The following is a 288,358-nucleotide window of genomic DNA, read 5'->3' on the forward strand; positions in this document are numbered from 1 at the left end:
TATAGAATATTTACATAACCTCAGTAATATGCGAGGGACACTTCATTAAATGATTTATCATTAATTTTTAATTATATACCTAATTAATGGCTGTTGTTTCATGTTAAAAACTATTATCCCGTCTAAGGGTGAATCGTTTAAAATATATCTCGCATTACTTTTTTCATTGGCGTTGACAGTACAGTTTGTTACTACTTTATAACAACATACCATTATTGCCAAGTTTAGAGAATCTGTGGGTGCTGTGAAGTGGAGACAACAGCGTTGCATATATGTGATATATTCCTGGGCACATGGAATATTTACATCACCTTAATTATATGCAAGGACCATCTGGGAATTTTACAATTTTACTGAATTACCAAATATTAATCTCTTAGTTATATTATGTAAATAATTGCATTTAAAATATATCTGGCAACACTGTCTTTTTTTTGTGGACGATTTTTGGACGTTGACAGTTCAATTAGTTACTATTTTATAACCGTATAACATTGTTGCTAAGTTTAAAGAGTTTGTAGGTGTTGCGAACTGTAGTGCAACAACGTTGCCAATATGTGATAAATTTCTGAACATATGGAATATTTACATCACTTCAGTAATCTTTAAGGAACACTAAAAATTTTAACATTTTTGAATTCCTTAATATTATTTTTTTAATTATATGTAAATAGGCGCTGTTGTTTAAGGTTAGGAACTATTAGCTTGAAACTGTATCAACTTACACAGTCTAAGGTTGAAATATTTAAAAGATATCTGGCCACAGTGTCTTCCTTTTTATCATTGACCATCTTTTGACGTTGACAGCCGACAATTAGTTTCTACTTTATAAAATATGCCATTGTTGCCAAGTTTAAAAAATCTATGAGTGCTGTGAAGTGCGTTGCCAAAATGTGATATATTCCTGAGCCCATGAAATATTTACATAACCTTAATAATATGCAAGGAACACTCAGGAGTTTTACAATTTCACTGAATTAGGTACCAAATATTAATCTCTTAATTATATGTGAATAATCGCCGTTATTTGATACAAGTCTAATTCAACCTAAAATATATCTGGCAACAGTGCATTTTTCGGATGATATTTCTGGCATTGACAATTGACACCCTGTCAATGACAGTTGACACGTTCCTTCTGAAAAAAAATTACAAATAATTCACGTGTGACGGACGCGTGCATTTAAAATTGGGTTTCGGCAAAAGAAAATCGCAATTTTCTGGGAAAATTAGTTAATTTTGGAACCTTAAGCGTTCCAAAATGTTGGTGCTGTTCGAAACGGCCGCTGGTTACGCCATTTTTAAGGTAAATCACGTTTTAAAGCGGTTTAAAACGTGTTTATGTTTCTAAAACCTAACCTAACATTTTTGAAAACCATGCTTGTTTTCAGCTTTTGGACGAGAAGAAACTCGAAAAAGTCGATAGTTTGTACAACAGTTTTAGAAATGTGGACTCCGCTAGTGAGGTGTAAGTACTAATTTTCCTTTTATTTTATTATTTATATTAAAACTGTGAATATCCTTAGAACCTTTAATTTCCATTCTTAAGCCTCTCGAAGAGATGCTACAACTACTACAACAAGAATTTCTTATTTTTATAAAAATTTTACACACTTATAGTCATAGTAGTAATCACAATCAGAAATTTTCGCTTTTTACACAACATTATTTAAGCAGTTTTGTCTTCCTCCTCTTGTTGTTCGTCGGGAACAACGGGATTTAAAAAATTTGTATAACCTTCTGACTGCTTCTGTAGATTCACCAGACCTGCTATATTCAATAGGTCTAGCAATACCTACGAGAAATACAAGGTCAAACAGCCTTTTCTACCAACCTTTCTGTAGAACAAACATCAAGTACAATAGCTTTATTGCTAGATCAGCCAGGCTTGCAAATAATAGTACATCTCTGAACATAGATTTCAATATAAGTCCAAGGCGCTTTGCTAAGTTTGTTGAGGATTTTCATGTGTGACTTTGTATATTGTTGTGGGGTTTTTGCTATTCTGTTTAATTGTGTGTACATACTATTCATACTTCATACTATTGTGTGCTGGTTTAAACCAATTTTGGAGGTGATAATTGGGTTCAAGGGAGTGAAAACTGAATTTAATTAATTTTATTGTGTTCTTTTGTTGTATATTTTTTAAGTTCTCCTGTTGCCATTATTTATTAATCCTGTTTTATTCTATGACTGTGATAGTGATGGGTTGTGAATATCAAATGATAATTATATAAAATAATACTAAGTATAAATTGTTTGAGGTTATAAATTATTGTTATTGTAAATTATGCTATTTCTGTAAAAATGGGTAATGCCTGTAAATAAATAAAAAAAAAAAAAAAAAAAAATTATTATTTATAGTCAAAGCATCAACACAAACATATGTAAAATACGCTTTAATATGTGGTTTATTACCTGTCAGAGTTGTTCTTAGCCAATGAGTCTCTACAATGCAAATTCACTCAACAGTCATCCTTCTTATATTGTTAGACATAAACTTGAACATCACATAAAAATAATAAAAAAAAACAATATTTACTGTTCTGTCAACTTTTGGCAATAATAAAATATACTCACCGGGGAACTTCCGTTCCCTTGCATCATCTTAGTCAACATTAATTTACACAATGTCACATTTCAATATATACATATGTCAAACATGTTATCTTTCTTTATTTGACGACTAGCTAGTGTCACCTAAAATAGTAAGGGCTTTTCCAGATGCTCCACTGCCGCTAAACAGTAAGCATCTCAACGAATTAGATGAAGGATATATTTCTACTATATCCTTCTGTTTATTTGTGTCAATCGAGCCCCAGGTAAGGCCCCCATTCTTACCAGACAGCACTCGAGGAATTGCGCATTCGTTCCTAATTGAACAGAGGCTTTCACACCTACTTGTGCGGGCATCTTCAAGAGATCTGTACAGACTTCTCATAATGGCCACATATCTACTCAAGATCAACTATTTCTCACATATTCACCACTATTAAATTTAGCAGCCTGGTTTAACCAGTAAACACAACTCTTTTTCCAACACACCACCTTACACACATTTCTCTCAAACGTTGCTTTCTGACTGACTGGCCAATTAATATTTTTGGGTGTCCTCTTGACTTAATAAAATGATAAAAATAAAATATGTTTTACACATATAACCTCACTTTTGTGGCTGACCTATAATTTACTCATTGGTCCTGTTACAAATAAATTCTCTCTGCATTTTCAGTGTAAAACTAAAACATTTTGAAAAATTCACTGATATAACTGAAGCCTTAGTGGCAACCACAGCTGCCGTTGAAGGAAAACTCTCAAAGAGCTTAAAGAAACTGATCAAAAATCATGTTGCTAAAGACGTACAAGAGCAGTTACTGGTGGCCGATGCCAAACTTGGTAAATGCAATTAATTTTTAAATAATTGTAATATTTCATAATCATATATTTCTTTAGGAAGTGCTATCAAAGAAAAATTCAGCCTGCAGTGCCTCTCTAATAACTCGGTGCAGGAGTTGATGAGGTGCATCAGATCACAGCTGGATAACCTGATATCAGGTCCTCAAAAAAAAGAAATGACTGCCATGGCATTAGGTTTGGCTCACTCTTTGTCCAGGTATAAATTGAAATTTTCACCTGACAAAGTGGACACCATGATTGTCCAAGCTGTTTCGCTGCTTGACGATTTAGATAAGGAACTGAATAACTACACCATGAGGTACATCACATTTTTTTTAAATTTATTTAATTTGGTTTGTTAACCTTGTTACTTGTAGAAATGTCCTAAACCTCCCTCTAACACTGGTCATATGCCTCGCCAGGTTAACAATTTTCCCTTATAAATTATACCATATTAACAAATTTTATACATAATCAAAATTTTGAAAGCATTTTTAACAATGATGATCCAGAACTAGCATTGGAAATTTTATACAGTACTATTACACAAGCATTAAATCATTCAAAAACTCAAAAATTATGTCAAAATAAGTATAAAAAAATAAAACCATGGATCACAATTGGTATAATTAATAGTATCAAAAAGAGGGACAAAATGAAAAAAACACTACTAATTCATAACAATTTAGAAAACAAAACTGCCTTTAATAGTTACCGTAATACCTTATGCACGTTAATCAAGAAATGTAAACAGGATTATTACAAAGCCAAAATCGAGTCTAGTGGTACTGACCTAAAAAAAAAAATAAGATAATAAATGAAGTAACAGATTCAAACAGTAACCAAGATTTTAAGTTTAACGTAACTAACAATAATTCTAGTTTTAATAATAAGTTGGATATGGCAAATTTTTGCAACAAATATTTTGTTGATGTAGGTTACAATATGTATAATAAAATTAAAAATCCTCCAGATTCCCTGCAAATAAAACCATCCACACAGGCTTCAATGTTTCTAAGACCTACTAATAAGAATGAAATTATCAAACAAATTGCTTCTTTAAAAAATTCCTCTGCACCCGGAATTGATGGTATTACAACCGATATTATAAAACATATTCATATCTATATTTCTTCCCCTCTCGCACACATTATAAATTAAATTTTTCAAACTGCAAAGGTCCCAAAAAAATTTAAACAAGCCATAGTAAAACCTATTCACAAGGCAGGTGATAAATCAAATATAAATAATTATAGACCCATAAGTATAATGAACATTTTTTCTAAAGTCTTTGAGAAATGCCTTAAGGACCGCCTGGTGGAATTTTTTAATCAAAACAATATAATTTCTAAGAACCAATTTGGTTTCCAGAGTGGCCTCAGCACAACCGATGCAGTTTGTGTGCTTTGTGAGCAAATAACAGACCATTTGGATGGTGGCAGAAAGTGTCTTACGGTCTTCCTAGACCTAGCCAAGGCATTTGACACGGTCCCTCATAACAAATTGCTCCAAGTCCTAGAATCCTATGGGATAAGGGGAACCGTGTTAGACGTTTTTGCTGATTATTTGATGGATCGGGAGCAATCCGTCAAAGTTGAAAATACTATAAGTGAACCCCTTCAAATTAAAATGGGCATCCCTCAGGGGACTGTTCTGGGTCCAATTTTATTTGTAGCATATGTAAATTCCTTAACCAATATGTCAATACAAAACGGTAGTACTATCTCTTATGCTGACGACACAGCAGTAACTTTCTATGGGGAAACATGGGATTTGGTGAAGGAACATGCTATAAACGGTATAAAGAAAATAAAACACTGGCTAGACTCATTTAAATTATCATTAAATATCACTAAAACTATTTATATAGCATTTTCCCTCACAGCTGCAAACCGTCCATCATTTAATAGTATTTACATAGATAGTCTTATGGATAAACTTCATGAAGTTCACTCTACAAAATATCTTGGAATCTATATTGACAAACACTTAAAGTGGGACCACCACATCCTTAGACTATCAAAAAATATTCGAAAACTAATATACAAGTTTTATGTGCTCAAGGAAATATTAAATAAACAACTTTTGATTTCGATTTATAAAGCAATTGTGGAATCACTACTAAGGTATGGTCTAATTCTTTGGGGTGGGATATACCAAAACACATTGACTTCTTTAAATGTAACCCAAAACTACATTTTAAAAGTTATTTTCAAAAAAAACAAAAGATTTTCTACTGCATTACTTTATTCCAGAAATATTTTTGATGTACGCACATTATACTGTTGGTCGCTCTGTATATATATTCACAAGTCGAATAAATTTAAGAACTTTGTTAATCATCAGTATCAGACTAGATTAAATGTAAATAGACACTTATCAATTCCAACTGTTGCCACTACTATGAAATTAAAATCAATTTTTTACCACGCACCCAAACTGTACAACTTATTACCACCATATATTAGACATACAAAAGTTGTCAAAAAATTTTGTAAAATATCTGGGGATTACATTTATGATCATTTACATATATTTAAAAAACTACTTACTGTTAATTAATTTTCATATTTCATAGCTTTAGGTATTCATACGTGATCGTGAAAGATTTTTGTTTTCTAATGTTTAATTATTTATTGGGTGTTAAATGGAAACTTTGCAATAGTTAGTGGATGGGACATATTTTGTTTAAATATTTATTTTTATAAAATTGTTTTTGATTTTTTGCACATACAGGTATTTGGTTACCTAGGTGCACCTTAAAATGTACTGAGATAGATTATAATTATTGGATTTTATTACACATACTTTGTAAAAGCTTATATGTAATATATCCGAGAGAGTATCCGAGAGAGAGAGAGTATTACCAATCCCTGCATCCTCCCTCACCAAGAACTCACTTATATACCTTAGCAAAAAAATTTACAACCATGTTCCTCTATGTATCAGACAAATTTTAGAAGTCAAGAGATTCAAAAAGGAATTAAAATCACTTTTATTATCCAGGGCATATTATAGCCTTGACGATTTTTTTAATGATACCTTTTAACCTGTGCTCTGACATCATTTTAGTGTTTTAGTTTTGTTTCCTGTTAAATAATTTAATTTACTTCTTCTAAATTCTGTTTTTAGTATGCTTGTACAATTTAGTATGCTTACTTCTAATTTAGTTTTTAGGATGCTTGTACACAAGATTTTGTTGTCTTACGTAATATAGCACATTTTCTTTCTTTAGATGCAGGGAATGGTATGGTTGGCATTTTCCAGAGTTGGGAAAACTTATTACCGATAACATGGCCTTTGCCAAAACTTTGAAAGTTATTGGGACCAGAGAACATGCCATCACATCTGATTTATCTGATATTTTACCTGAAGATGTTGAAGAAAAGGTACTTAAACTTGTGAACACTTGAAATTTAATTTAATAATAAAATAATAATTTGTTCAGGTTAAAGAGGCGGCGGAAATTTCAATGGGCACAGAAATTTCCGAGGAGGACATTCTAAACATACTTAGTCTCTGTGACCAGATAATAGATATGACTAATTATAGGCAACAGTTATACGACTACTTAAAAAATCGCATGATGGCCATAGCACCCAATCTCACCATTTTAGTGGGTGATTTGGTTGGGGCCAGACTTATTTCACATGCTGGTAAGTACATCCCTCTTTAATCTATAAATTGAACCTTAAAAAAATCAATGTTTTGGCCAGGTTCATTGATAAATTTGGCCAAACATCCTGCCTCAACCGTACAAATCCTTGGAGCTGAAAAGGCTTTATTTAGGGCCTTAAAAACTAAAAAAGACACTCCTAAATATGGTCTGATTTATCACTCACAGTTAGTGGGGCAGTCCAGCACTAAAAATAAGGGAAAAATGTCCAGGTACATTTAACATTTTCTTCACCTAGTTGTGTTCTTTTTTATTAGGAGTGATTACTTTTTAGGATGTTAGCAGCCAAAGCTTCATTGGCCACGAGGGTTGACGCTTTGGGCGAGGACGTGACTATTAATTTGGGTGCAGAACATAAGGCCAAACTGGAAGCCAGATTGAGGATTTTAGAGGAGGGCAATGTGAGAAGGATTAGTGGTACTGGTAAGTTTAATTTTTTTTTAAGAGGGTGTTTGATATACAAGGGAATATGAAAATTGACAAGAGACTCACATTCAGTAAACACATAGATGAAGTTGTAAAAGCATCATTAAAAATTCTTGGTTTTATCATTAGGTCCACAAAAGATTTTATGAATTTGGAAAGCCTTATTGCTTTATATTATAGCTTGATAAAATCTGAATTGCTTTATGCTGCAATAGTATGGTTCCCTAACTATGAGGTACATATTGACAGGCTCAAGTATGTACAATGTAAGTTTTTAAAGTATTTTATTTTCAAAGCTGATGGTTTTTACCCCCCAAGAGGCTGTGATCATAGCTTTCATAACTTTTATTCAAAGCAACCAACTTTTTCTATTTAAACTCTGCTGCAATAAAATTAATGCTTTAGACCTTTTAGGGGGAATTTTTTTGTACTTCCTATACACAAAAGAAGGCCACAGTTCAATTTGATCTTGAGAATACCCAAACCAACTTAAGTAGAAATGCTCCTTTATACCGAGCCTATTCATGGTTTAAGACACTGAATAGTGAGAATAACATTGACCTTTTTAACGGCTCTACAACTGCTTTTAAAAAAAAAGGTGATGCAAGCATTATCTTCTGCAGCATAAATTATTGGTTCTCAATTGATTACAGTTAATTCAATTCTACAAAGGTCTTAAAGTCAGGAAGGGATCATGTAAAAAGTGAGAAGGCAACAAATTTATGTACTTAAATCTACATTTACTTTAAAATGGGCCTGGGTACATGTCAATATACACAGTGTGGTTTACATTCATACTAATTTAAACTTATCCTCAGGTAAAGCAAAGGCCAAATTCGAAAAGTACCATGGAATAAGTGAAATAAAACAATACCCAGACGCCGCGGACAGTACCTTACCATCTACCAGCAAGAGACAAAGGGCAGAATCTGAAGTAAAACATGAAGTCAAAGAAGAAAAAGAAGTACCTGAAGAAGTTGAAATTAAACAAGAAAAAAAGAAAAAGAGGAAAGTTAAAGTGGAAGAAGTAGTAGAAGTGGAGGAAGCCGAAACGGAGACTCCCAAAAAGAAGAAGAAAAAGGTGAAGCAAGAACAAGAGGAGGAAATGCCTGAAGTATCATCAGAAAAAAAGAAAAAGAAGAAAGTGAAACAGGAACTGGATGAATCTGCGGTACAGGAACCTGAAGAACCCACAAGCGAGAAAAAGAAGAAGAAGAAAAAGAAGGCCAAGGATGAAACCGAGATGGAGTGATATGTGCTTTATTTGGATAAGTTTAAACATGAAATAGTTGTTAAGATATTAAAAGTGGATTTCTTTATCAGAGTTGTAACTACAAAATGAAAATACATTTTTTTTTGTATCAAAGTTTATTGTGTTTTTGTACACTTAACTAATAATATATATAATCATTTTATTTACACTAAAAATCTTGGCCTACGTCTTAGATTATTGGTGTAAAGTTTGCTTTGCAGTACACTGAAAAAAAAAATATAGATTTTAGACATAATTGTAAAATACCCAAAATTAGGCAGTTTACCGATAAATTCGGACACGGGATCGTTTTCGCCGTCTCCCCTCATGGTTCCAGTGATTTCGTCGTTTTCCACCATCGGCATGAACAATTGCACGAATTCGGGAGTGTATGGAGGTCCTATAGTATCTAAAACCTGTAAAAAACATTCTTTTCTACAAAAGTCACTCGAAATAGTATCTTCCAATCGGCTGTAGTTTATTTTGGCAAATTAGCTTGGCGATTTTCGTGATTTTTTCAGTGGAAGGTTAAGAACATCCCAAGGAGACTTTCAGGCGAATTTGAGCACCAAAAGTGGAGTTAAGACCCAAGTTACCTCAAATTGTCTGTCCTGGATTTTCAAAAATGTTGATAAAAATGGTTCTAATGCATCGATTTATGTAATTTTTTTAGTGAAAGCTTAAGAACATTCCAAAGAAACCTTTAAAACAAAAATCATGCCGATCTGAGCACTAGAAGTGGAGTTATGACCCAAGTTACTTCAAACTGTCTTTCCTCTCGGACATGATTTTCAAAAATGTTGATAAAAATGCTTTTAATGCACGGATTCACATGATCTCTTAGATTAGAAGCTTAGGAATAGTCCAACGAAACTTTTAAAATAAAAATCATGAAAATCTGAATATGAAAAGTGGTGTTAACACCTAAGTTACCTCAACCTGTCTGTCCTCTCGGAGATGATTTTCAAAAATGTTGATAAAAATTATTCTAATGCATGGATTTACATGATTTTTTCAATGCAAGCTTAAGAACATCACAAAGAATCTTTTAAATAAAACATCTTGCCGATCTGAGCACTAGAAGTGGAGTTATGACCCAAGTTACTTCAAATTGTCTGTCCTCTCGGACATGATGTTCATAAATCTTGATAAAATTGCTTCTAAAGCATGGATTCACATGATTTTTTCAATGGAAGCTTAAGTATGTTCCAAAGAAAGTTTTAAAACAAAAATCATGGAAATCTGAGCACTAGAAGTGGAGTTATGACCCAAGTTACTTCAAGCTGTCTGTCCTCTCGGACATGATTTTCAAAAACATTGATAAAAATGGTTCTAATGCATGGATTCACATGATTTTTTCAATGCATGCTTCAGAACATCACAAACAATCTTTTAAATAAAAGATCTTGCCGATCTGAGCACTAGAAGTGGAGTTATGACCCAAGTTACTTCAAGCTGTCTGTCCTTTTGGAAATGATTTTCAAAAATGTTGATAAAAATTATTCTAATGCATGGATTCATATGATTTTCTCAATGGAAGCTTAAGAATATTCCAAAGAAACTTTTAAAACAAAAATCATGGAAATCTGAGCACTAAAAGTGGAGTTATGACCCAAGTTACTTCAAACTGTCTGTCCTGTCGGACATGATTTTCAAAAACGTTGATAAAAATGGTTCTAATGCATGGATTCACATGATTTCTTCAATGCAAGCTTCAGAACATCACAAAGAATCTTTTAAATAAAAAATCTTGCCGATCTGAGCACTAGAAGTAGAGTTATGACCCAAGTTACTGTGTCTGTCCTCTCAAACATGATTTTCAAAAATATTGATAAAAATGCTTCTAATGCACGGATTAACATGATTTCTTTAACGAAAGCTTAAGAATATTCCAAAGAAACTTTTAAAGCAAAAATCATGCCGATCTGAGCACTAGAAGTGGAGTTATGACGCAGGTTACTTCAAACTGTCTGTCCTGGACATGATTTTCAAAAATTTTAATAAAAATGGTTCTAATGCATGGATTCACATGATTTCTTCAATGGAAGCTTAAGAATATTCCAAAGAAACTTTTAAAATAAAAGTCATGCAAATCTGAGCACTACAAGTGGAGTTATGACCTAAAATACTTCAAACTGTCTGTCCTCTTGGACATGATTTTCTAAAATGTTGATTAAAATTCTTCTAGTGCATCGATTCGCATGATTTTTTCAATAGAAGCTTAAGAACATCACAAAGAATCTTTTAAAACAAAAATCATGCCGATCTGAGCACTAGAAATAGACTTATGACTCAAATTACCAGAATGTGACAAAATGTCACATATTGAAACTCTCAATCAAACCTTACCTCTGTAACAAAATATCGTATAAGCGATATATCCGTATCGCCACGCTGCCAACATTGCTTGATATATTTCACCACCGGCACCACACAGCCTGAGCATAACAGGTTCACCATCCGATCCAGAACCATTTTCCGCATCTCTAACTAACAAAAAACAAACTGCTCATAAATCCTAAAACCCCCCACGTTCACTTACTTGCACTAAGATTTCAAGTTCGTCCTGTTTGGACTCGAACAAACGAATAAGCAACTCCAACACCTGAAAGTGTAAAAGAGCATGGCAAGTCACCACCTCATCCAGAAGGGCTAAATGTATAGGAGTGTGTTCGGTTGATAGTTTAAAATAACTAGAGTCTGTCACCGTACATTCCACCCATCTGATCACCCCCAAAGACACCACTGGGAACTTTAAACTTTGATAGATCGTAGCTAAGTCCGCGATAAGTTCACTGCTGCCTTTGTTCCCGTTACAGATACCATGCACTGTCTCTATCGCTTTTATGGTCGCCTGTAGTTCCTCCTTATTTGACACCCTCTTTTGCCCTTTTTTCGGCAGTTCTTCGCTAACGCTCGCGGCATACGCCAGCAAGTGGATGTACTTTGGTTTGTGGTCGGGGTTCAGTTTCACTCCAGGTTTAAATAGGGCGTCCACCAGTAATTCTGGAAATGAATTTTTGAAAAACAACTGAAAATTAATAGTTGACGACTGTTTATACCTAGGAACTGTGGCGTGCGAATTAAATCAATTGGCGGTGGGTCTGGTGAGTTATAGTTTCTATATAGGACAGTAATATCTGCTGGATTTAAAGTGTTTTTTGACAGCATGGCCGTTAAAGCTTGTGCTGCTTGAGGGTACCCCGAGGCCCCATTTAGGGCCATCGTAATTGGCGTTATATCGTTTCCGCTAAAAACAAATATAAGAATTTCAAAAAACGCCTCCTTTTTTTCAAACTTAAAATTCTTACTTTTTCTGAGCACATTTCATAATTTCTTGGGATAATCTTTTCATGCTTGACCCACCCTTATTTTCCCTTGCCAAAATGTGGATAACCAACTGGCTGTAAACGTAAGTGTGCTGCCCATGACAAACCATTTTCTGAAATAAAAATTATGAATTCCAAATAATGAACAGATTAGCACTATCTTACTGCACATTCTCGGCTAGTACTCTGCCACTCTTCGGGATTAGTGAGAAAACTCGTTATAGAAGTTTTTAGCACCCTAGAAAAAACTTCCAACTGCTGTGCAGCGGTGGAAATACTGGTAATTTCACCTTGAAAACCTGCATCAGATATCAACTGAAAACCAATATTATTACAGACCTTTAGGCCTCTTTATAAAACACACTTGCTACCTTTATAGTGAAATTTAACATAAGACAATCGGGATACTCCTCAGCCAGTCTATAAATCAAAGACCTCCAAGTGGGATGTTCAATCAGCTGAGTCAACCAAGCAGGAGTCTCTCCCTCTTCTGTGAAAATCGTATCAGCCTTTTTGGGGTCAAAAGTTTTTAGTATCATTTCTTTTAAATGGTTTTCCACCATTGCCTGGACATCTTGAACCTTCACACCTGTACAATAGTTTGAAACTAGATCAGGATACCCAAGTGCTGTTTAGCCAGTTACCTCCAATAATAAGCCATTCGGCAATTAAATTCGCCATCTGTGCTACAGCCGTGTAGTTTTGAGAGAGTTCCTCAATGACCTGCAAAGGGTTACCACCTGCCTGGAAGTACCTTTTCAGTTGGGAAAAGATCCCCGGTTCCATAATGTAGTCGGGGGTGGCAAACTTGACAGCACAGTCTGCCAGGATTTGGTCGGGGGTTTCAGTTTCATCAGGGCCATCCAACTAGGAGGGATTTTTACGGATTTATAGCCAGAAAATGTATTTGAAGTTGAAGTGGATCAAGGGTAAAGGAACAAGAGAAGGACTTCATACTTTAATTAAAATATGCTTCATTATTTACTAGAGTACTTAAACTAATTACTTAAGTAAAGTTCCAATCCTATTGTCCAATATATTTATAATAATTTCTTTATTGCTTTCAAGATCTAATTAAAATAGACAATATCAAAGTCACAAAACAAACAAAATTGAAATTTGATAACATCTACACAGTACATACTGCTAATAAAAATAGTAAGAACAAACAGATAATGTTGGACATAATAATGGGTGCATTACCTTACCACTTGTATCTCAAGTATGATACATTATGAAGATAAATAAATTAGTAAACAAACCCTTAATATTAATCATAATACACATTTAAAATTGTAAGTCGAAACTATAGATAGATACACTTGCCCAACAGATACCTTGCAGTGTCTTTCCTAAACTTCATGATATTTTTCTCTTGCCTTAGGGCGAGAGGTAATCTAACGAGAGCAGCAAAGGCAGGAGATCTTTGAAAAAAGGCAGAGTGATGAGTTGGGACACTCAGTTCAGCTCTCCCCCTTGTCACAATAGACATACCCTCAGCATAATGATCTTCATTAGTTTGAAAAAGATGCAGGTGTTTCTTTGCAAAAATAGATAACATAAGAATGTACAGAGCTGGAACAGTGAGTAGACCAAGCTTAGTAAAATAAGTCCTACAAGATGTTTGTGGTGTGAGTCTGAGCATGCATCTTATGATGCGTTTTTGTGCTATAAAGACTGAGACGGCGTCAGTTGAAGATCCCCGAAACATCACACTATAAGTGATTAGAGATTGGACTGATGCATAGTAAAAAGTTGCTACAGACAATTTAGGGAAAGCTCTTCTCGTAGACGCCTTATTAACGCGCAGAAACAATAGTTTTTTGCCAAGAGTGTCTATGTGTGGGACCCATGTGAGACAGGAGTCAATTTGTATACCAAGGAACTTTAAGGAAGCTACCTCTCGAAGAGACTTTTTTTCAAACTTTACTAGTAGGGAATTTTGAGGTAAAGTTTTGGAGAATGTCAGTAGCCCGGTTTTATCAGCATTTAGCTTCAGAGCATGATTGTCACACCACTCCTGCATCCTCTCTACCACCTGAGAAGCTCTGACAGATAGTTCTTCAATCAGATGTTCTGACAAGATTATGGAAGTGTCATCAGCATATTGGTTGATAAAACACCCTGGAAAACACTCACTGAGACCATTTACATATAATATGAATAGTACTGGGCCTAGGATTGAACCCTGAGGCACTCCCTGTACCACCAAGGATGACGCTGAGTAAACATATGTACCATTACCAGAGCCAAGGCAAACTGTTTGTTCCCTCTGATCTAAATAAGAGGCTATAAGTCTGGCACAGTTTCCCCTCAGTCCATAATTTTCATAGTGTGAAGCAAAATTTCTGTGTGTTGTTATTGATCAGCCATATATTGAATTCACTTAAAAAAAATTGCATTTGCCTGCGATGCAGTGTGAATCACTGCCACTGAACTTAAACATTCATTGGCAAGGACAGTCCTTGGTTGAACCAAGGCGGAGATATGAAATATGCTTTTGGGAATTGTATTTAATGGACTATCTCTTTAAGATCACTCTATTCATCTTAGAGACTATCTTTGATCCATGAAAATGATCAAATATATCCATCCCTGAATCCATCTTACCGGACACAAAATGTATCATATCATATGTTGCCAATTGCTAGTTCTGCTTTGGTAAAAAGATCACTTATTTATGAGAGCATAAACATATATAATCATTTGCCAAGGGTCTTAAGAGCTTGTACTTCTCATAAACAATTTAAAATAAAGGTTGAGTTGTGTTTGGTTGTTTGTGGTGCCCATTATAGACTTGATGAATACAATTATGATAATATTTAAATTGTATACAGAAGAATATTATATAGAATTTTATTTTTTATCTAAATTTAATGTTTCTTTTAATTATATGACTTTCGAAGAACAAATTTGAAACATGAAGAGATTCTGCAAAAAGAGGATCCATTAACCCCTGTTCAGATTTGTCTGGACTTATCAATGTTGGGAAAAAAACTGTTAAAATCATCAATATTACAGGAGGTGAGAGCGATTTAGTTAATAATTTATTAATTTCAGATCTGCTTTATATATTACAGGCTGAAGGTGCCTATTGAAGATTTTCAATTTATTATAGAAAATGCAAAGTACCTCATTATCTCCAGTGTTTTCCCAATGCCTCTCGTCGTAGTCTTCGTCCATGGCAGCAAGAAAGACTAGTTTTATTATATGAAATGTATGTTTTGCCCCTTTTCAACAATAATTAATTATGAAAAAATTAAAATATGTTTGTTGTTGTTTACGACTTGAAGTTTTTTGACAGATGTCAAATCTGTCAACGGTCTTTTTTTTTTAAGGGAGTGGGAAATTTATGCCGGGTTGCCGGATCTCCGAAGTCTAATCCGTTCTCCTGATTAGGTACAAATTCCATTTGAAAAAAAAACTTTAAAAATTATTAAATAAATAGTTATTTGTGTAACAAGTGTGTAAAATGATCCTTTTTTTATGGATGTGAAATTCGCCTAGGGCTCATGCGACAATTCCCATGAATAAAAAAAAGGGGATTTTACACACGTGTAACCTGTATAACATACAATTTTTCTACTACCGAAGAATGTACTGAAAACTTTTTTAGGCACTAGTGCAAAAAAAGTGAGTTTTTACATACCCTGGAAAGTATGTAAAGTGAGTACTTTACGCACGGTAGTAAAAAAAAAATATTTTTTTGTAAAATCCGAAATAGCCGGCAACAGGGCACTACTTTTCCTCTTCAAAGTGACATTTGACCCCACCAAAACATAACCTCTCTTTTTGTTTACGTCAATTTTCCACAGAAATTTCCTTTTTTGTCCCGTTCCCATTTCTTAACTAGTTCAGTCCCTTTTCTTGTGCTAATCACAAAAAAAATGCAAAACCCCAACGAAGACACTGAATGGAACGACATCCTGAGGGCCAAAGGGATCATCCCGCAAAAAGAAAAGGAAATTTCAGAGGACCAAATCGTCTCTATGTTAGAAGAGACCATTCAGAAGAAGACACAAGGTAATTTAGCAGCTATAGTAACATTAAGTTTGTATTTCTAACGGTCCACACCAGTTTAGCATTAACTATTCTTAACAAAAAGATGACTCATTTGCCTTCTAATGCAGTTCTATTTTAAGATGGTAAAAAAATAGAAGATCTTGACCTGGATGAACTGGACGAACTAGAAGACTCGGAAGATGAAGCGGTTTTATTGGAATACAGGCAAAAAAGGATAGCGGAAATGAAAGCATTGGCAGACAAATCGAAATTTGGTTATGTAGGTGAAATATCGGCACAAGACTATGTTGATGAAGTTAACAAAGCCGGAGAAGGGATTTGGGTGGTGTTACATCTGTATAAACAAGGGTAAGAGGTCCTTCGATTTTAAGACATTTTATATTTGAATTAGTTTATCTTCAGAATTCCCTTATGTGCCCTCATAAATGAACATATGAGAAACTTAGCTCCGAGGTTTAAAACTGTGAAGTTCCTTAAGTCAATATCGACCACATGTATACCAAATTATCCTGACAGGAATTTACCCACGATTTTTGTTTATTACGAGGGGGATCTCAAGAAGCAAATTGTGGGGCCTCTGGAGTTTAGGGGGCCAAATTTGACACAAGATGGTAAAATTTATACTTCTTGGTTTAGACTATTATTTAATAATGTGTTTTTTGCATTTAAGAATTTGAATATTTATTGGGAAAAACTGGAGCGATTGAAACAAGTATTAAAGATGACCCTAGACCTAAAATCAAAGATAAAATGATGCAGGATTTGGCCGATACAAATGACTGGAGCCTGTAAAGTTAGACTAAGGTCAAAAAAGTTTTATTTATTTTATAGAGAAGTTTTTATAATATACACTCAATAAAACAAAATGTTTTTCTAATAATTAAATATGTTTATTTAAATATGTGTTTTTGTACAGCGAAAAATCTTCTGTTCCCTAACACACTATGATACATTAACCATATAATATATATGTATATATATATAATATGTAAAAATTAAAATCTATTTAATAAAAAAATTACCGCCTAAAATCGTCATAATATTGTATATATACAATCAAACAATCGTTCATCTTTGGTAAAATTTACAAAACGAATTTAATTTTTTTCTTTTGATAAAATGTTTCTTTTGATTCTCATATACAATTTCTTTTTTTTTTTTGATAACAAAACGATTTTTGAACTTATTTTAATAAGAAAAAACAACCACTGCACATTGACAAACTAAGAGGAATTAAAACTAAGTAAGAGTAATTTTTGTTGGTCGTTTTCTCTTAAATATGCTAACATTTACTAGGCATACTCTCTTCTATTTATTAGAAAAAATGCACCTTTCCCTACAATATTTTTATATATTTATTCATATTAAGTTAGAAAGACAAATACCCAGTAAACGATGAGGATAACAAATTAACCTTTCAATGCTGATTTTTGGCTCAATTATTATTGACACACACTTTTTCATAAATAATCATGTTACTGGACAAATGTATTTCTATGACACTTAGTAAGTTCTCTTCCCAACTAAAAAGTCTAGTTGTGCATAACTAAACCGTTTATTTGACAAGACTTTTCAATGAGATTCATGCATGTAAAAAATTAAACAAGATTAGCAATCGATAAAGTTCAAAAGGACCACCATGGAGGTTAATGGGGCCATAGAGAGAGTGGTTCAATTCGAGGTGACTTTTCTGTTTTTATAAGCTAAGAAGATCTTTTGTAAGTATTTTCATAGAAGTACAGAAAGAGATTTAGATTTTTTTTGAGCATCATGTACATGAAACTGGGAATATCTTAAGAACTATTTAGTACGTGTGATGTTTACATTACAACTTAACTTAATCCAATAATCCAAAATTTTGGATGAGATTTCCTGCTTGAACCTTAACCCATTAACGCCTAGCGTTACCACATGGCTACAGCAAACACGTGACTACTCGAAGTGCGATGGCATTGGCCATGCGCTAGTAAATTTGTTGCGAGCGTGTCATATCACCAATCACAGTGTGCAAAAACCACGCGTTCACTTAGTTTCCGTAAAAACGCCGAACTGTGTGTGTTTAGTGCGGTTAAATTTGATAGTTATTGAAACATCGTGTATGAAAATATGGATATACAATTCGAGTAAGTATAATTTATTTTTTATGTGTAATAGTGGGGGATGTTTTGTTACACTGTGATGCTCAGAATACTATGGCTTATCGTTGGCCAAATTTGGAATAAAATCCATTGATAAGTTAGTGAGTTACAAGGGCGTAAACTTGTATGTTACCATATGTGGGGTATAAACGCAAAACGCGACATGTCCATTTTTCAACGAAAATGACCTTCATATGCACCCAGAAAGTGTATAAATTTCTCTATCTGCCACTAATATATTTGCCTGCAAACCACGACATTTACGCTTATAAACGCTCGTTAAAAATTTCGGTTAAACGCAAAATGCGACAGAATTTCCCAAATGTGGACATAGGGAAAGTAATGGACCATTTCTATGCTGGCATCTTACCATGAACGATATGAAGGAGTTTCATAGAAGTTTTTATTCAAGCAAGAAGAAAGCTGACCAAGATGCATTTCTTTTAAGTTATTGCTCAGGATCCACGCCTGCAACAAAAAGAAGTAGAGGGCGTGCTGCTAGTAAGCCAAAAGCAGTGTCTTTAACCTATAAGGTAAGACAGCAAGACGGTAAAGCAGTTCAAGTATGTAATGTGTATGTATGTATGTACAAGGTGATCGTGTTATGGGGAAAAACGATGACAAAAAGGTTTGCATGAAGACATTTATTGAATCATTAAGGTGCACCGAAAGTCACTATTGCCGCTCTGATAGTCCACATCGTGTTTATTTGCCTTGTGACTTAAACATAAAAAAACTATGGAATGTCTACAACGAACAAGCTAAGCCTGATCAAAAAGTGAAGCAGTGCTACTTTCGAAAATATTTTAATAGGAAATACAACGTTGGATTCGAAACACCTCAAACAGATCTTTGTTCAACCTGTCTTCAATATAAAGAAAAAATTAGGAGATGCACGGATCCTAAGGAAAAGCAGTCATTTATTACAAATCACAGAGTCCATACTCTTCAAGCCAAAAGCTTCTTTGCTTTTCTCAAACAAAACTCCGATGAAGTAGTAAATATTTCTTTTGACTGTCAAAAAAATTTACCCCTACCGAAATTACCCGATCAGCAGGCCTATTTTTCAATGCAAATTAACTTTTTTAATTTTGGAGTTGTCATAGGAAGTTCAAAATCACCATTAACAAAAGAAAACGTAAGGTGTTATACATGGACAGAAGTCGAAAGACCCAAGAGCTCCAATGAGATTGCATCTGCTATTCATCATACTCTAAGTACGTATGAGTTTAAAGCTACTAACAAAATCATTCGACTTTTCTGCGATGGTTGTGGGGGGCAGAATAAGAATTCGATTTTCATCGGAATGCTTTGCAACTGGTTTAATTCCAATGCGCCTCCGAACATTGAAGCGATACAAGTATTTTTCCCTGTAGTAGGTCATTCTTATGCCACCTGACAGAGTTTTCGGCAATATCGAAAAAGTAGTCCGAAGAACTGCGGAGATCCTAGAACCTTCTCATTACGTGAACATGATAAAAGATCGGGCAACAGTTTTTAAAATGGGTGTAGATTTTCAGGTTTTCGACTGGAAAACTGAAATAAAAAAAACTTTAAAACCTACTACACAATGGCACTTCAAATTTAAACCAGCAAAAAGATTCGTTCTAACCAAAAATAAATTAGGCACGGTTTTAGTCAGAGGCGAAGCATTATACAGGAGTGATTTAGGACAAGCAAAAGGTATTTGTAAAAAAGGGAAGCGAATTGAAGCAGTAAGGCCTAAAACACTCCAAGTTGGACTGAGAATAAAAGAAGATAAAATTAAAAGCATTTCAAACTTATTAAAGACTCACTACGGGGATGAATGGAAATCAAACGAAGCATTAGGTTATTTCAAAAATATTTTCAACAGCAATGTAGAAAATAATTTTGAAAGGCAGGTTGATGCCGATGAAAATGAAATAATAAGTGACGAAGAAATTAATATCTAAAAATAAGTTTTTGTAAAAGTTTTTTTTATTTTAATAAAGTTTTTCTAAGTGACTTGGTTTTTTTTCCTAATAAAAAACGGGAGCTAATAATTTTAGTAAGTTGGGTTTATCATTGCTCTGCTCGATTATTGTGTCCAAATTAGGCATGTCCAAGCCTTAGTTTCAGAATGCGACATGTCCAAAATATAGCTCTAAATTAAAAGAAGCCTAATGATTATGCATTCATCAAAATGGTAGGGTAGACATATTTAACAATTCAGTTTTAAACAATAATTAAAACTTATTTCAATAAAGCAATGAAAACCTCGAAAAAGGTTTTTTTTAGTTTTCTCAAATTGTAATCTAATGGACATGTCGCGTTTTGCATTTATACCCCACATATGGCAACACTAGGCGTTTGCACTAAGTGATTTCAAATAATTACAGATATGGCTTTTCACTTGCGGAAGCGCTTGATATGGTGTATAACGATGATCTTGACGGCGATATTTACATTGAGCCACCAGAACCCAATCTAGATACTGACGAGGACCATGGCGGGTAATAAGCCAACTTTTTATCGTAATTTGTTATTTTTTGATCATTTTTTTTTTCGTAGGCTAGTTGACAATTTGACAGCTCGACAGTTGCGAGCCCCGGCCGAAATAAAATTATACAATAACGAGAGATTGGGTACCCAATGTGAGGTTGAATGTGATGCAAATATAGCAGATCAGGAAACAAATACTGTGCCTACTTCGGTTCTTGTGCGGGAATACACAACTTGGCTAAAAGATAGGCGAAACCAGGCTAAATCATTTATACCTCAGTGGGAAAAAGGAGCAGACTATGCAGTTGTACCGCCAAAATATTTTCCGCCACCAGATTATTCCAGATTTGAGCAAATGTCCGTAATTCAAATTTTCGAAGAGTTTATAGATGATGAATTTATAAAACATTTGGTGGCGGAAACTCGCAGGTATGCATTATGTTTGAATTGTCCAGACCCTAATATTACACCAGATGAAATTCGTTGCTTCATAGCAATATTATTTGTAAGCGGCTATAATAATTTGCCATCTAAAAGGCAATATTGGAGCAGTGGCGAAGATCTTAAAAATTTAGCTGTGTCACAAGCAATGCGCCGTGATCGATTTTTACAGATCACTCGGTTTCTTCATTGCTCTGATAATACAAAACTAGACAAAAATGATAAGTTCTACAAGATTCGGCCTGTCATAGAAATGAAAAAAAAAACTGTTTGAAAAATTTCGTTCGGGAACAAAATTTGGCTTATGATGAGAGTATGGTTCGATATTTCGGGCGACATAGCTGCAAGCAATTTATTCGTGGAAAACCCATTAGATTTGGGTATAAAATTTGGAGCCTAAATACTACAGACGGCTATTTGGTAAATTTTGATGTTTATCATGGTAAAAGTCCCAAATCTAATGCGGACTCCGATTTATTGTTTGGCAAAGCTGCGAGCCCTTTGGTAGTAATGTTAGATGAATTGCCGCCATAAAAAAAGGATTTGCGATATGAACTTTATATGGATAATTTGTTTTCAAACCCAGCGCTTTACTCATATTTGCAATTTCGTGGTTATTCTGCAACTGGAACAATTCGTGAAAACCGGATGCCCCAACAATGCCCCCTCACGAATAAAAAAATGTTTGTCGAAAAAGACCGACAAGACCGTGGATATTTCGAAACAGCCATGGAGAAATCCGATGGCCATTTGTATGTGAGATGGATGGATAATTCAGCGGTAACTATGTCTACTTCGCATGGAGCTCAAGAAATTGGACAAGTTAAAAGGTACTCACAACAACAAAAGAAAAATATAATGGTTACACGACCAAAAGTTATTGCGAAATATAATGCCCACATGGGAGGAACTGATCAGATGGCCCAGAACCTTGGCTGTTATCACATCGGTATTCGAGATAAGAAATGGTATTGGCCTTTGCTAACCTGGATTTTCCATGTTGCTCTTCAAAATTCCTGGACACTATACAATCGATCTCGAAAACAAAAGGTTTCACAGTTAGAGTGTAAAAGAGAGGTGGCGACCGTATACTTGAAAAAATTTCAAGTTTTGCCGAAAGGATCTGGGCAACGAGCTTCTGCATTGGAATCTTCAAATTCGCGAGTTTCGGATAATATCCGGTTTGATCGTTTAGTTTAACAAACAACACAAAACAAACGAAGACGATGTGCACTCAAAATATGCAACTCCACAGTAAGAACCATGTGTTCAAAACGTGATGTAGCTCTATGTATTTCTTGCTTTGGACCTTATCATTCCCGTTAACTTTTGTTACTTATTTTATATTACTTAGTATAACGTTCTATAATAAAATTTTAATATTTTCTAATTAAAAAGATTGTTTCAATTTTAGGTAGTGTAAAGTCCTAGCGTTGCCATATGGTAACGGCTAATATCTCAAAATGTAAGTAGCTAAAATTAAAAAACTAAATTTTTACAGCTTCCTGAACGTATTTTTAGTAATCTTAAAAGAGCATAAAAAAAATAATTCCGGCGCTAATGGATTAAGGTCAATCAGTTCAAAAACATCTATAATAGTGTTTTTTTTATTATTACTATTAGGGCAAAAAAACCTGAAAAGCCAAATAAAAATAGACACGTTAACCTATATTCTAATTTACTACGTACCTCTATGGTGATAAACCCCAAAAATCTCTGTGGTGGCCCCTGAAGCACTTTTTGAGTAAAATTTTGAAATCATGCATGCCGCTTCTACGGAATCGACAATAAAACAACAATAACTTTCATCTTAGCTACATTCAAACAAAAAATTATATAAACAAGTAGATGGCTCTGCGAGCCGGCAACTAATCACATCTAGCCTAAGATAAATTAAGAAGAAATAAAAAAGAAACAAACAAAATAATACACATTAAGAACCTTTTAATTGGTTATACCGTCGTTTGCACTTAACCATTATTAAATTACGTTTAGGTAGAGCTTAAGCTACTAGACTTTTAGACGAATTTTTAAAACGCTGTCAGGTTATATCGTAAATTGGAACTTAGTGAATTCAACAGCCTTTTTTTTACAGCGTGTATGGTGTAAATTCGTCGTTTCAATTCATAATTGATAGGGAATAATACCTAAATGTTTTGACTTTTTTTGCAAGGACAGGAAATAAATATGCATGTAAAAGTGCCTTAAATAAAGTATGCCACTGTTAAATTAGAATATTAGAAAAACTTTGCCAGTTTTGAGGTTGCGAATCCGTTTAAGGTGTTGCAAAATCTTTATTAGTTTCTGAATTACAAAGGGATATGCCAAAGGTTAATATTTTCGAGAGGCTTTAAATTAGCCTGGATTTGTCTTTTTTAAAAGTCCTTTAATAGTATCGCGTTCATTCAATGTTTTCCAACATAGGAATTACCACCACCATTTTTTATTAATATAAAAGCAGCCACTATTCAATTTTATATTTAATTCGACTGCGTGGAATCGAGTAATCAATAACTCAACTACCTGGAAAAAATAACTTCAATAGCAAGATATCAATAATAAACAAAAATTCAACAGTGTGGCTTAAAGAATTAGTTTAACTGCCTGGTATTTACCAATTATTCTTAGCTGTAAAAAAATAATGAATAAGCATAAAACCATTATAAGGAGATTCTCATTATACATTTAAAGTACTATTGCAATATGACATTGCTGCTCAAAATAGGGCTGAACTCAGCAAGAGTCACAAAAGCAATTTTTAACTCTCTCATAAAAGTTTGGAATCATATGTTCGTATACAAAACTAGCAAACTTGAATAAAATTATAGAGAAATATTTAGAAAGCACAAACAAAAACGACTAGCCTACAGGAAACACTATCTACAATATTCTAAATATTACCTCGTGTAGAAGGCATCTTTAACGTAGTATACTTTTTTAAACAATAAATTGTAAGACTCCGAAAAAATTTAGTACTCGCATAACGAAAGTTTGAAAAGCCTTAGATAAACAAAATAGCAATTTAAGCATAAAAACGTATAATCTAAATGAATACGATTGACATTTTTCTATCAAATGAGAAAAGTGAAAGAATACTGCAATGAGAAAAATTAGCCCAACCAATCGGAATTTAATAGAAGATGTATCAAATGCCTAAATTAAATGTTTGGAAAAATCGACTTTTACCGTCCGTAAGCCTGAATTAAAATTGCTGAAATATTTGTTGAAGTCATCCAAGAAATTGTGTAAGCATATGAAATATGAATATCTTTTTTTTAATTCTCCAGCTTAAAAAAGAATATTTGCCATGTATTTGAGATCATTGTTCTAAACATGGAAGCTTTCAAGAAATTGGCAGCATTATTTATTTTATCCAGGCACATTTTTTAGAATAATTTTCATCTTTCAAAACCTGTTTTTCTTATTTTAGGCGTTGGCAATATTTCGGTCTAGTCCAGGCTTTTCTGGAGCCACAATTAGCTAAAAACACTTTTAAATGCCTGGAAGAAATAAATTTATATTCATAGGTCTATAAATAAACATCTAAAATAAGCAACCTTAAAACTCCTTCCTGGGAAGAATTAAACATTTTTTTTTACTTATTCAATGAGTAGAATTATGTCTGCCTGGAAAATACACAAATAACGCCTCCAAATTAACTTAAAAGTAAGCATCACATAGTTAATTCTATACTAATTGTTGGAATATTCGTTAATTTTAAGTACTTTATCAATCGAGGACTTTCAGGTATTCGGCTTAATTATTTATTTCGTCTAGGCACGATATAGATCAATATGTTACTCCTTTAGGCGTTTAAAAAGGCGCTTAGGCAATTTTTTGGCGCTTTCCGGAGGGATAATTAGGAGAAAAACGACTGAAAAAAAACCTTTGGTTTCATATTTCTATATGTCTAAAACGTCTGAAGTAATTAGGGCGATTGATGCCTTGATTTGCTCACTAAATGGGACGTTACAGACCCTTTTGTTAGTGTTTATATTATCTATGAGAATTCCTGAAAAAATAATATTTATTTTTCTGGCTTAGAAAAGCCAGTTTTCTTCGTACTTTCTGCCTATATTTTAACATTAATTAATTAACATTATTAGAATATGCGTTCTAGTATTTCAGAGAATCTTGTTTGTTACTTCTAAGCATGTACATCAATTTATTTGTTTGCCAGACATTTAAGAATTTGCTATTTTTTAACATTTCCTTGGTTTTGTTAAAAAAAAAAACCCTGGAACCTAATAAAATTATTGAATTTACTTAATGAGTACAAAAACGACTGCTCGACTGCTTGGAAAAAAAAAGGAACAAATATTGCCTGGAATTATTTTTGTTGCCTTAAAATCAAATTAAAAATTAATTTTTGCTCACTAAACGAGACCTTCTGGCTGTAGTGCCGAGGATGTAAAGAAAAAGAAAAACCAATTTTCTTTCTACTGCTTGCTGACTTGTATTTTAATAAAAATTATTTAAAATTGTTAGAATAGGCGTTGAAGTCTTCCAATAAATTTTATGTTTTACCCCAAAGCATATGAATCAATTTGTTTGCCTTCCAGACATTCAAGAGAACTGTTTTGTTAATTTCTGGCACATAGAGTCGATTTTTCTATAATAAATTAAAAAATTGCTTTCTGCCAAGCGCTTTCGACCGTAGGCCATCATTAGGACTTAAGACACTGTCAAAGCAACGACACTATTAAAAAAAAACGGTACACAACATATTAAGGTTCCTTACGTTCTCCTTACTCTACTTTACTTAAGTAACCAATAGGCAAATATGTTGTGTCTCATTTTTTTTTTTGAATAGTGTCGTTGCTTTGACAATGTTTTAAGCCCTGATGATGGGCTACGGTCGAAAGCGCTAGGCAGCAATTTTCAATTTATTATACACTGAATACAAGAAGTGTGTTTTATTTATTAAGCAAACTCAGCGTACAACGATACACTCATTATCGATTTTTCTTGTTTCATAAGAATTTTTACTCATTTCCTTGGTTTCGTTAAAAATAAACCCTCGAAGATAATACATTTCTGAAGTTTCTTTAACGAGTACAAAAATGATCCTGACTGCCCAGAAAATAAAGAAATAATGCCTGGAATAAGATTCTCTGCAAGAATTTTTGCTTACAACAAGACAAATATCCCAAAATCCTATTCAACACTAAATTATAGTGATCGCGTGATCTATTTGTTCACAAACAGACGTAGATTTCCTGCTAAAAATCTAGGTGAAGCGGCAAGCGATTATTTGCGAGATAAACAGAACCGCTAATTTAGTAATTTGTTGGTTTCCTCTTAAAAATGACAAGACGTTGATGATGATAACTCGTGTTCGGTTATTAGTGTTAGTTAAAGTCGCTTGCAATTATTTTAATACGGACAAGATTTTAAGTGATGGTTTGCTATGATAGGTGAATGTAATAAAGTCTCGACGACATCTGGTATTATTGTGTTAATTAGAACTTAGCTGTCGTGGGAGTAATTTTACTTAAGTACATCGGGTCGAGAAAATACAGGTTTTTATTATAGAAGTTAATATGGGATTAAAGAATCAGGCCAGTCATTGTGAAATCATTAGTTTTTGTTGGCATGAGTGTGTTCAATTTTGGGATCAGATTAAGGGGCAACTCCTAAGGGAGTTCTCTCTAACAATTTATACTTATGAGACAAGTTAAATGTATTATGGGAAATAGAGATTTTTCTTTTAAGATTATTTTTATTTGTTTCTTGTTGTCTTTCACTATGGATTATAGTTAAAAAAAATACGTTTTCAGATGATTTTGGCAACGAGTGCCCATCAAAATAGGGTAGAAAAGCTAAAATTGTTCATTCATCAATTCTTATGAAATCATTTTTTTTGCCTGAAAAATTCTGATTATTTTTTAAAATATTAATGAATTCTTTGTAAAACTATTAATATATCTTAAAAAAGTCGCTAAATACATAATATCTTACAAACCCAAAACCCAACCCAATGTGACCCAATTCCCCCGAAGAATTTCCTATAATTAAAACCGCCCTAGCGAAGATTCTATTAAAACCTTCAGAAGGGCCGTCGCATCTTAAATTGGTTCCAGGTGACAGGAAACATGTGATTCCGTGACGTCACAAGGTTTTATTACTATACTCGGAATATTTTTGAGCGTATCAGCTGTGCTGCATGCTATTCAGAGTCGGAACAATACAAGGGGGTTTTGTTCTTATAGGTACATAAAAGACCGACTAATAATTGTACGTGAAATTTTTTAAATGCTATCAAGTACCGAATGCCAATCATAGAAAGTATTGGGGGTTTTATAAGAAGAGCAGAGTAAAATGCTTTAGTATAAGCAAACTTTATGTTAACGTATGTTGGGTTAAAAATAGGAATAATGCTTAAGTAGGAAAAGGTTTTACTACTAAAACTATACTTTTCTGGGGTATTTGTGTGAATATCGCTACTACAAACTTTTACCAAAAGGTACAAATTTCCTTTTGGTCTCATTAGAATAACAGGGACCGAAATACCTCAGAACTGGTGGAATTATGAAGAAAAAATCAACAGTTCTCTCACAATCATCTTTAGGTTCCAGGCATACAAATTTAGCCTGACGTCAAAATCGCATTACATAGTTAAGAGATCTAGAGGAATTAGTACTCCCTAATTTGATCTATATATATTTCGCTTTTTTATGCTAAATAAATATTATTATTATTATTCTGTTTTAATAAATCATGGAACAAAATAAAATTGTCAAGTACTTGGGAATATTAAATGATGAACATCTTAGTTAGTCTTATCATGTAAATATGGTTTTAAAGAAATGATCAATCTATATCTATGTGATCTGGCAGTTCAAAATCAATATTGGCCTGATACTTCTTTTTTACTATGGTTATGCCCAGTCATGCTTGTCATATGGCATAATGTATTGGGGCAACTGTTCTATAAAGGGTGAAGTTCTTACAGCCCAGAAAAAAATAATTTAAACTATTTTATTTAAGCCTTTACATTTTATTGTAGAACACTTGAAAATTATGCCATTTCCATAACCTGTCGGACTATTCTTTGTCTAGAGGTACCCACTATGAACTTAGGGTTAACTTGAATTTGCATTTATCCAAACATAAATTAACCAAAGTGGCCCATTAGTTTTACCAATTAAATTATACAATAATCTTCCCATCGAAATAAAAAGAAAAATGAGAATGTTAGTAATTTCAAAGCTTTATTGAAAAGGATTTTAATTAAAAATTCCTTTTCTACGGTAATAGAATATTTGAATTGCAGCGTCTCGTCTCTACTCCCATAACTCGTATTTGTTTGTTTGTTAAAAGCTGTAGTTTTCTTATATTCTTAGTTTTTAGTTAATTGTAGATTTTTTATTGTTTTTTCTTAAGGCCTTTTAAAAGTTGTTGTATGTATGTAGGTCTTATACTTTTATTTTTTGACATTATCCGATACTTATTTGCATGAGTCTATGGAAATAAATATTTGAGTATTGAGTAAACAAAATATCTTTAAAAAAAATTCCTAGGAAAACATTATAAAAGTATTCAATTTACACAACGTTGACTCTGTTTTTTTTTTTTATATAAAGTATCCCGTAATTCAGGTCTTGCAACACCGTAAAAGACGCGACGGGAACAGTAGCATATAAGACACCTCGCATGAAAAGGGCTCTTCGTTTACTTTTGACGATGTTATACATAAACCCCAAAAAACACACATAATAAATCAAAACCACCATAAACCCTAAAAAATCCTACTTGTAGTACCCCTACAGCCACGAATGTCGCGACATCGAATCGTAAGGCTGTCGCATCGCCAACGCGGGATGGTACCCGGGCGTCGTATGGTACAGCCCCTGATGATTCAACACCCCCGCCTGCAAATAATGTTGGTACAGTTGGGAGGACGTGTCCATAAACGGTCCGCCCAACGGCGGATAACCGGCGGTACGACTCTGATGGGCGGCCGCCGGATTTAAAAAGGGCGGATACCCCGCCTGCGCTTGCGCCTGACCCGGCTTCGCTGCATTCGTCGCCCCGCCCATAAAGTAGTTCGGGGTACCTCGGAAATCGTCGAGTAAATTCGAGTAGGGACTGTCGGGCAGACCGAGGGTACCGGAGCCGAAATTGAACGCGCTCCCCGGCACTGAACTGGTCGATTTTAGGGCGTCCAGGGACGAGGTCGGGGGGTTGGATGGGGCTCCGCCACTGCCGCTCGGGTTCGCTTTTAGGCCTGCGTACGATTGGAAGCCGTGTTGCTGTTGTTGTTGTTGTTGCGGGGGTGGTTGCTGTTGTTGCGATTGGCCCGCCATCGACGAACCTTGGGCGAGCGCCGCTTGGGAGGATTGGCTGCTTGTGCCCAATGAGGAAGTGCTTTCTGAGGAAGAACCTGTAACCGTAAAAAAATAGCTTAATAGATCTCTGAAAAAAAAAGCAGTTAAATATGAGAAGTTTTACTGAACTGAATGATATTAATTAGAAAGACACCTTCTTCAAGGGTCGTCTTTTCGATGCTTCATACAAAATAAAAAGCGTTGCACGTCACAGTGCCAACCCAATACCAACCCACAAATCAACTGCAACGGGTCGATTACCTCATTTTCTCTCATCCAATAGGGACTATTTCTGATCAATTGTGACACCAAAACTTAATACTAAGATCGAAAAGCATTCACCTCTATCTACCAGTGTCATTTATCTCCAAAATAGTTAACGATAGTAATAACTTTATGCTAATTCTATGTGTAAAATTTTAAAGGTACAGAAAAACCATTTTACCTTTGCTACTGCTTTTCTTCTTCTTTGGCTTCCGTTCGGAGACGACTTGTTGTTGTTGCTGTTGTTGGCCGGCCGACACGCCCGATTTAACGTCGGCCGCGGACATTTGGGCCTGAAGTTCCGCAGCCATTTGTCTGCCATAAAGGGACTGAGCGGCGGCGGCGGCAACGGCGCTTTGCGACTGTGACTGCACCTGTTGAGATTGCGCCTGTTGCTGTCCGTAGCCCATCGCTGCCGCCATCGCGTTACCTTGACCGAACAGTTGCTTGTTGAACATGTGCGAGGTGGTGCCTAAACCTACAAATTTATTAACGCAACATTCACATTTTAAATCTTTATGACCATAGACTAGTGATAGACTTAACATGTTAACAGAAAACGAAAGCATACACACATATAACATAGCGGGTGTTCCGTGAGATACATTCAACACCTTCTGGTGTCTTAGACTTATCAACATACATATACAGGTTCCAGTTTAAACGTCATTTATTTTAAAACGTGATAGAGCATTTAAAAAGAAATAGACTTTCATTATAAAATTTTTCTCAGAAATGTTTATCATAAATTTTGAACTATCAGCACAATTTTAATTAAATTTTGCGTGCAGGTTATTGTAGTGAATTATCAATTACTGATGATTTAAAAAAAAATTACCAGTGGCGTAACATACGAAGGGATTTGGTCCTTTTTGTCTCAAATCTGCAAGGTGATAAATTTTTTTTTAATCAGAAATCAACTGTTAGATTCGCCATTCACTGTTTTTAAAATCCCATGCATGATGATTTATCTGATAGGTAAGCATTATTAGAGAGAAAATATTCACCTTCGAATCTCCAAGTCACAGGTCTCAAATTTATTAAATTAAACTCAGAGGATTATCAGATCCACTTGTGTATTCACTAATAAAAAAGAACAAAAAAAAAAAAAAGCAGAAAATAACACTACATGATACAAATCAAGAGTAGAAATTAAGTTAAAATTGGTAAAATCGGACGGAGTGAAACACGTGTAATCCTCTGACTTTAATTTAATAAATTTGAGACCTGCGACTTAAAGTTTGTTTTCATTACTATTTAATGTAAGCCGGTCTCTTTGAGAAAAGATGAACTATTAAGTAAATAAAAAAAGTCACCTACGCCTATGTCACCTTCATCGCGACATTAAAGAAATATAAATGAAAAAAATATAGACGTTGTCATTACATGTGAAATTAGATTTCCTAAATTTCAACTGATCGATCGGCTTCAAATTCTACTTACGAATGCGTAATTTGGTCTGACATATAATTAGTTATAAGTCTATATTTATGATACAAAACAGGAATTACCTTTATCGGTATAATAAGGATTCGTGGCGGCAGACTGTAATCCGGCGGCCGCCATCATCCGCTGCTCGTTCCCGTAACGATCCACGATATTCGAGATGTTCGACCGACTTATGCCCAGGGCCTGTTCCAGATCTATCGGGGTCGAATTGTAGCTGCTCCTGCCGTCTTGTTTGTACCTAAAAATGCATTAATTAGTAAAGAAATGTGAGAATTAATTGAGAAAAAGTATATGTATATATATACCCTGCGGCCTCTTGTTGCACCTGAGCCGCCAGACGTTCCGCCACCGAATCCACAGCGCGACCGGACTGATGGTAGGTGGCGCCGTGCGCCTGTTGCTGATTGGTCGCCGTCTTTTGGTAACCGGGCAACGAACTGACGCTAGACGCCGACGGTTGGCTGGTGCTCGTAAGGGACGAATGAGAATCTATTGAAAATATAACGATAGAAACGGATGAGCCAAAAAAGAAGTACGTTTCAATTTGAGAATTTTTCATTTTAGCCCAGACATTTATAATTTTACAGTTTATACGTACGTTTGAAATAAGTACTTTAAATTCGGTCTTGAAACTGTCTAAATAGGGCTATATAATTTACTATAAATTGTATTCCTTACAGGTAGTCTTAAGATATTTTCTACTTCTCCTATGCATTTGAAGTAATTTTTTATTGCTTTCAGGCAATTTGAAGTAATTCTCTGTTCCTCCCAGGCATTTAGGGTATTTTTTAATGCTATATGTTAGATAATGAGTGAATCGAACTGTATTATATGAATATTAATTTAAAAACCCAAGATTTTAGAAGTGAAGCCAAAGAAAATCCGAGAAAGCGGCCGGTTTGAAGGTTTCTGAAAAACTTCCTTTGGGGAGAGAAGAGATTTTTTATTTTTATGTTTTTAAGGTCTTTAAGCAGCAGAGTTTTCTGGGTCAAAGAAAAAAGTGCGTGGTTTTCAACGGGTTAACATCCCTGCGAACTATGATGATACAAATTTACAAATTCACCTTTACATACGCGTAATTCATATTAACGGCCGGTTCTTTTCGAATGCTTCTGGCAATCTATAATTTGTCTTTGTTTGAACCAGAATTAAATTTATTACAGTTCATTTAAAATGTGTTTGTAGTAGTGTTTTATTTGGGTATTTTTAATAAATGTATGAAATGACAAACTGTGTTATTTGCCTGAGGTTTATTATAACGCAAAAACGCTGCTGCAGACTGGTCCTTCAAAGAAAAAAACACAATTTGGAACACTATATAACTACACCAAAATTAAATATTTTATAAAAATGTATAATAATATTTGTAAAAAAATCACTGCTGACTTATTAGGATTGACGTCATTCTTCTTCCAAAAATATCACTAGAATACATTAGAAGATTTGAATACATAGAATTAACTTCTGAAACTGCCGGGATGCTTCAGTTTCATGTATAGTTATATAAACAGAGTTTCTCCTTAAGAGAATATAACCTTAAACTGTATCATAATAATTACACTGTGAAAGCACCAAGGTTTTGCATAACAGTTTTTTAACTACTTGATATAGACAATGCCTGTGTAGATATATTAAGTTAAAAGCAAAATATGCCTTCTTAAAAATAATAGATATTTCGAACCTGGAACGAAACTTAATATCAATCAACAGACCTAAACTCTTGCATTTATATCCGCTATTTTAATACTAGCCATTTTACCAATCTGTAGCTACAAGACAATTTAAGAGGAAAGATACACTATCATTAATTACATACTACGCTACTTGCTCAAAACACCTAACCTACCAAAAATAAACGCCACATTAAAACAGCGTTTCTACTTTTATTTCAGTCTTAAAATTCGTTCAGTATTCCCTGCTGTCTCTTTGGCATTAATTCTATATTTTTGTTAAAAGCAAAATTAAAGGAGTGGATTCTAAGCTATAATAATCTAGAAAGCATATTGAGTATATCATAGATTCCAAAAATCAGTAAATCCATGTTTTTTACCAAATTGCCACCAGTAGTATAAATAAATATAATAATAATTTGTTACAAATTTAGACGCAATATCCTATTTTGACAGATATCACTATCTACTTTGATCGTTATACTAATTAGTTGCTTATTACACATCATCGACTTAAAAATTGTTATCCAATTTTAGCATTAAAATTTCGAATAGCATAAGTACTTTTTATCGTTATTAGAGTAATAAGTTTAATGGTATCAAACTAAAATTTTCGTTTAAACATTTTTATTTAAACAACCACTTTATTTAAAGTATTACTCTGTATATTCATAAACCCCTGACAAGATTAACTTTTTGTAGGTTATTTGTCTACACAGACATTTTAATTTTAAACATATGTTGTTGAATAAACTTATTATTATTAATATTATAGAATTATTATTATTTTAGTAATTTGTTATTACTTTCAGGCAATAAAACTATATTTTATTTCTTCCAGGCATTTGAAAATATTTTTTAATCAAATACCTGGAAGGAATAAAATATGGTTTCTATTTACTGGAAGCATTAAGAAATTACATCAATTGCCTGGGAGGAATAGCGACAGAGGCAAGACTGCAATCAATTTATTACGGGAATAATAGCAATTTTTATCGAACCATGACTTGCTAGAAATAAATTTAAAAAAAGATCTTTTTGTGTGCAAAATTCATCATCCAACTGTAATACTTTCTTAAAAAGCAAAAATTAGTGTAGAGCACCAACTCAAGATTTGGAAAAATTAAATTGCAACAAATTTTTTGTTTTTTTTTTTATTCGTTTGATCATGTTTTAAAGGCAGTTTAAAGTAACTCACATGTACAGGGTTGTCTTTTATATTTAGACAGAGCCTGGCTCGGTTACTATACGAGGTGGAAAAAAAAGTTTGATATAAAAGTTATAGGGTTTACCTTAAATCGCTAGGAAATGTTATAAAATATAATACAGGGGTATCGCAAAGTTAATAAAAAATACACAGTTAATTTTTTTTAAATGGAACCCGTTGTATATTTTTACTTTAAATGAAAGACATTTTTTTTCTAATTTCAAAAATATATAAAATGTTAATATTTAATTCATCATTTTTAAACAAATTTGGTTTTTTGAAAAAAAAAACCTTTGAGCCTTGTTTCTTTAAATATTTACAAATGTTGTATATGGCCGCCATTATTTTCAACGCAGTTTCTATAATCTTTGTCCAGTTTTAACAGAGCATTTGAAATATATTCAGGGTGTTCTTCATTTAAGGAGTTTATACTTCTTTGAATTTTTTCCCTTAATTCCTCCAAATTTTCACTTCTTTCCTTATAAACTTCATTTTTAAGATACCCCCATAAAAAACTATCTAGAGGAGTCAAATCAGGGCTGTTTGGTGGCCAGTTAATGGTACCATGGGTTCCAATCCACTGAATAAAACGATTATGTAAAAAAATCCTTACTGGCCTAAAGTTATGAGGCGGGGCGCCATCTTGATGCCGTATAATATTGGTATATTCTCTTAAAGGTATTTCTTCTAATAAAGCTTCAATCTCATTTTCTAGAAACCGCAAATACCTATTTCCAGTCAAAGATCCTTGAAATATAATGGGTCCAATTATTTGGTTTCTAAGGATACCACACCACACATTTAATGACATTCTGCCCTGTTTTTTTATTTCGACGTATGCGTGAGGATTTGCTGGTGCCCACATGTGAGTATTTTTTCTATTATACATCCCTGCTGTTGTAAATACAGCTTCATCCGTCCACAAGATTTTATTAAAGATATCGTTATCTACGTTTTTTATATCTAACATCTGATTACAGTATAATAATAACTACTTGTTTACTTTTGAAACCCCATAACTTTCATAAGTTTATATTGTTTAACCAGTTAGCAGCCCATCAGAGCAAACTTTTTGCCTTCAATTTTCTCGAAAACCATCGTTCTGGGCGATGTGCAACAAGAGTACCTTTTTTGTAGGAAAAAGTATGTAGTTTTTAAAAAATGAACCCACGTTGCGAAGAAAATAACCTAAAAAAAGTTATTCACGAATTAACCCCCTACCCTTGCAAAAACTACCCTTTCCGATTTTCCAAATTATTTTTCAGTATCACCATTTGATTTTGGGTCAAAATTTATGGCAGAGGATTTTTTTTCGAAATTTTATCTCGTTTTTTAAGCCTACAATTTCAAAAAACCGTTTTTTAAATTTACCCTTTCAGTGCCCCTAACTCCCTTAATATGCATTTTCCACCCTATAGTTATAGGAACTTTTTTTAAAATTTTTAGGAGTACTATCACCCCCCGAATTTTTTTACACCATTTCAATGACACCCTGTATAAGACTTTTTTTTGTAAATATTTTTTTATTTATAAATTAGCCTCATCTGTCTTCAAGGCATCTGAAAGCATTCGTTGAAGACATATCTTATTTGATCTAATTGAGGCATTTTACATAAAATGATATAATTTTTTTTAATGTTTTTTGTAAAATGCAAAGCAATATAGAAAATCTACAGCATCACATAAAACATTTAATAAAAAGACGAAGGCTATGTTTCGCTCGACTAGGGCATCATCAGACCTACACTAATTATGATGATGTAACACGAAGAAAGGAAAATTCAACAAAAATTTTACCATAACATTCACAAAACATCTTAATAACTTATATTAATTAACTTATAAATAAACAAAGCTTATAATAACTTGGCAGTATTTATGCATAAGGAAATTGACTAAACAATCAAATTACTTTATACATTCCAGAAATCTAACAATCATTTGAGAGTCCAAAATTATCATCAAATTCGAACCTTTCATTAACACAGGACAGATCTGGACTTTTAAAAACTTTACTAATTTCCATTGTCTCCAGAAAAATTGTGTCATCTCAATTGATTGTTAAGATTTTTGGAATGTATAACGTAATTTGATTCTTAGGTTAATATCTTTGCATGTGTAGTGACCCTTTATTGTAAGCTTTGTTTATTTATAAGTTTTGTGAATGTTATGCTAAATTTTCCTTTCTTTGTGTTGTTGTCATCATTATGCTCTAGTCGGACGAAACATGTAACCTTCGTTTTTTTATTAATTGTTTTATGTGATGCTGCTGCAGATTTTGTGTTGTTGCTTTTTACAAAACGTATGACCAAACGTATACAAACGTATGTTTATAAAAATGGATGAATTTTTCGATTTAAATGATGTCCTTGACTGACAAACTACAAATTCTTATATATTCCAGATTTTTGGAGTAATTTCAAAGCATTTCAAGTCTTCAAATTGCCAGGAAAGAATCAAATATGGTTTAAATTGCTGGCAAGCATTCAAAAATGACCTCAAATGCCTGGGAGAAATGTTTTTTATTTATTATTTTATTACAATTGTTTATTGCCTGGAAAGAACAAAAATAAAGAAAGGAAGAAAAATTCACTTTAAATCCCTGGTAGTGCAGTATGTTTGTTCAGATTCATCCAGGTGAATTTGCAATTTATAAGGTCAGCAGGAAATTGTTTGTTATCATTAGGATATCATATGAAAAACCTACTTCCAATTTTAAATAAACATGATGTGGACAACAAGTGCGTGGATTGTAAATTATGTTATATGAAGTGAGTGTCGCGCCTGCAGGTTAAAGACGTATTACCTACGTAGTAGTAAATAGTAAATAGTAATAAGTAAAGTAAATAGAAATTTTGCCGAAAGATTTGAAAGAATAAAAAATTTTAAGCGTATCTTTATAACTGGACTTATCCAGTTACAAAATACATCCTAATGTGCACTTAAACACAGATCTGTAAATAGTTGCGCAAAAAAAACTCATCGAATAGAACATACTGATAAAGTTACGAAATATTGTTTTTCACCTTTTTTGAACACGGTTGTTTTAAGCGATACAAAATTTCACCGCCTCGTGCAAGATAGCGGAAAACCTGCAAAAAGTTGAAAAGTTAAATTTGAGCCTTTCATATGATGTCCTAACGATAACAACTTTACCATATGAATTACAAATATCAATAGTAAATATACTGGACTATGTGAGGAATAGAGAATTTGGTTTTAAAGCTGTGTCAGAGGAATCAAATATGGCTTCAGTTGCTTGTAAGGGCGAGAGAATATATTCAGCGTACAATGCGTATTTATCCAAAAATTAACCAATTATTTACTGTGCTAATATGAAGTAAAATTGGCTTAATAGCTTAACAGGGTGAAATCCATAATAACAAGAGATCCTAACCTCAAATTGTACACATGTGTTTATTTTTGCTCTGTTTTAATTTTAAGTTTTTTTTAATATTATAGCAAAAATTTAAACTTATTTTGCTTAAAGTTAAAGAGCTAAGTCGGTACTGTGTGTGTGTGTAGCATATTAATTTTACACAAGTATTTATGTTTTTATTGGAGTTTTTCTAAGTAAAGTTTGTAAGGTTATATTGTGAATAATGAAGCCCTGCAACAAGTGTTTAAAGACAATCAATGATGATCACACAGAAAAAGCCCCTAGATGTGATAGCTGCCGTGAATTTTTTCATTTGGATGAAAAATGTTCCGGTCTTTGTGCAAGTGAGCAGAGAGCCATAGTTGTGCAGAAACGCATGATGCTTGTGTGCTCTCCTTCAAAAAAATTCCTCTGCTGACAAACGAATTTATTCAACTGGAGGAGCAGATTAAATCCCTAAAGGATGAAGTGTAAACATTAAAAAAACAGCAGACATCTCAACAGAACTTAGTTGCTCCTGCTAAACATGGAATCAATGTTACATGAACTTGAAGATCGTGCAGAGCGGGCGAACAATCTAATGGTTTATGGAGTTCCTGAGTCTGGAAGTAGTAGTATGCAAGAAAGAATTGATAATGACAATGTTGTACTCGCCCCAATCTTAAAAAATGTTGGAGGAGTTGCAGGATGATGTTTTAAAGGCTTTACGAGTAGGGCAGGTTTCCGAAGGAAGGAATAGGCCAATTAAAGTGGTAACTAAACACTCAAATTTGGTAAAGAATGCAATGAAAAGGCGAAATAGACTTGATGGTAACATAAGAATAGGCTATGATAAAACAAAGCTTCAGCAAGAACAGTTTAAAGCTGTCTTATCTGAGCTACGCGGCAGAGAACAAGAAGGAGAGACTGATTTAATTATTAAATTCATAAATGGTTCTCCATCTATTACCAAAAAACCGAACACATTAACCTCCTAATTCATATCTATTTTTGTATTCATTTTTTTTGGCCAAGGTTAGATTGTGCTTAAATTTTTCTGGATGTTTTCTCTTATTTGTATATCTTGGGCTGCTACATATTAATATACATTTAGATAGATATATTGTTGATTTATACAAGCTTTGGATATTTAATAGATTAGGTTCATTATACAGGGTGATTCATTAATATTGCACGAAAATGAAATGCCGGTTTTTTTGGGTTAAATTATGACGAAAAGTTCCTATAAACATATGTCCGAAAGTGCTTCGTTTCCGAGATACAGGGTGTTCAAATTTTCTTAAAAAATCGATTTTTTATTAATATCTAAGAAATGCCTTTGCTGTTTGCAATGTCATTCACACCATTTCTGGATATCTTAATGATGTATCTTTTTGACATATGACAGTTGATTTGTTATTCCAGGGACGTGCCCACGGGGTAAGCGGGTTAGGTTTTTTGTACAAAAAATAGCACCTAGTAGATTTTTTGAACCTCCTGTACATTTTTTGGATGACGCAACTAAAGATGGAATTGTTTCAACTCTTGGGTGTTTTTCGTATCTCCCTCCGTTTTCGATAAAAAAATTAAGAATTGCTTTTTTGCATCCCTCTGTAAAAATACAAGTAAATGCTTTTAAATCACGCGAAAGCAAAGAAATAATTTTCTTCCTAAAATGTAATACTTACCTATTCATAGTGTCGAATATCAAGTACAGCATTAACAACTGCTGATCTAAAAAATACTGCGGAATGTTGAAATTGTAAATACGTATTAAACAAAATTTAGTAAATACTATTATCGTTTTAGTTTTTGTCGCCTTCTTTTCGTTGCTTTGAAAATGCAATAAATAAAATACCAGTTCATTTAACATTACTAGGTGTGGCTCAGTGATAAGGTGTTGTTTTTTTCCTGTCAAGTAGACAATTTCCTCATTTTTGTCTAAAATGGAGTACACTTATAGTGAAATGTGCGATATGCACTTTGTGTATGGTCTTGCTAATGGTAATTCACAAGCAGCGAGGCGTATTTACGCGGACAAATACCCTAACAGAGTACTTCCTCATAGTCAAATGTTTACTCGCCTCCATCAACGTCTCAGAGAAAGTGGAAGTTTTAAAAAACTTACAGTCGACAATGGACGACCCCGCACAGTTGCAACCGCAGAAGCTGAAGAAGCAGTGCTCCACGAAATCGAGGATAATCCTTCAACGAGTACAAGACAGATTGCTGCCACTTTAAACATTAGTCAGCCAACAGTATTTAGAATACTGAAAAATCAACTTTTGTACCCGTATCACATCCAGCGGGTACAAGCACTTTTGCCAGACGACTATCCTCATAGAGTGGCTTTCTGTCGATGGTTACAACAAAACATTGTAGAAAATCCTCCTTTTTTATCAAAAATACTTTTCACGGACGAAGCTAATTTCTCCAGGAATTCGATAATGAATTTCCATAATAATCACATTTGGGCAGATGAAAATCCACATGGAATAAGTGAAAGTCGCCATCAACACCAATTTTCACTGAATGTTTGGGTTGGAATCATTGAAGACCACTTAATTGGTCCTTTCTTTTTGCAACAAAGGTTAAGTGGAGAAGTGTATCGGCGTTTTCTTCAAGAGGAGTTGCCAACACTATTAGAAAACGTCCCGCTTGACTTAAGGTACCAAATGTTTTTCATGCATGATGGCGCTCCGGCGCATTTCAGCTTAATTGCTCGACAGTATTTAGATAGAGTATATCCCAATCGTTGGATAGGTCGTGGAGGTATACAACCCTGGCCTGCGCGATCTCCCGATCTAAATCCAATAGACTTTTTCCTCTGGGGCCACCTCAAGCAATTAGTTTATACCACCCCCATCGAAAATGTTGAAGAATTAAGAAATCGTATTATTGCAAATTGCGATATTATTCGAAACACGCCAGGGATCTTTGAACGTGTTCGCCAGTCAATGCGTCGCAGGACAGACGCATGCATTGCAGTTGGAGGAACTCATTTTGAACAACTCTTATAGCGTACGTTTCTTAGTCCATAGCTTTTCATTACCTTCATCAATTTACTAATGTTTATTCTAAGAATTTAATTAATGTACCTAAGTTTAATTAAAACTATTTTTCAACAGGTAGTACAGTTAATGTCATGTCAAAATTCCAAATTACCGTATTTACTATTCTTCACCCTGTAAATCGATAAGTAGGCATTTTATTATGTTTATTCAAGTTTTTTCAAACGTTTGCATTAAACTAATTTTTTTATCGAAAACGGAGGGAGATACGAAAAACACCCAAGAGTTGAAACAATTCCATCTTTAGTTGCGTCATCCAAAAAATGTACAGGAGGTTCAAAAAATCTACTAGGTGCTATTTTTTTGTACAAAAAACCTAACCCGCTTACCCCGTGGGCACGTCCCTGGAATAACAAATCAACTGTCATATGTCAAAAAGATACATCATTAAGATATCCAGAAATGGTGTGAATGACATTGCAAACAGCAAAGGCATTTCTTAGATATTAATAAAAAATCGATTTTTTAAGAAAATTTGAACACCCTGTATCTCGGAAACGAAGCACTTTCGGACATATGTTTATAGGAACTTTTCGTCATAATTTAACCCAAAAAAACCGGCATTTCATTTTCGTGCAATATTAATGAATCACCCTGTATATCTTATCAATATATTTGTTGATGGCAGAATAATTATATACATTTAGGTTTAGAATATTATTTATTTTGTAATTTTGTTAGAATCGGGACATCCCGTAAATAAATAAATAAACTTACTTAGAAGCTGCGAAGCCTGCGATATGGCCGATTGCACGGTGGTCCTCGTATAATTCGCCAGTTCCGCCCTGGAATATTGTTGCTGTAACGCACGTGAAAAATTCACTTCTGGTCCGCTATAACCTGTTAATAATAACAATTAAAAACCAATTTAAAGCAATATTAAGAAGAATAACGGAAATATCACCGTACCCATATTAGTAAACTTGGACATGTCGAGTTTTTGTTGGTGCGGCGACGGTAACGACCGCGCCGCAGATACGTTCAATGGATATGCATCTCGAGTGTTGAAATTGGCGGTGTATTGGGCGGTAGTCGCTACCGGATAGGACATACTTCGCACCGTTGCGGCTGCGGAGTCTACACCTTAAAATTTAAAAAAAAAAGATTTTTAGCGAATTTTTATCAAATAATTCAGTTTCAATCAAAGAAAAAGCGTTTTTTCACAATCGTTTCATATAAGAACGTTTCTTATACTTCAAAAACTTTACGAATTAAAAGTATTTTTGTAAGTCAAGATCAAAAAAAATTAATAATCCAACTTGTATTAGTACTACTAGTGTGACATTAATTGATACACTTTTTGGAAACTTTTGATAAAGGAACGTGGAGTAATGGATTTTTCTAAATGTGACCACATATTGAAAATATTTATTAATATGCCAATAGAAAAGCCGAAACCAAAATTTATCCGATATGTTATTGGAAGGATTGATATTCCACAGAGATTTAAAACTTTTTCATTAGAATGATATATACAGCATTAATACAGTGGGTGAAAAGGTCCACATCTAAATAGCCTTATACTTTTTCATATCGATTTACATGCTCCCTTACAAGAATTTTTTTTAAGAACGCAAAAAGTGCACCTTGGATAACGGATAATCTAAAGATTTCCTGACACCGCTTTTCGTAAAGCTAAGAAATCAAAAAATGTGGTTCACTGGGAGCACTACAAGCAATCTGCGAAATTAGACGTCTTCCGCAATCAAGAGAGAAAAAGCTATTTATTTTTCACAGAATTTTCAACGTGTAATAATCAAAATGCCTAAAAAAGAAACTGCAAATCACTTTCCAAGTGTTGAAAATGACTGGAAACTTTAGCATTCGCTAGCAGCATGGTACGTCAACCCAAGGAATTTATTTGTAGGTTATGATACCCTCAACCAATAAAAAGTTTTAAACTAAATTTGACAATTTACTTTGCTGATGACACCTACTAAATTATTCATAGACAAGCCAATATGACGTTATGTCATATAGGTCAATAAGAAGCCAATTTTTCAACCAATAGGAACGTCAAACTTACAACTGTAATAGAGCTATAAGCGAATAAAAGTAAGAGAAGATTTTTTGTTTTCTGTCAACTGTCTGGAATAATAAAATGTGTTACATTTAAAGAATGAGGTAATGAAGGCGTTTGAAAATAATTTGTTTTTTGAGCTGCCTGGAATTAAAAAACAAAATGTTTACAGTCCAGGCAATTGAAAAAAAAATTATACTCATTATGTTTGTTTTTTAGATAATAGGCACTTGGATATAATTTCTTGCTCAACTGCCTGGAATTATAAAATTATATTTCTTGTAAGCAGTTAAAGAAAGAGAAAATCTATAAAATTAAAGTAAAAGAAAATCTTAATAAATGAAATTGTTATGCAATAAATGGTTTAACTGTACAGAAGACAATAAGAAAAAGAAACAAATTAACAAAAAACATGTCTGTTGTGTACATCCCTGCAGAAGACGAAATTGATTCTTTGACATAATTTTATTATGATTTAAAAACATTATTAATCTGTAAAGTATTAATAAAACTGTTTTGATTTGATAAGGCTTATTGGGTGATAATTATTAATATCACGTTTCATACCTCACTTAGGTATGTTATGTTTTATTCTATATTAATTATATAGAATAAAGAAAGAGGTTTTGAAAGTAACGCCATTTTTTTTTTGTTAAAAAGGTACAAGGCAAAAGATACGATAAAAATTATCTATTACTGTTAGTCAGTTATATAAATTGATCTTATACCTTAACAATTCCGTATCAGTCGACGTAAATGAGTTTTTTATATTAATCAATCGATAGTCTGGATTCCACATCTATCTGCGAAAACGAAAATCTAAAAAAGTTTACTGCTTTTTTTTTAATTGCACGTTTTATGCGACTATAACTTGAATTTTTTCAAGAAAAAAAGACCTAAGTATAGAAAAAGTTATAAATGTTGTACACCATTTACAACTCAGAGGTGTCCAAGTCGACTTAGGTCCTTTTTAACTTGTGAAAGCGTGGAAGGTTCGCCTCAAATTCAACAAGTGCAAAAGGGCATAGACTTAGGTTCTTAAAAAAAAGATAAAATTAAAGGAAATGAAGTAGTAGTACTAAGGATGGGGAGGCTAGAGCTCGGCATGTAGGCCTAAGGAGTCCCTTTTCCTGCTTAGTACTCCTAGTACTCATACATGTACTCCGTATTAATATAATTAATATTCTTTTAATCTTATTTCGTCACTCATAAATGCGTCATCTTGCATTTAAATTATGCTAGTTTTCCTGTCAAATAAGTTAATTTTTTTATTTTTTCAAATATTAGAACGATTGATTTGTTTTTCGATATGTATTTAAGCGAATTATCGATATGAGTACGATTTGCGATGTTCGTCAGGGTGATAATTTCAACAAACAAAAAATATATTAATTAAGTGAATCGAGAATATAATTTGTGTAGTAGCTGACGTCATCAGACTTCGAACTTAAGGTGATTCTTCGCTTGTAAAGTGGACGAAGCTCGAGCACTTTTACAAGTAAAAAAGACCTATGAGGACTTTTTTCCCTTATATTTTTATTATCGCACTGACCTAAGTCGTTTTTCTTAGTGCAAATAACAAAATTATTAAAATTTTTAAACGGAGTCGGAAAGAGAATCATCTATCTTTATTAAAAATATTTTTATATCAGATAAAACATTTTTGGTAAACAAAACATCACAGGTTTGCACCTGTGCCAACGGTTTCATAATCGAGGCATGACCCTATTTATCATAATGGTTTATTTATTGTAAATTGATAATTATGTTTGTAACTTTATTGATAAATAAATTTATTTTGAATTTGAAAATATGAATATTTAATATGTATTTGGAAGAAAATCGATCTCCGTTCCAAGCTGAACGGACTTAACTACTTTTTTGACTTGTACGGCAGAACTAATAAATAACGTTCTTTTTTTATTGATTTCCAACTTACCTGCATGCGCGTTAGTTTGCTGATGAGCCCGTTGAGCCGATTGCTGCGGCTGCCCGGCCTGCTGCTGCTGCGTCTGTTCCATCGAGGGCGGCGAGGGCGTCCTCAAAGAACCACTCGAGGTGCTGCCCGCCTTTCCGAAAGCGGCCGCCATCGCGTGTTGCTGCAACAGTTGCAAGTTACGTTCCTGCTGCAACATCTGCAGCTCCTTTTGCTGTTGCTGCTTCTTTTGCTCTTGGAGCAGCTGTTTTTGTTGCTCCTGCAAAAGCTGTTGGGCCTTTTGTTGCTCCTGAAATATGTAAACCGTATGAAAATTTTTAATAAAGGCGGGTACATTGCATCATATAGCGTACTAAGCTGAAGAGTTAAAATGTCTCTGCAATATTCGAGTTTTAAAGTGGTGTGAGATAAATGTACTTGTGTGTAAGAAAGTGAATTCAGTTGACTTAATTTTTAAAAGGATAATAACATTCCATAATTAATTATTTCTCCTTTACAACTGTTATAAGAAATAGGAATTAAAGCACTCTGAATTCCTTATTGTTCCGCATTCCTAATTGGCTGTTGTGTTCAATTCATTAGGCAATTCATTACATTTAGCTATCATGCAGTGTGATGCGTGCAAAACCAAACAAGACCAGTTTTCAATGTGATACATGTAGAAAAGGAATTTGCAAGACTTGTGGAATTTATCGGCGTCCGAAGTAATGGTTTTAGAACAAGAGGGAGAAAGAACTTTAAAATCCACTTATTCTGAATATCCAAAATGTACCAGCAGGAGTACCCCAAGGCTCTATGCTTGGCCCACTCCTTTTTTTCATACGACTTTGCTTTATATTTGCTTCCATACCCAATATTTTAAATGTACACTTGATAATATAAATATATAATAAATTCTTAGGTTTAGTAGATGACAGACCATAGTTTGGTAAGCACGTAGAGCAATTATCCCAAAACTGGCATAGGGAAACTTTGAAGTAAGGACTATTTAAATTGTACTTAATAAGCATATAGCGAAAAGTGCTTAATAGATACGCATACTTATTTCAATCAAATAAATATTTAAAAAACGTGTTTTAAGATACTTATGTGACATAGAACATTAAGAATCTTAAGTTCTATTTCATATCTGAAAAAAGTTTAACTTTGACATGAATTTTTAAGTAAAATCTGTATTGTTGTGACGAATTCGTAGTGAGTTACTTATATTTTTGGGAATTACGTCAATGTTATAGTAAAAATCAATTTAGAAAATGGTAATTCTGCAGTTTAGCGGCTTTTGTCAAAACTAACGAAACATGGTCGGGTTTTTTGCAAAGTAGGTAGATTTCGATATATATTTTTCACTAAGAGTGGCGGAAAGCCAAATTTTATTACGAAGAGGGTGTTATCACGCATTAAATCACTCACTAAAGGACGCGATTAATCATTAGAATAACCTTGTATACCATTAGTTTTGTCAACAAATAGGTGACAACTGAGTTGAGGTTAGGTGTGGTGTTGCCAGTTTTGTTGCGTTTTATCACTCTGCAGCTGAAGCCTTGTCTCCAGTATGGCTTTCTCTAAAGTGGAGAATTCACTCTGTATTTTTTTAGTCATTCATTATCATAACATATAAAAAATGATGAATAAAACTAGTGTATAATCATAACATTATACACTAGTTTCATTACATATTATTTAAAATGTCAATTACATGTAATAAACACAAATTTGTTTGAATGGAAAATTTATTTTTAGGAGTACATCATTTTTAAAATTTCTTTTTTTTAAGTTCTATCAAAATTCAGATATTCGCGGCGAATTATATCGTATCATTCCGCCACTTTTAATTTTTTTTGGGTAAAATTAGGCCATTAAAAAAAATTGTAAAAATACGCAAAATTTGATGAGCGGTGCTAGAGAAATTTAAGAACCAACCCAACCCAACCCAACCCAACCCAACCCAACCCAATCCAATCCAATCCAATCCAATCCAATCCAATCCAATCCAATCCAATCCAATCCAACCCAACCTAACCCAACCCAACCCAACCCAACCCAACCCAACCCAACCCAACCCAACCCAACCCAGCTACCCCAACAGGAGCAAACCCAACGGGGTCAGCTCCCCGTTGGGTGTTGATGAACTCTTAAGTGTTAATGAGTTAACACTTAAGAGGTTGTGTTTTGAGGGTTGTGTTGGTTTGGGTTGGGTTGGGTTACGTTGAGCTGGGTTGGGTTGGGTATATCTATGGTCTGTGCGCAGCGCCTTAGGTTCCCCTCGCGGTGATAGAGAAACGGAACAAACCAAAACACTGCACACATACTCCCAGAGTCGACAACCCACCAAGAAAAGGTAAAAACAGTTTTTGTGAATTTATTTTACGCATAATACTTAACCTTTCACGTGACTAAAAAATATAGAGTGAATTCGCCACTTTAGAGAAGGCACTCATGAGTTAGCCACACTGGGGACAAGGCTGACGCTGCAGAGTGACAAACGCAGTAGACGACAGAACTGGCAACACCACACCTAACCTCACCTTAGTTGTAACCTATTTGTTGTCAAAAGTAATCGAATACAGGGTTATTCTAATGACGTTATTCTATTCATGTCCCATAGTGAGTGATTTAGTGCGCGATAACACCCTTTTCGTGATAAAATTTGGCTTTCCGCCACTCTTAGTGAAAAATATATATGCAAATCCACCCATTTTGCAAAAAACCCGACCATTTTTCGTTAGTTTTAACAAAAGCCGCTAAACTGCAGAATTACCTAGAAAATTAATACAATCTCATACGCTCAAGAAGAAAATAGACTTATTCCCGTATTTAGAAGAAATATAAACTTAAATTTTTAACGATATCTTTCGTTATAGAAGTTCTTTTCTTTACGTCCAATAAATCTTAAATAAAATAATTTATTTGAGGTACAATAGATTTTTTTATATGCCTACGAGCTGAGGTTTTATCTATAAACTTCTGACCTCGTTTCTTCTTTTCAATATCCTACCTAACTTTATTTTGAATATTGACATTGAAAAGAAGGAAAAACCTATTTATTGATTAAAAATGCCTAATTTAAACCTAGTAGTAAAATCTACTACCGTTATCAAGGTAAATAAAATTAAACACGTTTTTCACGATCTTCTTCCAAAAAGTGTGTTAAAAAATTCTTTTTTAAAAATTAAAAATACCCTTTTAAAAATAAAAAGGCGTGATCCTAATGTATATTTAATTTGTACTATAACAGTGACGTAATACCCAACAAAATAAGTAACTCATTATATTATTTTTATCCTGAAAACAGTATCCTAAGGAATAAGAAATATTCCTCTAGAAGCAGATCTGATAAAATTAGAACTATATGTTCGTTACTCAAGCTATATTTGCCAATTCCATCAACACCAAAGACTTACAACTCTATTTTTTATATCAGTAAAAAAGTTTTAAATCATCTGCCAGTCTCCCAAATTTTACCTAAAAAATCTTAATATAATATTGACGATTATTTTTCAGATATTTAATTTTCAATTTTTTTTATACTATAAAATCTATGTGTTCCTTTGGGTTATTGTTTTGGTACGTAATGGCACATACATACACTACCGCTCAAAAGTATTCTTTTTAATATTTTAAATTAGATACAAAAATCTTATCTTTATACCCATATTTAGATTGTATCTCTTTTATAAATTGCATATATGCTTAAACAGCATACCTATCAACTATGGTTCGTTAAAAAACACTGAGTATTTAAAAATAGTCTTGCAAATAACGAACAATGTAGTGAAATTATGCACTTCTTCTAAAAAACTAATCTGTTTACAGCTCGTTTCCGATGAAATTTGAAACATTTAAAGGTGTTTAGTCTTCAAGAATTGATTTTGTGTAACATTGGTAAATAATTTCGCTTGCTTATTGACGATTGTCACCGTTTCTTTGCTGGTTTTTCAACATTCTTTAAAATGGCTAAAACAAAAGAGTTATCGGTAGAAACAAAAAGTATTATCATTGGACTTCATAAGGCTGGAAAGACTAACCGTCAAATTTCGACGGATTTGGGAATTCCAAGGCGGACTGACGATTATATTGTTAGGAAAATTCACCAGAGAAGGGACTATTAGCAACAAACCTCGATCGGGAAGGCCAAAGGCAACAAGTTCAAAGGAGGATTTAAATATTATCATTACAAGCAAACGCAATAGACGCCTTACCGAAATCACAGCAAAAATAAAAAAAGAGCGTAAAAAAGCGGTCAGTGTTTCGACAGTAAAACGGCGACTTTATAATGCTGGTCTTAAAGGACGTTTAGCTGTATCAAAACCGCTACTGAAGGATGTTAATAAGAAGAAAAGACTTGAGTGGGCCCAATCACAAAAAGAATGGACCATTGATGACTGGAAGAAAGTTCTCTGGAGTGACGAGTCGAAATTCGAGGTTTTTGGAACGAAGAGGCGAGTTTTTGTTCGCCGTTATGCCAATGAAAGGGTCGCTGAGAACTGTACGCTGGCCTTAGTTAAATACGGTGGTGGTTCGGTGATGGTGTGGGGTTGTTTCGGAGGATCTGCAGTGGGCGATCTAATTAGAATAGAGGGAATTTGAGAAAGATGGTTACAAAACAATTTTAAGTGACAATGTACTTCCTTTTGGTACTCGAATAATTGGGGAAAACTTCATCTTTCAATATGACAATGACCCCAAGCACACGTCGAAATTGTGCAAGCAATATTTAGGTCAATTACAAAGGCAACATCTTCTGAAAGTTATGGTATGGCCCCCACAATCACCGAACCTCAATCCTATCGAATTATTGTGGGATGAACTGGATAGACAAGTGCGAAAATCATGCCCCACATTAAAAGAAGACTTGTGGAGGATCATCCAAGAAGAGTGGTACAAGATACCTCAGGAAACTTTATGCATATGATATTGTAAACAGTTTTTTATGTAACCATACATTTTATTTAATTTTGTTTACCTTTTTTCCTATTTTAGGTATATGTATTATTGCTCATCTGTTACACTAATTACCTGAGGCTTTATCTATAAAATATTAAAGCATATTTTTACTTCGTATTAAATTTAAAACGTACACTTTGCAGCAAACTATAGAAGGCAAAAATATAGCTATACAGAGTAAGGATTAAATAATTACATTACTGAATCGTATAATATTGATCAAAAAATACAAAATTTAGAATTAAAACAAACAGAACAAAATGTTAATTAACTCCTGTACAGCGACGTGGCAAAAACACAACAAATATTGTGAGACAAAAAAAATCTTCCCAGCATTATTATAGAGTCCAAAAAGAAACATTATTGAAAGAACTAAAGAAGATTTAGATAAACAGATAAATCCAGTTCAATTGACAATATGTGTTAATAGCATAAAAAGTACAAAGACCGGTATTATTGAAAAACTAACAGATCATAACATAGAAATAACGACGCTACAACACTCCAGATTGAAAATGGTTGATTACCAAGTTAATAGTACTGATGACTTAAAAAACGAACGGTGGAAATTTATTATAAGCACAATTTATGTATTTATTTTTTTGTGAAGTAGTCTAGATTAGTAATTTTCGTATTGTTTTTTTATTTGTTATTATTATAATTTTTTTTTTTAATTATTGGACATAATTGGTTAACATGATGTTATTGGTATTTATTTTAAGGGAAATATTTGGTATTTTGCTTATAGTTTAGTTTTTATTGAATCTAAATTGTAGCTGTATGTTCTGCATAGTTTGTATGATATTTTGCACAATATAAATTAACTAATAGGAATTATTAATTATAATTAAGTTTAATTGTGAAATTAAGTATAAATCTTTGCATCTTTTACAACTGTCTAAATTACTGTCAATTTGGTGTTTTTTGCATAACAATTGCTTACCTGTTGTTGTTGTAACATCTGTTGGGCTTTCTGTTGTTGTTGCTGTTGCAGCTGGGCGGCGGCCGCCGCCGCCGCTTGTTGCTGCTGTTGCTCCTGTAACTTTTGTTTTTGCAGCTGCTGATGGTGTTTCTGAAGCATGTCCTGAGTTTCTTGCATCTGTTGCTTTTGCAGGTGCTCCTGGTGCTTTTGGATCATGTTCTGCGCCTGTTGCAGCTGTTCTTTGTGAAGTTGCTCCTGGTGTTTCTAAAAATAATTCGTTAAAGAAGGATCGTCAATAAAGGCAGTGTGGAATTTCTGGATCTTAGGCTTAGAAGGACATCTGACACTGTGGTTGTAGCCACAAGGGTGAGTGATCATTATAAGAAGTACAGTAAGTAAAATTGAAAGAAAAATTAGAGAAATAGGGACAATGAAAAATTAATGAAAATACAAGATTGAATATTTTATTAGAAGTGGAAGACCCCCATATTGTGTCTCCTGAAGTAGCCTCAAATAATGTTGTTAGCCAACCAACGATTTTGCGTTTATTGAAGAAAGAAAATGATCATCCAGTCAAACTTAGATTACTGCATGGGCTAAACGATGATGATCCTGATCGCAGACTAGCATTTTCTGAAAATTTGATGGAAATGTGGCACATAGAGTATAGGCTGGCTTTATTGTACTCGAAATATTCTGAAGTTATGAGGCAACGGTCCAGACAGCTCTTAACTTTGTTAAAAAAGCTAGAAGTGGAATCCTTATTTATCGAAACAAAATCATCGCCAGATAGAAATTCCGAAACTTTATCCACATAATCAGCCCTATTCATGACTACCAGACAAGCGCCTTTGTCTGCCTTAGTTATTAAGACATTGTGTGTTTGAATTTTATTTTTAAGGGAATTTAAATGTCTTTCGTTAAAGTTATGCGGTGTTCTATATTTCCCAGGGGGTGACGAAATTCTTTAAACCCTTTAACATCTCAATCGCTTTTAAGACTTCTAATTCCGTAAAGCGAAATCTGGTTAAACCGTTGGATAAGCCAGATCCGCTTTCGAAATCGGGAGTTTATAGTTTGCATTGTGCCGATTGCCCTACGATTTATGTGGGACAGTCCGGGAGGAAAATTTCAACAAGGGTTCAAGAACATCTAGGGCTGGTGAACAAGTTTAAAAGCCACCGATATTGTCGAGACCAAGTCAGCGTTTGCCAATCATTTATTGTCAACAGGTCATAATTTTTCCTGCCCCAATAATGTGGCAGTGGTCCATGACTGCCAGAAGGGCAAAAAGCTCGATCTTCTAGAGAAGCTAGAGATTACACGAGCGAAGAAGAGTCCAGTTTTAACTTGCGTTAACGTCGTGTTCAATTTTGAGCCGGGACTCATTTTTAATAACATCTTGTAGTCCCCTCCTTTCTTTTCAAGCTATCGCATGAACGGTGTGGCTTAGCGGTCAACGCAGCAAACAGTAAGTGTATGGCCAGACTGAATTGCGGGCGGGCGATAAGCGAGCGAGCGATTTTTTCAAAAGCTAATGCACAGATGCAAATAGCCACACCGACGCTTAGCGGGCGGGCGAAAATTGAGCGTGCAGCGTGCGATAAAAGAGTAATTAAACTTGTTTGAAATTCTAGCGAGCGTGTTTGGATTTTTGGATAGTTTGCTGCTGTGTTTCTCGTAAAACAGATGTAAATAAAAAAAAATAAAATGTGTAGCAGTAATAAACATGAACAGAAGGAGCTCCTGATATCTGAAGTTCATACCAGAAGACCTTTGTGGCAAGATAGTCACCCTTTATATAAAAGTAAAAATGCTGTTGATAAATTATGGCAAGAAGTGGCCGAAGCATGTAATTGTAATGGTAAGGAAACACTTTTTTTGGACAAAGGTCTATATTATACTTATCAATATGAACGTATATAATTATTTAATGACACACACAATCACATAATTATTTAATACATAGTAGATGTGTAATTAAGTTGGCAAGAGGAATAAGTAGTCAGCAAGTTGTTCTCGAATTTCAATTGCTCTTGAACTCCCTCGATTATTCCTTCTTCCATTAAAGGCAGGTTGATTATTTTCCTGATATTGCTACGATATGTGACGATAGTGGAGATCATTGTCGCCATCTTTGTCTCTTACTAAATTATGCAGGATGCAAGCACACTTAATAAGTATGCAAGCGTTGTCAGGCAGTGTTTCTATGTCTTTATTTAAAAAACGCCATTTGGCACACAGTATTCCAAAAGCACACTCGATACATTTTCTAGCAGTGGAGAGGCATTTGTTAAAGTATTCTTTTTTCAGAATTAAGTCCGCGTCTCGGATAAGGCCTCATTAAATATGATTTTAGAGGGTACGCTTCGTCACCTATTAAAAAATGTGGCAATTCTATATTTGGGTTCGGCAAATTAGTAGGACGAGGGACATTAAACAAATTACTTTCTAACAAATTGAATATCGTTGATCCTGCAAATGTTCCACCGTCACTTTGTTTACTACGGACTCCAACTTCAATGGTTACAAATTTTTTGTCCGCATCTGCTACAGCTTGTAGCACGACACAGAAATAGTGTAGATAATTAAAATAATAAGATCCAGAATTTGGTGGGCATCTTATTTGACAGTGTTTTTCATCTATCGAGCCGAAACAATTTGGATATTTCCATCGATTAAAGTAGTCAGCTATAACTTTCTTTAAACAGTTCTCAGTTGGAATTGGCATAAATTCTTCCACTAGTTCTTCCCAAATAATTTGGCAGGTTTCGAAAACTATATTGCTTACTGTAGATTTTCCCATTCGAAAAGCAAATGCTAACGATCTGAACGATAAATATAAATATCACCAAAAGTTGTAAATATAAAAATCTTAAATTAGCTATAATAGTGTATTAAATTATATTTTCTTTTTAGTTACGGATGCCAAAAACAGGTGGAAAAATTTAAAAGATTATTCAGAAAGGAGGTAAAAAAATACCCATTTCCAGATCGGGAGCCAGTGCACCACCTGTAAGACCAAAGTGGCAGTATTTTGAACAAATGTATTTTTTAAAAGATTTTGTTACTCCTTCCCCTACACAGGGGAATTTGTTTTCTTGCAATGAAGATTCAAATGAAATCGAAGAACTTCATTCCGTTGAAAATAATGAAAACAATGAAGCCATCGATCTACATTCACAACCGCTACGAACACCATCTAAAAGCAGGACCAAAAAAGACATCCGAGAAGAATTTTTAAGTTTAAAAACTAAAAAAATTGAAACGTGGCAAAACGAAGCGAAAGACAATGATAACGCCGATTTACTGTTATTTAAAAGTCTATTGCCCCATATGGCTGATTTCACAGAATTTGAAAAACTAGAAATTAAGTCGGATTTCATGTCATTAATTTTGAAGAAAAAGAAAAAAAAGCTGCCGGAGCAGCATCAGCAGATTTTACAACTTCCGCTTTTGGAAACTGGTAACTTGGAAAACCAAGCAGGCTGCAGTAACGACCCAGGTTCATATTTAACGTATAATATTATATAATGTAGTTTTTGTTAGAAAATTTGGTTAATTAGCCTGTTATAATAAAATTAAATAAAAACTTTTATTTCTATAACTAGCATTTCATTATTATATATAAAAAGAATATATTCTTACCTTAATGTAAGTTCTAGTAAACTTTAAGGTTAATATGCAAAAAGTGGTAAAATGCATGTAATTTTACGTTAAAAAATTAAAACTCGATGGAACGGTATTATATTTATACGGTATTATTCTTGTACACAAAGTGGTAAAAAGTGGTTAAAACTAAGTTGGTACAAATTATGATTTAAGAAATACATACAGTAAAGGTGAAAATTGAAAGTGATAAAATGGTTAAATTTTGAGTGATAAGTTGCTGTAAAAATTTTATTAAAGCTCAATCGAGTGATAAAAAGTCGCATTCATGAATATTAAAAATATAATGGTTATATATAGGAGTATTAAGTATATTATATATAAAAGGTGGTAAAATGTTTAAATTTATTTATATTAACTGAGAAAAGTGGTAAAATGGTAAAAATTCTGAAATTCGTGGTTAAAATAATTTTAATTTAATCCGTTGAAAATTAAAAAAAAAAACTTATTTATGGTATAAATACAAAAAAATATGGTAACATTTATAACTAATTAAAATCTGTGTAGTGGTAAAAAATCGTACTGGCAATAAGGATGTTAATATGAAAAAAAGTGGTAAAATTATAAAGTAATTAAAAATTTTACGTCAAAAACTAAAGGACAAAATTAACGTTAATTAATAAACAAAAGGTGAAAAAAATCTTAAATTTGTAATTAAATTAGAATAACTTGGATAATTTGGATTCTACAAACTAATGTAAGTGTCCAGTCTTTCTTCTGCTGATATAGGAGATCGATAATTATATATTTGTCGTAATTTTCGTAAGCCTCCTATTAACCTTACTTAATAAAAAATCATGTGCTTATGGACATGATTAGGACATTACGACAGAACACCACTAATCTGCGATTTTCTATTTTTACTATGGCCAAAAAATCGCTCGCTCGCTTATTGCCCGCTTCACGCCCGCCCGCAATTCAGGCTGGCCGTACACTAACAGTCTTGCTGCAAGGTTGTAGGTTCAAATCTCTATAGTTCCTTTTTACTTTTTTATTATTTTCTTGCATTTAAGTTCTATGTTATTGTTTTTTATATATTTATGACGTCAGTTCTTTTTTAAACTTATATTTTACCGTTCAGCGTGTGTGTATATTTGACCCAGTCGGGCATGTTTTTAACCTTCTTGAGGTATACTTTTTTGTTTTACTTTAAGGTCTTTTTGTAATATTATTTGGTTTTGTTTACATTATTTTTTAGGTCTGATGATGCTCTTAGGAGCGAAACACGTGTCACCATTCTAACAAATTAAAGAATTTTTGAGACCGAGACTTTGTGTTGTTCTCCTTTGATTTAAATCCATTGTTTCATCGCCCGATACTAATTACTGATGAAGCCACGTTTTATTTAAACGGTATGGTAAATAACCAAAATTTTAGGTATTGGAGCACGAATAATCCCTTTTGGATAAGAGAAAATAATACATAGCATCCACAAAAATTACATGTTTGAGTAGAGATTTTAAATAATAATATTAATGGCCCCTGTTTTTCGATCAAATTCTTACCGGGGACCGATATTTAGAATTTCTTCAAAATTACTAAATTTCAACTCTCGCAATTTCTTTTCCAAATCCAAATCAGCTTAATATGCCAAATAGATCTATTTGGTTTCAATAGCATGGTGCTCCACCCCATTTTACTCGTCAGGTACGCGAATAGTTGAATGCGGTATTTCCTGGACAGTGGATTGGTAGATCAAGTGTTCAGGAAGATTCCCAGATCTCACACCCCTGGATTTTCTTCTTTGGGGGTATTTAAAATCAAAAGTTTATAAGGAGAAACCGCGCAATTTAGATGATCTTAAATTTAAAATTAGATATCAAAGTAATGAAAATATTCTTAGCAATGTTTTGGATTAGACTAGTATTTTGCCTAGAAGGGAATGGTGGGCATTTTGAATACTTAATAAAATAATTAAAATATTTAATTCGTCGAGTTTCATTTATAATTTTACGTACATTGATTTTTTTTTAACTTGTATCATATTTTTTATGTTTCTGAATTAAAAAAGTAAGAATAGAAAAATGAAATTAATTTTTTTTAAATTTTTAGTAGAATAAGTTTTAGAGGCTTTTAAATTCATAAAAACAGCAATTTTCAAAACCGCGTATCTTAAAAACCGTTGAATAAAACTATGGTCATTGTGATACATCGAAATGTATATAATTTTGTGTAGAATCCAAAAGTGTAATCACATACAGAGTGTTCCATTTACAATAAGAAAGTTGGTATTGACCACTGCAACATGAGACACCCTGTATAAAAAATTTTTGTTGGAAAAAATGCGCTGCCAAACATATTAATCGATGTGTTCGGGCGTTTTTTCAAACACACCCTCATTAATTTTTTATTGAATTTGTTCCATATTTTTGCCCTTCACTGTATATTCAGTGGGTGAAGGGATACAGAGTCAAGAGTATGTTGATTTTTAAAAAAACTATGACACGTGTTTCGTCCTAAGGCTAATCATCAGATCTAAAAGTACAAAGCAACCCCAGCAAAAAAAAAACCAAAATGCATAGACACGAGTTCGAATATTAAAAGACGACTTACCTTAAACTACTAAATAACACCACAAACATTTAGGTTCAAATAAAAAATGAAATGTTTTTTATTTTACTTGACTTGGTCGAGAATTTAACCAGCGACCATCGGGTTCACAGAAGACAAGCGTCTAAACTTATGTGGTCGTGATTAAGACTATTAAAAATTAAATAAGGTTCAAAGGTGAAAACATCATTCACACAAGACAGTACAGGACGCTTTTTTGCCTTTGTGGCCTATAACTTCTCTAACAGGTGAAGCCTCTTTTCTTTAGGGCACTTATCAAAAATTTTTACGTCTTCCAAAATCGAATGTCCTGAAGACAATAAAGGACTTGTAAAAACTGATTTAGTCTCGATGAGTTCCGTATCTTCGTGTTATATTATCTTAAATGTTCCTGTTCTCTTGTTTACGGCATTACAGTCTCCACAATTAAGTTTCTTATTATATGTTAACCGTCTCGGACTAACCTGAAGCATGGTCTGCGCCAGTTGTTCTTGATGCTTCTGGTACATGTCCTGCGTCTCTTTCACGTGCTGCTGATGCAACTTCTGCGCCATTTGCTCCTGGAGTTGTTGCTTGTGGTGCTGGTGTTGCTGTTGCAACATTTGTTGCGCGGCCTCCTCTTGCGGCACTTTCGTTAACTGCTGGATCTGTTGGCTACGATTCGCCATTTCTTCTTGTAAGGCGGCGAATTGCGTGGTCAGGTCCGAGTCGAGGAAGGCACGTTTCTTTACCGGGAAAACCGGCTACAAAAAAAGAAAACAAATGTTTTGTAACACCCAAACAATGGACATTATATAAAGGGGTTTTTACTGGTTGGTTGTGAGCGGAAATAACGTCGTTGCTGACGTTTTCTGTCGCGCTTGGGTGGCTCTCCGGCATGTCCTCCGGTTGGGGATGGTACGACTCCACGCTGGTTGGGTTTACGGGTGAATTCACTGCCATAATCGGGGAGTTTTGCACTCCCGGTGAGTTTACCTGCGAAAGAAAGAAAATGTGCTATATTACGTAAGAATAATCTTGTGTACAAGCATCCTACAAGCTAAAAAAAAAAAAAACAAAAATACAATTTCAAAAATTGACAAAACAATGAACAAAATTAAACACAAGAAGACAAAACTTTTTGAACATACTTGAATTAAATATAACTAAATAAAACAATCAATTACTAAATAAAGGTAAACACAACAAAACTAGAGTGTTTCGATATGACTCGGCACACCATAAACATCGACGGAGAAAATCTTTATTTCCTCCAGAGTAAATTCCATAGGTCGGTGAAGGAAAAGAAAAGGCTCGTTGACTTTATATATTTTAATTAATATATATTCTAGATTAATCAACAGCCTATGTACAATGCCTTAAACTGTAACAACACCTACGAAACTGTAACATATCTTTGATTATAAATAGGATATACAAATAAAAGACTAATTTAAAGAGAGAGAAATTATTGAGCGTTGCTTGACGAGAGTTGGAGAGAAGAATTATTAAGTTCGGAGATCTAAACTGAGAGAGAGTCGTAAAGAGAATGCTTTTATGTTATTTTACATTTTTGTCAAACCTCTCAAAAAGTAGGTATAATTGCCACCCAAGGGTTGCGTGCCTTTATCTGTTCCCAAGAATTTTGATATTTTCAAGAGAGCCAGATGAGAAAGTCGAACATGTGCGACACACTTTCAAATTCAAATTCAAAAGACTTTTATTACCACTTAAACATTGTACATAGAAAATTACATTTTTTTATTACAAGAATTTACACAATGCTAAGAGTAATGTGGATTGAACTGCGATTATAAAAACAACCGATAACACATACACGAGCTAGCGCGCATGTGCTGCTCAGACCGTTAAAACATACTAACCTAATTACAACTAAAAGAAGAATAAAGACTTTCCCAATTATAATTATTAAGAAAATAAGTCATTAAAGCCTAAAAACATATAAAAGCTAAAAACAAAAAAATATATAGTGTAATAATTTACTATATTATATACATTAATATAGGTACCATCTGTGCAATAGACAGAAAGGAGGAAGGGCGGCAAAAAACACGAGCCGAGGCTGAAAAACCAGGGCAACACGACGCAAAAATGAATAGATATTCCAAAATGAACCATTTAAAATTTTATTTTTATGCCTGCAAGATCAACAACACCAGTGTTGATTTAAAAAGTAAGAATTCAAAAATAATATGGTTGCAATTAAATAAAAATAATTAAATTATATTTTTAATAAAAATTTGGTGGTGTGAATTTGTTAAAATGCCTATGTTAGTTGAGAATTAAAAAGGATTTCTTTAACATATGCAATAAATTTCTTTGGTGAACTATTTTTAATGTAATCCGGTAACTTGTTCCACATATGAATGCCTACATACTGGAATGATTTTTTAAAACCTGATGTTCGATGAAATGGAATTCTAATTAAGTTTGGATTTCTTATATTGTGTATATAATCATGGTGAAAAAATAAGTCTCTTAAATATGGCGGCTGACCTGATTTAATTATTTTGTAAATTAAATTATACATATGACACTTTCTTCTATTTCTCATATTTAATATAAAATGTGAATTTAGATAAGGAGTAATGTGGTCTCTATACGATATATTAAAGGAAAAACGCATACAACTATTTTGCAGTTTCTGCACCGTCCTTGACAGAGATACGGTTAGTGAGTCGCCATACACAATGTCCGCATAATCCACCAAAGACAGTACAAGCGAATTGCAAAGCAAATATTTGGTGTTTGATGGTAACTGATTTTTGTATTGATATAAGTTTTTTAAACGACCGTAAGCAATTTTAATTTTGTTCTTAATGTGGGAGGCAAAGCTGAGATTTGAATCGAATGCAATCTAGAAGATGACTTTTATTTTGTGAAAAAAACATTGCACATGACTTTGAAGCATTTATTTTGAGGTTATGGTTTTCAGCAAACAAAGCAATCTGATTTAAGTCGGCGTTAATTTTATTCTGTGCCACCTGAACGTCTGATATTTTAAAAGAATTATAAATTTGGGAGTCGTCAGCAAATTGGTGCAGCTTAGAATTTTCGATGCACTGATTCATATCAGCAACATATAAAGAGAAAAGTAAGGGGCCTAATATGGAACCCTGAGGCACCCCTTTTTTAAATGACAAAAACCTTGAAAATTTAAATTCACCATCATTCACCGTTCGGACACAATGTAACCGATCTTTTAAGATAAGAGCTAAAAAAATTTATGGCATTTGCCGAAAAACCATAATAGTGCAGTTTTGCCAAAAGCATTTGGTGATCTATGGTATCATATGCTTTACTTATATCTAAAAGAGCTATCTCCTTTGAATCCTCTTTAAACCTGATATCATTAACAATACTGATAAGACTTGTTATAGTACTATAAGATTTACGAAATCCTGACTGGCAATCAGGAATAATTTTTAAATTATAAACATAGTCAGCTATTTCGTTATATACGTGACGTTCTAAGATTTTTGAAATGACAGGCAGAATACTTATTGGCCTAATGTCTTTATAATCTGTTGGACAAGGTATTTTTGGTAAGGGAATGAGTATCGCTTTTTTCCAATCATCGGGGAATTGGTTTTCTAAGATGCAGGAATTTAAAATATTGACTAATGGCTTAAGACAAAAAGGAAGGCATAGTTTAAGATCTCTAATGGAAATTCCATCACCATCTATTGCATTTGACCCTATTTTATTTATAATATCGACAGTTTTATTTTCAGTTATAAGACTTATATTAAATTCCGTCTCAAAGTGACTAAATGTATTTGAATTATAAAAGTTAAGTTTTTCTAATGATGTTGAATTAGTAGGGCCCACGGTGTTCGAAAAAAAATTATTTAAGTCCTCGGGTAAATTGAGATTTTCAGGAATAGGGTCAATCTTTTTTTTTAGTAAAATTAAGTTTTTTTGCTTTGTTCCAAAATTCTTTACCCTTTTCTATAGACATTTGCTTGAAAAAAGTAATTTTTTCGCGATTAATTGCGTGTTTAGTATAATTCTTTAATTGCCTGTAATATGACAAATTCACGAGAGTTTTTTGTCGAGTATATTTTTTCCGAGCTTTGTCTCTTAATTTAATTAGATGTTTAATATTACTCGTGATCCACGGTGTAAATGGTCTATCCTTATATAGTCTTGTTTTAAACGGAGCGTATTTATTTATTAAATAGGAAATATTATTGCTAAGTAATGACACTTTTTGATTAGTGTCAGAAATATAATAAATATTATGCCACTGTAGCTGCTGGGCCTCCTCCCCAAATGAAGTCATTAATACTATACAATACACTTGAAATAACGATAAGGCACAAAACCTTTTAAAAGGAAAGAAATAAAAATGGTTCAATTGATGTTTAAACATAGAGAATAAAAAAGGAAAAAAACACTTTCCAACATGTCCAAGGTTAAAACCTATCATTAAAAAAGTCATCCAGGTTATAATATGCCTTAGCCAATAAAAGCGTCTTTAATTCTCTTTTAAATTTCTTAACATCCGATATATGTCTAACACATAGAGGAACATGATTGTAAATTTTTTTACTTATGTAAATTAATGAGTTTTTGGTAAGGGAAGACGTAGGAATAGGTAGGGGAACATCATTTACACGACGAGTCAAATGGCCAGTGTCAGAGGGTAGTTTGGGAATTTTGTGAATAAGAGCAGCCATTCTTACTGCAAAACATCCAGAAGATAATTTCCCAGCTAAATGTAAAATATGATCTTCAAACCGAAGGCGACCATCAATGGTAATTCCTAGGAACTTGCAGCACTCTTTATTCTGAACATCGCACTTAAACCCCATAATAGACGTCTTTCTTACATTAAACACGAGCCTGTTGGAAGCACACCACCCTGATAAAATCTGAAGGTCTTCAAGGATACAAGTCTTAATATAATCAGAATTTTTATGGCTCCATAGTATGGTGGTATCATCAGCAAACCGAACCACCTTGCCCTGCAGTTTCAATGAACTCAAGTCATCCACATACAGTAAAAATAACGAACAAAATCATTCCTAAGAAACTGCAACAATTAACTATGCGAGGTGGGAATTGACAGTTGTTACAGGTATGACGCCTAAAAAGTGACATTGTTTTTATTGTAAAAACTAAAAACAACAGATCGAATTGAGATGAGCACCGCAAATCCGTCCTATAAACCGTCCGAGGGTAAACGCGAAGAGTTCCGTAAGTATTTAGAGAAAAATGGCGTAATGGATGCACTGACGAGGGTCCTGGTGAACCTGTACGAAGAGGCGGACAAGCCGGATGACGCCCTGGAGTATATCAGGGACAAAATGGCGGTAATGGCGGGTCTGGAAACGACCAAACAGCTCCAAATGAAACTGGCAGATGCGGAGGAACGAATAAAAGAGCTGGAAAGTCAGCTGCAAACCGGCGACGGGCCAGTGGAGGACGTTTCTGCTCCGACCGCGAGCACTCCCGATATGCCGTTCACCGAAGACCAGATTAAAACCGAAGACGACGCTGCTCCTCCTCCCCCCCCGACAGAAGAACCGCCCGCGGAAAATCCACCGGAGGAGTCCTAACCGGCTTTTCTTTTAAATCCCGTGTATTTATTATCAGTTTTTTCAGAGCGAGGGTTTTTAGTTGTATCATAGTGATTGATAAATAAATTATGGCACTATTTAAAAAGACTTAACATTATTTAGTTTTACAGTTTGTCTACTATAATATAGGGTGTGTCTACTTAAGTTGACAATCTACGAGAAATTTTTTTAATTAATAAATTAACCTTTATACAAAGTTATATAAGTTATTATTATTTTTGGCCAGTTTTTAGGACATATCCCTATATAAGTTCTTTAATATCCTCGGTATCAATTTAAAATTGTGTTTTTCTATTGCAGTTTATCCAATTTCGAATGAAAACATTCATTTTATAGTAATTCTTTGCTTACTTTTAAAGTGCATCTAGGATATAGGTCTTAAGAAAGGTAAAATCTCGACTTTTTGGCTGGTCTTTCGGACTTATCCCTGTCTCAGTTCTTTAGCATCCTCGGTATCATTAAAAAGTGTGTTTTCCTATTGAGGTTTATCCAATTACGTATGAAAACGCTTATTTCATAGTAATTCGTTGCTTATTTTTAAATTCAAATGCTTTATTTGCCCATATATAAAATTATAAAATACAGTTATAAATCTAATTAAAATTTTTACAAAAAGGATTAATTCTCGATTATAAAAACCGTTAATCTGTTGGTACAGACGAAATAACCCTTAAAAATAATTAATTTATATGAAATAAATCAAAAGGAAACAAATAATATTAAAAATAATAAAGAAAATTAAACCAGAACGGGAGAGCGGCAGCGGATAAAAGAACCAAGCAGAGTAACGCCCAATATTTAAGACCCTAAAAAACGCAAAAATGCTAAATGTCGATGTCCACAGGGGGTAAAGACAGTTTTCAACTAATGCCAATCAATAATGATTTTTTTTAACAGACGAGAAACAAAGTCACTTTCTCACAACATTTACTTAAAGCTACACGTGTTTCGCTCTATTCAGAGCATCATCAGGCCTAAAACAATAATAATTAGTATTGAAAGAAAAAAAGAGGACATTAAAAAGACTAAAACCTTAAAAAGCCACTAACGTTGGCAAAACAGTAAATAAACATAAATTTAAGGTTAGGATGACTATACAGTTATTTAGAACCAAAAAATAAAAAAATTAAAAATTGTAAAATAATATCACACCTATTGGGAATCCGAACCCGCGACAACAAGCTTACAAGCCAGAGACTATAACCTATGGGCTACCGGAACACTGAGGAGAAGTTTAAAACATTTGTTGTTAAGCCAACGCATTTTAACACAATATTAAAGTTATTTCAGTTGGAAGAGATTATGTAAATATAAAATTGATTAAATAAGATTATTAAAAATAAGGTTGGGTTCAAAATTAAATACGTCGTTAACACAGACAAGAACAGGACTCTTCTTGGCTTTAGTAATTTCGATCCTCTCCAGAAGGTCAAGCTTTTTCCCTTTAGGGCATTCATGAAGTATTTCAGCTCCGACCTCTGGAGAAAAGTGATGTGTGGAAGCTAACAGGTGATTCGCAAACGCTGACTTTGTATCACGGACGTCTGTATTTTTAAATTTCTCAAACAACGCTACATGTTCTTTAACGCGTGTAGAAATTTTTCTTCCAGATTGGCCAATATATACAGCGTCACAATCTCCACATTTCAAAGAGTAAACCCCTGATTTCGAAAAGACATTTGCCTTGTCTATCACGCTCATTAACTGTTTTTTTAAATTATTTGCGGTTTTGAAAGCGATTTTGATATTAGAGGTCTTAAAATATTTAGCTAAATTTAATGAAATTGAGCCGAAAAAGGACAAAGATCTAAAGGACTTTTTGTCGTCTTTCTCATGAAGAAGGTTGTAAGTCAACCTATATTTATTTAAGAACTTAAAGTATAATTTGTTAATTAAGTAAAGTGGGAATCCATTATTAAAGGCAATATGTTTTATAATATTAAGCTCTTTAGCAAACGCTTCCTTTGACAGGGCGATGTTAAAAAATCTGTAAAAGAAAGAATTGAAGGAGCCAAATTTGTATGGATAGGGAGAAATAGACGCATATTGAATGACATTATCAGTAGTTGTGGGTTTACGATATATTTCAAATATTAGTTTATTATTGAGTCTTTTTATAAGGAGGTCTAGGAATGGCAGTTTACCATTTTGTTCTTCCTCAATGGTAAAAGAAATCTTTGGGTGCAAAGAATTCACAAAACGAAGAAAATTTGTCAAATCTTCTTTCTGGCCATTCCAGACAATGAAAATATCGTCAACGTACCTCTTATATTCAATGAGAAACTCCCCAAACCTACCCTTAACAATCCTTTCTTCTAGGTTGCTCATAAAAATTTCACTTAACAGTGGGGAAAGGCATGAACCCATAGCCAATCCAGAGACTTGTTTGAAAATTTTATTGTTGAATTGAAAGAAATTTTGATTGACAACAAGGCTGAGCAAGTCCAAGAGGTTATCAACTATAACTCGACTAAGGGAAGATTTTAATAATAGAGCTCTTACCAGATCTATACATTCTGTAGGGGGAATGTTAGGAAAAAGATTTTTTACATCCAAAGAAATAAGTATAGATCCGTCAGGTATGTAAAGATTTTTCAGACTATTTGACAAATCCACTGAATTTTTAGTTGAATAAACACTCCTAAACTTAGTCACCTCCCTTAAAACTGTGTTTAACCAAGCTGATAAATGGTAGCAGGGGGACTGATAAAAGAAACCACTGGTCTTATGGGAACATTGTTTTTGTGAATTTTTCGAAGACCGTAGAGAATTGGAGTTCTGGGATTCATAGGATACAGCTTGTCTTTCTTAGTGTTAAAGAACTCAAGAGTTAAACTGCACTTGTCCAGCAGATTTTTTTTTAGATTTTTACCCTAATTTGTATTTGATGTTAATTAACCTATTCTTTGTTCAACTAGCAACCGTGATTTAATTTTTTTAGTAAATATGTTTAAAGATAGTTGTTTAATGCTGGATGGAATACTATTCCACACGGAGATACGAGGGGAGTCCCAAAATGTAAAAATTTCAAAAATGCCCTGTACCTTTAGTTATACGAAAAAGTAGCACAGTGTCGCGAAAACCGCAACTCTCTATCTCTAAAAATAACGGAGATATCCCGCAAAAGTACCCAAAATGGGACACCATGTACTATAATTGACGTATCCGAAAAATACAAGAAGAAAAAAACCTGAATTTATCCTTTAATCGTGAATATAAAATTCGGCGCTTACCTGTGGCGAAACGACACTCATCCCGGGCGAGTGTAACGACTGTCCGGGACTGGGCAGCTGCGGGGAGTGCGAGTGCTGACTGGAATGGACGCTGGGCGAGTGCATGGAGGGCGAGTGCACGCTCGGCGAGTGGATCGAGGGCGACGTTTGGGGATGCACGTTCGGCGAGTGGGGCGACAATTGGGGCTGGGGGGCGGGCGAGGCCTGACTGCTCGCCGGCGAGTTTGCCGTGTAATTTTGTGACGGTTTCGCCTGATACAAATACAAAAAGATTTTATTTGTCAGTTTTATAATCAAGTTACAATTTTCTGTTCACTTATTTTTATTATGACAAATAGGAGTGTCTCTCGATTAAAACAACCGTTTGCCTGCACCAGCAGTAAACTGTAGTACAAGTGAGACAACCCTTTCAAAGACCTTAAAGAACTATTTAAATTCCTGTTGCAATACTTTTTGAATATTTATGAGCCAAAATTAAAAGAACATATATTTGAATAGAAATGATACATAAGACAGAGTTTTATTTCACTATAATCCATTTTTCCCATTAAGGGGAAGGACCGTTACGAATAAGAGATTTTGTTTGAAAGTTTTTCACATCAGTCTCACTCCCTCTGTCACATTTCAGTCGATCTCCTATACAGGTTGTCCTATTTGCTATGTGTGACTATTGCTATTTCTGAAACTACTGGAGATATGAGGGCGATTAAATTAGAAAAATGTTGCCAATTCTGATGAGTTTAGAAACTTACTGTAAATTACAAAGTTTTATAATTTTTTGTGCTCTACAAAAGTTTACCTTTTTTTTTTTATTACATATTAATAACCATCATCAGGAATTTTTCCTTAATACGATCCCGATTTTTTTTTAAATTGTAAATTAATTACTTATTAATACAGTAAAAAATTTATCGTTTTGGTTGTTATTTAAAAATATTTATAAACGCTAAAATAATATAGGTATTACAATATTAATAATAATTCCATTTTACCCACAAAATGACTTGGTTTTTTTTTAAATAACCTTTAAAGAGTGTACAATCTTTTTAGCTCTGTTCAATTTATTTATTCAATAAGCATCTGCTGAATAAAATTATTGCCGCTAAATGTTAAACATCAATATTAAAAGGAGGCATTTAAAAAAATAAACATTACAACAATGACCATCTGACTAACTTTGTAATAAATTAATTTTTAATAAACAATATAATAATGAACAAAAAATGAATCCAGAACTTATTTAAAATAAATAAGGCTAAAAAATAATATTATTATGAAATAAATTGTTATTAATCTGAATGGTCGCAATGGCCACCATTATATTTTCGCACACTGGTTATAATTTTTCAAAGAATGTTCCTTAACATTTCCAGTCCTCTAAATTTTGAGGCATAGTTTGATAAACCTGGTCCTTAATAAAACCCCATACGGAAAAATCCATGGGTAATATATCAGGTGATCTTGCGGGCCAATTTATAGGACCGCTATTACCAATCCAACGATGTGATTTAAAATTGTTCAGAAATGTTGCACAATGTCGATCTGGATGTGCAGGCGTTAGTTTCTTATTATATCAAGTGGGATATCATCAAAAAGATTTTAATCAATGAAATTTTAAATCATGAGGAAAATAATAAACATTTAAATTTTTAGCAATCAAAAAAGTCAAACGTTGGGAAACATATGAATGAGATACATCGTTTTAAAGGGAATAAAAAATACTTTTAAAATAAGTGATAAAAAATGACGTATTTAAAAATACGTCATAAAAAAATTAAAAAGTGAAATTTTGTAAAGCACAAACAATTAAACAACTTTGTAATTAATTAAAGTAACTTTCTAAAACCAATAGTTTTGGAAATAATAATTGAAATAAAATTTGGCGTTTTTTATAAATCACGTCGTAATTCACGAATTAATAAACATTTTGCAACGCTCTACAAGGATTTAGAATAAGCATCAAAATTGGCATGTTTTTTCTAAATTAACCGCCCTCGTATCGCCTATAGCTTCGGAAATAGCAAAGCAAATAGGACACCCTGTATATTTATAAAAGAAATTTACCTGGTAATGATCAACAATCTTGCTGGTATCATAATAAGCGTTACTGCTTCCATCCAAGTTATACGGGGGAGTTGGATTGGTACTGCTATAATTCGGCGGGTGTGTATAGTACGGACTAGTACCAGTATACGACGCACTAAAAATTTCATAAAATTTCACAAAAGTTTTTATAGATAGAGACACGTTCAAAATCTAGGGATATTTAAAACTAAACTATTAATTTTTCTTTCTTACCTTAAAGTATGTTGAACAGAACACGGTTTATTATTATTTATTTTACTCACAAAAAAAACTTTTTTTTTTTAAAATGCCTAAAATACACAATATTGATAATGTACAATATTATCAGTTCATTGTCAAGTACTGCAAAGGTGTTTTTTAAATAGTTTAAATGTGCCTAAACGTCATTTGGCAGATAATGAAATGTTAAGGGCTGTGGGGATGCTTGAGGCTGGAATGCGTCAAATTAATGTAACCAATGCTATAGGTACCACTCGAAGCGTTATTTCTCGCCTCTGGAGCCGTTATCGGAAGACCGGAACCAAAGGGATTTGGCTCGGCCAAGGGTGATCTCACTTATATGGATCGATATGTTCAGTTAAAAGTTCAAAGAAATGACACAATAACAGCATCACAATTAATAAGTCATTTAAACGGAGCTCATAATGTGACTGGTTCAAGACATACCATCTACAGAAGATTGAGAAAAGGTAATCTAGTAAAACAAACGTCTTGGAGATGCCAACCCTTAAACCAAGGGAATCGCCCAGTCGAGTAGAGCCTCAGAGCCTTGGGCTCAGGAACGTGTCACTTAGGAGCAAAATCAATGGGAAAATATTTTATTTACTGATAATTCATGCTTTATGGATGCACCTGGTACAAGAAATCGAATCCATCATACACAGTAGGTTCACAGTTATAGAGAAGGCATAATAATTATGGTATGGGCAGCAATTTCTCTTGTGCTCGTTCTTCTGGATCATTTCTTATCAACAGACCGCTAAGTTAGAAATGTCCTATTGTTCCATACACACAAAATATTGGTGCTATAAGTTCTATTTAAATGCATGATAATTCCTGCCACACACAGCTGGAATCACAAAAATTTTTTTGCAGGTGTAGAACATTCGTGTTTTAGACTGTTCAGCTCAACCACCTGATCTCAATCTTATAGAGCATGCCTGGGATATGTTTCGGCGAAGAATTCTTCAGAACCAGAATCAGTTTCAAAACCAATCAGCTGTCTCAAGCTCTTTAACGGTATTGGGAATTAATTAATGCACGAGGACACATTATTTGAATATATACAGGGTGATTCAAAATTGAGTGCAAAGATTTCAAGGGAGTATTTACCAGCCAAAAATAAGAACTTTTTTTCATATAAACGTATGTCCTAACTTGCTTCGTTTTCTAGATAGAGAGTGTAAAAGTTTTTTAATAAAATCGATTTTTTATCAATTATTCAAAATCCTTTCAGCCGATTTAAATAAAGTTTGGTAGGCTTATTTGTCGTCATAAAGGCCCTCCTTTGGTGGGAATAAAATAAATTTATTAATTCCAGTGGCGTTTCAGGGGGCTACCTACTTGATACTTATAGGTAAAATTATGGTTTTTTGACAATTTTTTTTTAGTTTAAGCAAAATTAGATTATCGAGATTCATTTAATTTCTTTTCAAAATTTAACTTAGCCTAAGTAATAGATACATACAAAAGTAGATTTTCATAACAAAAAAAAAACAAATTTTTTTTATTAAAAAACTTTTACGCTCACTTTTTTACATTGTATCTAAAAAACGAAACAAGTTAGGCCCCATACGTTTTTATAAAAAAAAAATTCTTATTTTTGGCTGGTAAATACGCCCTTGAAATCTTTGAATCGCCCCGTATATTGTAGATAAATTTACATTGTTCTCACGAAAATCAAATTAATTTGTTAATTGGGAAATCTTCACTTATAATTGTGGCAAAAAATATTTTATTAGAAAATTTAAAACCACTTCGTAATTAAAATAAATTCAATATACCTAGATTTTGAGAATTCGTGTACAGTTCAACCTACCTATATCCCCCCTGAGTAGTATTGGGAGCATAAACGTGCTCCCCGGAGGTGCCGTAGTACGGACTATTAGCCGGATTCTCCCGGGGACTGCACGACTTATCCGGACTCGATTTACTCGAGGCCACGGTGTCTTGGTAAAATCCGACCCGCAGTTGACCCCCGTTAAACGGATATTGACGTGGCGATATGTCCGGCCTCGGGGAGGCCATCACAGGCGAAGCGCCGCTACTTGGCGATCTAAAATGGAAGTTGTTCGATTTATGACTAATTTCGTAGGTTTTATAATGCGTACCTGTGTAAAGGCGATGGGTACGGAGCTGGATATGCTCCCCTTTCCTCCATGCCCACCCTTGGCGAGTCCAAGTCTTGACTAAAGGAGGATCTATAAAAAAAAAGACAGTATTCTCGATTAAACAGTTTGGGATTAAGATACCTTAAGTATAAAGATGTCTGAAGGTATATTTGGGCAACGGTATTATTTTCTCTTTTTTTTACATAGCAAATCAACCTTGATTGATAAAGACAAGTAAGAATCAAGTAGGTTATAGTAAATACTAAGAAAAAATGGTGATGACGATGAAGTAATCGTTAGATTTGGCCTTTTCTATTAAATTCAAAGAAGTCGTCCATGATTCTCACAGAGACCTTAAATTTAAGGGAAATTCGAAACAAACGTAAGTACAAGCAAAAGACAATTTTAGTAACTGTAGAGGTAGTTAAAAAAAGCTGCCAAAAGGGGTTATGTTCAGACTACGATAAGAATGAAGAATAAGGGCTTCATCGATCAGACAACGTGGACATTCTATGATCTCATTTTTTTTAATTTTTAGATTCGGCCAATTACATTATTCGGGAGAGATTTTACGCGATCTGTGTTTCTCAGTGTAGAGTTTTATGTCCGTGTAGTGGTAATTATTTCGAAGTAGCGCGGATATGGTGCTAAAAGATTCTTCTTTATATAAGAGCAATAACCGTTCTTATTGAGTTCAACTGACATTTAAGCTGGATGGTGATGCGTGAGTGGTGAGTGGTTTCCTGTACAGCGAGTGGCCGAGCATTAAGTTTGTTTTTTCTATTGATAGAGATGTCCAAGAAGGAGAGACTATTTATTGCGTTTCAATTGTTAAAAAGACATTGAGGTTAATAGAATTCTGATGAGAATACAGTTCAAGTGGTTAAATGACAAACGTATCATCACGAATACCAAAAGAAAACTGGTAACATACAGTTTTCAGATTTTAGTTTTAAGTAGAGTTTATTGCCTTCTTGCAAAGTATTCCATAAAGATGTTTTCTGCAGTAGGAAAGACCTTTATTCGCAGGTTTTCTCCTTCCATTAAAAATATGTCCCAGAAATTCATTTCATGACATGTCAAAGGAATATCAATTTGCGGAAAACAACAGGAACAGGAATTTTTTAGCCTCACCAAATACTTGGAGTCGCTGGGTAAATGTCTTTCAAGTATTTAAAAAAAAAGTTGATAATGACAGTTCGAATACGAAACGTCGGTTTGAAAATCTGACAACACCTTTTTGTATTATATCTTATTCGAATAGACTCGCAATAAAGAATAGAAATAAAATCGCGAATATTCGAATTTTTCCAAAAATCTTCGGAACTTTTTAAATTTCGAAATGGTGTTTCAATGAGCACCAAATTGCGCATATCTTTTTTAGTCTCCGAGATCCCAACGATAAGGCTCGAATTCGGGACACTCTATCCATAAAAACTTATTTAACTAGAACTTTAAGCCAAGGTTAAAATTAAATCTAGAATTTAAATTACTTTACCTCAAACACTATTTAGTACTTTGAATCAAGGCTATTCTGAAATATGACCAACCCCAAAGCAAGGATTGAGGCCTTGGTTTAACTTAAAATCTCCTTTTTTCTATGCCATGAAAGGTTGGATAGTATGTCTAGTCGAAGAGCTCAAGCTATATGTTAAAAAAAATTCAACCAATGATCTAGTCATCGACAAAAGTTTGGAAATATTTTTAACCCTTGTATTTAACAAAAATATACTACTTTTATTTAATATACTTGCTAAGGTCTTTAGTGTAATCGCATGCTTTTACTTTGGACTGTAGACATTTCTATTTTATCTGCCTTTTGTGCAGCTTGGACATATGTATGGAAAAATGTCTGATGAGTCATATTTAAGATTTAAAATAATTGATATAGTATTTTGTTATTGCTACTATTGTATCCAATACTGTATTAAAAATGAGGAAAAATAAGTATTTGCCAAAAGAGTTGCGACTTAGAGTTGTTGTATTATAGCAAAAAATGTTGGTTTAAGTAAAGCTGTTGTTCCAAGTTGTTCTTGCGAAAATTGCAACACAAATATACCTGCTCGAATTGTGAGAAGGCGCCTTTGTGAAGTTGGATTGTTTGCTGTCAAAAAACCATTACCCTCAAAAAAAAATTGAAGGGCAAGACTTCTTCAGGTTGCTCAAAGACACCTTAAAACTGGGGTACAGTGCTTTGGAGTGACGAAAGTAAATTTAAAGTATTTGGTTCAGATGGAAGGTCATTTTGTTGAAAACATTTGATGTGAACAAGACTTGTATAGGCGAATGATTATTGTTTTTTTGAAAACATCTGGAAAAATGCTAGTAGAGAAAGTGGTTTAATAAAATATTTACGATCAGGTTTTATATTCAAGTTAGGGATGCTATTACCCATAATTGTCCCAATTTAAGGAAGCTTTAATTACAAATTTTCGAGTTAAAGTTTTTATTTAGAGGTCCGATTTTTTTTTTATAAATTTTCCCCTAGCCTGCAATAATATTTATTAAATTGATTAGCACTTTCAATATCGTCAGCATTTTTTATATTTATTTTACGAAAAACCTATAAAATGTCATGAAATCTAATCACTACCTGTTTTATTAAAGGACCTATTAGACTAAACAAATAATATCTATTCATTTACATCACTCCACATATTTCCATCCAATTATTGAGTGTGAAGGAAAAGGATAATAAAAAATATTAATGATATAACTCAAAAATTATCGATACAAAAAAAGGCTCTACATAAAAAAAGATTTGTAATTAAGAAAGGGGTACTTTTTTAATAGCTGCAACACGACAGTTAAAAAGTCACATCGATCTTGAACAGAATTATATGTGTCGCAGGTTCTACGCAGCGGAGAAAATTTATTGATGTTTATCCTAGGTCTTGATAGGTATCTGGTTGATATGCGAGGCAAATGAAAATTAAGCCTGTTCTCACATTTCAGGCAAATCAATCAAATTATTTACCAATTTATATTAAATTTGCATAAATTTTTCTCTAATGAAAGAAACGAAAATCTTTCCAAAAGTTGTGTGTGTGGAAAACCAGTTTGCGGGTACATTCCGTCGCCTAATATAAAAGCAATAAACTTTAATTTATCCTAATCACGCCCTCGCGCCTGCCCAATTAATTTATAATGCATATTTCGAATACAAATATAGACGTTTATTGCCGCAAATATATAAATATAGGCATTTTTCTAATAATGGTTAAGTTGGTGTTCTTTCTTTAATATACCCCAGAGTTATAATAAACACCACCTTAACCCAAGTTTTCATGAACTTGAACTACAATAAACAACAAGTTAAGATTTCACCTATTGGTTCAACAAATATTTTTTAGTTTCTTAAGATTAGAATTAAACCAATCAAAGCCCTAGTGTACCTTTCTGACATGCTGCTCCCGGTACTGATCCTCCTTTGCCTCGAGACCGTTTGGGGACTTTCGAGACTGGGCGAGGGATCCCCGGGGGGCACCCGCTCAGATTTACTGCCCGCCGGGGCAGTTTCTTCCTCCTTCGCGTCCGGTTTGTCGGGTTTCTTTTGGGGTGGCGGTGCCTGAAAACACTCATGCCTAATCTGGACAATTTTTTTCCAAATAATAAAGTTTACCTTCGGGGCACCAAAAGCTTTAAACCAGGCGCTCAAATTGGGAGTGGGGCCTCCGGCGTTTGGATCTTCTACCGGTTTAGTTTCTTTCACATCCTAGAAATTATTATTGTTAACATTGACGATTCAAAATCACGAGACAGTTTCACCACTAACCAAAACTCTTTATTTGACTCTTAGACAAGTATTTCGCTAGCAATGTTAGCATCTTCGGGAGCAGATTCAAATGGAAACTAAAACTACTTTTCAGTAGCCTTATATACACGTAATTGTGATAGCTTTGTGATTCCAAAGCATAAAACTGAAAAAGTTCTTTCAGCTACAATGCTATTAAAGCATTTAATATGCTTCCTAATAAACGTTAAACGCAAAACTAAAACTTTAAACGCAATATCAAAAAAACTTTGCTTTCGCAACGTTCGGAAATGCTCCCTGCTCTTTAGATAAGTTTGATCTTGATTACCATGTTCTGATATTGAACACACGGTGTAGATACTTTTCGATAAGCTTACTTTACTGAAACTCTATATGTAAATATTAATATCTTAGATGCTCATAAATATTTTATAGTAGTACATTTAAAGAGTACTTATAAAAATTAAAATGTAAGCCTTAGTTAATTTTTAAGCAGGACGGTTAGACGGAATCGCTTTGCTAGATCTCGCCGTCTGTTAGATCGAATAACTTAACTGTATAGTTTAAATAAAAAGTTATTATTATTCGGTAAGATTTCTTGCAACTTGGTTGCGAATCGTTTCTCTAGTAAGAAGATTTTGAAGACTTTGGTAAGTACTGAATTGTTGATTCAGCACTAACTATATCTCCTCCTGGTTGTTTTAACAGTTTGAAACTGGTGCAAAGCTAAGACCCTTATTAGGAACATTGAGTTCTTTCTCATTAAAAAACTGAGAGAACTAACTGAAGCAACGATATTAATTGGTTTTTCCTTTTTGTGGTTTACCCTTCAAACTCACCTTTTACTACCAATTTTTTCAGTTTTTTTATTTAATGAAAATTGTCTTATGTTAATTAGTTCATAAAGCACGCAATAAAGCAAAGGAAAACTGGAGTATTATTAATGAACTAAGGAGTAATCCTCGAAGTTAGGTGAATTTCCAATCAATGCAGACAATCTTAATAAGTATTACTATTCAGGAGCAGCAATAAATCCCTCTATATGAAATCAAGAAACTGTTGAACCAAAAAAACACATCTGGGATTGATGGATTGTCCATCAGAGTTTTGCAGATCAAGCTCTCGCCTCAATGGTTCATGCTATAAATGTCTCTTTTGATACTGCAACGTTTCCAAGTCATCTTAAGGTGTGACACCTCTCTTTAAAAGTGGCGAACCAAATGACCCCAAAAATTACAGATCAATTTAAGAAGAAAACATTTTATGAACAAAACATAGATATGTGTAGGGGTGATAGTAACAAAAATGTGGCGTACTCTAAAAAGTTTGATAGGAAGCAAAAATCAGCCGACAGATTTTGGAGATATTGATTTTGGTCCATATAATACCAGCGTAGAAGAAAATTTTAACCAATATTATGCAGATAGTGTCGAGGAAATTTCAGAAAATATAGAGAAACGGCAATGGGACTGTAAAGTTAGTGAACAGAAGGACTCAGAAATAGCAAACTTTAAAAACCTCACTCTCCAGAAACTAAGATCTATTATATTTAAATTTAAGAACAAAAGTACCAGTGATGAGTTTTTCAGTGTTAAGTTGATTAAAGACTTGTTTTGTGTGTTGGGATATCCTTTACTCTATCTAATAAATACCTCTTTAGAAACTGGTAGAGTCCCAGATGATCTGAAGACAAGTGTTATGATTCCTATCCCTAAAGTATCAAAACCAACCATCCCAGAAGAATTTCGACCCATTAATTTACTCCCTGTTGTAGATAAGATCATCGAAACAATTGTGTGTCAGCAACTTAGGTACTACTTTGAGGAAAACAACTTACTCTATGTTGGACAATCCGGATTTAGAAATAACCATTCATGCGAGTCGGCCCTACAGTATATTTGTGCGAAGTGGAGAAAAGAAATAAACGATGAAAATGTTGTGCTTAGTGTTTTTATTGACTTAAAACGGGCATTTGAGACTATAGATCGGGATATCCTCTTTAAGAAATTAAAGTTATATGGAGTTAAGAGTATTGTTTTAAAATGGATTAAGGATTTTCTAAGTAACAGGTGTATGAGAACTAAAGTAGGTGATAGATTTTCAAATAAGGTTGCAAGTAAACTGGGTGTGCCACAGGGCAGTGTTCTTGGGCCCTTATTATTTATAATTTACGTAAATGATATAAACATAGTTCTGCGTAATTCATTTATTAACTTGTTTGCGGATGATACTGTAGTATGCGTGGTAGGTAGGAACTTCAAAAATATTACCAGAATAATGAACTCTGAGATGCATATTTTGTATGATTGGTTGTGCAAAAATAAATTAAAATTAAATATAAGGAAAACAAAGTGTATTGTGTTGGGGTCAAAGACAAATTGTAATAAATTTTATGAATCAGGCTGTACAGTAAATATAAACGGAGATCAAGTAGATTTTGTTTCGGAAATTAAATACTTAGGAATAATTATTGATCCACAGTTGAATTTTTCATTGCACATAGATTATGTTTGTAGAAAATTAGGTAAAAAAATTTCATTCTTATCTCGTATTTCAAGTTCTCTGTCATTATGGTCTAAAAAGTTAATATTTAACACTATTATATTGCCTCATTTTAATTATTGTTCTGCTTTACTTATATCCTGTACACAAGAAAACATAAATAGGCTTCAATTACAACTAAATAAAGCTATGAGGGTTATTTTGAACTGTAGTAAATATACACCAATTGAATATATGCTTTCTACATTAAATTGGTTATCGGTAGAAAAAAATATTAAAAAGGCAAATTTAACATTAATTTTTAAAATCGAACATGGTCTTTTACCAAACTATTTATCAACGTTTTTGGAAAAAAGAAAAAATTTCTATCAATACAACATTCGGTCAAAGCAGAACTATAATATTCAACATGTTAAAACCACTGCTTTACAAAAATCACTGTTTTTTGAGGGAATTCGAATGTTTAATAACCTACCAGTAGAGATTAAAGAAGCAACATCACTGAAAATGTTTAATAAAAAGGTGTTTAATTTCTTAAAGAATCAATTATAATTTAATTTTAAGGAATTTATTATATTACACACATGTATATTAAATGTTTGTTATAGTATTATGTACTAGCCAGGTGCTAAATAAAGGATTATTATTATTATTATTATTATTAATTTCACTTTTACCCTGCCTGTGTAAGGTTCTTGAGAAACTAGTCAAAGTAAGAATGGTAGCCTTCCTAAATAAAAATAACATGTTAAGTAAATGTCTATGTGATTTTCGAGAGTGCTTTAGCACGAGGGATGCAATGTTTTCATTCCTGGAGAGATTATACTTGACCTTAAATGATGGTCAGTTTCTTGCAGCCGTATTCTGTGATTTCTCTGAAGCCTTTGACTGTGTCAACCATGGAATAGGGGAGCTGTACTAGAAGGGTTTAAATATTTTTTGTCACACAGAAACGAACAGTCTGTTCGGTCAAAATAGCACTTTGTCTGAACTTTGTGATCCATGGGTTCCGTTCTCGTTCCCATTGTATTTAAATGACCTGGCGTCTCTCCAGATAAGAGGATTCCTCACTATTTTTGCAAACGAAACCACCATCTTATACAGACAATAGTTAAAGCACATTAACAAGGACACAGTGGTGTGATGCTGATCTGTTGTCTTTAAATATAGATAAGACTAAATTGTTTTAAGTAAAGTTTATATGTTCAGACCAGTTAATGATTCACAACAAAGAATTGGGAGTGAATAATTTTAACAATTTTGTTGGAATTGTTATTGATGATGAACTGAAGTTTTGTGACCATATATCAGCATTGCGACAAAAACTGAACTGAACTGGGATTGGAATCTGCAAAATCGATCCATTTTATTTTATCGATATATGTATCATAAATCTCCACAGGACTATTGTAGAACCTTTTCAAAGATTTAAAGAAACTTACCTTATGTTGCTTATTTATTCTTGAGTCTGCTTGCCTAATATATAAAAAATATGAATCATATGTTGAAAATAAAGGCTCCTCAAAACATTATAATACCAGACAAAACTAGAATATTGCAATGCTCATTCCGAAAAGTTAACTAACATGGAATTCCCTTATATACTTGAGCATAGAATTTTTTAACCACCTTCCAATTTGCATAAAAGCCTCTAAAGGTGCTCCTCGCTTTTAACACTCCCTAAGAGAATTTCTCAAAAGCAAGTATTTTTACAGCCTAAGTTTCTCCAGTTTCTAGTTTTAGTACTTATAGTTTTTCGTAAAGATGTAAAGGTTAGATTTTGTGGTGTTACTTTATGTTATTATTGTTCATGCTAGTATGTTGAACCCACTATTGTGCTTTTTTTATAATTATGTGTTAGTAATATGTCGATTTTATATGAAGCTTTATCAACAAATACCATGTATTTATCATAATAAAGCATGTTGTGAATTTGAATAAAATTTTCTAATATATTTGTGGTAAATAACTTCAAACATGTTTCTTCAGAAATCACTCCATGCTTGATACTCTAAATCAGTTTGTTTAAAAATTAGTTTTTTTAAAACGTGTATATACTTCTAACTTTAAAATGCTACGTTTACTATATACATAAGTGTTTGATTTCTAAGTCTAACCATTTTTGCTTAGCAAAAAGTCAAGCTTGGCTGAACATGTCACTTTGTAAGGATATACTTAAAAGTACTTAAACCACTTAATAACAATAGAAAATTAGATGCATATAAAGGTCTAGCAATATTTAAAAATCAAAAGATCATTCTTAACAGGGATAAAGGTCCAATGCCTTATAGTCAATTTTATAGTGTGGTTAGTGTTTAAGATTTGTTCCGCCATGTTTCATTGCATTTTTCGCTCTATTGGTACATCTTTAGTGTCTACGGCACACTTGTAAGTAGCTTTACTTTCATTTTAATCTTCTCCCGAAGATGCTCACATCATTAACGAAACACATGTCGAGAGTAAAATAAAGAGTTTTGCTTAGTGGTAAAACTGTCTCGTAATATGAATGTCACACCAACCATCGATGATTAGTCACAATTAAATACAATGAATACCTTTCCATCTTTTGGAGGTGGTACTGTGGCCTCAGGAACGTCCTCTTTAACCTCTTTATCCTTGTCCTCCTTTTTAGCCTCCTCGCCGATCTGATCAGCCTCCTCCTTTTTCTGTTCCGCACTCGCAGTTAACTCCCGTTTTTCCTTCTTCTCCGTCTCCTCCTGCTCCTCCTCGTCTTTCTTCTGGTCGTCGACGAACTTGTGCTTCCCGAAACTGTCCAGGACGGAGCCGAGGCTCAGTTTCGGCGCGTTCGTGTCCGTCTTCACGATCAGCGAGTTTTTCGGGTCCTTCATCTTGGACAGGGGTCCCAGCGGGAAAATCTCGTCGGTTTTGGTGGCGTTTTGCACGTTCGTGATCAAATTGCCCTTACTTTTGCCCGGTTGTAGCCGGTCTATGGTACGTTGGACCTCGCGGCGTTTATTAAAGAATTTCGACGGGTCTCTGAACGGCTTTTTCTTGGTTTCTTTTGATACGGGGACGGCGGGTGATGGTACCGCGTCTTTTTTCGGTGGAGCCGAGGGCATTGTGGTGGGAGCTATGGTCATTGGAGCGGGTATTATTGGTTTTTCCACCTATATAAGAAAGGTAAAATTAAGTAAAAATACTACAAGGTTTACATCCAGAAGGTAAACATCTTAATTTTTTAATTATATGGTGTCAAAGTGTCGTAGTTGTTTTTTGATCCGTGTATTAAACGAAAATTTTCCTCGAAAATGTGACTCTATTAAAAACTATTGGACGGACTTTATGTCTTAGATCTCTCAAAGACGACTTTTTACGATTTTAGAGGTTAAACTGATGATTATTTGTCATTAATCAACATGGACATGTGTACAGGGTATACCAAATTCAAGGCTGACCATTGATCTGTTTATATTTAAAAATCCTTGTTATGAAGTTATTTTTTTAATTATTTCAAGCAGTTGAAGCTATTTTTTAATTTTTTCCAGCGGGTTAAAGCCACTACTTTTTATTTCAGGTAGTTGAAGTTATTTTTAGGATTTGTTCCAAAAGAGACGAAAAAATGGCTTGAATAGTCTGAAAAACGAGAAATTACATAAGTTGCTTAAAAGAATTCAATTTCACGGCAAAAGTGAAAAAAATCAATTACCTGAAAAAGATTTAACATTCCTTAAACAGGAGGCTTGAAATAAGGACTTCAATTGCCTAGAAAAAATAAAGGAGCAACTCGAAAAGTCGACAAAATTCTGTCAACTGTATAGAAATATTTAAGAAAAATTAACTGCCTGGAAAAGTCATAAAAATTACCGCAGTTAACTGGAAAAAAAATTAAAAGATTGCCTGTAAGAAATAAAATAATGTCTACATCTTCTAAAAAAAAACATAAAGAACTTATGGAAAAGGCGAAAAAAAGTGACGAACTGCCAAAAAAAAAAGAGAAATAACTTCAGTTGGCTGACAAATATAAGACAACAACTTCAACTGCCTAGAATAACTTAAAGACTAATTCAATTGGCTGAAAAAGCCGAAAAATTACTTCAATTACCTGAATAGAAAAAAATAATAAATGTGCACAAAAAATTGGACAAAATAGGGACTCTTTAAATTGCCTGAAAAATGCAAAAAAAAGTTCCACGGCCTTAAAAAAAACGAGAAATGACTTCAGTTACGTAATAGGATTAAGAAAACAACTTTAACTGCTTGGAAGAAATTAAACGCTGATTTAACTGCCTGGAAAAAACGGAAAAAATATTTCAATGGCTTGCGAAAAATGAAAAAAATTCCTCCAACATCTTGGAGAAAATAAGAGACTTATTTATAGAACATAAATAGTAATAATAGTATGGTGTAGAGCATTGGATGTACATATTTTATCCTTTGGAAAATTGTGGATACTAAAGATAATTGATAAAAAAACCTAAGCTTTACCCAACAAACTTAATGTACAAAGTGACAGAACTTTTAGATATCCTGGGTTATTCACGACCTCAGAGGCGTTCCAGAAGTATTTTTATGACATACAGGATGTTTCAAGGTGCAGAAACATATCAATATTTTTTTTTAAATAGAACGCCCCGTATATTATTTGATTTTTGAATTCTACATCGTAAATAAAGTTTACCCAGCCTAAACAATAAAGCTTTCGAAATATTTTGTGTTTTGTGCAAATACTGAGGCAATTTCAATAAAAAAAGTCAGATTCAGTATATATTACGGTAATTAACCAATTTACAAAATAAATAGAGTATATAAAATATTCAACAAAATAAGATTTTATATCGCAATAAAGCACTTGAAGTATTAGTACTATCATTAAATATCTAGCATAAATAACAGATAACAGGTAACATCAATAAAATGAAATAAAATATAAGGACAACAATGGCTTAAAACAGAGTAACTGCAATAGAAAAGAAGACACACTTTAAGCAAAGTCAAGATATAAAGTTATATTGCACTTAAGCAGATTTTAAAACTCGTTGAAGTGAACTCAGAAAAAAATTAAACAAATCTATACTGACACTATTTGAGTTAATCATCATTCTACCTATTGCATAGTTTTCACCATACAGTGTAAGATGTTGTTCAAGGTAGAATAATCTAGTCTGTCTGAGCACTGTAGTAGGAGAAACATTTAAATTAAGCTGACACAACAACTCAGGAGACTGTATTACATTGTTAAGAATCTTGTATGTTGTGACAATATCGCAGTTTTTACGTCGAGTCTCCAACTTTTCAATATTTAGCAATCTATACATTTCACTGTAATTAATATCAATACAAGGAATATTAAGCTTGTAAGCAATGAACTTTTTCTAGACACATTATATATTTAGCATAATAAGGTGACCATATACATGAATTCGACTCAAGTTGACTGCGAACCAATGAAAAATACAGAAGTTTGATGGAATCAATACTGCTGAAATCATGAGTGTGCCTCTTAATAAAACCCAACATTTTGTAAGCCTTATTACACAGGTTTTCAATATTTTTTGAAAAAGTTAGTCTGCAATCAAAAAAGACCCCAAGATCACGTATCTCTGATACCTTCTCAATAAGTGAACTCATTAGATGGTACTGATGAAATGGTGGACTAAAACTCCTGGTAAATTGAATATATTTGCATTTTTTAGCATTTAGGACCATTCTATTGTTCTTGCACCATAATTCAAATTTGTGAAGATCAGAACAAAGTTCATGATGTGCCAAGTTACTGTCTATAATTCTAAAAATCTTAACATCATCAGCAGAAAGCAACACATTACAATAATCAAAACAATGAACAACATCATTAATAAAAAGATTAAATAAAAAAAGGGGCAAGATGGGCATCCTGAGGGACCCCAGAAGTCACTGGACACGGACTAGAATAAAAGTTATTTATCTTTACAATCTGTGTTCTTCGAGACAGACATGACTTCAACCAAGCCAAAAGACAACCACCAATGCCATAGAGTGACAACTTCGCAACCAGGAGAGAATGATCAACCCTGTCATAGGGCCTTGGAAAAGCTGTTTGGTAAAGCAACAAATTAGTAGTAATGGACCTACCCCTGACAAACCCATGCTGCTTAGTTGAGATTATGTTTTTAAATTTCTCTGATAAAAAAATCTGTGACAAAACTTTCAAGAACCTTTGCAAAGTGACAAGCCAGAGAAACAGGACGATAGTTTTTCACATCATCCCTCTGACCTGTATTAGAAGATGTCCCGTTTCCAAGCCCTCAATGATGTCAGACACAATAAATCTTACCCCTTGTGCAGTAAATTTACCTGGCAAAAATCCCCACTGTCTTTCACTAAAAAATAAAAATTCGATATTCCTTAATAAACTTCTTAAAACTTATTTCAAATATTTTTGCAAAAAATGCGCTTGTAGTTATTAACATCTTGTTTGTTTTTCTTTATACAGGGATATAACTTTCTAAAGTTTTAATTGACTTGGAAATATACCAGCAGTTATAGAGCTACAAAACGATACTAATACGATAAACTTCCCAACAACCGTATTCAAGTCAATCGTTACTAGGGGATAATTATTACCTTCTTTTGTTCAAAAGGCCTCGGGGTACCCAACAAATCGAAATCGTCCAGGGCCATCATATACGACGGGGAATTACTCGCCGAACTGAAATCGCCGAATTTCGGGGTGTCATCGAGCCATTTATTGATATCCTTAAGGGTCTGTTCCGTAGCTAAACTGAGCGCCTCAAAATTCGACTGTTTGGCCGGTTTCGGTAGGGCCGGAGGCGGCTGACTCGCCTCCGACATCAACTTTTCTTTTTCCTTCTTTTTTGATGATGATTTTTTATCCGAATGCGAGGTTTGATTTAAGGGTTCTATTAAGTCGGATTGCTCGTGGCCATGGTGATGGTTCTTTTTTGGTTTCTGGCTGTTGTGACTGTTGTTGGTGTTCTTATCCTTGTGCTAAAAAGTACGATAAGTCAAATCAATGAACTGGGAATTGATTTAATAATGAACACTGTAATTTAAAATTAATAATCAATGAAATTTTTCGCAATATTCTAATAGACCCTTAGAATTGATGAAATAATTATCAGAAAGAACTCAAGGGTTCATAGCCTTGAAATCAATATTTTTTTAACAGAATCAAACTCAAAATCAAACCAAACAACGCGCAATTGTAAAGCAAATATTTAGCAATTGCTAAAGGCTAAATGATTTTTGTACTGAATTATTCTTTATTGTGATGAATCATAAGGGAACACTATTACACTCGATTCACTTCCCATTATATGGATTAGAGAGAAATAGCATTAACTTACATGCGTCTTGGTATGTTTGTCATCGCATTTCTTATTTTTGTCCTTGTTTTCCTTCAGGTGGTCGTCTATTTCGAAGTCATCCGGTGGTGTTTGTAACCTGGAATATGCCAAGGAAAAACGTTACATTTTACAGATTTTATAAACAAATAGAGAATATTTGGTGGTAACTTTTAAAAAACGGACTGGCCAAATTTATATGGGTGTGTGTGCATCTAAAAAAAGATGTTCTTCTTGATATTCTTAACAGTAGTTTCTTATTTTTTTCAGATATTTCAATTCATTTTTATTTCTCTCAAGCAGTTATACAGGGTGTTTCCTAACTATGGTACGAAACTATACAGGGTGAATCGTTAGGTCGTTTTATGAAAAAAAGTTCCTATGAACGTATGTCGGGAGTTGCTTTGTTTCTGAGATACAGGGCGATGAAGGTTTAAAAAAATAACGGTATTTTAAAAATACTATAACTATCCTTAAACCGATTTGGTTGAAATTTGTTGCAGTTATTTGAAGTTATAAGACGCTTATTTAGCTGTAACTAGATTGAAATTATTAGGTCCAGTGGCGTGTCAGTGGGCACCACATGGTTATTGTTGAGAAAAAAACAAGGCCAATAATTAATTGTTTTGCAGCTTTTTATTTATTTTTGTATTTAAGCAACTAAAAATACAACTTTTTCGTATCTTATCTTATTATCTTCATATCTGGCTTTGTTTTCGAGAAAAAAAATTTAAAGTATCTTTAACTCATTCTAAAAATTAGACGACAACATGAAATAAAAAAAATTTCGACCTTAAAGTACATGAGCAAAATGTCCACCCTCCAATGCACTTCATTTACTAAAGAAAAAAAAAACTAATATATTCTCTATTTTAACACATAAAAAGAGCCAGTGTGTGTGTGATACCCAAAAAGTTATCCTAGAAAAAAATCCTCCACTGCGTACAAGGCTTTTTCCAGAAAGTACGCCTTCAAAGCATTATGAAATCGAGGAAAAGAAGTAATTGATTTAATTTCCAAAGGCAAATGATTATGCATCTTTTTGGCTCTGTATAGAATAGAGCTTTTTACTAACTAGGACCGAGGAGTTTGCAGATAAAGATCATGCACTGCGTTGCGAGACAGCCTACTTGGCATTTCTGACTTATGTTGCGTACTAAGCAAATAGATTCCAATATGAATAAAGAGGGAAGAGTCAGTATCTTGTATTTTTTAAAGATTTCTTGACAGTCAGCTCTGCTATTAAGTCCAAGCAGATACCGAACTGCTCTCTTTTGGAGTTTAAAGATGCGCTCAAATTGAGTCACACCGCATGTGCCCCACAATGGAAGGGCGTAACGTAGATGTGACTCAAAAACGGCATAATAAACTGTTCTTGATGTTTGAAAACTCAATTCCCTGGAAACTGATCTTAAGGCAAAACATGCTGAACTCAATTTTTTATATAAGGCATCAATATGCAAGTCCCATTTTAGGGAGTAGTCAACATTAAGTCCCAAGAACTTCACAGATTCAACAACGTCCAAACTGGTGTTGTTAAGTACAAAGGGTTGAATAGTAGTTTTATATGATAAGACTTTAGTTTTTGAGACATTTAGGCACAGAAGATTAGAATCGCGCCACGATTTAATGGTAATTAAGTCATTAGAAATAGTAGCATGTAGGGCCCTAGCATCCGGATTGCTCCATGTAAAGCTAGTATCGTCAGCAAAAAGACAGATTTTAGTTTTAGATTTTATTTTAGACAGCCCAGGACTGAACCTTGAGGTACCCCACATTCTATTGGTTTGCAAGAAGACTTCGTCGTATCAACCTTTACAAGCTGATTTCTGTAATTGAGATACGATTTAAACCACTCAAGTTCCTCGGCGTTCCTCTGAACCCATAGTGATTCAATTTGTCAATTAGGATGTTATGGTTTACACAATCAAAAGCCTTGGAGAAATCACAAAAAATTGTTGCTGTTGAATGATTATTATTTATACTGGTGTAAACACTATTAAAGAGAGAAAACATAGCATCATTTGTGCACTTGTTACTCAAGAATCCAAATTGGTGAGGAGTAAGAATTTTATATTTAAACAGAAACGATAAGAGCCTTTTTTTAACCAATCGTTCAATGATCTTTGATAAAATGGGAAGGAGTGCGATTGGGCGATAGTTTGAAGCTTGTTGTTTATCTCCTCCCTTATGCAATGGAATAATTATTGCAGTCTTAAGGCAGGTAGGAAAGACTCCATTTTGGAATGACTTGTTAATTAAGTTTGTTAGATGGATTAAGGTGCAATTTGGCAGATTGGAAAACATTTTGAGAGTGAGCCCATCTGTACCAGATGATGATTTGTTTTTTATTTCATTAATTGTAGTTTGAAGCTCTGTTGATACAATGGGGGTAAAAAAGAAGCTGTGTAAATTTTCATTTGGAAGATATGAACGAGGATCATGAGAAGGTGTTATGGTAGCCATTAGATTTTTAGCTACATTAACAAAGTAGTGATTAAGGTCCTCAGGTGAAGTAGGGATAGTGCTAGATGAAGAAGTGTTATTTCTTAATTCATTTACAATAGACCATGTTTCTTTGGCAACATTACTTGATTCGATCATCCTTTTATTATAATAAATATCTTTTGCAGCTTTTATAGTCTTATGGTACATTTTTCTATAAAGCTTGACATAGTTATGAAAAAATACGATGTCTGTAAATTTTTTCACGTGTGATAATGAGCGCATGTTTTTTGCAGAAGCACGTAATCCTTTAGTGGTCCATGGCTTATGATGTGTGGTCCATGACTTATAATTTTGATAGGTCTAAGAGGAAACGACTTATCTGCAATACTTGATAAAGACTTTATAAAAGTAGAAAATTCACTATCTATATCGTCAGAAAGAAAATCCCAATCAGCCGTTTGGCATAAGTTCTTGAATTGTAAGAAATTATTTTTGCCAAAAACATGGCCTAATTTACGTAACGTGTTTTTGCCTTTAGAATTTATGGAAAATTTAGTTAGTGCAGCTTCATGATCAGAAAATCCGGAATTAAAAACCGAACAATCTACGAGTTCAGGAGCAAATGATGACACGACATAGTCGATGGTACTAGAACTATTTCTAGTTATTCTGGTAGGAAAGTTAATATGCATTACTATACCCATTGAGACGAAAATAGAGTGAAGAGATTCTTGAGCAGCACACACACTGAAAAAATCAATATTAAGATCGCCACACAAAATTAATTTACCTAACAAATCTAAACGATAACATATTTGTAGTACATCCACAAGCAACTATCAGGAATAAATAGGTCTTTACATACGTAGCGTTAAACAATTACTAACCGATTTTATGTGCTTCCAATATAGCAGGTTACATATATAGTTTTGCTCTGTACTTTAAACGAAAAGATGATAAAATATTTATATTTTAAAATGATTTACCCTTTTTTAGTGATAGCGCGTAATACGATATACTAAACCTTACTACGATAATTGCCAAGACACTATATGTAGTTGAAACCATTTATTCCAGGCAGTTCAAGTAATTTTTTTATTTACCTGAGAGGAAATTAAAGTAATTTTCTATTTTTACCAAGCAATTCAAAGAATTTCTTATGTTTTTCCAGGCAATTGAGGTCATTCTTGTATTCCTACACCTATTTCTTGGTTATAACCTGGGAGAAAAAAAGAATATCTTTAAGTTCTTGGAAGAAACGAATAAATGACTTCAAATGTCAGGAAACACTAAATAAGACTTCAACTGCCTGGAATATTATCCCAATTATCCGTTGTTCTATGCACTCTCAATGCCACTTCAAATTTTTAAGACAAATTTGGTTCCAACAAATCCTGAATCATTGTACAACTGATCCCTATGCCTTCTTCCTATGTAGAAATGCAACAGAACTTAAATCACATCAAATCAAATCGTTTATTTCCATCAACATCAGAACAATGTATAGAAATTGTCAATAAAAAACTACAATGCTAATAAAAATAGTATAAAAGTACAAGATATGAAAGGAAACAAATTTAACTAAATTTAGTCAATAAATCTACAGTTAAAGAACTCTGTCAACGAGTAAAAAGGACAGTCAGCTAACATGGTCCTAAGAGCTTAAAAGTTGGAAAAGTCTCTTTATTCTACATGGGAGATGATTAAAAATTTTGTAACTTTAATTTTGTAAAATCCTGTACCTGCGACAACCGGGTAAAAGGGATGTATAATTTATCTACATTTCGAGTTTTATAAAAATTAACATCTCCCTCCAGATCTCATGTGGTTGGAAAGATTTTTATGAACTCGACATGCGCTCTCCAAGATATAGATGTTAATTCTAGTTAGGATTTTTTCTTTTTTAAAAGTACCACGGTAAGTTTCTCTGAACAAAAGTCTAAATATCGTACGTACAATGCGCTTTTCATTTTGAACTTAAAACTACGTACCTGCTAATTTCACTTTTCGCCTTCAACTTCTCAATGGTTTCCCTCAATTTGTTGTGTTTATCTTTGGCCGGTTTAAGTGAAAACGCGAGCGGCGAATACGGCGGTACCTCCTGGTCCAATTTCTTGTCCGTAGGACCTTTGGCTTCCGGGGGGCTCAACGGAGGCTCGTCGTTAAACTCTTCCCAAGGGAATAGCGGCTTTTTCGCCTCCTAAAATTAGCATCTTTTCCAATTAAAGGAACATTTAATTAGCCAGATTTGTACCTTTAAAGTTTCTTTATTACAAGGGGGTTTTTCGTGGATTATTTCGGGTTCGGGGCTGGATGGGGGCGGGGTAGTTAAAACGCTCCTGACCGAACACGGACTCGGCGTTCGGCTAATTGAACTTTTGCTCGGACTCCTCTTTCTTGCAGGACTCGGTTTTTTCTTTTTTCGACCTAAAAGAGTTCGTAGGAGGTGTTTAATTTAACTTCTGTCACTGGCTACTCGAAAGCTTTTTAAAGAATTTTCATGATTCTTGTAAGAAAATGTGTGGAGGTTCCTGAGGACTAAGTCCATGTATAAAAGTTGTTTTTTTGGTAAAAAATTGAATATGTTACAGCCATTTCGGTTAAGTCATTGTTGATAGCATCTTTTCCCATAATAATTTAAGTTCTATCCCTGGCAATACATAAATAAATCACATTAGAACCATAGATATATAAAAAGGAGAGATAAAACTATTTACGTTTTCAAGCGATCCGAAACCATAATTTTCATTAAGCAATGATGCCATAGCTCCGCTGATTTACCAATTTCTACTAGCATGCGAGTCTCGCACGACTATTTATTTTCCATTTACAGAAAACAGTCCAACAATGCTGTACTCGTTATAATTTATTCATTCGTTCCTTTGCGGTGTTTCTCGCTTGCGGTTGATGAATTTATTTTCTTATTAGCGTTTTTCGTAGTTTTTAGTGATATTAAGAAATTTTTCATGGTTCGTCAATGTATGGTGTGTAAGAAAACGGATTATTCTTATCCATACCTAATATGTCGGAGGTAACTAAAAACGATTCCTTAACCATGGTATTTTCAATTATGGCGTGGGTCAGTGGCGTATACATTAAAGGTAAAATTTTACAAATAATAATTTTTTATTTCAATTTGTATGAAATACAGGAGAGGACACCTGGGACCTAGTCAGTGACATATTTGGTAACCACATCGTTCATGATAATATTATGCTTAATTTGCAATGAATAAAAGTAAGTAGTAACTTTTACTAATTAATTCAATTAGCAAAAGCTAAAGTTGTTAGCATTGTCTAAAAATGGTGGGAATAAAAGTAAGCAATTACTAAGAATATTAAGGAAAAGCTTACATTTTTGCAAGCTTGTTAGACCCTGGCTTACAATTTGGTAGAAATGGCTGCATTTATGAATATAAGATCTGTAAAATTTTTTCCCGAAAGAAATGAAAGTCGTGCCGAAGAATACCACGGTCTGTATAGATTTGGTGAAGAAAATGTTGAGCGGATAGCTAACCATTTTTTGGAGCTAAAAATGGAGACTAGAGGTGGTGCATTGAGTCCAAAAAAAATGCAAATATTTTTGCAATTTCTAAGTGATCCTGGATTTCAAATAAGGATCAGAAAAGAAGGAGTTAGAACAACAATATGTAAAACGATATCTCACGTTTTACCAAAAATAGTTGAAAAGGCAGGAATTTGGATGAAATTTCCTACAAAAAACTCGACTGAGCAGGCAATCAACGAATGGGTACAGTTGTATAGATTTCCCTGTGGTTTTGGTGCAATTGATTGCACTCATGTACCAATAATAACGCCATCGCTACACGGTGACAAGTATATCAACAGGAAAGGATGGTGTAGTATAAATGTGCAAGCAACTTGTGACGCAAAAGAAATTTTTACATCCGTAGATGTTCAATGGCCTGGCTCGGTGCACGACAGTCGTATTTTAAGTAGACCAAACATTTTTGGTATGATGAGAAGACGTCAACAGAACTATGGACTTATTTTAGGCGATAAAAGGTACGGCACAACACCATTGGATGATTTACCAAATAAAAACTTTAAGTAAATACTTAAAATATCTAGCTTTTGCTAGTAAGTAAAAGCAAAAAGTTATTCACTTCAACTTCAGCTAAATCTATCTAGTAAAAGCTAAAGCTTATACTTCATACTAAAAGCAAAAGCTAAGTTTTTATTCACACTGCCCATTGTGTATGTAAATATTATAAAATATAATAATGTATGTAAACCTTGAGTATGTTTTATTTCACACAATATCTCTCTAATACCAGAAAACTGAAAAACTCTGCAAGAAACTTTATTCCCTAGGTATTTTTAAAATATAATTACAAATTTTAATTATTGAATATTTTAATATCATACTTTTTTTTGTAACTTTTATATTATGTTTGGAAGCAACAAAGTAATATTCTTTTAACAAAGCAGCCTGTCTAAATAATTTATTTTTTTTTTTAACTAGTTCAGTTCTCTTTAAAACCAAGTTACGCCACTGGTCACGTAACACGTGACAGCGCTATGCTATTTATCTTCGTCCTTCTTATGATAGATATTGCAGCTTTTCTCTCTCCAATCTTTGAGCGTAAACAAATGAAATGTTATAACTCTGCTTTTTGTATATCTATGTTAAGACACTTTGCAGCCATATTCAAAAGCATGTTGAGGAATTTCTGTAGGAACGTGTAGCGAGATTACTGAGGACTAAATCCTTGTATAAAAGTGGTTTTTTGGGTCAAAAATTGAATAAGTTACAGGCATTTTGGTTGAGTTATACTTGTAGAAAAATGTAGCGAGATTCCTAAGGACTAAATCCATGTTTAATTTTTTTTTTTTAGGTAAAAACTTGAATAAGTTATAGAAATTTTGGCGAAGTTATACTTTAAGGCATCTTTTTTCGCAATAATTTAACTTCTATCCCTGGCAATTCATATACAATACTTAATATTAAGACTCAAAACCAAAGATTCTCGAAAACCAAAATCTAATTATAAACTTTTTTTTTGGTAACAAAATTTATAAGTTTTGGACAACACTCGATTTACAGCTAAAGTTTAGTGGTCACATATCAAATAATCTTAAAAAGTTGAATTGTGTTCTAAAAACCATGTACCCTCATCGACGTTACTTAGATCTGTAATAATATCTGTAATAATATAAAAACGTGAGCTATGTGACTCTCTTGTGTTGTCAAATTTTAATCATTGTGATGTGGTTTATGGACCTTGTCTAGATGGTCAAGACTCCTATAGAGTTCAAAAAATGCAAAACTCTAGTATTCGTTTTGTTTATGGTATTAATAGGTAAGGTCATGTATCACATAAGCTTAATGATCTTAAGTGGCTTAATATGTTTAATAGACGTAAGCTACATTCCTCCAGTGCAGTTTCGCAGTCCTCCCTACCTATACAACAAAAATACATTTCGGACAGACATTCACCACTTAAATTTAAGAAGTAAATCTTTAACTATTCCTAAACACAAAAATCAATTTTTCAAAAAATCATTCTCTTATAATATTTCTCATATCATTAATGCGCTATCACCCGATATAACTGATATTTCGAATTCCATTTATAGATTCAAAACAAAAGTAAGCCAAATCTTATTAGATAATCAGTAACATGCATATTAGAGCTAGAAGATTTATTTTTAATTTTTCTTGCTTATAAATTACGTAATTGAATGGCTAGTATTAGATATATTCTCCCGTATTTAATTGTTGTAATCTGTACCAAATCATCATTAGTTTAGTTTAATTTATTAGTTGTTAGTTTTATTTAAAAAGCAGTTTAGTCTAAAAGTTTTTTATGTTGTAGCTGTGTAGGTACAACAGAACCTGCATTTTCCATGCAGGAGTCTAATACGTTGGCTTTTATTTACCTCAATTATTAAACACACCTGTAAGTTTATATTCTATGTAATTTTCATGGTAAATAATACAGCTGTTGTGTTTAAACTCTACTTTTTCCACTTTTTTATTTTAGCAAAATTTTAGCCAGTTTTTCATAATCTACATAAAATAAATAATAATTATTATAATAATAATAACAACAAAGTGTGTACATGTTTTTGTTATGTTTAGTGTCAATGCATACCTACTATCGTATTTTTACGGTATGTGAATCACTTTTTTTTAGGAGATCAGATCGAAAGTCAATTTTTGCAGAAGATCAAGATACCATACTCCATTGTAAATAATGCTGTCTAGGCGATAACATGAACATAATAAAAATGAGTGACAAAAGTCACTTTCATTATTATCACTAATTTAGTAGTAATTAAATTAATTAATTGTCTCTAACTGTTTTAAAAAAAGTAAAACTGGTAAAAATTAATCGCTTTGGATTGGCGGAGCTTGCAGATATGCATCTTTCGTATAGAGAAGCCCGAGGAAATGCTTTGTTGGCACAGCGATTGTACAGACAGCGTTTTCCACATCGTGAATTGCCCGAACGCAGAATCAGCAAATGGTTTTGCCAAAAACACCGTGCACCGAGTATTACAAAGCCATCATCTTCATCCGTTTAAACTGCAAAAGGTTGAGCATCTTGTTCCTGGAGACGCTCCTCGTCGTCTTGGGTTCTGCGAATGGTTTCTTTGTCAAACAGAACAAAACGCTAATCCTCGCAATAACCACGAGTGAAGCGATCAAAACCCCAATGCTAAACACATCAGAGAGTATCAGTAGAAATTTCACATTAATGTTTGGGCAGGTATTCTTGGCGCCAGCTTATCACCCCAGCGCAACACCTATAACCAACAGAGAAGACCTAGTTGCTAGAGTTGTGACTGCGGACTTGGAGGATCCTTGTATGGATTTAATTTTTTTGCACGAAAACAGTGTGTCCGAGCGCAAAAATGCAAAGGCTGTGTTTTGTACGAGATAAACAAAACATTCAGAAAAAAAAATTTCTTCAAAAAAACAGTGGCGAATCTTTTTTTTTTATAAAAAATTTACGTACATGTGCTGCAAGTCCGTCCCTGGACAAGTTAAATTATCTGCAATTCCTCAAAAAGTTGTCTCATCACCTATCATTTAAAACCTAAAAAATCCATTTAAAACGCTTAAAGCGTTTTTAATACAGAGGGAAAAAAACGATTTTTTCGAAAAATTTCAACACCCTGTATTTTGGAAACGAGGCACTTCCGACCATCGATGTCCTATCTCAAACTACTTCTTTATAGCTCCTATATATGCTCTAGCATTTTTCACCATTTGAAAGGGGACACCCCGTATATCATATTTCTTATAAATCCAAATAGTAACCATATTATATTGCCACATCATTATTTTATATTTAACGTTTCAGCATTTTACCCGATTTAACCATTTTATATTGTTTTAAAAATCAATTATGAATTAACTCTGTGCTAGATTAGTCGTTTTCTATTTGAATAAAGTTTTTTTTAAAAACAAGTTTCTTGGCATCACTATATAATTTGTATTTAAGTTTTTTTACACAAAAAATCCAATAAATTACACCCATTTTACTACTCTTACAAACTAACTTCGATTCCTGGCAAATAATTTCGTATATGAAGAGTTCTTGTAGCTTCAAGAATCTACTGTCCTAAAACCAGATTTGTTTATATAAGAGAGATTAAAACTTACCTCTTTTTTTGGGCTTTTTTTCCTTAATCTTGTTCTTTTTCTTAGACTCTTGCTTGCTCTCCTCCTTCCTCGTTTTCTCTTGTTTCTTATGTTCTTTCTCGCCGTCCCCCTTTGAACGTTTGCCCTCTTTGTCGATCTTCTTCGCCTCCACTTTACTCGACTCCTCTTTCAACTTTTCCTTTTCACTTTTGCCGCTGTTCTTCTCAGATTTCTTTGATTCTTTTTCCGCCTTCTTGGGTTTCTCCTCCTTCTTAACTTCTTTCTCTGGTTTTTTCGAACGTTTCGATTTCGGCTCGTACACCTCCTCTTCACTGAATTCCTCGCTTTCCTCACTATGCGTCCGTTCCCTTTTCTTTCCTTGGGCTGCCAAAGCGGGTTTCCTACCTCTGTTCGAGGTTCTCGGAGGCGACTCCGATTTCTTCTTTTTCTGTTTTTGGCTCTTCACCTCCTCGACGACCTCCTCCAAGTGGAGGTTTTCCACGGCGATCTCCTCATCCGAAGAGGAAATTTCGTCCAGGTACTTCTCGGTTGCTTTCTCGAACACTTTCACTAGTACATCCACCATTTGAGTATACTCTGAAAATGTTAACTTTAGTTAGTTCATTATCGCACAGTTTATAATAATGTTTTACCATTTTCTGCCCCATTATAGAGTCTGCAATTGTTCACGATTAGCTGGAAATCCCCCTTGAACTTATCGAAGCTCTTGTAATATCCTTGGTCCAGTCGCTCTTCCATTTTGGTCAAATCCATTGGCCTACAAAGTTGGGTTTTATAACCTTAATTGGAGTCATAAAAAAATGAAAATTTACCGTCTAATAATGGAATAGTAATTGGGCGCGTATTCTTCTTCCACCGGGTCCACAAAAGGCCACGCGTCTTCGTGATTTTTCACGTAGTCGAGGATCTTGTGCATTCCCACCAAGAGATCCTCATCGGTTTGTTGAAATCTAAGAGATTTTTCAGATCAGAATCAATGATTTTTTTTGAGGATAATAACTAAGTATGAATTAAAACGTTTTTAAAGCAGTGGTTATTACTCTTTACAAGGAGGGTCAACACATAGAATTACAGTTTACTTTGGCCAATATTTTGGAATGGATTGTTAAGGTGAGAATGGTTTCATTCTTAAATATGCTTGGCCTATCAAGTTCTCCAGGCTGTAAATAGTGTTAAGATTTTACTTTTTTGTATATATCGTCCTCCTAGCTCTGATTTTGAAACTTTTAGTGAATACTTCGAGAAACTGTTAAAGCTTTTATATAAACCTAATATTTGAATGTGTTTTTGTGGTGATTTTATTTCCAGATGTAAAGAAGAAGTACATACTGTGAACGCATTTAGCTATATGGTCTTAAACAAGTTTTTTCTAAACCTTCTAGAACTCAGGGATTATCCTGTACCTTGATCGATAATATATTCACTAACACTGCACTGTTTTCAACTGAAACTGGTAAATTTACCAGATGGTTCAGTCATTTATATAGATCAAAAAGAGGATAGGCCCCAAAACAGATCCTTGAGGAACACCTATGGTTATCCCACTTTTTGCTGATGACACCCCACCAACACTTACCATCTGATCTCTATTGGCCAGATAGGAAGCGAGAAGTTTAACACTGTTGGGACTGAGTCCATATTTAGAAAGTTTTTGCAGCAATATGTTATGGGGAAAACAGTCGAATGCCTTGCTCAGATCGCAGAACAAGACACTGCCATATTGCAAGCTATTAAAAGCATTTAACAAGTAATCAACTAAGTCTAAAATGGCCATAGTGGTACTTTTACCCTTCCTGAAACTAAACTGGCTGGATGTAAAAAGATTGTTATCCTTAAAAAATATCACAAGTTGAGGAGCAATACATTTTTCAAAGATTTTTGAGATTATGGGCAGCAAGGAGATAGGACGGTAGTTCTCGGGCCTATCAGGATCACCCTTTTTAAAAATAGGTATTACCTTGGCTGATCCGAGCACACCTGGAAAAGTGTTCTCCCTGAAGCATTTGTTTATTAGTTTTGTTACTGGAGCTATGATAATGTTTTTAACAGACTTAATTAATTTGACATTTAGCCCATAGATGTCTTGACTAGTCTTATTTTTTAAGCCATCAATAATCTGTCTTACTTTTATGAATGATACAGGAGAGAAAGAGAACACATTCTCCAGCATACCCAGAACAGAGAAACTTTCGATTGGGTCACCCTGCGACAGTGGAATGTCTCTAACAGTATCATGAGTAATACGTGAAAAGAAATTATTAAAATCGTCAGCCGTTAAAGTACTTTCATGAGATTTTTTCGTTTTTAACGTACCTACACTACCATTAACAACTTGCCATACGGCCTTGTTGGATTTTACTGGATTCAACGGAATATCCTTTGTAAACGCATCGTCAAATGGACTAATAAAAAAGTAAAGTTGACCTTATTACAACATACCCAAAGTATATTGTTAAAAGATATCGCCGCCGTATTGGTTCCTTTGACACGGGCCGCTCTGACTACAGGAAATGACGAAAAATCTGTGCAAATTCAAACTTTGACTGCAAACAAAGACGAAATTGGGAATGAAATAGGACGAGATGGGTTCGAACAGATAGAATCAAGTGACATTCGGACGTTGCTTGAATCGCAAGATGAAGATTTGACTGAAACGGACTTAAAGGAAATGTTAAATTCGCAGCCTATTGAAGAAAAGACTTCATTAACAAGCACTGGAAACGTGACATTTAATTCAAAAAATCTTAGCGAAGGTTTAAGAATACCAAATGAACTTTTCAATGAACAATTTCATATATGAAGAATTCTTGTATCTCAAGAAGTTTTTAAGTTAGACCTAGATTTATAAGATAAGGACCTAAAGAAAGTAAAAGTTGGAAATTAGAAATTACGCTTGATGTAGAGAGATTGAGCTAAAACACTTCATTTCATTGACAATTATTCTACTGGGATTAAATTATTACTTGAATACTAGAGATTTTTCAGATCAGAATCAATTATTTGTTTTTAACCCCCTAAAACCTAACGAGGTTACTAAGAACGGATTAAAACGTTTATACTACGAGACGGAAATAATTGTCAGTGACTCATTGTTAGCATTAGGGCCGCCAAGACGTTTTAGGGGCGAGAGGAGTGGATTCCAGCGGCGGCATATGCATTTTTTAAAAATGAATATACCTACTATTTAGGTCCAGTTTAGGTAATTAATAGAACTTTTTTAAAAAATTAAAAATTTTGTTTCTAGTATAAGTAATTTTGCATAAAATATCCATGATATTTTGCTCAATTTAGCACTTGGGTTCTTATAAATTATCGGCCAATAATTGGAACACATACATGGCGGCTTTTTCTATTGCAAAAAATACTAATAGAAAAAAGACAAAATAAGAACTATAGTTTCTAAGGTTTATTAGTCTATAACAACTAATGTGAATGGGGAAGACAAGAGGCACTTTTAAAAATAAATTTAATCTACAGGGTGTTTTAAAATTGACTAAACAAGATATGACAAGATGATTTATTATTGACTGGACACAACCTATTATTTTTTAAATTTGTCATTCGCTATCTGAGGTTTCATAAGAATTTAAAGAAGAATTATTGTCAGTATCACTATCACTGTTTGTGGAACCAGGAGTTATAATAAGTGGTTCAACTTCAACTTGAATATCCAAATCCCACATTTTTTGTTCTTCCTTGATCACATGTCCGATGCACTTTTGCCAGTTAGTTGCTGTTACGCCACCAATAGCTTCGTTTAATAAAGCTTTTACGTCATTCAATTTAAACGTTTTATTTTTACTAGCAACTTTTATTTGTGCCCATATAAGTTCTATAGGGTTTAGTTCACAATGGTACGGCGGTAAACGCAATATTGTAACACCACGTTCTCGCGCCATTTCATCAACAACATATTTAATGTACTGGTTTTTGTGGATACGAATAATATAGAGCAATTGTACCTTGAGCATATCTTCGTCGAATCGTATGTCCCCTTTTGAGTTTAACCAGTCTTTTATGTCTCTTTTTCGCCAAGCAGTCGTTGGTATTTTTTCCACTCGCTGACTTATAAAGCGCATTATCTATGACGATAACTGAACCGGGGTCTACTCGCACCAATACCGAAGAAAACCACTTTTCAAAAAAACCTCTGCGTTCATATCTTCGTGGTAGTCGCTTGTTTTCTTTGATTCAAAAACGTTCAGACTACCTTCCAGAAATCCAGAATCACTACCTATATGTGTAATAATTAGGTGACGGCCCTTGCCAGAAGGAGCTTTCAAACCTGTGGAAAGCCCATCCAAAAAGGGTTGCCGCGAATTTGTGACATTTAAGTCCTGTCATACTTTTGCACGGGTGTGTCCTTCATTCAGCCATGTTTCATCGGTGTAATAAATTTGTCTTCCTTAGCGCCGATGTTTACGAATTTCTTTTAAATATTTCCTTCGCCACAATACGATTTCATTTTTTTCTATTAAAAAACTTTTGCGGTTCCTTTTTAAATATCGAAAATTCAACTCATGCAATGTTCGCTTTAAAACACCAAAAGATATTTTGGGTAAAGAATTATCAGCAGTAAGTTCTGTCTTAATTTTCTTTATTGTTGGTATCTCGTTCCTAAAGAAAAAACTGTGCACTTTCCGGCGAATGGCATATTTTACGTAATCATCTAGCACAAACTTTTTTCTGCCTCTTGTCTTGACAAATCTAGATTTCTAGTACGAACACTTTCATATACAGTTTTCACTAACTGATGTTCGTCAGAAGTCAAATATTTCCTTTTTGCTTTTTTAGCAGGCGGACCAGAACTTGACGAAACTTCGTATTCCATTTTATAAAAAAAATAATTTTACTTAAAATACCTATTAATTACAAATTACTCAAAATATTTATTAGAATAAACCCCCAAACGCGTCTATGGAATAATAGAGCAACAAATGCAGGTATGTTGGCTAGGCGTTGCCATTCTGCTAAAATTAAAGGCTGGTCGGATTGCTGCTCCATTAACCGCGATTATAGATTTACCGCGAGAGAAAAAGACAAGTAATAAACTTGGCACCGGCGCGCCGTGAAAAGTTTTACTAAGTACAATGTTCGACCAGATCAGAGAGGTCACACCATTAGAGTAAGTGACATTTTGCAAGCTATCAATAGATTTTGTATAGTGGGAATTAAACATTATTTTTAGCCACTCTAGTTGTGTTGCTTGTTGGTCGGTTGTGATGTCACTGACAAATATTTCCGTCTCATAGTATAGGTGAAAATATTGATGAATTTTGACAGCCCTTGCTGGACAGCTTTTCATTCATAAAACTTCAACTTTAATCAAAGTTAATTCATGTACTATTTTAGATATTTTTATGAGGTTTTTATTCAAAGTTGAAGCACTTCCCATTGAACAATTTCATATGTGAAGAATACTTGTAACTCAAGAAGTTTTTAAGTTAGACTTGGATTTACGGAACAAGGACCTAAAGGAGGCAAAAATTTGAATTTTAAAATAATCTTTAGCACATAGAGATTGAGCTAAAATTCTCCATTTAACTGATGATTTCTGGGATCCAATTAATTCTTTATAATGACAAAATATTCTTATATCTACACTTACACTTGTGATGTTTTAAGTTTCTTCTTATTGGTGGTAGGAGGTGGGTTGGCTTGTGGAAGTACAATTTGCCCATCAAAGGCGGATAGGGAATTGTTGGTTTGTCTCCCAACGCTTGGCTTAACTGGCGGTTTCGAGACTTCTTCAAGTTGTTTTTCTGATGCCCGGGTCTTTTTCCTCTTGGGCTGTGATACATCTATGAAACAAAAAAATGTAAAAACCTTCATAAGTTACCCGTAAAGCCGTATACCTTTTACGGATTCGTTTGAATCAGTGGACACTTTCCTTTGCTTGGTTCTGCCTCGTTTTTTCGCGACCATCTCATGCCGCGATTCCGATTCCTCTTCGTTAACTTCCTCTTTTAACCTTAAAGGTTTTTTATCAGTCAATTCTTTCCTGAAAAAAAAAACAGAACAATTTTATACATAAAAAATCACAAAAGTGATTAAAGTGAGTACTTGGAAAGTTCTTCTCTCTTCTTAACCGGTATGTCCTTATCAGGCTCTTCTTCTAGGACTTTACTTACTTCAGCGCTTTCGGGTAAGTCAGTATCCTATAAAACATTAAACTTACCAAGGAACTTATAAACTGTGCCAGGAATATTACCAATTTCCTTATCCTATCTGAAGTTCTTCTGGGTTGGTTTTCCAACAGACGCCTCCTCGCTTGTCTCTCCTTTTCTTTAAAAAGTCTGGGCAGTTCCGGTAAGAAATTCTTACTTAAAGTGTGGTAGAGAGCTCGCTCGTTTTTCACTGTCGAATTTTTGAATTTCTTGGTCAGCTGGAACCAGTCGTCCTCGGTAAAACAGATCACTTGCCAAATGGCTTTTTTCTTATTGTTCTTCTTCTGAAAATCTTCTCGATAGAGACGCGTACCGTAAAAGTACCAATAAGCGGAATCGTTTTGGTCGTACCCAAGCGGTTCCACCCTTAAACTATCTGCTTCAAGATTCTTTAGTTGATCTAGAACATCCTCTGCATCTATATTATAAAAATGGGAAGTAAAACCACATATATTGATCATTCTTTAGGCTTTCAGCAATTTTAGATTTAATGTATTGACTTATCTATAGTGTTATTATTGTTTAAGTGGTCGTACCTAATCGAAAATCACATAAAGCATGTAAAATATCAACTTTGGTCCTCAAAGGTAACAAGGTAAAGTCGCAGTCTGTATTAAAAGGGTTGTACCGGTCATGTTCCTGACATTTTTGCCTAAAAAGTCTCCTCAGAAACATCTGATAATTGAAGGTGGATATTTCATTGTTGGGCAGGCAGCCGCTCAATAGTCTTACTATCAGTTCTTGTAGCCAAGAGGTCTCCTCAGTACCGTCTGTTAGTAAGGCCTCCTCTAAATCCTAAAGGATTTATTTATTTATTTATTTATTTATTCATCAACGTATATAACATTTCAAGTACTTATTAATAATTAACAGTAGTCTTAAGTAAAACTATAATACTAATAAACAATACTGTACTAAACATAATCCAAAGAGTGGGAGTAGGGCACTATCCCAAGATAGTTGCCCTAGCTGACGACTTAAATTTATTTAAAGATGTACTGAAAAAATCAAGATCTTTTGCAAATCTATTCACTGTAGAAGCTATTCTATTTATAGGACTGTTTAGTAGATAGGATGTTCTGCAAAAGGGAATGTGGAGAAGCGCCTGACCTCATGTTGTGTAAGAAGATACATGCAAAGAGAAAAGGCACAGACATTCCGGACTTCTAACAATACCATTCAGAACCTTAAATGCAAAGCAAACATCAAAGAACTGCCTTCTACTTGATAAGGAGTTTATGCTCAGGTAGGACATGGTCTCTGAACAGGTAAGATCCAGGCCTGACTTCATAAGAGTATATCTGGCAAACCTGATAAACTTGTGCTGGATATTTTCAAGCCTCTCAATGTGAATCAGAAAATGAGGTGACCAAACAATATTGGAGAATTCGAGAAGAGATCTCACCAGGCAAATATATAGTGCCTTCAATGCTGACACATTAGTAAAGTCTTTGCAAGATCTTTTGATAAAACCAAGCAGTTTATTAGCTCTATTTACAGTATTTTCGAAGTGGTGGGAGAAAGTAAGACTCGGGTCCAGAAAGACACCCAAATCCTTGACTGAGTCAAGCTCCTTCAAGGGGATACCATCAATAACATATTGACAAGGAGGGGAGACCCTTAAACGAGTAAACCTCATAAACCCACATTTCTTAACATTCAATGACATTTCATTCGACTTACACCAGGAAAACACTCTGTTTATATCTCTCTGAAGCACCAACTGATCCTGAAAGGAGGAAATCCGCCGAAAAATTTTCAAATCATCAGCGAAGAGCAAAAACTCAGACTCCAGTAGGGAGCCGAGGTGATTGATAAAGAGACTGAATAACAATGGTCCCAAATGGGAGCCCTGAGGGACCCCTGAAGTTGTCAAAAATGGGTTGGACAAAAAACCACCAATTTTAACACGCTGCTCTCTATCCATCAGATAAGACTTGATCCAAAGTAAAAGAGATCCGCTGATGCCGAGATCTGAAATATGAGAGATAAGAATATTATGGTTGACCCTATCGAAGGCCTTACTAAAGTCCGTGTATATCGCATGTGTTTCATTACCGTCGGCAAAAGATTTAAAGATATAGTTGCTAAAAACAAACAAGTTTGTATCCACAGAACGACCTCTGGTGAATCCATGCTGCTGATCTCCAATTATTTCCTGAAATGTGCCAGATAGAACCACCTCTACACAGTGCTCGAACAGTTTAGGAATTGCAGAGAGGATACTAATGGGACGATAGTTAGTTATGTCACTCTTATTCCCAGATATATAAATAGGACATACATGAGATAGCTTCCAGTTCTCTGGAAAAGTTCCAGAAGTTAGGGACAAATTGAAAATATGAAAAAGTGGAAGGAAAAGGGAATGGCTGCATTCTTTCAAAAGCCTGTTTGGAATTCCATCGGGACCCGCTCCCCTTCTGCTGTCCAGTTTAGCTAATGCTGTTTCAATTGTAGTAGCACTAAGGAACACGTGGTTGATATGGTTAAATTTACATGAGGTATCGAGACCGTCAGAGGCATTAGAAGGGTTAGTATTCTTGTTAAATACAGATAAAAAGTGGGTGGCAAAGAGATTTGCAATAGAAATACCAGTATCGGCCCTGAGATCATGAAGGAACATCTCATCTGGAACGGTAGAATCGCTTTGATTGGACTGAAGTCTTACAAATTTCCAAAAGGTCTTGCTATCGTTCTCTATTGCATTTTCGGCTCTTTCAATGTAATGTCTGTAGCATTCACTAGATAATGAACGGCATTCTGAGCGCAGAACACTAAAACTTAAGTAATCAGTATTTGATCCTGACTGTCTGTACCTTCTATGTGCTATTTTTTTCTGAATAACTAGACTTTTTAGTTCTCTAGAAAACCATGGTGGATAATGTTTCTTGGGAGAGTGTTTTTTTATTGGCACAAACAGATTCAAACAATCATAAACAACAGAATAGAAGTTTGCAACAGTGGTATTTAAGTTATCGTTAACAATTATTGACATCCAGTTGTATGTAGAAAAGTAGTTATTTATAGACACAAAATCTGCTTGATTAAAGTTGTAAAAATAAGTTATAGGTAGTTCCAGGTAATTGGACTTACTATTGGGTAGTTGCAGCTCAAGAGCAGGATGGTAAGGATCTGACCCGACTAAACCATTACATTTAGTTGTTAAAATGTAATGGTTTAGTCGGTGGATTAAATGGATTAAATGCTATGATAGAATTCCTAGATTGTAAAGATGAACTTTTAATATAAGACGTCTGTAAGGGGGTTTTGGGATTTGTAAAGGTTACTTACTTCAATGTCAAAGTCCAGAAGATTAAAAGCGGTACGAAAAAGAGAGCAAAAGTGAGCAATGCTGGGAACCTCCCACCACGACTGAATATCTAAAAAAAATTAAACATTTATTTAACACTTTTATATGTATCTAATAATGTGTCTTTCTATGGGCTTGGGTACTATCTTTTACTTACCGAAAAACAGTATAGAGTTTAAATATTAATTAATTTTTGACTAGGAAACCTTTAACCCCAGGTGTAAAAATATTGCATGTACTAAATCTTCTTGTATTATAACTTGGCAAGTGCAAGGGGCAACAGGCTGTATTAAAATTATATAAAAAATGGGGCTAAAATAAGAAATGTTCATCATCTTAAAACAAATATTGAATTTATTATAAACATTATTAAGAGAGGTTAGTCCCTTTGGTTGCTCTACAACAACCCTTAAATGGTAAGTAAAGAAAGAACCCAATAATATTTAAATAAAGAAATTAGTGCCTAATTAAAAGATCTCTTGTGCTATCGGACCTGAGGGCAGCGACACTATAGTAGTGCACTATATTGAGGGTTTGACTGTGGCAAACACTAATAACACTACAAGGTCTCACTATAAGGAAGAAAAGAATAATAAACAAACACTACACACCTAGTATGCTTATGAAAGTTGGAAACATAACCTGAACTTGAATCAACACATTCAAACACGCAAATTTCGCTCACTTATCTTTTGGGCGTAATCAGTCCATCTTTAACACTGTATATAAACAAGTTTGAGGAGAATATCGAATTTTTATTGTAAAATTTCTCAAATGTTGTCAAAAAACCTTTCATTCTTTCCTATTCCCAAACAAGCGCAATTTGACTTGACACATTTGACACTGACAGGTGACATTGACACATATTATTGACAGTTTTTTAGTCATGCTACGAGTTATTTTCATAAAAAATTGTTAAAAACCCGGTTTACGCAATTTTAAACAATTAGTTTTCAATAAAACATACGTTTTAACGTTTATCTATTTTAACGTAAATACTGTGGAGCTTCACGGTCGTATATAATAGAAATATTTGTCGCGCAACAAGTTACTAGCGATATTACAAATGTTGCTGTAGTGGGTCTAGATTGCCGATAAACGTTTTACAAGTAATCTCAAAGGGTATCTGGTATGTAAGTGTAAGTACCGTTTTTACGTAGGGGTATAAGATGTAACATATAATAAATTTATTATATAATCAAAATATATTGTATAATTTATTATATAATATTATAAAATATATTATTTAATATAACATAATCATTTTATACGATATTAGCCTTTTTTTACATAGACTACTAAGTTGCACGCAACATCTGTAATTTATTCATCTAATGGGCGCTTTTCCTAATCCACTCCGTTAATCCGCTAATCCACCGGTGTATTTTTTTGAATCGGTAGACTGTCAAACAAATTCTAAGGAAATTAACCAAAGCGTTTTCGAATTCCTCAATAACCGAACGGCAACCGGTTCAATTAACCGGCGAATTCTTAAAATTGCTCAAGGTGTTTCATTCTTTCATATACGAAGAGAGGCATAAGGACAAAAGGCAAAATAAAAAAATACTATAAAGGAAAATAATAAAAGAAAGGGAATCTTTCCTTAAGTAGTATTTAATTTTAAAATTTGAATTTCGCGCCTTTAGTTATAACGTCATATGTGTTGACAGCTATTACGTTTTGTTAGGTTGGCATGAGTGATGTGAATTGACAAGTAGAAATTAAGTGACTCAATGATGGCGAGACGTATTTATTTATGTATACGATATTATGGATTTATAAGTTATGAGTAATCAATTGCGTATTTGGTTAACCGAATAAAAAGATCATTCTACACCTCGTCTAAGCATTCTTTTTTTATTCTCAAACAACATATTTTGACACTGACAGTGACAGATGACATTGACAGTTTTTTAGTCATGTTGCGAATATTTTCATAAAATATTGATAAACACCGGATTTGCGCAATTTTAAACATTTATTTTTTATTGAAAAAGAGATGTTAAAGTTTATTTAAGATCTAAACGTAAGTATGGTTGAACTTGATTGGCGCATTCGTCGCGCAACAAGTTAATTGCGATATTAAAAATGTTGCTGTAGTGGAAATAGATTGCCGATGAGCATTTTACAATTTTAATCTCAAGGGAGGTCTTATACCTCCTACATAGAGTAAAAAATAATTTTTTTCTGTTTATTCTCTCAGCTTAAAGCTTTTTTGTACAAAGAAAAGTATGCTGCAAGCAACATTTGTACCTTCATATAATGTAAATGGACCTTAAGTTTTACGTATCTTTGACACAAACGACATATGTCAGTTGGGTTATGGCTTACATAACCAAACTTTTATTGAACATTGAACATACAATTTCTTTTTAAAATCTTATGTTTAATTAATGAATGAACTGCTTTAAAACCATATAATGACCTTCATAGACCTACCAGAGGATATACGCGAGAAACCGGCCAAAGAAAACCCCGATCAAAACAACAAACCAAAAACAAATCGAGAGAATTCCAGTTACTGGGACGCAGACCTATACCCCGAGAGGAAGCACCACAAAGTGACAAAGCCCCTGACCGACTATATTGCCTTGAAGGCGGGCAGGGAGGAACTACGGAAAATCAATTGCGAGAGGAGCGTGTATAAATGTTTTAAAGAAAGCCGCATTATAAGACTGTTTGTCGGGGCTATGAAGGCGAGTGGGTGCCCTGTTGATATCAGGCGGCATATTAGTTGTGAGGAATGTGCACCTGAGGTAGCTGGAGGGTATGATCCTGTCTTAAATCAAGTAAGTTTCATTAAATAACTTACTTGTTTGTTTTCATAAATTATTCTTTTAGGTTGTTCTTTGTCATAACAACACCTCGAAAGACAGCCGCGTCCAAATGGTGTTAATGCACGAAATGGTTCATATGTTTGATTTTTGTCGCAATAACATGGATTACAGAAACCTGGATCATTTAGCTTGTACAGAGATTCGAGCCGCCAATTTGGCCCATTGCAGTTTTATGTCCGCATGGATGAACGGAGACACCTCACTTTTTAACTTTAAAGGTACCCACCAGAATTGTGTTAAGAGTAAAGCCTTACTTTCAATGATGACTGTACGGAATATCACCAAATTACAAGCAGTTGATGCTATCGAAAGGGTTTTTGATAAGTGCTACAATGATTTGGAACCGGTTGGGAGAAGGTTAAGGAGGAATAGTTTGGATATGTATAAAGCTTTTGAAGAAGGTTTTTATTATGGGTATGATGATGGACTTTGATTTGAAGTGGAATTGAGTGGTTTTTAGGAAGTTAGCTAATGTGCATAATAAGGGGTTTGATGATGGCTCTAAAGGTGTTTTTGTTGAATTTTGTAGCCTGTAACCCAGAAATGTGATTATATTTGTATTTATGTCTGTAATCTATGTTTTTTCTTTGTGAGCATATGAATAATATATGTGTTCATAATATAACAAGATTAACCCAGTTAATGTAGGTAAGTGAGTAAAATGATTTCAATTAGGCCCCTTTTTAAGCAGTTCAAATTCTTTAACTGTACCTTTATTATATCTACTGGAATGTCTTGTTTGTATATAAAAACAAAGACTAGTTTACATTTGAAAACTCCTCCACCAGACAAAGGCAGAATTTAATTTTATATCCTAGGCATCAATCCACCATTTTTAAAAGAAGAATGCCAGCAAAACTGTTTAATAATGTGCTAAACAGCTATAAAAATTTAAACCTCGGAAAATTCATGGAGAGTACATTAAATTAATATGGTATTTTTAACTGTCTTTACAATTCCTACATTTCAGTAACATAATTGGATACCGCTTATCTAAAGAGCACCAAGCGACATTTCCTTGTTTGGAGAAACTTCAATTTGTATATTTCAAGCTATCCCGGAAATTGTATTGTGAAAATTTTGCAATGATGTTTAAAAAAAAAATTCTATATAAGAGGTAAAATAAAGAGGATTATTGAATTTTATAAAAATTTCATAGGATCAAGGTCAAAAATGTCATTTTTGGTCTTTGGTTCCTTTTTGAAAAACTGAAAATTCAATAATCTGTTATAGTTGTCTGTTGGTTCCATATTGTATGATGCAAATTATGATTATAAGGTAATATAAAAAGCAATTATAGACAAAAATTTTAATTAGAGCTTTAGTAGTTTGTTTTAAAACTTTTTTTGTTTATATTAAAAAAAAAATTATTTTCTTCAATTTCAAAGTCAATTTTAGGTCCAAATTCAAGAGAACAAGTAGTGGGTGTCCATTTCAGTTACAATAAACTTATTATTTTTCTTGCTTGATAAAATAATTGACTTAAAACCATCTAAGGTATAGACACATAATTGGTGCTTCATAGCTCATTCGATTTCTCCAAAATCAGTATCATTTGCTAAAAAGCTGTGTCCAGGGATTAGGTATTTAAAATATATTTTTTTAAGACTCTTATGTCCACTAAGGACAGCCTTTAAAAGAAGAATTATTTTAATATTATGAATCTGCCCACCGCATGAATCGGACCACATAATGAGTTCTTCAATATTTGGATCTAGATAATTTTCAATAAAGTATTTTATGCATGATCCAACCTCTTGTGCTCCTCGACCAGCGATTCCTTCTTTCCAGATAAAACAGTAAGGCAAATTTGTTGACGCACTATGTATTCCTTCATTGTACATAGAGAGCTGTCGTTTGTAGTATGTTACATTTGTCGGCAGCTTCGGTAAGCTTAGTACTTTTTGCATATCGTAACTAATAACGTCATGGGTCGCATTTGCTGTAGCGAAATCTACCTTCATTGCCTCACGTGCTTCTTTAGCTTTATTTAAATGAGCAATGTGTTCGAGATACATTTCTTGTTTTAAAGTCTCACTTTTCTGGTTTTGTAGTTTTACTTGCTGGCTATCACATACATTGCAAGTATCTTTTATTGGAGGCTTTCTTCTTAAATTGACATTTTCATAACATATTTTTTGTAGGTACTTAAACTAACAAAAGGATTATTTTCAGACAAGTATAGTGAATGCATTTTCGGAACTGAAAGATCAGGGTTTAAGTACTTTGCATCTGATTTTTCCCTAGTGTAATGCAATATGTAGGTTGGGAACATAGCTATGTGACCGAGAACAGCATCCTTAGTAATTTCGGATATTTTATTTAAACCTCCTGATTTCTTGCCCCTTTTATCTTTGATGCAATGATTATTTAATTTTTTACTGCAGTATGAATTCTTTTTGTTGAGATTTGATATGTTTTAATGAACATTTCTCGACATACATTCTCATTTCCTAATTTATAAACTTTTATGTAACCTCTTTTTAGACTGTTAGAACTCTTTTTCTTTTTATTTCATTAACTTGAACTGTTGCTGCTAAAAATGCTGTTTGAACATCATAAGATCCTAAATCCCAAAAATTTTTAAAAAGTTCAGCTCGTTTTTGTTGGTCAACTTTTTCCTGACATTTCATTTTGCAGTTGCATTCAAAATCTATAAAAGTTTTTGAATCGACTCGTCTTCCTGTTACTGAATAATGTGGCAAGTTAGAGTCCTTTAATTTTTATCGTAGTTTAAAAGTTTGCTCTGGATATTTCCTCTTTCTTCCTTTCTTTGGCCTCCTTTCACCATTTTCCTTAACACTTCGTAACTTTTCCTTTTTGCGTATTGCCGCTAAAGGGTAATCCTCTTCTGAATCTGAAGAGGTAGTAATAATCTGTCTTTCAGGCTGTGGAATCTCTTCATCAGTTTGATGAGATGCGTCATTAATGTTTTCAGATGCCTGCAAGAGAACATTAAAATCGAAATAAGTTTTTACGCTTTTAACTACCCTTTATCTTACTACTTACAATGTAAAACTTCAAAACTTACATCTATGTAATTTTCAGTATCTTGAAGAATAGCCACGTTAGAAGATTGACCACAGTAATTTTCATAGGAGGTATCCAAGTTATTTGCATTAATAAGATAACTTGATACCTCATATTCTTGTCTGGCACACCATCTTGGTTTATCAAGAGTAAATCATTGCAAATAGTATCATTATTGGTAGCAACATTAAATTTGTTGGCAGACAAATCACTAGTTTCCTACAAGAAAGCATTAATTTAAAATATTATGATCAACAATCTATAGTAAAAATAATGTTATAGGATCGTCTTTCTAAATAAAGTTAATTTTATTCCACATTTAAAACGACAAAATTGGAGGAGTTCCCAAAAAATCCTAAACAAGTCAGGAAGACATTATCATGGTATATTTTTAATAGTTTTCGAAACCTAAGGTAAAAAATATTAAAAGTGAAATTAAGAAACTAAACGTACAAATATCTAACTTTTATTTTATATTATATTTTATCTGTCGTGTTTATGTACCGACTAAATTATTTTTTTTACTTACGTTTTTCTCTGCAATTTGACTTATCTCAGTTTGGTTAGGTACAATATTTTTCTTTCAAACCCCTGCTATTGCTAATGTCATTGTAGTCCAAAATGTTAATACTATTGACTGGTAAAACTTCAACTTTCTATAAAAAAGTTACAAATAACTATGTACTATATTAAATTTAAATACTACTTAATAAAACTTTTAAATTTACTTACTTTACTTACTTACTTACTTAAAAACTACTGCGGGCTAATTCCGCCAACTTTTCACACCTGGTAAGATTTCTTTTCAACATTTTGATAAGAAAATTCTAAAACCATCAACCACCAACAAAAAAAATGCAGGACTTACACTGAATAATATATATAAACCACACAACAGAATAATAACTTTGAGGTTAGAAATACGGGAAGAACCAAACGACGCATATCGATGTCTATAGATTATCTAAACAGAACCAGTCCCTTGGATCGGTTTAGATAAACAAGGAAACTGTGTTTAGTTGAATGGCGTTTGGTTCATCTACTCATAGATTATACCAGGGGTATTATTTTTATATGGGTATTTAGCAAAATACGGGTAACAGATAAACAGGTCGCTTGGTGCCATTTGCTCAATTTAGCCGTTTTGGCGCTTGGTTCTCTTTAGATAAGCGGTATCCAATTACTGCAGTTATATTATTCTGACAGTCCTCGTTTATAATTTTGTGTACAGCATAAATATAGGTCCATGATATTTTACCTCGGTTTTATTTTTTTTTGTTCTTAGTCTTGGGATTTTATATTAATGTGCTTTTCCAGCTGAAAAATACAGCTTAAGTGAGCTTCTGTATCTTTTTTTGTAAATGTTAACAAAACTGTTGTGGAAATAAACTGGAATTGAAATAAATAGGAAACCAAAATCATATAACTGAAAAAAATAATGGAGTTCGATGATATGTTGTTGTGGTACCTAAGGTTCCAAATCAAAATTATTGATAAGTAATTTTCTTGCACAAAGAAGAATAATGACTAATAAAATAGTCTCCTCCCAATATATCATTGTTGTAAGTTATTAAATCTTGATAAAGAGCAATAAAAAGATGAAAAAATTTCCCGAGTTGTTTGCCAAAAGGTGTTCTCTAGTTTGCACGGGAGGAATACATAATTTGAATAAAAAGAGATGAAAAATCTAAATTTGTAAGATCCCTTGAAATTAGGTACTTTGAATCTTTTGTTTATTCAATTTTATAATGCAAAAAAGGATGTGTATCTATTTCTTTTATGATAATGTTGAAACTTTGTACTAGTTTTGCAAATTTATTATGGCTACCTACATACCAGTATCGGTTCTTATATCCAGTAGAGCCAAAATTGAGCAAAGATCTTAAAAATTTAAACTATTTGTATATTTAACCTTTATTTTGCCCAAATGATTATTGGATTCAGGCCAGAAAATAAAACTCTTACACAAACATATACATAACTCACAATTCTATAAAAATATGATTTTGCAATCATATCCTTAAGTTGAATAGAGGTCAACATAAATTTGAGGTATATTCAGAGTAGATTTTTTTAATGATCAAAAATTTCATTATAAAAATCTCTGCTCAATATTTCATTTGAACCTTATCAGGTCAAAAAAACGAGACCTAAACTGAACTTTTGAGTGTCCTTATGTGTTGATATCTTGTTTGTGATTATTCCACAAGCCTTATTTGCTTTATCCTAATCTAATGTCTCTCTCACTTATTGTTACTTAATATCTTTGCTCTTTTTTATTTCCCTTTAACTTTGTCACTAAATAGGTATGTATCCTTTACATTACTTGAGCTTGCCCAACTAGCTTTTTTGGCAACAGCTACGTAATCGCCACTATAAAGTTGTGGTGATGATTTTGCTGTAGCAAATACGTAATTCTATCGTCCCGGGCACTTCTTTTAAACGTCCCATAGTGGTTTTCGGGATGTCATAAAGTAGTAATTGTGCAGTGCTAGTTACTAAGAAGTTACTGAGACAATATTATGCAAACATTTTGATTCTCTTTCTTTGTCAACACAAATAATTTTATATGTCCGTCTTTATTCTAAGTGATGGCGTTGTATCGGGGTTAATCTACTTCATATTGTATTTAATATAGCTGATATTATCGCTTACCGGAGTGGAAAAATTTAATCGAAGCAAATTTTACTGTTAAACATAGGCAATATAGGACGAAAATAAAGAACGCCTCATCAAAATAATGACTTTTAACAAAAAAATATATCAAGTCTAAATATTTAAATTCAATTTTTTAAAGAAGGTAGATAATTTTTCTCACTCCTCTTTACTCCTATGAATATAAGAAGTCTATAATTTAATAAAAATTGCATAAAATGTAAAAGTATTCCGATTTTAGTAAATTCATAAAATCGTGCAATACCTTTTCACAAAATGGAGTCAAATAATTAAAAAAATATGGCGAATTGTTGTTAGAGTTACCAAGAAGTTTCTTTTGTTACTTCAAAGTAAAAATTACTTAGGAATAAGTAAATTATTTCAAAAAAATGCTACTATAAAGTATATTTTACTGCATAGTAGAAATAATTAGTTAAAGGTAATTTGCTTTAATAGCCAAGGTGATAAATATTACTTTAAAGAAGAAATAAGGGTAACTATTTCGGTTTTGTTACTGATAATATTACTTTAAATTACTGCGTGGTAATATTTTGATGTTCCTATGTAGTCGCGAGAACTTGAAATTTAACTTTGTAATCGCGCTTACTGAAAAGTTCCCATTTAATCGTCCCACCGACCAATATTTTCTACTTTATAGTAACGACGTTGTAAAGGTAATTAGGTCAGGTCGCTAAGCGGTATCAGCTACCATCAGAGTTACCGCAAAGTAATAATTACTATATAGTCAAGTATTAAGTAAATAATACGTATTTTTTACTACTATTTTTTACTTGGCAGTTATTTAAACTTATAAGATATTTTTTTGGTACCAGTTACTGATTTATTACTTGAATAAAGTAATATAGTCAAACAAAGTTGTAGCCGTAACTAAAATTGCTAGTTGGGTGTATATCTAGTCAAGTTACGTAATAAATAAATACTTTAGTGCAATGGAAAAGGATCTAGTAATATCTCAACTTTGAAATCTCTCCCATATTCTAATAGATTCTCATTTATAATAAGGGTTAAGTTGTTGGTGTGCAGCATATCTTAAACCCTTATAAAAAGTCTTTTCTTGTCTCGATGACTTCAATTTGTTGAATGATATGAAAAAAAAGCAATTTGATACAATTAGATGTCAAAGGAACATTTACCAATTAACATCTGTACATTTATTCATTACTACGATAACAATCAAGGGTATAAAATAGTTAAGAACAAAAAAAATAATACAATTTACACTTAAAATACGTATAGCAATAATAAATTAATTTCTGTACAAGTTCGAATAATACAATTTATATAACTAAGCCTAGTATTTACAATGTATATATTTACAAAACAACAAAACTAAAAAGACGCATTAAGAGCTTAAACATTATATAGTAATAAAATTTAATGAACTGCGCAAAATTATAAATCACACTGAAAAATGGCATAACGGTGATTTAAATTCTAGGTTATGCTTTAAATAACCATTATTGTACCTTTAACTTCAACCATCCCGTATATACTTCCGAAAGAAGGTTTATTACGAGAAAACTTGTACTTAAATAATTAAAAAATTCACACAAGACACATAAACTTACAATTAATTTTCTACTACAAAGAACGAATAAGAAATCACAGCCCAATAAAATTATATTTAACCTCGATTGCACACAGAATAGACGACTATTATGCCGAGAAACGAACTTAATTACGCGCGTACCGAACTACTAGAAACTACTTAAAGAAATATAATGAAACGATCATACGGCGGCGTGAATGTTGATTTTTTTACGCGTCCCTCCCTGATGGTGTGTGGAGGATGCCTCTTTTTTAGGACGACCCCTCTTTATCACCCTTATTTCGCCTGCCTGCGTTGGATCTGAAAAAAAAATAGGAAATTTAAGTGTGCTTTGTTAAATACCTTCAAAATTTATTTCGAATAAGGTAGCGTCATTATTAAGAGAACCTATTGCCGATCACAAGAAAATCCGAAATACAGACCAGTTGGATCCATGAATGATCGCTTACCAATAAAAAAATATTTGGCATACCTTCAAAATTATTGTAATTCTTTTACAAGAAATAGAAACAAATTAATTATAATTACTTCATCATTAACTCAATAGTAGAGAGTGTAGGAAGTGAGAGAGCTCGGGATATTCTTTAATGATAAACATGTTAATTACGTGGTCCTCGTCTATATTAAATTCAAATTCAAAATGAGTTATTGGTTATTTTGGTTTATGGGTTATTTGTCAAAATCTACAGTTTTATAGGTCAATAAAAATTACAAAGAAAAAAAATTATATTGACAAATAGGACTATCCTCTCGGTTATAAAACCGTTTTCCCTAGTAAGTACAGCCAAAGAAGGGATGAGAAAGCCCTTTACAATTTACAGAAACAATTTTACAAAACTAACGTTGTTATATAGGAATTAAAAGTAATATAAACAATTAACTGGTATTTTTGGTTGCCATAAATAAGATTGCGTCTGTTTCTATTGATTAAAAAAACTACTTTTTGCAGATGATTTTAAGATTTACATGGAAATTACCTCTCCAGGTCTCTCTGCAGAATGATTAAGATAGGGTTGTTGATTGGTGTAATGCAAACTCATTTCATTTCAATATTAAAAAATGTGCAGCAATGTAGCTGACACTTAACAAAAATATAATTATAACTATAGCTACACTATTAGCGGCACCCAGCTTGAACATTCCAGCAATGAAAATGATTTGGGCGTAATTGTTAACTGTAATTTAGCTTTTACCGATCACATTATTAAGAGAGTTAATGAGGCACACAAAATAATGGCTTTCGTTATTAGAACTGCCAAAAAACTTTAATGTTGAGTGTTGTTTAAAACTGTTTGATTTAGTCTGGTTTTACCGAAGTTAGAATATGGAAGCATAACTTGGTCTTCACAATATGACGTCTGGATTAAAACCACAGGGCGCGTACACCGCACATTTTTAAAATATATGTTTTTTAAGAGATTTGGATATTATTAACCGAACAAGGTTATAACCATAATTTGCTTCTGAAAATATTTAACAGAATATCCCTAGAAAATCGGCGCATTCCTAGTGTACATTTATAAAATTTTAACAAATAAGATTGACGCTTCTCAAATTATGGCAATGCTGCCATTCTTCATTAATGTTGGTCATACCATACAAAGAAAAATTTTTTATCTTGATTGTCTTAGAACAAATATATACAAGAACTCACCAATATATACAATGTGTGATTATTTTAATATTTATGCCTCTGACCTTGATATTGCTATTACAGATTTAAGACATTTTACAGAAATTATTGATATTGAACTTTTTGCTTCTCAGTCTCAGGCCTGAAATGTGATAATATAAATGTGTGTATTTTTTCTCTCTAAATGTGGATAGTTGTAAATACTTAAATATATTATAGATTATAAGAAATAGTTTAAACTTTTTATTAGGTGCATTTATATGCTAATATTTTTTAGCAGATACAAAAATACATACATCTCGAAAACTTAAATTACAAAATTCGTAAACTATTAAACCTCAAACAAAAATAAAACAAGTTTTCTACTGCTAAATCCAGTGCACAATGATAATAATGAATGAATCCATTTTTGTGTAACTTGCAGCTTAGAGAGTATTGATGAGCCAGCATTCCCCCATAATACTAAGCCATAGTTCAAAATAGATTCAGCAAGAGCATAGTAAACAGTTTTTAAGGTTTTGAATGTTAAGATATATCTGAGTTCATAGAATTTGTAGATCAATTTTCTGATTTTATTTGTAACATAATTTATATGCTCCTTCCAAGTAATGAGAAGGTCATAAATTTAGTTTTTTCTATGTTCAATGAAAGAAGACTATTGTCTAGCCACATTTTAATTTTCTGTAGAACTGATTCGGCTCTCATCTTTACCTCATTCCAACTATTGCCACTTAAAATAATTGCTGTGCCATCAGCAAAGCAGAATATAGCATTATTGTCTAACAGCTTCATAATTCCGTTAATATATATAATAAACAAAAGGGGTGAGAGAACTGTTCCTTGTGGCACACCAAACTCCATTCGAAGGCTTCTTGATCTAGGATAGTTGTATTGTGTTTTGTCTCTTTTAAATAGGATTCTATTATTTTGTTAGTCGTACCTCGAATTCCAATTTGTTCTAGACGCTTCAGAAGAATTTGGTGTGACACAGTATCGAAGGCCTTCTTTAAATCTAGAAAGATACCCACTACCTTTTTTCCTCCATCTAAACATCTCATAATTCTTTCTGTAGCTCTTAGTAATGGGTTCTCTGTACTTAGAAACACTTTTTAAAGGCAAATTGATTTTCATGAAGAAGATTGTATTTTTCTAGAAATTTCAATATTTTTGCCTTGAGACATTTTTCAACTATTTTGCTTAAACTGCTAGTCAATGCTATTGGTCTATAATTTGATACCGATTTTTTATCCCCCTGCTTATGTAATGGAATTATAATAGTTGTTTTTAAAATCTCAAGGAAAACACCTGTATTAAGTATGAGGTTAACTAGATGTTTCAGTGGTTTAATTAGTGAGTTATAGTTTAATTTAATTATATCAGAGGAAATATTGTCCTCACCACTCTTCACCCCTTTATTTAAACTTATTATTGCCTCTATTATATCCTCATTTGATGCAGGGCTCAGAAAGAATGAATACGTCCCTCTCTCCTCCCTCCAGTTCATCTCATGATCATTATGTTGCATTTGTTCAGCCAGACTTTCTGCAATACTACAAAGGTAAGAATTAAATTCGTTTGCAATTTCCTTTTTATTGGTTATTTTTACATTTAGGTCATGTTTTATAGAATTAATTACCCTGATCATTTGTGGCTTCCTTGATCACCTTCCACAACTTTCCGGAGTCATGAGCATTTTCTTGTGCTAATGTTTTATAAAAAAGATATTTAGCATTTTTTATTAATTTACTTAACATATTTCTGTAGGTTTTGTATCGATTGACTAGCATAATATTATTTTGATTGTGTGTGCATTCTTTTTTCAATTTATTTCTATTTCTAATTGATATTAAGAGACCACTAGTAATCCAAGGTTTCAATCTCCTATTTTTACTTTTAATTCTTTTACTAAGGGTGGACTTAGAAATCATAACTTTTAGTTCATCTATAAAGATATTCATAGCTATGTCAATGTCTGTCTCCCTCATAATATCATCCCAGTTCTCATTATTTAACTGCTAGGAAAGATTTTCATAATTAATAGTGTTGATAATATAATTTTTGTGTGGAAAGTCTTTCTTTTCATTGTTCAGTGGTATATATTAATAAGAATAGGATAGTGATCAGATGCTCAGATTTTCTTGTTATGTTATTTATTATACTTCCAAAACCATTTCCCTGAAGTACTGTAAGATAGTTATTTGTTATATCAGACTCACTAGCTAATAAGTCGATATTCATGTTCCCAACCCATACATTTATGCTGTTTTAATCTAACTTTAGAGATTGAAGTATTCTGGTCAAACTCTCACGATAATTTTCCGGTGATGGAGAAAACGTTCTATATGTAGCTAAAACATTTACATTTTTGCAGTTCTTTTTCAGTGAGACCTTAAGAATCTTTAGACTATCATCAACTATTACCCGAGATTCAGTAAAATATTCATTTTTAACATAAACAAGACATCCATCACATCGGTTTAAAATGCTCTCATTGAAAAACACTGCATACCCAGGTATGTTAAAATCACTCTTAGAGTATATGTTGTGAGTTTCAGACATAACAATAATATCAAAAGATTTATCTATCGATTCCAAAAAGACAAGAAACTGATCAACATTTTTGTAAGCGCTTCTTATGTTTACATGCATTATGTTTACATCATATAGATGATTATCAAAATAATTTATTTGTAACAAACTATCACAGGTATAAGTAACTCTAGAGATTTGTTTATATTATATTTGGATTTCATTTTAGAGTAGTAAATACATATTACAGCTGGTGGTATCTGTAATTGGCCTCTATGGCTGTTGTTGATACTGTAATTCAATAAATAATAATAAATTAATTAACCCAAAATTAGAAAACAGGCAGCGGCAGTGCGACACCAAACAATACCAAAAAGACTACCAACCAATAAACGTATGTATGTTACGGAAAAAAAAACTAAAAGCGGAATTTGAGAATATAATCTCCGAACATTCTACTAAAAATTAGCATATTATATATACATGTATATCTTATGTTACATGGTTATTATACGCATTATCACATTTTATAATTATATCACACTTCTAGAATTAATTGCCAATTCTTTGTTCCATAAGCAGTTAAGATTTTATTTGATCAGAGAAAGCTCCCAAGGGCATTTGCTTTATGTCATTATTTAAGTCATTCCACATTTGAACAGCTACATACTTAAAACATCGTTGAAATGCTGCGCTTCTACTGATTATTCTTATATGACTTTGGTTGATTATTATTTACTATGCGATATATAAAATTATACATATGTAGCATTCTTCTATTGTTCATATTTAATATTTTATTGTTATTGAGATAAGGCGATATATGGTTTCTGTAGGGACGCATAGTAGATTACATTTTGCCGCAGTTATACCGAGTCCTGTTAATTCCACTTGAACTGAAGATAAAACTGAAAGAGTGGAAGTTAAATGACGTTCAAACAATCATGTAAAACTTTCAGAGATGGTCCAAAAAAAATATATATTAAAAATGTATCAACTGTGCAGAATTGATATTTTTTTCCTTACTGAAATATGAATGAGGAAACAACATAGAGGTAAAAGTCTTTTGATGACTAGATTTTTAGTGATTCTATTAATGGAGTCTTGTAATAATGAGGAAGCTGTAAAATCCGCACAGAAAGGTTTGACAGTGTTGCTGTACTAAGATAATACATAAGTAGATCAAATCTCACTAACAAAACGCCATTCCAAAGAAAATATAATGCCCTTAAATTGTTTAATTTCACTAGTCCATAGATTGCGTGGGCTTACCTGTAATACAATTGCGTTTTTCAACGGCTATTACTCTCGGTTTGGCAATAGCTGGATTGTGATGTTCGTGATTGGTGGTAATTCTGGCCTTTTTTTTCAAAATTCCTTTGCTCGGATACTTGTCTCCCGCATTATGAGCTAGAAAAAAACCTTCTTACTGTCAAGTTAAGCAAATTATAAAAAAATACTTACATAGTTTAGCTCTTTTAGGCAGTCCCTCGTCGGCTTCGTCTTCTATCGTCGCAAAAAAAAATCATAAATTAATAAAAAAAACATTTAGGGGGTTTAACAAGTTCTTACGTGATGGACGTTTTTCGGCATCGATTCGCACTAAGTTATGGGCGTGATTTCTCTCTTGCTGTTCGGTTTCACCTTAAAAATATCGTACCGATAAGGTTTTTTTTTTGTTCAGACTAATGTTCACTCAATCTTGACATATAAACATTTATATATGTACAAAAAATTTGTTTTTAAATTTAATTGGATAAATGCGTTATTTTTTTATAAGAAAATAAGCAAAGGCGTCCGAGAAATGGCTTGTTTAGGCAAAATAATCTATTTTTATAGTTAAAATAGGCATGTTAAAAATTCTGGCACGGCTCTTTTACTATTAAAGATGGAGTATACAGAATGTAAGGAAAAAAAAAACAATATCTGTAGTAAAACATAAAAAAAGACATGCTGCATATTTTAATGTTAATATCTGAATGCTTAGGGTGACTGCAACATAATGTAGACATTTTATAACTCTTTTGAATTTCTTAAAAAAAAAAGATTCTTTATAAGAATGAGAGTTTCTTATAAAAGAATTGCATCACATTTTAAAGTATATGGGATTTGGAAAAAAATTTTGCCATGTAAACCTGCAGACTTCTCTCTTTAAATATATGATTTACCAATAAAATCAAAACACTATTTCCCTAACTTTGGTAGTAAGAGAGCCAATATAGGAAAACATCAAACAAAAAGTAGACATCCCGCATGCATTCTCGTTATTAGTGCCTCACATGAAACGTAAACAAGCCTATCCTCCCGAACGCGAATAACCAAAAATAAATAAACGAAATAAAATGAAAGCAGATCTTCTTTCTTCGCTCTTCTTTCTTCTCTCTTCAGTCTTCCATTAAATAATAAATAAATTAAAAAAAAAAAAACACAGCCATAAGTAGTTAAATAAATACGTAACTGGTAAATATTTACAAACAATGTTTGAACCTAGGGCGCTCCTCAGGGGGGTGACTTAACTTAAGTGGCGACCACATATCCGTCAGGTACCGTCAATTCTAACGCTTAATTCGGAACAGAATAGCCCGTAAATCGTCTATATCTTCCTTAGTATAGTCCAATCTAGCTTAAAAAAAAGCCTGAGTTTGAGCAGGTTTGAGAAAAGACTTAAATCCAAAAAGTTGCGCGACACCAACTTCCGATATTTTTTGGGAAACAACTCAATTTGATTTTTCTCGAAAACCGTAAGTCGTAAAATAAAAATTGTAGAGCAGAAAATATTGAGACGCATTGCTACGACCAAATGCGAGAAAGGTACTAAAAATTAGATTAATTTGGTAATAGATGGATTGGAAGGCTAACAATTTTTGTGTGTGTTATTTAACTTTATACGGGATAGACCCCACTGAATGGCATCCTACGTGACCGGAATTAACTTCTGGATTTCATCTGGTGGGGAAAAGACATGTTGGAGTGCATACAAGAGTTACAGTTAAAAAAATTTTCGCACGCAATGCTGATTTGTGTTTAGAGCAAAACAGTTTGACAATTTTTGTGATAAAATTTATTTATAATGTTTTCAATTAATGTTGTTAATGAATCCTTGATGTAACTGAAATTAATAAGGGCGATTAATTTTTCTTGTGGCATTTTTCAATGGACCTATTTGTAAAGAATTTTTTGTATGAAATCATTATTTTTTATTTCACACAGAAAGGAGGATTTGAATGTTTTAGAGCGTTAAAAAACATAAACTAAACTTTTTGTTCTAAATGCAACCGTTTTTGAGATATTGCGCGTTAATTACCAAATAAATCAAATAGCTCAATTGATTCGGGCAGACGATTTAATCCAAGTCAAATGATAAATCAGACAAAGATGTCTCGGAAACTGGTTCTGGCTTTCAAAATTAAAAATCGAGGTGCTATTAAACATTTAAATTTCGTTTTATAGTGGGCCACAGATAATAATCCTCCTTTAGCTGACATCACTACTCTGCAAAGATTAAAGGAAACGGCATATGAAAAAGAGCAACGCAATCATTCAATCAATTCAAAGAGATTTAAATGGTTCAAATCAGAAAAAAGATAAGAGATCCGAGAACTGTTTATTATATGTATATTACTTCAATATATACACTTTTAGTTATGTTATCGATAATTCGGATCGGCTTGGTTTTAATTCATCTGGATTGCCGCGACACTACTGTATTATTAAACTTATTTTGACTATCAAAATGAATGAAATATTTACTAAAAAATAAACTTATATTATTAAGATCCAGTAATTGATTGGGAATAGCTAGTTTGTCCCTTGAATATATTTAAGGATCTTTTAAGGTTTGTCAAGTTTTTTTTTTTTTTTATAATATAAACATAATATGCTACGCATTGACTACTCTATAATATGAGTTTGCAAGGCTAAGCTTGTTTTTTCTTCCTTATTTGACAGCTTCTATTCCATAGGCCAGAAGTATTTTGATGCGCGAGTAATGTGGATGATAAAGTAGGCTGATTGATATTTGTGACTAGTGTTAGTAGTTGTGAACTTGTTTTCTCGATTGCTACCCCAAGAAAGTGTTCAAAACGGTCAAAGTAAAAGGTAAATCAAAATGTCTGTCCCTTTCTGAAAAGGTTAAAGTTCTAGAAGACCTTAACAAGGGTTTAAACGTGACCTTATTATCAAAAAAAAATGGCATTGTCAAATCCACGATTTGTTCAATTAAAAAGAAAAATGCATTTGATAAAGACCAATATTACACACGTAACTCTTGAAACTGTCTCTGACCTCCAAAACTTCATTATTCCGCAAAATTATATCCTAATTTCTTTAGATGTTATTTCTCTATTTACAAACATTCCAACTGATCTCACCATACAAATTATTCAAAAAAACATTATACCATTTAACCACATTGCAATCTGTCAAAAGAACAATTTCTTCAACTTATCATCACATTTGATAACATTTACTTTAATTTCGATGGAAAATTTTATAAACAGATTTTCGGTTTGGGTATGGGAGGCTGCTTGTCACCAATAAATATGTGCAAATATCATTACGTCAGAGCTACAAAAGAAATGTTTATCAGATCTTAATTCTGAAGTCCCCTTTTTTAAAAGATACGTGGACGATATTATTACTGTTGTAAACACATTCAACAGTTTCCATGATAAATTACAGTTTACCGCTGAAGTTCAGAAGAACAACATTTCATTTCTAGATGTTTTACTTATAAGGACAGAGAACAACATTATTAAAACTTTTATAAAAGGTAAAAACACAAAAAATCTACAGCATCACAAAAACATTAAATAAAATGACAAAGGATACATGTTTCGCTCGACTAAAAGAGCATAAGATGATGTAATCCGAAAAAAGGAAAATTCAACAAAAACTTAACACAGCCCGAAGGTCTGTACGCCCTTAGCAACAAACCGGCTGACATAATTCTGCGATTGGTAGAACCAATTAGGGCAACAAGGCGAAACATAACGTTTGATAATTGGTTTACAAGTTATGACTTGGTAATAAAGTTACTAAAAGAATATAAACTTACTTCAGTAGGGACGCTGAGAAAAAATAAAAGAAAAATTCCTGGCGAATTGCTCACAACAAAGCGAGAAGAAAGAAATTCCAAATTTGCATTTCAATCAGACGTAACATTGGTCTCTTATACAGGGTGTTTGGTGCATCGTGTGCCAAACTGAATTCAGTGATTGGGGAGGTCTTTGGCTACCTCTTCAGCCCTCATAAAAAAAATCTTGCTCAAATAGATATTTTTATACTGAGTTTTAATGGTTTTGAGTGAACATTTATTTAAAAAACATTCAAAATTTAAAAGTTGTTAACTTTTACTAAATTTTATTTTCGACCTTTTATTTGCAATGTTTGACGCTTCTTTTGAAACTAAAATTACCCGCCAGCGACATCTAGTTTTTTTTTTACAGCGCTGCAAACATTTTTTTTCAGTAAAAAATATGCTTAAACGTCAACTTTCGGTTTAAATAAAAAAAAACTAAAAGTGATCATGATCTCCCAATTTTTTTAAAAACATCTCTAGTCTGTTTCTATTCTTAAGGGATGCGTTGAATCCCTTTCAACATAACATAATATAATTAATAACTTGAAACATGGAGTTGTTGCCCTGTTTGTCGAAGCAATGTGGCCCGATAAGATTTTTCGCGCTCCACAATTTTTGTTCCGGGACATACGGTTTTCGAGAAAAATCAAATCCAAAAAAGTTTTCACTTATTTTTGCTCCAGTGCCACCACCTTTCGGATTTAAGCAAAGTCTTTTATCAAACCCGATCAACACCCAAACTATGAATGGTGACCCTACTTTTGCCGCTAGATCGACTGCACTACCTCATCTGTCCCCTTCACGACGTTGGAGGATTTTTCCTCGGCCGCCCTCTGCCCCTTTTGGCGGGCGGCGAACCGCTCACGTTCGTCCTCCGGCCCCTCCGTCCCTTGGGCACCTCCTGCACCACCTGGGGCGGCAAATATCGCTGCTGTTGCGGCCGCTCCGTAAAATTCGGCATCGCAACTGGGGGCGCGTGCTGCTGCTGTTGTTCCCTGGACGGTTGCGTGATCAACGGTTGCGGCAACGGTTCGGGCGGGTTTTGTTCTGGGGCAACAGCAGCCGCGGGCGGCGCCCCCGCCCCTCCGCTCACGAGATTTTGATGGTGTACGCAGGGCGGCATCGCGTTTATCATCAGACAAACGGGGTAGTTGTTGCCGCCGCAATCTCGCATTTCCCCCATTCCGCCCACCCCGTTTATGTAAACGTTCATGATCGACTGTTTGTCTCGGAAGCGTCGGTACTCGTCGAAATCGGGGGGGTATTGGTAGGAGTCCCTTTCCGGGTACAGTTTTCTTGCCGCTAAGGTTTTTACGCGGGGAAAGTCCCTTTGTAGGTCCGCGATGGACATTTGCCGTTGAGCCGGGTAGGAAATGTTGTCGGTTTCCGTGTTGGCGCCGGTGCGTTTCTCCCGCTCTTCTTTTTCTTCGCGAATGCGTTGTAAAATGTAGGCGATCTCCTCGTCTTCGGTCATTTTACGCTTTTTGGGCGGCAAAGGGAGTTTTTGGTCGTTCTCGCCCAAGCTATGACGTTCGGACGTTAAATTAGGCAAAGGTTCGTTGCTGACGTTTTCTTGTTGCTGCGGTTGCTGTTCTGACGCTAAAGGTTGCGTGTAATTCTTCCGAGGGTCTCTTAAAGTGCTCACATCGGGTAGTCGTAGGGCGTGCTCCTGATTAAAACTCTCATAGGGGGCATAAATGACGGGTTTTTCATCGGTCTGCGGGATCTCCACTAAAGCGTCCCTGAGGCCCGCCCTAGGCAAACTGGCTAAAGTTAAAGCGACTTCTTGCTCGGTTCTGGAGGCGTCGTTCTTTAAAACGCTTTCTTCGAGCGGCAAGAGCATCTCCGGCTGATAAATCGTATTAGGATAAAAGATATTTTGAACGTTAGTCGGCTGATTTAAAACAAAATTACTTAAAGAATAATCTAAAAGCTCTGCCTGCTTCGTCGCGCCGTTACTCTCTTCACCCTGAAAAAATTAAGATTTATTAATAGGAGCGTAAAAACGGATTTACCTTCGAATCGGACTTTGCGTCCGGTCGGGGTGGTGGTCACGTCGTCTTGACAGTCGAAGGGAAAATACGGTCTGCCGAGGCCTCCGAGTCGTCCCAATGGCGCCCTGTCTACGAACTTTTCCGAAAAAATTGCATAAACTATGCCGGTTTGTTCGCATAACGGTGCTTCCCTGCGCCCGTTTTCTCTCTGTTTACGTAGGGCGCTTTTTTCCTTCAAAGGCCGCTCGTAATACGAATACGAGGGCTCCCTGGGACGCTTAAACATTCTCGACGGAGTCGACGGTTTTCTTCTCGTAAAATGTTCTATTGTTTTTTTCGAAAGGAGTTTCAGTTTAACCTAAGAGAGTGTTGGAGGTTTTTTTTTAATTAATAAAGTTTGTTCATAGCATACATTTTTTTTTAACTTGAACATACACTTTGCCACAGGTAATGCAAATGTAAACTGAGGTATATCCTGTTTTCGGCCACAATGTATGGCCAGTCCACAATGTGTTTACAAATGTTACCATTAATGACGATAATAATGGTAATTAATGAAATAATTAATTAAATCTGGAGGGAAATTACTCTTTATTATTAAATAGAAACTGAATAATTTGAGAGCTAGAAAACTGCTATAAAAAGAGAAAAAAAATAGAGAAGCTCCTAGGAACAAAATTATTATATCTCAGAAACTAATAGGGCTAGAGTATTGAAAATTTAAACACAGATTCCTCTAATAAAATCAGTGGATACTTGTTCCAAAGATTATTTAAAATTAAGAAATTAGTCTTGGAAGCTAAAGATTTAAAAAAAGTAGGAGCTTCTGGAGACAAAATGTTTATATCTCTAAAACCAATAGTCTGAAAGCAGTGAAAATTCAAACACAGGTTACTCTAATAAAATCACTGAATACTTATTTAAGCGTTTTTTTTTCCAAAAAATTTTTAAATTGAAAAATCGGCCTTGAAAGCATAAAATGAGAAAAAAAATAGAGATACTCCTAGGAACAAAATTATTATATTTTAGAAACTAATAGCCCTATTAGTTTTAGTCTTAAAAATTGGAAGATATATTCCTCTAATAAAATTACTGGACATCTATTTCAGCATTTTGTGGGCGTACAAAGAAAACCCTGTAGGTCCACTTTTTTCAAAAAATCGTTTGTTTGCATAGCCAAGTCCATTTAAATATAACCTATCATATTAAATACCCGTTAAGTCCAATATACGTCTAGCTTCCAAGTTATTAAGTCCGGAGAGACTACATATTATTCAGGAAAAATCTATTAAGTGCACTTAATTGGTTTATAAATTATTTGACACTGAGAAAAAAATCCATTAAGTCCAATAATAAGTTTGCGGTATTCGAAATTGCATCCTGATATTATCGAATATAAATACGAACATAGCAGCGATTATAAGGTTATTAGAATTTGGGGAAAAGGTAGACCACCAGCAATTCCAACAAAATTAGAGAAACTATATAAAGGCCCTTTACCGATAAGCACAAAGAAAAAAGAACTTTTGAAATTATGAAAAAGTGGTGCTATTCCTTTGGAATTCCATGGGTGGTACCAGTCTCTCTACTGCATAAAATATTGAAGAAGCCAGTATTGGAATTTCCGATGCAGAAACTGATTCCGATTCCGACAATGAGCCTCTTTCTCATTATCTTGTTCAGAAAAACTAATACAGTTTATGAAGAATAATCTGATAAGTCTCAAAAAATGTGATTAGTTTGTCAGCGAAAACCCATTAAGTGCAATTATTATTTAAAAATGCTAATAAACAATTTGTTCTAAAAAATAAAGTATTTTGATTTAACCTAAACTAACTCTAAACAGATGTTACTACCCAAAAAATGCCTTTAGCAAACATAAAAAATGAAATTAGATTTTACATAAAACTTGAAAGTTTAAAATCGCTTTTTTTCACATTTTTAGTTTTAGAACTTACAGGATTTTCCTTGTACGCCCACGATTTCTTCAAAATTGAAAAATTGGCCTCGGAAGCTAAATATGAGAAAAAATATCTAGGAGCTCGTAGAGACAAAATGATTATATGTTAAAAACCAAGAGGGCTATTGGCCACTGGACACCTATTTTAGCGTTTTTTTCCAAAAATGTTTTAAATTGAGAAATTAGTCTTGAAAGATTGAAAAAAAGTAGGAGCTTCTGGAGACAAAATGATTATATCTCTAAAACCAATAGGGCTGGAGTCTTGAAAATTCGAACACAGGTTCCTCTAATAAAATCACTAGATACCATTTAAGGGTTTTTTTCCAAAAATGTTTTAAAATTTAAAAAATTGGTCTTGGAAGCTAAAAATGAGAAAAAATAGAGGAGCTCGAAGGGACAAAATGATTATATCTCTAAAACCAATAGTGCTAGAGACTTGAAAATTCGAACACAGGTTTCTCTAATAAAATCACTGGACACCATTTCAGCGTTTTTTTTTCAAAAAATTATAGAAACTAGTGTGATCTCCCGAAAGCTGACCAAGACTTCTTGTGCTAAAAAAAATCTTCAATCAAGTCTTTTAATTAAATCCTGAGGCAAGAGTATTTGACATAGAGTAAACGGAGTCGTGATCATATGAAGCTAAAAGAAGGCTACTAGACTAATTAAATAATTATCTAAAAAGCTATTTGTTATAATGACTTTCTACCTCTGTTAGATCTTCACCACTATATTTTTACCTGCCACTTTTCTTTCTCTATTTAATAAAACAAAAATTACAATATATAAACAAAACTAGAGGATGTACTATTCTAAGCAAAACTGAATCTATCAGAAAGGAAGAAAAAAAAAACAATGCAACCTCACTTAGTCTTATGTAAAATGAAGATGTCCTCTGATACCACGAGTTTTTTAACATCGATGGTCATCAGGAAAATAAGGCAAAACATTAGGAAGGAACTGATAAGGTCGATCTGTGGATCGGTAATACTAGTCAAAATCTGGATCAAAAGGTAAACTCTGGAAAATGGGACTGCTTATAAAAAAATCCTTGAAGGTAAGTCTAGTAAATAGCAAAAACTGGTTATTGGCATCTAAAACACTCTTCACGAGAAGGGAAAACTGAGGCTCGAGGTCATAAATATAATTTTTTCTTTTAGTCTCTCCTCATTTCTGCATTGTGGCACAAGAGACACAAAACTGATCATTGTGGGCAATTTTTAAAATCAAGAGGGTGGAGGAGGGAAATGAGGAAGGATTATCAGAAATATATAGGTAATTACAGTAATAATTTATCAAGTAGTAAGTCTCTAATTCGTTTCTTAAATACTTTGGGTTGAACAGAGAAATCCAAAATTTAATATTTATTAATAAATGTCTACACATTATATGAAAAGGGTCTTTTGAATCTTTCTTTAGTATGAAAAGGAATTGTTAAATGATGTTTTCTATAAAAAAATATTAAACTCTAAGTCACAGGTATCAAATTTAGACTCTCGAACCAAATAAAATTGAGATATCCAATTCCATTATTTGAGAAATTCCATTTTAAAAAAAAACTTTTTGCTTTTTGTAAATTTTTTTTGATGGGAACTGCAAAATTGCCAAATGCAATAATAGCAAAGTATGCTGAATTTCGAATGTTCCAACTACTGGTCAAAACCTACTTATTTTTGACAAACTTATGCGCATTCAAAAAAGTGATTATTTCACGACTTAAAATATCGATATTTACCTAAATATTTCCCAAAGGACAAAATATTTCGGTTTCATCATAAAAAATATAAAAAACTAACCTTTAGCGAGTAAAATGATCATAATTTAGGTGGCAATTTACTTTAGAAAATAAGACACTCACCGTAGCGTTACACAAGAACTTTACGTCCAACTGAGAAGGGTTCTTATACTTGGCCAACTCGTTATTTACGACGACTTCCCTCCGTTTGTTGTGACTCAACTCGGTTCCATTGACTTTGGTTTTCTTTTGGACCGGTTTGCTTTTATAAACTTGCGGATCGACTGCTCCTCTACCGCCGGTCGAATTTCTACCCCAAACCGGGGTTGGTACCGAATTCGTGATCGTCGTGACGGCGTTTTGGTTGGAAGGCAAAAATAATTCGGCTTCCGCAGTGATGTGGGCCCTCACCGGGGATTTGACGGTACTTTTTGCCGGTTTAGGGACCGATTGTGCTTGGGCGGAGGTCTGGGTTGATGGTTTGTTTTTTGATGGTACTAAAAGAACATTATGATGAGTAATTAATTATACGATGAAGTGCTTTGAATCTCTTAAAAAGTTATTTAGGAAACAGGTCCCAGTTTATTAACCTCGAAGGACTTTAAAGTAGTACAAGGACTATAACCTGCGGGGTACCTCAGGGAACAGTGCTGGGACCGGCCTTATTCATTGCTTATTATAAATGGTCTTTTAAAAATACATTCATGTGGTCATATAATTAGTTTTGCCGAGGATACTGTTATCTTTTATGAAGGAGAGCCGTGGATGTCTTTAAAAGAGTTAATTGAATTAGATTTTAAAGAAATATGTAAGTGGTTTCAGATAAATAAATTAACATTAAATGAGCACAAAACAAAATTTTTACCATTTACATCCTATTCTCATACTTTACCAAATTTTTCCACCCTAGAAATAAATGGAAACGTCACCAATCTCCAAAATTGCTGTTGTCAAATATCTCGGTATTATGATAGATAGTCACCTAAGATGGGACCAACAGATAAACTATGTAATTATTATTAGCTAATTATTAATTATTATATTAATTAATTATTAGCTAATAATAACTGCCCACCTCTAACACGTCCGATATATTCTTTTAAAAAATATATATCCACCAATTTTCAAACCAATATAATGAAAACCATGTTTCAAAGAGAGGAAATATCTTAAAAATATTATCTTAAATGCAATTAACTAGCTCATCGAAACCTGTATTTACCGATTTTACAGATGCGCTAATTTAAAAAAGTTGGCGAAATATTCGGGATTGAGATAATCTTGTGATTAAATTGAAAGGTTAGTGATTGACAAAAAAGATGCTAAAATATTTAAACCCCTCCAGCAATTAACCCGATCGCCTTAGAGTCCTTAACTCGGACTATCATCATTTGTATAGGCTTAAATTGTCAAGAAATAACTCACCATTACTTCAATATATAACACTTTATGAGCAAATATAAAAAACTTGCTTAAAAAAAAAATTAAACTGTCACAAAAAATGTCTTCCGATTCTAATCGGGAGTAAATGGAGGCTCTTAATAAGAGATAAAACATTGAAATAAAGACCTATTAATTTTTTTAATGTGTTTCAAGTATATTCTAGTCGATTCTCGTTTTACATTGTGATAAAATATACCTTAGTGAGTGTAATGTTTTATACTTTTCCTTGTTTATACGTTTATATGTTTTATACGTTTACCGATAAATATTGTTGATTGATTTGCACCTGCTACAATTGTAACTGTTCACGTCGTAGTCAATAAAGAAGTTTAAAATAACAGTAAGAGATATGTTCCGCATATACAACCAAAATGCATATACGACCAAAAATTAAAAAAAAAAACTCACTCTCTAGAATCTTCTACTTACAGTTTCGATCTTTTTTACTATGGTAACCACCGTCCAAATCACTGCCGAATTCATTGGCGTAAAACTCCTTGGACACTTGCTCCAAAAACGTGACCGAATGCTGTTTGGGTGATGCGCGGTTGTTATTATTATTATTATTATTAGCCGCCGATGAAGAGGAGGAGGAGGAAGATACACGCGATTGCACACCGGCATTCTCCTGCACAATGTCCGAAATGTAAAACGACCTTATGCCCCTGGAGTCTTTTAGTAAAGGAGAGTAAAGCATCGGACTCGGCACGTTGATGTTGGTGACGTTCTCGACGTCGTTCGGGGAGTTTTCGCGACTGTAGGGCGGCGAGGGATGGACTGTGAGCGATGTACCGTAGGTGGAAGAAACTGAAATCGAAAAATGTCGATAGAAGAGAAAGATCATCGTCGAATAAGGCCTCTTTATTTATTGATAATCAAACAACTGATCTATATTCAAATAAATATCTACAATTCTTTCACTTTTCAAAAGCGTGTTTCTAACTAACTTAAGTAACCCAACTTAATTAGTGAAAAAATTATTCTAATGTTCTTTGCAAGGCATTTTTAAAAGATATTGGAGATATACTAAAGAAAACTACTACATCTTTATAATATTTACTGCTGCTTTTTGCTATCCTACATAATAGAGAATTTTGACCAGAATTTGTTTTTTTTAAGGGATTAAAAATATTTAATGAAATCTGGTAATAGCTTGAAGAATGAATAACCCTGCTGTTCAAAACCTATTATATTATTTGACAAATTGAAAAAATATTCATAGACCAACTTTTCAAAAAGGTATGCTACTATAGAAAGCTTGCTAATTGGTCCAGTTTGTGACATCTCTTTTTTTGTTCCCCTTCTTTATTTAGTGACTGTAATTGTAATTGTCTGAAGAGATCTTTCCTGTTACTGTTATATCCCATTCTCTCCAAGGACCTAATTCAAAATCCGAAGGACATTTGATAATAATAATCGAACCCTACAAAAAGTGAAACTTACCAGCACTAGCAGACGTATAATGTCGATCGTCGTTCACCCAATCCGGCGTCAACTGGTGAGCAGAAGAATCGACGTCGTTTTCCTGTTTCAAAATCGTCCGGCACTGAATAGTGACGGCTTCACTATCCAGACACGGTGAGGCTAAATCGATCATGGACGACGTATTGCTTTTACAATTTACAGAGTCGGATACAGTACTACGGACGTCCTCGGTTAAAGGGGCGATATCAGGAACGAAATTCGTCCACAGGTCCACGATAGGTCGAGTAGTGTCCGAGGAAGGGGTGCGGGTACACCGTTTATGAGATTGATCTGGTAAAAATGCAGAGAAGGCTTTATAATAATGAATGTTTGTGAATTCTCTCGAAAGTAATATAGTTTGAATTGCAATATACCATAAATACCATAAAAACTAAAATAGCTCTACCAAAATGAATTGATTTAATCAAATTTACTCAAAGTTCCTAAGCCTTTAATTTTTTTTGTGCAGTAAGTTTATTTCAACTAAATTTTGTTCAATATTTTTTTTGTCAAGAGTCTAACTGAATTTTTTTAAGTCTGGCATTTTTGAAGCAGTGTAATTAAACTTCAAAAAAACTGGAAAAAAGAAAACTGACTTACTTTCGCTCAAAAAAAAAAAAGAATTAATCCTGACAGTTGAAAAAATTTACAACTATATCATTTGACTTAAAGTAGTTTTTCTTCCAGGCAATTACACTTTTTTTAAAGTTATATACAGTTTTTTTTACAGCAGTTGAGTCTTTTTTTTTAAATTAATTTCAAGCAGTTAATTATTTTTTTACATATATAGTGAGGTATCCAGTCATTTGAGCCATTAATTTACAAATCTCTTTCTGTTGAACGGTTCCAATATCTCAAGCGCTTGATTCATTAATATATTTTTTTAAATTAATTTCAGGCACTTAAAATTATTTGCATACATAATGAGATATTCCAGGAAATTGAGTGATTCGTTCTTACATTTGAGTTGAGCAGTTCTATTATTTCAGGCAGTTGGGTTATAAATAATTATTGACTTAAAAATTTCTAGTAGTTGAGCAACGGACTGTTTTTTTTTTTTTAATAATTTTAGACAAATTAAAATGTCTGGACCTGATAAGAAATGGCCTAGACTGCCTGGAATTATTTAAAAAAAAGACATGAGATGAATTTAAGCAATGAGAAAAAGCATTGAGTGCCTGGAATCGAGTAAAAATGTACTTCAAACATCTGGAAGAAAAAGAAGTTTCTTTTTAATCGCTTAAAATTGATAAAAAACAATGCCTGGAATTAACTTAAAAAAAAAGTCTGGAAGCGATGCGAAAAAACCTCGAGTATCTAGAATTGAGTAAAACTTACTTTGAATTTTTAGAAGAGAGATAAGTGACTATTTAATTGGCAGCCGTTTTACTGTTTTATAAATTTAGACAATAGTAATTTACTTAAATAGGCAATCGAGTCATTAATTCTTACATTCTTGGTAATTGAAGAAAGGATTGTTTTTTTTTCGAATGTTACTGTCTTGCTAAAAACCGGCCTCAATTGCCTGGAATTAATAAGAAAGTACATTAGATTGAGGCTTAATACAAGTACGCCACTAACGCTGAATACAAGTAAATCACCAAAACTGATGGAGTGTAAATCTGGTTGGCAAATTATTAAATTATTGAGCCATTTAAATGTCTTAAATCATTTTACAAAATACTTTGCCATTGATGGAAGATGTTCCCATTGACCTAAGTATTAATATGTGATACCAACAATTGGATGTATGCCCAGTACAATATTCTCAAAGAGTGTGTAATTTTGTAAATAATAGTGGATTAGGAGGGATAGTTTGTTCCTATGGCCACCTAGATCTCCCGAACTAACTTTGTTAGACTATTACTTATGAGGACGAAGGACGTTGTGTACCAATTCCATTCAAGCGCGGAAATTAAAATAGGTATTACCGTTTGTAAAGAAAAAATTGTGAAGTGCATTTTACAAATTGGAGGACACTTTGAACATTTGTAAAGTTTGTTTGTTGTTAAAGTTTTGGTTCCTTGGTTATAATTCGTTGGCCTTTAAATTTTTATAATTATGATGATTAAAGTAAACAATTTTTTTATTATAATTTTTAGAAATTTGAAAAATTACTTTTTGATTCTGCTATCAAAATTATACCCTGCCATTTAAATTTTTGTGAAAAAATCAAATTAACAATTTTTAATTCAAATGACGCCCTCTACCAAATTTACTAAAAACTTTCGCGTACTGCTAGACACAATTATTAAAAGTACTTACATGTCACTTTTAAACAAACCCAAATTGAACATTATCATATATCACTTTTTTAAAAATGATAGCAATTTAAACAAGTACACTTTCACTACTTTCCCCTATTTGAGTAGTCAATACTCTAATAGGTCTTTGACCAAAATTATAGAACATACTCCAAGGTTTTTAATTTTGTTAAAAAAAGGCACCTTAAAGTGACATTTTTGGGAGAAAATTAGAATTTAATCTTTTAGTTACGACTCCTAGTGGCCTAATTTCAAATTTAAAAATAATTTCCCAAATTTTTTCTTGCCCACTTTTATAATGTTACGAAAAAAATCCAATCATATCAGATTGACAGTTCCCGAGATATAGTCTCGACCCACGCTTAGTGAAACAGCCAGCCTGTATATAAATAAAAAAAAATGTATTTAATTATTTTAAATCCTTGTATTCTTCTTTTGCAAGCTATACCTACTATTGTATATTATTATATGCAGGGACTCTGAAATAAATTGAAATGCATGCACATTGATTTTTTTTTTTTGGTTGCTTTTATAATGTAATAATTTAATATTGTATGAAAATGTGCTGATCGCGACATCTAGTGTAAAATTGGTTAATGACCTTGTAAAAAAATAAGAACTCCTAGATGGCGTTAACGGTTCTTCGCTTTGAATTTTAAGCAATTTACTGGAATCAGATTGTTTTTCTCTCTCTCTCTCTCTCTCTGACTAATGTGGTTTTCCTATCTGTCCTTTGTCTCGTACGCCATGCTCAAGGATCAACTTTTTACGTATTGGCATTTTCTATACCGGGCCTGTTGTTGCCATTGTTTTTCCTGTAATTTGAATACTTTGCTTTTGGGATTAGATTGATTTCCGTACTCGCTACAACTTAAAACTAAGCAAGGCAACGTTGTATTGTCAATTCTTGTAAAACTAGGCCTGCGTGGGATTATCCGTCGAAGAGATCTGTCAGAAATTGCGTTTTAGCTTTCTTTCCAAATGGTATGGTCTTCAGGTTAACAAGTTCAATTGCTCCAGGTTGGGATTCGACCTCATAGTTACCTCGTGGCGACACTAGCCATGTACTGTGAAAGATTACTTTAATATATTTTATAAAAGACCCTCAAACATCTTGAGAGTCTAAAGTCTTACGCAAGATCTTAGGTAAGGTTTTGAGCCAGATCTTAAGCCGTGCCTTAAGCGAAGTAGGATTCCTCGCCTCTTCATAACGTTATTGATTGGACCTTAGTCAGCTGCCGTCCTTGAATCTGCACAATGGGTTTTCAGGTCAAAACAGATAAAAGGAATGTCATGATTTCTGATTTGTTACTGTTATTTGGATTTTGGGACTAGTCATATTGGCTAATTTACACTATTTGATGGCTCCTTAATTTATTAATTATTGTCTGGTGCCTAAAGCTCTTTCTTGGCACTGTAATGTAAACTGCATACCTACTGAAATATTTTACTTAATCCCTTTTAATATCACTATTCTGATTTTCATACAGTTATATGTAAGCAACCGCATTGAAAGGTATATTTATTTTATTTGATTTAGTACATACATGTTGTACAGTGCAATGTGCGGTAGGTTACTGACTTTGGCCAAAGGGTAGGTACGTACTAGCGGGATATTGATTTTTTTAAATGTTTTGATGATAAAGATTTGATTTCAGGAATCGTACTTTTAACAAGAAACTGTCTCATAATTTTTACAACAATGGTTTATTTAAGTGAAAGGTTAAACAATGAACAGTGAAGAGTATTTGCATATTTCCATAATATAGTGGTGTTAATTATTGAAGCTTATTTTGTGTTTTACTATGTGTTATATTTCTTTACATCCTTTTGTTTATATGAGAACCAATTTGCCAGTTAAAGGTTCTTTCAAGTGCACTTTAAATAAACACATCAAACTGGATGGCGTCCACAATTTAAAAGATCTCTAGAATAATTCACAATTAATGTTCTCCAGACTGATAAGGTGTCGTTAGCATATGTGCCACCCTATTAAAGACTTTCAACATCAGTTAATTTTTATTAAAAGCAAAAATCTAATAAAAAGTGGTTACAACATTTTATCAATATAGCAATTTGTTTTATTGGACAAAGGTTCTATTCTTCATATTAGGCCGTATTTTTTAAACACGCCGATGTGTCTTTTTATACAAAAACAAAGACTTTTATGTCAATGTGAGTTTAAAAACTCAAGATCATAGCTAGAAAACAATGAACCATTCAAATTTCTCTCCGAATGTAGTATTACCGGCTCAACCTCCGGCGGCGCTTTGCATTTTTCCAAGTTTATCACTTTGGGAAATCTCTCTATTTGTTGTTGCTTCATGATATGTGAAATGTATATGATATGTTATAAAAGTGAGACAGACAGAGACTTACCGATAATGAGGGCACCCTCTCCACAAATAAAATCCTCATAAGACTCGGCCCCCTGACTGATGGCCATCGCGTCAGCGATCGCCTCGCTCCAACTCTGACGGATCTGATGGGCGGGCGATAAAACGGCCGGGGGGCGGTACCGTTTTGCCGTCTCCGTGCCGCCCTCGAGACGGGGATCCCGATGGTGCGTCGCCACCGTCGTCGAATTGATTTCGGTGGAATTCGGGGCGGCGGGGGCGGGAGTTTCTGGCCGGCGGATCGGTGACGATGGGGCGGCGGCAGCAACACTCGACGCACTTTTCGCTAAATTTTCGTCGAAGAATTGTCGCACCTCGTTTTTGTCCAGCGACTCGAACAGGGGAGCTTCGAGGGAACACGAGGAGTGACGCGATTTGTCGGTATGCCGTCCTCTCAGGTAGATTTGCTGCGAGAAATTATCATTTTATTTTTATTTATTTATCCACAGGTCAAGTCCATTATAACGTTCTGATAAATCTAAGAGTTAAAAAATTAAATCTAATAGACCTAAGCTAATCTAGTCTACTAACTACATAATTTGATCAGCCAAAGTAACGACACACTAATATACAGAGTGATTGACGATCGATGATACATTAGCTGTAATATGGAAAACGGAACGTACCATTTTTTTTTTAAATTTGGTAGTATTGTCTGTTACAATTGTCTAAGAATTAGAATTGAGTATAGAATTATAGAATTAGAAATTAGAGTATCAGAATAAATTAATGTTTGTCAGGTATAATTTGACAAATTAAAGGAGAAAAACATTTCCAGGCAAACCAAAAACTAGTCCGAAATTGAAACGATGATATAGACATAGAAAAAGGTGGAAAAGTTGAAATCTCATTTATATATCCCTATCTCTGTCTAAGAATTACAAGAGTATGGGAATAAACTGATGTTTTTCTCATCTAATTTGACAAATCAAGCCATAAAAACACAATTTCCAGATAATCAAGACACTATTAACAGAATGAAACGATGATATTAATTATACAACAATATTTTAATGTCAAGACAGGATTTCTTCAATCTAATTTCACTGCTTTGCATATAAATAACAGTGTCCTTCCTTGTTCAGCATCAGAAAAAAAAATCTTGGTGTCATTTTTGATGAGATCCTAAACTTTTAGGTACATGTCAATAAAAAATTACCGTGCATGTATGCTTTATTTAAAAGCTTGTATCAATTTAAATATTATTTGCCCAAAACTATCAAATTAATGCTTGTGGAGGCTCTTGTTTGGTCACAGCTAGATTACTGCAATGTTGTTTTTTATAATTACCTCAAAACGCCTCTATGAGATTTGTTTTCAACATACAAAAATTTGATCCAATAACACCAACATATGTTGAGAATAAAATACTAAAATATTAAAGGAGAGCAGCTTAACATTTTAGTAAGTTTGTTTATAGAATTTACAAGTTCGAGGTATCCTAAATATCTTTCAGATTATTTTATAGCAAGACAAGATTTACATAGTCACCGCCTAATAAACATTATAAGATTTAAGTGCATAGAACTGAAGGTTTTAAAAACTCATTTGCCTATCAGGGTGTATTTTGGTCTCTGAAGTATACAACTTAATAAGATCATGCTGATTTTTCACTTTCAAGAAGAAATGCAAGGCTTTTCTGTTAGATTCACATATATACCTTTATTGTAATGTTAAGTAATTTTAAGAAACGAGTTTAGTATAAAGTAGTATTGTATTGAAACTGCCCACTAATACTGTATTTTTCAGGTAGCATGGAAGAACACATTATGTTAATGTTACCTTTTATGTAATATTTTGTTGTTGCATAATAAACGTTTATTTATTATTATTATTATTATTATTATATAGAAAAAGATGGAAAAGTCGAATTTTCATTTATATATGTTTAAAGTTTAAAAATTAGAAGAGTATGGGAATAAAGTGATGTTTTTTGAGTATAATTTGACAAATCAACCATAAAAACACCATTTCCAGATGATCCAGACACTATTAACCGAATGAAACGATGATATAGAAAAAGATGGAAAAGTCGAATTCTCATTTATATATCCGTATCTCACCATTAACCCCTAGTTTTTAAGAAAAAACACGCAAAATTATGTTCTTTTCTCAAGAGATAACTCGTAAGACATAAAAAAGACTCAATACCATCAATCAGTTATAAATTCGGTATCAAATTAAAAACCCGTATTCTAATTTTGAGCATATGTATGCAAGAGAAGAAAAGTAGTTTTAGAATATTAACATTTTCAAAATGTCGACAGTTTCAATAACAATTTGTCAGAATTCCCAGATCAATTGCCTCATCCGCCTTAGTTAACACATCATTATTTGCTCTATAATTAAAATGAATCGGCATCAGTTTTCTAGAAAATGGGAGTAGAGCATTTATTAACTTATTGACATTGCACCAATTCTCAACTTTACTAAGATTTACCAGAAGCAATTCGCAATCATCTGCAGTATCTATTTTCGTGAACAATTTGATATCATCTGCAAACATTAAACTCTGGCAAGATATTTAATAAATAATATAATAATATAAACAATATAAAAGGGAAATGGAGGGTATGTGAGGTATATATGACAACTGACCATTAAATATGACTAACTCACAAGTCTCCCGTTGGGGACACACTAACCAAAGCATATTCATTTATGTATATTTTGTACATTTATGATAATTTTTATTATGTTTTCCAATTCTTCATGCACTCATTATTTTAATTTCGGCAACCTTGATTTTTTTCCTGTTAGAAGGGGGAAGGTAGCGGAAAATTTCAAAAATTACCTGGAATAAATAGAAAATTATGTCAGGAATTTTAAATAAAAAAATAATTATTATTCCAGGCAGTTAAGGGAAAATAAAAATTAATTAATTTGAAAAAAATTAATTTATGGAGTTGTAACCTTGCAGCTTGAACTATTAATTAATATGTACTTCATTAATTATCCAACGTCCAAATTTTAAAAAAATTGTAATTTCTTTAAGGCAGTTGAGAAAAGACTTCAAAAAATTGCAAAAACAAAAAAGTGATATATGAAAACTTTGACCCTTTCCAATCGACTTTAAGTCAAAATTGGATTTCTTCAATTAAAAAAAAAATTTAGATGAATCTCTACTACCTCCACTATGTGTGCTAGACATTTTCAGGTTAGATTTTTACTTAGACGAAATATTTCGTGTCAGACAAAATTAACACCAAAAGAGAGGTAATACGAATTATGTATACGTCCCGCCAGTGTCTACTTTTTAATGATCAATATATACTAAAAACAAGTAAAAAATCAACAGAACAAAAATGTAATGTGAAGCAAACGTTTTACTCACTTGTAAATCGTCGATATCATCGGGCATCTTTTTGGGCGATCCGTGCTCCTCCACAGCGGTACACGACGACCAAAATACCTCAGATTCCACACTACTGTCCCGTGTTTCTTTCTCGTTATTCCTCAGTATTTGCTCGGATAGTTTTTCCAGCTGAATGACTAACGTTTGCTTCTCTTTATTGTCGTCCTCGCATTCGATTTCCCCGTTCACTGTTGTTAACGTTGAGGCTAAATCTTCGGTGCTGTCATCGATCTCTTCAATATCGATTCGGCTTTCGGGGGACGACTGGCTTTCGGTCGTTTCAACGCTTTCCGCTCTCGTTGGGGTTTTTTCAGGTTCCGACATGGCGGTCGAAGAACGTTCGACATCTTTGGTTTCTAGATTTGTTGTTGGTTCTGTGTTTTCTATGGCGGTTGTTGTATCAGGGACTTCTGAGGGTTCAAGAGGTTCTAGTGACTCATTTTGGGATTCTTTTTGGGGTGGTTCTTTGGTAATTTGGTCTATGGGACTTGCAGATGTTGTAGGTGTCTTAGGGTTTTCGGTTTGTTGAGTAGATTCTTGGCTGTAAAGAAATATGTGTTCATAATATTTTTGTTGTGACGAATTCACGATTAATTACTTATTTTGTTGGGTATTACGTCACTATTTCAGTAAATATCGATTTAGAAAATACTATATCATACACTCAATTATTGAAATGAAGAAAAAAATGGACTTATTATGCGAGATTCGATCTAAGCCCAACAATTCTTAATTACATTATTTTACTAGATTTATTCTGCTAAAAAGAGAGGGAAAACAGGTCCTTCTTAAAATTACTTGATAATTGATATATATTATATTTATGTATTTTCTATTATTAAATTATATTAAGATCACACCCTATTATATTACTATTAAAAAAGCAACCTTTGTATTTTCTTTGTTATTTTTCGTTTACTATTGTTAGTTTATGAAAGTCAAACAAGTGTCAATTTTACAAAAAGCAGAATTGCAGATTAATTGAAAAAGACGACCATCCTGTATAGAATATTTTGCATTTGTACAGATCTAAAGATTGAGAGTTAAAATAAATGACTCATCTTTGAAAACTGTATAGAGCTAAGTACCTATCAATGGATTGATCCAATTAATTATTGAATTATAGTAAACGAATCACAGTGAACAACCAGAGACACATTCTATAATATTTGGAACATTGTTATTGGAACTGTAGGTGGTAAGTAGTATGGATATTCTTTTTCTGAATTAATTTGTTAAGCTTAGCTGCAGCTGTTCCCTAAGATACTGTAGAAAATTAACAGATCTCTTCTCGTACGGCACACGGTACTTAAGTTCATATTTGGTACATTTACAATACAATGATCATCATAACTATCTTAATATACTCAACTTATAAAATGTATGTCCATTCAATTAATTGAAGGCGGATAATATGACATAAAGGAAGCATAGGTTATGTAAGTGAGAAGATCTAATTAACGCCATTAAATATTTTATGAATGATATTAACTACTGATCAGTAAACTGTAGGTTTGTGTCTAATTGACACCAAGATCATTAACGAGATATGGTTTTTTGACACTTAGCTGTAGACAAACCACATGGATGTTGAGTGTGGTTTTTATTTAAATTGAATTAGCATTATTACATTCATGCAAATCATGTGATGGTATAGAATTCATTAATTAAAAATTTATAAATACATAACAATTATTCAAAAGAATTTTTGGAAAATTGCTTTAAAGAGTTTAATAATCCGCGTATAAAATTAAATCAACTACTTTTGGCCACAAATCTTATTTTACCGTTAGAAAATACGTTAATTATGATATCTATTAACAAAAGCTAAACCTTTTAATGAAAATGAATCGAATAAAAACGTAATCTATAAAATTCCTTGCACTTGTGGTAAACTTTACATAGGTGAAATCTGTATGTAGGCCTTCACTAAAAAGAATTAATAAACATAAATCTTACATAAAACGCGCATTTGAAAATGACGATAGTGCAAAGTGAATTTATAATGTTAAATGAAGATAAATGCATGCAATTATTAATTTTTTGGGAGAATCTCAACACCATTTTAGTTTTTTTTTTAAAGAAATTACCAAAATCCATAGAGTGAAAGTCAAAACAGTACAATTTTTATACCAGGAGAGCCTGTAAGAAATAAAATAATTTGTTTCTTATTATAGCACGTCAATATCTTACGTTCTAGTAGTTAACATTTTGCAACTATTGAGTTTTATAGAACTATCTCTCTAGAGTCTTTTTTGAAGAAATTATTGAGTGAAAGCCAAGATATTGTAATTCTTATATCAGGAATGTTTGTAAGGAAAAAATATAGTAGATTATTGGCATGAATGAAGATAAATATATGGATTCCTTTGCTAAAGAGAGAGAGAGCTAGAACGGGGCACTATTAAAATTAATTGATAATTGCAAATATATTTTATCCATTTATTTTCTATTATTAATTTATATTAGGATCACACCTTTTGACTATTAACATATCATACATAAAGAATTCTTGTAACTAGTGTTGTAAAATGCTCGAGAATTTATTTTTCGAGAACGTTCCTCGAGCATGAACGTGAATTTTCAGCACATACGAGCATAAATGAAAAAAATGCAAAGGAAACATATTAGGAAAATATCTGAAATTAAAAATGTTTGTGTTTATTTATGTTCTATTTATTAAGTTAAAAACAACCTATTTAGGAACTCTCCTCCGAACTATCCTCTCCCTCCGCTTGATTTTAAATCACTCAGAATTTCCGTTAAATCAAATTCAGACTCAGAAGAATCATCTTCAATGGTATTAATTTCAGCCCCAGATGTGGTAGTGAGTTTTATTTTTTTGATTTCGGTTCCATTAAATTCGTAGAGGTGTTTGGCTGGCCGGTATTTGAGCTTATACTTTGACTCTTTAATTTTGTTTCTAAATTAATATTTGAAGCAACAAATGCCAATTTTTCCCGCCCTCTCAGTGGTTAAATGATTTCTTTTTTTTTGTGTGCAGGAAAGAATACTTGCTGAAAGTTCTTTCAGTGGCAGCCGAAGACGGTGGCAAAGTTAAAATGGCTAATGCGATAGTTTTCAATGATGTCTTTAAGCAATAAACACTCCACCATGTCCTGGAATCTGTATTTATACAACTGGAAGTACTTGAAGAAGTAAAAGCCGTCGATTTTAACAAAAAAAAGTTAAAAATATTGCACTTTCTTCTTGGCATTTCCAACAGTAGACACTAGAAACCACTTTTTTTTAAAACTCCGATGCAATCTCTTCAAATTCAAAGCACAAATTAACCACGAAAAATAACATGAATTTCCAATAAACCAATCTGTAAATCCCCGAAAATCAACAATGTCAGATGTCATTGCTGTCAACGATCGACGACAACCAACGTAATGCGAGGCGATCCGGTGTTGCCACGTCTGGTTGCTACCGAAAACCGACACCAAACGTTAACGCTATGGGAACGTTCACATTTTTGGGGAACATTCGGATTCATGCTCATTCGTGCTCTTGAGAATAAACGTCACGAAAAATGTCGTGAACGTTCGCGAACGTTCTTGGAGAATAAACGGGAACGTTCCATTGCTCACAACACTACTTGTAACCACGAACTTATAAATATACCTGGACTGCCAATTCAATGAAAAGTAAATGACCACTACTAGGGGGCCGCCATTTTGCGTGATTGTGGCCTTTCGATGTTGGTCACTCTGACAAATTTTAATTGTGCCAACTGTAGGGAAACAAAACAATTAAGTTTTTGAGAGGTTATGTTTACAAAAATACAAAATAGAAAGTTACATATAGGTAAGAATTTAAGATAGTTACGTTAGATCTGTGATTTTTCTAGTACTTCTTTAAGAATTTCGTTAAAATTTATGAAAGAAAGTAATCCTCACCTAAAATGAGACAAAGTTTCAATCAACTTAGAATAGATGCGTGCACTTTAAAATATTTGTTTTATCATTCTGATAATCTTGAATCTTATAAATCCTAATATCATGAAAATCATGATATTCATTTAAATTTTTGCTTGTATTTACTTAACAAATTTAAAACACTTATTTTCTTTCTATTTTTACTATTACTAGTTTTACTTTCCTTCCATGTACAGTGTTTCCACATTAATAGGTACAACCATATATAAGAATCAAAATATAGATGATTTTATGAGGGTTTGTAATTATAAAGGGTTTATATAGAAAAAATATATTATTCTGTCAACAACTCAATATATTATTCTAATATAAACAACACAGACGGATAATTCACAATAATTCGGTTTTGAGAAACTGAACCAAATGCCTTTAAATAAAGATGGTGATACAATATTCACGTATTAAATAAAGAGAAAGATACATCGCCTGTTCCAGACGATATACCCAAGCGTCGTTTACAAATCGTCAAAAACTATGCAATCCGCTATACTCACGCGTCAAATGTCAACTTCATTACCGTTATTCAATATATTTTTTGTTGGCAACACTAAAAATTTTCAGAGTGACCAACATCAAAAGGACACAACCACTACAAAAATGGCAGCCACCATGCTGTGGTCATTTTTGGGTATCGTGGCCATATGCATTAGCAGTCCAGGTATATTTTTAAGTTCGTGCTTGTAACTCACGAAATTTTTAAGTTAGACCTAGATTTACAAGACAAGGCTCTAAAGGAGGTAAAAATTGAACTTTTAAAGATTATATTTAGTATAGAGGGAGTAACCTAAAATCTCCATTTGATTGATCATTACTCCAGTGGGATCTAGTTACTTTGCTGATAACTAGAGTTTTTTAAACCTAGGATAAATCAAATACTGTTCCAGGTATTTTATTAAGGTATTGATTCAATGTTGAAGCACTTCTAAATGAACAATTTCATATATAAAAAACTTCTGAAATTTTTAAGTTAGACCCAGATTTTTATGACAATGGGCCTAAAAGACACAAAAAACTGGACTTCTAAAAATTATACTTAGTATAGAGGGAGTAACCTAAAATCCTTCCTTTGACTGAGGATTTGTCTAGTGGGAACTAATTACTTTGCTGAAAGGTAGATGTTTTTAATATTTTTTTAGTACCTAAAACCCAAGGAGGTTCATAAGGATAGTTTAGTTAGTAAAAATTCAACTTCAATCCAGGATAATTCAAATAATTCCACATATTTATATGAGTTTTTTTTTAAGTTGGAACACTTTCCAATGAACAATTCTTGTAGCTCAAGAAGTTTGTAAGCTAGACCTAGACTTACAAGATAAGGACCTACAGGAAGTCAAAAATTGGAATTTAAAAATCGTGTTTAATGTAGAGAGCTAAAATACTTAATTTGATTGACAATTATGCTTGCAAAACTATGATGTGATCTCCATTTTCTCTAGGTCCGATTCGATTCATGGTGGTACAATATTATTAGTAAGTAAGGACACAAAACAAATATATGAGTTTAAATCTGTAAATAGATTTGATTGTTTACTCATTGAAAAAGTCTTCGAATTTTCTGTAGTTTGTTCTACTAAAATTCAAATTTATGTAATTACTATTTATAGATCTTTAGCTAGCCAGGTATTGTTTCTGGAGAACTTAGAGATTTTGCGGAGTAAGTTTTCTTCTAATTCCTCAATCATCTTGACAGGTGATTTTAACATGAATTACAATGGACAAGCGAGTTCTCCTGTTCAAAATATCCTAACGAGTTTTAATTTTAGTATGCATGTAAATGAGCCAACGAGAATTACTATTCAAATTTTAAAAAGGTCTCTTGTAGTGTTCTAAATGGTTCTTTCTCAGATCACGAAGCGATACTATCTAAATTTGTTTTTACTCAAGGGCTCATTCGTCAATAAAAAAAATGGGCGTATATTTAGTAAGAGGTCATGTGAAGAGATCACATGGCCTTCAACTGAACCTAATGAAACCACCCATTTATTGAAAAGTCGCCGATATCGTTAATGTAAATCAAGAAAACGGTTCCCTGTCCCTATAGTTTTAAGAACGGACATAAAACGCCCATTTTATACCCCGGACTAATTTACAATTTAAATAAATTCAACTGCCAACTTACTTCTCAGACGTTTTTTCCTTCTTGGGCGACTCCTTCTCCGTTTTCACGTTATCGTTACACGGTCCGTCGAACAAACCGTTACTGCCATCTCCGCGATGGTCGTCAAAGTCCATCGGGCTCTCCCCGATCGAATTTAACACGGTATTCATGTCCAAGTTGGACCACTCGTCGTCCGAATCGCCGAATAAATTCTCCGCCTTAGGCAGCACCAAACTATCGGGGATGTCGGGCAATCGACTGCTGTCCTCCGCCGTAAAATCCATATCGAACGTCACCTCTTCCAATTCTAAATCGTCTTCGGTTAAGTCGCCGAATAGCGAACGGACCACTACCGGCGGATCCGGGGTCGGGGGTTCGGGATTAGTATCGGTTTCGGTCGGTCCAGGTGGTTCCTCTTCGGAAGTGTTAGCGGGTTCTGATGGCACGACAATGTTTACTTCTTGTTCCTGTTGTTGTTGTTGTTGCTGTGGTTGTTCAGCTATCGGTGCAGGAGATAATAAACTCACTTCCACTTCGGTGTTATTATCGTCAGTTCTAACGAGGGCAATTTGGGGTTTCTTTGGTTCTTCTGGTATAAAAATAATATCGTCGTCATCGTCCGCATCTCCATCGGAATCTATTACAACGGTGTCCTATAAAGGTGGAGATTTCATATTATTATGCAAATGTAAATACTTTAATTATCATTTTTATAGTTTTTGTACTGTTTTGCTCGTATTTTGTGTCTGGTTTTCATCATATTTGTGAGCGCCAATTTAGGTTACTTATGTATTAAAAAAATAAAAAAATAACATGAATTTGTTCCTTTCATCATGAATACACTGTATTATTGTAAATCCCTGTATTTGAAATTTTGTAGACTTTGCTTGCTTTAACTGTAATTATACTCTTAAAATGATTGGTATTGAAGTGATTCCAAGGATCTTTAAAAGGGACCGCATTTCGATCATATTATGTAAAAAGGAGCTAAATAAAAATAAATAAATAAATAATGCCTTTATTCAAGTATTTCTTTGTATATACTATGCAAAAACATAATATGAAAATGTACACTCACATCATATGCCCAAGAATAGCGCAACTGGCGAAGTTTAGCCTCCTGGCCATTCTTCCACTCAACCAATTCTCCGGATATTAAGTTCACCATCTTTAAATGTTAACAGAGAAAGTCCAATACAATGCTTTTAAAAGCTAACACTGAGGATAAAACAGTTTTAACCAACTATAACAATATAACAATGCAGTACATACACTGGTGGCCAAAAGTAGATTGACAAATTACTACAAAATTAGAAGCAAAGGAAAAACCGGTTGAGCTTATTAGTGTTCAAGAATGTAAACAATATAGTTTGAAGAAACAAATTCCATAGATTTTTATTGCTTGCAGTTTTTCTCAAATCCAATAATTTTGTTTGACTGCTAGGTGGCCAGAATTGGTTTGACAAACAACATATTTATTCAGTCTCTGAGTTTTATGCGTTGGTTTCTGTTGATTTGACTTTCCTTACTATTAGTTTTGAAAAATATTCACAATGCCACGTGGTATAACAATGCCACATGGTATAACTTTATCGATCGATATTAAAATGCGAATACTCGACCATTACCGGAAAGGGGTTAAACAGGCGGCTATTGCTCGAAAATTTTCTCTTTTGAGGGCAACAGTACGTCAAATAATAAAAAAATTTAATCTCCGTGGAAGTGTTGTTCCTCTAAAAAAAAATGGCCGACCAAACAAGACCACTGGTCGTGTTGACAAATTAATTTTGAAAAAAGCAAAACCTGACCCATTCGCAACTTCAAAAGAAATCAAGCTGCATTTGGAAGAAGAAGAAGGTGTGGGTTCAGTTAGTTGTCGTACCATTCGAATGAGACTTCCATATAGTGATTTAAAAACAAGACGCCCTGCAAGAAACCACTGCTAAGTTTAAAAAACGTACGGGCGCGATTGAGCTTTGCTCGAGAACATAGTCACTGGACAGTCTCCGAATGGAAAAAGGTTATTTTTAGTGACGAATCAAAGTTCAATTTGATTAATTCGGATGGCAAAATATATGTTAGGCGTCCTGTGAACCAAAGGTATGATCCCAAATATACGGTGTCCACCCACAGTCAAGCATGGAGGTGGTTCAACACCACCGAAATAAAGAAGGCCGCGGGGCTTCGCTGTGACGTCATCACAAGAAGGCGAATGCTTTGCACACGTTTATGCATCTCGGTAGCGATAAGGACGTGTATTTAGGATAATATCGGCCGTTATATTTAAAGCAGAATGTTTTTTAACGAGTATGGGTGTTAAGACTTGTAAAAACCTAATTTAGGCAAATAATTGTGTCTCTATCTGTCTCTGGAATAACCTCATAACCCGTGTATTGCCTCGATAACTTTCGACGAAGTTAAGATATTAATTTGAAATTTGGTACACATGTTGCATTCTTATAAACTATTAGTTAGGATTTCTTTTGAGTAATATCGGTTCTGAAAAAGGGGTAGAAAATAAAGGATGGTTTTTATTCTTTGACAAAAAAAATATTTGGCTTTGATAAAATAAAAAAACAATTAATGAGGAATGTAAACAAACTAATTATTAAAAATAAATTGTTTAACCTTCATTTCAATAAGGGTAATTGCAAAAATAAGAAATGAAACGAGGGTTGAAATTTAAAAAAAATTATTTGTATCAAGGGTTGTATATAGTATTTGGGGCTCATACAAATATCAAAAATAATACTTATACTAAAATTGTAGGTATTACCTATCTTAACTAGTATGTTTATATTTCATCTTTTTTTTTGTTTTTTGGTTTTTTTTGTATTTTTATTTTTAAAAAATTTTTTTAAAACTAATGTTACGTTTTGTTTTTCAAAATTTGTAGGAAACAGAGATTTCAGAGTTAAGCTATAACCATGTTTTAATTTGAATAACTTGTTATTCTCAGTATTATGGAAGTCAAAATCAGGAAATGTTAATATTTTATTAGGTTTAATGTTCATCCAGTTATTTTTTATACATTTAAGTAAATGTACAGAGTCAAATAAATAAAAAAGTGGTCTTTTGTCCTCTACAGGATAAGGATATACAATGCTTAATTGTTTTTTTGTGCAAAAATTACTCATAGCTTTACTATTAATAGCATTATTGTCACTTAGAACACAAAAAATTTTATAGCCAATGTCTTCTAGCCCAACAATTATTGATTTAATGAAAGAGAACAGTAATTTATGATTAATTTTAGCTATCGGTGCAATGTGGATGACCTCCTTAAAATTTGGACACAAACCATTTAGCATAAAGGTAAATGCAGAATTTTTCAAAGTGCTATTGTTAATTGCTGTACCGACAATATTCCCCCCTTTATAATCAAGATATGGATTTATATGTATTTCATCCATAAGCAAAATCATATATGTTTCATTTTCTTTGATATACTTAAACACATTTTTTGCATATGCAAGAAATGATTGTCTTTCTTGAACGCAAGGGTCTGACAAAAAAGAGTTACAAATGTTTTTTAAAGAATCTGGATGCGGCAATGTTAAATGTCCAAACCCCCTTAAATAACTGTAGGAATGTGCACTTATTGTATTTAATATAGAGCAAAAAATTATTTTGTCAGGTGAGTAAGGATATCTTTCTTTAGGTAATATTAATAATTTTAATTGTTCAGATATAAAAGATAATGTTTTATTAAAATCTTCACATTTAATAGACTCCAACATATTGCAAATCTGGTTTATAATATTTGTTTTTTCCTGTGAATTAATTTCATTATTGTTTTCTATTTGATTTTCTGAATTCAATTTATTAATTTCATTTAACAAATCTGATAAATCATTAATATTACTTATAGTGAATGGAGTTTTAAATGTTGGTTTATAATAAGAGAGTAAGTTATGATTGGTGCAGGTGAGTATTTTAATTTATACAATACAATATCATTTTGGGTATTAACAGATTTTAGCCAATCATTAGGCAGTACCATTGCATTAAAAATAGGTAAAAATTCTTGGAAATTTTTAAAAGTTATAGTTTTTTGATAGGCTGAAAATTCATCAATACTGTTTTGAATTGCTAGAGACAAATTTTGTTGTTCAATTTCAATTTTCTTTTTATCTCTACTTTTCCTAATAACTGGTATAGACTTTGAAATATGGATGTTTGAAATATGGAATAATGGATTTGGGTTTTATGAGGGATTTCTTTTTCACTTACCATAACCGTGGGGGGTACAATTAAGAGATCGTCGGGTTCGTCTTCTATCGTAACGGCATCTCCGATTATAATCGGACCGGGGATGTCTTCGGTGAGGCAATTGTGCTGCGCCCCGTCGGTAAAGCTGAAGTTATAGTTGCCGTCTTCCGCTTCTTTGTTAAAGTTTAAGGCCTAAAATTAATATGAGCGGCACTTTATTGGCTGGTTGTTTAAAAATTACCATCAATTTGTAGGTTTAAAGTAGAAACAGCTTTTGAGGAATTATAGGTATATACAGGGTGATTTTTAAGTTGATACTTTTTTTTTAACGGTGTATAGAACTCGGTAAAATATACATTTTTTTCAAATAACTTTATTCGATACACTTAAAAACAAGGGACATACAGAATAAAAAAAGTGTCTGTTTATAGTTTAGTTTTTGCTCGAATTTTTGTATTATCGATCACGCATTGTACCGATCAGTTAGTCTTAGACACTATTGGTTTATTGTTGTTAATTTTAAATTTGCAAATCCTAAAAATGGCACTTCGTTATGAAAACAATGAACTTGTGGATACGTTGCTTATTTATGGAGAGTGTCTTCAAAGTGCTGCTGCTGCTTCGGTATTATACGCAGACCGCTTTCCTTTACGGAATCATCCTACATCCTGAAGTTTCATAAAGCTTATTCAACGGGCTAGGGATACTGGCGATTTACGGGAACATCGTGGAGGGCATGCAGGAAGAGGAAGGAGACCTGAAAATGTTCATAGGGAAGAACAAATTTTAAATCTCATCGAAGAAGATCCAACAACAAGTATTCGAGTTGTTGCAGGGCAGGTCGGATTAAGTCAAACAAAAGTATGGACAATATTGCGCGAGAATCAATTTAATCTCTTTCACGTTCAACGTGTCCAAGCGCTACTGCCTGAAAACTTCCCCCGCAGAGTTCAGTTTTGTGAATGGTTCCTACAACAACATGAAAACGATCAACGTTTTTCGAACAAAATTTTAGCCATAGACGAGGCAACATTCACCCGAAACGGAATTAACAATTTTCGAAATACGCATGTTTGCTCTATTGATAATCCCCATGCAATTCGCAGAACCAATTTTCAACACCGCTTTTGTGTGGGCAGGAATTGTGAATGGGATACTTGTTAGACCATTTATCTTACCAGACCATTTGACGGGCGATGTTTATTTGGACTTTTGCAAAGTAATCTGCCTGTCCTGTTCTGAAGACGTGCCACTGAACATCAGGCAAGCTATATGTGGCTCCTGCAGGATGGAGCACCTGCCCATTTTAGACGAGAAGTGAGCGAATTTTTGGATATAAGTTATCCGAATCGGTGGAATGGCCGAAATGGACCATTGCATTGCATGGCCACCAAGGTCGCCAGACCTAAATCCATGTGACTTTTTTTTGTGGAAGTATATGAAAAGTTTAGTTTTCAAGACGCCTATCGACACACAAGAAGAACTAATAGCACGTATTGAGCAGGCTGCGGCAACAGTTAGACAAAAATTAATTTCTCTATTGCGTGCCGTTACGGAACAGTGGTTACGTCGAGCAAATCGTTGTGTTGAAGTTAATGGTGACAACTTTGAACAACTTATTTAAATTAGAGAGGACCGTATTGGACTCATTTTATCACATTTTGGCAATGCAATTTTTTTATTTTTCGGTTTTTTGAATAGATTTTGAATTAATATTTGAAAGTTATTTGAAAAAAATGTTTATTTTACCGAACCGCAAAACTAAGGGAATGAGAGCACTTTGAAAATTCGGAAAAACTCGTTTTTCAGTCGTTTATAACAGGATTCGAGCAGAACTAAGGGAATGAGAGCACTTTGAAAATTCGGAAAAAGTCGTTTTTCCGAATGCGATATCTCAGCTACTAGAAGAGCTACGACCTTGCGGATGGTCTCGTTGGATTCAGAACGGCGAAACTAAGACAAAACCGTTGGAATTTTCCCGATAGCTCCCATACAAGCCGAGATATCGGCCTTCAAAGTTTGGGTTTTTTCATTTTTCGGGTATACCCCCCCGTATCGATTTTTTCAGAAATTTTTTTTTTTCGAAATCGAACTAATTATACCAGTGTCTTCTTTGGATCACCTACATTACGAAAACACCGGGTTATGACAGGATTCGAGCAGAACTAAGGGAATGAGAGCACTTTGAAAATTCGGAAAAAGTCGTTTTTCGACCTCGTTTTTGAGGCCAAAAATGGGCTCCAAAAATGCGATATCTTAGCTACTAGAAGAGCTACGACCTTGCGGACGGTCTTGTTGGATTCAGAACGACAAAACTAAGACAAAACCGTTGGAATTTTCCCGATAGCTCCCATAGAAGCCGAGATATCGGCCTTCAAAGTTTGGGTTTTTTCATTTTTCGGGTATACCCCCCCGTATCGATTTTTTTTGACAAATTTTTTTTTTTTCGAAATCGAACTAAGTATACCAGTGTCTTCTTTAGATCACCTACATTACGAAAACACCGGGTTATAACAGGATTCGAGCAGAACTAAGGAAATGAGAGCGCTTTGAAAATTCGGAAAAAGTCGTTTTTCGACCTCGTTTTTGAGGCCAAAAATGGGCTCCAAAAATGCGATATCTCAGCTACTGGAAGAGCTACGACCTTGCGGATGGTCTCGTTGGATTTAGAACGACGAAACTAAGACAAAACCGTTGGAATTTTCCCGATAGCTCCCATAGAAGCCGAGATATCGGCCTTCAAAGTTTGGGTTTTTTCATTTTTCGGATATAGACTTCTATACACAGTTTTTTGTCAATCACCTCCAGCTACCCTCACTTTATATGTCATTTTGGTAACCCCCATCGTGTGACATATTTTATGCAGAATTAAAAGGTCTATTCAACAGTGCCACAAAAAAATTCAATAGGTTGACGTACCAGCGAATAGTGGACCTCAAACTTTCGTATTTCGAATGGCTACCATAACTGTGATACAGCATTTTAAAGGGGATACAATTTCCTATCTAACCAAGACAAAAAAAACAAAATCGGTTGACGTGTGTTAACTTTGGTAGGTCAAATGGTTGCCTCATAGTGTCACACTTTCCACCTTACTTCGCCAAAAAAATTGATGCAAGTTAAAGCGATTTACCAATAAAAATGTATGATAATAACCGGTTCATTGAGTTCAAATATATATATTTTTTTAAATATCTATTATTTGTGAGAAAATACCAAATGCTATTTTGAAATTACTCTACATAAAAATGTAATAACATATAAAACAATTTATGGCCAGTAGATTTTTGATAATACCTGAATAATATTGCTAAAAATAGATCGAAAAATCTGTACTGCTCACTAGAAACTCATTTACACCAATGAAAAACAATAATTGACGAAAACAGATTTCATACTTACAATTTGAGTGAGATCAGTTCTTTTCCACATCCTTTTCTCCTGGAACAGCCGCGTTATAGGATCAATCTCTTTCTGTTCAACAAAAATTTCTTTATGATTGTCCTCAATTTCACCGGGCAGGATCAAAGTGGTGGGTTCCTCTAAATCGGCCAAAAAGTCCTTCGGTTTTTCCACGTTCCACCACCTCCAGTAACGCCTGATCATGTCCCTAATGCAATACCTCGGGTCGTTTTCCATTGATTCAATGATTTCGGTCAGGCAAGTGATCTTGAGCGCTTTCAGGTCTGCAATGCTTTTACTGAAACGTGTGTACATAACCTGAAAAATGGAAAATATGAAATCCAGTTGGGAGAACCGAATAAAGCGAGTATACCCCATCAATTTCGTCCGAAGAGGTGTTTCCTCTGATCGTTTTCACTTTCTGCCAGCCAATAAAACACCTCAAGTAGTCAGCATTTTGATGGTTATATTTTGCTCTTTTCAGAAAATACCTAAAAATTATTCTTCCATGAAATCACTACTCTATGATGTAATATTTTAAAGTGGGGTTTTCATTTTTTAATTAAAAATACTCTTAAACTTACACAAAAATATATGTCCACATCCTAGAATGTTCCACCTCATTAGGGTATAATTGCACTTTAAACAAACAGTGAAGTATAGAGTCCATCCTATACAGCAAACAAATAGTTAGTAAGTATCTGATCCTTGCGGCCAGCCGAGACAAGTTTCTTTTCTATAAAAAAAAAATTGTATATCAAACCTTTAAAAAAAAACACATTAAAATCATACCTTCTTTCTATCTATTTGCACATTAATAAAATCCCGAACCAACTGGCAATAAACGACAAGAATATCCTCCATAATTGCCAAATACTCGTCGACGCAACTCGTCCCGATAACCTTGTAATTTTTAGCCAAAAAAGGCAAATATTTCCCCAACAGGTTCATCAATTCATACTTCATCTTGATCTCACCATTTTGGCTTTCTAGCACCCTAAAAATTCACATTGGAATAGTGTCAACACGTTGAAACCGGGCAGAAATATCATTATTAATCTCCAAAATGTTTTTCACAAACTATTTTGAAATGTTTATTCTATTTTAATTACTGATTCAATCAATTATGCTTTATTGTATGAGGAACTAACAGTCCTATTTACAAAGCTGTATTAAGGAAAAATGTAAAAGTACAAAAAACATTAATTTGTAATGTTCATGTAAAACAAAATAGCAACAAAATGCAAATAAGAACAACACTTATAAGTTTACAAGAGATTAAATTAACAATACTTGCTTCATGATAAAATTCCTCATGACAAGAAAAGGCCTTGCTTAACAATACTTTATTGACCTGTTTATTAAAAAGTCTCTCACTATCTAAATTTTTGATGTCCAAGGCAGATGGTTAAATATTCTTAATCCCTCATATATGATTGCACTTTTCGTCGAGGAAGTTTTTGGAAGTTATATTATTTTTCTGACTATAATTAATTGGAGGTATATTAGTAATATTCATCTATATAACTAGATTAGCATCAAACGAAAAATTTATATTAATTTTTACAGCATTTGTATACTTTTATTGAATATTGTATTAAACAGAAAATTTTTATTCATAGATTGTTTCATCATCAATTATACAAATTTTAGGCAATTAAATCAACTAACCTTAAGTAAATTTTTAATTACCCTTATATACAAATAATGATTTTCCTAATATTTCATTTATTAATTTCCTTAATTACAGTAGTAAAACTCCATCTAATATCTCTATATGTACTTTGAAATTTTGATAGATAATTAGGTTTATGTCTTTTAATTTAAACAGGAATTTTTTTTAGCTATACATTATTGTCCAAATATTGATTTAGCTTTTAATAGATGTGGCCACATTTGTCGTAATGTAAATTATGGTTGATTAATTCGAGCCCTCCACACTAATGGGGCCTCCTTTTTTTTATTTGCCTATATATTCATATCGAACATGGTTTATACTATGGATCTTCTTATTTAATTGAAATTGAATCATATCAGGGAGAACTATTTGTTTTTAGTGATAGCTACTGCATTTTTAGGGTATATATTACCTTGAGGACAAATATCATTCTGAGGAGCAACAGTTATTACTAATTTTGTGTCAGCTATTCCATATATATTATGGAATTTTAACTTGTTTTTATCAAAATGTTCGTGGTCGTAACACTAAAACCGAGACTTTTTTTCTTGCCGCCATTGCTCAGGATTTTCACACCATATGCATCACCGAGACATGGTTAAGGCCCGAGATATCTAGTGGTGAAATATTTCCAAAGACTTATCGCACCCTCAATGTAAAAGTAACGTATCTTAAAACTTCGAGTTTTGAGATATTGCAATTTAAAATTTTGGAAACGGATTAAATATGCTTAACATCTATTGAAAACAATAAATCTTATTTTGCTAGATTTTAATATTTATACTCAAAATAAATGTTCAAAAAGGTAGGTATTATGTTAAACAGATTATTTAGAATTTTAAATAAAGTTGGAGTAAGTACAGATATTTTTGAGATGTGGTGCTGTTTTACTAGGCAATAATTATGTATAACCTAAAAAAACTAACATAAAAAGGGCAAATTGTCAAAAATTAAATAAACAATATTTTTATACAAGGTAATACAAATAACATTTTAGAAAGTTATTTCGAACTTGTATTTCGCTGTCCGGAACATCATCTCCATATCATTTCAGGCTTACCCTTATTTGTCATAATTACCTTTATATCGGTCCACTTTACCTTTATTTTATCAGTATCAGTGCTAAAATTTAAACCTATATCAGTAGATTTTTGAAGATCAAACATTTCAGATTGATCCATTTCTTTTACTTTCTCAGGAATCCACTGAGAAGGGATAAAAATAAGTCCACCTTTTAACAAACGTTTTTTTTCTTTTTCAATGCATGAGTGCATACTATTGCCTTCATTTTGTGTATGACCTGTTACCAAAAATTTATGCGTTATTGATTGAATTTCGAGGAAAGTGGTTGCATATAAATACAAACTAGCAATGTACTTATTTTTATTCTGCCCGGCGCAGTTGTCAGAATAAAAAGTAACATGTTTTTCTTGGCAGTTTCTTTCTAGGAATTGCAGAATACAACTTCCAATTTCATTTGCACCGCGCTTTGCAATATTCTCTGACCAAACGTAGCATGAACCCTCTTTTGTAATAAAAGTCTGAGACTTGTGAGCAAGGTGTGGTAAGGACGGACTGTAAATCATAAACAGCTACAACTTGAGTTAGTTGAATCTTTTAAGGCATTTGATACATCAATCTCTTTTTCTTGTTGAGCTTTATTTTTGTCATCAACGTGTTTGTCGTATTCACTTTGAAGCTGAACTTTTTTTTGAGAAGAATAATTGGCATACCTTTCGCAGGTACTGACGCGCGGCTAATAAAATATCAACGTTTTTTGCGTTGTGGCGTTATTGTATTTGAATTTTCTCAGTAAGTTGTTGAAGACATACTAACATATTTGATGTTATGTTCGTGTTTTTCTTTATTTCTTAACTTTATGAGGATAGATGTTTAATGTAAAAATTATATATTTTATTTTGCGTTAATTTAACACTTTAAATTTAATAGGAAAAAATTAGTTATTACAGGTTAATAGTGTTACATTTTTAGATGTGTTAGGATTCCATTATTTTGTCTGTCAAACATTCTTGATTTTATGGGCAGTATACTTTAATATGTTACTTTTACATTGGAAATTTTTTGCTATAGTTTTATGTTAAAATTTGTTTTATTACAATTTTAAATATTTCCCGCCCTTTTTTCGAATGTGTTACTTTTTCATTTAGTAAATTATCGTCTTTTCGAGCAAACTCAATAAAAATCTCAGTTTTTACTTTTTTTGAGATACGTTACTTTTCCATTGATAGTGCGTGATGATGTTTACCGGTCGGACCGAAAATTTGAATCTGTTATTGCCACACGTGGTGGCGGAGTTCTCTGTGGAGTTTCTAAAAACATTGTGTCTGAAAAAATTAGTTTGTCTGATTTTTGCAACAGTATTGCGCCCTCTATCGATGTTGTTGGCTGTAAATTTACTATTACTATTAATTAAGAATGGAAAATTACTAATTAATGGAAAAAAGACTGTACAAGTGGTTTCTTTTGACCAACGGAATAAACATTTAATGGTAAGTGGCGACATGATTAAAGAAAAAGCAAAATTCATTTATTCACAGCTCAATGAAAGGAATAAATCATTTACCGCTAGTGAATGATGGTTACAAAGATTCAAAAAAAGATTTGAAATTCGTTTTTTAAAAATTTCTGGGGAAAAACTGTCATCTCAACCAGAGCTTGAAGACTCATTTAAAATGGAAATTAAGAACATTCTAAATCAGCTTGGATGACTGCCGAAATTTTTTAAAAATGGTTTCATTATTCGTTTGTACCACAGGTAAGTTTTCCTTATCTATACATAGTTTTGTTTTATGATTAGTACAATCATATTAATTTTTATGAAGGTTAAGAGGTTCTTAAAAATAAAGGTCTGCCATTGAAAGCTCTACTTCTTCTGGATAATGCACCATCGCATCCAACCGAAGAAGAATTAAAAAGTGAAGATGGACAAATTATAACCATGTACCTGCCACCTAATGTCACCCCACTCTTACAGCTTGTGGATCAAAATGTTATTACGCTAAAAAAATTGTACTACAGAAAAGGTCTTCTATCATCCATAGTGGCCAACAATACGAATGTCATTGATGCCCTAAAAAACCTGATAATAAAAGATGCAGTGATCAATTTAATGTCTGCTCATCTTGAATCATCTTGATTCTCAAGTTATCAAAAAATGTTGGAAAAACATTTTAAATGTGGTGTCCTCTACACATGATGTAGACAGTGATGATGAAAATGTACCTCTTTCTCTCCTAAAACACCAATGGGACAGCACTGCTCAGAAACCCATATCCGAATCTCATTATTATACATATATTGACACCTCAGGTAAATTTTGTCATTTTATATTTGAATATTAAGTCTTAATTTTTTTTTTTAGGGAACTTTTGAATATTCTGACATTGTAGAGTGGAATCAGTGTGAAGTATTAAACGAGGTTGAGCAGGAACCCTCAAATAAAATTTCAATAGATAGTGTTAGGTTCCACCCTATTTAATTAGGGATTACGTCGGGTTAGACTTGTAGACAGAAAAAGAAAGTCGTATAATTGGTTACGAGAAATTAATTTATTCTCCTAAACTTTAACTGGTTAATCGCGGCAATCTCTGATTTTACACTTTACTTTACATACAACTATTTATATTTTATGGATTTTTATAAAAGAGCGCGGAGCCCGGTACATGTCTAATATGCAACCACCTGGTCTAACATATCGCAAAGACTACACTCCAACGACTGTTTTTAACGGCGAAAATCGAAATTCAGACTGGTTACAACCATTATTTTTTGCAAGCGCCCTACTTCTTTTTTATTACAGGCGGCTCGAACTTATCGCGGGAACAGATCCTTTGGCGGCGCGTCTTTTTCAGCGCTTTCCGGGTACGAAGCCATAAAGCACGAGCCCTTCTGCCGAATTAGGGGAATGTCGAGTGATACAAAATGGTATGAGGTATTTAAAACCGTGGGTATGGCGAGCTAACTATTGAAATATAAAAATCTCCTAACAGATAGGGCAATTAATGCCTTTAATATAGCGATTCTGTGGGCAGCAGAGGAAAATGAAATTGACATAAATGACCTTGTAGTCTTAAAAAAATTAAGAGAGAAAGCTGTGAGGTTAAAAGTAAAACAACCTAAAAAACAAACAAAAATTTCAGACTTCTTTAATAAAAACTAATTTCTTAAAGTTTGAAATTTGTTGTATCTTTTTTTCTTTACAGTAAGTAATATTTTTAAGTAAGAATATGAACTTTATGTTATGTTAATTACGTTTTGTTTCTGTTACTTTTGGTAATTATAAATGTTTAGTACACATAAAGTGTAACCTTCGTTAACGTGAATAAATCGATAATGTGAACAGCCTTTGTTTTTTTGAGTTCACGGTATTGAGTGTCTACTGTATATACGTTTAGGGTTAGGATATAATTTATTTTGTAATTTTGTTAGAATGGTGACATCCCACAAATAAATAAATAAATTGACAAATTACCTTTGAGAGGTTATAAAATGAAATCCATTGGATTGAAAGATTGAAAAACGGTTTTTTACGCATTTGTTTAATTTGGCAATATTTATCTATGAACATCAATTTTATAGTTTTCACTAAAATGATCAAAATGCTCACCTGTCAAAAAAAATGCCAAAATTTTCTAAAAACTTAATTGAAAGTTCCTCAGTAAAGAAATGTTAAAAAAATAAGACGAATCAGTGAGAACCATTTCCCTATATATTCAATAGCCTCGGCACCATAAAACCTCTAAGTCCAAAACCACGTATTTCAATTGCTTAATCTCCGAAACTATTTTGATTTAAGTATATGTCATGTTATCCATCAAATTTCATAGAATTTTACGTAGAATCCAAAAATGCAAAAATATATAGGGTGTCTTATTTAAAATAACAAAGTTAGCATCTACTTCCAGTATAACGGAAAACGCCGCCATGTTGCAAATAGTTTATAAAATAAAGGCATCATGAAGCACCACTTTTTTTTTAATTAAATGTTATCGGAGGTCCAATATTTGGTTAAGTGAAGAATGGCCTATGGCTAAACTTTACCAACTGTTGACTGGGTGTGTGCATTATGACGTATTTTTCTTTAATAAGTATTTTTATGCATATGCTGACGTTAAGCATAATAAATGAAAAGTGTAAGGATGATTGTTTTGTAAAAACATGTGACTATTTTTATTAGTCTTCATATTAGATTTCAACATTTTCTTCAGTTAAGCAACTCTTATTTTTGTATATGTACTCTATACTGAGGAAACATAAAAATTATTACTACAATTATCATCACTAAATTCTGAAATTACTTAATTTTTAAATATGAATTCATGAACTCACTCTTTAAACTGCCTCAGGGCCACAATAAATTTACTTTCGTCTTGGCATCCGCACAACTGCTGCAAAATTTTAGTTCTAGTCTCGAAACGGAACCTGTTCAGGCGCTCCTCGGGGGTCTCTAGGTCCTCACCTATTAAAATCACCACTTTAAATTAATACATTCTTAAGATTACTTTGAGCTATAACGTACATAAATTCACCAATGGGATCACATTCTTTTTATCCTCCAATTTAATGTCCAACCCAGAGCCTGTTTCAGAGCCTTTGACTGGTGTGTCAAGAGACTCAGTTTTAGTAACGGTCTTGGTGTTGTCTGCCAGATCTATGCTAATTGATTCAGAAGAAATACCGGAGGTTGTACCGGTTTTTTCTTCTGAAGGGCTTATTGTCTTCTGCATCCCTGTCGGTGGCATTTTTTTAGGGTAATTTGACACCCTTGGGGGAGCTTGGTTCCAGTTTTGGTAAGACCTGCCTGTATTTTAGATATAAATATTAAAATGTCCACACAGTTTTAGTCTAAACTTACCTTGGTAATAGGTCCCTTGAAACCTCTGATTCTGGACATGAAGACCACCAAAATGACTGGGTTGCCTGGCAAATTGCTGAGGATACCCGTGCATTGTCGGAGGGTATGGGGGGTACTGTGGGTGTGGAGGAGGCCCATTGTAGCCATTCCATGGGTGCATTGGGCCTGGAGTGTCATTATAGTTACCCTGATGTGGGTATAAGGGATTCATTTTGGTTATGATGCCATTACACAATTAATAGGGTTTTTGGTGCACTATCCTCACTGAAAATAGTATTGCAAGAATTAGGTCTGTATACTTCATTATATATGGGATAGGTTCAAAATGTAAGGTTGATAAAATCAACCTTAACCTGGCACCATTATGTTTCTTAGGAGTCTATACATGAAATAGTCAATTGAAATTAATTAAACGTTAAAGGTATCCAAGGCCTGTATATAATCACTTTTTTATAGATTTGTATGGTTAAGATATGGCCTGTGGTTTAGGTACCTTATCTTCACTAAATTTTATCTGATAGGTCACAAATAAAAGAGTGTATGTTCTTAAAAAAGGTGTTCCAAACTTTATTGGCTTCATGGTTTTTAACATAAATAACAAGACATAAACAGCCATAAACAAAGCATAAAGTACAGTCAATGGTTAAAATTAAAAGAAATGTTACTAAAATAAAAAATACAATATAGTTTATTACTTAGAATCTGTGGTTGCATAATTACAAACCACAAATTTAAAAAGCTTGCTCTAGGCAATGAAAATTGTAAGAAATTCATGCTGTTCAGTTTAATCTCAATTAAAATTGTTATCTAGAAAAATATTTGAGATAGCAATTATGTCTTTGTGGGATCCAGCCAACTGGAGATCCTACTAAATGATCATATAGAGATAGAATGGGTCCAAAACCTGCCACAGTATTGTGGTGTTATCTGCGAATATTATGAACTTGCCACTGATTGGAAGATTAGCAATGTCATTAATGTACAGCAAGAAAAGGACTGGACCCACAAATACACATTGACATTGACCAAGCAGGAAAAAACCACAATAGAGCAACTCCCCTATTAGCTTTTGTAGCACCAACACAATGAAATGCCTTAACCAAATCGCAAAAAAACTGCTGCAGAAACGCCACCACCATTGATAAACATGTACAGATGGTATACAGTGTCATTTGTACCAGTGCCTTCACAAAAGCCAAACTGACACTTGCTGAGGATGCCATTTATCTCAATAAATGAAAGCATATGCTTCTTGACAAATTTTCCTGTGATCTTGGACATTGTTCGATAAAAGAGAAATGAAGTAAAAGGTGGAAAGATTGTCCAGTATGCCATCTTTGTAAATGGGTATAATTTTAGCTGTTTTAAGACATGATAATAATAATATCAATCAAATCCTTTATTAAATCCATAAAACATGTAGTTACATGAATACACATTTTTTATTACCTATGTGAGGTGTGGATTTTGTCAGTAAAAAAAATTCTAACTTAATTAAGTATACAATTAAAATATTTATAAAATTTAAAGCATTCAGTCACTTATCCATTCATACATCCATTCATGTCATGATTTATCAACATATTAAATTTAAATATAAATAAAAAGGCAAAACGCGAGTACACAAAAATTAAATAACAAGAAAATATAACATTCATTCACAAATTAACTCATGCACTAATACACAATACTAGATGAGAGTTTCATTTAAATTTTCAGCCATATACTCATGAAGAGAATAAAAGGCCTTTTCTTGCAGATATATTTTTAGATCTTTCTTTATCTCTTTATCTGATTTTTCTCTGAAGTTTATTGGGAGTTTATTCCAGACATCTAAGATACTATGTACCACATTTTTCTTAACAAATGTAAAATTTGGTTTACAAGTCTTGCAATTGTTTTTGAACCTAGTATTATGCGGATGTTGCCCTTTCAGATTCTCAAAAAAGATTTTATTGTATACATACAATGAAATACAATGAAATGTTAGGATTTTATGATTAATAAAATATGGTTTACAGGATTCCTGATAGGGTAAATTGAATAAACTATATCACCTTTTTTGCAAGATAAGAACTCTTTCAGGGTCCCCCAAATTTCCCCAAAGAATTATACCATATCTGACTCTGGACTGTATATAGGCATGATATGCTGAAAGGGAAGCCACTGTACCCACCTCCTGTGTTATTAGTCTCAAAGCGAAGCAATATCTAGACATATTTGCTGCCACCAACTCAACATGGGCACCCCAATCCAATCTTTCATCCATCATTACCCCAAGGAAGTTAGCTGACTGCTGTGTTCTTATCTCTGTCCTTCCAATTTGCACTAGAGAACTTTCACTAGGCCGTTGTTTAAAGTTTAACATTTGCGTCTTGTTGACATTCAGCAGAAGATTATTTATGCTAAACCAGTCTTCTAGCAATCCAACAGTTTGGGCCACTTGATTTGCACACTCCTGATCTGTATTTTTGCTGCATATAAGACTTGTGTCATCAGCAAACATAACCATATCATCATAGACATTGGTGACATCATTGGTGTAGATTATATACAGCAATGGTCCCAGAACGGACCCCTGAGGCACATCTTTTTTTATTTCTTTGTAACCAGACTTGAACTGTCTACCATCACACTGCCTACGGTTTGACAAATAGGACTCTAGAAGTTTAAGGGCAACTCCTCTGATTCCATAGGCTTCTAGTTTTTTAAGCAGTATTGAATGGTCAACACTGTCAAAAGCCTTGGATAGGTCAAGAAAAATTGCCATTGTAGCTTTTCGATCATTCATTGATTTAATAATTTTCTGCAGTGCTTGATATATAGCCCTAACTGTTGATCTGCCTTTTCTAAACCCGTTCTGTAATTCTGCCAGTATTTGATGTTTCTCAAGATAAGTTTCAAGCCTGGTGTATATAATTTTTTCAAAAACCTTATTTATATTGGGGAGCAGTGATATTGGACGGTAGTTTTTAGGTTCAGAGGGATTGTCTTTTTTGAAGACCGGTTTAACTAGAGCAATTTTGAGAAGTGCTGAATTGATAAGTTTATGACATGAGCTAGTGGCCTTGCCAATTGCCCTGAAATCTGCTTTAAAAATGAAATAGGAATGTCATCATGACCTGTTGATCTCTTATTTTTTAGTTGTTTTATTGTGTTCTCTACTTCAGTTGGATTGGTAGGAGCCAAAAAAATGCTGTTTGGATGTCTCTTTATTTTGCTTAGATCAATATTATTGTTAAAGTTAATGTCAGGACAGATATTTAAGAAGTAGTCATTAACAGTGTCAAGAAAATCAGAGTCACTATCAGATTTAGTATTTGAACATTCCAATAATGATTTTCTTTGAAACTTTTTGTTTGTAAATTTTTTAATTAAAGACCATGTAGCCTTCCCTTTATTCTCAGATTCAGCAATATATTTAAAGTTAGTAATTTTTTTAGCCTCTCTAATTACTTTTTTTAAGACCTTAGTAATTTTTGCTAACATGTCCAGAAATCATTTGATGAAATAAATTGTGTTTCTTTTTTGATGAGATCTTGATACCTTGTGTTAACCAGGATCTATTCTTCAAGCTTTTTGATTTTATTTTTTTTATTGGAAATATTTGGTTGAGCTTATAGTATCCAAAATACCTGCCAGCTTATTAAAAGCTTTTTCAGCATCCGCCTCCCCCAGCACATCATCCCACACACAGCCAGTCATTTCAGAACATAAAGCCTGTAATTTAGATTTTGAAAATATTCTCCCCATTTTCCATGCACCAACTTCTTTGTCGGTGTTTAGACTTGTATTAATTGAGATCTGTATTGCATGGTGATCAGAAAGGGCTGTTCCAATACTTCAGCATTGCTAAAATCTAAAAAGTTAATGAAAAAATTATCTATACATGATATTTTATTTAATAGATTTGGTCTTGTTGTATCAAATATTGTTTGATTAAAATTATAAGAGTGTAAAAGATCCAAAAATTTCTGCTTTTCCATCCCACTCTTATTTAGATTTTTTTCTGGCGATAAATTGACATTAAAATCACCTGTCATAACTATCCTAAAATTCTTGAAAGCTGAACATAAATTCTGACACAATTCCTCAAAGACACCAAGAAAAACATTAAAAACATCTATATACACACAGAATCAATAATTTTTGATTTTTATTTAAAATTCCACATACTTCAATTTGTCCTTCAATGCTGTAGTTCTGTATATTAAGCATCTCACTATAATATTTTTCCTTCCCATCTTGGACAAGAATGCAAACACCTCCGTGCTGATTGTGTATTCTCGTATAACAAGTAAGCAGTTGGTACCCATCAATGTGGATGAAATTCTCCTCCCCTGGCCTGAGCCAGTGCCCACTCAGGCATAAAATTTCATAATTTTTGTTAAGTTTATCTAGAGTGACTTCTAAGTCTAATGTCTTATTTCTTATACACTGGATATTTTGTGTAAATATTTGAACGTCTGGGTTTATTATTCCTGATGTTCAATATAAATGACTCGCTCAAAGATTTTTGATATTGAAGAAAGGAGAGATATTGGTCGATAGTTTTCTACATCCTGCTCATCACCTTATTTTTAAAGAACTTTCCCCTTTTTTAGTTTAGATGGAAAGATTCCCATGTGCAGACAGGCATTTATTATGTGAGCTAGAGGCACATTTATATGGTGACTAGCTTTTTTGAGTATGTTTATTGGTATTTCATCAAGACCAGCAGAGTATTTATTTGGCAAGGCCGATAGAATATGCTGAACTTCCTTTGAAAAATTGTGGGGATGTGACTTCCTTTAGGCAATTGACCAGAAAATGAAGGAGTAAGAGATGAAGCATTAAATTTCTTCAAAAATATGTTGGCTATCTCATCCAAATTTTCAATAATTTCATTATTGCTAGAATTTAGGGTGACAGGTTTAGATGACTTTGACTTATTTGAGCATTGATTGAAAAAAGTCCAAGCAGTTTTAGTTTTATTATTTGAACAGATAATCTTGTTTTTATTTAAAGAAGTTTTATAGTTAGAAATAATTTTTTTATATTCTTTTTTTTTATTGATTATAAGCTGCCTCACTATTTGTTTCCTTGTACCATACATACAGATCTTTAATATGACTAGAATAATTTTTAATTTCAGAGTTTACCCATTTTTTATCAGGATCCTTTATTCTGTAGCTACTTAGAGGAAATTTTACATTAAAATAGTAATAGAAAATATTATAAAAGCAATCATATTTTAGATCGACTTCAGCGCAGTTATATACATCTTCCCAGGATTCATGTGTTAAAAGATCATTAAACTTCTTAATGTTGTTTTCTGTGTATGAACGTTTCTTTATAAATACTGGCTTTTTACTCTATTTAGGTATTTCTATATGGAGTTTCTGACCATAATGATCTAATATATCTGAGAATAATGTATTACTTGTTACCTGACATTTAGCCAAATTGGTGAAAATATTATTAATTTGAGAGCCAAATTGTCCTACCACCCTAGTTTTACCCTTTATGTGTGGTGCTAAACCATAGCTAGCTAATAATTGTTTGGTAAGAGAGGAGTTCTGATCGTTTACTAAAAAGTTAATGTTAAAATCTCCACAGACTACCAGATACCTGTTGGCCATGTATATAGTGTGTGTATATAGGGTGATCTGTACAGACAAATAAAATAATAAGACCTATTTAAAATAAGACACTGACAAACACAAAATTCACACTGTCTTTGTTTTTGCAAGGATGGCAGTTCCTCCTCCTCTAAACTCAGTTCGAGATGAATAACAAATTGGTCGATGAAAATAATCCCACCTCCTAAGATCAAAGTTAAGTGCCTCCCAAGTTAATGTGCTCAAAAGCTTTGTAATTTTCCATAATTCATTTCACATACAGCAGAGGTAAGCAGCATTTTTGTCCTGCAAAGAATGGCAGTAAGAGTGGATATCTGGTTGAGGTTACAGGGATGAGGACAAACTTAAGCCTTGAAAAATTATTAGTTTATTTTTATTATCTTTAAACAATAACGCTTTTAAAGATTTAGAGGTTATGTCCTATAATTCTTCCTCTAAACTCACTTCAACTGACATTTTGATCCTAGAGATAATCCTGGACTAATTTAACCATCAAAGTCAATCCTTGTAAACAGGGCTGTACTAAATAAAAATAGTCATTCACAATCATTTGATCTATGGACCTAATAAATCCGCGCTTTGTAAACGTAACTACTGGGAGTTTAATGGGTGAATATTTGAGATAAGGACTATTATGAAGAATAGTATATGTACTTAGGTTAGGTTAGAGTAACAAACTTAAGGGAGTGACAAACACAAACAAATGAAACTGCCAGTTTCTTTCATAAAGCAAAAAGTTAATTTAATGTTAAAGCTTTACACAAGGAGTACATATTATATGAATATAAAGCATAGACCCATTTATTTGTGACTATAGATAAAACATATTTACATAGTTGGTAAGTGATGCACTGGGTAAGGCATACTGCATGTGGCTTTAAGCGTGCATTTATTTAATTTATACTTAATTACTCACCGGATAAACACTAATAAACGGTACACCATGCGACATTAACAAAAAAAAACACTAAAATAAATAAATAAATGACCCCTCACGTCACCCATTCAACATTATATTTAAAAATGGCCGACCATCTAATCTTTGGCCCGTCCGGGATCCTTTGAAAAATCGATAGTTTTTAGGCTCACGCTCGGATCCGCCGGTTTTTTTTCGACTGCACCGTAACGTTAAAATAATTTTAAAGCTCACACCGTGAATAATTCGTCACTTTTTAAACGTTTTTTCGCCTAAAAATCCCACGGAATATGCACAAAACAATAACACAAGCACCACACAACACGGGAAAATTTTGACGTTTGTCCGAATGCCGCGCCATTGTTATAACGCGCATGCGCACAAGCGGTTCTTTTTGCAACCGGTTAATAGAGTCGATTTCGACGTATTCTGGTTAATTATACCAATGAAAGAGGGAAACAAACACGGAATAAATTAATTTAGTGCAAAAGTGCTGGTTTTATGTTTTTAAATCTCCTAATACTAACGATAGGGTCGACACCTTTGTTTACTTTAACAGTTGGCAGCTGTCAGCGAGTTACTTTTGACAGCTACAAAAAATTAGATCAGGGCGATTCATATCGATAGTTTATGATAAATATTATTTTGTGCTTATTAATTTTGGTATTCTCATTAATTATTATTTGTTTTTATGATTAGGCTAAGACGGCTCTGTTGTTAATACTTACAAATTTTGTATCAACTTCTATTTCTCAGCCTTTCTAAATTTGTAATATAAAGCTATCAATATTTCGCTAGTTATTTGATATGCAATTTTTTTTGATTGAAAGGCCCTCTACTAATAATAATGCATCCCATTAAATGAGCGATATTAATTTCTCAGCTCTACCATTTTGTAAGCGATGAATAAAGTCGATTTCAACGTATTCCGGTTTTTTAAGATCGATAGAATATGGAGACAAAAGCGGAAAAATTAACTTTTCTATAATTCTCTGATTTTGGTATTCTCGTCGAGAAGTTCTAACTTCTTTTTCTTAGCTTTTCTAAAATTAAACGCTTTCAATATTTCACTATTTATTCGGTTTGAGCAATTTTTAAATTATTCACATTTTAATAAAAACCTTCTACATAAAACAATGCATATATCAAAATATCGATGTGCGTTTTTCAGCTCTAAATATCCAGTTTTCAACCGGTGATTAAATCAACCGGTGATCGAGATATTAGAGCTGGGCGACCCATATCGAGTTTCCATTAACAGACCTATTGCCCTTTTAAGTTATTCAGAATATTCTTACTACCTACAAATTTTTAAAGGAATCAATATTTAAATTGTGAGTTTTAAATCAACGAGAAGTTTTAAATCAACTTCGTTTTCTTAGCTTTTCTAAAATTAAAGGCTTTCAATACTTCACTATTTATTCGGTTTAGGCAATTTTTAAATTATTCACATTTTAATAAAAACCTTCTACATAAAACAATGCATATATCAAAATATCGATGTGCGTTTCTCAGCTCTAAATATCCAGTTTTCAACCGGTGATTAAATCAACCGGTGATCGAGATATTAGAGCTGGGCGACCCATATCGAAGTTTCCATTAACAGACGTATTGCCCTTTTAAGTAATTCAGAATATTCTTACTTCCTACAAATTTTTAAAGGAATCAATATTTAAATTGTGAGTTTTAAATCAACGAGAAGTTTTAAATCAACTTCGTTTTCTTAGCTTTTCTAAAATTAAAGGCTTTCAATATTTCACTATTTATTCGGTTTAAGCAATTTTTAAATTATTCACATTTTAATAAAAACCTTCTACATAAAACAATGCATATATCAAAATATCGATGTGCATTTGTCAGCTCTAAATATCCAGTTTTCAACCGGTGATTAAATCCTCGAGATATTAGAGCTGGGCAACCCATATCGAGTTTCCATTGACGAACGTATTGCCCTTTTAAGATATTCAGAATATTCTTAGTACCTACAATTTTTGAGAGGAATCAATATTTAAATTGTCTTATAAACGTTTTTGACAAATCAGAACACTTATATTAAAATATCGATATTCCGGACCAGCTCTAACTTCACAACTGACAGATGTCAAGCACCTTAAATGTCAAAGTCAGCTGTCACCCGTCAATGGAAACAAAGATGTCGTCCGTATGGCAGGAATCGCAGGTGTAAACAAGCCGAGAAAAGTTTATCTAAAAAGGTCATTCTAATGGATTTGCAAATAAATATTCGACAAATGGTCGGCACCAAATGGCTTTTTTCGAACGGGAAATTAGCAGAAAGGTTTTGCTAGACGACACCGAACCGATCACTTGCCGTATCGAGAATTGGCATAACGTTAATGGCCACACTGTGAGTAGTAGATCATAAATTTTTATCTGTAATTAGTAATTTAGACGTAAATTCGATCCTCACGGATGCCGTTAGCTTGTTATGCGATTATTTTTATAGGGGGGCGTACCCCGGTTATAAAATAAATATGATTGATAATGGCTTAATAATTTTTTGCTTACTATGAGTCTCTAAAAATACACAGTAAGTGTAAAGATGGGACATAAAGATAAATTACTTGCACTTTTAGGAATTTGTAATAAGGGTACACAGAGGCCCATTCTCAGATCAAACCTGGAAGGTTCACAAAAGGTACAATGACTTCCTCAAGCTCCACCAGTGCCTACAAGAGTCCAAAATCCCATTGGAACTGCCTCCAAAGAAGCTCATTGGCAATTTGGACCCTAAGTTTATTTGTGAAAGACAACAAGCTTTGCAGGTCTATAAAGACAATTTTTATCACAACTCGCAATTTTATTCATTTATCTATTATAGAAATATTTAGACAGCATACTGATGAATCCAATACTAGTGTCTTCCTTGCCTGCCAGGTCTTTTGTAGATCCTGCTAACTATTGTCAGCCTTTTAGTGGTAAGAATGACATTGATATTTTCTTGTGGAATTACTGAAGTTTTTTTTCTCGCATTAGAAATTGCCCTTCAGCATGTTTCTTTGGCATTAAGGGGAGAGGGATGGGAAGTTGTGGAGCCCCTTGTAGAAATCGGATGGAGACTCCGTAAGCATTTTTATGTGATCAAGGGCAAATCGAGACCCAAGGATGAACTGATTGGCAGCTGGACTGACTATGGACCCGATAAATATCTGGATGACAAGGATATGCATTCAGTTTTTAAGGGTTTACATCAGATAAAGGTCAGTCTGAGATAAGGAATATTTAGAGTTAATAAAAATGTTTTTTTTTTGTTTATAGCATCCTTATATAGCAAAAATTGACTTCTGTCTTTGTACAGACACAGGGGGGCTAGTTGTAAGGGAAACAAGCAAAAATGGCTCCCTAAGGGACCTTTTATGTGGCTCCAAGCCTAAGCTGTCATTTCTGAAAAAATATGGAAACCCTAAGGGGCACAAACAACTTAGTATGGAAGAAATTGCCACATATGGCAGGCAAATATTGGAAGCCTTAAAGTTTTTACATGATAAAGGCTTTCCTTATGGTAATATTTCTTATAAGAACAAATATGTTTAAAATAACTGTTCGGTTACAGGACATCTGCACAGTGGCAACATTCTCATCGAAAATGATAAAATCAAATTGATCGATATCGAAAATGGTGTATTGGGAGTTCCATCTTACTACAGGCCCTATTTTATGCAACACAAGAAGATTTGCACCTTGGAAGCTATCGATGTCTACTGTTTCGGTCATGTGTTGTATGAGATGGCCATTGGATCTCCTTTGCATGAAAGCTATATGGCAGAGGACATTGGTGAATGTTCTGGACAAATAAGTAAGTCAATTTCATTCTAAATTAGGACTTTAATGTGTTTAAAAGTAAAATGCATTCTATAGGTTTATTGCGTTTAAAGAAGTGAATGTAGGTACAAAGATTTCACACATAATCCATTTTAACATTCAGAGTATGAAGAAGAACTTTGACCAAACATTAGTGTTTCTATAAACATATAATTTGGGACATTATTATTTTAAGGGAAACATAGCAATTTGTTAACAGTGATTTTAAAATTGATGGTTTTTAAATGTATTATAGCGAGGGAACACGGAATTGTAAAACTTTATAAACGACTTATTGTTAGACTTGAAAATGCGCAACGTTTCTCTAATTCATCCATCTTCGTACCTCTTTTATTTTCCAAGATTCCCCTGATAGACATCCTTATCTTGGCCACATCGTATATTTTTGATTTGTATGTGGCATATCAAAATTACTGTTTATCCCTTGCAGAACAAATACTCGAATCGATTCTATCGCACGACGCATGCAAAAACGGTCTTCCCACAATATCCCGCTTACTGGACGATCCGTTTTTCTCACGCGTACGCCTGGTTCTAACGGATAAGGACAGCGCCCACTTTAAAATACCGACTTCGGTAAGAGAACATTTGAAAACCGTTGCGCAAAAAATGGAGGATCGACTAAAGGGCGAGCAGAAAGTGGTGCGGAGCCAGAAACGTCTCACCAAAGTCCAGGAGATGATGAGCTGCGAAGAAGAACGCAAGAAGCAGCGGAATCGCATGAAGGAGCGTCACCTCAAAGAGCAGAAGAGCAAAGATGGCGCCGGCGGTAGGAAAAACGGACATTTGGAGAGGTGCGATAGCGTTACGAGCAGCGCGGCTACCTCGGTCGGTACCGCTACACCGCCCTCTGCTACAGGTAAATAAAATGTATCCTAATTTTGGCATCATAACCTTCACAACTGCCCAACCATTTTTTTCTTGTCAACTCTACAGGTTGTCCTCGGACAAGATTTAGATGCAGATTTCTCAATAATAGTTATACAAATCACAATTTTTATTATTGTTATCTGAAGCATAATATAAACCATGTCAACACTAATTAAAATCATTCTTGTAGATCATCAAGTTAATCTATAATTTCCTTTTGTGTAGGTTTATTAGACCAATACATATAATTTTATTATTTTACAATAAGATATATCTCATAAATAATAATATTAATATTAACAGTTCAGTCAAACTTCTCAAGAAGTTGGGGTGAGTCAATCATTATAACTACAATGTTAATTAAAAAGATTAAATCCAAACTACCTCTATGGCTTTCTAGAGATGGAATGTTTAATAATTTAAGAATGTCAATATAAAATGTCCAATGATGGAATTTTAAGTTTCGATACTATGAAACACAAAAATCTCTTGCACTCTTTCTATATTATAATTGTGACCCTTATAGAAAGATGACCATACACAGCTTAAGAATTCCAAATAGATTAATGACAAGTGAGCAGTATATATTGTTAAATCAATTGATATAATTAAAATCAGATAAACTTTTCTTAATAAATGAGTGTAAGTAATTCGAATGCCTTATTACAAATAAATTCATAATGGGCTTTAAAACTTAGTGTTGGATCTAAGAAAACCCATAGATCTTCATAAATTGATAATGGTTCTAGAAAATTATTGTTTATTACTTAGTTACAAACTATAGGCTTAGAATTTCTGTAGCAACGCATTACTTTGCATTCATCTATATTTAAGGAAAGTCCATTATGTAGGCACCACTGTGAAAGTTTACTAAGGATGTCTTGAATCTTTAGACAATCCATGGCATCCCTTACTATTCTGTAAATCTCCAAGTCATCTACATAGAGCAAGATAAAACAATCAACAAAACAGTCATATATGTCTGATATTAATAGACTGAATAAGTAAACAAACAAAGAAAAACAACGGGTGTATGTGTAGGTCCTAAGGCCTGATGATGCCCTGCTTATACAGGGCGAAACAAGTGTAGCCAATAAAATTTGCTTATGAGACCGTGACTTTGTTTTTGTTTGTTTACATTTTGTGTGGTCTCTTGGAATAAATGGATGTGGATTTTATATTAGACTAAACAAGGTTTTCCTCAGATAGAGAGCCTTCTGTTAGTGGGATAGCTTCCCAGCCACTCATGCAAAGACATAGATTCCCAACGCTTTAAGTTTATAAGTGAATAGTTTTATATTAACACGATCGAATGCCTTGCAGACGTCATTATAGACTACATCCATCTGTAACCCTTCTCCAAAAGCATTCAGTATATATTCTTCCAAGATCGCTAAATTCGGAACTGTGGACCTACCCGATACAAAACCGTGATGCTCTGGAACAACAAAACTTTTTATGGAAAAATATATTTTATCTGAAACAACGGATTCAAGTATTTTTGAGAAAATTGATACTTTAGAAATTCGATGACAGGTGTTAAATGTTAAAAATTTTGTGCAAAACAGGAGATAAAACACAGCGACAGTTCTTAACAATTATTTGGGACTCAGCTCAATTTTACATTTAATTGCTCTATTTTATGAGAAATGTCCATAATACTAATCTCACAGTTCCTGATATCTAGTCACAGTTCCATCAGCATAAGATCAGCAAAAATAGGGAATAGAATCAAATAAAATTACTTTGACGGCTTAATTTTGAATATTTGACTCCTCCTAATTAATTAATTAATCAAGGAACTTTGGGTCAAAACTCTAAATGAAAAAAGATTCTTAGATACGCAGACTTTGACAAAAACCAATATTCTTATTCTAAGAAATTATTTGATCCCTTAAGGATGTATGACAAAAATGCTCAAAGTCCTTTACTGAATTAACTGTCAGACTAGTTTAAGAAGATAATGTCAGCAGATTAAGGCCATCAGTGTTTACAAGGGAAAACATACGAGCAAAAAATTAAAACTAGAATAAAGAAAAGACTCAGAACGTCCTGAAAGAGTACTGGTCTCTTGAAATAAGATATGACTTGAAAGTTGTTAATTCTAAGTACGATGGAATTGTTTTGCAGCAATGTCATAACTAAACCAATATTCTGATGGTAAAAAACTGTTTGACCATCAAGAATATAAGACAAGAAGAAACAAAGTCCTGGACTGAATTAACGATCGCATGAGAGTGGTCTAATGAGCTCTTCCAGAAAATTGGGAATACAGAATTATCTGGAAAGGCCGATAAATGATGAATTTTAAAAATAATCTCAGAGGATTCATGCTATCAGTGCCAACTTGCAATGACTAGAGAAGAAATTAGGTTGAAAATTAGAAAGGAGGTTCTAGAAAAATTCTTTTATTCAACTATCAGAAAAAACTAATGACATTGAAAATTATTGTTAATTCTAAGTACATGGAATTGTTTTGCAATAATGTTTGATCTAAATCAAATAATAAACAAACATTCCGATGGTGCAAAAACCATTTGACCCATAAGGTTACATCCCTTATGGGTCAAATGGTTTTTAAGGAGGATGAAAGAGAGTAGTCTAAGGAGATTTTCCAGAGAATTGGGAATACAAAAGTATCTAGAAAGGTCGATAAACGATGAGTGACCAACATGATCTCAACGAATTTCAGTCACGAATTATGAACGCTTTGTGAAATTTTTTTTTGTGTTTTTTTTAACTCTTGGTAATATTTAAAAAATTTTAACACTATTTGCAGGTTTCTATGACCTTGGATAGTACACTACAGTGAACACCATGACCAAGCACTGACAAAGTGTATATAAAAAATCTCTATAACTTAATTAATATCAGTTTATTTAGTATGAAAACCGTGAAAACAGTTTTTTTCTCTACTAACGCAAAGAGATATATTACATTTAGAACATTTTATATATGTGCGGGACTTACACTGAGCTTCTTTGCACCTCCCTATTTTGTCACAAAATATAGGAAAATGGCCGATATTATCAAAACGTACATCTGAGACAGGTCTAATTTAAAAAATCGATTCACAGACATATTTTCAGATATTAGAGATATAGAAAATTTTGGCTCCCAGTACATGCGCCCTCTTGGATAACTTAAATTTCCCATAATAAGCAAGATTCCAAAAAATGTCTTCAGCTCAGGAATGGTTGTGGCTGGAAAGTTAGCTACAGCATTTTGTACTGCGTAAAAATTTGTTTTCTCCATACAGGACTCTAGCAATTTGTCAGTACAATATTTGGAAAAAAAATCCAAAGGTGATGGCAATTTTCTTACCTCGGATTGAGAGGGTTGAAAAAAGTGAATTGAAGGTGACATTTCATACATTCCTTTTATCCACCTTATATCTTTTTTTTGTATAAGATTTTGTGAATCAAAATACTGCTTGGCATATTCAGTCTGGCAAGAAGCAACTTCAGATTTTTCGGAGCTTACACTCGGCTCTGGGATGGCTTCATTGAATGAAGAATCTTCCAAGTCATTGAGACAAGGGCTAGTAGGACTCTCAAAAAGTTCATCTAAATTTTTTTTTATGTTATTATACCTCTTAATGATACATTATCTATTTCTTCCCAGCCGTCGTCATCCACTAACCCTAATTCCTCTAACTCGGAATCATCCCCATTGATGAGTTCAAACAATCGTTGTCCCCTAATGGTTTAGTCCAATATCATATATACTTATCTAATAATCTTTTTGCAAAATACTATTATTTTGTGCTTACCTGATCTAATATTTATTATAATAAAAATATCTAACGCCTTTTTGTAAAAAAATAGCGTAAAAAACTTTGTAAACAATAAAGAAGCACGTGTCTAATGAGAATATGCCAGGCAACTGTTCACACAAACATCAATATTGTCAAACGTTCATATTTGTACTTGACGCGACATCTAGAGAATTAAAGTGACACTACAACACTTTCGTGTACAACGTTACCATCACCTATTCGAAGCCAGCTACACGGATTAAATCTTATGAAAGTAGGCGTACACTGTAGTGTACACCATGACTTAAAGGGTTAAGGTCGTCAGTGCTTATTATGAATGAACAAGGAAAGAAATGAGAGCAAAAAATTAAAACTAGAATAAAGAAGAGACTTCTTGAAAGAGTCCTTGTATTTGACTATGTTGAAAAATTATGTGACATATTAAAGTTATTGTTAATTCTACGTACAATGGAATTATTTTGCTGCAATGTTCAAACTAAACCAAAAAATAAACAAAACATTCGGATGGTGAAATCTATTTGGTCCATCAAGGATCTAAGATAAGAAAAATCAAAGTCCTGGGCTGAATTAACGATCACATCAGAGTAGTTTAAAAAGCTTTTCCAGAGAATTTGGTATACAGAATTATCTGGAAATGTCGGTAAATTATAAATTTTAAAGATGATCTCGGCGGATTAAGGCCATCAGTGCTTAGCATCAATGAACAAGGGAAGAAATAAGAGCAAAAAATGAAAACAAGATTAAACAAGACATTTGAATTTTCCTGAAAAAGATTTCTCGTATTTGACTATCTGGAAAAAAGATGTGACTTATTAAAAGTTGTTGTTAAATCTACGTACATTGGAATTATTTTGCAACAATGTTTGATCTAGACCAAATAGGTAGTAAACATTCCGCTAGCAAAAAGCTATTTGACCCGTCAAGGATGTAAGATAAGAAGACTCAAAGTCCTGGACTGAATTAACTTATCACCTCAGAGTAGTTTAAGGGGCTTTTCCAGAAAATTTGGTATACAGAATTATCTGGAAATGTCGATAAATGAAGAATTTTAAAGATGATCTCAGTGCAATAAGGCCATCATTGCTTAGCATCAATAAACAAGGGAAGAAATAAGAGCAAAAAATTAAAACTAAAATAAAGAAGAGACATGAAACTTCCCGAAAGATTCCTTGTATTTGACTATCTGGAAAAAAGATGTGACTTATTGAAAGTTGTTGCTAATTCTAAGTACTACGGAATTATGTGGCAGCAATGTCCAAAATTAAACCAAAAATAAACAAACAATCCTATGGTGAAAAAACTATTTGGCCATCAAGGAAGTAAGACAAAAATACTCAAAGTCCTGGACTTATTTAACGATCACATCAGAATAGTTTAAAGAACTTTTCCAGAGAATTTGGAATATAAAATTATCTGGAAAGATCGATAAATGATGAATTACAAAGATGATCTTAACGGATTAAGACCGTCAGTGCTTACCATCAATAAATGAGGGAAGAAATCTGAGCAAAAAATTGAAACAAAAATAAACAAGATATTTGAATTTTGTTTTAAATATTCCTCGTATTTGACTATCTGGAAAAAAGATGTGATTTATTGAAAGTTGTTGTTATTACTATGTACTACGATTGTTTTGCAGCAATGTTCAAAATTAAACCAAAAATAAACAAACAATCCGATGGTGAAAAACGCAAAGTCCTGGGCTGAATTACCGATCACATAAGAGTAATTTAAAATGCTTTAGTGAATGCTGGACGTTCGTAGGTTAGGATTTAATATAAGTCACAGTCTGTATATTAACCAACCAAATAGAAAACTACATAGACGCCACTTAGATTTGCTAAAACTAAGAAAACTTGAATATATTAATTCCTGTATAGACAATTTCAACTTTGCTATGGCAACAATTCCCAACAACAATCCATTTTATTTACATAACCCTATTTAAACTTTAGATCCAGTTTAAAAACTAAATCTATGTTCAGGCCAAATGCACAAAATGTAATTAATAATGTTTCCTTTTTATAAAATTGAAATATAGTTACACTTTAAGTTAAATTATAACTTGTGGGTATTAAATGTTTTATTTCAATTATATTTAAAGAAAAATAATAAAATATATACCACAGGGAAAGTTCATGAACCTTGTTTGGTGGGTGTAGTATTAAAAACTATAACTCAAATATTTATTAAATACTCACCGAAACAGTTTTACAAATGACTTAAATTAATTGGATGAAAAATTATATTTTATACTGTGTACGAGGTGAGGAAGACAGAAACACACAACCGAAGATTATATGGGCTTTAGCCATGTGTTCATATCTTACCATTAGCCTCAATCGACAATGACAATAACTTTACTAATAATTCTTAATGTTTTAATAAAATAATTAACATAAGGGACTAGTCTCCGGTCGGAGACTACCCAAAAATTAAACATTCCGATAGCGAAAAGCTATTTGACCCATCAAGGATGTAAGATAAGAAGACTCAAAGTCCTCGACTGAATTAACCATCACATCAGAATAGCTTAAAGAACTTTTCCAGAGAATTTGGAATACCAAATTGCCTGGAAAGGTCGGTCAGTGATGAATTTCAAAGATTGTCTGAGCGGATTAAGGCCTTCGGTGACTACCCTTAATGACCAAGGGCGTTGTTGAACTTCCAGGAACAATCCCTGTACTTGAAAAATATTCTTCCTTATTATAACTATTTTCAGGTTCATCTGTACCATCTCCGCCGCCGCCACCGCCTCCACCACCACCACCGATAATATCGAACGGAACCCCATCAGGTCCCGTTTCAGTCGCGGCTACCAAAGACAGATCGGCCCTCCTCGGTGCCATCACTAGCTTTAATAAATCGGCCTTAAAACGTGTCGAGAATAAAAATAATTAATACGTAAGCCGATAGACAAATAGATAGATATTGTAGTCGGTTGGTTGTGCAATATTATCCAGTATTTTCGAGGCCTATAACGTTCATGTTTAGATGTAAATACCATTATAATAAATGTAACTTTCTACCTTTGGGGCCACCTTTATAGATGATACTTCTTAGTGTCATGACTTCTAGTGCCAAGTAGCGTAGCGCTTCTAAAGGTGTATATAATATATATTCTATAATAATCTCTTGAAAAGTATATTTTTCTCAAAATAAAAACTATTTTATCGAAAAAAAAAGCTAGTCATGTATTTTAACGTTTCTGTATAAGTTTTCTTTTTTGGCTGTATAAATGTAGGCTTACCGAGTGTCCAACTGAAAACTTCTACAATTTATACTGTTGGTCGTCCACTCGGTATGTAGGTGACGTTAAATTTGTGTCCATGTAATAGACTTTTAATATATTTAAACATTTTATTCCATTTGTTTCTATGTTAGTGTAATATGACAATGATAATATAATAATATAACGAAGTAAATGTTGTTTTATTTCGTAATAGATTGCTAGGAAGGAGTTACCAAAGATTAATAATAATAATAATCATAAAGACTTATTTTCACAATTTAACAAGAGATTACAAATTTTGTTCACAATAAATAAAAAATTATACAGGGTGTCCCGTAATTATTTGGACATAGGATACCTGACATGAAAATAAACAGTTTGAGCTCAATATCGCTTAGCAAAATGTTTGCAATTGGTTTTCGTTCTACAGGGTGTTAAAATTAATTTTTTACCAAACATTTATTGAAATATTTTGGAATTTACCGGACAGATTAACCTAAAATTTGGCGTACTTTTATTATTTGGGATGAGGAACACGAATATGATATCTATTTTGCCATTTCCACTAGATGGCGCGACATACAACAACATTGGGTTATGAAAAAGGTCTTAACTTTTTTGACCTCCCTGTACGTACATTTGCGAGTGAAAATAATAAAACAGCATTTAATTCTAGTCAAAAAAGGTATACTTCTTTGATCTCCAAAAAGTAGACCGTTTTCGAAATAAACGCATTTTTTTATTAGGTTGCGTATGAACACTTAATCTAAAATTTAATTAACAACGATAAAATTAGAAAAGGCTGTTGATTATAATAATTGTTCAAAATGTTAAATTGTGAAAATAAAGTCTATTATTATTACTAAGGAAGAATTAAATACCTAGCAAATAGGTATCTTTTATAAAAGCATTTTCTAAATATTTAATTCTTTTTACAACAGTAAGTTTCCAACAACAGTTTTATAGCATAAGGTAACATAACAGTTGCAGAGAGTTTATGAAAAATTCTTTCGTATTTAAGAATTCCATCGATATACCACAAACAGGAGTTTTGCACTCTTTGTGCAAGATTTTCTTGACTTTGTGTCAAGCAGTTTCCATAAACGACATCTCCACAGTCAAATATAGACAGAACGAGAGAGTTACATAAATTTTTTTACTGCTGTATAATTAAGTATAAAATAAGGTTTCTGGATAGAATGAGTCGAATCGCATATGACTGTCAAAAATAAGAACAAGATTTTTCATATTTTCCTTTATTTTTAAAGACACATCACCTACCTTAACATTAATTTGATTTTTTATAATTTTCACATCATTTTTAGGACAAAATATTAACAAACAACAGTTACTTGGATTTAGATAAAGAAAATGCTGTAAAATAGATCTTTCTAATATTAATAAATTGAGCAGATTCACGAGCTTCATTTTTAAAAAACGAGTAATATAGCTGCGTAGTAGTAAACATTACATGTTTTTATTACTTAAATAATGTTTGGTGTATATATGGCGTACAATAATGGATTTACAACCGATCCCTGTGGGACAATGCAATAAGGAATATGCTGTGAACTAAATAATATCCCATCAATCCTAACATGCTGACTTCTTCCTGTAAAATAATATTTAAAAAATTGAATAGCATCTCTTTTAAACCCTGTAGATAACAAAAATTGCAAGATTTGCTGTAATCTAAAAGTGTTAAAATTGTAATTTTTTTCAAAAAAGATATAAGGATCCAAGATTAATTAGTCTTAGATCCTTACATTCCTTTGGGTTACTTCATTTGGACAGGGGTGTTATCATAGCACGTTCTCCATTTTTTTGGAAAAATTGAATTTATTAAACAATAATTAATGAGATGTACTATAAAAGGTAAAAGAGCCATATAAATAATCCTTATATCCAACCTATCAGATCCTATCATCACTTTTTATTGAATATTATTCCATAGACATAAAATTACATGTATCGGAATTTTCAGTATGAGTAAAGTAATTTGAAAGTAATAGTTAGCGCAGAAATAATTAGTATACTAATATAAAAACATTAAACAAAAGCAGAAACTACATAATAATACTAATCTAACATAATTATAAAACAGTACAATCAAAAAACTCAGCAAGAGAATAAAATTGATTCATAGCCAGTACACTCTTCAGTTTTACCTTAGAAAGTTTGATATTCTGGATATCCTTTAAGTTGAAGGGCAAATGGTTCAACATTTTTAAAGATATTATACCAGGGTCTTCTTGAACTTGTGTTAATCTGGCTGCTGGTTTGTATGTTCTTGTTGAGTATTTATTTATATCACCACACTTTTTAACTTGATCCAAATTTTTAAAAAACATGGCAGGCACAGTTTAATATATAGAGATTTACAACTGTTAAAATATTAAGGCAAGTTTCCCTAAAAGACAAAGAAAACATTGTCCTGAGAATTCTTTTTTGGCATACAACAACTGCACCGATATATTACTGGAGTTTCCCCAAGCCAATAATCTATATGTTAATATTCATTGGACTGAGCAAAAATATGGACTTTTCGTAAAAATTCATGACAACTTTAATATTGACTTGATTTTGTGGAATAATTAATGGACATTTGGCAGGAAGAGAACAGGAATTTCGATTTTATTTATTATTTTTATGTTATTAAGTTTCCTTTAAAAGTTGATTAATTCGAAATTATTTTTTGTCATGTTTTAAAGTTAGGGTCGTCCAAATTGCGCAATTTTGTATAGTATTCCCTATTAGCGTTTTACGTTTTTACATCTTTGAAGAGCTTTGTCTCGTAGTAACTTTTGGTCTTTCACATTATCGAGGCATGGTTGATATTTTTTGTAGTAATACGAACTTTTTATAAGGGACTATGGAAGTCAATTAGCGCTCGTTATCTTTATACTCAATAAACTTAATTTGATTTTTATAATGGGGTATCGATAAATCACAAAATATAAATTCATGATCAGAGAGGCTTTTGGATCTGGCAACGTACTACTATTTATAAAATTTATTTCTCTAGGAATTAACATTAAGTCTATAAGATGAGAACTTGTGGCTTGTAAAATTCGCGTTGGATTCAGGATTATTTGCATAAGGTCCATATTTTCTAACAAGTAAAATCAATAACATCTTTAGTTGCATGTATGGCATGCAATTATTGATAGCCTTAAAGTTTTTACATGATATATCCGTTATGGTAATTTGGAATATTGATAATATGGTGAGCGTCTGAACACATAATATTTACTATGTTCTAAGCCAAGCATAACATAGGCCTAAGGTATTCCTTGGAAATTAGGTAAATCCCAGATGAGACCATAGGATTGTCCAGTTCTCGAGGAAGGTTTCCGGTGGAAAAAATTAAGGTCTCCTATAATGAGTAGTACCATGAATTTCCCTAACTGCCAGAAGATCTTATTATTACAAGATGATGTTTTATTGTCAGCTAATAGAGTAAAGATGGACATAAAAGTGGTAAATAGAGAATAATAATTGTTCCAAGACGCACAGAGCCTTGAGGAACTTAAACTGTTAAACACTGTGCTTTAGTCACAGAAATTAAGATATATGTCAAGAGGTATTGATATTGCCCCAAACTTTTTAATACATTACCAGTGCAGATAACAAATATATATGTATATGGAAAATATCAGCAGATTTCCTCTCAGATTCCTTTATTGTTTTAATGCTTTATTTTATAATAGGTAGGTAATTTCAAGACATAATTAGTGGTAGTTAACCTTTTCATAATAGTAGCATATATTACTATAGAATTATTTTTGAAATAACAATACCCATAAATAGTATTTTATAATGGCTCAACATTATAATAATTAAGCAAAGTTTTTGGGTTTAAAAAAATTAATGCTAAAGGCAATGCAAGTACAAGTTTCTTGTATCTTTTGGACTTTTATTGTATACTTTTGTAATACCCTAGAAAGAAAATAAATATTCTGTTTTATATATTAGGTGAGTACTTTATTAGGTATTTCTTAATTTAGTCTTTAAGCATTGCAATAATTTTCTGTGGTTTATATACTGTACTATGTTATTTATATCTACATACTTACCATGGCTTTGTGAACAAAATTTATATTTTTAGACAACAAAGTACTTTATGATATTAAATTTGTTCATGGTCAAAAGTGCAAAAATCGTCTTAAACCTTTAATTTTACAAGAAAACTTTGGTGTCAGCTATAAATTTAACATAATTTTTTTTTAAAACATCCCTTTTTAATAGGGAAACTCTTACTTCAAGACCTCCTACTTCTCACTACAATGTAATGCTGAAAGTCCCAGTAATATCCTAAAAAGGTACCAGAAAAACCTCCTCAATATTCACTCCTAATCAAATATTTAATTTACAATGCAATGAACTTATTTATTAATCACTAAATTAACACAATATAGAATCAGAATTCCATGTCACAATAATACAAATTTAAAAGGTCAATTTTTCACGTTAATTTCTTAATTTTCCGCTTCCTCTTGGAAGTCCTGGCGGGTAAAACGGGCGCGGGTCATCCATTAAACTCCATTTTAGCCACAATATCCCTAACGGTTTGTAGTAATTTCTTATCATTGCTGTTGTCTTCCAGCAATATTGTATGCAAATTAATCATGTAATTTTCTATGTTTTCCAAACTGGCTGTCTCTCTCATACCTAAGGTTTAGGTATATAAGTCACTAAGAAACAAAAAACAAAAACAACTCTTACCTGGCAACCTAACCTCACTGAAGCAATTAGACAAAGAGACACGAAGATGATCCAAATGCTGTTCTAAAGCTGTATTAGTCTTTTCTTGCTGTGTTATTTCTGTTTCCAGTTTGGTTATGGCAGTTTTCATGTTCTCAATGTGTTTTGTAAGGATTGCATTTTGTTGTTCATAATCTGTATTGATTTTTCTCAGTTGCCTAAACATTTTCTAATTAATAATGACATTTTAAATCGAGAATGATATTGGAACAAACCTTAATTCAGAATCTCTAATTTTATTGTGATCCAGAAATTCCTCTGTAAATATTGGAATGTCAAAGTTTCCAAAGTCCATTTCCTGGATATCCTTGGTGCCTGGTATAGAATTGGTTGGCTGATTTGGAATCTAAGGAATAAATTCCTTAAACTGTAAAGTACATAAATCGAACTCTCTTACTTGTATACTAGGGGGCTTTTCCTCTTTTTCTTTTCCATCCTTCTTCTTTCCACTTTGTTGTCCAACAAACTGCTTATAAGCGTCCGTTTGCTTATAAGCTTCATACTCTTTAGTATACCTGTAAAAAAATACAGTCGAGTCAAGACAAGAATCTTAATAAGAAAATATCCTAACCTTTCTCTATCTTGCTCAGCAGCATCCAAATAAAGCTGTTTTTTGTCCACAGGTAAATTACTCCATTCACTCGCTAAAATTTTCGTAATTTCAGCAAAAGACAGGGCTGGATTACCACTTCTTACTGCCTCCCTTCGATCATTCAAGTATCTGATGTAACCTAAGGTTTTTTTATGTATTTTTTTGTTCCTATAGAAGATTTAGTGATAATAGGGCTTACATACCAGTCAGGGGCTGCCTAGGGGCCGTACTATCTTTGGGTTTCTTCCGTTTTTTCGCTTTGGGGGTCTTCGGTTTGGATCCTTCCACGGGAGGATCAAGATCTACGGGGTTGTCAGAAATTTCATTTTTTAACGGGTCACTCTCCATTGATTGTAGCGCGCTCTCTAACGGATCCATTCAATAAAGTAATAATGACTATAACTTATATTAACAAAAGTTATATATTTATTTACTATATATTATTTTATTAAAAGTTACTATCTATTTATGTTTTTTCTTTTGAATTAATTCGTAATTGTCATTATTGTCAAATAATTGACGTTCATTTGACACATGGCCAAATGACATGTGAATTACAGGTTTCTGCAGGGATTTGTCAAATGGGCAGTCAAGTGAGGATTTATAAACAAAGATGGCCGCTAGAGGAAGGCGCTTTTCTCGATTATAGTCTTTAAAAATTTCATTTTAAATTGCACTGGATGCTTTATAGAAGCTTCAAATGAAATTAACACAAAAATACTTCAAGGCGCGTAGAATTTTAATCGGTAATTCTCTCTCTCTCTCTCTATCCTTTGAGTATTGAGCTCTAATCGGTAATTGTCAAAATTTTGACATTTGACTTTTAAGTCAAAATAAGGTTTCTATAGCAGCTTGTCACATAGTATAAATGAAAATGTTTAAACAAAGATGGCACCAACATAGGGCGCATTTTATTAAAAGTTACTGTTTTTATGTAATTTTTTAAAAATTAATTCGTAATTTTAAATTGTCAAATATTTGACAGATGTGTAATTTGATTGAAATATTACAGATTTCTGCAGCGACTTGTCAAATTGTATGTCATGTGTAGATTTCTAAGCAAAGAAGACGCTTTTGTCGATTCTAGTTCTAAAAATTCAAAAAATCGATTTTAAATAACACTCTAGGAGCTGCAAATGAAATTTAAAAAGAAAACAGTTCAAAGCGCGTACAATTTTAATCGATAATTTTCAATTGTCGAAATTTTGACATTTGACAGATTGACTTTTGAGTCAAAATTGTATTACAGGTTTCTGTAGAAGCTTATCAAAAAGTCGGTTAAAAATTAAAAAAATTTGATTTCAAATTAAACTGAACAATTTAGAAGCTTCAAATAAAATAAACAAGGAAAAAAAAACACTTCAAAGCGCGTACATATGTATTCCGTAATTCTCACAATTTTGACATTTGACAGTTAAGTCAAAATATTGCAGCAGCTTGTCAAATAGTCTGTCATGTGAAGACTTCCAAACAAAGATGGCGCCAACGTAAGACGTTTTTTGTCATAAAAATTAAAAAAAAAACCTCTTTTCGATTACAATTTAAAAGCCTCTAATAAACCAACAAATATTACAAAGGATTTATAAAATTCAACGTTTCCATTTAAAAATGTAACACTTATATAAGGATTAAATTATTAATTGAATTTTTCCTACAAATTTTAATTAGGATTTCAGGCAAATACACAAGTGACCTCGTTATTTTTCATTAAAAATGAATCGTGCACACACGATCCGGGCATGTTGTAACTTGAGCGAACGTGCTCCGGGAAATCTGCTTACCGAGCGATACTCACAAAGGGCTTCACCTTACCGGACATAAAAGAGATGCAACCAGAGACAATTTGCCTTTAATTAAAAGCGAGCAAAGTGGCAGTTTCTTATGCGGTTAAAGGAATAGGGATTTTTTTAAAAAATATTTACAGTTTTTATAATTTATTGCAGCTCTATAAGAATTGACAGCTGTCAACTGTATCTGTTATAAAGCAATAATAACTGTTGTCAAAGGTAACTGTCACTTGTCAAACATAGATACTTCGCTTTTTTTGTTCAATCAAGAGACTTTGACGTTTCATTTCACAACAAAATTAGATTTTTTATTTTCAGTATTTGACTCATTAAAAATTGTCATTGCTGGCGCTATTTGTTATATTTAATTTTGTTATATTTAAAAAAGTGGTCCAATAAATATTCAAATCATAAATCGCGTCATAAACTTACATCACAAAAGGTTCAAAAAGGGCTTAAAAGGCAGAGCTTAGCAGTGGGTTATCTAACACGCGCCGTCTTTAATCTTTTTTCCATCGAAAGGAAACATGAAGGGCCCAATCGACCCTGAAAAAGGCCCTTTTTTATCGGTTAAGTGATGCGTTATTCTATAAAGAAGATTTTTGTGTCTTTCATCATTCAAAAAGAACTAATTTTACTTCGAGGGAAAACAAGATTTTAAGTGATTAGTTGTCACATTCATTTGACCGACACTTCGAGAGTCTCCTCTAATATCTTGTCTAAGTTCTATTGACACTTGCACATATGTCAATTCATTGACAAACGTCTAAATTGTCACAGTGCCAGTTTTAGTGTTGAGCCAGGAAAAAACAGGATGCCTAATGAGTTACAAAGGAGCTCCATTATGAGTTTATGTTTGAATTAATCGACATTTTTATTACTTCACTAAAGTCCTATATTATCTTGTCTAAAATCTATTTGCATTTGTCATATGTCAATTGTCAAACATCAAAAGTGTCACAGTGTAGCCAACACCGAAGTTAGACTAAGAAACACACGTAATAAAAAAAAACTACTGCACTCAATATATAATAAACAGAATTATTTGTGGAAAACCGTAAATAAACGCATAATTTGCCGATTGCATGACAATATATACCAAATGAGCTCTATTTACATAGAAGGTCCGAAAACTACAGAGAATACATTAACAGGCTTCACGTAGCGTATAGTTGTTAATTCTGCGTCGGCCTCGGCTAGCTAGATTACTAGTTCATGATGTATTTCGATGATTGATAGGCGGATACCGAATGCATACACACCCTCATTTATTTCCTTTAAACAATAATGGATGGAGAAAATGAATCATTACTCAACGTAAAACGAGATTTCCGTTTTTTTTTTGGACCGAGGAATGAAAAATCCACCAGTCGGACCACAATATAAATCGCCACCGTCGTCACGTTAATTAATTTATATAAAGAACAAGATGGTGTTCGCTTACTCTTTATAGTGTTTCCCATCCGGTGAGATAAATGGCCCATTATATACATTTGTAGGTGTTTCGTTACATCGCTCCTTGTTAGCTCAAGTAAAATAATTACAGTTATATATACAGGCAAAGTTTAGTTTTGTTTTGAGTTACGACATTGACACATTGACAGTTGTTGAAGATGCATATGTTTTAAAGCTTAACATAGCGGTAAACGTTATCTTAGCCGCTGTTTGACAGCTCTCCAAAAAGTGTTTTCGAAATAGGTGATACGTTTACCGCTAACCTAACGATAGCAAAAAGCTTTATTTCCAAGAAATTCGTTTCCGTTGTTTTCTTTGTGATTATTATTCCCTAAATTTCAACCTCATTTAATATTAAACTAACTGCATCGGAGCAAACTTCCAGGAGCTGTATCTCGAAAAGTATCATTCTTACAAAAAAAATTGTTCTTACTAATTTTGCCGATCTTATTAAATACTATAAGTTTGATAATAACCTTTAGCATCCTCAGATTAATATTAACTGAGATATTCAGGGACAAATTTGAGTAAACAGTTCTAGACCTAATTTGCATCGAAGCAAACTTCCAGGAGCTCTATCTCGAAAACTATCATGCTTACAAGAAAAAATGTTCTTACTAATTTTGTCGGTCTTATTAAGTACTATAACTTTGATAATAATCTTTAACATCATCAGATTAGTATTAACTGAGATATTTAGGGACAAATGTGAGTAAGCAGTTCTAGCTCTAGTTTGCAAGGAAGCAAACTTCCAGGAGCTGTATCTGGAAAAGTATAATTCCCACAAGAAAAATTATTCCTACTCACTTTTTAGATCTCATTAGGAAGTTTAACTTTGCATTATAATAATCATTAATACCATAATATATTCGTGCTCAACTGGACAGAGTCCAACGTCTTGCATGTCTCAGCATAACGGGTTCCATGCGGACGGCATGGGTTCCTTATATTTTATTAATATTTGGTCTACAATATTATATCTAATTGTTTAATTAGGTAGCGTTATTTAAAAATTTGTACCTAAGTTACTGTCTATTTGATTTTTATTTTTATTAAGAAAGTACTGTATCGAAAGCTCACTGTTGAGAAAAGTGGACTGTATTTATTGTTTTTTGACAATTAATGGTTGTGAGACCTTACCTGGTTTTCTCTCGATTACAGTTTTTCACTCGCGTTAGCTGGCCAGCTTTTTCTCAGTACGAAATGCGGTTTATCCCATAAACACGGGATTGTATCGGGTGGTACTAGAACTACTAGATGCGTGAGCGATGCGGTTTAGCGAATTTACTTATTTTCTTCTGATAATGGGTTTCAACGAACTGGTTCAGTATGTTGGACGCGCATCTTTTTATAAGGTCTCAAAACAATATTTTGGATGCATTTGAATAGAAATACTTTAACTAACTGTTTCTACACAGTGAGCCAAGCGAAGTTGAGTTAAAGGTTAAAGTTTAATGAAAATTTGAAATAGAATGAAGAACGAACTACTTGATTGAACTGTTGTAAAATTTAAGAAAATTGAACAGTTGCAATATGATTGAAGATTTTGCAGCTCTAGAATTATTATTGTGTCTAATGTCCTATTTTTCTGGATCAACGTATTATCGGAGATTATTTGCTAGGATGTCCATTAGAAGTATTTGGTCATCATTATTAAATCTGACCTTACTTCTCTTGAATTTTGTAAAGACACTGGAATTTAGATTTGGGTTGGTCGTGGTCATTGTTATGCAAAAATAATGCAAAAGAAAACAAATTACTTTTTACTGTTTCAGACAAAAGGAAACTCAATAAACTTAAACTACTAATTATTATTCTTTGACAATAATGTAAACAACATTAATTCGCATGCGTTTTGCTATGTCTATCCTTCGTAAGATAGCGGATATACGATAAATGACACTTCAAATGTCACACATGTCAATTAGTGGTTACCGGTGATACTTTTTATTAATGGTTTCGAAAACTGTCTATTAAAACCAGCTCCAGAGACAACCAAAGAGACGTGCAACTAGATAGAAATTTTTATCCTATTGTTGTTGCTCTCTTTAATCTGTATATATTGTATTTCGTTGTCTCTCTCTTCCCTTATAAAAGGTGAGCTAAGGTGGCGCCACAATACTAATCTTTCGCAATGCTAAATGTGTTTAATTATCAGAGCAGTCAAGATGAAACATTCGTCCATCTCCGTCTAAATGAATGCAAAAATACGGGATAGCTTGTGTCCAATTCTCTAGTATTTCTAAAATTATAATTAAGTAGGGAAACAGTGCAATCCTTGCTCAACATGTCACATGAACAGGTGCATTTCAATATGGCTGAATAGTTGTTGTTGCTGATTAATTTTGTTTTGTTTTACATCATTAGTTGAGATTTTGGACGAGTGCTTGAATTTTACGTATTTTATTACCTACCGGATTTAGGTGAACTTGGTTATAGTAGTTAGTAGTTGTAGTTTTTGGTAGGATACAGATTATGTGTGTGAAGCTAGCGTCCGATCGATATCCAACAACAAGTCGAGAACGCAGCATATGTCGGTTGCCAGCGACAAATTTATAGTCCGCGCTCCCTGTTATTTAATCAATATAATGCCCGTATGTCCTGAAATTCCCAAGGGATTTTAATAATTTTTTGTCCAGATATTAGCAATAAATATCTAAATCGACTGACGATGGTCTCAAATCTTTACAAACTTAAGACGGTAACATGTTACTACTGTTACCGTCTTAAATTATAAATTATGAAAATAATTAAGAAAATGCATGTACATATTATAGGTATACCATATACTGAAAATACAATTAAATGTTATCAAACTGCATTGTTTTAATTAAAGTCTGTCATCGTTCTGAGCAATTAAAAACATATCAATAACTCTTTATTTGTTTATTTGTTTTAATTACAATCAGCCGTTCTCTCTCAGAACATAATTATAATATTCTCGCTTCTGAGACATAACGGCTGATTTTAATTAAAATAAATCATTAAATGCTTAATAGCCGAGGTTTGAATTATGGCGGCAAACGCTACCTGCTCCATCTCATACGGTTTCATCTTATCTACCGAGACCACTGTCTTCATCCCTCGAAAATTCTCTCTCATATCCTGGACTTCGTACCTGTCATTTAAAAGGACATTAGTAACCTTGAACGGTCCTTTAAACTTAGCTAACAACTTTCTACTTGAACCAGTGGATGGTGCATCTGTCCTCAGGATCATTACAACCTCGCCCTTGTTGTATAATCGTGGTGGTTTTCGAAACTTGTCAAATCTTTTCTTTTGTTTTCTCTGATTTTCAGTCAACTTCCTTGAAATAATTTTTCTTAAATCTTCCAAACTTGTACGGTCCAGTACAAGTGACAACGGTATCCCAACCATGGGCGAAGTTAGAGCCTCAAAAATGGGGGGGCTAAAGCCTCCATCCAGGGGCAGAGTTACACGAAGAGGTGAGGGGGTGGCCATTAAAGAAAAGTCCGCCGCAGGCGCCGCCGGAGGTAACAAATTTTTTGGTGGGCACCTTCATTTTCACTTATGAGCCGTTAAAATTATTGAAAAAAAAAGAATAGTCTTAAACAGCTTCTATTCTAATTTGCTGTACTATATACCTACATAATATCATAAATTTGTTTTACTTTTATTTTCATGTTAGGTTTCATCCAAGGAACACGTTTCTGAATTTTATTGCAATATCCATAATGTATGAACCATTCTGTATACGTATTGGAGTATATTGCATACACACCAAAAGTCAAAAGTCGCTAGTTTTTGAAAAAGTTTTAAACTTTCAAGAAAAAATTCAAAGTTTAAAATAATATCATTTTAATATCTAATTGTCGGACTTAATTAATTTAGACAAAGTTAAACACGACGTTTCGGTTGGTAAGTATCTCCAACCATTATTATATTAAAATGTTATATTAAGTGTAAACTTATACGTTAAGTGTAAACTTAAACGTAAACTAGCAGTTTACACTTGGTAACGGTTGGAGATACTTACCAACCAAAACGTCGTGTTTAACTTTGGTTAAATTAATTAAGACAATGCAAATCCGACAATTAGATATTACTTCTCCATTGTCTGCCACCTTCAAAACCAATATCATTTTAATAAAACGCAATAATTCTTCAAAAATAGTAAAAGCAAAATTTATTTAAAATGTCCTTAAATAAAATGAAATCCAATAAAATTATCTTATAACTACTCTAACAAAAGTTTTCGATTTCCTTTTTTTTTAAACTCTTTTAAAATTTCATCTGGCGACAATGACTTTGTTAGACCACTTTCAATACTAAGAGTGGTTAGTGCTAAAGAACTAAATCGATCCTGACCCATCGGTGACCTAAACCAATTTTTAATTCTTCTCATTGTTGAGAAAGAGCGTTCGCAGAACGCTGAAGAAATTGGCAAAACTAATGCTATTTGCATAAGGGTATATGCATTTGGAAAAGTCTCTTTTCTTAATACAACTTTAATATCAGAAATGGTAATGTTGTGGCTCTGGCTTTTATTTATGCAATTCCCAATAACGGTCATTTCAGCTTTTAATAGCTCCTTATCGATTCGATTTCCAAATTACCATCAAAATCCATTTGCAAACAATTGAAGACAGATTTAGCTAATATCTGACTTTCGGAAGAAAATCTTATTTTTAGATGATTTATTATATTATCGAAAGACCTATAATAAATTGAAATTAGCCAAAACTTTTGTGCCTCATTTTTTATCAAAGGTGAATTTAAGAACGTTTCTTCGTGTACTGCGGAAATGGAAGCATCAACCACATATTCTTTAAGTCTTATACTTTCTGTTTTTTTACGTTTTGAACAATTCTTTTGGGGGGGCTAATTTCATTTTAAAGGGGGCTAAGCCCCCCCAAGCCCCCCCCCCCCCCTAACTCCGCCCATGATCCCAACGATCTTCAGCAACGCCAGCAGCACTGCACGAAAGTGCGTTTAATATCGGTTATACCTTTCGCACTGCCCGTTTGCCCTTGGAGTTGCTACCGCATTTAGGATATGTTTCAAGCCATAGTCCTCACAAAACTTCTTGAACGTCGCTGAGGTGAAAGCTGTGCCTCTGTCTGACACAACTCTGGTTGGTGCTCTAAAAATATACATAATGTTACTTAAAGCATTGACTACGGGTTTTGTAGTTACGTCTCAATAAAACAGAATTTTGTAAAGCCATCCACTATAACTGGAAGATACTTGTTGTTCTTTTTACTTTTTATAAACGGCCTAAGATGATCAATATGGATTGTGTGGAAGGGGGTGGCAATTTTTTCGATTGGGTGGAAATACCCCTCCTTTTTACCACTAGGGTTTTTTTAATAAAGACAGGAAAGACATGAATACACATACTTTTTTACATATTTCCGAAGTTGTGAAAACCAGTAATTCTCAGTTATCTTTTTAACAGTCTTTTCAAATCCAAAGTAACCTCCGTCATCATGACACAGCCGACATATTTGCCATCTACAGTCCTTGGGAACCACCCATAGTGGGTTGCCTTCTTTCATCTTTTTATATATCGTATCATCGTGTAATTCATATTTGTCAAAGTACTGTTTAGTTGATCTATTAATAATTCCTCTCTTTAGTGTGGTATAGATAATTCGAAGTTGCTCATCTTGCATTTGAGCCACTACTATCCAATCGGCTTCTGTAACATCAATCGTGGCTACTTCTAGATATTCGGGAACAGGGTTCCGACTAAAAGCGTCTACATGTCCCATTGCCGATCCAGGTCGGTGAATAATCGAAAAGTTGTAATCTTGTACTTGGAGCCACCACCGAGCGACTCGCGGAATCATATCTCGTTTCGCAAATGCAGTACGTAACGCACTACAGTCCGTAACAATATCAAACTTAATACCTAATAGATAAACTCTAAAATATTGTAATGCTAAAACTACCGCTAAAGTCTCTAATTCGTAAGAATGATACATTTTTTGTTCAAGTCTCGTTTGCTTACTAAAGTATGCTACCACTTGTTGGTTTTTATTATTAATTTGAATTAATATAGCGCCAAATCCCAAACAACTAGCATCCGTGTGTAATTCTGTCTTTAATTCTGGATTAAACATCGCTAACAGCGGACGAGATACTAATATTGATTTAACCTTGGTAAATGCATCTTGTTGCTCACCTGACCAAGCAAATACAACATCCTTTCTCAGTAATCTTGTAATTGGCTCCACCAATACACCATAGTTACGAACATACCGACGAAAATATCCGGAAAGACCTAAAAACTGCCTAACTTCTTTTATATTAGTGGGTTCTTTCATATCTATAACGGCTCTAATTTTTTCCTTACAGGGTCTTACCCCAGAAATACTAATTTCCCGCCCTAAATAGTTAATCTGAGATTTGAAAAAGTTGCATTTGCTTAGTTTTAGCGTTGATTGAATATTTGGATATTTTATTTAATTTTGGATATATTTGAATATTTGAATATTCAAATATTCAATCAACGGTTTCAGTGTTAATTTTCCCTGCCTTAAAGCATCTAATATTATCCTTAGTCTCGATAAAGCTTGTTCTATATTGTGCGCCGGAATTATCCAAATAGGCAAAAATAATTTTATTTAAATAATCTTTAAGCACCATATTTATTAATCTCTGAAAAACTGCTAGCGCGTTTGTTAGCCCGAACGGCATCCTTGTAAACTCATAATGAGATGACGGTGTGATAAACGCGGTCTTTTCAATCGAGTCTTTATTTACTGGTATTTGATAGTAACCAGACGCTAAGTCCAGGGTTATAAAATATTTGTGACCTCCTAACATATCAATTTGATCGTCGATCAAAGGGAGTGGATATTTTTCTTTGACCGTGATTGCATTTAACCGGCGATAATCAATACATAGACGATGATCGCCAGTTTTTTTTTTTACCAATAGGACCGGACTAGCATAAGCCGACTTTGTTTCCCTTATAATTCCGTTCCGACTGTTTTTCACTAATGATTCCTTTGCACTGCCATGTTAGCTGATCACAAACCAAACTATCAAACAATTTGGCCAATGAGTTCTGAATACATACTCCACGATAATTGGCAATATCCCCCCTATTGCCAGCCTTAAATATCGGCATGATGAAACTGTGCTTCCAAGCTTCTGGGAAGGTAGAGTCCTGTAAAGACATATTAAAGATCATCTGGAGAGGCCTACTAATTGTATAAATACTGTTCTTTAAAAAGACATTAAGTATATTACCTGGCCCACAGATAAACTTGTTAGGTAATTTCTGGATCTTAGAAAATACCTCCGAGAGAGTGAAGCGTCCAACAATAATATTCTGGGAACCAAATTCAAGAGAATCAGGAATGGGATAAGTAGTGTTGTCGTAAACTGTAGCATAAAACTTTGCAAACAAATCAGTTATTGCTTCCCTAGACTCTGCCATTTCCCGGCCCAAAAACATCGAATTTGGAAATGCATTGCTCTTTCTTTGGTCATTGACAAACCTCCAAAAGTAACGACTATCATCCACCACTGACCTCTCCACTTTACCAATATATTCACTAAAGCAACGATCGTGTTCCACTTTACATCGAGATCTAAGGGTCAAAAAACGAGCATAAGAGTCGGGTGAGAGATAAGACGTATATTTTCTGTGTGCAGCCTTCTTTTTACAAATTAAGTCTATAAGTAAAGGACTAAACCATTTAGGAAAAGATAAAGACCTTAGTCTCTTTTTAGGAACATACAAATCAAGGCAATCCTGTAAAATATCATTTAACTTACCCGCAGCACCATCAACATTCAACACATCAAATTTCATACTCCAATCAATAGCCCCCAAATGAAAGTTAATAGCCCCAAAGTCGGTATTCCGATAATCGAAATAAAATTCATGAAGCATTAATGAAGATGAGTCAGTTTGAATATTAATATGATAAGAAACGTGGTGCAAACTATTACTAAAAATGCAGTCAACAGCAGCTGAAATATTAACATTATGCAAATCGGAAAATACTAAATCTAAAAATGTGTTTCTGTTATTTGGTAGGTTATTGTATTGAAACATATTATGATAAGGAAACATATTATGATAAGAAAACATTTCAGCTAATACTCGGGCTGGATAGTGTTCATTGCAAGCTACACAAACCCCATCAACATCATTTGACCAAACCGCCTCAGCTGGGTTGTAATCACCGAACATCAGCACCGATGATTGTTGGTAGCTTTCACAGATTTAATGAACTGACATCCCATGTAACTCATACTTATCGCGTGTAGCACTTGGTGGAATATACAACAAATGACTTCTTGCAAATATTTACTTCTACATATACTTGCTCCACTGAGATGTAAGGAGTAGCAATTTTTCTAGATCTAAATTTATTACGAACTGCTATAAGCACCCCACCACCTCTAATCTTTGTACTTGATTCCAGGCTACGGTCAGTGCGGTAGATGGTATACCCAGGCACAAGAATTTCAACCAAGTCTCAACTAGGATTATGACAGAATAGTCAGACAGCTGCACTCCGTGATGAAATTGTTTAATTTTAGTGCGCATACCACCAACATTTTGGCAGTAGAGGCTTAATCGTTTTTTGAGTTGTTATCACCTCACATTTTTCAACGGCACGATCTTGAGCACTCCTCTAATGTACTTGATTCCCAGATTTAGTTCTCCATTATTAAGGCGATTCGAAAGAGTAAGCTTTAGTTCCTTAAACTGCTTTCTCTGAAGAAAAGTCTGATCAGGACCTAATTTAACACCAGTGTCACTATACACTCTGCTCCTCAAAATCTTCAATGCCACTTGTTCATTAGCAAGAACAGCCTTGATAGGTCTCACTCCTGTACCCCTCTTCCCAACACGAAAAACTCTACTAATTTGACCCTCTAATCTGTCCTCGACCACGTTCTGAAGCAAGCTTCTAACTTTGTTCGTATCAAACGCCACTCTCTCTCTAGCATCCTCAGATGTCGACTCAGTCACATTGCACAGCATGATGTTCTTAGATCGCCTCTTTCGCTCTTCAAATCGCCATCTGTATCTGAGGCAATGAGTGCTGTGTTTTCACCTTCACTCTGAGAATTAGATCTAGAAAAGGCTACTTGGAGGTCACTTACCGCCTGTTTCAAGGTAGATACTTCCTGTTCCAGACTTTCAATACGCTCTGATTTTTCTTTAGTCAGGTTGCGTATTTCCTGCAAAGTCTCATGCAATTCAGTTCTCTGATCAAGCATAATATTGAGCATATTTGAAAATAATGCAATAACATCTTTGGTGTTCACATTCTGTTTGTTCAGAAGAGATGACATCTGGTCCTTAACTCCACCAAAGGGAGAGGTCAGGGAACCGCTGACCGGGGCTTTGAGGGAATTGCCTTTGTAAATTTGTATTGTAAACTGCTTCACTTCTATCTTTAATATATTCAGATAATATAGTTGTACAGCCTTATTTCTTAGACCAGCATAAAGTAAAATTGCTAATAAAAGAAATAGATTGAAAAATAGCTTCAAAAATACCCTGGAAAGCATGAACAAATCACATAAAAATATTGAAAGACGTGCAGGGAATAAATTACAAATTTTACACTTTATGCATTAATTTTCTCTATCTCCCTCCAACTAAAAAAATCAGCACATAATTGATTGTTTTTTTTTACCATTAAGGCACTTAATCTTAAGTGCAACGTGCATTATGGACCCACCCAACCAGTCCGGTTAGGAGGTCAGATCTACCTCACTAAAACTTGACTTGCATCTGAACTCCAGGATAGAGAAATAGAGCGAAATAGAAATAGCGCGCTAGAGAGAGAGGGAGCGGTCTGGGGGGAGGTTGGACAGAGCGAGAAACGACGGTGTTTCCTCCATCAGTTCTCTTCGGTTCGCCCATCTCCATTCAGTGTCTCGTTTTCAGCGTTAGCATGTTTACGTTGTGCATGTCACGCGGTCCTCCACCCTTACAGCAGGACCATGCGAACGAAAGAAAGTGTAAGTTTTTGCCTCTTTAATTTTTGTTTTCTCTCTTAGGGCTTTAGGGTGGTTTTTTTTTTAGAGAGGAGGGTTGGTAAATGAGTTTATTTGGCAGAGAGAAAGGGAGACTTTTTTTTAAGGAATATTTTTGTTGGTAGTTTTGGCATATGAATTTTCCTATTTTTTTTTGAAAAAAACTCATTAAAAATTTAAAGAAGTTAAAAATTATGATAATATGGGGGCAAAAAAAATAGGTATTCCAAAAAAATTATTATTTATTTTATTTTTTTTTAATACTGACCGTTTTTGTAAAACTTCACCATTTTCAGCCAAAGTACCATTTTCACTTTTTTCTCAATTAAATTTGTCATAAATTTTATGCATTATCAAAAAAAAAATCAAACACCTTAAATTTGCAACTTTTCAAGATCCTCCTAAAGATTCTCGAAAATGGTGTATTAAGTCATGACTCCCAGCTTTTATAGAGTCCAGAAAATCAATTTTTAATTATATTTATATCCAGAATTCAAGTAAACAGTACGAAAATGGCAAAAATAGCATTAAATCCCATATAAATAATTAAAAACAAATATTTGAGAACTCTGAATCCTCATCGGTTTGTAGAATAACTAATGAAATTCAAAACTAGGTTTTAAAATTTCTCTTGACCCTCTTCCTCACAGTTTCTACATAAAAAGTCTAGAAACATATTTCTTAATAATATTTACATCCAAAATCCAAATAAACCATACGAAAATACCCAAAATCTAGATTAAATCCCATGTGGTTTAAAAAATAATTTAAAAATTCACTCTCCTGATCGGTTTGTAGCATATTTAATGCAGAGTACACTTGAAAACTCAGTTTTAAATTCCTCAAATGTTTATGCGGAAAACGTCGAGAAAACTAATTTTCCAACATGTTTTCGCCTAAAATTAATTTATAATTATGTAAAATACTTATAATCTAAATTAAATTCCACAAAAACAGTTTTAAAATAATTTTGTTTATTTTACAAATTTACTTTCCTAATCGATATGCATAATATGTAATAAATTAAAATTATTTACGTGGAGTTTTGTTAATTTTAAAATGATTGCGAGACACTGTAGGATGCCTGGAATAAAAAGGAAAAAAACTGGAACATATCTGAAGTAATTAAGAATTCTTGGGAGAATAAAAAACTATGTCAAGTTCTTGTAATGAAATAAAGAAATATTCGTAAGGACTGAAAAACATATAGGATTCCTGGAATACATAAAAACTTTGAAATAAACATCACCTCAATTATACCTGGGAAACCCATTTAAATATACTTGTTAAAAATCTCGAATAATAATGACATTAAATACCAGGAGTTTTCAGATAGATTCAAATACATGGAATAAAGATGAGTGCAAGTATCTGGAATATATTAGATTCCCTGGAAAAATAAAAACCTTACAGGAGGTTTAACCTAGTTTTGCACTAAAACGACCAATTATTTTCAAACTTTTGTAGATATAATAATTGATTGGAAAAGCCTGGAATAAATTGAAATCTTGGAATTTAAATGCTTGAAAAATAAATGCATGTTAAAAGTACGTAAAATATCAAATTCTTTTAAGTTTAAGAGTTTGAAATCCTTAAGATATAAGTGTAAGGGATCATTGAATTCAAACCTATTTTTATTTATTTATTTATTTATCAAAAACAAATAGGATGTTAACAGGCCAAAACCCAAAGGAACGTCCACAAATTACAAAGTGTTTCAGGTGTACTTAACTAATACAAAATTTAAAAAAAAATACAAGAGCAGAAATACAATAAGTGCTAAGTTTCTAATTTTGTGTTTAAATTTAAATTATTCTAGTGAGGAAATGACATTATCAAGGATATAGGTTTTATGGTACCATTATGTACATCAGCCTTAAAGAGTCGTAGTAAACAATTAAGTAATATCCCAATGAGTGCGATGTATTTTACTGACCAGGCAATTAGGATAAGTGTACTGAATAATATGTATAATAGGAATTATTATTAAAATGTTAGTAGAAGAAGCAACAAGGTTTTTTCTTATCTTACTATAGAAAGAAATTTAAAATGACCTCAAATCACTAAAATAAAATGGAAAATATACCAAATACCTGAAGTATATAAAAAATTACTTAAAATCCTTGGAAGAGATAAGTAAAGAAAAAATTGTAGTGATACATATAAAGTGTGCAATACGTAAAAGTTGGCTTCAAAATTCTGGAATAAAATGGCATACTGTATACATTTCAAATGCCTGGAATAAGATTAAAATTCTTGTTTAGCTAAAAAAATTATTTGAAAACTATGATTCCTCATCGGTTTGTAGAATAACTTATGGAAATGTACTCTTGAAAACTCGGTTTTAAAATTTCTCTTGACCCTCTTCCTCACAGTTTTTACGGGAAAATTCCAGAAACATATTTGCTAATAATAATCACATAATATTCAATTTTCCAAAAAAAAAATTTTTTTCAAAATCTGGTTCATATTTTTCAATTAATCAATCAATATAATTATGTTTTATTGTCATAAAAGTAAATTCGTTGACAAAGCTGTAAAAAAAAAAAACATATACACAAACATGTAAAAAGGTTATTTAGCGTGCTATGGTCCATCATCCTAAAGGCATTCTGCTTCCATGAATATGGTTTCCTATACCGCTAAAACCAACAACATCCCCATTTTTCAGAAATACTCCTCCAAGACTTTGAACGAAAACATACAAAGCTAATGTAATGTCAAGAGTATAAATATGTATAACACAAACAGATATTATTCACAGAAATAAATTAGGCGCAATGATATGATGTAAAAAATATAAAGAATACACCTAAAGTCCTGCAAGAAAAAGGTAAAAATGACTAAAATCTATCTGACAAAAATTCAGTTATTTCATAATAGCCTTTTGCAACTAAGAGTTTTTTAACACGTTTTCTGAAAAGTTTCCAGCTACCTATACCTTTCAAATCTGCAGGAAGATGATTAAAGAGTTTTTTACCATCAAATATAAAAGTTCTTTTGATCAGTGAACTTGTAGGCATAGGCAAGAGCACATCATTAGCTCGTGCCTATTAGTTGTGTTCAGATTTCTAAATTTCTTATGAACGAGGCAAACAGATTCCAATATAAATAAGGCAGGACGGGTTAGGATTTCATGAGTGATAAATAGCTGTTTGCAAGACTCTCTCAAACTCACATTACACAGACGTCGGATCGCTCTCTTTTGCAAAACAAAAACACTATTAAATAAGTAATGTGTGCATGCACCCCAGAAACACAAACCATACCTTAAATGGGACTCAATTAAAGAAAAATAAACATTTCTCGCCATGTCAAAATCAACCTCTCCTGCGACCACTTTAAGAGCATAACAATGTGCTGATATTTTTCTACACAATTGCGTGATATGGCCCTCAAATTTTAGTTTATTATCAATGAATAAACCTAAAAATTTATTTTCGTCTCAGTTGTTTAGAACGTGATTTTCCAAAAACACATTATTTAAATTGCATTAAAAATTTATAACACTAGTTTTTGAAATATTTAAACACAATTTGTTGGAATCACACCATTTCTTGATTTCAACAATATCTCTGTTAACTGTGGTATTTAGATTCATCGCACTCGTGTCATGCCATAAAATCATCCGCAAACTGAATGAATTTACCTGAGATCCTAAAATTGGACATGTATTTATATAAATGAGGAATAGAAGTGGCCAAAGAACTGAACCCTGAGGAACACCATGAGTCACAAGCTGCTCCCTTGAAAGGACACCATCCACAGAAACACTCTGCATTCTAGTTTGCAAATAAGACCCAAACCACTGAAGAGCCAGATCTCTGAATCCATACCGCTCAAGCTTCCACAGCAGTATTTCGTGACTAACACAGTCAAATGCTTTGGTCAAGTCACAAAACACTGCTGCAGCAATATCACTGAGACTGTTCAAGCTCAAAGAATGAAAAGATTGCATCTGATGTTCCCTTGACACTTTGAAACCCAAATTGCTCCGATCTTATAATTTGCTTTTCAGCTAAATATTACATAAGTCGCTTTTTAACCAATTTCTCGATGATTTTTGAGAGGGTGGAAAGCAATGATAATGGTCTGTAAGCAGAGGGTGATTCTGAAGCTCCCCCCTTAAAAACAAAGGCATGATTCTGGCTACTTTAAGACAATTGGGAAATTGGCCATTATTGAAAGAATGATTAATTGCAGATATAAGTACCTCCAGTGCCGAATAAGGTAAATTAAAAAATAACCGTACATTAAGTTCATCATAGCCAGACGTATTTTTCTTCTTTATCTCATTTAGAGTAGACTTAAGCTCAACTAGATCAGTTGGCAAAAAGAAGAAAGAATCTGGTCCAGCCCTATACTCAAAAAACTGTTCATAGTTGAAAAAACCCTGAATTTGACTTGCTATGTTACTACCTATGGTACAGTAGAAGTTATTCAGCCTATCAGGTTCAATATTTACCTTTACAATATTGCCCCGTTTACCTCTTAGTTTATTTACTATCTTACAAGCCTCCCCCTGAACATTATTTGAATTACCTAAGCGACTTTTAAAGTATTTTTGCTTTGCAGTCTTAATTGTTAGTCTGTACAGTGCTCTATATTTGTTAAAATAGTTAATAAAAGCAATGTTATTTATATAACATTTCCGAATATAGTGCAGTGATCTAATATTTCTAGCAGACACCTTGAGACCCTTGGTAATCCATTTTTTTTTTGTTTTTAAGGTTTTTATCGGAAAACATTTATTAAAATTTTCACAAATAATTGCGTGAAATGACTCTAAAGGGCTTGCGGTAGACAAAACGCGCTGCCAATGCTCTGATTTACCCATTTGCAAGAAGCTACTATAGTTTTTTTTGCTATAAATTCTGCCCCTTCTCTTTCCCTTTCATTTCACTCTTGTGACCTATGCAAAAATCACATGCAATAACCTCATGGTCAGAGAGCCCTGAATTTGTAACATTACAATTAAAATCGTGTGCATCTATGTTGGTGCACACATAGTTAATTTGAGTATTTGGTAGAGTTAGAAGTTATTCTAGTTGGATTATTAACTACAACACTATAAGACCTTAAAAGGTAAGTTAATTGATTTGTAAAATTATTAGACAGATCAATCTTATTTCAGATTCTAAGACTAATGTCGAAGGTTATTCCTGCCAGGTTAAACTGCCTGTGTAATATTTTAATTTAACCATTCAGGACCGATCAGGATAGTGAATTTTCAAACAATTCCTAAACCATTTTTAAAAGGATTTCATTCATGAATTTTATATAAAAAAAAATTCCACGCTTTCGAGGCAATTATGTCTTCCAAAATTTAGAAATAGTTGATCATTTTAATTTAGAAGATATCTCTTCTAAGGTCTTTATTTTTGCCACGAAATTTCCTTCATATTCCGAATAACTGGACTTATTTTTATTCCGAGTATTAGTATCCATGTGAAAATCCCAGGTATTTATGTCATTATTATTCGAGGTTTTTACAAGCATAATAAATTTTCTTCCAGGGCATTTTACGTATTTTTATTAAGATTTTTTAATTTTGGCTATTATATAATATCACTCTCAAATTGGCGTTTGGCAGGTAAAATCAATTTGCAACTCAATGTCCGCATTAAATCAAATATTCAAAAAAGTGATTTTTTTAAAATTTTTTTTAGCTAATTTTTATGAGTTTTAAAAAAATATTTTTTAAATTTTATTCCAGGCATTTGAAATGTATACAGTATGTCATTTTATTCCAGAATTTTGAAGTCAATTTTTACGTATTAAACACTTTGTATGTATCACTACAATTTTTTTCTTTACTTATCTCTTTCAAGGATTTTAAGTAATTTTTTATATACTTCAGATATTTGGTATAAATTTCTGTTTTATTTCAGTGATTTGAGGCCATTTTAAAAATTTTCCCATAGTAAGACTTCTTCTACTAACATTTTATTATTCAATACACTTATCCTAATTGCCTGGTCAGCAAAATACTTAGTATCATCGCACTCATTGGGATACTACTTAATTACTTACTATGACTCTTTAAGGTTGATTTATATAATGGGAATATGAAACATACACTGATGGTCAAAAGTAGATTGACAACTACTTATTTTTCAAATTTGTTTATATCACGGTTTAGGAAATGATAAATTAGGTGGGACAGTACCTGATTAAAAAACAACGGAGCCTATATGTAATGTTTAATTATATTTAAACTATTTATTCGTAATACCCAATTTTATTTTAAAAAAATTAAAAAACTAAACAAGTGTCCAAAATTAAATTGACAAATTCAAAGCTTACTAAAATAAAAAAAAGTATAGAAAATTTAAAGGGTTTTATTCAATAATGCGTTGCATAGCCTCTATTTCTTCTCACATCCACCAACCTTTTGGGCATTGACCTAATTAAATTGTCAATATAGGACGTGTCAATGGATATTCAGCATGCCTTCAAAGCTTCAAAAAGTTCTTGTTTATTTTTGAAATGATTACATCGGATGTGACGATCAATGTAATCCTAAATGTTCTCGATCGGATTTAGGTCCGGTGACTGTGACGGCCATTCGATAACATTAATTTTTTCTTGGGTCATCCATTGCTTAACGACCTTGGATGCGTGTTTTGGATCGTTATCATGTTGAAAGTAGTGGTTAAGTGGCATATCTTCATCAGCGTAAGGTACCATAACATCCTGCCGTATGTCTTTATACATGAAACGATCCATCGTGCCTTCTATCAAGTGTAGTGGACCCATCCCATAGCCCGAAAAACACCCCCACTCCATCACGAAACCACCTCCATGCTTGACTGTGGACACCGTATATTTGGGATCATACCTTTGGTTCACAGGACGCCTAACATATCTTTTGGCATCCGAATTAATCAAATTGAACTTTGATTCATCACTAAAAATAACCTTCTTCCATTCATCCTTGATGATGTCATTTCGGAACTAGAATAATTCAAATTAAAATAGATTTGAATTCAATGATCCCTTACACTAATATCTTAAGGATTTGAAACTCTTAAACTTAGAAGGATTTGATATTTTACGTACTTCTAACAAGCATTTAAATTCCAAGATTTCAATTTATTCCAGACTTTTCGAGTCAATTATTATGTCTTCAAAAGTTTGTAAATAATTGGTCGTTTTAGTGCAAAACTAGGTTAAACCTCTTCTAACGTTTTTATTTTTCCAGGGTCTCTAATATATTCCAGATACTTGCACTCATCTTTATTTTGTGTATTTTAATCTATCCGAAAATACCTGGTTTTTAATGTCATTATTATTCGAGATTTTTAGCAAGTATATTTTATACGTTTTCAAGGTATTTAAAGTAAGTGAGGCGATTTTTATTTATTCCAAGAATCTTATGTTTTCCAGTCGTTAGGAGCATTTCTTTATTTTATAACAGGAACTTGACATAGCTTTTTTATTCTCCCAGGAATTCCTAGTGCCTTCAAATATGTTCCAGATTTTCCCTTTTATTCCAGACTTTTTTCAGGCGTCCTAAAGTGTCCCGCAGTGATTTTAAAATTAATGAAACTCCACGTAAATAATTTTAATTTGTTACATATTATGCATATCGATTGGGAAAGTTAATTTGTAAAATAAACAAAATTTTAGGCGTAAATTTGTTGGAAAAATAGTTTTCTGGACGTTTTCCGCAGGAACATATAAGGAATAAAACTGAGTTTTCAAGTGCATTGTGCATTAAATATTCAACAAACCGGTCACGATAGCTACATGGGATTTATTCTAGATTTTGGGTATTTTCGTACTGTTTTTTTATTAACAAATATGTTTCTGTTTCTTTCTTTTTCGAAATTTTACAAAACCTTTGTACAAAAATCATCAAATAAATAAACAGACAAAATTAATGAAAAACCTGAAAAATGTCAGCCCTAGAAAAATCATTTTATGATCCTGGAATAAAATGAAAAATTTCTGGACAACATAAAAGTGACTGGAAAATAATTAAAAAATGTTTTAAAATAAAAATTAGTAAAAATAATCACCACCATTGATATTTAGGTTCTTTTTCATAACAGTTCTTCAATAAACGCCCTATAGCGAACCTCATGAGGTTAAACTTATCCAAAAGGGCACCCCTCCTTCGCTAACCTAAAATTTAATTTAGTGATTAATTGTTCAACCCTCATGGCGGTCCTATATTTTATATACCCGCCGCTATAATACACTTTATGCACCTTTTTTGTTTGCAAAAACTCGGTTTCCCGACTAAATTTATTCCACCAGCAGCGTCCCTATATTAAGATACCCTTGGATGTTGCCGACTGCCTTACTATTTAATAATAATAAAATTGAGATGCTAAGGTACAAAATACATCTGCTGAATATTTGAGTTAGTTTGTGATGCAAAGATGTATCGTGAATGTTTGGAACGTCTCGGGGATCTTTAGGATGTTCTCGGGATGTTTTTCGAGGAAATTAAGGTGGGCCTCGCGTGGAATGATTTATGAACTTATTATATTTACATATATATAATAAATTCATTATATTCTTTAGTTTAAGGATGTTAGAGCTAATGAGTGCGTTATTAATAATTTCAATGTTTTTTGAATAAATTATTAAGAAATTTGTGTTTTATTTTTAATTATGTTAACCCTCTGTTTTTTATTCATTTTTGCTAAAATTCTGAACAAATATTTTTAATTAAAAATATAATAATTGTATTTTTCTTTAAATCAGAATATTTAATAAAAATAGAATATTTTAAGAAAAATTAAATTTTTTTAGTTTTTTTTTTCAAATTTCAGTATATTTTGCAAAAAATATTTCGGTATTTAACTACTAATTAATTTTATTGAGAAAATTTTACATTTAAAAAATAAATTCTTGTCAACAGTTCAAGGGTTGAAAATTTAAAATAAAATTAACGGTAAAATTATCTCAAAATTGATATTTTTTAATTTTTTTTTGTTAACTAAATTATTCTTATTTTGCTACAAATTATTTAATTATTTGATTTATTTGATTTTTTTTTTAATTTAACAGTAATCAAATATTCATTATTCTCCAAAAAAGTTCCTCATTTAAAATAACAATTAAAAATATCAAAAATCGCATTTAAAAAAAAAACTATTTAAAATTTATTTTTTTTTAAATATTAATTTGGAATTCAAAAAATATAAAATTTTTTTATTTTTTTCAAAATTAGTATCAAATTTAAAATAAACTCAATTAAGAATGAAATATCTGGAAATTCACATTTTTTTAAAATAAAAATTAAAATTTTTAATTTAAAAATTCCTATTTTAAATTATTTTTTTTACACATTGTCAATAAAATTAAATTTATTAAAAAAATATAAGGAAATTTAAAAAAAATATATAATTACATAATTCTGTTAACATAATTTACAAATTTTTAACTTATTAAAGTTACCTTTAATTTATTAATTAATATGAAAATTAAGAAGAATATTAAATTCGAAATTCACATTTCTCAACTTTAATTATTTTTTTATACAACGTCAATAAAATTTGATATACTAAAAAAATAATTAGATGTTTCACATTAATTTGAAAAATAATAATAATTTTATTACATGAATTTTTTTAACCTTTTAAACTTGCCTTAAATTTATTAATTAACATGAAAATTAAATTCGGAGTTAGAACACTAAAAAATTCTTATCATTTCTGACAAGTTTTAAATTAAAATATTAAAGTGATTAAAAGAGACAATCATTGAATAAATATTAGAAATTAAATTAATAAAAACTTTAAAAAAAATTATTTTATCTTTAAATTAATTATTAATTTTTTTCAGATCAAATTATTTCTTTCAGTCAGGAAAAAAATTGAAATTTAAACTAAAAATAAAATAATCTGAATTAAGAATAAAATATCCCAAAATTCACATTTTTCAATTTTTAATATTTTTTTTTTAAATTTGTTTTTAATTTAAAGATTCCTATTTTAATTATATATGTAATCAGAAAATTTTAAAATAAGAATTATAAAATATTTTACATTAAAAAAATCTATATAATTGCATTAATTTCTTATTTTACACGAACTTTTTTAAATTTGAAGAAAAGTTAATTCGAAGTTAAAATGTTTTAAGATTTACTTTTAATTTTTAAAATTTTTGTTTAGTAGAATTAAGGGTTTAAATAAATTGAAAAAAAAATCATTATAAAAAAAAAATAAAAAAATCAAATATTTAACAGAAAAATGTAAACAAGCTAGAATTGAGCTGAAAAAAATATTTGTAAATTAAATAATATAGTATAATAATAATCTTTATTTAGCATTAAAAAAAAGCTACATCTAAAATACAATACATTTTTACAAAGTCATAGAAATTATAATATTTTTGTAAACCCAGTACATTATAACCTACTTTATTAAGCAGGAATAACAAATTTCTTAAATTCTTTAAAATTTTCTTTAAATCAAATAAAGATATTTCTTTGAAAAATGAAAACTTACTATACTGGTCAACAGTGGCATCCATCTCATCTGCAAAAAAAGAATTCCCTGGAATAGTATTTACAATTTCCTCAATACTATTTATGAAATATTTGTTAAATTCTGTAGCTATTGTTAATTCCTTAGATATTAATTGATTGTCGAATTCAACCTCTTGAGGCAATAAAGAGTTTTTTCCTGCAAGTAATGTTTTTAGGTTTTTCCACATTTCGCGGGAATTGTTTTTGTTCCCATCAATAATTTCTCTATAAAACTTATCCTTTTCTCCCTAAATTAGACCAACCACAGAGTTTCGTAGTTTCTTGTATTCGCTCCAGATGACATCATTATTCTCCCTGACGGCTCTAACATACAGTTTGTCCCTTTGATCCATCTTTTCCCTAATATTTTCAGTTATCCACCCCTTATGCAAATATTTCTGTTTTATAACGGACTTTCGTTTAGGACACATTTGATTTAAAATATTAGTAATGTCGTTTACAAAAATATTTGCTAACACATTTACATCCGCACTGTCATTCGTCCATTCAGTCCCAAAAACATAATTTTGTAACCTATCTGTACTATATTCTTTCATAGATCTATGGTAAATGACTAAATCACAATTTTCATTAAATTTTTGTTCGGGATAAATAGACAATATACAGTGGTCACTAATTTTAGGCGTTAAGTGTACCTTATAAGATATATGTTTATCATTCGTGACAATATAATCAATTAGGGTTCTGCTACTATCAGTAATGCGCGTATGAGTATCAACAATTTGATTAAAACCATTTGCATAGATTTGGGATATAATTTTTTCACCATAAAATGAAGGCTTTAGTAAATCAAAATTAAAATCTCCCATTATTATGTTGATACCCTGAAACACAGTGACCTGATCGAGGTAACTATCGAAAATCTAAAAATTTTGCATTTTCTTTTTGAAGAGAATGATACATAATAGTACACAGATATTTAACTCTACGTAAGGAAAATTCAATAGACAAACACCACACATAATTTTGCATGCACTCTACAGTTCTTAAGGAATATTTAATGTCACTTCTTATTAAAACCATTACTCCTCCAGTTCTTCTATTATTTGTGATACACTGTTCAATTCTATATCCATTGATCTTTAACTCACAATGCTCAATTTCCTCACAAACATGAGTTTCAGATAAGAATAAGAGCTTTGGTTGCCAATTATTTATAAATACAATTATATTATCCTTGTTATTTAAAAAACCCTGACAATTAAAATATACAATACTTGAATTTTTTGCCATTTCAGTATCTAACTGCTATTTAAAAAACTTATTTTTTTGCATGTTTTCCATCCTCTTCAGTGTTTCACACTGATTTATATTTAAGTAACGTGATCGACATTTAGAGACATTCCATACTTTTTATTTGATAAAATACAATTTACACATTTATTAAAATTATTTTAATATATATATATTTTATTTATTCCATAATATCGTGTTCTTCACTACACCTGGAACATACTTTGTTTACATTCTTTGCTGAAATGGCCGAATTGACAACAATTATAGCATCTAATTACTTCACATTCATTGTAAACAGGACAACGATTCCTATATTCATTTTTTCCCTATTTATAAACAAATTATAGATTACATCATCAGCTTCGAATACTAAATTGAATCTATGGTTTAAAACGTTGGTTCTACGCAATATTTTTAAGCTAAAATTACTATTTAGATCATTTTGTTTCATTACCTTATTTATAATATCACTATCACGTATCTCATGCTCCTTCTCATTAAGTCCGATAACCTTAATTCGATGTTGTAAGATTTTAGGCCTGTCAACACTGTAATTTTCACCAAGTTTAGACTGAATTTGTGACTGTACATTAGTGATCTCTTTTTCGTTACCACAATTTAAATTAAAACCGCCCTTAAAGTTACTCGTCCCATAGTTACTCCGATTCCGATGTCACTTTCGCGTCTTTTTGAGTACCTTTTTGATTTATTACTAGTACCTTATTTGTTTGTGCAACAGATGCATAGCTCTTAATAGGTTGGGGTAGTTGAGTTTGCAAAATAGAACCATTTTCGGGCTTGCTCCCTTTTAAGCTAGATATTTCTTCTCGCAGGCTTTTATTCTCAGCAATTAGTTGATCAACTTTTCGGTTTAGTTCATTCGTTTTATTGACTAAGAGTTCCAGTGTTGAATTGATCGTATCAATAATATTTTGATCCACGTACACATCTTCAACACGGCTTCTCTTCCTCGATCTTTCGGGCTTGTTGACCTCTTGACCTAGAGCTTCAGAACATGCCTTACATTTCCACGAACCCTTTCTCATATGGAAACCCTGCAAATCAATATTTTCACATTTTCCGTGCTAAAACTTTTTACATACGGAACACTCGATCATTTATTTTACATCATCAAAACCCAATTTGCACACAAAGCAATTAAAAACACCGTCGCTCTCGCCTAAACCTGCGATCGTCGCCATGGTCGGCGACCAACTCGATACAAATAACGATTGAAAATTTGAATAATTAAAAATTTAATTAATAAAAAGTCAAACTTAATTTAAAGAAAATTGAAACTCCAAAAGTCCAATCCTATTCAAACTAGTCGACGTTTCGCAGAATATTGTTACATCTTCAGGGCGCTAAAATACAATATTAACTAAGACAACAAAAATAACAGGTTTGTTTGTACAATTTTAACTACATTAAAATTCAATTATAATTGAAATCAACATAAATAAAAAAAAATTCAACCATCGCACACAGGCGAAAATCGGGGAAAAGCCGGCCATAAATAGTAGTAGTGCTGATATGAACCACAAACATATTTAATCATAAGAAAATGTTAAAACTAAGATAACACGTTCATTTTAAACATTTTTTTAAATCCCCCCCGCCCCCCTTGGGTTCATTTATTGCATTACATAGGCGCTGCGTAAGTACGCATTTCCTTAAAAAAATTTCAGAATGTTATTATTTCAACAATTTTTCAGTTAAGAGTTTAAAATTCATAATACGGAAAATTTTTGAAATAAAATTCAAAATGTTGAGACTTTTGATAATATAAGTACCTGAGTTTAATAAAATTTCTTATTATAAATTACTAAATAAAGTTGTGATTTGTTTGTTTTTGTGCTATTTAATTTTATAAGTAACCTTTGCTTTGTGTGTAAAAATAAGCAATTAAAATACATGTTAAGAGTAATATATTTAAGTATGTAAAGTATATACAGAGCTTGCTTAACAATAACTTTGTAATAATAGTAAAGCCTAACCTATCTTAATAATAATTAAAATCAATCAATATCTTCACTATCACTTTCATCAGCAGAAATTGTTGGTTCATCAAAAAATGCCAAAACTTCTAAAGGGTACTGTTTAAGCTTTTTAGCAGATGATTTTTTCATATTGGAGATTAAAGGATCAGAAGATATTAAGAGATTACAAAATATATCTTCCATATTTTGTTTTCTTGAAAACTTCCGTGCATGAAATTCTCTGAATCTTTTAATATCTTTATTTCTTGATTCCTGGGCTTCTTCGCCAAGTTGCCCAATTGGAACCAAAAAATTTGATATTATATCAGAACTGTGCATTAAGATTTTATGCACGGAAGTTGGCATATTGTACCACAAATACAATTCTAGAAATTTTCTGGCCGTATCATGACAGTAATCCTTAAAACTATCGATTTTAATATGAAAACCACTAGAAATTGTTAATAAAATTACTCTGAATCTAAATATCAAATCTTGATTAATGCCTGTAATTTCCGAAGCTTTAGCAGCATTCTCAAAAAAACGGCGAGCAGTGTTGCCGTCATTAGTACTTCCAAAACCAGGTTTTGGTCGGTCAACCAATAGTCCCATTTCTTTAAAAAATAAGTCTTGGATTCGTTTTTTGGCATTTGCAAGTTTTTCTTTGTTTTCCTGGCCTCGCGCTTGCCATTGCTTAAATTCCATCTTATAAGATAGATGCAGCAAACACTCAAAAAAACGAATCCAAGCATGTAAAGATGACAAACCAAATTGAAATCTAGATTCGTCAGCAATTTTCTGTTTTAAAACCTTATCGATATTGTTAAAATCTTTGGATGTTAGATTACACAAATAGCATCTCTGAGTTGAAGTATTTTCAGTAACAGCATTACACAATTTGCCATCTATCATTGTAAAATATAAAATGTGTTTTAAAAATACATTGTTTCCTTGAATATCAAGCTTTGTTGGTTGCAAATCTGAAATTTGTTGGTCAAAATATTGCTTTTCTCTCACTGATAACTCTGTTGTTTCATGCCTAAACTGGACTATAAGAGGTCTACAGAATCGTGTGGAGGAAGTTCTGGGATTTTCCCAGATTACAAACTTATCTTTTGATTTGGGATCACCGTTAATAAGCTGAATTGGTACCATTGATGTTAAAAAAATATTAGCATCTGAAATATTGGACTCTGCAAACTGCTGTTTGTATTGACTCATCCCAGAACTCCCGTCACACCCCCATTTGCAAATTAAATTTAAATTATTATATTTTTCTTGGTTTAAAGAATTTAAAACTTCTTTTAGGGACTCAAATAACCTTAAAGATGTATGATCCAGCAAACTTTGAAGAGGCACTTCAGCAACATCCTCAGAAATGCTTAGATTTTCTGGGTAGCACCTTTTTTTTGCGGCAGTTATTGACTTATAATTAGGATAGAGAGTTGACCTATGGCTTTTTGCCGAATTTCTTATAAGATTGTATTGAAATTTTGTCAATTTAGCCTCTACAAAAAGCGATAAGGCTTCGTCCGCTGAAAATGGTATTTCACATTCTTTTTCAAGAGATTTTTTATATTTTGATGCATGGGTTGGTGATGAGAATGCAACATTTTTTAACACATCTGCTTCATCCAGTTTACCTTCGGACCTAAACTTCATTTGAGCAGCAAATGTTAGTTCTTCAGGGCTTCGATCTGCTCGCTTCTGTTCAGTTCTTCTTCTTTTTGATCGGTCACTTAAATCTAAAAATCCAGTGAATGGCCTCCCTCTACTCGATAGAGTTGTATCCTGCATTTCGGCTGGTTGAGCTTCATTCATTGCAGAAGAAAATTCCAACTCAATATTTAACCAATCTCGATTTTTATTTTCAAATGCAGTTTTATTTCTTGATGCTGATGACCATTTTGTGTCATATTTCTCGATGAATTTATATATGACTTTTGAAGACTCTTCTGACAAGCGTTCAACTCGCACGGTAGAGGTCACTTTTTCTGCCAAATAACGGCACTGCTCCATTCTTTTCTTGGACTGACAAATTCCTAACCAACTGACAAGTTGGCTTCTTTTAAACCAAGCAGATTTTGTTGCTGTCCCTGAAATAATAAGTAATTTTGTTAATTATTTTTCATAAGATTTTGCCATTTAAAATTGGTTGCCATATTGAATTTTAAACCCATATGGCAATTTTTTTATTTCTATATTAAATTTTTTATTAAATGATGTTTTATTTTATAAAAATTAATTTATTTTTCAAGTTAGTAGCAGAAAATTATTTCTTGCGTTTTGGACCTACAATAGCATTTTATACGAATTTGGACCCGGACTACAAATCTTTAAAAATATTTTTTCGTCAAGATCGCAAATTATCGCAGCAACTTAAGATTGGATCTTACAAAGGACTTATTAAGCAATAATTTAAAACTAATTTAAATTCGGGAAATTACGCGAAATCATACTTCTAGTTTAGCAAAAGATCAGAAATTTAAATTTTAAAAAAAAATGAACTGTTAACTTTTCAAAAAATCAGTAATAAAAAAAAGTAAAGAAATATTTTTAATTAATATAATTTGTAATATTCTACTTACCACTAGCAATAGGCTCAATTGCTGCTTTACAAAATTTTCACCCACACTTTGCCGAAAAACTAAATTTAAATTACTACTTTTTACAGGCGCTTTTGAATCACAATGAAATAGTCTCCATGAACATCAACTTTCAACTAAAATATTTCTGCAAGTGACAAGACGAAAAACAAAAGGGTAATTGTTTATTATACCCAGGTAACTAGATAATTGAATTATACTCAGAATAGGCCTTAATTGGGAAGTTGGTATTTCCGATTTATGGCCGGCTTTTCCCCGAATTTCGCCTGTGTGCATCGTTGGAAACACACTTAAAATACACAATAAAAATATGAAAAAAAAGCGGATATTACAACAATAAGAAAAATAATTTTTGGATTTAAAAAATTTTCATTTTGACATTGTATTTTAGCGCCCTGAAGATGCAAATAAATTTTGCGAAACGTCGCCTAGCTTGAATAGGATTGCACTTTTATTTCATTGAATCCATCAATATAACAAACAGTAAATTCTTATTTTAATTTCAAAATTTTTTAAAATCTTAATTTGTAAGTCGGTAATTAAATATTCAATTTTTGCAAAATTTAAATCAAAATTGACATCGTTAATAAAATTTAATAGATTAAAAAAACAAAAGAACAAAATGATTCACATTTAAAGAAATTATATAATTGAATAACTTCATTAACATTTTACTTGTATTTTTCTTTTCTTTTTAAATTTGCCTTGTATTTAACAATAAAATTTTTAATTAAATTCAGCGTTCAAATGCTTTAAGATTTTGTCTGTTAAAATGTTTTTAAAAAAATAAAATATTCATTAATAAAAAAATGAGTAATGCAATACTTTTTTTTTGTCATCATTAATTATAAAGTAAATCAATTATTTAGTTAGAAAAATAAAACACAATATACACTATCGGACAAAAGTAAAGCAACATTCAAATAATTTGTTCAAAAGAAGGGTTTTAGCAAAAGTAAAGGGATAAAAAAATTGGGTAAGGTGATTTTTATGTTTTTTTGAAGATTTCTGTGTAAGATTAATCATGCCGAGAGGAATTCCAATTTCAAAAGACTTGAAGCAAAGAGTTGTGAATGGATTCATGAAAGGTAACAAACAAGCCGATATTTTATGACAGTTTGAGTTACCCCGGTACACTACGTCCAAAATAATATCATCGTATAATGAGAAAGGACATTTAGAGAAGTTGCCAAAACCGGGAAGGCCAAGGAAAACATCAGTAATGACTGACAGACGCATCAAAAAGATTTCCCAAAATGATCCTTGGAAGTCCGCACCTCGAATTATTGCCGAAATTCCAGAAATTACGGTTGGTATACGAACAGTACAAAGAAGGTTAGTAAATGCAAAGTTATTTAGTAGACGTCCCGCTAAAAAGCTGTTAGTATCAATAAGAAATAGAGCAGCAAGGTTGGCATTTTCACGCCGGCATTTAAACTGGACCGTCAATGACTGGAAAAAACTTCTATTCAGTGATGAAACGTGCTACAAAGTATTCAATTCTGATGGAATGAGGCGTGTGAGGCGACCAGTTAATACAAGGTTTAATCTTACTAAATACGTAACACCTACAATTAAGCATGGTAAAGGTAGTGTATTTTTATAGGGTTGTTTTTCGTGGAATGGGGTAGGCCCTATGCACTGTATTAATGATACGATGGCCCGTGATACTTTATCAATGATACGAATGATATTAATGACCGAATTGTTTATCATGCAGAATGTTATGCTTCCTTATGCAGAATGGGAAATGCCATTGCGTTTTATTTTTCAACAGGACAACGATCCAAAACATTCTTCACAAGTTGTTCTACAGTGGTTTCGGGAAAATAATGTTCGTGTTTTACAGTGACCAGCACAATCCCCAGATCTTAACCCCATTGAGAATCTCTGGGAAGAAGTAGAACGTCGTATTCGTACCCAAATGTTATATTATACCCAATCCTTAATAAACAAAATTAGTGAAGTTTGGACAAGTCTTCCCGAAAATGTCATTCAGAAGTTGATTGCTTCAATGCAGCGCCGTTGTCAGCAAGTAATTAATAATAATGGATATTCTATCAATTACTAATGTTGTACTATTACTTTCAATTGTTTTTGTTGTTAAATGTGTTAAATATTTTTTGTTGAACTAAAGTAAAATAAAATACTGCTAAATACAATTTGTTGCTCTACTTTTGTCGCCCCCATTCTTATCAATTTTTATAATCATTAATATTTACCGTTCTTTAAATTATTAAAAGAACACCAAAATGTACTGAAATATTACTTTCAGTGTAAGGATAGTGTGACATTAAGCTTAGCGAAAAATCAAAACCCAATATTTTTTTATTCAAACATGAATAAAATTGAATTTTGTTGCTCTACTTTTGTCCGATAGTGTATATAAATTAATAATGTATAAGCTAGAAATTGCATAAATCGAATGTATGAAAAGTTAATATAAAACAACAAAAACGATAAAAAAAATAGAGACTTTATCTTTAGAATAAAATAATAATAATAATATAAATCTTTCTTTATTTAGCATAATAAAGCTTCGACAAAAAGCAATAATTTCCATAAAAATCAGTGAAAATAAAATACAGCGGGTATCACAAACTTAAGCAATGTATGTCTATGTAATAGTAACCCGATGATTTGACAGAGTAATTAAAAAAAAAATTAGTTTAAACGACTCCGTTCCTAATTTTTCACTAAAAACCTAAATAATCTCAATAAACCTTTTAGCTGATGCAAATTCATCATGAGAGGAATTTTTCCATTCGATTCCATTCACACTCCGACCCCATTTTATTCATGAGACTTTTATAGAGCGTCTACAAAATTGCTTTTTCCTTTAATAATCTGTCGTTCATATTTCCTAAGTTAATTTCGGGTGGTTCAACCGTAATAACGAAAAACGAGCTTCGGTAAATTCTCACTTGCAAACCGGGTTTAAACTTGTTTATTTTTAAGATATTCGGGCAATCGGTAAATGGGGGTGATTTATTCAACCATTTTCTGTTTCTAAAAGGCTTATTATTGCTGTAAAATTGCACATTTTCTGGTATATTTCCGCTTATGTTCACACCCAATTTTTCTATATAAAATCGCTTTCTCACGTGCTTTTTTTTTCTTCTCGCTATATAAGAGAAAAAAAGGGTTGAACTTTTTCTTCTCGAATATATCCGCCTCCCCCCACGTTAGTTTTCTCCATTCATAAGGGAGCGAAACGCGTCTGGCAGCGATCCAACAAACTTTCGGCCCGCTTTCTGCCTTAATTTGGCTTTATTAGGCTGTTTTAAGTTTCTGGGCAAATCTTTTCCTTATATAGCCGTAATAAAAGCCCGACTTTAATCAACCGAGTATAGTTTCACCTCGTTTTTTTTCCCTCTACTACGGAATTTTAATTTGAAAATATGTAGTTCGAGTTTAAACGTTTTCGACCAGGAATCTATAAAAGGTCCTGGCTGATTTTCCCTTTATGGTCTCCTAGACCTTTAGTTAAGTTACCTTAGCAGTGATTCTTCAAGAAACCATTATATTGAATCATTTTTCTCACTTTATCGTCAACAGTAAAACAAATCAGTGAATTAAAATGATTTTTAAAGTTTATTGATAAGCGACATATTTGACTCCGGTAATACTACTGAAAAAAATATCGAAATAATGAATTAAAGGTTTGTCAACCTAAAACCAGTAAAAAATATTTATTAAAATAAACATTAAATCACTTGAAAGATTTAATACTTTATCTCAGTAGTGATTTTTAAGAAAAACAATATAAAACATAAAATTATTGTTTCAGTGGTGATTTTAATGACGCTGACTTACCTTAAGAAGTAAAAATTTTGTGGCCTTAACGTGAACTGTATTTGTGCAAAAAATTGTGCCATTTATCTTAACAGTAATTTTAAATTTAATTAAGTCAAAAGAGTAAGAGAATTGCTTTTTTCATTGATTTGCTTGTAAATTCAATTCATTTATTAAATAGTTTAAATACAGAAGAACCGTTTTTAAGAAATTCATGGACTATATAAGTCTTATAAACTAACAGTTTTAGACCAAGAACCCTTAAAAAGTCCTGGCTGATTTTCCCTTTATGGTCTTCTAGACTATCAGAAAGTTATCTTAACAGTGATTTTTCAAGGAACCATTATATTAAATCATTTTTCTCACCAGTGATTTTTGAAGTTTATTGATAAGCCAATACAAACGACAATATTTTTCTCCAGTAATACTCTGGAACAAATATAAAATATCAAAATAATGAATTAAAGGTTTGTCAACCTAAAACAAGTAAAAAATATTTCTTAAAGTAACATTAAATCACTTTATCACTAACATTTAATCACTAGCGTTTGAAGTGATGTCTTCAATGTTCTAGACATTTGGACTCATGTTTTATTTTATTCCAGGCAATTGAAGTTATATTATATACCTTTCACATATTGATATAATTTTTCATTAATTCCAGACATTTGAAACCCTTTTTAAAATTCTTATCTTAAGAAGTAAAAATTTTGTGGCCTTAACGTGAATTGTATTTGTGCAAAAAAGCCATTTATCTTAACAGTGATTTTAAAGTTAATTAAGCCACAAAAGTAAAAGAATTGCTTTTTTCATTGATTTGCTTGTAAATTCAATTGATTTATTAAATAGTTTAAATACAGAAGAACTGTTTTTAAGAAATTCATGGACTATATAAGTCTTATAAACATGTGAAAAATTTAAATACAATATAGACCTAAATATGTTTATGATGATGCACGGGAAGTGCTGGCTATGACAACATTGAGAGAAAGACGTATTCGTGGTAATTTAACCTTTGTATTTAAGCTTCTTAATGGTCTGATTGTATGCCCCGACCTTCTCGGTAGAATTAGCCTCAGTGTCCCCTCGAGACTCTTAAGACGAAACCGACTATTTGCTTTGCCTTTTCACAGTACCAACTATGCCACTCACTCCCCTATCGAAAGAACCTTAAATATCATCAACCATGAGGATATTGAAGTTGTGGGCATTGGCTTGTCTAGTTTTAGGAATCAAATTAGAGAGATTGTGTAAACTCTTCTGTTGATTTTATGTTGGTTTGCCTGTAAAAACATATTTGTATTTTAGCTATTTTAAGTTATGGTTAGGTGTAACTATTGAACTTTGTAATATTGTTTTTTTTTTGTAATAGGGTTGATCCCGTCTATTAAATAAATAAATAAAAATAAATAAAAAATAAATAAATAAATAATGTAACTTTTCAATATACCTAACCTAATTTAGTAAGTCAGTTTAAATTATTGTCGCGAATTCAAAACTTCAGACAAAGGGCACTGTCTAAGTCTCAAAAGGCTCTTTTAAGGCTTGTACTTCTTTAATCTTAAAAAGTGCATGTGCAAAAACCGTGAAATACGAATATATATATATATATATATATATATATACAAATCGTGAATACTGAATATATATATACAAAATTATAAAACAAATGCATGAAAAAAATAATAATAAAAAAGGATTATAGGAAGAATGCCAATCTTTGTATATACATGATTTATATTTTACTTTAAATCTCGCATTTTTTTAAATTTCGAAAAATATATACAAAAAATAAACCAAATGAAAAATATATGACAATCAGTGGGATCACGTAATCAAAAGTAAATGGAGTTTTTAAGCAGAAAATACTTGATTTCTCTCTTGAAATCCTTTGACGATCGAAGAATCTTGCAATTTTAGAATAAATAATTATGATTCTCTGATACAAGTGAATGATTCATTCTTAAAGTTGACATATAATTTTCTTATACTTAAAATATTATTTTCAGAACATAAAAGATTAATAGAGTATTTACTAAAGGTCTTGTTCACCAACATTTTTAAAACAGTATTTTGACAAGTAGATAGTTTTCTTAGATTATAATTATATTAAGCCCTAAACCGGAGATTCCACTGAGGATCCGTATAATATTAGCAACATTTATAAATTAAATATTTCACGCAATTAAAAAAAAATTATAAAACAGATTTCCAATCTTCCTATTTCAGTAAGTAACGTGTTCGTCCCATTTTAGATGTTTATCGAACATAATATCGAGGTATTTAATGGTATTAGTACGAAATATTTTTTTACAGTCACATTGCTGAAATTCTGCATTGTAGGCGGACAAAATGAGAAAAAATGTTGTTTTTCCATGAAAAAGGAGAACAGTATCATGCGCGTATGAGATATTTCTACAGTTTTGACAAACGGTACCAATGTTGTTTATATATAGTAGAAAAAGTATGGGCCCCACTCGGCACCGTACCTCCCGAATTTTCGAACAATTTTTTTCGAATCTTTGGTATAAAATATTGTGCGCGACGGTATCAAAGGTTTTAGATGAGTCAATAAAAACTGCCAATTTTATGTTTATTTTGATAATTTAAGTGAATGTTATTTACTAGGTCATGGTCTGTACTTTTTTCACACCAGAAGCTATATTGTTTCAACTAAAGTAAATTGTACGCATTTAAGAAGCTAATCTCTGCTTTAAGCATTTTTCGAAAATTTTAGTAAAATTGTTTATTACCGATATAGGTCTATAATTGTTCATATCTTGTTTATTTCCAGTTTTAAAAATCTGCGTTACAATACCTGATTCAAGTTCGATTGTGTGTTAAAAGTTGTAAAAGTTAAATTTATTATATGCAATAAAGGTTTTGTAATTTGAATAGGTATAATTTTTTAAGAATAGGCTCCGCTTCACTTACATGCTTTAAAAATTATGAATTTTTGCTATACTTAACACTCACATTTTATGTAGAAAAGTTATTATTTGATATTTTATTTTGATTAGATTTGCTTGTTTCATTATTAACAGTTTTTCCATCGACCCTCAACACATAACTATTCAACTAGTTTGTTTTCAAATTCGTGACCTCATTTATTACGTTTTAAGTTATCTTATAGTCATTTTTAGAGTTAAATATTTCATCTTGTCTATATTTTTTAAAATTATTTAGTTTTCTAATAAATTATTTTTTTTGCAAATTTCGTTTCTATCCCGTTTAATAATGGCCATTAAATATAGTCTAACCATTGCCGAGCGGAAAGAACATAGTGAAGAGGAGCGCCGTCTTGCTGGAAATATATTTCAGACGACGAGTTTCCAGATAAATGGATAGGGCGAAGGGGGCCTATAGAATAGCCTGCTAGATCTCCTGATATAACGCCGTTAGACATTTTTCTATGGGGTCATTTGAAATCTATTGTGTTTACTCCCCATCCTGAAAGTTTGGATGAACTTCGTCAACGCATCATCGACAGCTGCCATGATATCTCACAACATGTTTTTGAAAATGTCCGTTAGGAATTTGAACATCGCCTTTATTATTGTTTGGTCAAAAACGGGCAACATTTTGAACACTTATTGAAATAAAAACTGATATTTTCATGTTCTTGTTTTCTATCTGAAAAAATTAAGATAAACAAAGATTTTTCTAATTTTCTCGAAAACGAATCGACCGATTTAAAAAAATCAAACATCAAAATAAAAGACTTTGAAAGATCTTTTAAACAAGCTATTACTCGATACCCCTTGCCATTTAAAATTTTTACGGGGATGACCCTGGGCGGCAGGGGGTGAAGTAATTTTAGGTTAGAAAGTTGTCCCCCTTGACAAACCTTTTGACGTATTTCGGCGTTTTTTTTTTTTTAAACAGTGGTTTTCGATAAATCCGTGGTGGGAAATTTTCAAATGAACACCCTATATATAAAAGTAATGATCAGTTATTATGAGCATCTCAAACTCAAATAATTTTATGTTTTCTGTTTCGAAATAGGAATTATTACTTTTTAAAAATATGTGATCGATACAAGAAGAAGAATTTGCAAAAATTCTAGTTGATGATTCATACATGATATTAATCCATTTTTGCTAGAATACTGAATGACGTTGTGATTGACTTCATTAAAAATATCAACATTTAAGGCCCTTAAAAATATTTCAGTGTTTTAAAATTGCAAATCTTCAGAAAATGTTGTCTCTAGATCCTTGAAAAAATATCTACTGTCATTGATGGTGGTCGGTACACTCTCAAAGGTACACTTTAAAATATTTAATTCTGATAGACAAATTATTTCACGGTCTGCATATAATTTTGTCATGTAAACATAAAATGTTTTTTCCCACGAGTGATTATCAATTCTTATTTATCTGTATTATTAAAAATTTATAGTTTTGCTCCCTTATCGACTTGACAAGGTTAAAACAATTATCTCAGCTGTGATTTCTTGTGGCTTAACAGCAAGAAAAGAATGAAAATATAATTTTTCTCTCTTACTGCCTTGAAAAATATTCCAAATAGATACAGAAAAAAATATTTTAGGTCCTTATAGGCTTAGATCATAAGAGATACTGCATCACCCTAGGATTAAATAATTTATATCAGCAGTGATTGGTCAATGTAAAATGAGTTAACAATTCGAATTATTAAACATTTATCACGGTGTGCTTTCTTATCATCGTGCCAAGGATAAAAGAATTATTTGGAATCGAGATAAAAACACGATTTATTTTCTGTTATAGTTTATAGATGTTATCCTTTATATTAATAAGCAGTGATTTATTAAGAAAAAAATATTTTTTTATCCTTACCCTAGAAAATATAAAATATAAAATATTTATCTCACATATTATTTATGTTTTTAAATTAAACCGGTGAATTAAAAATTTGCAAACAAAGTAATTTATTTCAGCAGCAATTTTAAATTTCTCTATTCAAATAAAATTGGAGCATAACCTAAATAGATACGATGCACAATTATTTCTTTATTTAGTCAACATACTCCCGTACCTCAAAGGCAAAAAAAAGACAAAAGTAATTAATTGGTTTTTAAATGAATGAATAAAATGAGTTTGGAGTAGGAATGGGGAATCGAGCGAACAATTCCTCATTGCCTTGGAAAATATGGAAAAATGATCAGTGAATTAAACAGTAAGAAATTATTTATTATATTGGATCACTATAAGGGATTTAATAATTAATCTTCGCATCGAGTTTAAAGTTTATCCAACCATAGCATAGGAGTTATGATTTTCCCTTCTTATTAGATTTTTTCTCCTGTAGCACTTTATAGATTTTATCCTTTGTCTGAGCATTAATTTTTAAGGAAAAAAACTATTTTTATATTCTATCTTAAAAAAATTAAATAAATATCTCAGTATAAATTTTACTGGCTTGTTTACTCTAATGAATGAAATTTTATTTTAATCTATTCAGTAAAAAAAAGTTAATGCTAAAGTTATGCATAACTTAAATGTATACGACGCACAATTCATTATCTAAGTGAGATGCACACGTGCCTCAAAAATAAAAAAAAATCATTAATATTAAAACAAAGAAAGGATAAAAAATACGTTATATCACCTATTCCCGTCCCACTCCCATAAAATTGATATTTCTCAAAACGGTCCTGCACGTATTGTCTTGCCCGCCATACGAACGAAATAATGCATATAATGAAAAATGTATCGGGAGTCCCAATTGCATTCGGGAAATTTTCTAGGTTAACAACCCTGTTAGCGAAAAGTGCGCAGGGGCTCTCTTGTGCCGCCTCCCCCCTGATCCCCCTGCTCTCCCATGCCAGTCGATTCAGAGGAAATTGGGACAAGCTGCGTACCTATTTCCCTCCCCCGTATTAAGGGTTAATTATTTGTTTTTTTTTTTGATTATGGGAATGGTGCTGGAGGACGGTTCTGGAGTTTCGCGATTATTTGTTATATTAATCGTGTAACCCGTAGGCTCAACTTTCATCTAAAGCAAACTCACTGCTGTGATAACTATTTATGTTTTGTACTACATAAAATAATAAAGGCGTATATTCATCTATTAATGGTGAAAGAAAAATTTGGATTAAATGGCTCTGGAGTCAACATCCTAATAAAGTTAGGGGCTGTTGAGGGCACAAGATATATTTAAACTGGCTGTACAGGGTCTTTCCTTATATTTTCTCACCCCTTTAAAATGTTTGGACCAACCTGTATAAAAAAGTTGTAAATATAAAAGTTGTAGGGTTTGTCATGATTTTTTTTGCAAGTGTCGTGTATAAAAAGAATTAAAAAAAAAAGAAACATTTCTTAAGTGGAATTTCTTTTATTTTTTTTTAAATTTTAGGTCCGTTTATTCTTATTTCAAAAATATATGTTAACATCGTTAACATTTGGCTCAAAAAAATACGTAATAAGGTTATTGGTTCTATTTTTGAAGCGGGGTCTTTAACAGGTGAGAGATATATAGAGTTTTTAAATGCGGAAATAGAGCCTAACTAGAGCAGCTTCCAATCCGTCAATATGCCCAAATAATATGGCATCAAGATGGAGCTTCAACGCACAATTATATTGTGCATTATATATTTCTTCTCCAGAAACGATTTTTTTTTAATAGATTTAAACACCCTGTAGGTCAAAAGTTAAGGGGTTTAGTATCAGCATCTTATTCTGTCATACTCTATATATTAAATTATAAAAAGTACAAATAAAATACAAGAAACGAGAAATCTCTTCGACATATGACGAGGTCTTCGACATATGGCGTAATGAAAAAAAAACTCAATTGTGTTTTTTAAATGTGCTAATTGATGATCCAATAAATCTTGAAAAAAAGCATATTTGTTTATTGAAAAATCTTAATAATTTTTGTCCTTTGGAAATCTCCCCACTGGTCGCACCTGCTCATGCAAAAGTGCAACCCTGGGTGCAGTGGGCCGATATACGGGGTGTTCCTTAAAGACGTGCTAATATTTAAGGGGGTGATTCCTGGACCCATTTTAAGAAAAAAAGTTCCTATGAACATATGTCCTAAACGTCTTAACTTTTGAGATACAGGGTGTTAAAGTTTTCAAAAAAAAATCAGTTTTTTTAATAATAACTTAAACAATATTGTAGACATGTTTATGAAATTTGGTTCTTGATGTTTGGTTTTTGATGTGCAAAAAGAAATATTTTCTCTGCTAGTGGCCTCCCTACAGGTCTTCTATTGAATAATTTTAGTGAAAAAAATATTACGCCACTGCTTTTTCTTAAAATAAAAATTATTTTTAAAATCCTCAATCACTTTTTAGCAAATTTGATCTCTTGGTTTTTTTTGTCCGACGCATGGTTTTTGCTTAAAAAAATAAAAAAAAAATACTTTTTTTTTAAATAAAACTAGTTTTATATTGTATTTGTGTTGTATATATGCCGTATATCAAATAGTTTAAAATCGTTAAAAAATATGATCACTTGAATAATAGAAACTTTTTTTGTATTATCTCCTTACTTTGAATGTGCTTAAGTTTCTCACTGTTTATCCTATATTGGATATGTCTACTACTAGGCCTGATGCATGTATAACTTTAAGCTGTGGTATATAATTTTTTTTTAATTGCCTAAATGTAAATATCATCGTTTTTTATTCTATTATTAATATAAATCGATACCTAAGTACCTTACGTCGTCTTCTTGTTCGACAAAGAGCAGACGACATCGTTGAAGTTTAAATTTTGACTGCCTGTAAGAAAATTCAAATATTTTTTATTTTATATAGCGTAAATTTTATTAAGACTGATTGTCACCTTTTAGTGGCCATTATAATTTAAGAAGAGTCCTCTACTACTGCTTATTAAACTTTAGCATCAAATTATCGAATTAATTCAATGCTTGAATAAATTCTGCAATTAAGCTGTGGAATTTTACTAAATGTAGGGAAGAAATTCAGAGTCTTAATAGAACTAACTAGCATCCAAGTTTGTTTTGAGGTAAAAACGTAGTCGCTATTTTATTGTATTTATGTAGATAGACCTATTTGTATATATTAAGTATATTTTATTGTATGTTTTGGAATTATGTTTTACCTGATTTTTAAAACATATTTATAGTATTAATACTTCAATAAGCCCTTAATGACCCTTGGACCTCAGGTATTTTCTGTTTATTTCCTTTCACGTTCTAAAACTATTCGATTAGATTTTTATATGTGTATATAAAATTTGCATTGTTGGTTAAATTGCTTATCAATGTAAAACATGGAAATAGTATAGAATATGTCATATCATATATAATAGAACTGTCGAGAAAGTCGTACCACTTATAGTTCCTGAGATATTGACAAATGTATGGCAAGTTTTAGGTCCAAAAAAAATAGAGAGAATATTCAAAGTCCTATAACTGCTTAAGTTCTATTCGGATCTTATTAAAATCCGGTATTTTTGTGATCTATGGTATGGAAGGAATCCACTGGTGTAATTAGAAAAGAATGCGAAAAAAAATTTTTTTATGAAAAAAAACATGCTGTGTAAACGTTCTTAACTTTGGAAAACGATTGTGGAAAAAGTATCACTTGAATCCTCATAATTCCAACGATAGATTTATTTTCACAATATTCTAAATTCAACGGTACCACCCAGAAGGTCGTATCACTTATAGTTCCTGAGATATTATTGAGGCGAATTTTAGATTCAAAAAATTCGTCACAAGTGGCCAAATTTAAATTTTCAAATCCTGTAATTCCAAAAGTTCTACTCAGATTTCATACTCATTAGGTATTTTTGTGATCTATGGTATGAATGGAAACCACTGCTGCAGCTAGACATTAATGAAAAAAAATTATGAAAAAATTGAAGGAACCATGAAATAAAAAGTCCTCAACTTTGAAAAACGATTGTAAAAAAACTATGACGTCAATCCTCATAATTTCAACGGTTGTTTTATACTCACAATATTCCAAATGCAATGGTACCATCCAGAAGGTCATACTACTTATGGATATTTAAAAAAATTGAGGCGAATTTTAGGTGCAAGAAAATAATTAAAAATGAGTAATTTGAAATATTCAAAGTCCTATAACTCCTTAAGTGCTATTCGGATCTCATTAAAACCCAGTATTTTTGTGATCTATGGTATGAAAGGAAGCCACTGGTGTAGTTACAAAAAAAAGCGAGAAAAAAATTTTTTTATGAAAAAAAACATGCTGTGTAAACGTTCTTAACTTTGGAAAACGATTGTGGAAAAAGTATCACTTGAATCCTCATAATTCCAATGATAGATTTATTTTCACAATATTCTAAATTCAATGGTACCACCCAGAAGGTCGTATCACTTATAGTTCCTGAGATATTATTGAGGCGAATTTTAGATCCAAAAAATTCGTCAAAGTGGCCAAATTTAAATTTTCAAATCCTGTAATTCCAAAAGTTCTACTCAGATTTTATACTTATCAGGTATTTTTGTGATCTACTGTATGAACGGAGGCCACTGTTGTAGCTAGCAACAAATGAAAAAAAAATTATTGAAAAAATTCATGGCACCTATGAAATAAAAAGTCTTCAACTTTGAAAAACGATTGTAAAATAACTATGACGTCAATCCTCATAATTTAAAAGGTGTTTTATACTCACAGTATTCCAAATGCAACGACACCATCCAGAAGGTCGTACTACTTATAGCTCTTGAGATATTTAAAAAATTGAGGCGTATTTTAGGTCCAAGAAAATAATTAAAAATGAGTAATTTGAAATATTCAAAGTCCTATAACTCCTTAAGTTCTATTCGGATCTCATTAAAACCTGGTATTTTTGTGATCTATGGTATGAAAGGAAGCCACTGGTGTAGTTAGAAAAAATGCGAAAAATTTTTTTTTTTATGAAAAAAAACATGCTGTGTAAACGTTCTTAACTTTGGAAGACGATTTTGGAAAAAGTATCACTTGAATCCTCATAATTCCAATGATAGATTTATTTTCACAATATTCTAAATTCAATAGTATCACCCAGAAGGTCGTATCACGTTAATCCAGTGTAGTTCCTGAGATATTATTGAGGCGAATTTTAGATCCAAAAAATTCGTCAGAAGTGGCCAAAGTTAAATTTTCAAATCCTGTAATTCCAAAAGTTCTACTCAGATTTCATACTTATCAGGTATTTTTGTGATCTACTGTATGAACGAAAGCCACTGTTGTAGCTAGAAACAATTAAAAAAAAAATTATTGAAAAAATTCATGGCACCTATGAAATAAAAAGTCCTCAACTTTGAAAAACGATTGTAAGAGAACTATGACATCAGTCCTCATAATTTTAACGGTTGTTTTATACTCACAATATTTCAAATCCAATGACGCCATCCAGAAGGTTATACTACTTATAGTTTTTGAGATATTTAAAAAATTGAGGCGAATTTTAGGTGCACGAAAATAATTAAAAATGAGTAATTTGAAATATTCAAAGTCCTATAACTCCTTAAGTTCTATTCGGATCTCATTAAAACCTGGTATTTTTGTGATCTATGGTGTGAAAGGAAGCCACTGGTGTAGTTAGAAAAAAATGCGAAAAAATTTATTTTTCCTTAAAAATATTTATGGTATTTAAGAAATAAAAGTCCCCAAATTTGAAAAACGATTGTGAAAGAACTATGACATTAATCCTCATAATAGAATATTTTGAGTAGAGAATTGATAATGGAGTACAACTAATAAAGCGGGTTAAAGAGGAATTTATTTCAAGCAGTTAAATCTTCAAAGATTACGTAGTTCCTTGTAGTATATCTAATGATTATACCATGTGAACAATATACATTTTGGTACTGATGGTATATACTGATGGTTGCTGAGATAAATATTTTATTATTTGCAAAACCGATAAGGCTTAATGATTCTAAGGAAATAAATTTTGGAAATCGCTGCTAAGATTAAAATCTTTAGTATAATAGGTAGGAAAAATATAAAAAATTATTTTTTTACAGGTTCTGCATAAACGAACCTTTAAAATCAATGCTGAGATAAATATTTAGACTTCGCAATATACACTGTACTCTACACTGGGTCAAAAAAATTGACTTTTTTCTTGAAAAATATTGCTCAAGATTACGAAAAAAAAATCATAAAGGTTTGAGCTTTTAATATTAATATTAAAAGGTCCATTATCTTAAATTTCGATTTTTTATTTGTGATTTATTTTTTGCATCAAAGCTGCCAAACTGTTGAAATAAAAAAATTAATCTGCACAAATTAAATTCCCTACAAAAAATTTTTTCTTGAAAATTTTTGCCATACCAGTCGTTTTCGAATAATCAAGTCTTTAACATTAATATATTTTCTACATTTACCTTTTTTTATTTGGAATTCTGTAACTAACGAGCAAATAGATGTATAGAAAAGAACAATATAGATTATTAAAGGGAATTGAATGCTTTACAAAAAAGGTCTCTTTAACATTTTTACATAAAATTACTATTTTAAAAGTTATTCTTAATTTAAGTTAAATAGTTGCTAAACTAAATAAACTAAATGGAATCATTAAAAAATACAGCTATATTCTACTCTAGAGAAAAGCTTTCTGTTCGCTCTGAAGAAGACCCAACATAAGCCATTAAAAGGAAAAAAAGACTTGAAGAGCTTGGATTTTAATTGACCCCACATCTAACCCTTAAAAGTCAACACAATTGAATTGAGTCACTAAAACAAAATATTAAATAAAATTGCCTTTAGGAATCTATATGTCCTTTTCTATATATTTATATTTATTTATTCGACATTCCATTTGTTTTTTATTTACATATTGTCACAAAAAAGTATTTTTTTAATTATTTTCTGGCCAATTCGTTTTCAAAATCACTGTTGTGATAATTGACTTTTTTAGAAATTTTAAATTTTCTCATTTAATTCACAGCCACGAATAAAATTTTCCATCTCAGAGTAGGCCAGCGATAAAAATCACTACTGAGATAAATATTTAATGTTTCATAATTTTTTCCTTAACAATCACCGCTGAGATAAAAGGTTCAAATCTCTCAAGTGATTTAATGTTAATTTAGTAAAGCATTTTTTACTGGTTTTAAGTTGAGAAACTTTTAATTTAGTCGTCGGATAATCTTTGATGTATTTACTGAGGTAATTTATTTACGTTGCCAAGCCAAAAGTAGACCAAAACAATATATTTTTTGTTATAATTCCCATTAATTATTCTTTAATTTATTTTTAAGCCTATAAGGAAAAAAATTATAATTTTACTGTTTTGATTGACTTTTTGATTTTTTACTGTGTCATGTTAAAAAACGTTTAATTCTCTATAATTACATATAATTACATTATAATTACATATTTTCTTAAATATTTTCCAAGGCACTAAGGGAGAAAAATTATATTTTTACTGTTTTTTTTTTACCGTTAAACTTCAAAAATCACAACTGAGATTATTTTTTATCATTACCAAGCCGATACGAGAAAGTCACCAATTTTCTTATCATTTGAATAAATTTGAAAATCACCGCTGAGATTTAAAGTTTTAGTATAATATATATGAAAGAGATAACAATGAACTTTCGTATTGGTTCTGCATAAACAAACCTTTAAAATCACTCCTCAGATTTAAATGTGTTTTGTGGGTAAATTGACCAAATCGAGAAAACTATTTGCTCTAACCAACGTTTCTAATTATATTTAATTCATCTTTAGGGCTCTGCAATAGATAGAGAGAAATTATGTTTCAAATACTTGTTAAAAAAATGTAAATTAACATGTATATATGAAAATGATAATATGCATGTCATAGAGTTTCAAGAAGGGCGGAAGAAAAAACTGTCAAACACACATACTGAAGTAGTAGTAATAAATAAATTCATTCTCTTACTAGTTTTGCAAAACGACGATCACTATTGTTAAATTACTACAACAAACATATTTAAATTTAACATTCTCTATCTATTGATCACAGACAGTTGAAAATTAAATTTATTTATACTTTTCTTGAAAAGTTTCTCAGGATAACATATATTAAATGTATATAAGACAAATAACCCTAAGTGCATCGCGATAAAGATTGATGGGCACGTGGCTATATAAAATCCCTTTGCCATCATTCACCCGACCACAAAATGGTTTTCGAAGCGGAAAATCATCCGAGTGATCCGATACATTTGTTTTCATTTAATCCCGTATAGTCGCTTGACACTCCAATTTCTGACTTGAGTACACGTCTCGTTAAACAATAAAAGACTTTTCTCTTCTTCCCTCTACAAATGTATTATCTACTTAAAAACGCACATCCGATAAGGGTTTAATATGAACAATCAACTTGAGGCAGCCAATTGGATAGATTCACATAGATGTTCTCTAATTACAACAATCTTAAATAATCACGCCCTTAATACAATAATTCATAACCCATGAGTTATTTAATAATTTAAGCAAATAGGCTGTCGGATCCAATTAAGTTATGCTAACTTTGAGTAATACATCGTTCCATTATAACCCTGATTGCCGAAGGCAGTTAACAATAACTCCGTAGGAAATAAAGCAAGTTCTAGGTATTCAAGGCATTGGCATTTATAATGGGGTGTGTTATATAAATATATATAGTAGTTAAATGTGCATATATGTATTTAGTGGCTTATTTACTCTTTAATGTTAAAAGGGTTTAAATGGAGTTGTAGGTTTAAGGTTTGTTGAGGTGGTAAAACAGGTTTGTTAAGGTGATAAGTGCCTAAGATAAAGTGAGACATTACTTCAAATGTTTGGAAAATCCTCTATAAGCATAAAATGACATTTATACAAATAGGACATTTCTTAAAATGCCTGGAGCACATAAATGATGATTTCAAGTTTATGGAATAAAATAAAACCTCATTGCCTAATATTGGTAAAACATGGGTTGGGTGAATTATAATTTGGAAGAAAAAAAATTATCGAAATACTCTTGGATACTTGCCTATAAAAAAATGACTTTACTAGGCTGAAATAAAATAAAATATTATTTTAAATAGTTGTTTTTTAAATTTAAAAAAATTTTCCTTAATTTAAAATACTGTGTGATTGATTTAAAAATAATTTGCCTTACTACGGTCCTGATTCTAATATGTCATATGTCAACTAATTGACGTTTAAATTATAGTTGGAAAGTTGCCGTTTGACGCTAAAAGACAGGACCGTAATAAAATGGTAATACGATTTTTTTTATAAGGGTAAGACCAATAATTATGGAGATTTTCATATAAAGTGTATACGGTAAAAAATGAGGAATAAACGATAATAAATATGAACGTAATATAGGCTGCTGACAAGGTTTTTAGGGATTAATTATTGAGAGTTAAGATTAAATACTAGAGAGATTATTACACAATAGAGCCTGTAATATATGAAGTCGTTTCCTTTTGTAGTGCTTGTCCTGGTTCCTCGTTAATTTTTAGGAGAAAAATGAAGAATTTTGATGTTAGAGAGCAGATTTACTTTTGTATATAGAGTCACTCAAAATTTACTTGGAGAATTAAGTGTGATATTAATTATTTAAATAATTAATCTAAAGTAATGCTAATGCTATTACTAAATAGTTATGTTTATTTTTAATTAAATAAATTCAATTTAAGTTACCAAATAAGAAAGACAAAGAAAAAACCAAAAAATTCGACTATATTTACAAAAGCTCGAAAATAGTTTGCCTTAGTGCCGTCCTGATTCTAGTATTATCTCTAGTTTATTTGTCAAAAAGCTACCATTGACATTAAAACAGGACCATAATTATCTAATAATATAATATCCTTTTAAAGTCTGTTTATTTTTAATCAGATAAATTAAATTAAAATTAATAAATAGGAACAACATGAATAATAAAAAAATTAAGAAAATCGGACGGAAGTTTTTTTTTAATTAAAATTTTAGATTTTTCGAAAATTTACAAAAGTTCAAAAATAGTTTGCCTTAGTGCCGTCCTGATTTTACCGTCATCTAGCAATCGGTTGACGTTTAACTCATTGTTTATCTGTCAGAAATTTGCCGTTGACATTAAAATCAGAACCGCAATAAGGCCATAAGACAATTTTTTCTTATAATTATGTTAATTTTTAATCAGATAAATTAAATTAAAATTACTTATTAATAAAGATTTAATTAAATAATTTAAAATAATTAAAAATCCGACCAGGCATTTTTCTTTAATAAATATTTTAATTTTTTCCCAAATTTCAAAAATATTTGGTTTGGCCCTGATTCTAATGTCATCTGTCAACCGATTGACGCTTATATTTTATCTGTCAAAAATACATTAAAATCAGGACCGTAATAATACGATTTTTTTTTAAATTATAGTAATTTCTAATTGGATAAATTAAATTAAAATTACTAAATTAGAGAGACATAAATAATAAAAAAATAAAAAAGTCTGACCAGGACTTTGTGCTAATCAAAATTTTAACTTTTTCTAAAAATTCAAAAATAGTTTGCCTTAGTACGGTCCTAAGGCTAATGTCATCTGTCAATCGCTTGACGTTTAATTAATAGATTACCTGTCAAAAATCTGTTGTTCATGTTAAAACCAGGACCGTAACAAGGTAATAATACAATGTTTTTTTAAATTTTATTCATTTCTTATCAGATAAATTAAATTAAAATTACTATATAAATAATAAAAAATAAAATAAAATAGTCTGGACAGGACTTTCTTTTAATCAAAATTTCAACTTTTTCCAAAATTTACAAAAATTCAAAAATGGTTTGCCTTAGTGCGGTCCTGATTTTACCGTCATCTAGCAATCGGTTGACGTTTAACTCATAGTTTATCTGTCAGAAATTTGCCGTTGACATTAAAATCAGAACCGTAATAAGGCTATTAGACAATTTTTTCTTATAATTATTATGTTAATATTTAATCCGATAAATTAAATTAAAATTACTTATTAATAAAGATTTAATTAAATAATTTAAAATAATCAAAAATCTGACCAGGCATTTTTTTTAATCAATATTTTAATTTTTTCCAATATTTCAAAAATATTTGGTTTGGCCCTGATTCTAATGTTATCTGTCAACCGAATGACGTTTAGCTTATATTTTATCTGTCAAAAAGACATTAAAATCAGGACCGTAATAATACGATTTTTTTTTTTGAAAATTATAGTAATTTCCAATCGGATAAACTAAATTAAAATTACTAAATTAGAGAGACATAAATAATTAAAAAAATAAAAAAGTCTGATCAGGACTTTGTTTTAATTAAAATTTGAACTTTTTCCAAAAATTCAAAAATAGTTTGCCTTAGTACGGTCCTAATGCTAATGTCATCTGTCAATCGCTTGACGTTTAACTAATAGTTTACCCGTCAAAAAACTGTCGTTGATATTAAAATCAGGAGCGTAATAAGGTGATAATATAATTTTTTTGAAAATTATGTTTATTTCTAATGAGATATATGAAGTTAAAATTACTATATAAGAGAGACATAAATAATAAAAAATAAAATAAAAAAGTCCGAGCAGGACTTTCTTTTAATTAAAATTTCAACTTTTTCTAAAATTTACAAAAATTCAAAAATAGTTTGCCTGAGTGCGGTCCTGATTTTACCGTCAACTAGCAATCGGTTGACGTTTAACTCATAGTTTATCTGTCAGAAATTTGCCGTTGACATTAAAATCAGAACCGCAATAAGGCCATAAGACAATTTTTTCTTATAATTATGTTTATTTTTAATCCAATAAATTAAATTAAAATTACTTATTAATAAAGATTTAATTAAATAATTTAAAATAATTAAAAATCTGACCAGGCATTTTTTTTAATCAATATTTTAATTTTTTCCAATATTTCAAAAATATTTGGTTTGGCCCTGATTCTAATGTCATCTGTCAACCGATTGACGCTTATATTTTATCTGTCAAAAAGACATTAAAATCAGGACCGTAATAATACGATTTTTTTTAAAATTATAGTAATTTCTAATCGGATAAATTAAATTAAAATTACTAAATAAGAGAGACATAAATAGTAAAAAATAAAATAAAAAAGTCCGGACAGGACTTTCTTTTAATCAAAACTTCAATTTTATTCAAAAATTTACAAAAATTCAAAAATAGTTTACCTTAGTGCGGTCCTAATGCTAATGTCATCTGTCAATTGCTTGACGTTTAATTAATAGATTACCTGTCAAAAAACTACCGTTAATATTACAATCAGGAGCGTAATACGGTGATAATAAAATTTTTAATTGAATTAATATTATTAAATAAGGGAGACATAAATAATGAAAATATTTAAAATCCGAATAGGATTTTTTTTCTGAAAAATTTACTAAAATTTGAAAATAGTTTGTCTTAGTGCGATCCTGATTCTAATGTCATCTATTAATCGATTGACGTTTAGCTCAAAGTTTATCTGTCAGAAAACTGCTATTGACATTAAAATCAGGACCGTATTAAGGTGAGAATACCATTTTTTTTTAAGAATTATGTTTATTTTCATTTAGATAAAGTAAGTTAATTAAATAAGGGACATTCAAATAATTTTAAAAAAATGTCCGACAAGGAGTTTTTATTTAATCAAAATTTTATATTTTTTTAAAATAGTTTCCATTAGTTTGGCCTGATTCTAATGTTATTTGTCAATCGATTGACGCTTAGCTAATAATTTATGTGTCAAAAAATTGCCGTTGCCATTAAAATCAGGACAGTAATAGGGGGAGAATACTGCTTTTTTAAAAGTTATTTTTAATCAAAAAAATTAATAACAATTGCCTAACAGGAAAAACGTGAATAATAAAAAAATCAACAATTTTGATCAAGATTTAATTTTTATCGAAAAATTATCCTTTTTCATTAATAATCCTAAAATAAGTTACCTTAGTTGCTTAGTCCGACCTGACACCACATGACGTGCAAATTGACGTTTAATTCATAGTTTACCTGTCAAAAAGTTGCCAATGACATTAAAATCAGGACAGTAACGAAGAAAACAATATTTTTTCTAAAAAAAAAATTATTTTTTTAATTTTTTTAAACCCTTTATTGAATAATACTTACATTTTTATGACGAGATATCTGTCATAACACTGCCTCAAAAGACGTTAAACAGAAAGAAGGAAAGAAATACATAAAACAATAAAGTCAAGTGCATAGAAGAGATAAAAAAAAGGGGTGAAAAATCTGAAATCGAATATTTCCCTTAAGAGTACCAAGAAGTACCAAACTTCATAAAAATATTAAAATAATAGAATAGTAATGTATTTCGAAAAGAAGCGTTTCTTGATATATATTTGTAGAGAAAATTAAGACTTATTCTGAACATAGAATGCGCTAATAATGTTTGCACACCACAATTCGGTGCACCCTGTATATTCTTATTTTGCATGTTCTATGGATTTAAATTAAAAAATCTATAATTTCTAGTTCGATAAGAATTATTTATTGATCCGTTACATGCCGACGACTGGTGACTTCCTGCATATTTCGTTAAACATTCAAATACTTCCCCCCCAATTTATTTTACATTTGAAAGAGCACATCCGATAAGAGTTCAAACTGAAGAACAATCGATTTGTAGGAAAAGAAATCCGGGATAAATGGCCGCGATTTCAGGAATTTTAAACAATACGAAGGGAAACCCTCTTAGAACCCCGTAGAGCCCCGCTTGTTATTTTGACTTTAAGGGAGGATTAAGGCGCTGGTGCAGCGGATTGAACTCTTTTATCGCAATTTTTAGACCCTCGAGGGGCCTTTTAAGGGTGAAAGAGCCCTGAATGTCGTATTTTATTTGTGTGGACGTCGTCGGTTTGAGAATGATCAAGTACAGTGATCGTTACTTTTAACAATGTTTATTGTAGTGATTTTAAAATTTATTAAGAATTTTTGAATCTAGAGATTTGACTGGGTTGTAGTGAATTTTTTTAAATTTTAAATTTACTAATAATTATTTTAATAGTTTTATAATAAGTTAGGTTGTTTAATATATTCCAGCGAATTAATTAATTAAAATCAAAAAAATTACCTATCATTTGACTGATTATTGATGTTTTAGGTCGTACTTTTGCCAAGCAGTTCGGATCTAAGTTATATTTTATTATTCCAGGCAGTTAAGCCCCAATTTTACGCTTTTTAAATTTCGGGCAAATATTTGCCTTAAATAATAAAACCCTTTAACCACCACATTAATTTCAGGCAGTTAAATTTTTCTAGGCACTCGTTGATCTCCGTTATTCAATTTTTTTTAAGTAGTTTAGTGATTTTAATATTCCAGGCAGTTGAGTCTCGATTTTTGCCTTAAATTTCAGACAGCAAAGCGCAAATTTAATTTTTTATTTAAGGCAGTTTAGTCGAAGTTTTTTCTTTAATTTCAGGCAGTAAATTTAAGAATGAATTTCTTATTACAGGCAGCTGAATGATTTTAATATTCCAGGCAGTTGAGTCTCCCTTTTTTCTTTAAATTTTAGGCAGTAAAGCAAAAAATAAATTTTTTACTCAATGCAGTTTAGTCCAAGCGTCTTCTTTAGTTTGTAGGCAATTTGGCAAAATAACAATTTAAATTATGAAGTCCGAATGTTTTTCTTACAGTTGTTATGGCTATCGGTATTCGCGGAAAATGCCACAAGGCGTCAACATCCCGGCTGAGCTTTGAGAGGAGACCGTCTCGACCGTTTTAATTGGAAATATTGAGTTAGTTGTTCTTTGTATTTCACTATAGTTGGTAGTTGAAATAATTTTAAAACCGTCTATTCACTCCGCAAGTTGTTATACCTACTTAAATTTGTCATTCCGTTTTATATATATTATTATATATCTCTCATTTAATTTTAAATAAACCATTCTGACCAAAATTTATTGTTTTAATTGTCTAAGAGATTTACCCAAAATGCCCTACAAGTTTCAGGCGGTAAATTTAAGAATAAATTTTTTATTAAATGCAGCTGAATGATTTTAATATTCCAGGCAGTTGAGTCTCTTTTTTTCCTTAAACTTTAGGCAGTAAACCGAAAAATTTATTTTTTATTCAAGGCAGTTCAGTCCAAGTTTCGTTTTTAATTATAAGACAGTTATATGAAGTATTCCAGGTAGTTAAGTCGCCTTTTTGTCCTTAAATTTCAGGCAGTAAAGCAAAAAATTAATTTTTCATTCAAGGCAGCTTAGTCCGAGTTTTTTCTTTAATTTAAGGCGGTAAATTTAAGAATAGTTTTTTTATTAAATGCAGCTGAATGATTTTAATATTCCAGGCAGTTGAGTCTCCTTTTTTTCCTTAAACTTTAGGCAGTAAAGCGAAAAATTTATTTTTTATTCGTGGCAGTTCAGTCCAAGTTTCTTTTTTAATTTCAAGTAGTAAAATCAAGAATTAATTTCTTATTGAAGACAGTCGAATGCAATTTTTTTGGTTCAATTTAAGAAAATAAAGTTAAAAATTAATTTTTTATTCAAGGCAGTTGAATTCAAGTTATTTTTTTAATTTCAGGCAGTAAATTCAAGAATCAATTTCTTATTAAAGGCAGCTGAGTGGTCTTAATATTCCAGGCAGTTGAGTCTTTTTTTTTCCTTAAATTTTAGGCAGTAAAGCCAAATTGAATTTTTCATTTAAGGGAGTTGAGTGATTTTAATATTCCAGGAAGTTCATTCCCTTTTTCCTTACATTCCAGGCTTATTTTCCTTAAATTAGGAAATACTTACTTTGCTTAAAATTGGAATAACTTAATTAAATACGAGGCACCGTTTACTTAAAAAAATTAATTATTTAAAAACTGTATGAATATATTTTTCTAATATTTATGAATTCAAAATTACTATGCATTTTCATTGCATTTTCCTCCATTTTCACCCAACAAAAAACTCGATTTTTCAAACATTTCAAGACAAATATTCCCTTAATTTCCAGAAACGTAATTAGCAATGATATTATAATTCTTCTTCCATAAATTGCTTTCCCTGTTTATGACATGCTATGTACCTCTTCTTACCGCGTGGGCTTGACGTTAATGAGAAATTTAATGAATATATTTTTCTGTACAATCAAGTACATTTTTCATTTGAAATTGCATAAGGAGAGCTTTGTTTAATGTTAAATTTTTACCAAAAAAAATATATATATAAAGAGTGACCCATTTGCTAATTTGATACGAAAATTTAAAGACACTGGATTTTTGTCTAATATTTGCCATATTATGAAAAAATTTTTATGTATGCAATTTTTGTATGGTATGATAAATCCGTTATTAAATCCATAAAAATAGTTTACAGTAGCAATTTGTATTGCTACATAAATCACCATGTATATGTTTCTAGAAGTATAATATATTTATTCATATTATATTTAATTAAAATTCTTAAAAGGTAAAAAACTGATAAATATACAAATGTTAACTGAAGAAACAAAAAATATATTTACATTCGCAAGTTAACTCGTACACTAATAGACATACACTAAATAACAATAACTAAATGAGAGTTTCAGTTCAATTTGTCACTCTTATATACTCTTGAATAAAATAAAAAGCTTTTGGTACAGATTTTTGCCTAAAGTTTATTAGGAGTTTATCCAGACACCTAAAATAACATGCACCACATTTCTCTTTACAAACATAAAATATTTTAAATATATTTGCAATATTTCAATACATTGGAATTATTCTCTGAAGTTTACATTTGTAGTCATAGTATCCATTTAGATTATGCCATTTTCTAAAAACAAACTCCTAAGTCAATAAATTTTTTAATTAAAAAACTGATGTACACATGCCCAACCGTGACAACGCCAAACCAATTCCAACTTATGAAAAATGCATGAAAGCTCTCTTTCAGTCAGTCAGTCCTCTGTCGAAATTGCCTTTATAATATCCAATTAAAATTTAGTGAGTCCTAACCAGTTTTATTCCTCTTTTGTAAGAAATTAATAGATTCTTTGTTACAGCTTTCAATAAGAAGAAGATCATTAAGGGAGGCTTCCTGCTACGTTACCAACGTAAGTAAAATATTTAATATTAAATTTCAAGTTTGTTAGTTAATTGGCAGCTAAGTATCGTAGAAGCTAATTATAGGAACACATTAAAGTAAAAATGCCTTACAGTAATATAACCTTATTGGGGTCAAAAACAATATTGCCTTTAATCGGTTATTGGAACAGAGATTTTCTATAAAGAGAAAGAAAAATGAGTTTACTTTATTGATTTAATTTAAAAAAAAAGGAGTTTTACAACAAAGGAATTCTTTCATTTTTTACTTATTTATAATCCAAAATACGCGCCACATACAACAACATTGAGTGATTAAAATGGTCATAACTTTTTTGACCTACCTGTACGCACATTTGCGAGTGAAAATAATAAAACAGCATTTAATTCTAGTCAAAAAAGATATACTTCTTTGATCTCCAAAAAGTAGATCGTTTTCGAAATAAACGCATTTTTGTATTAGGTTTAATTATTTTTTTTATTTTTATTTTTTATTGCAGTGATTTATGAGCCTGAAATCTACAACATATTTATCTCAGTAGTGATTTTACAGATTTACCAACCTGAAACCAACAGAGATAAATTTTTTCCTTGTTCCTTACTTGAGTGTAATAAAATATTTTACACGTTTCAAGTAATTGTTTCTCGAGAGCCTGGAATTAATAAAATATTTATCTCAATAGTGATTTTAGGAATATTTTGACTCAAAACCATTAGGCATAATTTTTTGCATTAATGCAGGTTTAGGTGATAAGATTTCATGCACTTATATTTTATTCTCATTAGCCTGGAAATTACAAAATATTTATCTCAGCAACGATTTTAAAAACTGATTAACAAAAATCATTATTTTGATCAGTTTATACAACATCAAACGTTTATCCCAACACTGATTTCAATGGTGCACCTAAGAATCACAAAATATTAATCACAACAGTGATTTAAAGATGTTACGACCTGGAGTTAATAGAAATATCGTTTTTATTGATTTTGAATAATTAGCGGTGATTTATAAGCCTGAAATCTATAACATATTTATCTCAGTAGTGATTTTACAGATTTACCAACCTGAAACCAGCAGAGATAAATTTTTTCTTTTATAGAGAGCCTGGAATTAATAAAATATTTATCTCAATAGTGATTTTAAGAATTTTTTAACTAAAAACCTACAAAAATTATTTCTAACATAGTATTTTTAAATTATCTTGGATATTTTTTGTTTGTATTTCACACAATAGGATTCTTAATACCAATAACAATTAAAACGATATTTGGTACCTTCTACTATAGATAAGCTTTATTTTACGTAGAAGGGTCTGATGCACATCGATATAAAAAATGTTATGGGCGACCGAGTAGGTCTATACAAAAACTACAATATTTGAAGAGCAAATTATTAGTCAACTTGACGAAATAGCTTGGAAGTTACGACTGAATTCTTGATATGAATAATTTTATTAGTACCTACAGTATTGGCCATAAAAGTTGGAACTTATAAGTTACAATCAGGGTGTTAGCGTAATAATGCTCAAAGACTAAACGTTCCTAAGAACACCGTGTCACGGATAATTAAGAAATATCGTATATTTGGAAATGTGGTACCAGGTAAAAGCACTGGAAGACCTAAAGCCACGACTGCCCGTGTATATAAGCGAATTTTAAATATTTCCCAGAATGACCCATTTTTGTCATCCTCCAAAATTTTACAAAAATTAAATGAAGGTGAGACTTCCAATATCTCTGCACGAACTGTAAGAAGGCGATTGTGTTCTAGTGGACTTAACAGCTACAGACCTGCTAAAAAACCTTTACTGCGGAAGAGAAATGTCAAGTTACGCCTACAATTTGCCATGGATCATCTTAACTGGACCGTACAAGATTGGAAAAAAGTTTATTTTTTAAAAAACTTTCCACAGTTCACACACTTGATCCAAGACTTTTTATTTGTGTACTCGAAGTATGGAACCAAACAAATGCAACAACAATTGCATGAAGGACATTCATATTGCGGGTCCTTGGAGCCATCATTGCAAATACCGCACACCCACTTTAAACAAGAAACGCAACAAATCCACTCATTGCTGTCAGTGTAGGTTGCGTAAGAACATTTGCATATAGAGCAGGAAGAATCGGAGTCAGTGTCGACAATGTTTGTCTTGTTTCGGCGAGCTCTGGACGGTCCAGGTTTATCAAGATCAACGGTCTTTGATTTTTTTGGTTTGATGGGGAGTCTTATCTTTGGTTTCTTCGTAGTTGGAGTTGCATCAACAACAATTTCTGGTAAATCCATTGGTGAGTCTGAACGGGTTGGAGTGCTTGTTTCAACTGGTCTTTGCATCTGCTGGCCTGGTCTTGCGGACACTTTTTCCCCTTTTAAGAGAATTTGTCGGTTCCTTGGAATATCCTCTAGCCTCCTGTAGAAATTCTAACAAACTGGAATCTAGCACTCTCTCGAAATCTGGCTTTTCGCCAGGAATTTTTGCCAAAACTCTTTCTGGATTAAAGGGGCTCGGCCCTGTTGCTCTAAAGCCAGATTGAAGATTTGTGGCAGAAGTGTTTTTAATATGGGACCACAATCAATTTAGCACCCTTGGGAAATATTCTTTCCGGATGCTTCCTTTTCGACGACATTCCTTTCTCCATGAATCCAGAATTTCGCGCCATTTTCGCTTTATGGGAGCAAAAAAACTGACGGGAGGAGAAAAGTGTGACGCAAGATTATCTCTAATCACAACTTTTGTTTGTTCAGGGTTTGTTAAAATCAAAACATCAAAAAACTATTGTTCGAATGTATTCATACCGAACCATCCACTTGGCGTCACCTGATAAATTGTGCCTGCAGGACCTCCCTTACTCCAATTTTCATACAGGTGTTGTGCCTTATACACGACCATGGGAGGAAGCAAGTCCCCATTAGCTGATCCGCAAACCATGATGCTGATCGATGTTCTCGAGTGCTCTTGAACTCGTTCGACTCTCTTAGTTCCTCTGGGCACCAACACTTTCTTCAGTGATATTCGTCTCATCATAATTGTAAACATTTTTTGGTGACGCATATTCTAAGATGTCTCTTATGTTCTCAAAAAATTCTTGAAGTTGCTCCTTACCTACGGCAGCTCGGTGACGTTTGATATTGGAAGCCAGTTGAGTTGTCAGTTTGTTCCTCTGAGCGATTTTTTTTATAAAATCCAGACCTGGCTTGTTGTTCTTCTATTCCGGAACATTCTTACCTTGCTTCGTCACAAATTTTGTCACAACTTGACGAATGTCCTCGTGAGTCATGGGAAAGTCCCAGTCGTTTACGGACTTCCAGGGATTCTAAATAATTTAGCATAATTTTTTAGGCATTTCTAGGCATTTGAAGCCATTTCTTATTTTATTCCAGACATTCAAGATGTTTTATATTATCCCAGGCTAAGTGACTAATTTTTGTGCTCTTCCAGAAGTTTTACTTACTTTTCCAGATGTTTCTAATATTTGACGTTATTTTTTATTTTACTCCAAAGTTTCTGAAAGTGTTTGTTTAATCTTATTTCAGGCTATTTGAGTCATCCTAGTCAGTTTTACTGTTCAACATTTGACGTGAATCTTCCAGGCATGTGAAGACAATTCCTATTTTATTCCAGACACTTGAGGTTATTGTTCATTTTGTTCAAGGGGATCTGAACCATTTGTTATTATTGTTCCAACAATTTTATCTCATATTTCAAGTAATTTTTTATGACTTCCAGGCATTTCAAGACAATTGTCATTTTATTCCAGGATATTTCTGTTTGTGTCATTATTTCCCACTTTCGAGGCAGTTTACCTAATTTATTTTTCTTTGTTTCCTTAGTGTTTGGAAGACATGCATAAAAAATGATATCAATCATCAGTTTTCCAGGTATTTGTTATGATTTTCCCGTTTTGCTGAAATAAAATAAGAAATGATTTCGAAATCTTGGAAAATCCCTTAGGAAAAATAACAAGTTTACACTTCAAAGCTCCATATCTTGTGAACAGTTGTTTTGACATGAAAATCATTAAGAACAATTTGATACAGAATTTTCTTGGCTACAATTATCATACTTTTTTTCATAAGATCAACAGATTCTGAGATATTTCGAAAAAACCAAATAGAGTTCTAAATGAATGCCATTAAAAAAAATCAATTTTCCACTTTGCAGGTCTGTATCTTGTGAACAGTTGCTCTGACACGAAAATTAATAAGAATAATTTCATGCAGTTTTTCTTTGACTACAATTAGGCTTAAGACACTTTTCTTCATAAATCCAACGGATTTTGAGATATTTCGAAAAAATCTAAAAGAGTCAAAAACGAAAGCATTTAAAAGAAATACAATTCTCAAATTTTAAGCTCCATATCTTGTGAACAGTTGCTATGACTCGAAAAACATTAAAAACTATTGACGCAGAATTTCCTTGGCTACAATTAAGCTTAAGATCCATTTTTCATAAATATAACAAATTTTGAGTTATTTAGAAAAAACCACTAAGAGTCCTTAACCAATACCATTAAGAACAATTACAATTTTTAACTTTGAACTTCTATATCTCGTGAACAGTTGTTCTGACCCGAAAATCATTAAGAACAATTTCATGCAGGATTTACTTGGCTACAATTAAGAGACACCAAGAGTTTTTGCCAACAGCTGTTCTTCTTCGCGAGTCAACACGCATGGTGCTGCAGGATGAGTTTCCTGAAGTTTATCAATTAACGTTGTTCTCGGCACCTTGAACTTCTGGCTAGCTTGTAGTTTGGACATGCACTTTTTCACAGCATCAATAGCCTTATCCATGTTCTCCTTTTTGTAGTTGAGGTAAGGTCTACCTCCCACCTTTTTGACGTAAGTGCGCGGCATCTTTAATAAAACTTACCGTATCTGAAACAAAGAGAAAAACTAAAAAACCTAAAAAATAAATAAACAAATAAAACAACAAAGCAAATATAATAAAAAAATATATTAAATAGGACAAAAACTATAGCAGAACATTGGATAACCTGAGAAACACCAAGAAACCTGAAAAAAAATTATTATATTATAGGTGTCGAAGATACCCCCGCTGTCGAAGTAACCCCGTTTTACGGTAATTAATGCTAAGGGTTACCATACCAAATATTAATTATAATATTATGGTTTCAATAAGTTATGTTTTATGTCGTTTTTGAATAAAAATCATTTAGTTCCAAGTATTTTGTCCAGCTTTTTTTAAATTTTTATTCCGAACTGCTACTGGTGCTGAATTTTTGTCAACATTTAAATTAATTAACACTAGTTTTTCGTGTACAACAACTTTATAAAAGAAAATAAAATGCTAAAATAAAGGCACACAAAATATAATAAATTTTCAAAAGTTCCAACTATTATGGCCAATACTGTATGTATACTTTTTCAGTTTTTAAAGTCAGATGAGGATAAATAATTGAGAATTAAATTTTTGATGAAAATACAAAGAAAATAATTTAAACATTTATTCATGCTCTTGCTTAGATTTGTTGAATAAAAAAAATATTAAAACTGATCAAAGGACGTAATCGACCTAAATAACCTGAACAAACGAGAAAAAAAAATTAAACCGCAATTTTAATTAATTTCGCTATTCACACTCAAGCCTTAGTTCCAATTTATAAAAGTAACGAGGCACGTTTTTTTTTACTCACTTTCATCAGAAAAGCTTAGTAATTATAGGATTTTTAAAATGAGATTTTTAATATGACCTACATTTAAAAATTCAATAAAATCATCTAGGGCGGTGCAATTTAATTAGTCTTATCTAAGAGGAGCAACATCGCTTATAATGTTGCTATGGCTACCTTTTGCTCAAAATTGAAAACACAAAATGTGGATTTTCTAAGCGTTTTTACGGACGTTTATTAAACAATATCAGATAGGGTAGCATATAAAACTTGAAAGGTTTATGGCCGAAACAAAACCTGAATTTAAGTCGGGCAGTAGCTTAATACCCGTATATTTAAGCGAAAGCGCAAAAATGTCACTCGGTATTATTAAGGGAAGGTCGCTATATATATAAACGGGAAAAAAGCGCATTTTAAGGTTTTCAGAGTAAAAGCTCGAAATTTACGAACAGCAACAGCGACGGATTATTAAATTTAATATGTCCCGCTGAAAAATATATATAAGATTTTCATAGGGTAATAATTGTGCGGCTATAAATTTTTTCCGGGATAAAAATGGTTATTGGAGGAGAATTTATGATACTAAGAGGAAAATGTAATGCATAAAAGTTATTTGAATTAATGGGGCGTATACACAGAAAAAGAAATTTTGGTTATATTTACCATACAGTGGGAGAAATTGTTGTAAATATTCTGACCCAAAATAAGTTTCTTTATTTATGCACTCGATTTCTTTTTTGAGTATAAAATAAAAAGTATTTTTCATATGTTTTTTTAAAATGAACAAGATAGAAGTTATTGGTGTTTTTTGGTCTTTGACCGCATATGCCTGGAAAACTGGAAATTTTTTAAAAGTAGGCCAAATAAAAAAAATCTTTTGGCTTAAAGAAGTAGGTAATGAAAATAGAAACTTCTATGGCAAAAGTTTCTATTTCTCTTAGGAAAGTCAAGAAAAAAATGTGTTGATTAAGCAATTATTTGGGTATCAAGTTATCCAGAAAAAATCGTATTTGTGGAAAATCTATGGGTTTAAACAAAAGAAATATATTATAAACATTTAAGGCTCTTAAAAAAATTTGTTCTAGAGATTTAGTATTTGTCTTCTTTATCTTTATTCTGTGTTACGAATGTTCTGTGTTCATCATATATCATTATACGTTTTATTTTATAGGTTTTCAATTATTTTATATCATTTTAAGTTTTATTTCTTATTTATTTTACCTTAATTTTATTGTGTGTTTCTGTCCTGATTTTATTAAATTTTAACTCATTTTATATTTTAAAATTTTATTTCAACTCATGTTTTATTATTTATTTACGTTTAGCTTAACATTTTATTTGTATGATTTAATTTTTACATTATATATGTTTGTTTTTCTTACCTTTTTTTATATTCCCACTCATATGTGAATGCATAGTCTTAAATATATTTATTTGCCAACAATACTCGTACCTTATACCAGCACTATTATTATAGTACAGTCAATCTGTAATATTTTTTTTTAAACTATCCAAGTCGCTAATTTTTTGAATGTCGATTCTATTTCCGAAGAAAAGCTTAAGTCCTCGGAATTGAGAGTCTCACCCCCCCCCCCTTTTTTTGGGAAACTCAAAAAGTTTTTCAAATCGATTATCCAGCTAAACAGCGAGTCATACAGAAAAACTTATTGAACATAAAATGTAGAGCTTTTTGTACTCTACAATTCATCTCATGGGCCCGAAGCTGTAGAACCAAAATTCGAAAAGTTAGAGATCGATCCACTCACACTTTTCTCGAGAATGTTGATTACACAACCGGATAGAGAGAAATTGGAAATGTATCTCCAGTACGAACTCGCTCCATACCCTACGTCGCTTTTCGACAAAGTTGGAATGCTGAAAGGTGTCAAATCGTCTATGTACCTTTGTTTCGAACCACTGGAAAAACAACTGATACAGGAGAAAACAAATTCATTCTATGCTATTGATGGGGGATTTCTTCTGCATAAGGTTAAGTGGGATACAAACCAAACCGTGGCAGCTATCTGCGAGAAGTACGTGAGGTACGTTATGAAGAAATACCCTCAGCACAGAACTTCAATCGCCTTTGATGGATATCCGCAGGGTAGTGAAGACTTCAGCCTAAAATCATACGAAAGACAACGTCCTTCTACTAAGCACATCGCAGCCAAAATTGATTTTCATGAGAGCACTAAGATATCAGTGTCACAAAAAAACTTTCTGTCAAACGACCGAAACAAGGACCGGTTTATTCTCATGTTATTGGATAAACTAAATGAATCAGGGTTCGAATCAATGCAGGCTTTAGAGGATGCGGACTGTTCGATTGTTCAAAGCGCTCTTGATCATTCTGCTACGCATGAGTGCGCAATTATCGTTGGCGAGGACATTGACTTGCTGGTTTTGCTTACTGCTAACGCTACAGTCGACCAACAAACTTTTTTGTTGAAGCCTAGTAAAGGAAAAGTCCCGGAGCGGTTGTATGGACCCAGCAGTTTCAAGTACAACGCGGCTAGGCCACACGTGCTTTTAGCTCATGCATTCAGTGGATGCGATACTACGTCAGCTCCATTCACGATCGGAAAAGCGAAACTCGTGAATTTACTTGAGAGTAATGATGAGGTGCGAGAACATGCAGAAATTTTTAAGAAACGAAAAGTTTATCCGAAAGACATAGAAAATGCAAGACAAATAATTTTTGTGGGTCTGTATCTTGGGAATACTCAAAAAGATAAGCTGTCAGAATTACGCTACAAGAAATTTGTGCAGACAAAAACTAAGAGCAAGGTAAATCTATGTGCGCTACCACCATCCGTCGAAGCGGCAAACCTCCACAGTCGCAGAGCCTACTTGCAGGTGCAGTCGTGGTTGGACCACACTATGGATCCACTGGAATGGGGGTGGGAGAAGACAAATCAAGGACTGAAACCGGCAGCGAATTCGAAAGATCCAGCGCCAGAATCGATACTGAAAGCAATTTCTTGTGGATGCAAGACGAATGACTGCGGGGCAGCCTGGGGATGTCGCAAAGCAGGTCTTATATGCTCTGTTGCTTGTAAGTACTGTGCAGGAGAAAACTGCAGCAACGTTGCCCCAATATATTTGGAAGAGAATGACGTTGATGATTTACCTTCACAAGTTTTCAAATTGCCAAAATACCCAAGCCCCTCAGAGAACCGAAATGCAATGAATGAAGAAGGAACATCAATGTCGGATACATCTTCCAACTGCTCTTTAGAATTAGATGAAGTTAAAGAACCACCAAAAAAGAAATGGAAAAGAAGAGGAAGACCGAAAAAAAATTAAAACTAATTTTGTATGCTTTCGAACTATTTATTGTATAATAAATTTTTCGTAAACTACCTTGTCCCACTGTATTCTCGTTATGCTTTAAAATTTAAAAATTCAATGCGTGGACGAAATGTCGTGTCGAGTGGTCGCAGGCGACCATAAACGATGTTTCAAGATAAATATTCACCTTCAGGGAAGTGTTCAAATAAATATATAGTAATATGTATTTATTATATATATTTTTACTGCTATTCCATCATTAGGAATAGCAGTAAAAAAGTGGGGAATGGAATTTTGCAAAAGTAATGCTATGAACATGTACTATGCAATTATTCTTTTGTTGTAATTGGTGCTCCGTAAACCATGTCCCAAATTTTTCTTATCCCTTTCTACTGAATCACTTCAATTATTCATTTTGTGCAAGTTAAAGAACATTTAATCTATGCAAATTTCATTTTCGTGGACTTACAGCGCCATCTGCATGGTTTTTTTTCAATTTGTCAAAAAGGGTAAAAGAAATTTTGTTCAGGTTCTACTTTAATTTCATGATGCGCAAACGTTAGGCGACGAAAAACAGCTTTCGCCAAACATCTGAGGCAGGCTACATACACGAAAGTAAACATTTCGGTATTAAATGCATTATATCTCAAAAACGATAAATCGAAAAAAAAAAATATAAAGTAAGACATGCATTTTGTAGGTATTTTTGTCCTCTACATTTTTGCAATCCTTGCGATGGTAAAAAAAAATTGTTTCTCAGTGAAAAAATGAAATAAGTCATTTTTGGTGACTTTGGCGCCCTCTAACTTTTCGAATTTTGGTTCTACAGCTTTGGGCCCATGAGATGAATTGTAGAGCACAAAAAGCTCTACATTTTATGTTCAATAAGTTTTTCTGCATGACTCACTGTTTAGCTGCAAAATCGATTTGAAAAACTTTTTGAGTTTCCCAACTCTCAATTCCGAGGACTTAAGTTTTTCTTCGGGAATACAATCGACCCTCAAAAAATTAGCGACTTGGATAGTTTTTAAAAGTTCTGGCCTTTTTTAATTACAGATTGACTGTACTATTAGGTATAATATTATCCTTATTTTTTGGTTTTTAATTTTAGTTTATTAGTTTTTATGTAGCAGATTGTGCTAAATAAAGAAGATTATATAATATATAATAAATATAATATATAATAATAATAACGTGTATTAATTCCCAATACAATTAACAATTTAATATTTACATTGCTGTAATATAATTGTGCGCGATTAAATGGCCTCATATTCAATATCCTAACAATTACATAGGGGCTGTTGAAGCCACGAAGTAAACTGTTTATTTATTTATTTTTATAATTATATACACTATATAAAATTAATAAAAAATTTGCAGCTCGCAGCAGAAATGAGCTAATGGAATGAATTAAAAATCGAAATGTTTAGAATACATCAAAGATTACAAGGAACAGTATGTAAACAGAATTATCCACCTTAATTTTCCTATACAGGGTCTTTTGAAATTACGAGAAAAAACAACAGTTTGTTTTACTCCTGTATAATATAGCCTAATCGAAAAATGCTACTTTACAAAATAATTTTAAAAAATCACAACAAATGTATCTAAAAACTGATGGCAAAATCGTGAGAATCTGATAAAAAAATTATAAAACATCAAACTTGGCCAATATTCCAGGGTGGCGGAATTTTGTGCCGGCGAGTATATATAAGAATATATTATTTACAAAATAAAGAGAGAGAACAGTAAGAGAGATTGAAAGAAAAGAACGCGTAAAGAAAAGAAAAGAAGAGATGACACTATAAATGCAGCGTTACGTCACATATTGTATAACTAAATAGGTTACATATTAAACAAACATTTTTTTCCAAATTGAATTTTTAATTGAGCGGACTGACAATGTTAAATCACTAATTTTATACTTATTTATCAGCTTGGCAGCATTGTAGGAAAAAGATGATTTAAAAATTTTCTTATGATGTCTTTTTCTTATGTTGCGTCTTCATATATAAAAAATAAATCTATTTAATCATTGCTTCATTTCTAATGATAAAATATATATTTCTAGACCTATAGAAAGTGACGTTTTTCTGGTAAAATTTGATAAATTAAAGGAGAAAAACACTATTATTAATAATTTAATTTATTCAATAATTTTTATTATTTATTAAAAAACAGCATTCATGTGGTCATAGATTTTTTCCTGAAAAAATCGTATTTATAAAAAATCTATGAGTCTAAGAGGAAAATTTTTTATTAAAAAAATATTTGCAATAACGAGTGACGAAATAATGACAAAAGTCTAATTACAAAATAATCTTTGTTTCTTAAGAAAGGCAGCAAAAATTAATATAAAACTTCCTAATCTGGCCATGAATTTCTATTAAAAAAAATCATATTTTTGAAAAATCTATGGGTCGGAGAAGAAAATATTTTAAATAAAAGTTATTTGGAATAGTAAGAAGTATAATATAGAAAAATAAATTTCAAATAGTTTTGCGACACAATGGGAGAAATTGATGAAAAACTTTGTAGAATTTTTGTGCAATGGATATCTTTTGCGTATAAATTTAATATTACCTTTACAAAAAAAAATTGCAAAATTTTAAACGAAAGGCCTTTATAAAAAAATTGACGTACCAAATCCCCCTTCTGAAAATTTTAAATTACAAACGAGTTTTCGAACAACAAACAAATGCCCAAAGGGCTTAAAACGGTAATGACCATAACTCACGAAAATAAAGCGCAAACCAGTTGACGTACGTACATTTCCAGTATTTCCAGAAAATATATTTTTTTACTACATTTTACCAAATAAATCCTTTTCACCTGCCGCATGTAATCCGTCTGTCAACGGAATTCCGGTTTATTCGGAGAAACCGGAACCGGAATTCACTCGCAGCATATAAAACATCACGATAAGAATTTACTTACGGAAATGTCCATGTACGGAGTTGCTCAGTACGGTCCTCACGTATCAAAACTCTTAAGGTTTGTTCTCACAGCAGTAAGAAACAAGTTTTCGATTAATAAACATGTGCAATAGAGTAAAATGCGTTCGCACAGGAAGTTTGATGTTCTTACACAAATTTCTGATTGTTATCTGATAGTCAGACTTGTTTTCGGATTTATTTCAGCCAGAGAATTCGTGTAGCCAGTCAACGCCGATCTTCGGAATATGAACATAACCTCTAAAATGTTGTTTGTATTTTGTATAGTCCCTGATATTCGTTTTGAAAAATTGTATATTAAATTGTTGGATTAGTCTAAAAATACACATTAAGGAAATGAGTGATTTTGAATCGTCGGAAGAATCTGATCAGAATTTTGTTAATTCCGACGCAAACTTTTAAAGAAGCTTTACTTGAAGCACGGATAAGGCCCAAAAATCAAAACTATTTTGATGAAACTGTGTCCCAATTTAAGAGAATAGAATTTCTCGATCATTTCGCTCCTTAGTACCAAAATTTAATAATTTTAAGACATACGTTGTAGACCACAATCTTGATATTGTGGGAATATCAGAAACCTGGTTGACTGAACAAATTCCTGACGAGATAATTCAAATCCCGGGTTACAACTTAGTTAGGAGCGATCGAAGTACAAATAGAGGTGGAGGGGTAATGTTTTATCTTAGAGATTGTATTAATTTTGAAGTAGTTGATTGTATAAGTAAAAATCATGCAGAACAGTTATGGATAAAATACAAAATTAAACATAATGTGTATATTTGTGGAGTTTGTTATAGGCCTCCTGGTAATAATCTTAATAATTTTCTTGATGAGTTTGAGGAAAACGTTTCTATGTTGTTAACAGAATGTGATATATTTTAATGCAAATATGGCAAGCCTATCCAACGATGTAAAGCGTTTCTCATCCATTTTACATTCCTTAAGCCTAAAGCAAATGGTCGAACAGCCTACCCACCATGGACCCTCGGGACAGTCTCTGTTGGATTTGGTTATATGTTCAGGAGATAATTTAATCTGTTCGTTAAATGTTGATCAAAACTCTAACTTTTCCGATCATGTTTTTGTAAAATGTGAATTAGATGTTGATATTAAAAAATCTAAACAACGTACAGAGATTTTAAATATTTTAATAAGCCAGAGTTTCTTGATAAACTACATACTATTCCGTTTGATACAATTTATTATTTACCGGATATTAACTCGAAAGTCCACGCATTTACCATGATTTTAATTGAAATTTTTGATGTTTATGCTCCAAAAAGGACGGCTCGTATTACAAAAAAGAAAAGCCCATGGATTACCCCTAATCTAAAATTTTTAATGTCTCTTCGAGATAAATGTTTAACCAAATATAAAAAAAAATAAAACTGCCGAAAATTGGGAAGCTTATAGGCAACTGAGGAATTACGTTTCTGATACAAATAAACGGGAACAAAAGGCTTTTCTTAATAGTCAGATTAGACGAAATGGTTCTAAAGAAAGCTGGAAACTTATGAGGGATCTTATTGTTTATTATAAATCTAAAAAGGTAGTTCCCATCGACCGGTTATCAGTAAATGACATTAATAATTATTTTGTTAATATAATACAAATTATTACAGACCCTCAGCTATTAAATTATTATCAGAACAATATTTTATCGAACTCGTGTATTTTCAGCTTTAGGATGGCCACTACCGAAGAAGTGAAAGATGCTCTATTTCAAATAAATTCCAAGGCCACCGGATATGATGACATTGGTATTGACATGTTGTTGCTTTGTTGTCCCAGAATTATTCCTGTAATTGTGCACTTAGTAAACTATGCGATAGAGACATCTTGCTTTCCAGATGATTAGAAGTGCTCGCTTGTTATTCCTCTGCCTAAGATAAATAAACCTATGGAATTAAAAGATTTGCGCCCTGTAAGTATACTTTCTACTCTATCAAAAATTTTAGAACGGGTCCTTAACGATCAAATCCGTGATAATGTCCAATAAAATAGCATATTGCCCACAATACAGTCCGGATTTAGACCAGGCTACAGTTGTTCAACAGCGCTTTTGAAAGTTACGGACGATATAATTCATGGTATCGAGAACAATAATTTAACTGTCTTAATCCTGTTAGACTATTTAAAGGCGTTTGATAAAATAAATCACGATCTTCTACTAGCAATCTTAAAATATTTAGGTTTCACTGATTTCTCGATTAAACTAATTAAAAGTTATCTACAGAGTAGAAGCCAAAAAGTGAAGGTCAATGGCACAGTCTCAGATTCTGAACAGTTGCTATTTGGGGTTCCACAAGGATCCATTTTAGGGCCCTTGCTTTTTATATTATATACTTCTCAGATGGTAAAGCATTTGCAATATTTTACCGTGCATTTATACGCTGATGACACACAGTTATATAAATCCTTTCGACCACTTCTTACAGTTTCTAATAAACATTGTTTGGAACTAAACCCCTTGAAGTCCCAGGTTATGCTTTTTGGTAGAGCTCGGTTAAAAAATTTACATCTGCATGATATTCATCTAACTTTAAATAATAATAGACTTAACTTTACGGACTGCACTAAGAACTTAGGTTTAATGGTGGATTCGAGTTTAAGGTTTAGTGAACTTGTAAGTATGTGCATAAGAAAGGCTTTTTCAAACTTAAAACTGATTTTTAAAAACAGACACCTACTTACAGTTCTCTTAAAAAAACTGCTTTGCGATTCTTTGGTACTATCACATTTCAATTTTGCAGATGTAATTTATGCACCATGTTTGTTAGCAAGAGATATATACCGAATCCAACTGATTCAAAATCACTGTGTGAGGTTGATTGGAGGTTTACGTGGTGGGGAGCGAGGGGTATCGGCTAAATTGAGAGAGTTACAATGGCTTAGAATGGATGAGAGACGTATTTTTCACTCAGTCGTCTTATTTCAGAAGATAATTGCGAGAAAATGTCCTGATTAGTTATATCGAAAAATAAAGTTTCGCTCTGAAATACATAGCTTAGATCTTCGTTATACAAGTGTCATTACAATTCCATTTCACACGACAACTACTTTTAAAAGATCTTTTAGCGAATTTTTATAACAAAATTCCGCGACATCTAAATTTTTTGCAATAGGTTCATTTTAAAAAACGCATTAAGGGACATATTAATCTGTTTGTATAATTAGAGCGGCTATTGTATTATATAGAATAATTAGATGGTATAGGTACCTACTGACTGGAGTTAATGGTTGCCAGTAATTTTAATGGATGTAATATAACAGTGGAGACTCTGTAGAATAATATATTATGTGGCTAAATATATATTATAATATGTGATATGTATATATTATAACGTATTTACTGTACATTAGTTAATAATTAATTAATATTTAGGATTCCTATGTATGGTTCAGTAGAGTAGCTACTAGCTAGACTGCGCCACATTTAGGTAATCTATGACAAATTTATTACTATTTTGATATCTATGTATTTGTTGGAAATAAAAGTCATTCATTATTATTATTATTATTATTCTTTTAGAGAAAGCCCTGAAGTAGCAAATAACACACAAAATTTAAAACTCTATTAATAATATACAACTATTTTAAGGTTGTTGTAAAGTGGTTGATAAATTTTTTGTTGTTGTTTCTCACAATACGGTTTTAAATAATAATAATAATAATAATAATAATAATAATAATAATAATAATAATAATAATAATAATAATGTGTTTATTTTGTAAATCATATAAAACAATTCGATACATAAATATAATATATAATATTAATTTTGTCATTGATTTACAAAAGGGAGCCAAAAACAAATATACAATTGAAAAATATTATATACTACCGTTGCCCGCAGAAAACTAAGCAAAACGTACAAAAAAATACATATATACATATATACACATCATAAACCTTGATCAAAGCATCACATAAGACCTAACCAAACACCATGCTACTAAAGCAGTAAGTTTAAGTTTTTTTTAAAAGAGCTCTCCGATAAAGCTGATAAAATATAAGAGAAAGATCGCTGAAAAAACTGGTCTTGTCAGGTGGTGGAGTAATTAAGCCTTTAAATCTTAAATTTAAGTTATGAATGTCTGTTCGGTATTCAATCTTCTCTAGCAAGTAAGGAGGACATTTATTAAGTATAATTTTTTGAAATAAAACCAAAGAATGTAATTTGCGTCTCTTCGCCATATTTATCGATCAGAAATCGATCAGTAGTTGTAATATTTTACGCATGCGCATCAAGAATGGTTTGGAAACAGTTTCAAACTTGTAAGAAATTTTCAGTGAGAACAAACCTTTAATAAACAAGTGGGCGGAGAATTGAGGATAAAGGCACCGAAGACAGGACCGTAGTTTATTAATTGTTTTTTTTTTAATTTATTTAAATTCTTTCTAAGCATATACGATTTTAACCGGGATCGTACGTTCTTGGCAAATTAAATTTAAGTTCAAAAGAGTAAGTGAGAGGTGACGTTTAAAAAGCCAAAGCGTAAGGAGGCGGGAGTTTCCATTAGAGCGATTTCGCTTAGTCACGCCGTCCCTAATCAAAGGAAGCGAAGATTGCTTTTAGGGAATGTTAATGTTAGGGAAGCTGTTGGCCCTCGTTTAGAATAGTTATTACATACTTTCGCTTGAAGTTCAACTTCCGATACAGGGTTGTCTTTTCCAGAAAAAGCTATATTTTGATTGCTTTCTTCATAAATCGCTGAAAAGTAAAAGCCCTATAACTGGTTGAAGAATTATTTTGGAGAAATCTGGTTCACTTTCGTGAAACACACTTCAATTTACTCTATGAAATACTTAAAATAACTAAAATTATGACTCAAGGCTTAGGCTACTCTGCTTAACCTAAAATACAATACAATACAAAGTGCTACTCACTTTGAACTTTTCCACACAACGCCATATCTTATATATGTAGGTCAATTTAAATTTGTATGTTCACAGGTAAAATGAAGCGCCTACTTCTGTGAAGTATAAGTTTGTTCATTTATAACTTGTAATTATTTTCAATTTTCAATTATTTCAGTTCTTCAATGTAAAACCAGTTTTTTTCTCTTTGCTATATTACTTTTCTTTGTAGCTTATTGTATCTTTATACATGGTTAACAACAGAACTGACTTTCTTAGATTTAAAAAATAATTTACTTTTAATCCATCCATATACTAAAAGAACACTTTCACACTTCAACATTACCAATCAAACAGTGTAAATTTCCAAATGAAACTAACCCCGGGAAACTTCCAGGTACAATTTAATCCTATAACAGTATGATATAAAAAAATAAAACACGATTCAACTTGCGAGCTTTCTGCCGTCTTTTAAGGGTGTAAAATGTAATTTTCCCCCGGAAAATGGCGGTGTTGTGGGGAAAAAACAGGACCATTTTCTTCTCGCATGCATTATTCGGTCGCATCTACCAGACAGTGGAGCATCCGCGATGCCACGTGGGAAAACTCGGAAATGAACTTTTCTTTATGCTTTCCGATCGATTTTCCGACGGGTCATTCATGGATTCGTTCCTTAATGGTCTGGGCGGGTATTTTGTGAAATAAATAGCAAAAATATTTAGGGGTATTTTAAGAATAATTAAGACATTTTGCATAGTAACCTAATAGGAAAATTAATTGCGATTTTAAGTTGTATTAACCCAAATGAGAGTGCTAACTTACTTAGTACTAAATAGCAATTAAATATACAAAAAATGTACAAGAAATGTAAAAAATTAGGCCTAAAACAAAATGTTTAAAACCACGAATAACTACCGATCTAGTAATTTCAAGTAGAAAAAGAGGTAAATTACAATTAATCCATCCAGTAATTTACTAACAAATAAATAGAGAGAGTACAAAAAAAAATTGTCAAATTTAATTAAATTTGCAAAAACTTAATATTGAAAAAACAGTTTTTCTGAACACTTACCAAACAACTAAAAAATACACCGAATTAGTAATAAATGAAAATGGTAAGACTAATAGATTCTTTAGCGCAACAGGTAAGCCAAATTAAGATTCCAGAAGTAAAATTAGGAGATATATAATAATAAGTGGAAGTTCCATGTTTTTTGCCTCATTATCCAAATAATAAGTTCTCTTAAAATGGCTCTGAGATTGTTAAAGGAAATCACACCTTCTTAATAAAAGCGTTTAGTAAATAGTGTTTTTAGCTCTGGTGTTTTCCCAAAGATTTTTGAAACATCGACTATAATACAAATCAGATGCAACAAGAAAGAAAAAAATTATTATAGACCGAAGGCACTCACAAGAATTCCTAATAAGAAAATTTTAACGAAGAGTACATAGCCATTCGCAGTATTCCTAGACCTGTCAAAGGCATTGGACACTATGGAACATCGCACTCTTCTTGAAAAATTGGGTATTAGAAGTACTTTATTAAAACTTTTTGAGACATGTTTGACGAATCGTATGCAAATAGTAAAAATTGAAAATAAATTTGGCCAACCACAAAGAGTCGGGAGTGTGGTGTTCCTCAGGCTACAGTACTTGGTCCGATTCTTTTTTTTTAATATATGTTAACTCGAGAAGAAATTTAACAACAAACAGTGACTTAAAGATTATTTGCTTAACAGATGATGAAATTTGCTTTGGACCTGGCAAAAATTTAACATTGGATTAATACAAGTAAAACTAACTTTATTACTTTTGAAATGTCTTCTAGGGGTCTACTATATCACAATTTTATTTGTCAACATAATGTTTAAAAATAAAATGTACGCAATATCAACCTTACTTAGAGAAACCAAGTTACTTAACTTAAGGCAATAATTGTATATAAAAATGATAAATTTCATCATTGATTGATTACAAGGTCCAAAAAACCCAACACACTTCATGTGCCTACCACTTCGTTTGCTGCAAGTCAACGAAATATTTAATTTATCCTGCCTAAAGTATTAAATATACTTCCAAAGGAAATAAGGTACTAGCAATTACATGAAAATGAAAAATATGTTTGATCTATGCTTGTTCAATAATTTCTAAAGCATCTGTATAATCTGTTTTAATAGTATCATATTTTAATTTTAATTTTGTGTCTTTCCCTGGTTTATTATTACTGTACATACATGATTTTTTGTTTATTAATTAATTAATTATTAAATCATCTTAACTTTTCCATAGTGCTTATTTTCATTATGACTCAGAATTATGCATACTAGTAATTAACTATATTGTAATTTTTTGTTTGAAAAGGGAGAGAAGCAAATATTCTGCACTAGAACTAATAGTCAAACTTTAAAGCTTTTGTCCCTTCTCATTTATATTGACTCACATAGGTGTGTCCCCCATTATCTGAATGCTATTTTTTTTGTTCTTTAGTGGGATTTTTTTTGTTAATCTTATGATAAAATAGTTATTCGCCAACAAACATAGATCCATGATCCATATTGTTGGCAAACTATGTTAAGTCTTAGATAAAAATTATGTTGTAAGTACCTGTGTCTATTTGCTGTATTGCTATGAACGTATACCTATATCTAAATAAATACATTTATAATTAGACAAATTCAGAAATGATTATTAATTTAAATGATATAAATATTTTTATTCCCTAAAATCAAAAGATAATGTCGAAATTTGAAAAACAAAATATTTAAAAAATAAATACCTATTCTCTCAAATTTTCAAAATATATTTTGACATAAAATAAATTATTGCTGTTATTTACACACCAGCAGTTATATATCTTTAAAAACAAATAAACCAAATAGAATCATTTAAAATATAGAGCTGTGTTCCACTTTTCACAATCTAACGAGTTACTTACGTTTTGTACAGCCTGTCTAGTAACCAAGATCTTGGGTATATATGCTTATATGTTATATAATTACTTTAATTTTTATTATCATTACTTTAATTTTTACTTACCACCAACATACTGGAATATTGATTATCTTTAAAAGATATCCTAACCCTATTGCGTCATACACTATAAATTTTCCTAATCCAATTATCCAGTAGATAGATGATATGAAAAAATTTACCTTGATTGCACAAAATGTGCTTTTAAAGTCAGGCGGAATATTTACAACAAAAACAGAACGTGACATGGACCTGGGTCATGGTTATTGTATCTAAATTTCTACATTTTGAACAAAAATAAAGCAACTGAAAATATCATGTAATAATCTTAAAATAGTTTCCGTTAGTGCGGCCCTGATTCTAATGTCATTTATCAACCGGGTGACGTTTAGCGCGTAGTTTATCTGTCAAATGGATGCCGTCAACATTAAAATCAGGACCGTAATGAGGAAACGACCGGATTTTTTTTTAATTTTATTTTTTAAATGAGAAAAATTATTGTTTTCGTCTAAGAAACTTTGTTTTTATAGAAATAAAAAAAAATGTATTTTAATTAAGATTGTGCTTTTAATCCTAAAACCTAAAGAAATATTTTTTTTTTTTATAAAAATTAAAAGAAAAAAATGTATTTTAATTAAGATTTTGCTTTTAATCCTTAAACACTTTGCATAGAAGTACACAAAAAAAAAACATTGAAAGGGTTGGCAAAAAAAAAGGCGTGGCTTATAGCAGTATAAACCACCCTTGGTAACAATGTGTAAGTCTGAAATGAACTCGCTAGTTTCGTTATTCCTGCCAATATGGCTATAGCGCAAGCGTATTGAGCACACACATAATGTTAATCCGTCTTGACTTTTATTACTGGCACTGTTGCCATATACCCCTAAAAGTAGTAACAATAAGAAAATTTCAAATACTTACATAAATGCCAAATAAACTGATTCTATTTTGAGATGACTCTAGTTTCTTTTTTAGGTGGTTTTTTTTGTAAAGGCTGGTGCGAAGAGTGGGTGGTACTGTTCGAAGATTCCACCCTCGCATGGTACGCGGATAAGACCTTAAGTAGACCGCGGGGTTACGTCAGAGTGGGGGAAGCCCCGGAACTGTTGGCGGTGGGCGAGTGGACCCGAAAAGTGCCGAGGAAGCCCCGATTTCCCCGGTCCTGTCACATTAATCAGCTGTTGGCGGTGGGATGTCATAGAACGCATGACGTGCATTGGCTAATGGCTACCACACCAGCAGAAATGAAGTACGTTATTAGAATTTATTATTAATATCATATACATATAAAGTCAATACTGGTAAAATCGCGACAAAAGTGGAGCCAAAAAAGAGAGACAGGTATATTAAAGCTATTTAACAGTGGAATTTGGCGATCTGCGCATTATTAAAAATCCGTATCGTTGATTGGCCAAAGCTTGAACGATTGATAATCCTCGTTTTGGTATGATGAATAAAGGATATGACTAGCCACTAGAAAATCATAATATCATTCATGCGCATTGGCGAGTTTTCTACTACGAGAAAGACTTATGCCAAATTAACATTATGTTTGATATTGCTTTCTTTCTTTTTCTTATGGCAGAAAAAAGTGAAATGTTGCAACAGAGCTTATGCGGAAGGACACGAGTACGCCCGACTTTTACCGAGCATGCTCGATACGGTTACTGGTTGTGATTTTCATATTACTACTGCTCAATGAATTTTGCAATTGAACATTAAATTTGTCCGTTAATTTTAGGATGAAATACGAGTTTCTTGTTCAGTATTTACTTTAGTTGAAGAAGGAAAAAACATATAAAATTAATTTAACTGCCTGAAAGAAAAATAATATTTTATCCAGACCTTTAGTTTTGAAATAAATCATGGCAACACTGTTTGTCCAGACATCGACAAGCCGTGACGAAACCGCGAATTTTATCGGTTACTGTCAAGGCCATGTTGCCACATATTGACCAAGTTCATGAATTTAATAATAAAAAAAATGTTGAGTGCCCTTATCGAGAAAATATTTAAAATTCGCCAACTGCCTGGAACAAAACAATATTTTTTCCTGAAATTTAAATTTTTTAGCAAAACGTGGTAAGCTATGACGGATACACCCGAACTATGATACTGTGATAAAACATGTATATTTTTTCAAAAATTGTTTAAATCCCTGAAATGAGAATTAAAAAAAAAAGTGGCAACAGGGCTAAAAAGAGCCGTGACGAGTTTGTCCGGTTCATACCGAGTACGCCCGATATGTTTGTCAGTAAAGCGTTGTTGCAACATATTGATAACGTTGAGAAAAAATTAGAATTTTTGACAAATATTACAAAAAAAAGTATTTTATTCCAGGAGGTTGAAATAACTGTCTGAAAAGTGGTACTTTTGAAGCAGACATTAGTATGTTTTAAACTTCCTGAAATAAGAAACAAAAATGTGGCAACGGGGCTTGGAAAACAGCCACGACACCCCTGATTTATATCGAACCCTCTCGATATGCTTTTTACTATTGCGTAGTTGCCACATATTGGTAAAATTAAGGAAAAGTTTAAATTCTTGATAAAAATTATTAAAAAAATATATATTTTATTCCAGGCAGTTGAAATAAAGAACATTTAAATTATTATCAACTGCTTGGAAGAAAAAATATTTTTCTTAAAAGTGGTGCTTTTAAAGCCAAAGTTTGTATTTTATAAGAAAGCAAAATGTGGCAACAGGGCTTGGAGAGACTGTCACGAGCCTTGACGAGCACCCACCCGATTCATACCGAACACCCACGATATTCTCGATAATATGGCGTAGTTGCCACATGTTGATAAAATTAAGGAAAACTTTGAATTCTTGATAAAAATTATTAAAAAAAAAATATTTTATTCCAGGCAGTTGAAATAAAGAACATTTAAATTTTTATCAGGTGCCTGGAAGAAAAATTATTTTTGTTTTAAAAATGATGCACTTAAAGCAAAAATTATTATTTTTGTAACTTCCTGAAATAAGAAAACGAAATGTGGCAACAGGGCTTGGACAACCAGCCACGAGCCTTTACGAGCACCCGCTCGATTGATAGCGAATACTCCTGATATGATTTTTATTAAGGCGTTGTTGCCATATATTGATAAAATAAACATATTTTTAACAAAAAATAAATTGCTCAATTCCAGGCAATTTTAAAAAAATCGATGTTTATTAACTGCCTGGAAGAAAAAACTTTTTTCTTCTTTAAATGAAGCTTTTAAATCAGATATTGGTATATCTGTAACTTACTGAAATAAGAAAGCAAAATGTGGCAACAAGGCTAGTACTAACAGCTACGAGCCTTGACGAGCATCCCCCCGATCTAAATCGAACACCCTCGATACGCTTATTAGTATGGCGTTGTTGCCACATGTTGATAATATTAAGGAAAACTTTGATTCTTAATAAAAATTTTATTAAAAAAAATATTTTATTCCAGGCAGTTGAAATGAAAAACAATTAAATTATTATCAACTGCTTAGAAAAAAAAAAATTCTCAAAAATGGTGCTTCTAAAGCCAAAATTTGTATTTTATGAAATAAGAAAGCAAAATGTGGCAACAGGGCTAGCAGACACTGTCACGAACTTTGACGAGCATCCGTCCGATTCATACCGAACATTTCCGATATTATGGCATAGTTGCCACATATTGATAAAAATTATAAAAAAAAATATTTAATTCCAGGCAGTTAAAATTAAAAAAATATTTAAATTTCTAAACTTTATGAAAAAAAAATTCTTTTTTTCAAAAGTGGTGTTTTTGAAGCAGACATTAGTATTTCTTTAACTTACTGAAATGAGAAAACAAAATGTGGCAACAGGGCTAGGACAAGCATCCACGAGCCTTGAAGAGCTTCTTCCAACTCATACCGAACACCGGTATTACGGCGTTGTTGCCATATATTGATAAAATTAAGGAAAAGTTTTGACAAAAATTACAAAAAAAGGTCTTATTACAGGCAATATAAAAAAAACCATTTAAAGTTTTATCAACTGCCTGGAAGATAAAAATGTTTTATTCTTAAAAATGAAGCCTCTAAAACAAAAATTAGTATTTTTTTATATTTCTGAAATAAAAAAAACAAAATGTGGCAACAGGGCTAAAACAAACGAGCCTTGACGAGCATGTCCCCCTCCCCCCATTTCATAACAAACACTCCTGATACGCTTACTAACAAGGCAATGTTGTCACATATTGCAAAAATTACTAAGAACCACGAAATTTTAAAAGTGGTATTTACATCATTAAAGTGCTTTTATTATTTCAACAATTCAAATATAACTAACGCGAATTTATTTCCAAATTAAAATTAAAGAACTTGTTATTAACTAATACCGAAATGACGTACATTATTTCCAATTTAACCCGACCATAAATGTACCAATTAAGGTTCGCCGGTTTGCAATAAACAATAAACGTCCATTCGTGATTCGATAAACCGACGAGGAACAAAAAAAAAATGATAAATTTATGAAATAAATAACGGAATTATCGGATGCATACAGCTTCAATTTTAGGTATTACGTATTAAAACGTTAATGCTGTTTTGTCAGTCCGCTACCCGCTTTTCCGGCAAAAACGCATTATTTGTGTGTAAAATCGACCATCATTATAATAATTTCATTCAAATTTGAATTAGGATCGTTTTTGAAATAAATCGAATATTCTTCTTTAGAGACCGGGGTATATAATAAAAAGAATGTTCCTAACCAATGGAGTTCTAGAATCTTGAAGCTGAAACAGTTTCACAAGGTTTCCCAGTGAAGTATTCTGTATTACAAGTCTTCCCGAGAAGATCTGTAGATTCTTTGAGATCTTCTACTTGCTCTCTAATTTTTTTTTATTGAACTTTCTATATTAGAAAATTTCATTTGCTTTTAGACTTGTATACGATTGCAAATGTATAGGGAGACCCACATAACATGATCTATCTGAGGATTTACGTAATTTTACATATACAAACTGTGAAACTCTAGGGCTTGAAACCGTAAAATATTTGTTTCGAAATAATATGACAAGCTTGCAGTATATTAATTTTTCCATTCAAGTAATTCAAACTTCCCTTTATGACGACTATCTTTATAATGACTTTTGTTACAGTCCTATGGTTGGAAATTTTGGTGTGACACTCAAATTACGAGTTTATCACTAACCAAAATTCTTTATTTTACAATTCGACACATGTTTCGCTAACTATGTTAGATATGTTCATGAACTATGATGGTTCTTTGTTCTTTCTTATAGTTTCTCTAGATCTGCTGTAGAAATAACGTATAATAATGATACCACCTTGGTGGAAGCCTATTTTACCCATCCTTGGAGATGAAATACCATCATTATAAAGGTCCTTCGTTGATAGTATAACTCGTAGACATTTTTTATTATTTGGTTCGGAATAATTAATTTTAGACGTCAGTTTGATTAAGATTAACATTATCATATGTTCCCTGAACATCAAGCAATATGGCTGAGCTAGATTCGTTTTTTGTAAAGCCCAACTGAATATCTAATACTAAGTTTGCAGTAAGCATTACAGCTGCTTCCTGAGCAAATGTTCCTCTTCTTAATCCATACTGTAAATTTGGAAATTTACCACATCTTTCCAGCCAGTGTTCCAGTCTATTTTTAAGTAAGTTCTAAGAATGCGGGAAGCTTAGGAAATTGGCCTATAATATGTGTGAAAGTGACTTGGTTTATAATGTTTTAATATGAGAGCGTTTGTACAGGATATTTCATAATTAGTGGGATAAACTTGGAGGGACAAAATCACTTTCACATTAAAAGCAATTTATTTTTTTTCCTTATAAGAAATACTGTAAATATTGCCAACCGGGTGAAACTAAAAATTTATATTATGGCGAGAAATAAATTTCGAACAATAGATTTTATTTTTTTATGCTCAAACGGAGAAAACTAAGCCAGGAAACAAAAGTTACTCTAAATTAAATAAGCCGTACCATTTTTTTTAAACTGCCTTATTCTAACCCGCATGAACGCCACTGGTAAAATTAAAAAAATAATTATGTATTAAAATAGCACTACTCAACAATTTTCAGAAGAATAGATGTCAAATTTATCGTGAAAACCCTGTATCTCAAAATCTAATGATTTTCGGATAGAAGTTTAGTGCTTAAACTTGCTTATTTTGAGGTCCACTACAACCCCTCTAAGTTTGTCTCACTAATTACGAATCATCCTGTATAATGAGTCCAGTCTTTTGGTACTTGATGTTCTCCTTTGAATATAATAGTAAATATTTGTAATAAAAGTCATTTAACTCTCCTTGACACCTTAGACAGTATAGAATCATGAATGTTATCTTTGCTGTTGAATTATTGTTGCGCTTGATGACGTTTACTAGCTCCCTTATGCTGAAATCACTATTTGGAATGACGATCCAAACACTATTTAGAAAATAAAACGATGATATACAAAATGGGTGGAAAAGTCGAATTCTCATTTACATATCTCTATCTCAATCTGAAAATTAGAAGAGGATGCGAATAAAATGATGTTTTTCGAGGATAATTAGACACATTACAAAAGAAAAACACTATTTCCAGCCGATCTAAACACTAATTAGAAAATGAAACGATGATATACAAAATGGGTGGAAAAGTCGAATTCTCATTTATATATCTTTATCTCAATCTGAAAATTAGAAGAGGATGGGAATAAAATGATATTCTTCGAGGATAATTAGACACATTACAAGGGAAAAACACTATTTTCAGCCGATCCAAACACTATTTAGAAAATGAAACGATGATATAGAAAATAGGTGAAAAAGTCGAATTCTCATTTATGTATCTTTATCTCAATCTGAAAATTAGAAGAGGATGCGAATAAAATGATGTTTTTCGAGGATAATTAGATACATTACAAAAGAAAAACACTATTTCCAGCCGATCCAAACACTATTTAGAAAATGAAACGATGATATAGAAAATGGGTGAAAAAGTCGAATTTTCATTTATATATCTTTATCTCAATCTGAAAATTAGAAGAGGATGGGAATAAAATGATGTTTTTTGAGTATAATTAGACACATTACAAAAGAAAAACACCATTTCCAGCCGATTCAAACACTATTTAGTAAATGAAACGATGATATACAAAATGGGTGAAAAAGTCGAATTCTCATTTATATATCTTTATCTCAATCTGAAAATTAGAAGAGGATGGAAATAAAATGATCTTTTTCGAGTATAATTAGACACATTACAAAAGAAAAACACTATTTCCAGCCGATCCAAACACTATTTAGAAAATGAAACGATGATATAGAAAATAGGTGTAACAGTCGAATTCTCATTTATATATCTTTATCTCAATCTGAAAATTAGAAGAAGATGGAAATAAAATGATATTTTTCGAGTATAATTAGACACATTACAAGAGAAAAATACTATTTCCAGCCGATCCAAACACTATTTAGAAAATGAAACGATGATATACAAAATGTGTGGAAAAGTCGAATTCTCATTTATATAGCTTTATCTCAATCTGAAAATTAGAAGAGGATGGGAATAAAATGATATTCTTCGAGGATAATTAGACACATTACAAGGGAAAAACACTATTTTCAGCCGATCCAAACACTATTTAGAAAATGAAACGATGATATAGAAAATAAGTGAAAAAGTCGAATTCTCATCTATATATCTTTATCTCAATCTGAAAATTAAAAGAGGATGGAAATAAAATGATGTTTTTCGAGTATAATTAGACACATTACAAGAGAAAAACACTATTTCCAGCCGATCCAAACACTATTTAGAAAATGAAACGATGATATACAAAATGGGTGGAAAAGTCGAATTCTCATTTATATATCTTTATCTCAATCTGAAAATTAAAAGAGGATGGAAATAAAATGATCTTTTTCGAGTGTAATTAGACACATTACAAGAGAAAAACACTATTTCCATCCGATCCAAACACTATTTAGAAAATGAAACGATGATATACAAAATGGGTGGATAAGTCGAATTCCCATTTATATATCTTTATCTCAATCTGAAAATTAGAAGAGGATGGGAATAAAATGATGTTTTTCGAGGACAATTAGACACATTACAAAAGAAAAACACTATTTCCAGCCGATCCAAACACTATTTAGAAAATGAAACGATGATATACAAAATGGGTGGATAAGTCGAATTCCCATTTGTATATCTTTATCTCAATCTGAAAATTAGAAGAGGATGCGAATAAAATGATGTTTTTCTAGGATAATTAGACACATTACAAGAGAAAAACACTATTTCCAGCCGATCCAAATACTATTTAGAAAATGAAACGATGATATAGAAAATAGGTGAAAAAGTCGAATTCTCATTTATATATCTTTATCTCAATCTGAAAATTAGAAGAGGATGGGAATAAAATGATCTTTTTCGAGGACAATTAGACACATTACAAAAGCAAAACACTATTTCCAGCCGATCCAAACACTATTTAGAAAATGAAACGATGATATACAAAATGGGTGGATAAGTCGAATTCCCATTTATATATCTTTATCTCAATCTGAAAATTAGAAGAGGATGCGAATAAAATGATATTTTTCGAGGATAATTAGACACATTACAAAAGAAAAACACCATTTTCAGCTGATCCAAACACTATTTAGAAAATGAAACGATGATATACAAAATGGGTGGAAGAGTCGAATTCTCATTTATATATCTTTATCTCAATCTGAAAATTAAAAGACAATGGAAATAAAATGATCTTTTTCGAGTGTAATTAGACACATTACAAGAGAAAAACACTGTTTCCAGCCGATCCAAACACTATTTAGAAAATTAAACGATGATATACAAAATGGGTGGAAAAGTCGAATTCTCATTTATATATCTTTATCTCAATCTGAAAATTAGAAGAGGATGGAAATAAAATGATATTTTTCGAGTATAATTAGACACATTACAAAAAAAGAACACTATTTCCAGCCGATCCAAACACTATTTAGAAAATTAAACGATGATGTACAAAATGGGTGGAAAAGTCGAATTCTCATTTATATATCTCTATCCCAATCTGAAAATTAGAAGATGATGGAAATAAAATGATCTTTTTTGAGTATAATTAGACACATTACAAGAGAAAAACACTATTTCCATCTGGTCCAAACACTGTCGATACTGTGAACTGTCCTTATAAAGGTATTTTCATTCGAATATTTACGTTATTCTCTTCACTTTTCTCTCTTTGACTCTTAAGGAGACTTTTTTGCCAATTCATCCATACGCCTATAGTCTAAACGTTGATTGAAAAATACTTGTTTTTCAATCATTGTTTTCTATGCAAACATGGAATGAACCTCAAATGATGAATGTCAAAATTACCGTTTAAAAGAACAGTGTTAGTTTTTGGGGTAGAATTATCTGTCCCGTTACTCGAGCAATTTTCAGTGTTTTTTGATATACGATTTTTTTGGTACGAGAAATTTTTTCAAGTTGTCCAATTGCAGCCTAGTGCTTTTTATATAATTCAACTTAGTCTAATTAGTTTCAACAATTAAAAAATCCACAATAAAATTCAGAAAGCCAAGACAGAAAACTTATTTTGCAACAATGTTAAGTCACTGCGAAGCTCGTTATTCTCTTTTTTTATTCTCTCTATCATCTTCCCACTTAAGTTTGCCCACTGAGAATGATGTCGCTTTTTACAAATACTACTTATATAGACTGACATAGAAAAATGTTTGAAAATATTTTTGTAATGACAAGTTCAAAAGCAAATACATCACCCCAAGAAAAAAAAACATTCAACATAAACCGCTTCTCCGAGAATGGACTGTATTGACGATTAATAATTATTAACAGCATAGCATTCTTGAGTATATTGTATGAACTGAACATAGAGTAATTAAAAGTATGAAAAGTATTTAATAGTAAAAGTATAAAAGTATATAATATTCATTTCTCTATGGAACTGAAACACTGGATTCAAGATAACGTGCTTTTTCGATCATATTATAAGTCGTTCTTTACTAATCATGCGGATCAAAAATGAAAAATTAAAAAGTGTTTTTCATAGATATTATAGGGGTGGACTTAGCGTATCTCACATGGCTTTAGATTTATTAGATTTGGATTGTATAAATTTAGTATGGGCCAGTTTTTTAGCTTTATCTGTTTTATTACTGTATAAAGATGATCTATATTTTTGGAAGGTTATTTCTTTTTTGAATCTTCTGTAATAATTTAATAAAATTAAGCTTTTCCCTCATGTATTTTAGTTCTGCATTAAACCATTAATTATTTGACTTGGGATATCTATTAATACTTGTTTTAAAAGGTACGAATTATTACTTGTTTTTATATCCATTTCGCTTTTTACTAAATTTATAAAATATTAGCATCGTACATCAATATTTAAAGAACTTGTAGTTTGATCTCTCAGTAAATGAAAAAATGTCAAATAGTCTTGGTCTATACTTAATTTGTTTCTGACCGCTTATGTGTAAAAAGTATATCTTGATCAGAAAGAACGTTATCAATGACTTTTGTAGAATAACCATTTTTTAGTCGAAATATTGGTTAAACAGATTAAAACGGGTCACCCCGTATACAAAAGTAAAAGGATAATTTTATGTGGGTCATCCTAGATTTTGCACAGGATATTTCAAGCAATATTCGCACCACAAAATATTTGATATTTCATCCAACAATTTATGGCTTGTCCAGAATGAAATGGCGCCCATAAACCTGCCAATACCTCACGTAGAGCAATCGGGATGAAAAATTCCCCCCCACGAAAAACGGGCGATTATTTACCTCCGTATTAAGCCACGTAAAATACGTTACCGCCACTCGACCCATATAAAACCGGGAACGTATGTCCGCCATATTACCGAATGGCTGGCCCCCAGTTAAATTCTTTATAGTGTTTGACCAAAGTACATAAAGATTAACGTTTGAACTTTTAAAGGGGCGCTTTGGGCGCTTTTTGAGAGTAAACGTCCGATGCTGATGCGGTTTTATTACGCGGCCACTTTAACTTCGGGTTTACTTTGGCTCTATATTAGAGTCTCTATGGGCTAGAACTCGTCAGCAAGTTACTAATGGAATATGCAGTTTTCTACGGTTTAAGTGGTTGTTAAGTTAACGTTGACGTTGATTTTCTTGGTTATTAAATTGAGGAGTTTATAGTAGCGGGTTTTATTAAGGTATTATTGTTAATATGTCCCTCCAGTTCTAATTCTAGATTTCAAGGGCGTATTTACCAGCCAAAAATAAGAGTTTTTTTTTCATAAACACGTATGTCCTAACTTTTCGTTTCCTAGATACAGAGTGTAAAATTTTTTAATAAAATCGGTTTTTTATCAATTATTCAAAATTCTTCCAGCCGATTTAAATGAAATCTGGTAGGCTCATTTATCGTCATAAAGGCCCTCCTTTTGTGGGAATAAAATGAACAAATTGAAAATGAAATCTTTGTACTCAATTTTGAATCACCCTGTATACTGTATAATTAAAAATTAATGATGCGGTTAATTATAAATTGGTTAATTGTAAATTTATGGACAAAAGTACCTTTTGCAGGAATAAGACAAAGTGTCGAATAAAAATAAGTTAAAATACCTTAAAACGTCAAAAATTGATTTTTTTTATAATATGTTTTTTTTCCTATTACAGTGACTGGATGACTGCAATAAGCAATACGGTAAGTTTTTATTTTTTTATAATAATAATTTATTTAATTTCCATCTTATTCTGACGTAACATAAAAACTGGTAATAAATTTATGTTTTTCCTATGTAATTGTGCAAACTATAAATGGAAAAACCCAATTTCCAGATGATCCGGACGGTAATTGGATAAATGCGCCAGAATAACCGATACGGTTTTTTCATTTAAAAATGTAATTTTAAATTCATTGCCGTGCAATCCAATTAATTAACCGAAACTAGTGTTCGACATTAAATTTAAACAATTCGATTATATATTTCCGTATTTTAAAATAATTAAATGAAAATACGAATTAAATAAAGCGAGCTTTTGAGCTTGAATTTAGCAAAGGTCCCCTCTTACAACGTCAACAGAATATTGCATTTTGAAAACTGGGAAATAAGCAGATTAGCTATAAAAGTTTATAAGGCGAAAAGCCCATTTGACTTTTTGAATTTTCCCAGGAAAAACATTTTTAGTCCATGGCTTTTTTTACTATATTACGTTTTGCGTTATCATCTTAATGAAAATGTATGTAGTGCAAGTTTGCGCCATTATGTAATTTTTATGAATTCCAGGAGGCTTTTAAAATAATTTTCTATATTTTCCAGGGATTTGGCGTTTTTCGGGCATTGAAAAATAATACTTTTAGGTACTAAACCAATCAACATGAGTTTCTCAGCTATTTTTTTACAGGGAATTTAATGTTGAAAACAGATTTTTGATGCCATAAGCCCTATACCCAAAATAAAAAACTTAAAATTAAAAATAAACTCGTATCAAGTGCCTGGAAGCATATAGAGAATTATTAGGAAAATATGCAATATTCTTTCAAAATTAGAGACATTATAAAACCAGATTTATCCAGACAGAGAAAAAGGTAGCCCTAGATTAATAGCCTGAAAGAAGACAAGAAATTGTCGTTAAAAATGTCGCATCCAAAATCATCCAATAAGGCAATGGAATATTGGCTCTAGAGATGTTAGATGCCTGGAATAAATCAAAAATTTATTTAAAGGAATAATGTATGACTTCAATGAAATAATGTATGTATTCACAATAACAAATTAATTGTATTCCATAATGTACCTAAGAATGAAATACGGTAGAATGCATGAATATTAACTTTTGACTACCATTTCTCTACATATAAACCTCTGTGAGTCCCAGAAATCGATGACGATCGCTATAAAATGATATCTACTGTCTGTCAACATCATAATTACGTATAAAAAATGCTATTTTATGGTGATACAGAATGTAATTGAGGCATGAAATGCGGTAGAATGCAAAATTGTTGACTTTTTACCCATTTCTCCGCATATAAATTCCTGTGAGTGTCAGGAACCGTTGACGATCGCTATGAAATGATCTTTCCCGTTTGTCAAGATTATAATTACGTATAGAAAATGTAATTTTATAATGATCCAGGATGTAACTAAGGCATGAAATGCGGTAGAATGCAAGAAAATTGACTTTTTACCCATTTCTTTGCATATAAGCCCCTGTGAGTCTCAGGAACCGTTGACGATCCCTATGAAATGATCTTTCCCGTTTGTCAAGTTTATAATTACGTCTAAAAAATGCAATTTAATGATGATCCAGGATGTAACTGAGGCATGAAATGCGGTAGAATGCAAGAATATTGACTTTTTACCCATTTCTTTGCATATAAGCCCCTGTGAGTGTCAGGAACCGTTGACGATCGCTATGAAATGATCTTTCCCGTTTGTCAAGATAATAATTACGTATAAAAAATGTAATTTCATAATGATCCAGGATGTAATTGAGGCATGAAATGCGGTAGAATGAAAGAAAATTGAATTTTTTCCCATTTCTCTGCATATAAACCCCTGTGAGTCTCAGGAACCGTTGACGATCGCTATTAAATGATTTTTCCCATTTGTCAAAATTATAGTTACGTCTAAAAAATGCAATTTAATGATGATCCAGGATGTAACTGAAGCATGAAATGCGGTAGAATGCAAGAATATTGACTTTTTACCCATTTCTCTGCATATAAACCCCTGTGAGTCTCAGGAACTGTTGACGATCGCTATAAAATGATCTTTCACGTTTGTTAAGATTATAATTACGTATAAAAAATGTAATTTAATGATGATCCGGGATGTAACTGAGGCATGAAATGCGGTAGAATGCAAGAAAATTGACTTTTTACCCATTTCTTTGCATATAAGCCCTTGTGAGTCTCAGGAACCGTTGACGATCGCTATGAAATAATTTTTTCCATTTGTCAAGATTATAATTACATCTAAAAAATGTAATTTAATGATGATCCAGGATGTAACTGAGGCATGAAATGCGGTAGAATGCAAGAATATTGACTTTTTACCCATTTCTCTGCATATAAACCTCTGTGAGACCCAGAAACCGTTGACGATCGCTATGAAATGATTTTTCCCATTTGTCAAGATTATAGTTATGTCTAAAAAATGCAATTTAATGATGATCCAGGATGTAACTAAGGCATGAAATGCGGTAGAATGCAATAAAATTGACTTTTTACCCATTTCTCCGCATATAAACCTCTGTGAGTCCCAGAAACCGTTGACGATCGCTATGAAATGATCTTTCACGTTTGTCAAGATTATAATTACGTATAAAAATGCAATTTCATGATGATTTAGCATGTAACTGAGGCATGAAATGCGGTAGAATGCAAGAATATTGACTTTTTACCCATTTCTCCGCATATAAACCTCTGTGAGTCCCAGGAACCGTTGAGGATCGCTATGAAATGATCTTTCCCGTTTATCAAGATTACAATTACGTATAAAAAATGCAATTTCATGATGATTCAGGATGTAACTAAGGCATGAAATGCTGTAGAATGCAAGAAAATTGACTTTTTACCCATTTCTCTGCATATAAACTCCTGTGAGTCTTAGAGTTCGTTGACGATTACATTGAAATAGGTATATCTTTTAAATATGCTTTTTAAATAATAAAAAAAATGGATTGAAATAAAGTATTTTTGATTCATCTTATAACAAAAATCTTTTTACTGTACAAAAAATTGTCCCTCTTTTTAATTAAATTCAATAATGAAATAAGTTTATCTGTGTCAATCAGTCCGTAGGACGACCCACTCGAAATGAAATTTAATTTAATTTTGTATCTTTTCCATTACTTTTATCGGTTCCACGTTCCATACAATAAACTCGGTTTGTGCCTCCATATACGAAAATTCTTCAGAACTTTAATGTAATTTAAAAATATCGACTTGTGCGAGGAAATTGAAAAGAATTTTATTTGCTCTTTGTGAGTTGTGTTTTATTGGGAGACAAAATGTGTGTATGTATATATTAACATTTTCGATGTATTGAATGCATAATTTAAACTTACAAGTAATTTTGTGGCTTAAAAATGCCCAGATTAAAATTAAACTTTGGGCCCAAATATGGGATCAAGTTAATTTTTGCACCTCAGTAACGTCCCGAATATTCAGGATATCATCACAAACGGGAGGGATTGTTTTTTTACCACATTCTAATGCATTTCATTTCAATTTCATTTCAGTAAAATCAAATATTGAAATTTCAACCCGGATCCCAGTGCGAAACCACCCCTTTCTCCCTTTCTATTATCCACCTTGTTATTTACACAAATTAATCATAAATTCGGAATAGACAATCGGAACGATTCATTCCGAGAGGCACTTTGTCAAAGTTGTCACGAACAGTCTTAATATTAACGAAAGAGACGATAATAATGTATTTTGATAAGCTATATAGCTGTGCAGCTATTGTTGGATGAAACCTGGCATATTTTAGTGTTAAATTGTTTTGAGAATGGAATGAGAGAAATATGCTTCTCAGCTCAATGGAATAAATTTTAAAAACTGTAATGCATACAGTCCCCTTAACGTCGCCATTTAATTGTTCGCGAGCGTAAAATTTTTATAGTCGGAACATTTTACGAGCGGACGTCTGTTAAACTAGAAATTACGGTCGCAAAAATCGGAATCGCGTGATACCCGAGTATTCAATTATTACCCCGTGGAGAGGAAAAAGGAGGTTTACGATGCCTCGGGTTTTATCTCCTTTTTTTTTGTGCATAAATGCACCGAATCGGGTCGCGAAGTCGGCTTTTCCATCAATAAAACTCTTTTGCTTTTACGTCACAAATGGTTTATTTAAATACTGTCGCCCTGTATATATTACTTAAATAGTAAAAGTTTAAGTACAAGTTATGTAATAATCAAAGTAAAAGTAATAAAAAATTTCTTGGAAAATATGACAATGAGGGAAAATTCCTGCGGGAAAGGAAACTTTACTCGAGTAATAATAATGTCGGAATTTGTGTAATTAAAAACTCTTTAAAAAAGTTTCTTTCAGCGATACTCCTTGTTGATTACGGCTGAAGCCCCACTGGTATTTTAAAGTTTTCTCACGTAATATTTTAGAAAATGTTCGTTAAGATGATAATGCTGAACGTAATTGGATACGATTTATGCGGCTTTTTATGCCAGGAAAATATCAGACGCTGTAAATAATTCTTTAGTCTGAGATGTCTTAGATGCCGAAAAATTAAAAGCAACTGTGATCTAAACAGTCGGTAGAAATCATTTTATAGTGATCGTCAATGATTCCTGGGACTTGCAAGGGTTTATATGCAGAAAAATGGGTAAAAGGTCATTTTTTTTCATTCTACCGCATTTCATGTTTTAGTTATATCCTGGATCATTATAAAATTAAATTTTTTATTCGTAATTGTGAACTTGACAGATGATGAAAATTATTTCATAGTGATCGTCAATGATTTCTAGAACTTACAGAAGTTTATATGCAGAGAAATGGGTAAAAAGTCAATTTTCTTTCATTCTACCGCATTTCATGCCTCAGTTACATCCTGGATCATTATAAAATTTTAAATTTCATACGTAATTGTGATCTTAACAGACGGTGGAAATCATTTCATAGCGATCGTCAACGATGCCTAAAACTCACAAGGGTTTATATGCAGGGAAATGGGTAAAAAGTCAATTTTCTTGCATTCTACCGCATTTCGTGCTTCAGTTACATCCTGGATCATTCTGAAATTAAATTTTTTATACTTAATTTTAATCTTGACGGATGATAAAAATTATTTCATACCGATCGTCGACGATTTCTGAGACTCACAGAAGTTTATATGCAGAGAAATGGGTAAAAAGTCAATTTTCTTGCATTCTACCGCATTTCATACCTCAATTACATCCTGGATCATTCTGAAATTGCATCTTTTATACTTAATTATGATCTTAACAGACAAGAGAAATCAGTTCATAGCGATCGTCGACGATTTCTGAGACTCACAGGGGTTTATATGCAGGGAAATGGGTAAAAAGTCAATTTTCTTGCATTCTACCGCATTTCGTGCTTCAGTTACATCCTGGATCATTCTGAAATTAAATTTTTTATACTTAATTTTAATCTTGACGGATGATAAAAATTATTTCATAGCGATCGTCGACGATTTCTGAGACTCACAGGGGTTTATATGCAAGGAAATGGGTAAACAGTCAATTTTCTTGCATTCTACCGCATTTCATGCCTCAGTTACATCCTGGATCATTCTGGAATTGCATTTTTTATACTTAATTATGATCTTAACAGACAAGAGAAATCAGTTCATAGCGATTGTCGACGATTTCTGAGACTCACAGGGGTTTATATGCAGGGAAATGGGTAAAAAGTCAATTTTCTTGCATTCTACCGCATTTCATGCCTCGGTTACATCCTGGATCATTCTGAAATTGCATTTTTTATACTTAATTGTAATCTTAACAGACAAGAGAAATCAGTTCATAGTGATCGTCGACGATTTCTGAGACTCACAGGGGTTTATATGCAGGGAAATGGGTAAAAAGTCAATTTTTTTGCACTCTACCGCATTTTATGCCTCAGTTACATTCTGGATCATCATTAAATTTAATTTTTTATACTTAATTATGATCTTAACAGACAAGAGAAATCAATTTATAGCGATCGTCAACGATTTCTGGGACTCACAGGGATTTATATGCGAAGGAATGGGTAAAAATATCAATTTTCTTTCATTCAACCGCATTTCATGCCTCGGTTACATCCTAGATCATTATAAAAATAAATTTTTTGTATGTAATTATGATCTTAACAGATGATGAAAATCATTTCATAGTGATCGTCAACGAATTCTGGAACTCACAGAAGCTTATATGCAGAGAAATGGGTAAAAAGTCAATTTTCTTTCATTCTACCGCATTTCATGCCTCAGTTACATCCTGGATCATTATAAAATTTTAAATTTCATACGTAATTGTGATCTTAACAGACGGTGGAAATCATTTCATAGCGATCGTCAACGTTGCCTGAGACTCACAAGGGTTTATATGCAGAGAAATGAGTAAGAAGTCAATTTTCTTGCATTCTACCTGATTTCATGCCTCAGTTACATCCTGGATCATCATGAAATTGAACTTTTTATACGTAAATGTGATAAAAAAAGAAAATAATAAATGTTTGCATAGAATGCCTATATTATCAAAATTTTAACTGTAAAGTTTCGCTTTTCTTTTTATACCATTATCTAGGATGTTAGATGAAGTGTAGGGGAAAAAATTATTAGTTATGCTAAACGATGTCTAAAATCTTAAAATAAAAAAGAAATATAAATTATAGGTTAATTCTTTTTTTTTAAATTAAAAGTCCTGAAATAGAAAAAAAAAAGAGTTTTCAAAATTCAATATGATTTTTATTTTATTCGCGTTGCAAGTAAAACCTAATTACGGGGGCATTTTCCAGATAAAAACTCGAAAAGGTCGTTCTTCAGATTTTGAAGTTGCGCGAATTCTTAAAAATATTTAATCTCAGTTTTTCAAAAAATCTCAAAACCGCCATAACCAAAATAATTGAAAATTCTTTCAGTGTCAAATAAAATTTTTGCTGCGTTTGGTTTTTTTTTTATAGCAGTGTTGCTAATTACATCAATATTGATTTTGATTCGAAAAAGTTGGGTTATATGATTAACCAAAAAAAAAAAATATAAAAAAAGTGAAAAAGTTTAAAAATTAAATTTATCAAGTTATTAAAAAAAAACATTGTACGTCATATCCGTTTAAATTATGCATTTCTGTTTCAATTAAAAATATTTATATTTCTTGTAATTAATTGTATTCTTGTTTAAATTGTAGCTACCCCCACCCCCAAATATTCCGATCACAGACAAGAGGTTGACTTTAACACCGGAAAAGGTCATCGCCAACGGACATGGTAAGAAATCACAAAATGTCAACAAATTTGACTTTTATAACAATTAAATAAAAGACAAGCTCCTTCATATAAGGGCATTTTTTCATTCAATTAAACACAATTCCTCATCTAAATTCTAAATATTTAATTTTTCCCATTACACCTAAATCAATCTCCCTTTATCCTCAGTTAAGAGAGAATTCATCGTAAACACCCACCCTAAACGTATAGCGTTAATGGAATTTAAGTAATTGCATAAAATCATTAGACTGTCTGTCTTGGGGACTTTCCGACCAAGAAACTAGATAATGAACCAATGGCAGCAGCTGCTGCTGCTGCTAATGGCGAATTATAGGGCACACATGATGCTGAAAACCTTTATATATTATTGATATAATGCCAGGTATTGAGAACCTTTGACGCTTATCAGCTCTATGCGTGGCAATATTGCTTTTCACGACTTTTTCCAGAGAAAATTCTTTACCTGGCAAAGTAACTTTGCCTTTTCAATAACGACCTAGGCAGTCGGATTTTCCTTCGAGGTATTAGAGAGGATTTAAGGAAAAAGTAATATGGGGAGTATAATTGGCCTTAAGGCAACTTAGTGAAAAGAAATGCTAAGCTGATATTCTAACGCGTTGATTATTGAAATTATAAGTTCGGGAATTTGACGTGCGATTACATTATAAATCCCCTTCGTCCCACCTCTCACTAAACTAAGTTTAATCACCGCAAGTTCTGGAACTAATCACTACTAATTTGTGTTTCGGTGATGGGGTGAAATTCCAGTAATTAAAAGACTGGATGGCTTCGCACCATCGACGTTCGAAATAACGTACGGCGGATAAGTAGTAAATGGGGGCTAAGAGACGCGAGGGTTACGGTAATTAATTGCTTTTTGTCGGATTAATTTGAATTTATTAGGGCATTAGTGTGATGGGATTTTCTCAATAGTTTTACCTTTTAAGGGTCACTTTTTTTAATTTAAAAAAATATTAATTATGATATCAAGTTGCTGTAGTGTTTGAGGGTTAGATGGGGTAGTTTTACATAAATTACTGAACTGACGCAATAATTTGAATCATTCATTATTTTGAATTTATTAGGGCATTAGTGTGAAGGAATTTGCTCAATAGTTTTACCTTTTAAAGGTAATAAAATGCATACATTTGGTCGTCAAAATTTTCAAAGTTCGAAGAAAAAAAGAATCTCTCAAATCTTTTTGAAAATTTGTTTTCTTATAGATTTCGACCCCGTACATTACGAAAATGCTATTAATTTTTTCCAAAAAAAATATCTTATTTTTTTTTTGACCTCGAAGACAAATTTTTTTTTTTTTAAATGATGAAAACTAGTCCCACTCCGATAGCTATAACTCAGCTGCATCGCTGACTTCGGCAATGCGGTTTACGGCTAGTTATAGTAAAAGGATAAGGGTATACGCCAGTATACTCGGCTTCATCCAACTAGTTGAGAAACAAAAAATATGGCTATCAGAAGTTGACCTATTTTTGTAACTTTGAAACTTTGAGGTCAAAAAAAAATTATAAGATAATTTTTTTGGAAAAAACGAATCACATTTTCGTGATGTACGGGTCAAAATCTATAAGAAAACAAATTTTTAAGAAGATTTGAAAACAAAAAAATTTTTCCCTGAAAAAAATGCACATTTGGTCGTCAAATTTTTCAAAGTTCGAAGGAAAAAAAATCTCTCACATCTTTTTGAAAATTTGTTTTCTTATAGATTTTGACCCGTACATTACGAAAATGCTATTCGTTTTTTCCAAAAAAATTATCTTATATTTTTTTTGACCTCAAAGTCAAAAAATTTTTTTTTAAATGGTGAAAACCAGTCCTACTCTGATAGCCATAACTCAGCTGCATCGCTGACTTCGGCAATGCGGTTTGCGGCTAGTTATAGTGAAAGGATAAGGGTACACGCCAGTATACTCGGCTTCATCCAACGAGTTGAGAAACAAAAAATATAGCTATCAGAATTTGACCTATTTTTGTAACTTTGAAACTTTGAGGTCAAAAAAAAATGATAAGATAATTTTTTTGGAAAAAACGAATAGCATTTTCGTAATGTACGGGTTGAAATCTATAAGAAAAAAAATTTTCATGAAAATTTAAAAACAAAAAATTTTTTGACTTTGAGGTCAAAAAAAAAGTCAATTTTTTTTAAATGGTGTAAACTAGTGCCACTCTGATAGCCATAACTCAGCTGCATCGCTGACTTCGGCAATGCGGTTTGCGGCCAGTTATAGTGAAAGGATAAGGGTACACGCCAGTATACTCGGCTTCATCCAACTAGTTGAGAAACAAAAAATATGGCTATCAGAATTTGACCCATTTTTGTAACTTTGAGGTCAAAAAAAAATAAGATAATTTTTTTGATTTTTAATAATTTGAATTTTAAATGAAATCCGTTAATTAATTAGGTTTTATGGAGTTTCTTTAACTCAACATCTCCGAATATACTTTTTTTTTAATTACTAATAATCCTTAAATTATAATTAAACTACACTAATTAATTAATTTCTGTATGATTATTATAAACTTAAAAATTTGAAAGTTGGTAAACAGGTAAACTAGAAATGCGGTAACGTATCCTGAAAGTTTCATTCTTTTGGATATCATCAGTCAGAAGTTAGGAAACATTCATTGAGCAAAGCAGGATCTGAGGTCCAAGACACTTTTTTGATCAAGGTCCCAATAACTGAAAAACTATTTTACTGAAAAATAAGAAAAATCAAGACACAGGAAGGTTCTAATATTGACAACTTATTTTGAGAGGTTTATATTTACCCACATCATCAGTCAGAAGTTAATTAAAATTATTCGGGAAAAGGAACATCAGAGCTTCAAGATACTTTTGTGATAAAAGAGCCAATAACTCAAAAACTGTTTAGCCTCAAAATTTAAAATTTAGCACACAGTTGGCGAAGAATATTGACAACATACCTTAAAAGTTTCATTTTTTTAGACGTCATCAATCAAAAGTTATTAGACGTTCATTGAGCAAAAAACAGTTGAGCTCTAAGATACTTTTCCTATAAAAGTACCAATGACTGAAAAATTATTTAACTGAAAATTAAGAAATTTGAGATGCAAGTAGCTTTTAATATTGTCACCTTCCTCTGAGTGTTTCATCTTTTTCAACATCATCAGTCAAAAGTTAGTTAAAATTATTTGGGCAAAGGAACATCTGAGGTTCAAGACACTTTTACGATAAAAGAGCCAATAACTCAAAAATTGTTTAGCCTCAAAAATTAAAATTTAGCACACAGTTGGCGAAGAATATTGACAACATACCTTGAAAGTTTCATTTTTTTGGACGTCATCAATCAAAAGTTATTAGACGTTCATTGAGCAAAAAAACAATTGAGCTCCAAGATACTTTTCCTATAAAAGTATCAATGACTCAAAAATTATTTAACTGAAAATTGAGAAATTTGAGACTCAAGTAGCCTCTAATATTGTTAATTTACCCTGATTGTTTCATATTTTTCGACATCATCAGTCAGAAGTTAATTAAAATTATTTGGACAAAGGAACATCTGAGCTTCAAGACACTTTTACGATAAAAGAGCCAATAACTCAAAAACTGTTTAGCCTCAAAATTTGAAATTTAATACACAGTTGGCGAAGAATATTGGGAATATACCTTGAAAGTTTCATTTTTTTGGACGTCATCAATCAAAAGTTATTAGACGTTCATTGAGCAAAAAAAACAATTGAGCTCCAAGATACTTTTCCTATAAAAGTACCAATAACTCAAAAATTATTTAACTGAAAATTGAGAAATTTGAGACACAAGTAGCTTCTAATATTGTTAACTTACCCTGAGTGTTTCATCTCAAAAATATCCAATAACTCAAAAATTATTTAATCTAACAATTTAAAATTTTGCACGCAAAAAGCCTGGAATAATGATAATTGATCCTAAAAGTTTTATTTTTTTGGACATCATCAGTCAAAAGTTATTAAACTGTCATTGAGCAAAGGAGCATCTAAGTTCCAAGATATTTTTCCTATAAAATTCTCAATAACATGAAATGTTGGTAACTGATTCTAAAAGTTTTATCATTTTGGACATCATTAGTCAGAAGTTATTAGACATTACAACAACACAACAACGGAATATCTGAGCTCCAAGACACTTTTACGATAAAGGTCTCAATAACTCAAAAACTATTTATTCTAAAAAATTGAAATTTTACCGACAGGAGGCGTGAAATATTGGTAATTGATCCTACAAGTTTCATCATTTTATGCATTATCAGTCAGAACTTATTAAGGATTAGTTGAGCAATGGAATCCCCAACTTTTCCAATAAACGTCTTAATAACTCAAAAACTATTTGTCCTAAAAAATTGAAATTTTAGAAACATACGGCCTAAAATGTTGATAATTGATCCTGAAAGTTTCATTTTTTTAGACATCATTATTCAGAAGTTATTAAACATTCATTGAGCAAAGGAGCATCTAAGTTTCAAGATATTTTTTGTATAAAATTCCCAATAACTCAAGAACTATTTAACTTAAAAATTTTAAATTTTATGCACATATAACGTGGAATATTGGTAACTGATTCTAAAAGTTTTATCATTTTAGACATCATTAGTCAGAAGTTATTAAACATTAATTGAGTAGCGGAATCTCTGAACTCCAAGGCACTTTTCAAATAAAGGTCTCAATAACTGAAAAATTATTTATCCTAAAAAATTGAAATTTTATCGACAAAAGACCTGGAATGTCGGTAATTGATCCTGAAAGTTTCATTTTTTTAGACATCAGTAGTCAGAAGTTATTAGACATAAATTGACCAATGGAGTCTCTGAGATCAAAGGCACTTTCCTTATAAAAAAGTCCCCATAACTCAAAAACAAATTTAACATGAACATTCAAAATCTAACATACAAAAAGACTAAAATATTGAAAACTGATCCTTGAAGTTTCGTTATTCTGGACATCATCGGTCAAAAGTTATTAAGCGTTAATTGTGCAAAGGAATTTGAGAGAGGTATTTGAGAATAATATATTATATTTTATGTTATAACCCAAAATTTTGACTCAGTAGATTTTTGAAATTTTGTACAAATATCCTTTGGACAATTTGACCGGACACCTATTTCAGTATTTTTTAAAATATCTACAAAAAATTGAGAAAAAAATATTTTTGAAAAATTGTAATTGAAAACAAATTTAACCAAATGATCATAATTCAGAAACTTGACTAAGTACACTATTGAAATTTTGTACAAATATTCTCTGGACAATATCACTGGATACCTATTTTAGCGTTTCTCAAAATATGTACAAGAAGTTAAAAAAAATTTTTTAAAGAAATTATAATTGAAAAAAAAATAACAAAATGATCATAACTTAGAAACTTGACTAAATACAACGTTGAAATTTTGTACAAATATTCTAAGGACAATTTAAGTGGATACCTATTTCAGCGTTTTTTAAAATATGTACAAAAAGTTCAGAAAAAAAATATTTTTGAAAAATTGTAATTGAAAAAGAAATTAACAAAATGATCATAACTCAGAAACTTGACTGAGTACACTTTTGAAATTTTGTACAAATATTCTCTGGACAATATGACTGGACACCTATTTCGGCGTTTTTCAAAATATGTACAAGAAGTTAAAAAAAAAAATGTTAAAGAAATTATAATTGAAAAAAAAATTAACAAAAAGTTCATAACTCAGAAACTTGACTAAGAACAACTTTGAAATTCTGTACAAATATTCTCTGGACAATTTGACTTGACTTTGGTTTGTTTCCCAAAATATGTACAAAAAGTTGAGAAGAAAAATGTGAAATTCAATATTTTAGAAATGTACATTTCTAATTAATTAATTACAGTTAAGATTAACTCATTAAATAATTCTTTTACGACATTAATTAGTACATTATTCCTGCCAAAGCTCAAATTTATTCGCGAATGTTTATTAACTTAATAAATTAAGATTAATATTTTAAAATGTATTTTTTTTATTCACTTTTAATCCTTTAATTATCATTAAAATTAGTGTGTGATAACTTTAGTAATTTTACCACTTTATAGCCCTACTTGACATTTTATTTATTTATTACGACATAAATTGGCCATAAATAATACTAAAGTTTCCATATTAAACTTCACGAAACTTAATTGAAGTTTCTTTTTCAGTTTTTCTTATCGAAAAGCAAGTTAGTCTAAGGGGACCTAACGTAATAATAAAGTTTAAAAGTTCGAAAAACCTTTTTCGTACATTTATTTATTCGGGATTACTTTGTTAGTAGGTTTGGTTTTGTTCCTCGGTAAACACCCTTGAGGCTTCGGTTATATAAAAAAAAAGGTATATATTGTATAAAAACGGTTTTTTACACTTATTTCAGGTTGATGTACGCTTTAATGTACAACGTGTGTACCAGGTAAACTACCTTTTGACGTTAATGACTGTTCCAACTGTCATAATTGACAGATAACACATCAAAAGGTTATAACAACTTGACAGCTCTAGCAGTGGTGCCATCTTAGAAAAGGAACTATCAGTAATAGTTAATATTACGTCACTCCTTGTAACCATAACAAAATGGCGGAGTTTTAAGACGTTTACTAGTTTACTTGCCCCCATTTTGTAGATTCATGGATGTGAATTGTGAACAATGATGTCGCGGTACTTTCAAAATGACGTCATTACATCTTAGTTCAAAGAGAAAATGGCGTTGATTACTGGGAAAAATTTAGGTTAAAGAATTATAGGTAACATTTAAAAGTCCCGCCATGTTTTTCTAAGATGACGTCCACTTTAAACGTTCTAGGCGTTTAAACAAGGGTGCCAAAGCCAGTACAATTCTAATATGTTAGTACAATTTTACTATTTTTTTGATTGGCTAACTTTGTCTACAAGGTTCTTCTAGGAGATTCTAGTACATTTTAAAAGAATAAAAAATCAATTAAAGAGCACTAGGAAGTATAATTTAATGATTCTAGAATTTTATCATTATCGGATCAAAAACAAAATGGCGGCTTATTAACTTTAAGAGCTATAGGCAATATTTAAAACTCCCTCCAATTTTTTCCAAGATGGCGCTTATCTGCTATTTCTACGTCACAATCATATATATACGTACGATTATTTACCTTTTACTAAATGCCATGTATAAAAAATGTATTTTCATAACTTGCATGAAGTGGCAGATGGGCGCCATTTTGGACAAAAGAATTTAATCAAAAGGTGCCATAGAATACATAAATATGTTGCTGTTCTCGTATCAAAAACAACATGGTGGCCTGTAAAGTTTAAGAGCTACAGGTAACATTTAAAACTCCCGCCCTTTTTTCCAAAATGGCGCCCATTTTAAACGTTCTCGGGGCTGCCAATTGCTACAATTCTAATATTTTAGTACAATTTTACTATTTTTGGATTGGATAACGTTGTCTACATATGTGAGATTATATTACATTTTAAAAGTAAAGAAAATTAATTCAAAAGTGCCATAAAGTATTATTTAATGCTTCCAGAATTTTGTCATTATCCGAACAAAAACAAAATGGCAGCTTATTAACTCGAAGAAGTATGGGCAACATTTAAAACTCCCGCCAATTTTTGTCCAAGATGGCGCTCACCTGCCATTTCTCAAGATGGCAGATTGGCGCCATTTTGGCAAAAAAATTAAATCGCAAGGTGCCACGAAGTACCTAAGAGTTTTGTTAATATTAGATAAAACACAAAATGGCGATTTATTAACTATTGGCAAAATTTTTAACTGCCGCCATTTTGTTTCCAAGATGGCGTCTCTCTGCTAAGTCAAAAGATTATTTGTTGATCAGTACATGCCACGTCCAAGGAGTTAACTTCAATTTCAACATGCTCACCTACGAGCGCCATTTTGGAAAAAAAATTAAAATCAAAAGATGTCATGGTGTTTATAAAAATTCGGCATTAAAAACAAAATGGCGGGCGGTTAAATCTAAGTACAAGCAACATTTCAAACCCCCAACTCTTTTTTTGCAAGATGGCGTAAATTTGCTATTTTTACGTCTCAAAATTGTTTAGTGGTTAGTATACATGCCACGCCCAAAGAGTAGAGCTCAATTTCGAAATGGAAAATGAGCGCAATTTTGGAGAAAATCAAAATGTGCCATGCCACTTAAAGATTCTGACTCAAAAACAAAATGGCGGCTTGTAAAGTCTAAATACAAGCAAAATTACAAACCTCCGGTTTTTTTTCCAAGATGGCGTTCACTTACCCTTATAAGTCAAAAGGTTATTTACTGGTGTGTACTGGTTTACTGGAATTTGACTGGTAATTTAAAAGGCTCCCTGATTTTAATTCAAAAGCAAAATGGCGGCTTGTTAAGTCTAAATATAGAAAACATTTTAACCTCCCACCATTTTTTTCCCCAAGATGGCGTCTATTTGTTATTTTTAGTTAAAAGATTGTTTACTGATCAACACATTCCACGTCCGAAGAATTTACTTCAATTTCAAAATAAAAAATTAAAATTTCAAAATAAATTACGCCATTTAGAAAAAAAAAATCAAAATGGTGGTATATAGGTATGTTCTGTTCAACTGCTCAAACCCCCGCCATTTTTTAAGATGGCGTACATCTGCTATTTTTAAATCAAAACATTGTTTACTTGTTTCATTTCTTATTCAAAATCAATTCTCACTCAATCTCAATTTCAAAATAATATTTCATAAAGAATTAAGATTGAAAACAAAATGGCGACTTTTTGATTATAAATATAATCAACAGTTCAACCCTTTGCCTGTTTTTCTCAATATGGCGTTCATTTGCTATTTTTAAGTCATAAGTCTACTGGTCACTCTCAAAATCAAAAAAAAATCAAGAAAAATCCCAGCTTCAAAATAGACGCAGACAAGCGCCATCTTGTAATAAAAAATTAAATTAAAAGATGCCATGGAGGATTTTGTCATTATCCGAACAAAAACAAAATGGCAGCTTATTAACTCTAAGAAGTATGGGCAACATTTAAAACTCCCGCCAATTTTTGTCCAAGATGGCGCGCTCATCTGTTATTTCTACGTCACAAGTTTTAATATTCACTAAGTATTTTATTAAATTTAAAATGGCAGATGGGCGCCATTTTGGCAAAACAATTAAATCGCAAGGTGCCACGAAGTACCTAAGAGTTTTCTCAATATTGGATCAAACACAAAATGGCGATTTATTAACTTTAAGAACTACAGGCAACATTATTAACTCTCGCCATTTTGTTTCCAAGATGGCGTCTCTTTGCTAAGTCAAAAAATTATTTGTTGGTTAGTACATGTCACGTCCAAGGAGTTAACCTCATTTTCAACGCGCCATTTTGAAAAAATTAAAATCAAAAAGTATCAAGGTGTTCATAAAGATTCCTGATTTAAAATAAAATGGCGGCCAGTTAAATCTAAGTATAAGCAACATTTCAAACCCCAAACATGTTTTTGCGAGATGGCGTCCATTTGCTATTTTTACGTCTCAAAATTGTTTAATGGTTAGTACATGCCACGCCCAAAGAGTATACCTCAATTTCGAAATGGCAGATGAGATTTTTTTCCAAGATGGCGTTTATTTACTCTTTTAAGTCAAAAGATTATTTACTAATGTGTACTGGTTTACTGGAATTTGACTGATAATTTAAAAGGTACTCTGATTCCAAGTCAAAAGCAAAATGGCGTCTTGTTAAGTCTAAATATAGGAAAAACATTCAATCTCACACCATTTTTTTCTTTAAGATGGCGTCTATTTGTTATTTTTAGTTAAAAGATTGTTTCCTGATTAAAACGTGACACGCCCAAAGAGTTTACCTTAATTTCAAAATAATAAATGGGCGCCATTTTGGAAAAAAAATTAAAATGGCGGTTTGTTAATTTTAAGTATAATAAGCAACTATTCAAACCTCCACCATTTTTTTTCAAGATGGCGTCCATCTGCTATTTTTAAATCAAAACATTGTTTACTTGATTGTTTATCTCAATTTCAAAATAATATTTCATGAAAATTTCGGATTAAAAACAAAATGGCGGCTTTTTCATTATAAATATAAGCAACAGTTCAAACCTCTGCCTGTTTTTTTTTTTCAATATGGCGTCCATTTGCTATTTCTAGGTTATAAGTTTGACTACAGAAAAAATTTTACTGGACATTCTCAAAATCTTAAAATCAAAAAAAAAAAACCTACTTCAAAATGGACGCAGATAAAAGCCATCTTGTAAAAAAAAATTAAATCAGAAGATGCCATGGAGGATTTTAAGATTTTTTGAAAACCAAAATTTTGCTATTCTTGAATTAAAAACAAAATGGCGGCCTGTAAGGTCTAAATACATTTTCGCTATTTGCCATTTTTTCTAAGATGATGCCCATCTTGGTCCATTTTGAAGTTAAATGATTCCAGATAAACGCCATTTTAGAGAAAAATGGCGAGGGTGTTAAATATTGTTTATACTTAGACTTGACAAGCCGCCATTTTGTTTTAAATCGGGATTTCTTATGATCTCCGTGCACCTTTTAATTTCTTCTTTCCAAAATGGTTAACCAAGTTAAACCAGTCATCTTTACGTGAAAATATTGGGTACGATAAATTCAGGTTATGTATTTTGTAAGAAAGAAACCAATAAGGGTGATAGGCTCAGCACCATCCAGAATCTAACACCAGGGTTACAGTTCTATTACAATTTTGGACAATTTCTTCGACCAGCTTTGACTCATTTATGTGTGTAATAGTTTATATATTTAAAAAGAAAAATCTATTTTAACTTTATTATACTTATCAAAACCTCTCAGGCACGCTAATGGAACTACGCAAGGTCCATTGTTACAATTAACCAAAACAAAAGGTAA

The 288,358-nt window shown here is 32.4% G+C and overlaps 10 protein-coding genes across 18 annotated transcripts in view; 6 read left to right on the top strand and 4 right to left on the bottom strand.

Annotated features, from left to right (window-relative positions):
- The first annotated feature begins 1,138 nt into the window (after window positions 1–1,138).
- LOC126735230 (nucleolar protein 58) lies at window positions 1,139–8,865 on the top strand. Its single transcript, XM_050439181.1, has 9 exons — window positions 1,139–1,306; window positions 1,392–1,468; window positions 3,233–3,396; window positions 3,454–3,715; window positions 6,632–6,785; window positions 6,845–7,052; window positions 7,113–7,284; window positions 7,347–7,495; window positions 8,317–8,865. Exons 1-9 carry the CDS (start codon window positions 1,262–1,264, stop codon window positions 8,748–8,750), a joined length of 1,665 nt encoding a protein of 554 aa, XP_050295138.1. The 5' UTR covers window positions 1,139–1,261; the 3' UTR covers window positions 8,751–8,865.
- LOC126735229 (negative elongation factor D) lies at window positions 8,831–15,381 on the bottom strand. Its single transcript, XM_050439180.1, has 10 exons — window positions 15,212–15,381; window positions 12,724–12,946; window positions 12,451–12,668; window positions 12,245–12,394; window positions 12,062–12,192; window positions 11,813–12,000; window positions 11,293–11,756; window positions 11,100–11,240; window positions 9,037–9,166; window positions 8,831–8,975 (listed from the first exon to the last, which is right to left on the bottom strand). The coding sequence occupies exons 1-10, from the start codon at window positions 15,260–15,262 to the stop codon at window positions 8,941–8,943; spliced, it is 1,731 nt and encodes a 576-aa protein (XP_050295137.1). The 5' UTR covers window positions 15,263–15,381; the 3' UTR covers window positions 8,831–8,940.
- A 482-nt stretch (window positions 15,382–15,863) lies between these two features.
- On the top strand, window positions 15,864–17,001 carry LOC126734754 (viral IAP-associated factor homolog). Its single transcript, XM_050438468.1, has 4 exons — window positions 15,864–16,102; window positions 16,222–16,450; window positions 16,505–16,713; window positions 16,773–17,001. Exons 1-4 carry the CDS (start codon window positions 15,967–15,969, stop codon window positions 16,892–16,894), a joined length of 696 nt encoding a protein of 231 aa, XP_050294425.1. The 5' UTR covers window positions 15,864–15,966; the 3' UTR covers window positions 16,895–17,001.
- A 5,872-nt stretch (window positions 17,002–22,873) lies between these two features.
- On the bottom strand, window positions 22,874–103,709 carry LOC126734753 (protein split ends-like). 2 transcript variants are annotated; one of them, XM_050438465.1, is made up of 31 exons: window positions 103,499–103,709; window positions 102,869–102,957; window positions 100,114–100,372; window positions 99,622–99,995; window positions 99,474–99,568; window positions 99,266–99,411; window positions 99,019–99,211; window positions 94,223–94,360; window positions 94,043–94,167; window positions 93,411–93,986; window positions 88,030–88,202; window positions 87,767–87,975; window positions 83,331–83,427; window positions 82,588–82,971; window positions 78,579–79,151; window positions 73,390–73,482; window positions 73,163–73,335; window positions 69,768–69,857; window positions 69,476–69,712; window positions 67,417–67,552; window positions 65,353–65,604; window positions 57,345–57,509; window positions 56,999–57,277; window positions 50,337–50,579; window positions 44,453–44,738; window positions 41,403–41,576; window positions 41,211–41,333; window positions 31,493–31,676; window positions 31,250–31,425; window positions 29,920–30,216; window positions 22,874–29,530 (listed from the first exon to the last, which is right to left on the bottom strand). In XM_050438465.1, the coding sequence occupies exons 1-31, from the start codon at window positions 103,524–103,526 to the stop codon at window positions 28,911–28,913; spliced, it is 6,987 nt and encodes a 2,328-aa protein (XP_050294422.1). In that variant the 5' UTR covers window positions 103,527–103,709; the 3' UTR covers window positions 22,874–28,910. The 2 variants fall into 2 exon arrangements, with proteins under 2 accessions (XP_050294422.1, XP_050294423.1); XM_050438466.1 differs by lacking the exons at window positions 99,474–99,568; window positions 100,114–100,372; window positions 102,869–102,957; window positions 103,499–103,709 and having other exon boundaries at window positions 99,589–99,692.
- On the top strand, window positions 61,602–62,206 carry LOC126734755 (c-Myc-binding protein homolog). The gene has a single exon (XM_050438469.1). It carries the CDS (start codon window positions 61,682–61,684, stop codon window positions 62,096–62,098), a length of 417 nt encoding a protein of 138 aa, XP_050294426.1. The 5' UTR covers window positions 61,602–61,681; the 3' UTR covers window positions 62,099–62,206.
- Window positions 103,710–105,203: 1,494 nt separating the features above from the next.
- On the top strand, window positions 105,204–106,297 carry LOC126735131 (mitochondrial inner membrane protease ATP23 homolog). Its single transcript, XM_050439062.1, has 2 exons — window positions 105,204–105,676; window positions 105,729–106,297. Exons 1-2 carry the CDS (start codon window positions 105,308–105,310, stop codon window positions 106,155–106,157), a joined length of 798 nt encoding a protein of 265 aa, XP_050295019.1. The 5' UTR covers window positions 105,204–105,307; the 3' UTR covers window positions 106,158–106,297.
- Window positions 106,298–112,558: 6,261 nt separating this feature from the next.
- Window positions 112,559–167,116, bottom strand: LOC126734828 (uncharacterized). 7 transcript variants are annotated; one of them, XM_050438588.1, is made up of 20 exons: window positions 166,576–167,107; window positions 160,039–160,302; window positions 159,703–159,984; window positions 159,513–159,642; window positions 153,278–153,482; window positions 153,070–153,221; window positions 152,859–152,976; window positions 152,486–152,803; window positions 149,105–149,275; window positions 144,893–145,524; window positions 138,812–139,373; window positions 135,461–135,884; window positions 130,797–131,108; window positions 129,783–130,160; window positions 128,034–128,407; window positions 124,237–124,573; window positions 118,714–118,785; window positions 118,606–118,647; window positions 118,414–118,551; window positions 112,559–113,279 (listed from the first exon to the last, which is right to left on the bottom strand). In XM_050438588.1, the coding sequence occupies exons 2-20, from the start codon at window positions 160,247–160,249 to the stop codon at window positions 113,161–113,163; spliced, it is 4,977 nt and encodes a 1,658-aa protein (XP_050294545.1). In that variant the 5' UTR covers window positions 160,250–160,302; window positions 166,576–167,107; the 3' UTR covers window positions 112,559–113,160. The 7 variants fall into 7 exon arrangements, with proteins under 7 accessions (XP_050294545.1, XP_050294544.1, XP_050294540.1 ...); XM_050438587.1 differs by lacking the exons at window positions 112,559–113,279; window positions 124,237–124,573 and adding an exon at window positions 123,007–124,190 and having other exon boundaries at window positions 118,517–118,551; window positions 118,714–119,764; window positions 166,576–167,116; XM_050438583.1 differs by lacking the exons at window positions 112,559–113,279; window positions 124,237–124,573 and adding an exon at window positions 123,007–124,190 and having other exon boundaries at window positions 118,517–118,551; window positions 118,714–119,760; window positions 166,576–167,115.
- Window positions 167,117–168,710: 1,594 nt separating this feature from the next.
- Window positions 168,711–178,488, top strand: LOC126735426 (PX domain-containing protein kinase-like protein). The gene is made up of 8 exons (XM_050439406.1): window positions 168,711–168,940; window positions 169,170–169,358; window positions 169,415–169,511; window positions 169,570–169,793; window positions 169,852–170,095; window positions 170,147–170,389; window positions 170,846–171,274; window positions 177,786–178,488. Exons 1-8 carry the CDS (start codon window positions 168,839–168,841, stop codon window positions 177,962–177,964), a joined length of 1,707 nt encoding a protein of 568 aa, XP_050295363.1. The 5' UTR covers window positions 168,711–168,838; the 3' UTR covers window positions 177,965–178,488.
- Window positions 178,489–182,642: 4,154 nt separating this feature from the next.
- On the bottom strand, window positions 182,643–184,147 carry LOC126735125 (high mobility group protein 20A-like). Of its 2 annotated transcripts, none has more exons than XM_050439056.1 (6): window positions 183,855–184,147; window positions 183,631–183,790; window positions 183,457–183,574; window positions 183,275–183,393; window positions 183,021–183,217; window positions 182,643–182,966 (listed from the first exon to the last, which is right to left on the bottom strand). In XM_050439056.1, the coding sequence occupies exons 1-6, from the start codon at window positions 184,027–184,029 to the stop codon at window positions 182,824–182,826; spliced, it is 912 nt and encodes a 303-aa protein (XP_050295013.1). In that variant the 5' UTR covers window positions 184,030–184,147; the 3' UTR covers window positions 182,643–182,823. The 2 variants fall into 2 exon arrangements, with proteins under 2 accessions (XP_050295013.1, XP_050295012.1); XM_050439055.1 differs by having other exon boundaries at window positions 183,275–183,405; window positions 183,855–184,146.
- Window positions 184,148–196,759: 12,612 nt separating this feature from the next.
- The window catches only part of LOC126735244 (uncharacterized), a 98,553-nt gene continuing 6,954 nt past the window's right edge, over window positions 196,760–288,358 (top strand). The window contains exons 1-5 of the mRNA XM_050439193.1: window positions 196,760–196,856; window positions 238,835–238,885; window positions 259,566–259,839; window positions 270,243–270,270; window positions 277,450–277,528. Of these exons, the coding sequence (XP_050295150.1) occupies window positions 196,790–196,856; window positions 238,835–238,885; window positions 259,566–259,839; window positions 270,243–270,270; window positions 277,450–277,528 (499 nt within the window). The 5' untranslated portion in view covers window positions 196,760–196,789. The remainder of the gene's footprint in view (window positions 196,857–238,834; window positions 238,886–259,565; window positions 259,840–270,242; window positions 270,271–277,449; window positions 277,529–288,358) is intronic.

Source organism: Anthonomus grandis, chromosome 4 (genome assembly GCF_022605725.1).
Source record: "Anthonomus grandis grandis chromosome 4, icAntGran1.3, whole genome shotgun sequence".
Lineage (NCBI taxonomy): Eukaryota > Metazoa > Arthropoda > Insecta > Coleoptera > Curculionidae > Anthonomus > Anthonomus grandis.

Coding starts and splice junctions, on each gene's coding strand:
- LOC126735131 (XM_050439062.1), top strand. CDS start 105,308: ATGACCTTCATAGACCTACCAGAGGATATACGCGAGAAACCGGCCAAA. Junction 105,677..105,728: donor ATGATCCTGTCTTAAATCAA/GTAAGTTTCATT, acceptor TTATTCTTTTAG/GTTGTTCTTTGTCATAACAA.
- LOC126734754 (XM_050438468.1), top strand. CDS start 15,967: ATGCAAAACCCCAACGAAGACACTGAATGGAACGACATCCTGAGGGCC. Junction 16,451..16,504: donor TTACATCTGTATAAACAAGG/GTAAGAGGTCCT, acceptor GTTTATCTTCAG/AATTCCCTTATGTGCCCTCA. Junction 16,714..16,772: donor GCCAAATTTGACACAAGATG/GTAAAATTTATA, acceptor TTTGCATTTAAG/AATTTGAATATTTATTGGGA.
- LOC126734753 (XM_050438465.1), bottom strand. CDS start 103,526: ATGTTTCCAACTTTCATAAGCATACTAG. Junction 67,553..69,475: donor ACTACTCAGGGGGGATATAG/GTAGGTTGAACT, acceptor TGAAATTTTTAG/TGCGTCGTATACTGGTACTA. Junction 41,334..41,402: donor GTCCAAGTTTACTAATATGG/GTACGGTGATAT, acceptor TATTATTAACAG/GTTATAGCGGACCAGAAGTG.
- LOC126735230 (XM_050439181.1), top strand. CDS start 1,262: ATGTTGGTGCTGTTCGAAACGGCCGCTGGTTACGCCATTTTTAAG. Junction 3,397..3,453: donor GGTGGCCGATGCCAAACTTG/GTAAATGCAATT, acceptor ATATTTCTTTAG/GAAGTGCTATCAAAGAAAAA. Junction 7,496..8,316: donor GAGAAGGATTAGTGGTACTG/GTAAGTTTAATT, acceptor ACTTATCCTCAG/GTAAAGCAAAGGCCAAATTC.
- LOC126735426 (XM_050439406.1), top strand. CDS start 168,839: ATGGCTTTTTTCGAACGGGAAATTAGCAGAAAGGTTTTGCTAGACGAC. Junction 168,941..169,169: donor ATAACGTTAATGGCCACACT/GTGAGTAGTAGA, acceptor TTGCACTTTTAG/GAATTTGTAATAAGGGTACA. Junction 169,794..169,851: donor AGGGTTTACATCAGATAAAG/GTCAGTCTGAGA, acceptor TTTTGTTTATAG/CATCCTTATATAGCAAAAAT.
- LOC126734755 (XM_050438469.1), top strand. CDS start 61,682: ATGAGCACCGCAAATCCGTCCTATAAACCGTCCGAGGGTAAACGCGAA.
- LOC126735229 (XM_050439180.1), bottom strand. CDS start 15,262: ATGGACGAAGACTACGACGAGAGGCATTGGGAAAACACTGGAGATAAT. Junction 12,395..12,450: donor TGTTAAATTTCACTATAAAG/GTAGCAAGTGTG, acceptor ATTGGTTTTCAG/TTGATATCTGATGCAGGTTT. Junction 11,241..11,292: donor AACTTGAAATCTTAGTGCAA/GTAAGTGAACGT, acceptor GTTTTTTGTTAG/TTAGAGATGCGGAAAATGGT.
- LOC126734828 (XM_050438587.1), bottom strand. CDS start 160,249: ATGAATCCCTTATACCCACATCAGGGTAACTATAATGACACTCCAGGC. Junction 152,977..153,069: donor ATGTGGACATATATTTTTGT/GTAAGTTTAAGA, acceptor AATAATTTTTAG/GTATTTTCTGAAAAGAGCAA. Junction 131,109..135,460: donor AGAGGGTGCCCTCATTATCG/GTAAGTCTCTGT, acceptor CATTTTTACCAG/ATCAATCTCATAAACGGTGT.
- LOC126735125 (XM_050439055.1), bottom strand. CDS start 184,029: ATGGATCCGTTAGAGAGCGCGCTACAATCAATGGAGAGTGACCCGTTA. Junction 183,791..183,854: donor CCCTAGGCAGCCCCTGACTG/GTATGTAAGCCC, acceptor AAAAAACCTTAG/GTTACATCAGATACTTGAAT. Junction 183,575..183,630: donor GCTGAGCAAGATAGAGAAAG/GTTAGGATATTT, acceptor ATTTTTTTACAG/GTATACTAAAGAGTATGAAG.